The sequence below is a fragment of the Somniosus microcephalus genome, chromosome 31, assembly GCF_052327205.1.
Source record: "Somniosus microcephalus isolate GS21.2 chromosome 31, FLI_Smic_1.0, whole genome shotgun sequence".
NCBI lineage: Eukaryota > Metazoa > Chordata > Chondrichthyes > Squaliformes > Somniosidae > Somniosus > Somniosus microcephalus.
In genome coordinates this window covers 21,178,063-21,462,338 of record NC_141017.1, presented here as the reverse complement: position 1 = coordinate 21,462,338, position 284,276 = coordinate 21,178,063, and the positions used below count along the sequence as shown (strand labels likewise).

Here is a 284,276-nt window from a genome sequence, read left to right as displayed (position 1 = left end):
GTGAATACAGTCAAGATGGAGAACTGAAAAAAGACTGAATATTCAGTTCTACCGGGCCCATCCTAACCGTAAAGAACATTAATTGCCTATTAAACTCACCAGTAGAGAAAAAACGGGGAATTTTCGACCGGTAGTGGGGAAAATGCTGGAGTCCATTATAAAAGATGTTATAGCAGAGCACTTGGAAAACAGTGACAGCATCGGACAAAGTCAACATGGATTTACAAAAGGTAAATCATGCTTGACTAATCTACTGGAATTTTTTGAGGATGTAACTGGTAGAATAGATAAGGGAGAATCAGTGGATGTGGTGTATTTGGACTTTCAGAAGGCGTTCGATAAGGTCCCGCATAAGAGATTAGCGTGCAAAGTTAAAGCACACGGGATTGGGGGTAAGGTACTGTCTTGGATAGAGAACTGGTTGGCAGACAGGAAGCAAAGAGTTGGAATAAACGGCTCTTTTTCCGAGTGGCAGGCAGTGACTAGTGGGGTGCCGCAGGGATCGGTGCTAGGACCTCAGTTATTCACAATATATATTAATGATCTAGGCGAGGGAACTAGATGTAATATCTCCAAGTTTGCAGACGACACAAAGCTGGGTGGGCGTGTGTGCTGTGAGGAGGATGCAGAGAAACTCCATTATGATTTGGACAGGTTGGGTGATTGGGCAGATGCATGGCAGATGCAGTATAATGTGGATAAAAGCAAGGTTATCCACTTTGGTGGCAAAAACAGGAAGGCAGATTATTATCTGAACAGCAATAGATTGGGAAAAGGGGAAGTGCAATGAGACCTGGGTGTCCTTGTGCACCAGTCGCTGAAGGTAAGCATGCAGGTGCAGCAGGCGGTTAAGAAGGCAAATGATATGTTGGCCTTCATAGCGAGAGGGTTCAAGTACAGGAACAAGGATGTCTTGCTGCAGTTGTACAGGGCCTTGATGAGACCACACCTTGAGTATTGTGTGCAGTTTTGGTCACCTTATCTGAGGAAGGATGTTCTTGCCGTGCAGTAAGTGCAGCGAAGATTCACCAGACTGATACCTGGGATGGCAGGAATGATGTATGAAGAGAGATTGGGTCGATTAGGCTTGTATTCGCTAGAGTTTAGAAGAATGAGAGGGGATCTCATTGAAACTTATAAAATTCTAACAGGACTAGACAGACTAGATGCAGGAAGGATGTTCCCAATGGCCGGGGAGTCCAGAACCAGGGGTCATAGTCTAAGGATAAGGGGTAAGCCATTTAGGACAGAGATGAGGAGGAATTTCTTCACCCAGAGTGGTGAACCTGTGGAATTCTCTACCACATGAGGCAGTTGAGGCCAATTCATTAAATATATTCAAGAAGGAGTTGGATATATTTCTTAAGGCTAAAGGGATCAAGGGATATGGGGATAAAGCAGGGACAGGGTGCTGAATTTGGATGATCAGCCATGATCTCATTAAATAGCGGAACAGGCTCGAGGGGCCGAATGGCGTACTCCTGCTCCTATCTTCTATGTTTCTATGTTTCTATGTCTCATAATTATTTGCAAAAGTACCCTTTTAACGATGTGATCATTGTTAATGACTGCCAATCAACCGCTCTGGCCCAGAAAGTGAATAATTAAAAGTACAGAGTCTCATTCCTTCAGGTTGTGAATTGCTGGAGATTTTAAAAATGCCAAATCTTAAATTTTACATGAAACTTTGTGCCACAAGTTGCTGGAAGTGGGAGATGGAATCGTCATTGTAAGATCCGATGATCTTTCAGGTATGATGTTTTCCCAATAACTACACGGAGGCTGTAGCTTAACAAATAACAGGTGTTTACTGGAGGAGGGTAATCTCAAGACTGGGGTACAGAGGCATGCGTAAAAGCTTATATACCGGTGTGGTCACTGCAGGTACTACAGTACACAGGAGCTGCAAAAGCAGCTCTCTCTTAAAGGTACATACACAACAATTCCTCCCCTTTTAGATTAGCAGTACCCATAATATTGAAATAACAATTAACACTTTTAACATGCACATTAAACAGAAATAGTCCATTTATAGATTCAGTCTTTGGGGCGGCTTCCTGACTTTTCCTGGATAACGCCTTTCCTGAGGTTCTTGATCTTGGTGCGGAGGCGATTCTGGCTCCCTTTCGTCGGTTAGTTCATTCGTTTCCACGGCTACTGTTTCAGAGCTATATGCTATCGGTATGTCGGGTTCATCCCCAGGTACGCGAGACATGGGGTTGACTCATTCCTATGATGCTAAGATCTGGTCGACGTGGCGTCTCACAATGTTCTCCCCAACATCCACGGTGTACATTAAGGGCCCCTGCCGTGTGCATATCGTTCCGGGTTGCCATTTCTCAGTTCGTTAGTCACGGGCCAAGACTGGTTGTCCTACATTGAAGCTCCTTGTCGGCTTCTCATTGATGTGCTGGAATTGTTTATCCTCAACATTTCTTCGCACATTTGGCCTGAGCAAATCCAGACGAGATCTCAACCTTCGGTTAAAGAACATCATGGTCGGGGTCTGGTTGGTAACTGCATGTGTCGCATTTCTGTAGGCTAACAGGAAATTGTCCACCTTATGCTGTAATGGAATTTCATCATCGCACATGGCCTTTATCGCCTTTTTAAAGGTTTGTACGAACCTCTCAGCCAATCCATTTGTGGCTGGATGATACGGGGTGGATGTGTAATGCCTTACGCCATTCCTTTTCATAAATTGTCGAAACTCTTCGGACACAAACTGTGGTCCATTATCAGAGCAAATCTGCTCTGGCAAGCCGTTCCTGGCAAATATGGTCCGTAGGACTGCAATCGTTTTCTCTGTAGTGGTTGAGGACATTTTTATCACCTCAGGCCATTTCGAGTGAGCATCCACTGCTATTAAGAAAATTGAGTCCATAAATGGACCAGCAAAATCAACATGCACCCGTTGCCATGGAGAGGAGGGCCAGTCCCATGGGTGTAGAGGGGCATGTGGTGGTGCATTTTGGACCTTCTGGCATCCTGAGCAGCTCTTGGTTAGGTCCTTGATTTGTTGATCGATCCCCGGCCACCACACATAAGCCCTAGCAAGGCTTTTCATTTTCACCCCTCCCAGATGACCTTGGTGAAGCTCATTTAGCACTTTCTCCCTTAACTTGGGTGGAATTACCACTCGGGATCCACACATCACTGTCCCCTGGCATACTGACAGCTGTTCTCTTCTGGATGAGAATGCTGGCAACAGTGAGTCGCCATGTGTTGGCCATCCCCTCACCGTCAAATCATATACCCGAGACAGTGTCGGATCATTGCGGGTCTCCTTCTCTATATCCGCGTTAGTTACTGGCAATCATTCAATTATTGACGAATAAAATATCTCAATAGGGTCCACTGCTGGTGCTTCCTCCACAGTAGGCAGTGGTAGGCGTGATAGCCCATCAGCGTTTCCATGCTGTTTCGTGCCTTTATATTCTATTTCATATTGGTGCGCCCCTAGAAAAAGGGACCATCTTTGTAACCGTTGTGCAGTCATCACCGCAACGCCCTTCTTTGGATTAAAGATGGAGACAAGTGGTTGGTGGTCAGTCAGCAAGGTGAACTTCTGCCCATGCAGATAGTGGTTGAATTTTTTTACTCCCCATACTAGGATGAGGGCCTCCCTGTCAATCTGGGCGTAGTTGCGCTCGGCTAAGGTTAGTGACCGAGACGCAAAGGCTACTGGCCTCTCCAACCCATCTGGGAATTTGTGCGACAGCACCGCTCCAATACCATAGGGTGATGCATCACATGCCAAACGAATTGGTAGTGCTGGGTTGAAATGGGCCAACACCTCTTTTGATGTGATCAATTCTTTGCACTTCTGGAAAGCTCGTTTACATTCGTCATTCCACTTCCATGGTACCCCCGTTTCCAGCAGGGTGTTCAGTGGGTGTAATACTGTAGACAAATTTGGTAAGAACTTATGGTAGTAGTTCACCAGCCCGAGGAACGACCTCAGTTGTGACACATTTTCCGGTGCTGGAGCCTTGACTACTGCCCCAATCTTTTCAGGGGACTTATGTAACCCCTCTTCATCAATAACGTGGCCACAATACGAGATCTGCTTCTGGAAAAACTCGCACTTGTGGCGATCAGCTCGTAGCCCATATTCCTTTAATCTAGTGAGCACCTCCTCCAGGTTGGCGAGATGATCACTGCCATTTTCGCCCATGACCAGGATGTCATCCAAATAACACTGGGTCCCTGGAATCCCTTGCAGGACTTGATACATCGCCCTTTGCCAAATAGCCGGAGCCGATGCTACCCCGAACGCCAGCCGGTTGTATTGGTAGAGACCTTTATGAGTGTTGATCGTGAGGTATTGTTTTGAGGCTTCTTCTACCTCCATTTGCAAGTACGCCTGGGCTCGATCAATTTTGGTGAAGCGTTTACCTCCAGATAGCGAGGCGAAAATATCCTCAATCCGTGGAAGCGGATATTGTACCGTGTGAAGGACTGGGTTCACTGTCACCTTGAAATCCCCACAGAAGCGGACCTTCTTTGGTTCCCCAGGCGTATTACTCAACGACCTCTTCATTACAGGAACAATGGGTGTAGCCCACTCGCTCCAGTCTACTTTGGACAGTACTCCTGAACGCTCCAACCCTTCCAGCTCTGCTTCAACGGCTGGTCGGATCGCATAAGGCACTGGTCTGGCCGTAAGGAACTTTGGACTTGCATTTTCCTCTATTTTAATCGTTGCTGTTATGCCTTTTAGTGTTCAGAGTCCCTCCTGGAACACCTCTTGTGCGTCAGTTAGCATTTTTGACAGTCGTCCAGGTGTGACGTCATCATCCTTTTTGGCCTCAACCTGCAGTGCCTGTATGGAATGCCAATCTGATTGTATCTTCCGGATCCATTCACGTCCTAGAAGTGGTGGTGCTCCATCTGGCAATACATACAGGTCCATTTTAGGTATTTCCTGGCCTTTGTATATCACTTTCAACCTTATTTTCCCTTTGGGGTAGACTTTTTGCCCCGTGTACGTCCTCAAGACAATCTCCGTAGCTTTCAAGGGTATATGTGAAAATAGCCGCTTGTAGTCCCTTTGGCTTATGACTGTTAGGGCTGATCATGTGTCCAATTCCATTTTCACTTGTACTCCGTCTATCTTGAGTGTGACCCAGATAGTCTGGTGATCCTCCATTTTGATTACCTTATGTAGTTTCAGACAACCCAGCTCCTTGCTTCCGGAGTCTGTATCACTTTCCTGTTTGTCTGAACTACTGTCCATCACCTTATGTACCTTTTTGTCCGTCTCCTGTGGAGATTTCTTGCTGTTGGTTTTCTTCCCTGACCTGCAGACTCTTGCTATGTGTCCTGCTTTTCCACACTGTCTGCACACTTGGTCCTTGAACCAACAATCCTTCTGGTCGTGTGTTGTTCTGCCGCAGTGATAACACTTCCCTGCTCCATATGACATTTCATTGTGCCATATTCTTGCGGTCTCCGCTGTATCTCTGCAGCGCCCCTTGCGGCTGCTTCGTAAGATACTGCCATGCTGAAAGCCTTGTCCAGCGTAAGATCCTTTTCTGATAGAAGCTGTTTATGGGTTCCTTCGCTTTGAAGCCCACACAAAAACTTGTCCCTTAACGTATCTGCTAGTCCCATTCCAAACTGGCAGTGTGTCGATAGCTTGCGCAGTTCCGTTAAGTACTCAGCATTACTTTCGTCTTTATGCTGGTTCCTTTTGTGGAATTTAAATCTTTCTGCTATCAGCAGCGGTGTGGGGTTTAAGTGGTCCCGTAGAATTGCTACTATGCTTTCAAAATTCTTATCCACAGGCTTCTCTGGGGTTATTAAGTTTCGCAGTAAGCCATAAGTTTTTGCACCCATGGAATTTAACAAAACCAGTGCTTTCCTAGCATCTGGCACTTCATTCGCCTGGCAGTACACCTCAACACATTCCACATATGTCGCCCAATCTTCGTCTTCATTGTCGAACGTAGAGATACTGCCACTCTTCGGCATCCCTGGGTGTGATTCCAGTATATAAAAAAAAAGTGGCGTCTCCCGCGCTTCCCCTTCTTCTCCGCTGCGGCTCCAAAAGAAAAATGGCGTCTCCCGCGCTCTCCCTTCTTCTCCGCTGCGGCTCAGCCTCTGAACACCGGCTGCACGCTCTGCTCGCCCCTCCTGTGCGCCTCTCTCTCCGATGCCGTTCGGGCCTGAACACCGGCTATGCGCTGTGCGCTCCACCCTCTTTCTTACCCCGTCGACGCTGTTCGGCCTTTTTCCCAAGCCCCGCTCTCCACAGCCTCCTCTGCGATGTTGAAGTCTTCTCCGGATGGCCGACGCCCGTATTCCTGGAATCGGCCTTCTTCTACAGAGTTGCAGGTAGGTTTGAATCCACTCGTCGCCACTGTAAGATCCGATGATCTTTCAGGTATGATGTTTTCCCAATAACTACACAGAGGCTGTAGCTTAACAAATAACAGGTGTTTACTGGAGGAGGGTAGTCTCAAGACTGGGGTACAGAGGCATGCGCAAAAGCTTATATACCTGTGTGGTCACTGCCGGTGCTACAGTACACAGGAGCTGCAAAAGCAGCTCTCTCTTAAAGGTACATACACAACAGTCGTGACACCCTCTACAGGGTATCTGGGACCGGAGTGAACAGGGCCAGCAACTGGGTATCTCCTTGGCCAATCAGATTGAAGGATTGTGAAATGACCAGCACAAGGTCTGAGAAGGAAGTGCAAGTTTGAGTGGGTGAATTTATTGTCAAATCAGATGCAGAAAGGGAAAGAAAGATTGGATTCAGAGAGCGAGAGAAAAAAGAGACAGAAAGGCCCCGATTTTCGGCTTGTGTGGGAAATGGTCGTGTTTCCCTGAATGTGGGGTTTCTGACACACATAAAAAAGTGTCAGCCAGCTCCACGCAATTTTCCCTCAAGTGGCCATTAATAAATAGACATTCTTATTATGAACACAGCTAGCTTTTGCTAGACACTTTTATTGAGCACATGTGGACTAGGTACAGTATCTGTAGAGGCATCCATCTTGACTGCTGCCTTGTGGGTAGCCTAGTGCCTCATGGGTAATGTAGTCTTAATATACATACAGTTGGGTAGTGTAGTCTTATATATATAGCTCTACACAGCTCTACGGCTCCACCTAGTGTCCACTATAGAATGACATGTTATTGATCATTACATCCCCCTTTCTTTGAGGTTTAACAAAATCAATATCAATCAACTTTCAAGAAAACAATAAAGATAATATCAGTAACACTTTTGTTAGTGCTCTATAAACATAAACATTTTCAAAACAGTCAACACATTTTCAACGCTTTACATTGTACTCAAAGATTAAGTCTATCAGGCTTTTTTACTTCACGTGTGGATCTTCTCAACACGGGTAAGTCTGATGTGTCTTCATGAGATTGTTCTGGCGGTGAATGACAAGATGCAGTTGCGGCATTGTCATCAATCTGATCTTGAATAGTCTCTTGTGTTTTTAGGAGGGAACGGCGGTTCCTCCTGAGAATCTGTCCTTCTTCAGTTCTAACAGTGTATGACCTTGGTCCTACTTCCTCAAGAACTGTAGCTTTCCTGTTCCATGCATCTGGATCCTCAATCCTGACAACATCATCCCTTGTCAATGGTTTTACAGTTTTGGATGACTTGTCATAGTATGATTTCTGTTTCAGCTTTAACAGTTGAAGTCTCTGTCTCAGTTCCTCGCTTTGCTGTTCTTGGTGTTTCCGACATGTCTCACATTTGCCTATCATGTTCTCAATGTCCTTATTTATGCCAGGCCAATAAACAGTGTCTCTTGCCCTCCTTTTGCATTTTTCAATTCCGAGGTGTCCCTCATGAATCCTTTTGAGCATGTCTTGACGTAGAGCCTGTGGAATGACTATTCTGTTCTGTTTTAGTAATAGTCCACTTGCGACACTCAATTCTGACCTTATGTGAAAAATGTGAAAATATTTTGGACAGGAACCTTTTGGCCAACCATGATGAATGTTCTCTATTACTGTTTGTAATACTGTATCTTTTACTGTTTCTTCTGCTATTTGCTTTGATTTTGTGTCTGACACGGGCAGCGCAGCAGTGACCATACTCACATGAACATCCACGTCTTCTTCAGTAGAGCCCACATGACTCATTGTGGGTGCTCGGGATAGTGCATCTGCTAACACTATGTATTTGCCTGGTGTGTAGATCAGTTCAGAGTCATATCTTTGCAGCTTCATCATGAGTCGTTGAATCCTTGGAGACATCTCATTCAGGTTTTTTTTTATGATGGCAACCAGAGGGCTGTGGTCTGTCTCAACTGTGAAGGTGGGAAGTCCATATATGTAGCCATGAAACTTTTCTAGTCCAACTACCAAGCCTAGACATTCCTTTTCAATCTGGGCGTATCGACACTCAGTATCAGTCATAGACCTGGAGGCACAGGCAACAGGCTTCCAATCTTCACCCTCTGCTTGTAGCAAGACCGCACCTAGGCCATCTTTTGATGCATCCGTTGACACTTTGATTCTTTTTGTTGGGTCAAAGAGGTGAGTACAGGTGTGGTTGTCAGCACTGTTTTGAGGTTTATCCACTCTTGTTCATGTCTTTCTGTCCATGCGAACTCATTTGTTTTATGTAGCAGGTATTGCAGACAGGCTGTCTTGGCTGACAAGTTAGGAATGAACTTTCCAATGAAGTTTATCATCCCCATGATGCGTAGCACTCCTTTTTTGTCAGTGGGTCGGGGCATTTTGAGTATGGCGTTTACTTTTTCCATATCTGTCTCTATTCCTTTACCAGGTAGATTATCTCCTAGGAAAGTGACTTCCTGGATGCCAAACTGACACTTGGCTTTGTTGAGCTTCAGTCCATTCCGGCGTATGCTCTGTAGCACTTTAGTCAGTCTCTCATTGTGTTCTTTCAGTGTGGAGCCCCAGATGATGATGTCATCAACATAGACCCGAACTCCTTCCAGGCCTTCAATTATGTGTTCCATCGCTCTATGAAAGATTTCAGATGCAGATATTATCCCGAAAGGCATTCTGAGGAAACAATACCTGCCAAATGGTGTGTTGAAGGTACAGTATTTGGTGCGCTCTTCATCCAGTTTTAGTTGCCAAAATCCTTGTGAGGCATCGAGCTTTGTAAAGTATCTGGCACCTGACATTTCACTGGTGATTTCTTCTCGCTTGGGAATCTGGTAGTGTTCACGTTTTATGTTTGCATTTAAGTCCTTTGGATCCATGCATATTCTTAGATCATTGTTCTTTTTCTTTACACATACCATGGAGTTAACCCAGTCTGTTGGCTCTTCGACTTTCCTGATGACTCCTAGTGTGGTCATTCTGTCCAGTTCATTCTTGAGCCAGTCACGCAGGGCTGCTGGAACTCTTCATGGAGCATGTACCACTGGCTGAGCATCCTCCTTTAGCTGGATCTTGTAAGTGAATGGTAGAACTCCAAATCCTTTGAACACATCCTGGAAATTATTCACTACAGAATCCACCAAGGCATCTGGTCTGCTTATGGCATAGTTTATACGGTAGACTCTCTTGACCAGTTCTAAGTCCTCACAAGCTTTGTCACCCAGTAGTGAATCAAGTCTTTCAGCCACAACAGAAAACATGAGATGATGCACTTTGTCTTTGACTGTCACTTTAAGTCTGCATACACCTAAGCTATCTATTTTCTGTCCATTATAGTCCTTCAGTAGTACTGACTTTTTCTGTATTTTGGGCTTTTCTTTCATATTGTTAATGTCACTCATACTGATTAAGTTTGCTTTTGCCCCAGTGTCTAGTTTCAAGGTAACTAATGCTCCATTTACCTGCAGTGGGATCATCCATTTGTCCTCTTTTACTGCATTAACTTTATGTTCAGCATTGTCCATTTCTGAGGGCTGCACATTTTCTGTATCCTTTTTGACATTGTCACATGACACCATTCCTACAAAAAATGTCTCACTTAAATCAGTGTCCTCAATTACATTAACTCGTTGCCCTTTCTTAGTTTTTACTTTTGAAAAGCATTGTTTGGCAAAGTGATTCTTTCCATTACACTTTCTGCACATTTTTCCAAACGCTGGGCATTGTCTTAACTGGTGTTTGTAACTACAGCGTTTACAATTAAAAATGTCATCCTCCGATTGCTTTTCATTTCTGTTCTGCCCACGTTTCTTCCCGTTGTAGGACACAGCACCGACAGCAGCATTATCACTCATTACAATTGCATCATTACTGATTTCACTGAAAGTCTTCGCGTGCTTTCGAGCTAGCTCGCTGGCTTGGCATATTTTCACGGCATTTTCCAAATTTAGTTCGGTTTCTCTCAACAGGCGTTCCCTAACTTTTTTATCATGAATACCAAACACAATCTGGTCACGAATCATGGATGCTTTGAGCTCAGACAAATTGCATGTCTGTGCTTTCAGTTTCAGAGCAGTTATAAAGCTATCAAAAGTCTCATTTTGCTGCTGTGTCTGAGAACCGAAGATGTATCTTTCATAGGTCTCATTCTTTTTGGGAGAGCAATGTGCATCAAATTTTTTTAGCACATCTTCTAATTTTTCTCTGTTCTCCTCTGGATTAAATACAAATGTATTAAATACCTCTATCGCCTGTGGGCCTGCAACCGTAAGCAGCAATGCTATCTTCCTTGCGTCTGGCTTCGTACCGAATCCGATGGCTGCAATGTAGAGTTCAAATTGTTGTTTAAGAGTCTGCCAATTGTAGTCGATATTTCCTGTGAGTTTCAATTGCTCTGGTGGCTTCAAATTCTCCATGTCACTTTTCACAATTTTTTAGCAGATCTTCACCATCCTGGTACCATCTTATGTTCATTAATAAATAGACATTCTTATTATGAACACAGCTAGCTTTTGCTAGACACTTTTATTGAGCACATGTGGACTAGGTACAGTATCTGTAGAGGCATCCATCTTGACTGCTGCCTTGTGGGTAGCCTAGTGCCTCATGGGTAATGTAGTCTTAATATACATACAGCTGGGTAGTGTAGCCTTATATATATATAGCTCTACACGGCTCCACCTAGTGTCCACTATATAATGACATGTTATTGATCATTACAGCCAATTAATTCCCAGCATGTGGGAAGCCTTGCTAATTGTCCAATTTGAGTCAGAAATCCCCACAGTATGATGTCATCATTCGTGGTGCTTTCAAGGTCCATAGCAAGCACTGCATCCTCTGAAGGCTTCCAAACGAACCATACAGGATGGCAGAGGAGCCTGCAGCAGCTGTGGCCAGTGCCAGACCCCGAGCTGCCTCCAAATTCGATGAGGTCCAAAGATGTGCGGGTTAGGATGATTGGCTATGATAAAAAATTGACCCTTAGTGTTAGGGGGATTAAATACGTGGGGTTACGGGGATAGGGTGGGATATGTGTTGGTGTAGGGGTTACGGGGATTGGGTGGGATATGTGTCAGTGCAGGCTCGATGCTCTATCTGCACTGTGGGGTTTCTGTGTGATTCTGTGTTTCTGTCTGTGAGGCTTCACTGCATGCATTATTGGATGGGGTTAGGGCCCACAGGGAGGTCCTCTTCCCTAGGTCAGGGAGGAAGAGGCCTCCCACTGAGACCAATGCTGCATGGATGCAGGTGTCAGCAGATGCCAACTCGCTGTGAGTCACCAGAAGAACCTTGGCATTACATCTCTAACTCCTTCCTTTACTCCCCCACAGTACCATCCAGAGCCCCCGTCCTCACTGTGGAGGAGGAAGAGGCTGTGCAGCCAGACTCCTCAGAGGAAGCTCCAACCTCTGAGGGCGCAGCGTCAGCAGAAGTAAGCGCACCCAGCACCAGCGCAGACACTCACACCTCGGGGGGACATTCGGGACATAAAGTAGTGTTGTCACCTGGTGTTTCACAGCTCACAAGTGAGCCTCAGCAGATTCTGGAGACAGGGACAGCAGTGGAGAGTATTCGTCGGAGAGCGCAGGACTCTGCCAGCTCAGCTCAGCTGCGCTGCATGTCGACCCTCTGCCTCTGGGTCCACCCGCAAGAGAAGAGGTGATGGATCTCCATGCACAGATGCAGGAGTCTCTGGCAGGTTTTGTCTCCAGGGTCGCTGCGAGTGTGTAGCGAATGGAGGAGTCCATAGTGACCATGAGCAGAGCCATTGTGGACTCATTGGCGCATGAACGCATCACCATGGAAAGGTTGGCAACCTCCATGGAGGAGATAACTCGCCAGGGTATGGAAAACATGGTGAGTGCTCATAAGAGAATGACATCTCTTGAGGAGCGTTGGCCATCTGTTGAACAGAGAAACCAGATCTTCATGGAAGTCCTTCTGAGTAGGACTGCCAGTGCAGAAACGGGTCCCAATGGCCCCCTAAAGCGCAGCAAGGTGCTCTCAAGCCACTTCCAAGCGCTGGCCCCTTCTGGCCTGTGCAGCTTCAGGTGAGTGAGCAGCAGCCTGGTGCTCCTGGTGCTCATCCTGCTGTTACTGGTGCTGCGGCTGCCGCCTCTGCTGCTGGAGATCCTCTAATGGCAAGTAGGGAAGGAGAAAAAGGCGTCCCATGCTTCTCGTAGATGCCTCCGCTGAGGAAGCGCTGAGTGAGGGTGGCGAGAGGGGCTTCCCAGGAGATCGCATTGGAGAAGTGTGTGAGGCTCCAACCTTCCACAGCTGTGCCTAAGCCTTGAAGAAGTAGCCCCATACCTGCAACAACAAGGTCCTTCAACATACAAGTGCTGTCCCTTTAAATCGCAGCTTCTCCAATTGACCTGCAGCTGGCAGCCGGCAAGCTTCACGCCAGGTCTCAGCAGCGGGGTTCCCTGCAGGCGGGTTTGATGTGGGGAAAGCCCCAAATTCGCAACGGCCCCGGAAAATCTACCTCAACGAGCTGATAATTGGTAATTAGTGTGCCGACGACCAGTCCCGCCGGCGGCGGCCGGGACTGAAGCGGGTCGCGGGGAAACGGCGGTTTGAAAGTCGGACGGGGCGGGGAATCAGGCGGGGGGGGGTCCCGACCCACTTTTTCGCCGATTTTCGGCCCCCGGCCGCATGAAAAGCCGCCCGACGGCGGCCAGAAAATTGACCCCAAAGAATTTTTTTTTTAAGTCTCCAACAACAATTAAAACCTGAAGGAATGAGACTCCACACTTGTAATAGTTAATTTTCAGTGCCAGAGAGGTTAATTGGCAGTAATTATAATTTATCATGTTGTTTAAAGGGTACTTAGACGGGAATGGACAAGATCTAACTCTCTGTGGCGAGTTTAGCTCATATCTGCTGCAGAAATACAGCAACATCACGCCATTCAATGGTGAGATTAAATGGGCAAGGGCAAGTCTAACTAACAGCGGGCCCTGTTTATTGCCCTGTCACAGCAAATTCTGGGCCATTGCTTTTCCGCCTGGAATTGAGAAGGCTGAAGGAAGACCTGATGCAGGTTTTCAAGATCATGAAGTTTATGCTGAGGCAAATGGCGATAGGTTGTTTCCATTGGTCAGCAAGATGCTAACAATGGGCACAAATGTAAGATAATCATCAAGAGAATTAAAGGGTGGTTAGAAAATAATTATTTAGACGGAGGGTGGATTGGATGTGGAATTCTCTGCCACAAAGTGATGCTGAAACAAAGTCCATAAGTACTTTAAGAGGAATTAGAGAGTTGCTTGGAAATTAGTATTAAAGGGTACGGGGAGTGAGCAGGAGAGTGGGATTAGACTAATGGAGAATAACACCAACGCAGACTTGATGGGCCAAAGGTCTGTTTCTGTGCTGGAATGTTCTACCATTACATGTTAGATGCGTGCATCTTTGCATTTTCACTGAAGTCTGGGAGTTTAACTAAACTTCTGATCAGTATAATTCAAGGGCTGGATGAGTCGGAATTCACTTCATAAACTTGACTAATTCGTGATTCCAGTGTGGAGCTTCTGAGTCAGCAGGTTATGGGTTCAAGTCCCATTCCAGGGACTTGAGCACAAAAGATCTAGGCTGACACCCCAGTGCAGTGCTGTCTTTCGGATGAGACGTTAAACCGTCTGCCCTCTCAGGTGGACGTGAAAGATCCCACGGCACTATTTCGAAAAAGAGCAGAGGAGCTATCCCCAGTGTCCTGGCCAATATTTATCCCTCAACCAACATCACTAAAACAGATTATCTGGTCGTTATCACATTGCTGTTTGTGGGAGCTTGCTGTGCGCAAATTGGCTGCCGCGTTTCCTACATTACAACAGTGACTACGCTTCAAAAAGTACTTCTTGGCTGTAAAGCAGTTTGGGACATCCTGAGGTCGTGAAAGGCGTGATAGAAATGCAAGTCGTTCTTTCTGTCTTTCTTCATCCCATGGGGTATGGTGTCCATTAAAATTAAAGGAAAGAATCCTGGGACCACTAATCTCTCTCCCAATGTGGTTCCGATGGACAGGCCTCACAGTGGAAGCTTGCATTTGTAAAATGACCCTTCATCAGACTTGGCTGATCATCACCTTCCTGAGCTAGACATATGTTTACATCCATTTACAACAAGTAAGTGTGCAGCTCTGTGACTTCCTCAAGCATGCAGATGTTTCCTGTACTTAGTCATGATGTTCCAAATTAAATTCTGCTCTTCACTGGCGAGTGACGGAATTCCCCTAATTTTATCAAAATGTATTATCTTGCACTTTTTAATAAGGTGGTTATGGAGGAGGCATACCTGGAAAGTGTAACACTCTGTAGAGATCGGCATGGGGAAGTGGGTTTCACTATTGGGATTATTCCAACTTTAAACAAACGGAAAAGAATGAAGGACTTGAATTTATACAGCACCTTTCACAGGCTGAGGACGTCCTAAAGCACTTTATTGCCAATGAAGTACTTTTTTGTTGAAGTATAGTCACTGTTATCCTACTCCAGAGAATTGAACATCAAGCCTAGGCTGACACTCCAGTGCAATACTGAGGGAGCGTTGCACTGTTGGAGGTGCCATCATTCGGATGAGACGTTAAACCAAGGCCAGATCTGCCCCCTCAGGTGGATGTAAAAGATCCCGCGGCACTATTTCGAAGAAGAGCAGGGGAGTTCTCCCCGGTGTCCTGGTCAATATTTATCCCTCAATCAACATCACTAAAACAGATTATCTGGTCATTATCACATTGCTGTTTGTGTGCAAATTGGCTGCCGCGTTTCCTACATTACAACAGTGACTACACTTCAGAACTACTTCATTGGCTGTATAGCGCTTTGGGACATCCTGAGGTTGTGAAAGGTGCTATAGAAATGCAAGTCTTCCTTTTAAATGGTCCAGGCAATGTTCAGGAAGTGTAGATTGTAGCCCCTCAGACAACAGGAATCTCAGGCTGATCAAATTTAACATGATTATACCAAAGACCAGAAGCCAGACTTACATAACTTTAAAAAGCCTAAATTCAAAGAGATAACTGAAGAATTTAAACAGATGGATTGGAGGAGGATGGTTGTCAACATTTCCCTAGAAGTCAAATGGAGGACCTTTAAAATAATAGTGCTGGACATGCAGAACAAAATACACGTATCCTTTCAACACGTACAGAAAAAGGCACAATATGTGAACCACTTCTTTACCTCGACAGTTTGTCCTGGTGGTAAAGTTATTGTTTCCTGATTGGGTGGCGTATCCTTTCTGACAGGTACAGTAGTAACTCCCGAGGGTGTTGTAGCATTCTGTGAATGCACCACACAATGCATCTGTAACACTTTCACCCCCCTCACACTCGCTGATATCTGAAATGAAGAGAAACAGGATTACACGATTCCTTTTACCTTATGGTAAATTAAGAGGCACAGAGGGAACCAGTGAATATTTCTCTCTTTCAGTGTTAGAGGGGATTAACTCTTCTGAACAGATATTGGTGTAGGGTTAGGGCATAAGACTGAATTTTACACACTTCTTCCGAATTCTAGCTCTGCTGGGCACACTAGAGGGTCCCAGAAACAAGTTCCATTGATATGGTACATTCCAAATATTGCAGAATTAAAAAAAAATTCCTTTGTGGGAAGTTGGTGTCGCGAGCAAGGCCAGCATATATTGCCCATCCCTAGTTGCCCTTGAGAAGATGGTGGGGAGGCTTCTTAAACCACTGCAGTCCGTGTGGTGAAGGTGCTCCCAACAGAGCAGTTAGGTCGGGAGCTTCAGGATTTTTACTCAGCGATGTTGGAACGGTGATATATTTCCAAGTCAGGATGGTGTGTGACTTGGAGGGGAACTTGGATGCGATGACGTTCCTATGAACCTGCTGCCCTTGTCCTTCTAGGTGGTGGAGGTCACGGGATTGGGATTGATAGATATTTATTCTTAAAGATAAAATGCAAAAAATGACTTATGGTGTTATCTATATTCAAAAGGTCAACTTTACCATTGCTTCACTATAACAGTCCCTCTGACCTACTTCACAGTGTCTCACCTCCTTGAGGCGACTCGCCCCCTTAACAGAAGTAATTCTGCCTACTGCTTCCTGAGAGACACTCGCCCGCTCCGATTCACTCCTCACGGCCAGTCCTGGTTGCAGCCCCTTCCTGACCTTCGTGACCCTTTAGGCTCGGAACTGTGTTGCGCACTGCAGGCGGGAGCTCCTGTGATCTCTCACAAAACTATCGCGAGGCCAAGAGTTCCCATGCACACAGAGTCTAGTCTGGCCCTGGGGAGAAGCGACGGGAGAAAGAAGGCACACATTTGCAGACACCATGACGACACTGGTTGCGAACGATAAACTTTTCCCCATTGGGCAAAGAGATTTATGCTCCAAACATGAAGGAGTCAATTCCATTTAGCATCAATGACAAAGCCCATCGCTGCTGTCACACTTTTCGTTGGACGCCCTCTCCATTGCTCCTCGTGTGGTGTTACTCTCGGCAAGTACAGGAACACTGTGTAACACCAACAGTAGATTATCCAAACACTTTTTGTTTGTGGTGACAAGGTATTAAGAACCAGTGACGGCAGATTCCAGGTGAACTCCCAGGGCATGGAACAACAACAACCACTTGTATTAATATAGCGCCTTTAACATAGTAAAATGTCCCAACTTAAGGCGCCTCACAGGAGCGTTATAAAACAAAATTTGACAGCGAGCCACATAAGGAGATATTAGGGCAGGTGACCAAAAGCTTGGTCAAAGAGGTAGGTTTTAAGGAGCACCTTAAAGAAGGGAGGCGAGGTAGCGAGGCAGAGAGGTTTAGGCAAGGAATTCCAGAGCTTAGGGCCCAGGCATCAGAAGGCACGGCCACCAATGGTGGAGCGATTGAAATCAGGGATACTCAAGAGGCCAGAATCGGAGGAGCGCAAATATCTGAGGATTGTGCGGCTGGAGGAGAGTACAGAGATAGGGAGGGGGTGAGGCCATGGAGGGATTTGAAAAGAAGAATGAGAACTTCAGTTTCTTACCTTCCAAGGAACGCGTGGCCTCCTTATTCCTCTTAACAAAATGGACCACCTCACACTTTGCAGCGGCGGCGGGAAACGCAAGCGGCGAGGCTATAAAAGGCGGTTGAGAGCAGGTAAGCCTCACAGCGGCAGCGGCAGCGGCGGGAAACGCGAGCGGCGAGGCTATAAAAGGCGGCTGAGAGCAGGTAGGCCTCACAGCAGCAGCGGGAAACGCGAGCGGCGAGGCTATAAAAGGCGGCTGAGAGCAGGTAGGTCTGGCAACGGCAGCGGGAAACGTGAGCGGCGAGGGTATAAAAGGCGGCTGAGAGCAGGTAGGCCTCACAGCGGCAGCGGCGGCGGCGGGAAACACGAGTGGCGAGGCTATAAAAGGCGGCTGAGAGCAGGTAGGTTTACCAATCTCAGAGAGGCAGAGAAGGAAAAAGTAATCGAAGTGTGACGTCACCAGAAAGCAGGTAAGTGATTGCTTGGTGAGTATTTCTCTCTTTTTTAAACTTAAACTCTGGTTTATAGTTTCTAAGGTCTCTGTGGTGTAGCGGGGACTGTTGGTAAACCAGGGCCCATAAATATATCAGTTATCTGTAGTGTAATTGGTGGGATTGATTTGTTTAATTTAATTTCAATTAATTAAAGGGTAAGTCATGGCAGGACAGCCCGGTGCCGTGGTATGCTCCTCCTGCACTATGTGGTAACTCAGGGACACTTCCTCTGTCCCTGACAACCATGTGTGTAGGAAGTGTGTCCAGCTGCAGCTACTGGCAGACCGCATTGCGGCGTTGGAGCAATGATTGGATACATATTGGACCATTCGCGATGCTGAGGACGTCGTGAATAGCACGTTTAATCAGTTGGTCACAGCGCAGATAAAGGTGGCACAGGTAGAAAGGGAAGGGGTGACCAACAGGCAGAGTAGTATGCGCAGGCAGGTAGTGCAGGGGTCCCCTGTGGCCATCCCCCTCTCAAACAGATATACCGCTTTGGATACTGATGGGTGGGATGGCTTACCAGGGGAAGGCAGCAGCAGCCAACTTCCTGGCACCAGGGGTGGCTGCTGCACAGGATGGGAGGAAAAAGAGCGGGAGAGCTATAGTGATAGGGGATTCTATTGTAAGGGTAATAGATAGGCATTTCTGCGGCTGCAAACGAGACTCCAGGATGGTGTGTTGCCTCCCAGGTGCAAGGGTCAAGGATGTCTCGGAGCGGCTGCAGGGCATTCTGGAGGGGGAGGGTGAACAGCCAGTTGTCGTGGTGCATATAGGTACCAACGATATAGGTAAAAACCGGGATGTGGTCCTAAAAGCTGAATATAGGGAGTTAGGAGGTAAATTAAAAAATAGGACCTCAAAGGTAGTAATCTCAGGATTACTACCAGTGCCACGTGCTAGTCAGAGTAGAAATAGAAGGATATTTCAGATGAATACGTGGCTAGAGGAATGGTGCAAGGGGGAGGGTTTCAAATTCCTGGGACATTGGAACCAGTTCTGGGGGAGGTGGGACCAGTACAAAATGGACGGTTTGCACCTGGGCAGGGCCGGGGCCGATGTCCTAGGGGGAGTGTTTGCTAATGCTCTGGGGGAGGGTTTAAACTAAAATGGCAGGGGGTTGGGAGCCTGAGCGGGGAAACAGAGGAAAGGGAAACAAGGGTAAAAGCAAAAGACAGGAAGGAGAAAAACAAAAGTGACAGGCAGAGAAATCAAGGGTTTAAATCAAACATGGCCACAGTAAATAATAATTCTAAAAGATCTAAGAGCGTTAAAAAAACAAGCCTGAATGCTTTGGCCTAGAAATTGGGTATAGCCCCGCTTGAGGCGTTATAACTGGCGCTGCGCAAAGTTTATAGCCAGACGAAACTTATCGCTGCCTGGCGAGATATTGGGTTGCATCGCCCCCAAAGGGGATTGAGGCGCTAACTCAGACGTTGCACGGGGCTCCTAAGGCGCAAAAGTTCAGGCGCTACCCAATATCGGTGCGGACGGGCGCAGCGCAGGTGATCGCAATTACCGGAAACCACGAGACTTCCAGGCGCTGGCCGGCTCTTAAAGGGGTGGGTCAGTCAGCCTGAGCTGCTACACTCAATGCCCTGTAGGCCTCAGAATCGGCGCTCGCCCTTCTCTGGCGCAAGAAACTTGGTGAGGATGGAGAAGGTGAGACAGAGAGCAGAGCGCTTCAGCACTGAGGCTCTGGACCACTTGGTGTCTGCAGTTGAGCGCCGTCGAGGTGTTCTGTATCCTGACAATGGCAAGAGGCCGAATCAAAAGGCTTACCGGCGATCTTGTAGGGAGGTTTCTCTGAGGGTCAACTCCAACAGCTTGGCGACCAGGACCCCTGTTCAGTGCAGGAAGAAATTCAACGACCTCACTCGGGTCGTTAGGGTGAGTGTTGTTTATGCAACTTCTGATTCCCTCCATCTGCACCTGACTTCGAGCACCCTGGTGCCATGATGCCCCAATGGCCATCTGTCAGCAAGCACCCATGGCCCTTTCTGGGCACACACATGGAAATTTCTCTCAAGGCCACATGTAAGGGCTCTTGCACCATGGGAGGCATGAGATGATCTCTCAAGGCCTCATGTAAGGGCTCTTGCACCATGGGGGGCATGAGATGATCTCTCAAGGCATCATGTAAGGGCTCTTGCACCATGGGGGGCATGAGATGATCTCTCAAGGCATCATGTAAGGGCTCTTGCACCATGGTGGGCATGAGATGATCTCTCAAGGCATCATGTAAGGGCTCTTGCACCATGGGGGGCATGAGATGATCTCTCAAGGCATCATGTTACAGAACTTCCCCTTCTTTCCCCTGCAGTCCAAGCTGGTGACGATCCGAAAGGAGCAGCGTCGAACCGGTGGCGGACCTCCACAAGAGGTCACTCTCACGGATCTCGAGGAGAGAGTGCACCAGATTCTTGGAGGACGTCTGTCTGGTCCTGTTACCACTGCAGCTGCCGACCCCATGTTCGACAGCGAGGGTAAGGCTCTCACCTTTTGCAGCTGTCTCCTTCCACTTGGTCCCCCCGCCAGCATGCTTCCTCGGTGTGCCGCAATGTGCCATGCCTTTCCGCCAACCTGTCCTTTTGCTAAAGCCACTCTTCCACCTCCCTGCTTTCAGATGATGCATCACCAACTGGGGCTCCACGCCCTGAAGCTGCCAGTGCCAGTGCCTCCGGAGGTGAGGATCAGGAGGAAGCCGGACCATCCGCTCCAACCTCAGAGGAGCATACACATGTACAGACTGGGGATAGTAGTTCCCTGGAGGGGAGGGGGGGCGGCTCTGAGGATCAGGCAGTTGCCGGACCAAGCGGCATACAGCAACGCAAGGGGGGTAGGCAAGTTCGGCCACCGTCTCCCCAGAGGGCAAGGCAGGTAGTGATGACTGCTGCACAGAGTGCAGAGGAGGTGCGTCGCCTGGCTGAAATGAGCACCCAGGCCCGGCTCAGGCACACTGAGCTGATGGCTGCAGTGGGGAAGATGCGTCAGTCAATAGATACACTGGCAAAGAGTGTGTTGGACTTCGGGGCAACAATGGAGCAGACTCTCCAGGGCTTCGGGGCAACAATGGACAGGACTCTCCAGGGCTTCGGGGCAACAATGGAGAGGTCTCTCGAGGGCTTTGGCCCAACAATGGATAGGACTGTCCAGGGCTTCGAGGCCGCTATGGAAAGGACTGTTCAGGGCTTCGGACAATCCCTGGAAAGGTCTGTCCAGGGCTTGTCCGAGGCAGTGGAGCGATCAGCACCGGCCTTGTCCGAAGCAATGGAAAGAACTGTCCAGGGCTTCTCCGAAGCACTGGCACCTGGCTCACAGGTCCTCACTGCTGCCACGCAGTCACTTGTCAGCCTCGTCCACACCCAGATTGAGGCAACGCGAACACTCACTGCAGCCACCCTATCTGCATCAGCTAGGATCACCCCGGGCCCTTCCAGTCCCATACAAGGCCAGGAATCAGTGGAGCATGCGATTGTGGCGGATGAGCCGAGCTGGTCCCCTCAGAGAGCCAGTGTGTCGTCCGACAATGGTGCAGGTGTCCTCTCTCAGCAGGTGACCATTCCACATGCCAGCGCTGGCACGTCTGCAGTGCAGCTGCCACCACCTGCAGTGCACACTGCTTCCAGCCATGCTCAGATCAAGCATCCTGCGTCCGCACCCTCCAAGCCTAGAGGTCGGCCAGGCCGTCCCTCAGGGGCTTCTGCGCTTCCAGACAGTCAGCAGGCGTCCCCCACCCTTCACCCCGCCACTGGGGTTCAATTACGTAGGAGCAGCAGGGAGGGAAGGGGCCGAGCGCGAAAGAGAAGTCGTTCTCCATCAAGGGGCCAGCAGTAGAGGGAGGTACTGAGACGTTTCTTTGGCCAAAATCAAGGAGACCCTCACCTGTTGGGATTGTTGGAAATAGTTTGTTTAGTTTGGCGGCTTTGCCGAAGAGTTAACTATTATTTTGTTAGTTATGGTTTCTGTTGACATGACGTTGTTTTGCTGTAATGAAAGACTTTTGTGACAATAAAGAGAAGTTTAAATGTGCTATGGTGTACGTGACTAATTACAGTGATGCTGGCCTTCAGATGCTTTCAAACATCCAAAGTGCGCAGCAGTTAAGACACTCATCATTCCGCCAGAGGGGCCTCGATACGAGTCCTCATGAGCCAGTGACGGATGGCCCTTCCACTTTCAGGAGCCCTTCCATCTTCCTCCTCCTCCTCCTCCTCCTCCTCCTCGTCCGCATGCTCCTCCTCCTCCTCCTCCTCCGCCTGCTTCTCCAGGGTCAGAGGGAAGGTGATGAATTGACGCCTTCGCCTATAAAGGGCAGCTGTAACTTGCCGGATGCAGCAGTGGACTGCAACCTGAGAGATATTTGCGATGACCCCAATGGCTCACTGAAAGGATCCGTTGCCATAAAAATTGAGACCAACAGTCAGTTTAGCGGCCACCGACAGAGAGGTCATGCACCGTAGGCGCGGCTGCAGATCCTCAGTAAGCAGGTGGCACAGCTCAGTAACAACGTCCATCCTGATTCGGAGCCTTCGCACACACTGCTCCTCCGACATGTCAAGGTATGACCCCTAAAGACCCTCGCAGCATACCGTCGGATTGGGCGACCTCCATTGCCCCTCCTCCTTCTGGCCAATCCCGGCCCTCCCGCCGTCTTTCTGCCCCTTCATAGTGTTCGGCCATGAGGCCGTGGCCCTCCAAAGCATCTCCCATTCCGATGCCAGTTGGTCAAAAGGCTGTTAGGTCTAGTGCTCCAACTGCTCCGGACAAGTTTGAGGGTCCCAAGTACTCGAATGCTAAATTCCAAAAACTCTGCTCCACAGTAGCTCCCCAACTCTCTCCACCAACGATCGCAATGAACAGGCCAAGTGGCTGAAGCTTCTGTACTAGAGCTGTCCCCTTTAAATAGCGCCCCCGACTCCGAGAAGGGCCTGCTAACGCTCCTTCGAACTGTCACTAATAGCGCTAGGCGTTAAGGCTCCGGGCGCCACCCAATACCCGCTCAGGCGCCCCTAAAAGGCGTTGCACAATGAAATGACATCATTATCTGCTTGCGCTCGCGGGCGCGCGCAAACATTTAGCGCAGGCGTTAAATGTATAGTCAATATGGGAGTTGTCGCTATCTTCATTGCGCCCGCCGCAACATTAGGTAACGCCCCAATTCTCGGTCTCTTTAGGTGCTAACCGCTGGCGCAAACAACTGAATTTCTAGGCCTTTGTGTCTTAATGCGAGGAGCATTCATAATAAGGTGGATGAATTAGCTGCGCAAATAGAGGTAAACGAATATGATATGATTGGGATTAAGGAAACATGGCTCCAGGGTGGCCAAGGCTGGGTACTCAACATCCAGGGGTATTCAATATTCAGGAAAGATAGGCAGAAAGGAAAAGGAGGTGGGGTAGCATTGCTGGTTAAAGAGGGGATTAACACAATTGAAAGGAAGGATATTAGCTCTGATGGTGTGGAATCTGTATGGGTAGAACTGAGAAATACCAAGGGGCAGAAAACGTTAGTGGGAGTGGTATATAGACCTCCAAACAGTAATGCGGAGGTCGGGGATGGCATTAAATGGGAAATTAGAGAAGCGTGCAATAAGGGCACAGCAGTTATCATGGGTGACTTTAATCTACATATATATTGGGCTAACCAAATTAGCAACAATACTGTGGAGGAGGAATTCCTGGAGTGTATACGGGATGGTTTCCTGGACCAATATGTCGAGGAACCAACTAGAGATCAGGCCATCTTAGACTGGGTATTATGTAATGAGAAAGGATTAATTAGCAATCTTGTTGTGCGAGGCCCCTTGGGTCAGAGCGATCATAATATGATAGAATTCTTCATTAAGATGGAGAGTGAAATAGTTGACTCAGAGACTAGGGTCCCGAATTTAAATAAAGGAGACTACGATGGTATGATGTGCGAGTTGGGTAGGATTGATTGGGGAATGTCACTCAAAGGGTTGACGGTGGATGGGCAATGGCAAACATTCAAAGATCGCATGGATGAACTACAGAATTTGTTCATCCCAATTTGGCATAAAAATAAAACAAAAAAGGCAACTCAACCGTGGCTAACAAGGGAAATTAGGGATAGCATAAGATCCAAGGAGAGGTCATATAAATTGGCCAGAAAAAGCAGTAAACCTGAGGATTGGGAGCAGTTTAGAATCCAACAAAGGAGGACAAAGGGATTAATTAAGAGGGGGAAGATAGAGTATGAGAGTAAGCTTGCAGGAAACATAAAAACTGACTGTAAAAGCTTTTATAGATACGTGAAGAGAAAAAGATTGGTGAAGTCAAGCGTAGATCCCTTGCAGTCAGAATCAGGGGAATTTATAATGGGGAACAAAGAAATGGCAGACCAATTAAATACATACTTTAGTTCTGTCTTCACAAAGGAGGACACAAATAACCTCCCAAAGATGTTGGGGAACATAGGGTCTAATGAAAGGGAGGAACTGATAGAAATCAGTATTTGTAGGGAAATGGTGTTAGGGAAATTGATGGGATTGAGGGCCGATAAATCCCCAGGGCCTGATAATCTACATCCTAGGGTACTTAAGGAAGTGGTCCTAGAAATAGTAGATGCATTGCTGGTCATCTTCCAAAATTCGATAGACTCTGGAACAGTACCCATGGATTGGCGGGTAGCTAATGTTACCCCACTGTTCAAAAAGGGTGGTAGAGAGAAAATGGGGAATTACAGACTGGTAAGCCTGACATCGGTGTGGGGAAAATGCTAGAGTCCATTATAAAGGATGTAATAGCAGAGCACTTGGAAATAAGAGACCGGATCGGACAAAGTCAACATGGATTTACAAACGGTAAATCGTGCTTGACTAATCTACTGGAACTTTTTGAGGATGTAACTGGTAAAATAGATAAGGGAGAACCAGTGAATGTGGTGTATTTGGATTTTCAAAAGGCTTTCGATAAGGTCCCGCATAAGAGATTACCGTGTAAAATTAAGGCACATGTGATTGGGGGCAAGGTATTGACTTGGATAGAGAACTGGTTGGCAGACAGAAAGCAAAGAGTTGGAATAAATGGCTCTTTTGCCGAGTGGCAGGCAGTGACTAGTGGGGTACCGCAAGGATCGGTCCTTGGACCCCAGCTATTCACAATATATATTAATGATCTGGACGAGGGAACTAGATGAAATATTGCCAAGTTTGCAGACGACACAAAGCTGGGTGGGCGTGTGTGCTGTGAGGAGGATGCCGAGAAACTCCAGTATGATTGGGACAGGTTGGGTGATTGGGCAGAAACATGGCAGATGCAATATAACGTGGATAAATGCGAGGTTATCCACTTTGGTGTCAAAAACAGGAAGGCAGATTATTATCTGAATGGCAATAGATTGGGAGAAGGGGAAGTGCAACGAGACCTGGGCGTCCTTGTGCACCAGTCGCTGAAAGTAAGCATGCAGGTGCAGCAGGCGGTTAAGAAGGCAAATGGTATGTTGGCCTTCGTAGCAGAGGGTTTGAGTACAGGAACAAGGATGTCTTGCTGCAGTTGTACAGGGCCTTGGTGAGACCACATCTTGAGTGTTGTGTGCAGTTTTGGTCGCCTTATCTGAGGAAGAATATTCTTGCCATGGAAGGAGTGCAGCGAAGATTCACCAGGCTGATACCTGGGATGGCAGGAATGACGTATGAGAAGAGATTGGGTCGATTGGGCTTGTACTCGCTGGAGTTTTAGAAGAATGAGAGGGGATCTCATCGAAACGTATAAAATTCTGACATGACTGGACAGACTAGATGCTGGAAGGATGTTCCCGATGGTCGGGAGTCCAAACCAGGGGTCACAGTCTAAGGATAAGGGGTAAGCCATTTAGGACAGAGATGAGGAGGAATTTCTTCACCCAGAGAGTGGTGAACCTGTGGAATTCTCTGCCAAGGAAGGCAGTAGAGGCCAATTCATTAAATATATTCAAGAAGGAGTTGGATATATTTCTTAAGGCTAAAGGGATCAAGGGATATGGGGAGAAAGCAGGGACAGGGTACTGAATTTGGATGATCAGCCATGATCTCATTGAATGGCGGAGCAGGCTCGAGGGGCCGAATGGCCTACTCCTGCTCCTATCTTCTATGTTTCTATATTGAATTTCACGCTGGAAGCTTATTTATATCGTCCTATATTCTGGTGCAGTCCTCCATATTATTAGTTATACATACGCACCCCCCCTTCCCAACCCCAATTTGGTATCATCTGTAAATTTGGACACCAGTTGGAGACTGTTTCTCAAAGTCAGTTTATAAATCTTGCTGCCATCTAGACCATTGTTAGAAATATATGAGAGAGTAAGAAAGGAAGAGGAGAAGCCAGTCTCCAGGTTATGACTCACCAATGCAGCTCCTGTTCCTTGCACGATAGAATCCAGGGTCGCAGGCTCTCCCTGGACCCCATCCATTGCCAAAGTAGATCACTGGGAGGAAAAGAAAATGTTCATATGTTTGAAGAAAATATTCGCGCCAAGTCCCGTTCACCCATCACCCCTGTGCTCGCTGATCTACATTGGCTCCCAGTCCACCAATATCTCAGATTTAAAATTCTCATCCTCGTGTTGAAATGGCCTCACTCCTCCCTAGCTCTCTAACCTCCTCTACAACCCTCTGAGATCTCTGCGTTCCTCCAACACTGGCCTCTTGTGGATCTTCGAATTCCTTCACCCCACCGTTGGCGGCTGTGCCTTCAGCTGCCAAGGCCCTAAGCTGTGGAATTCCCTCCCTAAACCTCTTTGCCTCTCTCTCCTCCTTTAAGACGCTGTTAAAAAACCTACCTCTTTGGCCAAGCAGTTAGTCACCTGTCCTAATGTCTCCTTCTATGGCGCGGTGTCAATTTTAGCCTGAGTATGCTCCCATGAAGTTTTATTACGCTAAACACGCTGTATAACTGCAGGTTGTTGCGGTACAGTCTTTTTTTTTTGCAAAAGTTGTTAATCAGCTTGTTTCCTTTTGAAACGAAAACCTTGAAAACCAGTGCGGAAGAGTGGAACTCTTTCCCATTGATACCCAACGTCAGGATTAAACGTTCCCAGGGCAGGCTGGGTGGGAGGTCAATCTGCTCCACGCTGCCCCAACAATGTGCCTCGAGCCCTGTTGCAGAAGGTGCTCCCGACTGCCCTGGTGTTACAGGCCATTTCCCCATAACAACTTGAAGGATTTGGGACTTTGCCAGACGAACATTTAACACCAAGCTTTTAGAGAAAACTCAAAGAATGGGCTCGAAACACCGAACTGTTAAACTTGGCCGGGATCAAGGGCATGCTGGGAAGCTTGACTAAGTTGCAAAGCTTTCATGGCTATCATCATTGCTTAAGACTGTTGAAGACCGGCTGAGACTTGATGTTTTTGCAGAGATAAGGGACGCGGTTAAAGATAAGACATCTGCCTGGCCAGGCCTTGGAGAACCTGTCATACCCATTAGCAAACTGTTTTTGCACCAGAAAGAATGATATAAAAACAGCCATTTCCCCAGAAAGCTGTGGAAGCTACATCATTAAATAAATTTAAAACAGAAATAGATAGTTTCCTAGAAGTAAAGGGAATTAAGGGTTACGGGGAGCGGGCAGGAAATTGGACATGAGCCTAGGTTCGGAATGGTCATGGCCCTGTGGGTAGTGGAGTGGGCCCAGGGGCCGTGTAGCCTTGTTCTGCTCCTACTGTGTTCTAATTCTGTGTTAGATTTCAGGAGATGGTTTTATTCCTGTTCCTGGCTGGGGTGGAGATCGCCTTTACAGAAGGTAAGTACTGTAGAAAATATAGGGACAGAGTGATCTCCTGGAAGAATTTCGATCGCCTAGATGGGTCGGAGAGGAATTTCCCAGATTTTTTTCTCCCAAATTGGCCATTGGGTCTTTATCTGGTTTTTCGCCTCTCCCGGGAGATCACATGGGTTCGGGTGGATGCAGAGTGATAGAAGATTTGAGGTTAGGATCAGATCAGCCATGATCTTATTGAATGGTGGAGCAGGCTCGAGGGGCTGATTGGCCTACTCCTGCTCCTATTTCTTATGTTCTTATTTTAGTAAGTTCGAGGAGACAGACCAGAAGCAGAGCCCAAGAAGGATGGCAACGAAGAATTAACCTCTCTGTCTAAGAATTGATCATTCTGAATTTCCAGTTGTACTACTGACTAAGGTTGTAAACATCTCTCTCTGTAAAAACTGTTGGCCTAGAAATTCAGTCGCGTTTGCGACCACTTATTGGCTATAAAGTGGTTTGCGCCGGAAGTTTTTTAGCGCCCGAAATTGAGTTGGTCCCTAACATTGGCGTTAGCCGGTAGCGCTGCGCCGGCACCGATGACATCATCGGTGTGCGCAGTGCCCCGGTTCCAATGGTAATCTGTCCCGATGGCCAAATTCAGTTGCGGCCGCCTCGCCCGTCGCGGCCGCAAACAGCGTTTGCAAAACGGTGCCTTACAGCTCCGAGAGGCCGGCGCATAAAGGTGGAGAGGCGGCCGGCCGCTTTCCCGGCGGCCGCCTGGCCGCACCTCCCTCCCCGGACTCCTGCACCACCCCCCCGCGGCATTGGTGTGTGACTCCCGCGAGCCCGGCACTTCTCCGTGGTGCCGGGCTCATTTGACGGGGGAATCCAGCGGCGATCTCACGGCTGCAGGCAGCTCCTCCTTAAGAGAAGGAGGAGGCCTGCAGTGCCCCAGCCTGCCGCACCGCATCGGTTGCCGCAGCGGCAGCTGGGCGCCGGAAACTGACATTCTTCGCCCGAAACGAGGCGGCCAAACCCTCCAATAGCGCCCGCCTCCGTCTTGGGGCGGCGCTACTGAATTTCAGGCGGACGCTAGGGGAATCCGGCCCAGCGCTAAATTTCGGGCACTAAAGACCTGGCGCGGCGATACCGAATTTTTAGCCCGTTGTGTTTTAATGTCAATAAAACCATTTATTTCGGAGATGTTTTCAGTCTCGTTGGCTCCTTACCTCTCGGTATCCTAAAGAGTGAAGAGAGTTAAAAAAATAACTCGACACAACCGTTGCCCGCAAGTTACCAATTAAGAGGTTAAAGTTCATGGGCTGGGTTAGCACAATTTCACGGCATATGATTCTGGCCCTCACTTTGTGCCGTCGATTATGACGGGCAGCGAAAGACCAGCTACTCCATCAAGACTGCCCCCAGTCCTGGTAGCTGGAGCATCCTGACTGTTATGTTCATTAATAACTAGACATTCTTATTATGAACAGCTAGCTTCTAGCTGGACATTTATTCAGTACACGTTCTCTAGGTACAGCATCTGTAGAGATTCAGCATGTGTGTCTGTGTGCAGGCTTCCATCTTGACTACTGCCTTGTGGGTAGCGTAATGCATTGTGGGTAGTGTAGTCTTAAACACATACAACTAAATATACAGCTCTATACAGCTCTACGGCTCCATCTAGTGTACACTCTAGAATGACATGCTATTGATCATTACACTGACCAGACAATTCACCACCCTCCTGTCACCCCTGCCCCCGCAGCCACGTAATCTCCTGCGAGAGGCCAAAACAAAAAACCAGGGAAAACCCCCTAGGCAACAAAGGAAAAAATACTCTGTAAAAGTCCTCTCCGCCCCACCCGATCCCCCCCACCCACCCCACCCCCCTCAGGCGATCGAATCCAGTCCAGGAGATCACACGGTGTTAATCGTAAATATTGTGTCGGTACCTTTTTACCTAGACACAATTAGAACTCAGAACTCAGAGATTCAAACATGAAGTGCTTTATTCAGGAAGGAAAGGGGAGTTCTGGAGAGTTCTGAACAAAGAGAGCTAAACTTAACCAGGAGAACACCCAACCATTTATCTGCAGTGGCAGCGCCACCACAGGTGGGAGGAGAGCACACAATACATAACATATTCCTCCCCTCTTAAATGGAAGATCCACATTATTCCTCAACAGGTAAGTTACTTTCAATGCACTCAACTAACCTAGGGTAGAGGTAGACTGCCTCGACCCCTGACTTTACCCTGGGGTTTATTCTGCCCCAGTCTTGTGGGTAAGTCGCTAAGCCTACAGATCCAAGCGTCTTGGAGGCCACCGCTCTCTGACAGGATACCGGTGGTCATCGCTGGCTTCCACAGCAGTAGGCATTGACACAGGCCTAGATGGAGAAGGTGCCTGTGTCAGTCGAAAGTCAGGAGTTTGCACAGGTGGAACAGTCTCTTTGACTTCCTGTGTTGGAGAAGAGCACTCTGGCAAAGGATGCTGGTTTGCGGTATCATCCGGAAACAGTTCAGGCCAACCAGCCGTTGGAGCCTCTGTGGCTGTCTTTGCTCCTAGCAACAGTTGATCTGTGTGTCTTCTCCAGACGACGTCCTCAGCAGTCTCAACCGTGTAAGACACAGGGTCTGCGCGATCACCATAGCAGGAACCCATTTTGGTTCGGTGTTGTAGTTTCGAGCTAGGACATGCTCTCCCGGATGAAACCATCTCTCCTTGGCTCTTTTCTCTCTCTTTTCAACTTGAGCTTGTTGTTGACGATGGACAACCTGCTCTGCCCTCGGAGGTTTGAGTAAGTCAAAACTTTTCCGCAACTGCCTCTTCATCATGAGCGAAGCGGGGGAAGTTTTGGTTGTGGCATGCGGCTCGTTCCTGTAGGACAACAGGAAGCTGTTCAGACGTTGGTGGATTGAGCCCTGACCTTGCGATGCCTTCAAGGCGTGCTTCAAAGTTTGCACGAACCTTTCTGCCTGGCCGTTAGTAGAGGGATGATAGGGCGCAGACCTGATGTGTTGGACACCATTCACATGCAGGAAGGTTGCAAACTCCTGTGATACAAATTGTGGACTGTTGTCACTTACGAGTTGTTCCGGTGAGCCATAACGGCTGAACATCTCAGCAAGTTTCTCAATTGTTTTCTCTGCCGTGGTAGACCTCATCACAGCGACCTCCGGCCACTTGCTACGAGCGTCCACAACCACCATAAACATCTTCTCTTCGAAAGGACCGGCGAAGCCCACATGTACTCGCTGCCACACTTCTGCAGGCCAATCCCAGGTGTGTAGGGTTGCCAGCTGTGGAACATTCCGGACCCTTTGACATGGGGGACAGGTTTTGGCTTTCTCCTCAATATTCCCATCGAGACCTGGCCACCAGAAATAGCTTCTTGCCATTTCCTTCATCCGAACCATCCCACCGTGGCCTGTATGAAGTTGTTGCAGTATAGGTTCCCTCAGAGGTGGCGGAATGATGACACGGCGTCCCCAAAGAAGACAACCTGCCTGGACGGTGAGCTCATTTCTTTTTGAAACGTAAGGTTTCAAACTAGGAGAATCTCCTATAGCTCTCCCTCGAATGACATGGTCCATTACCTCAGACAGGACTGGATCGTTGCGGGTGTACCTTCGCACCTGAACTGCCGTGACAGGTGCTCCCTCCACTTGTCTAAAGTAGAAGATGTCTATCTGACGAGGCTCTGGGGGAGTAACAGGCAAGGGTAGCCTCGAGAGACCATCTGCGTTGCCGTGCAAGTCTGATTTGCGATATTTGATGTCGTTTGTGTGTCCTGACAACAGTAAAGCCCACCTTTGCATCCTGCTTGCAGCGAGAGATGGGATTCCGGTGTGGGGCCCGAAGATTGAAGTCAATGGACGGTGGTCCGTCAGGAGTGTGAACCTTCTCCCAAACAGGTACTGATGACATTTTCAAATTCAAAAACGATTCCCAAGGCCTCGCGCTCGATCTGCGCATAGTTGCTCTCGGCCTTCTTCAAGGTGTGTGATGCGAAGGCGATAGGTTTCTCTTCACCCGAAGGCATGATGTGCGATATGACTGCTGCCACACCATATGGTGATGCATCACATGCTAGCTGCACGGGTAGCTTTGGGTCGAAGTGTGTCAGGACCTCCGATTTCAGCAATGCTTTCTTTGCTTGGGCGAAAGCTTCGTTGCACAGTTCAGTCCACTTCCATGTTTTGCCTTGACATAGCAACTGATGTAACGGCTTCAGCAATGTTGCTAAGTCTGGAATAAACTTCCCATAATAGTTAAGTAGCCCCAGAAATGAACGTAACTGTCTCACATTCTGGGGTGCTGGGGCCTCCACGATCGCCTTGACCTTTGACGGCACCTTATGCAGGCCAGTAGCGTCAATCACATGCCCCAGGTACTCAACTGAAGACTGAAAGAATTCACATTTGTCTTTACAAACTCTGAGTCCGTACTCTTTCAGTCGTTGTAGTGTCGCATCCAAGTTCAGAAGATGATCCTCCTCAATTGTCCCAGTGACAAGGATGTCATCCAGGTAGCACTGGACTCCTGGCAGTCCACTCAAAATCTGATCCATTGCCCTTTGGAATAGAGCAGGGGCCAACGTAATTCCAAATGGAAGGCGGCAGTACCTGTATAGCCCCTTGTGTGTCACGATTGTCAGCAGCTCCTTTGATTTGTCATCGACATGCATTTGTAGATAAGCCTGGCATAAATCTATTTTGCTGAACTTTTGCCCTCCGGCCAGGCCCGTAAAAAGATCATCAATGAGGGGAAGAGGGTACTGTTCCGCAGACAGCACCGGGTAATAGTCACTTTAAAATCCCCGCAGATTCGAACAGATCCATCCTTTTTCAGGACAGGAACAATGGGTGTGGCCCATTTGCTGACGCTCACAGGCTCCAGGACTCCATTCTCGACTAAGGCCTCCAAGTTAGCCTCAACTTTTGGCCTAATTGCATAGAGTACAGGTCGGGCTTTGTGGAACTTCGGCTTGCTGTCAGGTTTAATGTCCAGTCTTACGCTGATCTTTTTCATGCTCCCAAGTTCCCCATTGAAGAGTTCTGCATGTTTGTTTAACACTGCAGTCAGACCTGACTCCCCTTTTGACATCATGCGGACTGCAGGCCAGTCCAGCGTGATTTTCTCTAGCCACGCACGTCCCAGTAGCGATGGGTAATTTCCCTTTACCACATACAGTGGCAGTTTTACAGTCTGTCCGTTCAATTTAACTGTCACCTCAATGGCGTCTCTCATGGCCACAGGTTTGCCGGTATACGTCTTTAGCACAATGTTTGTTGGCTGAAGGGTAAGATTCTTTAGCATTTTGTTGTAGACAGTGTCTGAAACAAGGGACACAGCCGTGCCTGTGTCCACCTCCATCCGCACTGATTGTCCCTGCACCAGTGGTGACACTCAGTAGCCATTTGAACCACCTGCAACCGTCAGTATGTGCACCTCTTCCTCCTCAGAGGTGTCGCTCCCCTCTGTTTTGCTTGTTCCATCATACTGCACTGAATGAACACTCTTTTTCCTCTCATGTCCAAATACAGACATTTTGTTTCCATGCTTCCCAGCTCTTTCTGTTCTTTTTTTACCTCTACAGGCGCGTTCAATGTGACCCTTTTTGCCACAATTTCGGCATTCCAGCTCCGTACACCAGCAGTCATTAGCGTGATGGCCCGTTTTCCCACAATGGTAACATGTGCTGTTCCGCGCACCTTTAGGCTCAGACGACACCTTGTGAACTCTCCCTGTTGAACTCAACTGGTGAGCCTCCTTTTCCGCCATCTCCATGGAGACACTAACTTCAATGGCCTTTTCAAGAGTAAGGTTGTCCTCAGTAAGAAGGCGCTTCTGTGTGGCTGCACTTTGCAGACCACACACAAGTCTGTCTCTAATGGTGTCATTTAGCACCTCCTTGAACTGGTAGTGTTCCGACAACCTTTTTAAAGCAGCAATAAACATCGTCACTGATTCCCCCTCCTCTTGATTCTGTTTGTGAAATCTAAATCTCTCAGCAATAACCAGAGGTTTTGGTGAAAAATGTGCTCCAAGAATTTCCACTAGTTGCTTATATGTTTTAGTTCCTGGCTTATCTGGCTGCACAAGGCTGTGAAGTAAATTGAATGTCTTCGGCCCCATTACACTCAAAAAGGTAGGCACGACCTTTTCATTTGCCACCACATTCGCCAAGACAAAATAGTCAAAACATTCCGTATAAGCGCTCCATTGCTCCACATTTTCATCAAAATCACCGATGTTTCCTAATATAGTAGCCATCTCACCTTTCAAATTTAAATTTCTGTTTACTCACTGCACCCGTAACGTACGCAGATTCATCCGCTCCTCGTCGCCACTTTATTGTGTCGGTACCTTTTTACCTAGACACAATTAGAACTCAGAACTCAGAGATTCAAACATGAAGTGCTTTATTCAGGAAGGAAAGGGGAGTTCTGGAGAGTTCCGAACAAAGAGAGCTAAACTTAACCAGGCGAACACCCAACCATTTATCTGCTGTGACAGCGCCACCACAGGTGGGAGGAGAACACACAATACAAAACAGTAAAGACACTTGCCTTCTCTATGACGCGATCTATGCCGCAGTCAAGATTCGGTCCAGCTCCCTCATGAAGGCAGAGTGTCAGCATTCACCACACCGGCTGGCAATGTATTCCAGAGGCATGGTGAGAATTTGGTTGGGCCTAGCCAAACTCATTTCACAACCATTACAAGGGGCAGAGAGCAGAGGACACATCCATCTGACCGGACCAGGCTGAACTCACACACCCAGTTCTACGAGCTTCAAATGACGGTGCGCCGCCTCACTGCAACGCCCAATCTCCCAGTGTGAGCGGGGAAAGGACCAGAGAGATTGGCTTGAATTCTGCAAAGCTGAGCTCTGCGCCCCGTGCGTTCCTCCAGCTCTGAGTTCAAGGGGCTGTGTGGGGACTTCCTGCCCTCACATTACTGCTCGGGGCGATCATGCCTGTGGTTTAACTGCTGCTGTGGTGGGGTTTTGGCTTTAACCTGCGAAGCTCTGACAGTATCGCCCTGGTCACAGGTGTCAGCCATGGCTCAGTTGGTAGCACACTCATCTCTGAGTCAGAAGGTTGTGGGTTCAAGTCCCACTCCAGGACCTTGAGCACATAAAGCTAGGCTGACACTCCAGGGGAGTGCTGCACTGTCGGAGGTCTCACTTTCAGATGAGACGTTAAACCGAGGCCCCATCTGCTCTCTCAGATGGATGTAAATGATCCCATGGCACTATGTTGAAGAGGAGCAGGGGAGTTCTCCCCGGTGTCCTGGCCAATATTTATCCCTCAACCAACATCACTAAAAACAGATTATCTGGTCATTATCACATTGCTGTTTGTGGGAGCTTGCTGTGCGCAAATTGGCTGCCGTGCTTCTCACATTACAACAGTGACTACACTTCATTGGCTGTAAAGTGCTTTGAGACGTCCAGTGGTCGTGAATTGCGCTATATAAATGCAAGTCTTTTGTTTCTTTCACTGTACAGTTTTTGCCTGATTGTGCGGCTCACAAAGACATTTACATAGAATCTACAGCACAGAAACAGGCCGTTCGGCCCATCTGGTCTGTGCCGGCCTTATGCTCCACACGAGCCTCCTCCCAACTTATCGCACAGTTGCGCTGAAAGCACTGAATGCAGGCGTTATCCCATGAATGATCAGGACTGAGGCACTCATCAGCACTGCTGGTTTGACCTCGCTTCCCCATCGGAGGGATTAAATTTCACATTCAACACGGTTTCTATCATAATATGTCAGAAACTGCAATATAAATTTGTAATATTTACTTTGAAACTGCCTCGACTCGTCACCCCATCTGAGCAACCCTTTACTCACCCAGTATCAGATACAGCGTTCCTGATTTCATGATTTTCCCAAGATGTGGTCTCTCGGGGCCAGTGACTCCAAGTAACACCTCTCACACACTGAGCAGAGCTGAGCAAAACCTCAACACTTCTACACACTCAACGTCATTGACAGGAACTGAAACTGTGCTGGAGGGAAGCTGTATTCTTACAGTTATACAAACATTAGTGAGAAATAGCATAGTATATACTTATAAATGGACAATAACAATGCATGTTATATATGAACAGCAACAGTCTAAAAAACGACAACAATTTATATTTATATCGCGCCTTTAACGTAATAAAACGTCCCAAAGCGCTTCACAGGAGTGTTATAGAAACATAGAAACATAGAAGATAGGAGCAGGAGTAGGCCATTCGGCCCTTCGAGCCTGTTCCGCCATTCAATGAGATCATGGCTGATCATCCAAATTCAGTACCCTGTCCCTGCCTTCTCCCCATATCCCTTGATCCCTTTAGCCTTAAGAAATATATCCAACTCTTTCTTGAATATATTTAATGAACTGGCCTCCACCGCCTTCTGTGGCAGAGAATTCCACAGGTTCACCACTCTCCGGGTGAAGAAATTCCTCCTCATTTCAGTCCTAAATTGATACAAAACCATATAAGGAGATGTTAGGGCAGCTGACCAAAAGCTTGGTCGAAGAGGTAGGTTTAAAGGAGCGTCTTAAAGGAGGAAAGAGAAGTGGAGAGGTGGAGAAATTAGGGAGGGAATTCCAGAGCTTAGGACCTTGGCAGCTGAAGGCACGACCGCCAATGGCGGAGTGATTAAAATCATGGCTATTCAAAAGGCCAAAATAGGTGGAGCACAGAGGTCTAGGGGGAATTATAGGGCTGGGGGAAATTACAGAGATAGGGAGGGGCGAGGCCATGGAGGGATTTGAGAAGAAGGATGAGAATTTTAAAATCGATCAGTTGCTTAACCGGGAGCCAGTGTAGGTCAGCGAGCACAGGGGAGATGGGCGAGCGGGACTTGGTGCAAGTTAGGACACGGACGGCAACATTTTGGATGACCTCAAGTCTATGGAGGGTAGAACTAGGGAGGCCGGCCAGGAGTGCGTTGGAATAGTCAAGTCTAGAGGTGATAAAGGCATGGAGCAGGGTTTCAGCAGCAGATAAGTTGGGGTAAGGGCAGAGATGGTCGATGTTACGAAGGTGGAAATTGGCGGTCTTAGTGATAGAATGGATATGAGGCAGGAAGCTCAGTTTGTGATCAAATATGACACCAAGGTTGCAAACAGACTTGGTCAGCCTTAGGCAGTTGCTGGGGAGAGAGATCGAATCAGTGGAAAGGGAACAGAGTTTGTGGCGTCAACCGAAGACTTTTGGTCTTTCTGATATTTAATTGGAGGAGATTTCTACTCATCCAGTGTTATATATGAACAGTAACAGTACGTGTTATGTATGGACAGTAACAGCATATTTCAACACATGGCAAATGATAGACTGATCTCACTGTGACGGTCTCGATGTGGGAGTGAATAACTCCTTCACTTTGTCAGTGTCTTAAGATTCTTTTGCCAGTTTTATCTAGGTACTGGTTAGTGTCAGCTGTGGCTCAGTGGGCAGCACCCTCGCCTCTGAGTCAGAAGGTTTGTGTGGTTCAAGTCCCACTCCAAAGACTTGAGCACATAAATCTAGGCTGACACTCCAGTGCAGTACTGAAGGAGTGCTGCACTGTCGGAGGTGCCGTCTTTCGGATGAGACGATTGATCTAAAGTCGGCATACCACCAGCTCCCCATCAGGGCTGAGGACCGCCAGTACACAGCTTTTGAAGCTGACGGTCGTCTCTACCACTTCCTCAGAGTTCCCTTCGGCGTCACCAACGGGGTTTCAGTCTTCCAACGGGAGATGGACCGGATGGTTGACCAGAACGCGCTCCAGGCCACTTTCCCCTATCTAGACAACGTCACCATCTGCGGCCGCGACCAGCAGGACCATGATGTTAATCTAGAGAAATTCCTCCGTACGGCCCAGCGGCTGAACCTAACATACAACAAGGACAAATGTATGTTTCGTACCAAGCGCCTTGCCATTCTTGGCTGTGTAGTGGAGAACGGAGTCATTGGCCCCGACCCCGACAGGATGCGCCCCCTTATGGAGCTCCCCCTCCCCCACTGCCAAAAAGCACTGAAGAGGTGCCTAGGGTTTTTCTCGTACTATGCTCAGTGGGTGCCCAACTATGCGGACAAAGCCAGACCCCTCATCAAGTCCACCTCCTTCCCCCTGGCAGCAGAGGCCTGTGCAGCCTTCACTCTCATAAAAAGAGATATTGCGAGGGCCACGATGCACGCAGTGGATGAGTCCATCACTTTCCAAGTGGAGAGCGACGCATCCGACTTTGCCCTAGCTGCAACCCTTAACCAGGCGGGGAGACCCATGGCCTTTTTCTCAAGGACCCTCCAGGGCCCCGAGATTCGACACTCCTCTGTCGAAAAGGAGGCCCAGGCCATTGTGGAAGCTGTGCGACATTGGAGGCATTGCCTGGCCGGAAAATGATTTACCCTGCTCACTGACCAGCGTTCAGTAGCTTTTATGTTTAATAATAAGCAGAGGGGCAAAATCAAGAACGACAAGATCTTGAGGTGGAGAATCGAACTCTCCACCTACAATTACGATATCTTGTACCGGCCCGGGAAACTCAATGAGCCCCCAGATGCCCTATCACGTGGTACATGCGCCAACGCGCAGGTCGATAGACTGAAGACCCTCCACAATGACCTCTGCCACCCGGGGGTCACCAGGTTTTTTCACTTCATCAAATCCCGTAACCTGCCCTACTCCATCGAGGAGGTCAGGACCATGACCAGGAACTGCCAAATCTGTGCCGAGTGCAAACCGCATTTTTATAGGCCAGACAGAGCAAGCCTGATCAAAGCCACGCGCCCCTTTGAACGGCTGAGCGTCGATTTTAAAGGGCCCCTCCCCTCCTCCGACCGCAATGTGTACTTCCTCAACATAATTGACGAGTACTCCCATTTCCCGTTTGCCATCCCTTGCTCAGACATGACCAGTACCATGGTCATTAAATGTCTGAATGACCTCTTTGCCTTGTTCGGTTTCCCTAGTTATATTCATAGCGACAGGGGCTCATCCTTTATGAGCGACGAACTTCGGCAGTACCTGCTCTCGAGAGGTATTGCTACAAGCAGGACCACCAGCTACAACCCCCGGGGGAATGGCCACGTGGAAAGGGAGAATGCGACGGTCTGGAAGGCAGTCCTTTTAAACTTGAAATCTAAGGGCCTTCCGACCTCTCGCTGGCAGGAAGTCCTCCCTGCGGCGCTCCATTCCATTCGGTCACTGCTCTGTACAGCCACCAATGCTACCCCTCACGAGAGAATGTTCTCCTTCCCCAGGAAGTCCACATAGGGGATCTCGTTACCGACATGGCTGACTTCTCCAGGACCCGTCCTACTGCGGAAGCACGTGAGGTCCCATAAGACGGACCCCCTGGTCGAGAGGGTGAGCCTCCTTCATGCCAACCCTCAGTATGCTTATGTGGTGTACCCGGACGGGCGGGAGGACACAGTCTCCATACGAGACCTCGCACCTTCGGGTGCTCCCGAAACACCTCCCTCGCCACCCACCACTACCCACGCCTACCCCCAGTACGCTTACGTAGCGTACCCGGATGGGCGGGAGGACACAGCCCCCACACGAGATCTCGCACCTTCGGGTGCCCCTGAAACACTACCATTGCCATCCACCACTACCCACAACCCAACCCCACTAGACGGCATGCCGTAGCCCCAGGACCCGTCATTGACCACCCAACCACTCAATGAGACGCCAGATTCAACGTTGGATGCTGCACCATCACCGCCGCCACCACGACGATCAGGACGGCATACAAGGCCACCTGATAGACTTACTTACATGAACCTTTAGTACACTTCACCCCGCCGGACTCAATTTTAAACAAGGGGTGAATGTGGTAAACCACTGTTATTGTTGTTCATCGTTGTTGTTGTTGTTGCACACTGTTGTACCTATGCATGCCTCAGCATGTCTCTGCTGGCTCCGCCCCTGGCTCCACCCACAGGCCCAGGTATAAAGGTGATTGCTCTGCAGCCCCCTGCCTTCTTGGAACCCAGTCAACCACGAGAGGCATGCTCTGTTCTTTGCTAATAAAAGCCTTTAGTTACTCTCCTAACTCTCCGTCTTTTATGAGTAATTGACAGCGCATCAACTTTGTCTAATCTCGTTGATATTTTCTAAGTGTCCTGTTATCACATCCTTTATAATAGACTCTAACATTTTCCCTACTACTGATGTTAGGCTAACCGGTCTGTAATTCCCTGTTTTCTCTCTCCCTCCTTTTTTAAACAGTGGGGTTACATTTGCCACCCTCCAATCTGCAGGAACTGTTCCAGAATCTATAGAATTTTGGAAGCTGACAGCCAATGCATCCACTATTTCCATGGCTCCCTCTTTTAGTACTCTGGGATGCAGGTTATCAGGCCCTGGGGATTTATCAGCTTTCTGTCCCATTAATTTCTCCAGCACTATGTTTTTACTAATACTAATTTCCTTTAATTCCTCCTTCTCACTAGGCCCTTGGTTCCCTAGCATTTCGTGGAAAGTTATTTGTGTCCTCTTCCTCATGTGTTTATCTAGCTTCCCCTTAAATGTGTCTATGCTGTTCACCTCAACCACTCCCTGTGGTAGAGAGTTACACATTCTCATCATGGTAGGATTACTGCAATTCGCCTCTGTATGCTAGGGAGGAGGAAAAATCAGCCAGGGTTCCTGCTCTGGATTCCTATTCAGTGACTCCTGTTGGTTAAGGACAGGATCAGATTTATCTGTGATATCCCCATCCCAGTCAAATAGCCTACAGACACTCACCATTGAGTCTCAGACATGAAGAATGGGCAATTGAGTGAGGTACTAGAGACCTATGGGAATGTATCCCAGAATGAGTCAATTGTTGTTTTGTATGATGGGAAAAGCTTATGATGGGATGTCTAGTTTGGCTCTCCATTCGATGGCCTCCTGAGAGGCTGAGGGGAGAAATGAGCTGCCTCCTGCAGCAGATCTCAGTGGGCAGGTTGATGCGATGTGTTCCATGGTCTGGGACTCGTGCTCACAGTCGCACTTTGGGTCGTCCATCATCCTCCACTAGTACTCTGGGATGCAGGTTATCAGGCCCTGGGGATTTATCGGCTTTCAGTCCCATAAATTTCTCCAGCACTATTTTTTTACGAATACTAATTTCCTTTAATTCCTCCTTCTCTCTAGACCCTTGGTTCCCCAGCATTTCTAGGAAGTTATTTGTGTCCTCTTCCGTGAAGACAGAACCAAAGCATTTGTTTAATTGCTCAGCCATTTCCTTGTTCCCCATTATAAATTCCCCCGTTTCTGACTGTAAGTGGCCTACATTTGTCTTCACTAATCTTTTTCTTTGTACATACTTGTAGAAACTTTTACAGTCCGCTTTTATGTTCTTTGCAAGTTTACTCTCATACTCTATTTTTCCCCTCTTAATCAATCTCTTGGTCCTTTTTTGCTGAAATCTAAACTGCTCCCAATCCTCAGGCTTGCTACTTTTTCTGGCAACTTTATATGACTCCTCTTTGGGTCTAATAATATCCTTAATTTCTTTTGTTAGCCATAGTTGGGCTGCTTTTCTTTTTGTGTTTTTGCACCAGAAAGGAATGTGTAACTGTTGCAATTCATGCATTCATAGAAACATAGAACATAGGAGCAGTAGTAGACCATTCGGTCCCTCGAGCCTGCTTTGCCATTCAATGAGATCATGGCTGATCGTCCAAATTCAGTACCCTGTTCCTGCCTTCTCTCCATATCCCTTGATCCCTTTAGCCTTAAGAAATATATCCAACTCCTTCTTGAATATATTTAATGAATTGGCCTCTACTGCCTTCTTTGGTAGAGAATTCCACAGGTTCACCACTCTCTGGGTGAAGAAATTCCTCCTCATCTCTGTCCTAAATGGCTTACCCCTTATCCATAGACTGTGACCCCTGGTTCTGAACTCCCTGACCATCGGGAAAATCCTTCCAGCATCTAGTCTGTCTAGACCAGTTAGAATTTTTAAAGTTTCGATGAGATCCCCTCTCATTCTTCTAAACTCCAGCGAGTACAAGCCCAATCGACCCAATCTCTCCTCATACGTCATTCCTGCCATCCCAGGTATCAGCCTGGTGAATCTTCACTGCACTCCTTCCATGGCAAGAACATCCTTCCTCAGATAAGGCGACCAAAACTGCACACAATACTCCAGATGTGGTCTCACCAAGGCCCTGTACAACTGCAGCAAGACATCCTTGTTCCTGTACTCAAACCCTCTCGCTACGAAGGCATTTGCCTTCTTAACCGCCTGCTGCACCTGCATGCTTACTTTCAGCGACTGGTGCACAAGGACGCCCAGGTCTCGTTGCACTTCCCCTTCTCCCAATCTATTGCCATTCAGATAATAATCTGCCTTCCTGTTTTTGACACCAAAGTGGATAACCTCGCATTTATCCACGTTATATTGCATCTGCCATGCTTCTGCCCAATCACCCAACCTGTCCAAATCAAACTGGAGTTTCTCGGTATCCTCCTCACAGCACACACGCCCATCCAGCTTTGTGTCATCAGCAAACTTGGAGATATTACATCTAGTTCCCTCATCCAGATCATTAATATATATTGTGAATAGCTGGGGTCCAAGGACCGATCCCTGTGGTACCCCACTAGTCACTGCCTGCCACTCGGAAAAAGACTCGTTTATTACAACTCTTTGCTTTCTGTCTGACAACCAGTTCTTTATCCAAGTCAATACCTTGCCCCCAATCCCATGTGCCTTAATTTTGCACGCTAATCTCTTATGCGGGACCTTATCGAAAGCCTTTTGAAAATCCAAATACACCACATCCACTGGTTCTCCCTTATCTATTTTACCAGTTACATCCTCAAAAAATTCCAGTAGATTAGTCAAGCACGATTTACCTTTTGTAAATCCATGTTGACTTTTTCCGATCCGGTCACTTTTTTCCAAATGCTCTGCTATTACATCCTTTATAATGGACTCTAGCATTTTCCCTGCTACCGATGTCAGGCTTACCGGTCTATAATTCCCCGTTTTCTCTCTACCACCCTTTTTGAACAGTTCCTTAAATGTTAGCCATTGCCTATCCACCGTCATGCCTTTTAATGAAGCTCCCCAATCTATCACAGCCAACTCACTCCTCATACCTTCGTAGTTTTCTTTGTTTAGATTTAGGACCCTAGTTTTGGATTGGACTTCTTCACTTTCCATCTTAATGAAGAATTCTATCATGCCCAATCTCCATATCCCTTGATTCCCCTAGAGTCTAAAAATTTATCTCAGCCTTGAATATACTCAAAGACTCAGCATTCACAGCCCTCTGGGGCAGAGAATTCCAAAGATTCGCAACCCTCTGAGTGAAGAAATTCTTCCTTATCTCGGTCTTAAATGGCCGACCCCTTATCCTGAGACTATGCCCCCCTAGTTCTAGACACTCCAGCCAGGGGAAACAACTTCTCAGCATCTACCCTGTCAATCCCCCTCAGAATCTTGTATGTTTCAATGAGATCACCTCTCATTCTTCTAAACTCCAGAGAGTATCGGCCCATTCTACACAATCTCTCATCATAGGACAGCCCTCTCATCCCAGGAATCAATCTAGTGAACCTTTGTTGCACTGCCTCCAAGGCAAGTATATCCTTCCTTAGATAAGGAGACCCAAACTGTGCACAGTACTCCAGGTGTGGTCTCACCAAGGCCCTGTACAATTGTAGCAAGACTTCCTTACTCTTATACTCCAACCCCCTTGCAATAAAGGCCAACATGCCATTTGCCTTCCTTATTGCTTGCTGTACCTGCATGCTAGCTTTCTGTGTTTCTTGCACAAGGACACCTAAATCTCTCTGAACACCATTTGAAAGTTTCTCACCATTTAAAAAGTATTGTTCTTCTATTCTTCCTACCAAAGTGAATAACCTCACATTTCCCTACATTATACTCCATCTGCCACCTTACTGCCCACTCACTTAGTCTATCTATATCCCTTTGCAGATTCTATGGGGGCGATTTTGTGAATGGGGGCGCATTGGTGGCGGGGCTGCTGATTGGCGGGTTGATGTCCCACCTCCATCGATTTGTGGCCAACCCACGCTATTTTCCCTTGATTGACCTTGTTAAGCCCGCCCAGCGGGCTTAGCAGACCAATTAAGGGAAAGCCGGTTGCAGAGCAAGTCAACGTATGATGTTTCATCTGTCAAAAATTTTTTGACAGATGAAGTGTCATCGTTTGACAGCTCTGTGAAGCTGTCAGTGACATTCTCTGCAGTTTGATGAGGTCTTGCATACAAGATCTCATCAACCTTCTTTCTTTTACAGAAATGAGATGGTTGTTGCATCTGAGAATGGTACGGCCATCTCTCATCTGCAACACGGAGGTCCGAGACTCTCCGCATACAAACCGACTGAAGCCTGCAGGAAGAAACAAAGGTAAGTACACTTTTAAAAACACTTTGCACTTACCTCAGATACTTACCTCTACACTCTTGCACCCATCACTTACCTTCACACCACACGTTTGCAACCTCCCCGCCCGCCCCAATGACCCTCGCAGACTCAGTACTCGCTGAGCTGGTGTGCTTTGGAGCCTTCAGGAAGCCCTCACTTGTGAGGGCAAAAAGGGGTTAATCCTATTTTGTGCCTGTTAACTATCTGTTAACAGGCAGTTAATAGGCGTTAATCCCTTCCTGCCTCCAAGGAGATGGGACCCGGCGCGGGACGGCTACCCGCCTCCTGGCAAGATGGCATGGAGGAGGGTTGGGGGCGGGTTGGGCACCCGCCCCCAAATTCTGCCACTTTCCCGGCAGTCCCGCCTCCATACCCGCCTCCCCAGGGCTGGCAAAATCGCCCCCTTTGTGTTCTCCTCACAGTTTACTGTCTTACAATTCAGCAAAAGAAAAATACTGCAGATGTTGCAAATCATACAATCATAGAAATTTAGGGCACAGAAGGAGGTCATTCGACCCGTCGTGTCTGTGCCAGCCGAAAAATCTGTAATCCAAAATCTGTAACAAAAAAAACAGAAAATGCTGGAAACACTCAGCAGGCCGGGCAGCATCTGTGGAGAGAGAAACAAGAGCTAACGTTTCAGCTCGATGACCTGTCGTCGGAACCGGAAGCTTGAGATTTAACAGTTTATAAGAAAGTGCAGTGCCAGGGAAAAGGGGGGTGGTGGGTGTGGTGTATGTAACTTGTTCCACCTTAAGAGAACTTAAACCTGTTCCACCTTAAGAGATGTACTACTTTCTCTGGCTGCTGTATACGGTAATACCGGTGCTGTGTAGTAATTTGCTGGGTAGTACAGCCCTAACCTCCGAATAGTAAAGACCTATTGAAAAGTTATTCTTGTAGTCTGTGTCAGTAATTGACCTTAAATATAACTGGAACACACAGACTTAACAGTGGCGACGAGTCCGATCTTACCCTGCAGCAGTTTACATCCACGGCAGCTTCGTCCTCAGAACGGGCGTCGAGAAGAGGCATCCACCCTCATCATCCTGCTGAACAGCACGTCGCGCGGGAGGCATCGAGGACCCGGAGTGAAGAAGAGAAATTCTGAACTCGAAGCCCCCATCAGCGGCAGACAGCTATCTTCCTTCTACCACGGTGGTGGGTAAGCCAATCAGCAAAAGTCGGCCGCGTTGGCTGTAGCGAAGGGGAGGGAAGACGGAGGAAAGAGGGCGGTGAAATCGACCGCGGCCGGTGAAAAGGGCCGGGCCGCATTCGGGCCGAAAGGCGCAGCAACTGGGGCAGCTGAAGGCGCGAGAGCCGCGGTGAATTCGAACGCAGCGGGTGCACATAACCGGGCTGCAAGAAGGGCTGTGAGGCGCGACGGCAGGGAAGCGCAAATGCCCACGGGAACTGCAGTGGAGTAGAAGCAGCGTCGGGGGAGTTGTTAACCACTGGGGAGGTGAGACCGGCAGCAGCACAGCAATCACCATTGCAGCCAGCGGGTGAAGAAGACGAGCGCGGGAAAGACCGCCAAGCGCGGGAAGCCGCCATTTTGGAAAAAAAAAAATTGCAAAGATGCCTAAACATGGGAACATTAATACTTTTGATAGCGACATCAAAGATTGGACCACGTATGTAGAACGCATAGAAGTTTATTGTAGAGCAAATAAGATACCAGATGGGGAGAAAGCACTAACCTTATTAAACTTAATGGGTGCGAAGACATACGGGCAATTGAAACACCTTCTGTCACCAGAGAAACCGGCGGATAAGACTTTCGCGGATATTGTTACCGTCCTGAAAAATCATTTAAGCCCCACGCCGCTGATGCTAGCGGAACGATTTAAATTTTACAGCAGAAAGCAGCTGAAAGATGAAAGCAATGCTGAATTTTTAATTGAATTGCGTAAGCTAGCAAAGTACTGTCAGTTTGGAACAGGACTAACAGATGCGCTAAGAGATAAATTTGTGTGTGGATTGTTAAAAGAAGAGACACAAAAGCGACTGCTTGAGGAGAATGAGCTGACGCTTGATAAAGCTGTCGCTATGGCAGCATCGCACGAAGCCGCAGCGAGAGGCACGGCGGTAATGCAGCTACGCTCACCGGAACTCAGCACAAATCAAATGGTCTTGGGTACAGTAAAATGTTATCGTTGTGGAAAGACAACGCACGATCAGAGCCAGTGCTGGTTCAAAAATAAGGAATGCAGAAAATGTGGCAGGCTTGGTCACATAGCTAAAGTATGCCGGTCAGGAGAGAAGACCAGCAACAAAAAGTCACCGCAGGGAAAGTACAGAAAGGTACACAAGGTGACAGAGAACAGTTCGAACGAACAGAAGTCAGATTCAGACACCAGCAGTAATGAACTGGGTAGCTTAAGAGTACACAACGTTGGTAAGGAAGCAGACCTCCAGACAATTTGGGTCACACTTCAGATAGCAGGAGTCCAAGTGAAGATGGAATTGGACACTGGATCGGCATTGACGGTCATGAATAAGAAAGATTACAAAAGGTTATTCCAACATATTCCCCTACGGGATACGGAGATTGTATTGAAAACATACACGGGGCAAAGAGTATACCCCATCGGAAAGATAGAGGTAAAGGTGGTCCACAAGGGCAAAGAAAGCCGAGGAATGGACTTATATGTGCTACCTGAAGGAGGTCCACCAGTACTGGGATGGGAGTGGATTAGAAAAATGAATATGGACTGGCATTCCTTAAAAGCACTAACAGTAGATGCCAGGGAAACAGATGTCAAACCTAAATGATTGTCCAGAATATTGGACGATGCTAAAGAGGTGTTCCAGCAGGGACTGGGAACACTGAGAGGAATTACAGCAAACATCAAGATTGAAGAACATGCACAACCAAAATTTTTCAAAGCCAGACCGGTACCCTATGCGATACGACCTGCTGTGGAAGCGGAGCTGGAAGCGCTAGAACGTTCAGGAGTACTGTCTAAGGTAGACTGGAGTGAGTGGGCTACGCCCATTGTTCCCGTGATGAAACGTCCTTCGAGCAACAAGCCGGGAGAACCAGGGAAGGTTCGCATCTGTGGAGATTTCAAGATCACTGTTAATCCGGTGCTTCACACGGTGCAGTATCCGCTTCCGCGGATTGAGGATATCTTCGCTTCATTGTCGGGCGGGAAACACTTCACCAAGATAGACCTGGCGCAGGCTTACTTACAGATGGAAGTTGAGGAAGAGTCACGCCAGTACCTCACGATCAACACGCATAGAGGCTTGTACCGGTATAATAGACTGGTTTTTGGAGTGGCATCGGCTCCAGCAATTTGGCAGAGGGCCATGGAGCAGGTATTACAGGGAATTCCAGGCACACAATGTTACCTGGACGATATTCTGATTACAGGAGATGGTGACGAGGAACACCTCGCAAATTTGGAACTGGTGCTCATCAGATTGAAAGAATACGGACTTCGAGTTAATCGGCAGAAATGTGAGTTCTTTCAGAAGCGGACCTCGTACTGTGGCCATGTCATTGACCAGGAGGGACTTCATAAGTCTCCTGACAAGATCGAAGCGGTTGTGAAGGCTCCCGCTCCGCTAATGTATCTCAGTTGAGGTCGTTCCTAGGATTGATTAACTATTACCATAAGTTTCTGCCAAATTTATCCACGGTACTGCACCCGCTGAACGCTCTTTTGCAGAAGGGAGTACCAGGGGAGTGTAGCGAGGACTGTAAGAAGGCCTTTCGCAAAAGCAAGGCATTGATAACCTCAGAGGAAGTGTTGGCTCACTTCAACCCAACACTGCCTATTCGTTTGGCTTGTGATGCTTCTCCATATGGTATTGGGGCAGTACTCTCACACAAGTTGCCAAATGGCACGGAGAGGCCAGTCGCGTTCGCATCCAGATCATTGACCTCTGCTGAGCGCAACTATGCTCAGATAGATAGGGAGGCTCTCAGCCTTGTGTGGGGAGTAAAGAAGTTTAATCATCACCTGCAGGGCCAAAAGTTTACGCTTCTGACAGACCATCAGCCGTTGGTATCCATTTTTAACCCTAAGAAGGGTGTGTCGGTGATGACAGCACAAAGACTCCAGAGATGGTCCCTTTTCCTAGGGGCACATCAATATCAGATAGAATTCAAAGGTACAAAGCAGCATGGTAATGCTGATGGGCTGTCGCGCCTGCCACTACCTGAAGAAGAGGAGACAACGAAGGTTGACCCTGTTGAGTTATTTCACTCGACCATCATCGAGTGTTTACCAGTCACCAATGCAAGTATTGAAAGAGAAACCAGGAACGACCCGACACTGTCCCGAGTCTACGAGGTGACAGTGAAGGGATGGCCAGCACATGGTGATTCTCTGTTACCGGCATTCTCGGCAAGACGAGACCAGCTGTCCGTCTGTCAAGGAACATTGATGTATGGAACGAGAGTGATTATTCCTCCATGTTAAGAGAGAGAGTTCTAAAGGAACTGCATGAAGGTCATCTGGGGGGAGTCAAGATGAAAAGCCTTGCTAGGGCTTATGTGTGGTGGCCGGGTATCGACCAACAGATAGAGGAGCTGACGAAAAGCTGCTCGTGGTACCAAATAGTGCAAAATGCACCTCCGATTGCACCGCTGCATCCATGGGAATGGCCTTCAGCCCCATGGCAACGCGTACATATTGACTTTGCTGGTCCATTCATGGACTCCATGTTTCTAATTGCGGTGGACGCACATTCTAAATGGCCAGAAGTGATCAAGGTGACTACCACTACTTCAGAAAAGACAATTGCGGTGTTAAGAACGATATTCGCAAGGAACGGATTGCCAGAACAAATATGTTCCAACAACGGACCACAGTTCGTGTCAGAAGAATTCCAAAAATTCTTAAAGAAGAATGGGGTGAAACATTATACCTCTGCCCCATATCATCCGGCTACAAATGGGTTGGCCGAGAGATTTGTACAAACATTCAAAAAGGCAATAAAGGCCATGAGCGAAGATCAGATTCCACTACAACATAAGGTGGACAAGTTTCTACTGGCATATCGAAACGCCGCTCATGCAGTGACAAACCAAAGTCCTGCCATGATGTTTTATCACAGGAGGTTGCGGTCCAGGTTGGACTTGTTAAAACCAAATGTGCGGAGGGAAGTTGAAAACAAACAGTTCCAGCATATAAATAACAAGACCACTCGGAGTTTCGAGGTAGGACAACCAGTGTTGGCCAGGGACTATGGAAACGAGAAATGGCAATCCGGATCAATTCGGGCCAGACAAGGACGCCTGATGTACACGGTAGATGTTGGTAAAAATGTAATACGGCGTCATGCTGACCAACTGGTAGAATCGAGAACAAGGGTCGAACCCATGGTTACGACAGAGACAACCGTGGGAGAAGTTAGTGAACCTGAAGCATCTACCTCGGCAGTGAATGTACCTGATGATGATGTCCAAGACATAAGAGACCAACTAGAGGAGTCACCTCAGCAACAAGAATCAGAGACCCCTGAAAGGCGTTATCCAACTCGAATCAGGAGGCCTCCTGAGAGACTGAACCTTTGAACTGTTTCTACATGAAGTTGTATATGTATATATGTTATTATGTTATGTTAAATGGGAATATAACTGTTAAGCTAAAAAGGGAGGATTGTGGTGTATGTAACTTGTTCCACCTTAAGAGAACTTAAACCTGTTCCACCTTAAGAGATGTACTACTTTCTCTGGCTGCTGTATACGGTAATACCGGTGGTGACCACACCGGTATATAAGTGCTGTGTAGTAATTTGCTGGGTAGTACAGCCCTAACCTCCGAATAGTAAAGACCTATTGAAAAGTTATTCTTGTAGTCTGTGTCAGTAATTGACCTTAAATATAACTGGAACACACAGACTTAACAGTGGGAAAGAACAAAAGGGAATGTCTGTGACAGTGTGGAGGGCAGGGGTGATTATGTAAGAAAAGGGATGATGGTGCGAGGCAAAAGTGGGTGGTAATGGGACAAGTAAAGAAACAAAAGATGGGTATTGTTTTCGGTCCTTGCCACAAACTCCGTTCCCTAGCCACTGACTCCATCTCTCTCCCTAACATCTGTCTGAGGCTGAACCACACTGTTCGCAACCTTGGTGTCATATTTGACCCTGAAATGAGCTCCCGACCGCATATCGGTGGCATAACTAAGACCGCCTATTTCCACCTCAGTAACATCGCTCGTCCCCGCCCTTGCCTCAGCTCATCCGCTGCTGAAACCTTCATCCTTGCCTTTGTTACCTCTAGATTTGACGATTCCAACACACTCCTGGCTGGCCTCCCACATTCTACCCAACGTAAACTTGAGGTCATCCAAAACTCGGCTGCCCGTGTCCTAACTCGCATCAAGTCCCGTTCACCCATCACCCCTGTGCTCGCTGACCTACATTGGCTCCCGGTTAAGCAGCGCCTCGATTTCAAAATTCTCATCCATGTTTTCAAATCCCTCCATGGCCTTGCCCCTCCCTATCTCTGAAATCTCCTCCAGCCCCTCAAACCCCCGAGATATCTGCGCTCCTCTAATTCTGCCCTCCTGAGCATCCCTGATTATAATTGCTCAACCATTGGTGGCCGTGCCGTTTGTTGCCTCGATCCATCCCTCCCCCAACCGCCCCGATCCACCCCTCCCCCAACCCCCGAGCCACCCCTCCCCCAACCGCCCCGATCCACCCCTCCCCCAACCCCCGATCCACCACTCCCCCAACCCACGATCCACCCCTCCCCCAACCCCCGATCCACCCCTCCCACAACCCCCGAGCCACCCCTCCCCCAACCGCCCCGATCCACCCCTCCCCCAACCCCCGATCCACCCCTCCCCCAACCCCCGATCCACCCCTCCCCCAACCCCCGATCCACCCCTCCCACAACCCCCGATCCACCCCTTCACCAACCCCCGATCCACCCCTCTCCCAACCGCCCGATCCACCCTTCTCCGAACCGCCCTGATCCACCCCTCCCCCAACCCTCGATCCACCCCTCCCCCAACCCTCGATCCACCCCTCCCCAAACCGCCGATCCACCCCTCCCCCAAACCCCGATCCACCCCTCCCCCACCCCTCGATCCACCCCTCCCCCAACCCGCGATCCACCCCTCCCCCAACCGCTCCGATCCACCCTCCCAACCGCCCTGGTCCACCCCCCCCAACCGCCCCGATCCACCCCGCCCCCAACCACCCCGATCCACCCCTCCCCCAACCCCCGATCCACCCCTCCCCCAACCCTCAATCCACCCCTCCCTCAAACCCCGATCCACCCCTCCCCCAACCGCCCCAAACCACCCCTCCCCAACCCCCGTTCCACCCCTCCCTCAACTGCCCCGATCCACCCCTCCCCCAACCCTCGATCCACCTCTCCCCCAACCGCCCCGATCCACCCCTCCTCCAACCCCCGATCCACGTGTAGCATTGGTTGAGATGCAGAACCCGGTCTCTTGTTATCACAGGATCACCTTTCGGCCCCGGTGAGCTCATCAGTGAGGCTGCAGTTCGAAGTTGATGGTGGTGGTGAGAATGAAGTAAAGGAAACCACAGTGATTGGGTCTCTGTAACCAAACGAATGGGTAACTGAAGTCAATGTTGATATGGGAAGCCAAGCTCTAGGGCCAGCTGAAGAAAGCAGAGTCTGAATATAGAAGGCAGTGCTTCGGCTAACTATCCAAGAATTCTGTTTTGACTTGATTAGAGAAGCTGGGATTGTTCTCCTTTAGAGCAGGGAAGGTTAAGGGGAGATTTAATAGAGGTGTTCAAAATTATGAGGGGTTTTGATAGAGTAGATAGGGATAAGATGTTTCCACTGGCAGGAGCGTCGGTAACCAGAGGACACAGATTGAAGGTAATTGGTAAAAGATCCAGTGGGGAGATGAGAAGAATTATTTTAAGCAGCGAGTTGTGATCTGGACTGCACTGCCCGAAAGGGCAGTGGAAGCAGATTCAATAATAACTTTCAAAAGGGAATTGGATAAATAGAGTCATATAGTCATAGGGTACTTGGAAAAAGAAAAATTTGCAGGGCTATGGGGAAAGAGCAGGGGGCTCGAGTCATTGGATTGCTCTTTCAAAGAGCCAGCATAGGCATGATGGGCCGAATGGGCTCCTTCTGTGCTATATGATTCTAAGTGGGGAAATTTAGATCGTGCCCCCTTTGGGGCAGTAGCTTCGTCGGGGCACTACTTTTAGCGCCCCGAAAAAGTTAGCACCCCCACGCCGAAATTCACTGGTATCGCCCCACGCAGGAGGTGGAGCACTACTGGAAGTGCTCCCCCTCTCTTTTGGGGCACTCCCATTGAATATCGCGGTGCTACGTGCAACAGCGCCACGTGCACCGACATGTAGCGCCGCTGTACAGCAGGCCTCCCTCCCCTGATTAAAGGGGGGGGCCCTAGCGCAGTACGCACCAGAGCCCTGATGGACCACCGGGGAGCGGGGTGTCGGCAAAGAGCCCGGCACTCAAGAGGATTGACCGATCGCGGCCGGCACCCCGCAGAAGGAGGCGAGAGGGGGCAGGTGCTGGCAAGCGGCCCACAAAAAAATTGCCGCCCGGCACCTGCCCTTTAATTATTGCCGCCCTGGCCGCAAGAACGCCCCCTGACCCTGTCGGACATGGCGTCCGGCAGTAGGTCAGCGGGTGCGAGCGGGGCGCTGCGCAAGGTGATGCCATCATCGCCGGAGCACAGCACCGTGACGCGTTACCAGCTATCATTGCCGCTAACCTCCCACTGAATTTTATGGGAGGCATTAGCGGCACCGTGCCCGGACGCTAGTTGCTTTGTGCCCCATTACCGTACCCTAGGGGTGATAACGGGAGGCGCAAAGCAACCAAATTTTTCCCCCTAAGATTCTATGTTATGAGCCGAGACCCACTCACCAACATGGCTGTCATTGTGGTGGTTGTATTCTCTGGTGAAGCCTTTGCCCTGCACGTCTTGGCAAACCATTTCCGGTACTCCGCCCTCACCTTAAGGCAAGATACAACACACAGTCATTACTCCGGGATAGTTAACCGAATGAGAACAATTAGAATATCCAAGTTTGCAGACGACACAAAGCTGGGTGGGCGTGTGTGCTGTGAGGAGGATGCCGAGAAACTCCAGTATGATTTGGACAGGTTGGGTGATTGGGCAGAAGCATGGCAGATGCAATATAACGTGGATAAATGTGAGGTTATCCACTTTGGTGTCAAAAACAGGAAGGCAAATTATTATCTGAGTGGCAATAGATTGGGAGCAGGGGAAGTGCAACGAGACCTGGGTGTCCTTGTGCACCAGTCGCTGAAGGTAAGCATGCAGGTGCAGCAGGCGGTTAAGAAGGCAAATGGTATGTTGGCCTTCATAGCGAGAGGGTTTGAGTACAGGAACAAGGATGTCTTGCTGCAGTTGTACAGGGCTTTGGTGAGACCACATCTTGAGTATTGTGTGCATTTTTGGTCACCTTATCTGAGGAAGGATATTCTTGCCATGGAAGGTGTTGTGTCTGTGTATAATAAGACACAGACTGCAGGAGAACGGTATAACAGGTGTTTACTCAACGTGGCTCACACGGGAACTGATCTGTACAGATTACTACTCAGGGCTATAGACAGGTGTGGTCACTGCCGGTACTGCAGTATACATGAGCTGTAAAAGAATGTTCCCCCCTTAAAGGTATATACATTACAATTCCTCCCCTTTTAGATTAACAGTACCATATCACTCATTTAACAATTAAATATCAAACTAATTACAATTAACACTTTAACATGCAACATTAGCTGAAAATAGTCGATTTATATATTCAGCCTTTGGGGAGGCTTCCTGATCCTTTCTGGATAGCGCCTTTCCCGAGTGTCTTGCTCTTGGTGCAGAGGCGATTCTGGCCCCCTGTCGTCGGTTGGTTCATCAGCTTCCGATGCTACTGTTTCTGGGGTAGATGCGACCTGTACGTCGGGTTCATCACCAGGTGCGTATGGGCGAGGCATGGGGTTGACTTGTTCCTGTGACTCCAGGATCTGGTCAGCATGGCATCTCACGATGCTCTCCCCAATGTCCACTGTGTACATTAGTGGGCCCTGCCGTGTGCATATCGTTCCTGGCTGCCATTTTTCTGTTCGGTAGTCGCGGGCCAAGACTGGTTGCCCTACATTGAAGTTCCTTGTTGGCTTCTCATGGATGTGCTGGAATTGCTTACTCTCAACATCTCTTCGTACGTTTGGTCTGAGCAAATCCAGGCGAGATCTTAACCTTCGGTTAAAGAACATCATGGCTGGGGCCTGGTTGGTGACTGCATGTGTCGCATTCCGGTAGGCGAACAGGAATTTGTCCACCTTGTGCTGCAGCGGAATGTTGTCATTGTACATAGCCTTTATTGCCTTCTTAAAGGTTTGTACGAACCTCTCAGCCAATCCATTTGTGGCTGGACGATACAGGGCGCATGTGTAATGCCTTACCCCATTCTTTTTCAAGAACCTCCGGAACTCTTCGGACACAAACTGTGGTCCGTTGTCGGAGCAAATCTGTTCTGGCAAGCCATTCCTGGCAAAAGTGGTCCGTAGGACTGCAATAGTTTTCTCCGTGGTGGTGGAGGACATTTTGATGACCTCAGGCCATTTCGAGTGCGCATCCACGGCTATTAACAACATTGAGTCCATGAATGGACCAGCAAAATCAGTATGCACCCGTTGCCATGGAGATGAGGGCCACTCCCATGGGTGTAGAGGGGCCTGTGGTGGTGCATTTTGGACTTTCTGGCATCCTGAGCAGCTCTTGGTCAGGTCCTCGATTTGTTTATCGATTCCTGGCCACCACACAAAAGCCCTGGCTAGGCTTTTCATTTTTACCCCTCCCAGATGACCCTCATGAAGCTCATTGAGCACTCTATCCCTTAGCTTGGGTGGAATTACCACTCGGGATCCACACATCAAGGTCCCCCGGCACACTGACACCTGTTCTCTCCTTGTCGAGAATGCTGGCAACAGTGAGTCGCCATGTGCTGGCCATCCCTTCACCGTCAAATCATATACCCGAGACAGTGTCGGGTCATTTCTGGTTTCCTTTTCGATACAAGCGTTAGTTACCGGTAGGTATTCAACTATAGTCGAATGGAATATTTCGACAGGATCTACTGCTGGTGCTTCCTCTACAGTAGGCAGTGGCAGGCGTGATAGCCCATCATTTCCATGCTGTTTCGTGCCCTTATATTCAATCTCATAGTGGTGCGCCCCTAGAAATAGTGACCATCTTTGTAGTCGTTGCGCAGTCATCACCGGAACGCCCTTCTTCGGATTAAAGATGGAGACAAGTGGTTGGTGGTCAGTCAGCAAGGTGAACTTCTGCCCGTGCAGATAGTGGTTGAACTTTTTCACTCCCCACACTAGGCTGAGGGCCTCCCTGTCAATCTGGGCATAGTTACGCTCGGCTGAGGTTAGTGATCGTGACGCAAAGGCTATTGGCCTCTCTGAGCCGTCCGAGAATTTGTGTGACAGCACCGCTCCAATGCCGTAGGGTGACGCATCACTTGCCAACCGAATTGGTAATGCCGGGTTGTAATTGGCCAATACCTCTTTCGATGTGATTAGTGTTTTGCTCTTCTGGAAAGCTCATCTACATTCGTCACTCCACTTCCATGGCACCCCAGTTTGCAGTAGGGTTTTCAGTGGGTGTAGTATTGTGGACAAATTTGGCAAGAACTTATGGTAGTAGTTTACCAGCCCGAGGAACGACCTCAGTTGTGACACATTTTCCGGTGCTGGAGCCTTGACTACTGCCTCAATCTTCTCTGGGGACTTATGTAACCCCTCTTTATCGATAACGTGGCCACAATACGAGATCTGTTTTCCAAAAAACTCGCAATTGAGGCGGTTAGCTCGGAGCCCATATTCCTGCAATCTAGTGAGCACTTGCTCCAGGTTGGCAAGGTGATCACTGTCATTTTCACCCGTGACCAGGATGTCATCCAAATAACACTGGGTCCCTGGGATCCCTTGCAGGACTTGTTCCATTGCCCTCTGCCAAATAGCCGGAGCTGATGCTACCCCGAATACCAGCCGGTTGTATTGGTAGAGACCTTTATGGGTGTTGATTGTGAGGTATTTTTTTGATGCTTCTTCTACCTCCATTTGCTGATACGCCTGGGCCAGATCAATCTTAGTGAAGCGTTTCCCTCCAGATAGCGAGGCAAAAATATCTTCAATCCGCGGAAGTGGATATTGTATGCTGTGAAGGACCGGGTTCACTGTTACCTTAAAGTCCCCACAGATGCGAACCTTCCTTGGTTCCCCAGGCGTGCTGCTCAACGACTTTTTCATCACAGGGACGATGGGTGTAGCCCACTCGCTCCAGTCTACCTTGGACAGTACACCTGAACGTTCCAGACTCTCCAGCTCTGCTTCGACGGCTGGGCGGATCGCATAAGGCCTTAAAAATTTTTGGGCTTGCGTTTTCTTCAATTTTAATCGTCGCTGTCATGCCTTTTAGTGTTCCGAGTCCTTGCTGGAACACGTCTTTCGCATCAGTTATGATCTTTGACAGTCGCCCAGGTGTGACGTCGTCATCCTTTTTGTCAGCCACAGTCAGTGCCTGTATGGAATGCCAATCCAGTTGTATTTTCCGGATCCATTCACGTCCCAGTAATGGTGGTCCTCCATCTTGCAATACATACAGGTCTAGTTTGGTGTTTCCTTACCGTTATATATAACGGTCACCCTTATTTTTCCTTTGGGGTAGACTTTTTGCCCCATGTACGTCTTCAAAATAATTTTTGTGTCTCTCAAGGGTATGTGTGAGAATAGCTGCTCGTAGTCCCGTCGGTTTATGACTGTTAGGGCTGATCCTGTGTCCAATTCCATCTTTACCTGGACCCTGCTCTCTTGAGAGTGACCCAAATGGTTCGGTGATCCTCCGTTGTGATCACATTATGTAGTTTCAGACAACTCAGTTTCCTGCTTTCGGAGTCGTTATCACTCTTTTGTTCATCTGAACTATTCTCCGTCATCTTATGTACCTTCTTGTACTTTTCTTTGGTAGGTTTCTTATTGCTGGTTTTCTTTCCCGACCTGCAGACTTGTGCTATGTGTCCTACTTTTCCACACTGTCTGCACGAACCAGCAATCATTCTGGTCGTGTGTTGTTCTGCCGCAGCGATAGCACTTCTCTGTTCCATATGACATTTCGTTTGTGCCATATTCTTGCGGTCTCTGTTGTATCTCTGCAGCGCCCCGTGCTGCTGCTTCATATGATACCGCAATGCTGAAAGCCTTTTCCAGCGTAAGGTCCTTTTCAGATAAAAGCCGTTTCTGGGTTCCTTCACTTTGAAGCCCACACACAAACTTGTCCCTTAAGGTATCATCTGCCAGTCCCGCTCCAAACTGGCAGTGTTTCGATAGTTTGCGCAGTTCTGTTAAATAATCAGCATTGCTTTCATCCTTATGCTGGTTCCATTTGTGAAACTTGAATCTTTCTGCTATCAGCAGCAGTGTGGGGTTTAAATGTTCCCGTAGTATCGTTACTATGTCTTCAAAACTCTTTTGCATTGGCTTCGTTGGGATTACTAGATTTCGTAATAAACCATACGTCTTTGCACCCATTAAATTTAACAATACCGACGCTTTCTTGTCATCTGACACCTCATTTGCCTTGCAGTATACCTCTATTCGTTCGACATATGTATTCCAATCTTTGACTTCATTGTCAAACGCGGTGATACTGCCACTCTTCGGCATTTTGGGTGTGGATTAAAATGGCGTCTCCCAATGGCTTAAAATGGCGTCTCCTGCGCTTTCCTTCCTCCCCCGCTGCTGCCAACGCCGCTCCCGGCGGTTCTCGTGGCAATGGCGGCGCCCTGTAGGTTTCGCGCTCTTCTCCTGCGCTGCTGCCAACGCCGCTCTCAGCGGCCCTCGTGGCAATGGCGGCGCCTCGCGGGTTTCTGCGCATCTCTCTCTCCCTCTCTTCGACGCTGCTCGGCCCCTGAACACCGGCTGCGCCCTGTGCGCTCTGCCCTCTCTCTCTCTCCCCCGTCGACGCTGCTCGGCCCTTTGCTGTGCCGCTCGGTTGGGCTCTAGCCCACCGCTGTCCGGGAAGGGTCTGCGCACTACCTGTTGCCAGCCCGTTTCGCTGGACCACCTCGACTGGAAAGCCAAGCCTGGCTCTCGACAGCCTCCCCCGCAATTCTCGAGCCTCTGCTGGATGACTGGGTGGTTGCCCATGGTCGATGCCCGAGTCTCTGGCCTTGACCTCCAATCCACTGATCTCCAGGAACGAATCCCCGGGAGGTGATGCAGAGTTGCAGGTAGGTTCGAACTTGCCTCGTCGCCAATGTTGTAGAGTCTGTGGGTTGTATAGCGAAGTAATACACAGACTACAAGAGTAACTTTAACAGGACTTTACTATTCGAAGGTCAGGGCGAATCTGCCCAATAAATCCTTACCCAGCACTTATACACCGGTGTGGTCACTACCGGTATTACAGTATACAGAAGCCAAAATAAAGTAGTGCAACCCCTAAAATAGTTCTCTTAAAGGTGGACGGTTACATACAATAGTTCTCTTAAAGGTAGACGGTTACATACACTACAATCCTCCCTTTTTAGCTTACAACATACTTATTCCCCATTAAACATACATGTATTCAACTTCATGTAAAACAGTTTACAGATATAGTCTCTGCGGAAAACAGTTCACAGATTCAGTCTCTGCGGAAAACAGTTCACAGATTCAGTCTCGGTGGAGGCGTCTCCTGCGCTTCTTGACTCAGTCTGGACAACGCCTCCGTGGTGTAGCAGTTCCCGGTGGTGTAGTCGGTTCACGTTGCGGAAGTGACTCGTCCAATAGTCCTTCCCTAACTTAACAGCTTGAACTCTGTAACTTCTGAACCAGCATTGCTGACTTTATATAAAAAAAAACAATTGGATTGCCTTGGGAAGTTCCCCTACTTCCCAACTGATTTGGCTCCGTTCTGAGGGACCACGTGTGTGATCTGGTAGAGGTGATAATGGTTCAGATGGTTATCATCTTCTGTTTCGTCTTTTCCTTTTCTGCTTCTTGGAGACTCTCTGGGCTCTCTTGTCAGCTGCCAGCTGTAACGCCACCATCTCCCTATGTTCCTTAGACTTTAAGTGATTCATCCTGATTTCTGCACTTTGGGAGTTTTCAGCACAAGCTGGGCAGACCAGGTCCTCGTAATATTCAGTGTCACTCAACAGGTCCTGGTAATATTCGGTGTCGTCCTGAGGTAGGCCAGTGAGAGGGTCTTCTATTTCCTCCTTACCCAGCTGGACGTTAGCCGGCTTTTGTTCCACCTCCCGACATCTGTCCTGAAGAGACTTCATCATGCGTTCAGATTCATCCCGCTTTTTCTGGGCTTCCTGCAAGTCTTTTACTAATGACCTCATTTGTGATTTCAATACTTCAACTTCATTCGGAGATTGATTGATCGGCCTATTCAATCCCTCTACTGAAGTAGCTGTTTCAGCATTCTGTTGTTCTACCTTGACGTGCGTCAGCGTACTTTCGGCATCCAAAGGCTGTTCTGCTGCAGTCTTCTCCGTCTGTGTTGCCACCTCAGCTCTTCCAATAACTTTTGAGAGCTCCGAACCCCTTCCCTTTGACGATTGAGGCTCGTGTTTATGTTTTTTCCATTGTAGAGTCTTATCCCTCAGCATGTGAAGGAGTTGGCTGACTGTTGACTCTTCTGCCATCATCCCTTTCCCATTAGCTGCAGGGCTGTTTATAACCTTGCCCTGGAGGAGTTGGCTGACTGTTAACTCTTCTGCCATCCTCCATTTCCCACTAGCTGCAGGGCTGTTTATAACCTTGTCCTGGGGCTCCTTTGCTGTTTCTACTTTGCCATCATCCGCAGCCCCCACCATTCGAATTTCCACAATTGAATCGTCCGGTGATGCTGCACCCAACTTCAGTAGGAGCTCGGAAGTCATGTCGACCAATTCCGCCTTTTCTGCCTGCAACCTGCTAACAAGCGCCTTCCGTTGCGGCACATCTTGTTCCACCAGATTAGAGCACGCACCTTCAGCAGCCGAATCAGCTTTGATTCGTTTGGCCTCCTCGTGCAGACGGTTTGTGTGCTCCTGCTCCCTTTTCTCCCTCAGCTGCTTCTGTTGTCTTCCCAGATTCTCCCATTCGGTATCATAGAACTTTTTCATTGCTTTCATCTCTTGCTCGAGGTGGCAACTCAATTGTTCTAATTGCTGTCGTAATCTGAAATAAGTTTGCGTTCGAGCTCGATGTTCCTCAGTAATATATATGTCTGTAACTTGAACAGACTCAGAATTCTCTGTCCAACTATGTTGTTGTTGTTCAGAGGAATTCTGTTCTGAAACTTTGTTCTCCTCTGGAGCATAAGCCTTTATGTACGCATTCGTTCTACCAACCTTAGTCAGCAAGTCCATTTTAGACTTGTCTTTCATACTTGGGCTGGTCTTATCGTCATCCGTTTCAGAGTCTGAGCTGATTGTCTGCCCCGAGTCCTCACTCGTTATTGCTTTTAGGTAGTGCCATTCCATGTCTATTTTCTTGATCCACTCCCGTCCTAGAAGTGGTGGTCCTCCCTCAGGTAGTACATATAAGTCCATTCCTGGGTGTTCTTTGCCCCTGTCTCTCACCTTGACTCTTATCTTTCCCATGGGGTATACTTTATGCCCCGTGTATGTCTGCAATACGAACTTGGTATCTCTCAAGGGTATATGTGAGAATAGCCAGTTGTAACCCCTTCGATTTATGACTGATAGGGCTGATCCAGTGTCCAATTCCATTTTCACTTGGACTCCGGCTATTTTTAGCATGACCCAGATAGTTTGTAGGTCAGCTTCCTTACTCACATTGTGAATTCTCAGACTACCCAGTTCCTGGCCGTTTGGGTCTGAATCCGAATTCTGTTCGTCTGAACTCTTCTCAGCCACCTTGTGTACTTTGTTGTACTTTTCCTGTGATGGCTTTTTTTGGTTGTTGGTCTTCTTCCCTGACTGGCATACTTTAGCGATGTGACCCAGTTTGCCACATTTTCGACATTCCTGGTTTTTAAACCAGCATTGGTTCTGGTCATGTGTTGTCTTCCCACAACGATAACATTTTGTTGTACCCGAAGTAATTTGATCCACACTGAGTACCGCTGCCTTTAGCTGCATTTCCGCAGTTCCTTTCGCTGCGGCTTCGTGTGATGCTGCAATAAGGACAGCCCTATCAAGTGTAAGGTCGTTCTCTTCAAGCAGTCGCTTTTGCGTTCCTTCCTTCGACAACCCGCACACGAACTTGTCTCGCAATGCCTCTGTCAGATTTCCTCCAAACTGGCAGTATTTCGCTAATCTACGCAGTTCGACCAAGTATTACGCGTTGCTTTCCTCTTTCCGTTGCGTTCTCGCATAAAACTTGAATCGTTCCGCCAACATCAACGGTGTGGGGTTCAAATGATCCTTCAGGACAGCAACAATATTAGCGAAAGTCTGATCCGCCGGTTTAGCTGGTGATAGAAGATGCTTCAATAGGCCGTATGTCTTCGCCCCCATCGCGTTTAGCAAGGTTATAGCTTTATCATCATCTTCTATTTTATTGGCCTCACAATATATCTCGATACGTTCTACGTACGTGGCCCAATCTTCCACCTCGGCATCGAAGTTGTTGATGTTACCATGTTTAGGCATCTTCACTATCTCTCACTATCTTTCTGCGAACAACAGAATTTCTCTTTAACTTTTTAACTTTTTCTCTTTTTTTTTCAAAAATGGCGGTTTCCCGCGCTTGTCTTCTTCCCCGCCTACTGGCAAAATGGCGGTTTCCCGCGCTTGTCTTCTTCCCCGTCTACTGGCAAAATGGCGGTTTCCCGCGCTTGTCTTCTTCTGGTGGGAGGGTAAGCTTTGCCCTCGGGCGCCGACCGCTGGTTTACGGGGTTTGCGGTCTGTGCGCCGGCTTCAGTTTATTCTGAAGCGAGCGCTAGAAAAGCCGGTTCTTCTTTTCGGCAGGGGCAACCGGCGCTGGGGACAACCAGTTGGCGTCGGACAGATCCAGCTCCTGGTCCTTCACGGCAGCTGCTGTAAGCCGCTGGACGGAACCTCGCTCGGTCTCTCTCTCGGGCTCTGTCTCTCCCGCTCGCGCGGCTCTCGCTCGCTCTTTCTCGGGCTCTGTCTCTCCCGCTTGCGCGGCTCTCGCTCGCTCTCTCTCGGGCTCCCAATCGCGCCTCCCAGCCCTCTCACAGTCCGTGTTTCCCTCCCCGGCTGCGGCTGAGTTCTCCGCGATTTATTTACTTTTATCTTCCCGCGCCTTACGATCCCGGTCGCAGCGCCTCGTGGCCTCGATCACTGTCCGGCCTTTTTCACCCCAATCGCGCCTCCCAGCTTCTCGCAGTCCGGTGCTTTCCTCCCCGGCTGCGGCTGAGTTCTCCGTGGCTTATTTATTTTTATATCTTCCCGCGCCTTACGATCCCGGTCGCAGCGCCTCGTGGTCGCGGTAGTTGTCCGGCCTTTTTTGCCGTCGCGGTCTAGCCGTCTCACAACGCTCCCCAGCCCACTTGTACCGCGGCTTCCGTGCTCCACGCTGCCCCGTCTCAGCGCCTCTGGGGCCGACTTCTGTCCGGCTCCTTTCCCCCTCGACCGTGGTCGAGTTCACTGCCCTTATCCTCCGTTTATTTTTTTTTTTCTATTTTCCCTTTACTCACAGTCACCGTGGCCGACTTGCTTCTCGTGCTGGTCGGCTCACTCCCCACCGTGGCAGAAGGGACAATCAGTGCCTGTTGCTGATGGAAGGCTTCGTGTTTGAAGTCTTCCTTCCTTCTTACTCTGCAGACTCGAGTTTTCTCTCAGCAAAACGACGAGGGCGGTTGCCTCTTCTCGACGCTCGTTAACTGTTTCAGAAGTATTGTTGCCGCAGGGTACGATCGAACTCGTCGCCACTGTAGAGTCTGTGGGTTGTATAGCGAAGTAATACACAGACTACAAGAGTAACTTTAACAGGACTTTACTATTCGAAGGTCAGGGCGAATCTGCCCAATAAATCCTTACCCAGCACTTATATACCGGTGTGGTCACTACCGGTATTACAGTATACAGAAGCCAAAATAAAGTAGTGCAACCCCTAAAATAGTTCTCTTAAAGGTGGACGGTTACATACAATAGTTCTCTTAAAGGTAGACGGTTACATACACTACAAATGTTGCGTCTGTGTATAATAAGACACAGACTGCAGGAGAACGGTATAACAGGTGTTTACTCAATGTGGCTCACACGGGAACTGATCTGTACAGATTACTACTCAGGGCTATATACAGGTGTGTTCACTGCCGGTACTGCAGTATACATGACCTGTAAAAGATAGTTCCCCCCTTAAAAATATATACATTACAGAAGGAGTTCAGCGAAGATTCACCAGGCTGATACCTGGGATGGCAGGAATGAAGTATGATGAGAGATTGGGTCGATTGGGCTTGTACTCGCTGGAGTTTAGAAGAATGAGAGGGGATCTCATTGAAACTTATAAAATTCTGGCAGGACTGGACAGACTGGATGCAGGGAGGATGTTCCCGATGGTCGGGGAATCCAGAACCAGGGGTCACAGTCTAAGGCTAAGGGGTAGGCCTTTTAGGACAGAAATGAGGAGGAATTTCTTCACCCAGAGAGTGGTGAACCTGTGGAATTCTCTACCACAGAAGGCAGTAGGGGCCAATTCATTAAATATATTCAAGAAGGAGTTGGATATATTTCTTAAGGCTAAAGGGATCAAGGGGTATGGGGAGAAAGCAGGTACCGGGTACTGAACTTGAATGATCAGCCATGATCGCATTGAATGGCGGAGCAGACTCGAGGGGCCGAATAGCCTACTCCTGCTCCTATCTTCTATGTTTCTATGACCTCTGACCTCATGAAGGCATGAGAACCAAACCATGGATGGATTCCATATTATTTGCAAACCAAAGTAGAACATGGAAACCACACGACCTACCCTTTCAGCGAGTGTGCGGAGCGCAATCGATTGGATGGGATTGGGCTCCAAATAGCAGCAAGATTTGGTTCCTGCGCACAGCTCGGTTTGCAGAGTAAGCTGTAAACAGGTTTATTTCTGTATTTAACACTTTACCCGCCCTTCCAGCATCCACATCAGTTTCTCAGGGTCATGCATTCATACACAGTCACTGAATAAACTTTAAAAGCATGAGGAAGCGTGGAGTGAGGAAAGGCCACACTGTAGAGACTTGAGCACATATTCTAGGCTGACACTCCAGTGCAGTACTGAGGGGGTGCTGCACTGTCAGCGGTGCCATCTTTCAAATGTTAAACCGAGGCCCCGTCTGCTCTCTCAGGTGGACGTAAAAGATCCCATGGCGCTATTTTGAAGAAGAGCAGGGGAGTTCTATCTGGTCTCCTGGCCAATATTTTTCCCTCAATCAACGTCACTAAAACAGATTATCTGGTCATCATCACATTGCTGTTTGTGGGAGCTTGCTGTGCACAAATTGGCTGTCGCATTTCCTACATTACAATAGTGACTACACTTCAAAAGTACTTCATTGGCTGTAAAGCATTTTGGGATGTCCTGAGGTCATGAAAGGCCCTGTATAAATGCGCGTTCTTTCTTTCCTGAACCAAGGCAGTGGTAGTCATCACAATATTCAACTTTTAGGAGCTGCATTATAGCCAGGCCCAATTCTATCCTTACATGGCATCTACATGTAACCATTCACATTTCCTGAAGGTATTGACTGTTTGCTGGGGTATGGTTCTCTCTGGACAGTGGTCCTCCTCTATTACCTTGCTCAAGTGACCATTATCGTGTATGGGGTTAGACAATGAGCATCAATCGACTATTTGACCAAACAGACATCATCAACTGAGTTGATTCATCCAAAACCCTGCTGCCCGTGTCCTAATTCGCATCAAGTCCCCTTCACCCATCACCCCTGTGCTCGCTGATTTACATTAGCTCCCAGTCCGGCAATACCTCGAATTTAAAATTCTCATCCTTGTTTTCAAATCCCTCCATGGCCTCGCCCCTCCCTATCTCTATAACCTCCTCCAGCCCCACAACCCTCCGAGATCTCAGCATTCCTCCAATTCTGGCCTCTTGTGCATCCCCGATTTTAATCGCTTCACCATTGGTGGCCGTGACTTCAGCTGCCTAGGCCCTAAGCTCTGGAATTCCCTCCCTAAAACCTCTCCGCCTCTCCACACATCTCTCTCCTCCTTTAAGACGCTTCTTTAAGCCGACCTCTTTGACCACATTTTTGGTCACCTGTCCTAATTTCTACTCATGTGGCTCGCTGTCAAATTTTGTCTGATGACACTCCTGTGAAGTTCTTGGGACATTTTCCTATGTTAAAGGCGCTATATAAATACAAGTTGTTGTTGATTATGTCCTCACTTAGTGCCCATATGCACAGTTTCTAGAAGGCGTTGCTGGCTACTGATCAGGAGTAGGAACCTTGGATGACTTTCAACTCTGTCACCCAAGGGTGCTGAGACCAGCTGACTCTCCAGAGACTGGGGTTTCAGCCTAGGACCTCACTGCTCTGTATAATCAAGAGATAAAGACACTGAGCCATCATGGGAATCCTGTAGTTTAATAACCTTCCTGTATCATTTGATAACTGAGCCTAGTTGCATGATGCACAAGAGCTTACTGACACCTAGGTTGATATGCAAGTTGTACACAGGTGTGCATACACGCCTTCAAATTTCAACCCTTCAAGATCACTTCTCTCCTGGGACACCTTTGAGAGCTCAATCCCAACCTTGATAGCCGTCTTCATATGAACATACAATTATGAGGGGAGATTACACAAACTAGGGTTGTATTGCCTGGAATTTGGAAGGTTGAGGGGCGATTTGATCGAAGTTTTCAAGATATTAAGGGGGGCAGATAGGGTATATAGAGAGACATTTTCCGTCCTTACCCAGTCTAGCCTATATGTGACTCCAGACCCACAGCAATGTGATTAACTCTTAACTGCTCTCTGAAATGGCCAAGCAAGCCACTCAGTTGTATTCAAGAAGGTGGCTCACCACCACTTTCTTGAGGACAATTAGGGATGGGCAACCACTGGTTGGTGAGTCTCGGACTAGGGGGCATAGTCTAAAAATTAGAGCCAGGCCTTTCAGGGGTGAAGTTAGGAAACACTTCTACATGCAAAGGGTGGTAGAATTATACGGTACGGTAGCATAGCGGTTATGTTACTGGACTAGTAATCCAGTCTAGACCTACGCTAATGATCGGGAGGTGTCAGTTCAAATACCCACCACAAGAGCTGGGGAATTTAAATCAAATTAAAAATAATCTGGAATAAAAAGCTAGTTTCAGTAATGGTGACCATGAAACTACCAGATTGTTGAAAAAACCCATCTGGTTCACTAATGTCCTTTAGGGGAGGAAATCGGCCGTCCTTACCCGGTCTGGCCTATATGTGACTCCAGACCCACAGCAATGTGATTAACTCTTAACTGCCCTCTGAAATGGCCTAGCAAGCCGGTCAGTTGTATTCAAGAAGGTGGCTCACCACCGCCTTTTCGAGGGCAATTAGGGATGGGCAATAAATGCTGGCCCTGCCGGTGATACCCACATCCCATGAACAAATAAAAAAAAGTTTGAAACTCCCTTCCACAAATGGCAATTGATGCTGGATCAATTGTTAATTTTTAAATCAGTGATTGATAGATTTTTGTTAACCAAAGGTATTACATAAGAACATAAGAAATAGGAGCAGGAGTCGGCCATTTGGTCCTTCGAGCCTGCTCCGCCATTCAAGAAGATCATGGCTGATCTTCTACCTCATCTCCACTTTCCTGCACTATCCCCATACCCCTTGATTCCCTTAATATTCAAAAATCTATCGATCTCTGTCTTAAATATAATCAATGACTGAGCCTCCACAGCCCTCTGGGGCAGAGAATTCCAAAGATTCACCACCCTCGAGTGAGGAGATTTCTCCTCATCTCAGCCCTAAATGGCCGACCCCTTATTCTGAGACTCTGACCCCTGTTTCTAGACTCCCCAGCCAGGGGAAACATCTTCCCTGCATCTACCCTGTCAAGCCCTGTAAGAATTTGTTTATGTTTCAATGAGATCACCTCTCATTCTTCTGAACTCTAGAGAATATAGGCCTAGGCTACTCAATCTGTCCTCATAGGACAATCCCCCTATCCCAGGAACCAGTTTGATGAACCTTTGGTGCACTCCCTCTATGGCAAGTATATCCTAACTTAGGTAAGGAAACCAAAACTGTACACAATACTCCAGGTGTGGTCTCACCAGGGCCCTTTATAAATGCAGTAAGACGTCTTTACTCTTATACTCTAATCCTCTTGTAATAAAGGCCAACATACCATTTGCTTTCCTAATTGCTTGCTGTATCTACATGTTAACTTTCAGTGATTCGTGTTCAAGGACACCCAGGTCCCTCTGAACACCAACATTCCCAATCGCTCAACTTTTAAAAAATACTCTGCTTTTCTAATTTTCCTACCAAAGTGGATAACTTCACATTTCTCCACATTATATTCCATTTGCCATGTTCTTGCCCATTCTCTTAGCTTGTCTATATCCCCTTGAAGCCTCTTTGCATCCTCCTCACAACTTACATTCCCACCCAGCTTTGTATCATCAGCAAACTTGGATATATTACATTTGGTCCCCTCATCCAAATCATTGATGTAGATTGTGAATAGCTGAGGCCCAAGCACTGATCCTTGCGGTACTCCACTAGTTACAGCCTGCCAACCCGAAAATTACCCGTTTATTCCTACTCTCTGTTTTCTGTCCGTTAACCAATCCTCAATCCATGCTAGTATATTACCCCCAATCCCATGAGCCATAATTTTGTTTAATCTTGTGTGGCACCTTATCGAATGCCTTCTGAACATCCAAATACACCACATCCACTGGTTCCCCCTTATCTATTTTACTAGTTACAACCTCAAAAAACTCTAATAGATTTGTCAAACACGATTTCCCTTTCATAAATCCGTGTTGACTCTGCCCAATCCTATTATTATTTTCTAAGTGCCCTGTTACCACGTCCTTAATAATAGGTTTTAGCATTTTCCCTACTACTGATGTCAGGCTAACTGGTCTGTAGTTCCCAATTTTCTCTCGCCCTCCTTTCTTAAATAGTGGGGTTACATTTGCTACCTTCCAATCTGCAGGAATCATTCTAGAATGTATGGAATTTTGGAAAATGACAACCAATGTATCCACTATCTCTATAGCCAACTCGTTCAAAACTCTAGGATGTAGGCCATCAGGTCCAGGGGATTTATCAGCATTCAGTCCCATTAATTTCTCCAGTGCTATTTTTTTACTAATACTAATTTCTTTCAGTTCCTCATTCTCGCTAAACCCTTGGTTCTAGTATTTGTGTAATTTCTCTGCCATTTTCTTATTCCCCATTATAATTTCTCCTGTCTCAGCCTGTAAGTAACCCACATTTACTTTAGCTAATCTTATCCTTTTTACATACCTATAGAAGCTTTTACAGTCTGTTTTATGTCTCTCGCTAGTTTCCTCTCATATTCTATTTTCCCTTCATTTATCAATTTCTTGGTCCTCCTTTGCTGAATTCTAAAATCCTCCCAATCCTTTGGCTTACTACTCTTTTTGGCAACATTGTAAGCCTCTTCATTTGATCTAATACTGTCTTTAACTTCTCTTGTTAGCCACAGTTGGACCACTTTTCCTGAGGGATTTTTTTGCCTTAAAGGAATGTATATTTGTTGTAAATTATGTATTAATTCTTTAAATGCTAGCCATTGCTCATCCACAATCATACCTTTTAATGTAGTTTCCCAATCTACCTTAGCCAACTCGCCTCTCATACCTACGTAGTTTGCTTTGTTTAGATTTAAGACCGTAGTTTCAGATGGTGACCACCAGGATGTTGATGGTGGGGGATTCGGCAATGGTAATGCTGTTGAATGTCAAGGGGCGGTGGTTAGACTCTTGCTTGTTGGAGATAGTCATTGCCTGGCACTTGTGTGGCGCGAATATTACCTGCCACTTATCAGCCCAAGCCTGAACGTCCGTCCAGGTATTGTTGCATGCGGGCATGGACTGCTTCATTATCTGAGGAGTTGTGAATGGCGCTGAACACTGTGCAGTCATCAGCGAACATCCCCACTTCTGACCTTATGTTGGAGAGAAGGTCATGACTGAAGCAGCTGAAGATGGTTGGGCCTAGATCAGCCATGGTCTCATTGAATGGCGGAACAGGCTCGAGGGTCTAAATTGCCTCCTCCTGTTCCTACAAAATTAACAGGCAGGGAAAGACCAGCTGGTCCATCAAGCCTCCCCCACAATATGATGGCCGGAGAATCATAATTAGACACTTCATAATCCACCCCCCCATCTCCCATCATGCCCCATGCCCTCCCCCACCCCCGTAGCCATGCAATCTCCTGTGAGAGGCCAAAAAAAACAGAGAAAAAACCCAGGGCCAATAAGGGAAAAAAATATTTTCTAACCTGTTGTCAGTCTCTCTACTCAGCTGAGAGGAAGTCCATTCATGGAGTGGGTCCTGGTGATACCAGTTTGGGTTGGCCCACTCCATCAGTCTGACAAATGTTGAGCTGTGAGGATGCTACCAGTGACTGAGCTGTCAGTCGATTCCAACCGTATTGCTGGCTTGACCACAATCAGGCTTTGCGGCTCTCTGTCTGAATTCTTTTCCATGGTGTGGAGATGCCGGTGTTGGACTGGGGTGGACAAATGTAAGAAGTCACACAACACCAGGTTATAGTCCAACAGTTTTATTTGAAATCACAAGCTTTCGGAGCGCTGCTCCTTTGTCAGGTGAAGTGGAGAGATGCATAAAGACACAGCTTATATAGTCAGAGAATAATGCCAGATGATTACAGGTAATCTTTCTAACTGCCATTTATCACACCTCGGCAGAGAGATAATCACAGCAATCAAAGGTGTGAATGGTGTCCAAACAGGTCAGTCAGGAAAACATTACATCAAAGAACAATGAGGTGTTCATGAGGCTTCTTGTTGGTCAGTCCTCCTTCCCGTAACCCGTTTGAGGTAATTCGCAGGGTTTTCATTTTGGCTTTTGTTAAGGGCTGTGACAAACTGAAGCCAGGAAACACCTTGCAATGGGATTTGTGAAGCTCTTTGTTGGCAAGGGTACGTGCATCGCTCAGTGGCCCACCGGTGTAATACTGAACGAAAGAAAGAAAAACGCAAGACAGAAAGAAAGACAGAAAGAAAGACAGAAAGAAAGAAAGACAGAAAGAAAGACAGAAAGAAAGACAAAGACAGAAAGAAAGACAGAAAGAAAGACAAAGACAGAAAGAAAGACAGAAAGAAAGAAAGAAGGAAAGAAGGAAAGACAAAAAGATGGAATGAAAGAAAGAATGAAGAAAGGAAAGAAAGATGGAAAGAAGGAACGAAAGAAGGAAAGAAAGAAAGATGGCAAGAAAGAAAGAACTTGCATTTCTATAGCACCTTTCACTACCACAGAACGTCCCAAACCCCTCAATAAGAACATAAGAAATAGGAGCAGGAACAGGCCACTCGGCCCTTCGAGCCTGCTCCGCCATTCAATAAGATCATGGCTGATCTTCTACCTTAACTCCACCTTCCTGCACTATCCTCATATCTCTTGATTCCCTTAGTATCCAAACATCTATTGATCTCGGTCTTGAATATGCTCAACGGCTGAACCTCCACAGCCCTGTGGGGTAGAGAATTCCAAAGATTCGCAACCCTTTGAGTGAAGAAATTTCTCCTCATCTTAGTCCTAAATTGCCAACCCCTTATTCTGAGACTGCGACCCCTCGTTCTACTGGACTATTACAGCTTTACAGCCAATTAAGTACTTTTGAAATGGCGTTGTAATGTAGGAGAGGCAGCAGCCAAAAGTGCGCACAGCAAGCTCCCGCAAACAGCAATGTGATAATTCTTCTGTTAATCTGTTTTTGGTGTTGGTTGAGGGATGCAAGGGAGAAGTCCCCTGCTCTTCTTCGAATGATGCCATGGGATCTTCTACGTCCGCCTGAGAGAGCAGACGGGGCCTCGGTTTAACCTCTCATCCGATACAGATCTAAAGGTCCCAGGCTCCCCCTCCATTCGGTGCTGTTAACGGACCTCAGTCCTCTACAGCTGGCCTCTGCCCTTCTGAAAGGGAAATTTAACCAGGGTTCTCACCACCGATGGCCAATCCAGCCTAGACTCAAGAGATGAAAGGCTCCTCTGTCTTATGGCTGTATGGGCACCAAATTAGTTTCTTGGCAACTCAAGCCAGCTCCTGGTGTGCCTGTGCCAACAGAATAAACGTGCCCCTGACCTGCCACCAATTGACAATCTCATGGCTAAGATACATTGAACAACCAGAGCGCAGTGAACTTTACACTGCATCTCACCCTGCTCTACCTGAAATGAGACTGCTGGAAGTACTCAGCAGGTCAGTCAGCACCCGTGGAGAGAACAGATAAGTGTCGCTAAATTCGGCTCCGTAGCACTCAGTTTTACGGCACTATGGGTGCCGATTCGGGTCCAAAATGGCGTCCGAGGAGCGCAGGCACACTTTGGGTGAGGGCCACGCTGGATGTCATTTTGGGTAGGTTGTTAGCACGGGCGCTGAGAGCGTGCACTGGAAGTATGCACAGTACGCAGTTCGTGACGTCAATCAGCGGGCAATGCTGTTTTGACGCCAGCGCTGCCATTTTTGACCTCAATGCTGGAGCTAACGCCCTCTCTTAACCTTGCACAGCCACAGCAGGAAGGACCCCTCCCCCCGCCCCCTGCCCGACCAGCGCTATTTAAAGGGATCGTCACCTGCTTCCCCGCACCGCGATCCCCACGCCCGTTTTCGGGGGGCAAACAAATTTTAGCCCAAGTTCTCTTCGACACAGGTAGGGGAGAATTTAACCCTGCCCAGCCTGGCCCTGCCCCCCGGGCTCTATTCTCCTCTCAATCACGAGGACCTCCCGAAGCTCCCTCCCCACAAATAATCGTTCCTTGCCGGGGGCCTTTTGCTGCCTGGCACACCGTTCTGTCCTGCTGGCCAGTGGTAGCTTCCCGCTAGTTTCGGGCGGGCAACTGACCAGACGGGTGCAGATGAGGCCCGAGAGTTAAAATTGCCCGGGCTTCGCTGTTGAGGTCAGGGGCGCTTGTCGCTTGCTTCGGCCCTTGTGTGCCTGATTCACGCCCAGAGTTAAAATCAGGACCCAGTGTGTTTGAAATTGGAAAATGTTCAGCTAAGTTCCCTCACATTGATGAGTGCCCGATAAACGTCACGCATTACTGAAAGCACTCTGCAGCATTCAGCATGTAGGATGTAGGGGGTGGAGTGTGGTGGTGGTGTTTGGCACGTACGCCCAGTCAGTTATGCCCCTGACTGTTTTGTGAGCAGTTCGAATCGCTCCCACGCCCCTAGGTTCTAGACACCAGACTTAGGTACAAGGCGGTGATACAGAGAAGACTCGAGTAAACAGGTGGTTGGATGTAAACAAAAACCAAGATTTTATTGAAGAGTAAAAGCTTGATACAATCTTATGGAAAAATGACTAGTGTACACTTCTACAGGCGAAAATACAAAGGAAGAATAACTATACTTATACAGGGAATGGGGAACACACGGCACATCGAGTGAAAACAACTATCTTAACAATCCCCTTATCCTTAGCCCACCCCCTATACCTAACTAGATTAAGCTATGAGGGGTCAGAACTTCATGCTCACCAATCAAAAGGTTTGTTAGACTCAAAACAGCGGCTGGGTTCGGGGTTCGGTCTTGGTGCTCTCTGGAGCCTGCCGTCATCACGTGGCCTCCGAGCGCTGCAAGGGCATTGTCCAGGTTCGAGTACCCCAAAGTTAAAGTCTCTGTTTGGGTACTTTACCTTGCAGGGATGATTCTTTGTCGCCAGCCGCTAGTTTCAGTTGGTGTACAGATATTTGAAGGTCGGCCGAGGCTGAAGGCCCAATAATTCGAAGCCTCCCCTCAGTTGGTCTCCTCAGTTGGTCTTCTTCAGCCGGTCTTCCTCAGGTGGCCTTCCCTCCGGTGGTCTTCCCTCCTCCCCTCGTCGCGTCCCGCCTCGCCTGGCCTGAATTGTCCATGTCCGCCCGACCCGGTGCCGGGGCGATTCCAGGTGGAGTGGGAAAAGGGCACGGGCAAAGGCCAGGGGATAAGCGCGGGATGGGGAAAGAGCAGCAGCCACGAGGGCGAGGGGCCGAAGAGCAGAGAGAGCAGCAACACCAGCACACAGAGAGCCCGCGATTGCTACCCGGGGCCCTTCAATTATACCTTTTTCGAAACCCTTATCTGCGCACCAAATCAGGTTAGTTCTTTGTCTTAATCTTGGCGGGCTATTTTAAATAATGGTAGCAATCCATACTAACTGTTTTTAGATGGCTGGTAATCGCATCTACCAGCCCGATAATTGACTTGTATAGGCCTAAACTGAATTTAGATTTGTCTCCAATTCGGTCTAATGCATAATTCAGAGTCCTGTCTGGTTTCAAAATACAAAGTCTCTCTTCACAGAAACCTGCAGCTTTGGTTTCGATCCACAAGCTGTCTGCGTTGCAGAGTCCATTTTAAAATCTCACAGGCTTTCTGCCACGAGGCACGGACGCCAGCTTGGGTACCCTTTTTGATTTAAAAAGTCCATGCAGGGTCCCATTTATTAATGACAGCCTTCGGGGAAATGCAGAAATTTTGCAAATCTTACATTCCCCCTGTGATACTAAAACTTGCTTGAAGGATCATGCATTTAAGTTGAGCAAAATTTTTCTCACCCTGCATAGTCAACCTTCCCCTGTAATTACCTGTCTAATATACCCACGACACATGCACTTCTCATTCCGCGAAAATGTAGTGTACATCAGCATACAGAGAGTAAAATTACAGATATAATTGCAAAATACTGCGGATGCTGGAAATCTGAAATAACAACAGAAAATGCTGGAAATACTCAGCAGGCCAGGCAGCATCGATGGAGAGAGAAACAGAGTTAACGTTTCAGGTCTGGGACCCTTCGTCAGAACTGGAAAAAGCTGGAGATGTAACAGATATTAAGCAGGTGCACAGACAGGGGGGGGGGAGGTTAGGAGGGGAGGAAGAAACAGAAAGAACATCCTGTACTTTTGTAAGAGGCAGGAAAGATAAAATGTTGCAAATGGGAATGGCAAAAATCAAATTACAGACTTTACACACACATCCAAGCATGGAGGGGGTCCAACACCCCTGCACCACTTGGTACACATATCTTTATTAAACCGCGTCGCAAAAAACAACAAAAGAAAAAATCTTTATTAAAAAATAACAAAGACAAAAGAAACGACAATCCTTTAATCAAAATACAGGGAAAAAGACTTAAACCGGCGCATCTCCCTCCACCTTTACATTGTGTTCCTTCCAAATCCTCTGGTTTCGGAATTCTGACCACCGACCTTTTCCCTTACACTGAATACAAACAAAATACAACACTATCCCTAACTGGCAAACCACGAGAATGTGGGAAGCCAGTCTGATCCACGAAGGGACCTCTATGTTATTGAAAATGTTCCACCAGGGTGGAATCACAATATCCAATATCTTAGTCCCTATCTCTACTGTTTTCTGTTCAAGTGTACAAAAATGTTTCTGCGAAACTATAATGGCTTTGTGTATTTTGGTCAGATGTTCAGGGAGAGGGGGAATTTCGTAGCCAAAGTGTGCTACGTACTTTTGCAAATTCGTAAAATTCTCCTTCACAGTGAGGTGAACAGTGGAGGGTTCAGGAATGGGGACAATTTGCTCCAGGGCCACTTGAACTTCTGCCTCGGGTTTAAAACAGAAACTGCTGTCACTGACCGGACACCAGCTATGCTGTCTATGCTGGTAGTGGGACGCGCCGGTGGTCACGCAATATGTCCCACCTCCTACATATGTTACTTGCGGGGGAACATGGCCTTGTGCCATTGCCTCCATGGTACAATTTATAGGCTTCGTGTCAGCAGCTCTGAACCCACACTGCGGTTTTGAAAAGGCATTCAAGTGCTGTGGATACAGGATTATGTGTGCTCCCCGGCTCCTGCACCCTGAGAGGTCAGTACCTGTCATAGCGTGCTCCCACTTAATGATGTAAGGCGGGACCGCTGTGAAACGAATGTGTGCACCCCCCTTGAATGACTCCAATGTTCTCAACCCTGTATACCGGTGTGGGTCGGGCTGTCCTACCCATGACCGGCATCCTAACTACTACTCCCATGATTGTGTGGTTGGACCGCCCACAATCCACGGGGACTGGATAGGCTTCGGAGGCTAGCTGGAGTTGGCACGGGCTCAATGCATTCTCAAAAGGGTGGAGGGCTGCGAGGTGCTTGTTGCTAATCCAGGAGGGAACCAAACCCTGTTTTAAATCCTCCAGATTACTGTGGCCCTCGCCCAGTAACCACGCCCCGTATAACACGCACACCTCATTCTGCGCAGCCTGGTCAGAAGCATTTCTGTCCTCCCTTATGAGAGCATTTACCGTCTTTGCGTGCTTTTCCAACTCGGCTATGATCTCCTTTAAATGGACCATCATGGCCTGGTCCTCATGCAACTCCGAGCCCACTACCTTGTTCTCATCTAGTAATATCTTTTTTAACTGTGTTTTTAAACCATTTATCTGGGTCTGCAGCTCTATGTCATCCAAGCTGTTGATGACAGAGGACCCAGTATTAAATGCAGTAAAAACATCATTCCATACACCCCTTCTTTGTCTCCCTGCATTACTCAAAAATTCTTGGTGTGTGGTGTAGAGTTCGGTCTTGTCCACTGGGCAAAATCGAAGTCGTAAAATTTCTTGAACATGTCCTTTAATAGGGCCTGGTATAACTGCTCTGTTTCTTTGGGGCACCACTCCGGTAAATGTATCTCGGTGAGATTTAAAATCACGGAGGCTACCGCGTAGTGTACCCCCTGGTACAGCATCTGATCGGTGGGGACTAGTACCAACCCATTCCCTGGTCCCTTGGTGGCGGTGGGGCAATCTTCCCTGGATAACCTCGCTGCCTGCACCATGGGCAGGGGCTTACGGGGGCGGGTTACCAGCTCGGTGGCATTGACTGGGATCTGGGAGTATGGGACCGCATATACCTTCCGGCTGGTATCCCACCTTATCCCCTTCCCGGTGTCGTGCCACTGCCGGTGGAACATAATGGATATGGCTGCGGGGCAGACCTTCTCTGACCCCCACATGCAGATGTAAATCCCTTGATCCGGTTCCCACCACTTGTCCCAACACACTCTTAGTCCTCCATGAGTCCCAGTAATCGTCCGATGGGTGTTGTTTCCCAACCATTCCCACTCGACTTCAGGGTTCCTCATGTCCTTGCTCAACTTCCTGAGCCACCACCACCTATCCAGTGGAATGTGTCCTTTACACGTCAAACATATTCGCTTTCCAACGGTGACGCTGACCCTCGTGGTAACAACTCGCACCCTGGGGCACAGGAGGGAGGCTTCCCCGTACATGAATCTGGTTTTACTGGAGTACTGAGATGAATTGGACCCCAGCCATCCTGGCCACCTAAAAGCTTTTATAGATATGTGAAGAGAAAAAGATTGGTGAAGTCAAGCGTAGGTCCCTTGCAGTCAGAATCAGGGGAATTTATAATGGGGAACAAAGAAATGGCAGACCAATTAGATACATATTTTGGTTCTGTCTTCATAAAGGAGGACACAAACAACCTCCCAGAAATGTCCGGGAAAATAGGGTCTGATGAAAGGGAGGAACTGAAAGAAATCAGTATTTGTAGGGAAATCGTGTTAGGGAAATTGATGGGATTGAAGACCGATAAATCCCCAGGGCCTGATAATCTACATCCTAGGGTAGTTAAGGAAGTGGCCCTAGAAATAGTAGATGCATTGCTGATCATCTTCCAACATTCGATGGAATCTGGAACAGTACCCATGGATTGGAGGGTAGCTAATGTTACCCTACTATTCAAAAAAGGTGGTAGAGAGAAAACGGGGAATTACAGACCGGTAAGCCTGACATCGGTAGTGGGGAAAATGCTAGAGTCCATTATAAAAGATGTAATAGCAGATCACTTGGAAAACAGTGACCGGATTGGGCAAAGTCAACATGGATTTACAAAAGGTAAATCGTGCTTGACTAATCTACTGGAATTTTTGAGGATGTAACTAATAAAATAGATAAGGGAGAACCAGTGGATGTGGTGTATTTGAACTTTCAGAAGGCTTTCGATAAGGTCCCACATAAGAGGTTAGCATGTAAAGTTAAGGCACATGGGATTGGGGGCAAGGTATTGACTTGGATAGAGAACTGGTTGGCAGATAGAAAGCAAAGAGTTGGAATAAACGGGTCTTTTTCCGAGTGGCAGGCAGTGACTGGTGGGGTACCGCAGGGATCGGTCTTTGGACCCCAGCTATTCACAATATATATTAATGATCTAGACAAGGGAATAGAAATAGAATAGAACATTTTAGACATAGAAATCGGGCAAGGGGACTGTGATATACTTGAACATATTAGCATCGAGAGGGAAGAGGTACTAGAGGTTTTAGCAGGCCAAAAAGTGGATAAATCCCCAGGCCCGGACGAGATGTATCCCAGGCTGCTGTGTGAGGCAAAGGAGGAGATTGCAGGGGCTCTGACACAAATTTTCAGAACCTCTCTGGCCACAGGGGATGCACCAGAGGACTGGAGAACAGCTAACGTAGTACCATTATTCAAGAAGGGTAGCAGGGATAAATCAGGAAATTACAGGCCAGTGAGCCTAACATCTGTGGTAGGGAAATTATTGGAAAAGATTCTGAGGGACAAAATTAGTCTCCACTTGGAGAGGCAAGCATTAATCGGGGATAGTCAGCATGGCTTTGTCAAGGGTAAATCATGTCTGACCAATCTGATTGAATTTTTCGAGGGGGTGACTAGGTGTGTGGATGAAGGAAATACTGTGGATGTGGTATACATGGACTTCAGTAAGGCTTTTGACAAAGTCCCGCATAGGAGACTGGTCAAGAAGGTAAGAGCCCATGGGATCCAGGGTGCCTTGGCACGTTGGATCCTAAACTGGCTGAGTGGCAGGAGGCAGAGGGTGATGGTCGAAGGTTGCTTTTGTGACTGGAAGCCTGTGTCCAGTGGGGTACCTCAGGGACCGGTGCTGGGTCCCTTGCTGTTTGTGATCTACATAAATGATTTGGAGGAGAATGTAAAAGGTATGATCAGTAAGTTCGCAGATGACACGAAAATTGGTGGGGTGGTAAATTGCGAGGAGGAAAGCCTCAGGCTACAGGACGATATAAACGGGTTGGTCAGATGGGCGAAAAAGTGACAAATGGAATTTAACCCTGAAAAGTGCGAGGTGATGCATTTTGGACGGACAAATAAGGCAAGGGAATACACAATGAGTGGTAGGACCCTAGGAAGTACAGAGGGTCAGAGGGACCTTGGTGTACATGTACATAGGTCCCTGAAGGCAGCGGAACAGGTAGATAAGGTGGTTAAAAAGGCATATGGGATACTTGCCTTCATTAGCCGAGGCATAGAGTATAAGAGCAGGGAGGTTATGATGGAGCTGTACAAAACGCTGGTGAGGCCACAGCTGGAGTACTGTGTGCAGTTCTGGTCGTCTCACTATAGGAAGGATGTGATTGCATTGGAGAGGGTGCAGAGGAGATTTACCAGGATGTTACCTGGGCTGGAGCGCCTCAGCTATGAAGAAAGACTGAACAGGCTGGGGTTGTTTTTCCTTGGAGCAAAGAAGGCTGAGGGGGGACCTGATTGAGGTGTACAAAATGATGAGGGGCATAGATAGAGTAGATAAAGAGGAACTTTTCCCCTTAGTAGGGGGGTCAATAACAAGGGGGCATAGATTCAAGGTAAGGGGCAGGAGGTTAAGAGGGGATTTGAGGAGGAACTTTTTCACCCAGAGGGTGATTGGAGTCTGGAACTCACTGCCTGAAAGGGTGGTAGAGGCAGGAACCCTCACAACATTCAAGAAGCATTTGGATGAGCACTTGAAATGCCATTGCATACAAGACTATGGACCAAATGCTGGAAAATGGGATTAGATTGGACAGGGCTTGATGGACGGCGCAGACACGATCGGCCGAAGGGCCTCTTTCTGTGCTGTATAATTCTATGACTCTATGACTCTAAGGGAACTAGATGTAATATCTCCAAATTTGCAGATGACACAAAGCTGGGTGGACGTGTGTGCTGTGAGGAGGATGCCAAGAAACTACAGGATGATTTGGACAGGTTGGGTGATTGGGCAGAAGCATGGCAGATGCAATATAACGTGGATAAATGTGAGGTTATCCACTTTGGTGTCAAAAACAGGAAGGCAGATTATTATCTGAGTGGCAATAGATTGGGAGAAGGGGAAGTGCAATGAGACCTGGGTGTCCTTGTGCACCAGTCGCTGAAGGTAAGCATACAGGTGCAGCAGGCGGTTAAGAAGGCAAATGGTATGTTGGCCTTCATAGCGAGAGGGTTTGAGTACAGGAACAAGGATGTCTTGCTACAGTTGTACAGGGCCTTGGTGAGACCACATCTTGAGTATTGTGTGCAGTTTTGGTCGCCTTATCTGAGGAAGGATACTCTTGCCATGGAAGGAGTTCAGCGAAGATTCACCAGGCTGATACCTGGGATGGCAGGAATGACGTATGAGGAGAGATTGGGTCGATTGGGCTTGTACTCGCTGGAGTTTAGCAGAATGAGAGGGGATCTCATTGAAACTTATAAAATTCTGGCAGGACTGGACAGACTAGATGCAGGGAGGATGTTCCCGATGGTCGGGGAATCCAGAACCAGGGGTCACAGTCTAAGGATAAGGGGTAGGCCTTTTAGGACAGAAATGAGGAGGAATTTCTTCACCCAGAGAGTGGTGAACCTGTGGAATTCTCTACCACAGAAGGCAGTAGAGGCCAATTCATTAAATTTATTCAAGAAGGAGTTGGATTTATTTCTTAAGGCTAAAGGGATCAAGGGGTATGGAGAGAAAGCAGGGACCGGGTACTGAACTTGGATGATCAGCCATGATCGCATTGAATGGCGGAGCAGGCTCGAGGGGCTGAATGGCCTACTCCTGCTCCTATCTTCTATGTTTCTATGTTTCCCTCATGGAAGTAAATGGCGGTCTCCTCCGCATCCCGTTCACCGCTCCCATCGATCGCCAGGGGCGCCTTGTCTCCCAATCACCCGTAGATGTGGGAGTCTTAGATGTCGCCCCTCCTCTCCACACTCATCCCGATCAGGGCGAATAGGATCACGATCCATTCCATCCCGAAAATCTTTGTGCAAAAAATGTATAAGAACATGCAGCCAGGTCCCTAAGAGATTCTCTGGCTTGGTGAAGCATGGTCAGGTCCCGTGACCTCGACCCAAAGATACACTCTTAACAGACCACTTACATAAAACTAGCCATCACCTTATTTAACTTAAATTAAAAACACCCAAACTTAAGCTAAATAATTACACTTACTTAAAACTTGAACTTAAACTAAAACTATATACATGCGCCGCCCATCTCCGGGCGACCAGGATAATCCCTGGTCGGACTGCGGCTCACCGCTACCCCCGGCGTGACCGCACCGTCCTCCACAGTTGGTCCCTCGCAGCCCGTGGCTGCTGGCTGAGGACCTTTGTCCTTGGACCTCTCCCTGACTCGAGGGGCGGCCCTTGGTAACTGGAGGGCTGGTGACTATGGCTTTCTCGGCTGGGGAGTCCCTGGGGACCTTCTAGGGGCCTTGACGGGTGGGGCTTTCTTGGCCGCTGGGCCTTTTACCCGAACCGCTGCTCCCCCAGGCTTGACCCCTCCCGAACCCGGGCTGGGGGCAGGTAACTTTTCACAGCTTGCTGCTGCGAGTTGAGAGTCTCCGCCCCCAGGTCCCATGGCTGTGTCCGGGGCGGGGTTTTAGACCTCAGGTCCCTCCCTCTCTACATCTGGGTTAGGGGCGGGGCTTTCGCCCTCAGGGCCCTCCCCCTCGTCTGGATCCCAGAAGAGTGGGGGCGTGTCCCAACCAATGGGTGGGATGGTCCCTCCCTTCAAGCAAGCCACAGCGTCTGCCTGTGCAGTCTGTGAACTCGCTCCTGCTGCAGGCTGAGGATCTTTATCCTCAGGCCTTATCCCAACTGGCTGTTTTCCCCTTTCAGGTGTAAACAGCTTACACTGGTTGATATGGAGCCATTTTGTACGCCGGGGCATCTTTACGGCATATACCATGGGGCTGGCTTTATCTACAATACTGTAGGGCCCCATGTACAATGGCTCCAAACTACCTACTCGGGCATAATTCCTTACCATAACCCGATCTCCTATCTCCCACTCGTGGTGCTTTCTCGGCTCGAGCAGCAATCGGTTACTCCGATGCTGCCTTCCCATGTTCCCAGCGGCCTACTCATGGACCTGCTTCAGGTGCTCAAAGAGGTTTCAGGTGAACCTGTCCCAGTTTACCTCCCTGAGCTGACCCTCCGTGAGCACCGGGGCTAGTACATGGGTGGGGGTCCGCATGACCCTGCCAGTCATTAGCTCGTACGGGGAGCACCCCGTGCTTTTAGACTGGCTGGCCTGGATCCCCATCAAAACCAATGGTAGGACTTCGGCCCATTTACAGGGCGAGTCCACCGTTTCCTTTCTTAACCTTTCTTTCAGGGTCCGATTCATGCATTCTACAATCCCCGATGACCGGGGGTTGTGGGCCACGTGTCATTTCCCTTCAATGCCTAGCAGCATCAGGGTGTTCTGCATCACCTGTCTGGTGAAGTGACTCCCTTGGTCGGACTCCACATACTGTGGTAGTCCCCACCTCGAGAACACTTCCCGGACCAGGATCCTGGCAGTACCCAGAGCTGTGGCTGTTCTGCAGGGAAAGGCCTCTACCCATTTGGTAAACACGTCCACCAGGACTAGGCAGTACTTATAGCCTCCCTGGGCAGTGGGCAGGGGCCCGATGTAGTCGACGTGTCAACTGCCATGGTCCCTCTACCCTCCTGACGTGTCCCATAGGGACCTTCCTTTTGTGGGGGTCAGGGTTGTTCGCAGCGCACATGAGACAGCCTGCACAGAACTCGCGGACATCGTCCCTGAGTCCCGGCCACCATCCCGCCTGTTCCACACGTTGCCAGGTGCTCTCAGACCCGGGGTGTCCCGCTCCTGTACCCTCATGGAAGGAATTCTCTCCGGTGCTGCTGCGGCACAACCCACTGTTCCCCCCGGAACAGCATACCCTCTTTAACGGAGAGAGTCGCTGTGCCGTACGGACCTTCTATCTCCTTTCCCTCAGCTATGGCGCCGAGGACTGCTTTGAGGACGGGGTCTTGGGCTTGGACCATCTTAAGGTCCGGGGCTAACGCTACTCTTACACTCCCTTGGGTCCCATCCCTACCTTTGACCGCCGCCATGGGTCTGGACCCAAATAGGTCCCAGAAAGTGCCTGTGCGGGCACCCTCCTTGGCGAGCAAGTCAGCCTGCTGGTTGCCTTGGCCGCGGGGTTCTCTGGAGGAATGGGCCTTCACTTTGTGAATGAAAACCTCCCCTTCCTCCCCCACTGCTGCCAGGATCTTTTCCAGCAGGGGCTTTACTGTGATGGGTCTCCCGTCAGCGGAGGTGTATCCGTGGCGGGACCAGATGGCTAGGTACTCCGTACACGAATTGCACGTAAACATGCTGTCCGAGCAAATCGTGTAGGGGGTGGGGAAGATTTCGGGGTGTGTAACGACGTACACCACCGCGGACAGTTCAGCCTGCTGGGCGCTCATGGTGCTGGGGAGCTTAATCGCCAGGGCAATGTTTGCCGCTGGGTCATAAACTCCACACCCCGTGAGACGCTCGCCAGCAGATACCGTGCTGGAACCGTGTACATAGATCTCGTGGCCTGTGGGATGTATCCCGGCCCATAAACCTATGTTTACTTCCCAAACCCCTTCAATGGAACACCGATGGCCTGTTCCAGGATATACCATGTTGGCTGCGAGCTTTGGCTCACAGAGACCCTTCACCTTCAAATCCATCTGTGAGAGGAGCAAGGTCCAACGGGCAATGCGGGCACTGCTCACTATTCCATCCTTGATCCTCCCGTCCAGAAGCATCTGGGTGGGTGTGTGATGGGTGAGGAGGGTGATGGGAAAGGTGCCTGTGAAGATCAATGATCTTTTCACAACCCAATGTGTGGACAAAAGATGCCACTCACAATTGGAATAGCTCCTTTCCACATCTGTGAGTATCCTGGAGGAGTGGAACCAACCGGGGGCAGGCAATCTTAGATCTGGTCCTGTGTAATGAGACAGGATTAATAAAAAATGTCCTAGTAAAGCATCCCCTTGGAATGAGTGACCATAACATGGTTGAATTCCAAATTCAGTTGGAGGGTGAGAGAGTTGGATCTCAAACCAGCGTACTAAGCTTAAATAAAGGAGACTATGAAGGTATGAGAGCAGAGTTGACTAAAGTGGACTGGGAAAATAGATTAAGGTGTAAGACGGTACATGAGCAGTGGCGTACATTCAAGGAGATATTTCACAACTTTCAAGAAAAATATATTCCACTGAGAAAAAAGGGGCGTAAAAGAAAAGACAGCCATCCATGGCTAAGTAAAGTAATAAAGGATCGTATCTGACTGAAAACAAGGGCGTATAAAGTAACCAAATCTAGTGGGAGGATAGAAGATTGGGAAGCATTTAAAAGCCAGCAAAGAATAACTAAAAGATTAATTAAGAAAGGGAAGATAGATTATGAAAGTAAACTAGCAAAAAATATAAAAACAGTTAGCAAGAGTTTCTATAGTTATATAAAAAGAAAAAGGGTGGCTAAAGTGAATATTGGTCCCTTAGAGGACGAGACCGGGAAATTAGTGGTGGGGAACATGGAGATGGCAGAAACGCTGAACAAATATTTTGTATCAGTCTTTACAGTAGAGGACACTAAAAATATCCCAACACTGGACAAACAGGGGGCTATAGGGGGGGAGGAGCTAAACACGATTAAAATCACTAAGGAGATGGTACTCGAGACCCAAGATCACGCTCACACATAGATCTGGCATTATCAACAGTTTAAAATCTCTGTAATCAGTGCCTTTTACCGACAACATAACCGCGCAGAAACCTGTAATTTTTGAGGTATGAGTCTTATCAGCCATGGCGATTTTGCCCTGTGTAGGGACTATCGTTAGTGAAAGTCGTTTTACCAGGCTAGGATGAATAAAGCTTTCGGTGCTCTCGCAGTCAATCAAACATTTAACCTTGTTCCCGTTTACCGCTATGTCCATCATCGATCTAGACAACGGATGCGGCCTGGATTGATCCACTGTGATTGAGGCCACCAGTGGGTCCTGGGGGTCCGTGTAGTCGGGACAAAATGGTGGACTCCATGAGGGTGGACAAGATGGCGCCCAAGATGGCCGCCCCCACGGCGCGCACGCGGCGGTGGCGGAGTTGGAGGCAGGGTTCCCTCTGCAGACTTTACTGAAATGTCCTTTCTTCCCGCATTTAAAACAGGTGGTGCCCTTCGCTTGGCACAAATGCCTGGAGTGTTTGTCCTGGCCGCAGAAGTAGCATTTCGGGCCCCGATGCATCGCGGCAGTAGTGGGGCTCCTGGGTGGAGGCTGGGGCTCCGACAGTGCTGGGCTGGCCTGAGACCTGGGGGGTGAAGATGGCTTCCAAGATGGCGGCCCCCATGGCGCGCACGAGGCGGAGTGGGCCACGTGGCCTGAGGAACAGGATTCAGAGCTCCTCTGGTGCCAGCATCCAGGGGGACAGGGTACAGGGCCTCCACAATGGCCTCTGCCACCCGGGGGTCACCCGGCTATTTCACTTTATAAAATCCCGTAACCTGCCCTATTCCATCGAGGAGGTCCGGTCTATGACCAGGGACTGCCGCACCTGTGCGGAATGCAAGCCCCGTTTTTACAGGCCCGACCGAGCCCACCTGATCAAAGCTACACGGCCATTCGAGCACCTGAGCTTAGATTTCAAGGGACCACTCCCCTCCACCGACCGCAATGTGTACTTTCTCAACATTGTGGATGAGTACTCCTGCTTCCCATTCGCCTACCCCTGCCCAGACATGACCAGTGCCACGGTCATCAAGTGCCTCGGCAGCCTGTTTTGCACGTTCGGCATGCCGAACTACATCCACACTGACAGGGGGGCGTCGTTCATGAGCGACGAACTGCGCCAATACCTGCTGTCGAAGGGGATAGCCACGAGTCGGACCACTAGTTATAACCCCCGGGGTAATGGGCAAGTGGAGAGGGAGAACGCGGCGGTGTGGAAGGCGGTCACCTTAGCACTAAGGTCTAAAGGCCTCCCTACCTCCCGCTGGCAAGAGGTCCTCCCAGACGTACTCCATTCGATAAGGTCGCTACTGTGTACTGCTACTAACGCCACTCCTCACGAGAAGATGTTTGTTTTTCCCCGCAAATCAACCTCGGGAGTGTCCCTACCTTCGTGGCTCTCCACCCCAGGGACAGTCCTATTACGGAAGCATGTGAGGGGCCACAAAACGGATCCCGTCGTGGAGGCAGTACACCTACTCCACGCAAACCCACAGTACGCGTACGTCAAGCACGCCGACGGGCGTGAGGACACCGTGTCCATAAAGGACCTCGCCTCGGCAGGAAGCGACGACGATCCATCCTCACCACCCCCAGAAGAACCTCCACCATCCCCAGAGGTATCCTCACCACCCCCAGAAGTACCTGCAACACCCCCAGCACATGGGTATGCCCAGGAGGGCACCACGGACTCCCGGTCGGAACCCGAGGTACTGTTGCGACGTTCAGGAAGGACTATCACACCCCCGGACAGACTAAATCTGTAGAAGGGGTGAATGTGATGAAATATATGTCTTCATCAGCCCCTGTGTTTTACCTGCATTGTATTGTGTGTACCGCCCCCTTTTCCCCTATTGTGTGTATTGGCTCCGCCCCTGTCTTTTGTCATATAAAGGTCTCAAGAGCTGTATGAGTCATTCTGCCAGACGAATCCGATGTGGAATGGCGTGCAATGTTCTTAGCGATTAAAAGCCTTCAGTTGAATCCTTTAACTTCTTGTCTTTGAGTTATTGATGGCACATCAATCCCCGTTCAGGAACGTCTGGCCTGGCGTCCCCGGGCAAGCTTTCTGGTACACCGGCCACAGCCGGTCCGCAAAAGCCTGTGGGGTTTCCCCAGAAAGCTGGATCATCTTCTGCACGCGGGAGAAGAGACTTCCCTCATCCATCCCCATCGCCTCTAGAACCGCATCTCTAAGCTCCTCGTACCTGCTCTGCCCCCTTTTACACTCGTCAGAGAGGGATTGGAGGAGATTACTCTCCAGGGAGAATAGCAGCATTTTAGCCTTCTCTGCGTCATCGCAGTCGTTGATGCTGGTGGTCTGCTCTATTTCCCTGAAGTGGATCGAGGGGTCTCCCTTGGCGGAAAGCTTCGGGATATGGTTGACCATAACTCTGAGCTATTGGGTGTTAAAGGGTAAAACAAACTGGTTTTGGAGGGGTCCCTCATTGTCGCCATTGGCGGGTGGGCCGTACCTCCGATGCTGCGCTGGGCACATCGGTCCCGGCTCCGGCCTCTCAGGCGGGGGTTGCTCCACCTCCGCCTCCACCTCTGACTCCACTTCGGGTTCCACCCCCGGTTCTGAGGAAATCTACATGATATAAGGGGTTAATTTCAAGTGCTTGCTGGGTAAAAGTTTTCAGACTTGACACCGGTCAAGAGTCGATGTGTAACTAGAGCTATTGCACGTACTTAGATGACAGCCAAGAACAGATGTCTGCCCACCTAATGAGAATGTAGAAGTGAAACAATGGGTTCCTTTGAAGTAACCAGTGACCTGATAACTTGCGACCGTAAGCAAACCTAGCCTCCCAATACATGATTAAGATTAAAGAGGACCTCCGGTTACACGATTCATGCCCTGTTATAGATTAACGGTTGACTTATGTGTCCAGGATCCTTCTGTCAATATGTCATAAGACCTGATGATTAATCTAAAATGTATCCTGATAGAGGAACAAAGGAATGTCAATTAAACTTGTTTGTTACACTGTATAAATATGGAATGCTTACGCTGTATCATTGGAATAGTAGCCTCACCCCTTGAGTAGAGGTGCTGATTCCCCTTGCAAGTGAAATAAAAGGCCTGTCCGTCTGACGAATCCAAGAGTGTATTGAGTCATTACCCAGAGCTAAGAAGTAAGGCACTTCTACAGTTCCACCCCCCCTTGTTGCCAAACCTCACTGAAACTTGGTGCTACGGGTGGTGGCCGTGAGGTCTCCTCTCTCTCAACCGGGTCGTCCCTAGGCACCACCGGTGACGTTGGAACTGTCCTCCCCTCGTTCCCCATAAAATCTGCCTGGCCTGCCTTAGGGCTTATGAGGCATACCATGCCTTTCGCCTTCCGGAGGGCCCGGCTCAGATTTTCTATCCTCTCTCTACAGGGGCCGTGGTCTGCCTCCTCAAACCCCTGTTGACTTGCTAGCTTGTAAGCGGCTTTTACCTCCTGTACTTTCTCTTCCTGTTCCCTGACCTGCCTTGCCAAGCGGGTGTTTTTCTCCTGCAACCTTAACTCATTTCCCTTGGCCTCGGTGACTTGGCACTGTAGGTACTCCAACTGGGCCTTGTGTTCTCCCACTAAATGCACTCTTTCTTGGTTCAAAGCCTGCAAAGCTACTGGTAACTTCTCCCCTGCGAGAGCCTTATCCTGGATCTCCAGGGCTGACTCCCTTATCTCGACTGCCTGTGCTGCAACGAGCCCGTCCAAGAGCTGGACCTGCTTATTAAAGCACATCAGCCAAACTGCCTTCTCTAAGGACTTCTTGTGTTCCTTTCCCTCTGTCCACTTAGCTGCTGCATCTATCAGACGACTAGCCCTTAACAGAGTGGTGATCCACTTCTTAGTGATATTCACCTTGCAAAACACGTAATCAGAAATCCTTTCCTCCACCATGGTTCGCTCATCCGAACCACTGTCCACTGCATTGCAACCCTGTTGCCGGCGTCCTGCCGCGGTCGCCATTTCTGTAGGGGGTGGTGTGTGGTGGTGTTTGGCGCGTGCGCCCAGTCAGTTATGCCTCTGACTGTTTTGTGAGTGGGTCGAATCGCTCCCACGCCGCTGGCTTCTAGACACCGGACTTAGGTACAAGGCGGCGGTACAGAGAAGACTCGAGTAGACAGGTGGTTGGATGTAAGCAAAAACCAAGATTTTATTGAAAAGGAAAAACTGATACAATCTTATGGAAAATTACTAGTGTACACGTCTACAGGCAAAAAATACAAAAGAATAGCTATACTTATACGGGGAATGGGGAACACAAGGCACATCGAGGGAAAACAACTATCTTAACAATCCCCTTATCCTTATCCCACCCCCACCTATACCTAACTAGATTAAGCTATGAGGGGTCAGAACTTCATGCTCACCAATCAAAAGGGTTGGTTGGACTCAAAACAGCGGTGGGGTTCAGGGTTCGCTCTTGGTGCTCTCTGGAGCCTGCCGTCATCACATGGTCTCCGGGCGCTGCAAGGGCGTTGTTCAGGTTCGAGTACCCCAAAGTTAAAGTCACTGTTTGGGTACTTTACCTTGCAGGGATGATTCTTCGTCGCCAGCCGACAGTTTGAGTTGGTGTGCAGATATTCGAAGGTCGGCTGAGGCTGAAGGCCCGATGATTCGAAGCCTCCCATCAGTTCGTCTCCTCAGTTGGTCTTCTTCAGCTGGTCTTCCTCAGGTGGCCTTCCCTCCGGTGGTCTTCCCTCCTCCCTTCGTCGCGTCCCGCCTTGCCTGGCCTGAATTGTCCGTGTCCGCCTGACCCGGTGCCGGGGCGATTCCAGATGGAGTGGGGAAAGGCACGGGCAAAGGCCAGGGGGTAAGCGCGGGATGGGGAAAGAGCGGCAGCCACGAGGGCGAGGGGCCAAAGAGCGGAGAGAGAAGAGAAGAGCAGCAGCACACACCACACCGATTGCTACCCAGGGGCCTTCAATTATACCTTTTTCGAAAACCCTTATCTGCGCGCCATATCAGGTTAGTTCTTTGTCTTAATCTTGGCGGGCTATTTTAAATAATGGTAGCAATCCATACCAACTGTTTTTAGATGGCCGGTAATCGCCTCTACCGGCCCGATAATCCACTTGTATTGTCATGAAAGTTCCTTGATGGGCCTGTCCAGCCTCGATGGCTCTGTTAATCTGTTTCCGATTATATATGTAGACTGCTTGATGGCCTTGACTATAGGCCTAAACTGAATTCTATAGGCCTAAACTGAATTTAGATTTGTCTCCAATTCGGTCTAATGCATAATTCAGAGTCCTGACTGGTTTCAAAATACAAAGTCTCTCTTCACAGAAACCTACAGCTTGGGTTTCGATCCACAAGCTATCTGCGTTGCAGAGTCCATTTTAAAATCTCACAGGCTTTCTGCCACGAGGCACGGACACCATCTTGGGTACCCTTTTTGATTTAAATGTCCACGCAGGGTCCCGTTTATTAATAACAGCCTTCGGGGAAATGCAGAAATTTTGCAAATCTTGCAGAACGCACAGTGGTTCTTGCTCGCTGTCCATGATTAGGGTTTGGCAACTCTGGATGGACGTATTCTTGGAGGTTTCATCGCATGAGCTCCGCCCCCAACTGCCCCGATCCACCCCTCCCCCAACCGCCCCGATCCACCCCTCCCCCAACCCTCCCAATCCACCCCTCCCCCAACCGCCCGATCCACCCCTCCCCAACCCCCGATCCACCCCACCCCCAACCGCGCCGATCCAGCCCTCCCCAACCCCCGATCCACCCCTCCCCCAACCCCCGATCCATCCCTCCCCCCAACCGCCCCGATCCATCCTCCCCCAACCCCCGATCCATCCCTCCCCCCAACCGACCCGATCTACCCCTCCCCCAACCCCCGATCCACCCTTCGCCCAACCACCCCGACCCACCCCTCCCCGATCCACCCCTCCCCCAACCGCCCCGATCCACCCCTCCCCCAACCGCCCCGATCCACCCCTCCCCCAACCGCCCCGATCCACCCCTCCCCCAACCGCCTCGATCCACCCCTCCCCGAACCACCACGATCCACCCCTCCCCCAACCTCCGATCCACCCCTCCCCCCAACCGCCACGATCCAGCCCTCCCCCCAACCGCCCCGATCCACCCTTCCCCCACCGCCCCGATCCACCCCTCCCCCCAACCCCCGATCCACCCCTCCCCCCAACCGCCCCGATCCACCCCTCCCCAACCCCCGATCCACCCCTCCCCCCAGATCCACCCCTCCCCCCAACCACCCCGACCCACCCTTCCCAACCCCCAAACCACCCCTCCCCCAACCCTCGATCCACCCCTCCCCAACCCTCGATCCACCCCTCCCCCAACCCCCGATCCACCCCTCCCCCAGCAGCCCCGATCCACCCCTCCCCCAACCGCCCCGATCCACCCCTCCCCCAACCCCCGATCCAGCCCGCCCCCCAAACTCCCGCCATTGGTTGTCCAACATCGCTATCATCATGGCTCCCCGCCTTCCCATTGACAATTGGATAGAAATTTGACCATACTTGAGCATCAGTCAAATAGTCTTTCTTCTCATCTCCAATATTTTTATAACTAATAACTAATAAATGGAAGTGTTCAAAGAAACGAAACACTTTTTTTTTTTAAGACCCCGATGACATTTCTCTTGCTGCTGCTCGCAGCCGTGTCCTGGAGGATTAATCTTTAATTCCTGGAGACTCCTGGGAAATCCTGGAGGATTAACAATCCAACCCATGAGGTCTGGTTAAAAGTACATGTCAAGGAAGAATTAACCCCTCCGTCTCCCGAAGCAGAAGAATTGATCATTCCGAGTTTTGGGACGCACTACTGACTGAGTTTGGAAGCATCTCTCTCTGTCAAACTGCTGTGTTTTAATGTCAATAAATCAGCATTTTTTAGAAAAGTTATATCTTTATTTCAGCTTTTTGGAATTTACAATCCTTTTTGTTGAGGTCTTTAAAAATTATAAAGGGGTGTGATTGGGTCGCTAGAGATAAATGATTTCCTCTGGTGGGGGAATCCAGAACAAGGGGGCACAGCCTTAAAATTAGAGCCAGGCCGTTCAGGACTGAAATCAAGAAGCATTTTTTCCACACAAAGGGTCGTGGAAATCAGGCACTGTCTCCCCAAAAGGCCGTGGATGCTGGGGGCCAATTGAAATTTTCAAGACTGAGATCGATAGATTTGTGACAGGTGAGGGTGTCAAGGGATATGGAGCAAAGGCAGGTAAATGGAGTTGGGGTACAGATCAGCCAGGATCTAATTGAATGGCAGAGCAGGCTCGAGGGGTTGAATGGCCGACTCCTCTTCCTATGTTCATTTGTTAGAAATATTTAAAATTATGAAAGGATGGGGACAGGTTAGTTAGAATGATCCTGGCCGCGATTTCCCCGACCTCGGCGGGTCCGTGGCGGGCGACACCGGTGGCGGGTCCTGACCCCGCTGCTGGTTCCAGCCTGCTGTGTAGAATGATTTTACGTTGATTGGGCTTGTTAAGCCCGCCCAACGCGTTTGCCGGCCAATTAAAGGAAGTGGGTCTGATGACATCATTTGATCACGCTTATCGAGGCAATCACAGCACGCAGGGAGGTCCTCTTCCCTTCCAATGGGCGGAAGAGACCTCCGCGGGATACCAACGCAGCCTGGTTGCACATTGCACAGGAGGACACAAGCAGGGATATCGTCAGGAGGGCTCGGCTGCAGTGGCGCAAACCTTTCAATGATCTCAGTAGATCACGAAACGTGACTGCAAAGACACACTCAACCTCATCCTGCTGTGCCACTCATCAGATCCCCATCACTCTGCCTTCCCTACCCTACTCCTGCACATCCTTACTCACACCATCCCTCTCTATCTACATTATCACTTCCCCATCTCACTAGCCACCCCTCACACTCACCCTCATCCTCGTCCAATCATACCAACTAACAACACACAAGGGTAGGCACTTGGGTGTTTTAGCCAATGTTCATGAGGTCTCTGTTAATGTGGTGTCAAACATTGAAACCTTTATTTTCAACACTTTGTGTTCTTGGCCAGATTTGTGTGCACCCCTGGAAGTGGCTTAGTGAGTTGCAGTGAATGGTGAGACATAACAGTAGCCCCCACCACCCCACCCCACCCACTCCCCGCAATGGTCATGAGTGTGAAAGGAATGGCTTGGGCATTGTAGGGATGCTTTATGGTGTTGGTGTGGGGTGGTGCCAACCTGGCGCATCATGTGGCAGCCAGGGTGTACAGCATCAAGTGAAGTAAATCTGGCCATGGTGAAGCCATCCCTGGCCTCCCGGGCAGCAATGTGGTCGGGTGCTGATGCCCTCTGTCCTGTGCATCATAGGCTGATTGTGGAGAAGGTAGATGTTGTTCTTGGTGCTGCTGGTGTGCCTAGTGCTGCTGGTGTTGGGGATGATCGTGGTGGGATTCTGAGGACCAAGGTGAGATAGTTTCAAGAGCACCGATGCTGATGTAATAGATGGCAGGTGAACTTGAGATGACAGAAGCAATCTGTCAATGGTGAGAGAGGTTGTTTCAATGAGGTGACACTGGATAGAGAGTTTGCTCCAAACACTTGTAACCTGCATAAAGCTCAATCTGTCTTCCAAATGCAGTAAGCAACAGTTTCTGAGCTTGGAAAGTGAACAGCTGTGAGATGGGAGCTTTTATAGCACATCTGCAGCTGTCAAGTAATGAGATGATTTAATGGTCATACAACTCCCGAACTCCTTACCTGACATGATCCCCGAGCAGTGTGGACCCCATGGACGACCTCGTAAAATGTAAAGGTGAGCTCAAAATACTTTTTAATGGGCTGTTAACAAGGTCATAATGACCTGAATTGCCTCCCCCGCCACTGTGTGTCGGGTCTGTTCAGCCCTGACACACCCGACATCTGGGAAAGTCGCGTGGCGACGGGTTGATAGCGGATTCCCAACCCGCTGTCATAAAATAAATGTTCCCACCTGACCCGCCACCGATCGCGCCGGCTGAGCCCCCCCGAAAAATTCCCCCCACTGTTTCCAGCAGTTGAGGGGTCAAGAACGAGAGGCCATAGATAGAAGATTCAATGCAAAAGAGTTAGAACAGAGGCCAGGAGAAACTTCTGCACACACAGAGTTGTGAGTCTGTGGAATTCACCTCCAGGGTTAGTGATTGAGGCAGAAACTACGGCAACATTCAAGATGAGGTTGGATAAGTGGCTGAAGGAATTTGGGGTGAAAGGAGGGTTGGAACTAAGTGGATGTGATTAGAACTATTTGCTCGTGTGGAGGTTAAACACCGACACGGACTGGTTGGGCCGAATGGCCTGTTTCCATGTTGTATTTCTGGGCAGGATAGTTCCAACATCTTTGTAAAGTCCATTCTCATCGCTGCAGCAAAGAGGATGATGGTCTTCACTTCTCCATCCGTTCTACCTACGTCGCACAACCGGCGAGAGGAGAGCAGCTTCATCATTGCTCCGAGCTCTGCATCAAAATGGAAAATAAATTCTTATGATCGTGTTCACTGAGATAACTCCGGGCTAGAAAATAAACTTGGGGAACAGGATTTGGTCTGAAGAGAACCTAATACAGAGAAACAAGATGGGAGCACTGGAACCTTCAGAAATCGAGTGAGGGGCTGAGGCCTACAGCACAGTAGGTCAAAGTTCACAAGTGTAGTAGGCTTAGAAATCTGAATCACCGTGAATTCATTTAAATAAATGAGTTAATACCAGCATTAAAATAACACCGACTGGAAAATCTGGGTACAGTCCCAACCACTTAAACCGTCCCTGCTCATCACAGGCAGCCACCTATATCGGACAAATGGCGCTAACCACTCACCATCACCATACGCGTCAACTACAAGGGTGACACTTATAACATATTAAATGGGCCAGCTATTTCAGGCAGGTCAATAAATACAAAAAGAAAACACTGCAGATGCTGGAAATCTGAAATAAAAACAGAAAATGCTGGAAATACTCAGCAGGTCAGACAGCATCTGTGAAGAGAGAAACAGAGTTAACGTTTCAGGTCGATGACCCTTCATCAGAACTGGAAAAAAGCAGGAAATGGAACAGATTTTTAAGCAAGTGTAGGGGCTGGGAAATGAGGGAGAGGATGAAAGAACAAAAGGGAAGGTCTGTGATAGGATAGAAGGCAGGAGAAGTTAAGAGACATTAAGAGATATTCAAGGCGAGAGGAGGTGGTAATGGGACCGGTTAAGAAACAAAGGATGGCTCTAGATGAAGTGTGAATTGCGCTGGCAGAATGAAAGACAGCTGCCCTGTGGGAGAGAAGAAAAAAAGACAAAGAGTGTGGATAAAAAATATATATATGATAGGGGCCGAGGTTATGATCTGAAATTGTTGAACTCTGTGTTGAGTCCAGAAGGCTGTAAAGTGCCTAATCGAAAGATGAGGTGCTGTTCCTCGAGCTTACGCTGAGCTTCCGTGGATCAATGCAAGAGGCCGAGGATGGTGAGGTCTGAGTGGGAATGGAGCGGAGAATTAAAGTGACAGGCCACCGGAAGCTCGGGGTCCCCCTTACGGACTGAACAGAGGTGTTCCGCGAAGCGGTCACCCAATCTGCCAATAAATACTTACCCCGAGCTTACCCATTGAAAAAGCTCGGCCTTTTTCAGGCAAAGTCGGGACTTCAAGCAGTTTCAATCAGCTGTTTGTTAAAGTGCGATTCCCTTAGTGATGAGATTCTGGATGTAACTGCTGACGATTAGGAGAGGCCATTGCTAAGTGAGACTTTCTGTGTTTAATATGTCGATTACTTACCTTTTTGGTTTGACTGTCCGCCATCTGTAGCGGGAAAATCACGTAAACTCCAACGGCCCCCGCTATAAGCGGAGGGGCCTGTGCTGATATCGTGGCCCCAATTTGGGGGGGTTTACAAAGCCTGAAGACTGAGGCAGGTCAGGAAATCCACAGCGTTGACGTCATGGGAAAGAATGAGTCTTGATTTCAAAGCCGTGAGGGTGATTGGAGGTAGTACATGTAAATTCCTGACACAGTAGCAGGGTGGGGGGGTGGTGTAGCGAGAGTGCGCAGGCCAGCCAATCTACAGCGAAGGAGAAATTAAAGTGAAAGTTCGGGAAGCCCCTGATCATTGTAATAGAGACAAAACAAGGTGGTGATGAAGAGTTTGATACTTTGCTGCCTCTACAGATTCAATCAGCTGGTTTAAAAATACATCAATATAAGATAGTCACCAATAAATTCAATAAGGAATTCAGGAGTAACTTCTGTACTCAGAGACTGGTTAGAATGTGGAACTCGCTACCACGGGGAGTAGTTGAGACAAATAGCGTAGATACATTTAAAGGGAAACTAGATAAACACATGAGGGAGAAAGGAGTAGAAGGATGTGAGGTGAAGAGGGCTGGGAGGAGGCTCGTGTGGAGCATAAACACCGGCATGGACCACTCGGGCCCAGTGGCCTGTTTCTGGGCCGTATGTATTCTATGCAACATTTCTCAGCGGCTCAAATTTCTAATATATGCTGAACACACACAGCCCAAAGTGTACAATTCTTCACTTTCAGCGTGGATTGGGACAGTCAGAGACTTCAGTCAGTGACGGGGAACGTGTAGCATTGGTTAAGATGCAGAACCCGGTCTCTTGTTATCACAGGATCACCTTTCGGCCCCGGTGGGCTCATCAGTGAGGCTGCAGTTCAAAGTTGATGGTGGTGATGAGAATGAAGTAAAGGAAACCACAGTGATTGGGTCTCTGTAACCAAACGAATGGGTAACTGAAGTCAATGTTGATATGGGAAGCCAAGCTCTAGGGCCAGCTGAAGAAAGCAGAGTCTGAATATAGAAGGCAGTGCTTCGGCTAACTTACAAGAATTCTGTTTTTGACTTGACTAGAGAAGCTGGGATTGTTCTCCTTTAGAGCAGGGAAGGTTAAGGGGAGATTTAATAGAGGCGTTCAAAATTATGAGGGGTTTTGATAGAGTAGATAGGGATAAGATGTTTCCACTGGCAGGAGCGTCGGTAACCAGGGGACACAGATTGAAGGTAATTGGCAAAAGATCCAGTGGGGAGATGAGAAGAATTTTTTTATGCAGCGAGTTGTTGTGATCTGGAATGCACTGCCCGAAAGGGCGGTGGAAGCAGATTCAATAGTAACTTTCAAAAGGGAATTGGATAAATAGAGTCATATAGTCATAGGGTACTTGGAAAAAGAAAAATTTGCAGGGCTATGGGGAAAGAGCAGGGGGCTCGAGTCATTGGATTGCTCTTTCAAAGAGCCAGCACAGGCATGATGGGCCGAATGGGCTCCTTCTGTGCTGTATGATTCTAAGTGGGGAAATTTAGATCGTGCCCCCTTTGGGGCGATAACTTCGTTGGGGCACTACTTTTAGCGTCCCGAAAAAATTAGCAACCCCGCGCCGAAATTCAATGGTAGCGCCCCACGCAGGAGGCGGGGCACCACTGGAAGTGCTCCCCCTCCCTCTTGGGGCGCTCCCATTGAATATCGCGGCGCTACGTGCAACAGCGCCATGCGCACCGACACATAGCGCCACTGTACAGCAGGCCTCCCTCCCCTGATTAAAGGGGGGGCCCTAGCGCAGTACGCACCAGGGCCCTGCTGGACCACCGGGGAGCAGGGTGTCGGTTAAGAGCCCGGCACTCAAGAGGAGTGACCGATCGCGGCCAGCACCCCGCAGAAGGAGGTGAGAGGGGGCAGGTGCTGGCAGGCGGCCCACAAAAAAATTGCCGCCCGGCACCTGCCCTTTAATTATTGCTGCCCCGCCCGCAAGAACGCCCTGACCCTGCCGGACATGGCGTCCGGCGGTAGGTCAGCGGGCGCGAGCGGGGCACTGCGCACGGCGATGCCATCATCGCCGGAGCACAGCGCCGTGACGCGATACCAGCTATTACCGCCGCTAACCTCCCACTGAATTTCGCAGGAGGCGTTAGCGGCACCGTGCCCGGGCAGGAGTTGCTTTGCACCCCATTACCGTACCCTAGGGGTGATAACGGGAGGCGCAAAGCAACCAAATTTTTCCCCCTAAGATTTTATGTTATGACCCGAGACCCACTCACCAACATGGCTGTCATTGTGGTGGCTGTATTCTCCGGTGAAGCCTTTGCCCTGCACGTCTTGGCAAACCATTTCTGGTACTCGGCCCTCACCTTAAGGCAAGATACAACACACAGTCATTACTCCGGCAATAGTTAACCGAATTTGAACAATTAGAATTTCTGGGATCTTGTCACATTATTATTGTTTGGAGTTAACGTGCTCTTGGTATAAATTATGTGGAATTTAAACAGAGTTAATTTATACAGTGACTACACTTCAAAAGTACTTCATTGGCTGTGCATGAGGTCGTGAAAGGCGCCATATAAATACAAGTCTTTTGTTCTTTATGTATCGCTGGTCGAAACTCCTGTGACTGATACTTCCTGCAATAAATTACACTTCCTCTGCTTATTGTAAATTTTCTCAGAATAGAACAGAACAGAAGGAGGCCATTCAGCCCATTGAGTCTGTGCCGGCTTTTCCGAAGAGAATCAAGTTTTTTTTAATTCATTCACGGATTGTGGGCGTCGCTGGCAAGGCCAGCATTTATTGTCCATCTGTAATTTCCCTTTGAGAAGGCGGTGGAGAGCCCTGTTTTGCAACTGAGTAGCTTGCTAGGCTGTTTCAGAGGACAGTTAAGAGTCAACCACATTGCTGTAGCTTTGCAGTCACATACAGGCCAGACCAGATAAGGACATTAGATTTCCTTCCCTAAAAGACACCAGTGAACCAGATGGGTTTTCTTTACTACCTTTTATATTCCAGTTTTATTTCATCAACTGAATTGTAAGTTCTCCAGCTGCTGTGAGTGGGTTTATGAACTCGTGTCTCTGGATCATTAGTTCAGGTCCCTGGATTACTAGCCCAGTAACATAACCACGATGCTACTGTACCAGTTAGTCCCATTGCCCTCCACTCTTCTCCATATCCCTGCAATTTTTTCTCTTTCAAGTATTTATCCAGTTCCCTTTTGAAGGTTACTATTGAATCTGTATCCACCGCCCTATCAGGCAGTACATTCCAAATCCTAACCACTCGTTGCGTAAATAAGTTTTTCCTCATGTCGCCTCTGGTTCTTTTGCCAATCACCTTAAATCTGTGCCCTCTGGTTATCGACCCTTCAGCCATTGGAAACAGTTTCTCTTAATTTACTCTATCTAAACCCTTCATGATTTTGAACACCTCTATCAAATCTCCTCTTAGCCTTCTCTGCTCCAAGGAGAACATTCCTGGCTTCTCCAGTCTATCCACATAACTGTAATCCTTCATCCCTGGAACCATTCCCGTAAATCACTTCTGTACCCTCTCCAAAGCCTTCACCTCCTTCCTAAAGGTCACCTCTGTGAGACGCCCACTTTATAACTGAATGTGTCAGAAAGGCTGAAGATGTTTGTATGAAATAAGAATGAAACTCTTCATCATATTCAATACCAATTGTCACTTTCTGAAAGACTGTTTATCGCAGAAGGTTCCAGGTACTATCCCTGGTCTGTGCTGAACTTGCTGATCACAGACGGGGCATAATTTGGGGGCTACAGTTGTCCTCAGTGAGGGTTAGTAAGGGAGGCGAAGCAATCAGCCGGCACTCCCGCTCCCGAGCACTTTTCAGTGTTCCCCGTCGAAAAGAGGGTGCCTGACGACGGAAGGACAGAGCTTGACACTGTTGCTCCAATACCATGCCTGCATTCACTGCCTGGTCTCACGACTAAAGAGTGGCCACTCAGACACGGGCCTGGAGAGCACTCATGGAGCCGAACCCCAGTCCTTGCCAGCTCTGTCAGGAGAGGGGAACAGGAGGAAGGACTTCGATTCCACAAGATGGTACCTGTCCTATCAGCTTAAAACCGAACGAGGCAATATTCCCTACCTTGGGATTTAACACACAGAGGAGGATGAAGATGAAGGTGCCCTGGAAACTGTTGACGATGGTGAAAAAATAGGCCATCACCCCGGCTTCTTCCTGAAGCTGAAACAATCCAAAAATCCAAGTACAGCCCAGGACAAACACCTGCGCAATGGCTTTAAACGTCAGCATCCTGCAACAAAGAGAGATCGGTGAGATACAGCACTGTGGGTGGCAAGGAGGACTTCAATGTCCATCACCCAGACTGGCTCGGTAGTACCACCACTGACTGAGCTGGCCGAGTCCTGAGCACTAGGCTTACGGCAAGTGGTGAGAGAACCAACACGAAGGATTAACCTATTTGACCTAGTTTATGTGTGGGCAGATGTGTCTCTCCATGACAGCATTGTAGGAGAGACCACCGCACAGTCCTTGTGGAGACCAAATCCGTCTTCACACTGAGGACACCCTCCATCGTGCTGTCTGGTACTGCCACCATGCTAAGTTGAAATGAATAAAACAAAATCCAGCAGCTCAAAACTGGGCCATCAGCAGCAGCATAATTATATTCTACCACAATCTGTACCCTCATGGCTCAACTTATCCCTCACTCTACCATTACCATCAAGCCAGAGACCAACCAGCACCAACCTGGTGAAGGTACAACACAGGACTACATGCACGCTACACAGTGGAAGCAACATGCTCTAGACAGAGCTAAACGATCCAACAAATCAAAGCTTTGCAGTCCTGCCACATCCAGTCATGATTGGCTGTGGACAATTAAGCAACTAACGGGAGAAGAAGGTTCCATGAACATTTCCATCTTCAACAATGGCGGAGCCCAGCAAAAGACAAGGCTGAAGCATTTGCAACCATCTTCAGCCAGAAGTGCCAAGTGGATGATCCATCTTGGCCTCCTCCTGAGGTCACTAGCATCACAAAAACCAGTCTTCAGCCCATTCGATTTATTCCACGTGACATCAAGAAACAGCTGAGTGCACTGGACATGGAAAAGGCTACGGGGCAACGTGATGGGTGCAGTGGTGAAGACCTGTGCTCCAACACTAGCCGCACGTCTAGCCAAGCTGTTCCAGTACAGCTACAACACTGGCATCTACCCAACAATGTGGACAATTGCCCTGGTGTGACCTGTCCACAAAAAGCAGGACAAATCCAACCCGACCATTTATCACCCGATCAGCCTACTCTCAATCATCAGCAAAGTGTCTTCAACAGTGGTATCAAGTGACACCAATTCACCAATAACCTGCTCACCGAGGCTCAGTTTGGGTTCTGTCAGGACCACTCGGTGCAGACCTCATTGATGCCTTGGTCCAGATGTGAGGTAGGCATGACTGCCTTTGACATCAAGTCAGCAATCAACCAATTATGGCACCAAGGAGCCCTAGAAAAACTGAAATCAATGGGGATCAGGAGAAAAAGTTCCACTGTCTGGAGTCACACCTAGCACAAAAAAAATGGTTGTGGTTGTTGGAGGCCTATCATTTCAGCCCCAGGACATCGCTGCAGGAATTCCTCTGGGCAACACCATAGGCCCGCATGTCGCAAGACCTGGACAACATCCAGGCTTGGGCTAGTAAATGGCAAGTAACACTTGCATCACACAAGTGACAGGCAATGACGATTTTAAACAAGTGAGAGCCTAACCACTCAGGCACTGTGGTATGCCTTGACTGGTTACTGAAAGATGGTACCTCTGACAGTGCAGCACTCTCTCAGTACTGTACTTAAGTTTCGATCTAGATTATGGGCTCACGGATAAAAGCTTAAACCCATGACCTTCTGACTCAGAGGCAAGAGTGCTACCACTGAGCTATGGCGAGTTAAACCTTGGTCTTTGGCCTGTGGAACTCTGGCCTTTCACCTTGGGACACCGACCTTTCACCTTTGTGACTTGGGTTCAAGTTGAGTCCAAGGCATTGGAGAAAAGTCTTCTGACTGCTTGCTGTAAGGTGCTGCCATGAAATGAGCTGTGGCAACCTCTACAGTTCCCAGCGGATGTGGCCTACCACATAAGATGGCACCGGATTGGCAAACTCATTCACAGCACTGTGACTGTGATGTTTAAGTGTAGATTTATTCATGATTTCTGATCTGCACACTGACTTTATTGACCAGAGTTGAAATGTGTGTCAAGTTTTTAATCTTTACCTTTAAATAATGCTGACCTTTTAGATGTAAAGTTTATAGAATCATATAGAGCAGAAGGAGGCCATTCGGCCCATCGTGCCTGTGCCGGCTCTTTGAAAGAGCCAATTAGTCCCACTCCCCTGCTCCTTCCCCACAGCCCGGCAAATTTTTCATTTGATAAACCTTCCTATAAACGTCAAAATATTTATCTGTTCCCAAGTTTTCTGTAAAGTCCGAGACGCGGTGACACTCACCTTGTGTCCTGAAGTTTGGACACTTGAGTGTCGCGCTTGGAAACTTCTTCTCTCAATATCCAGAGTATTGTGAAGAACAGAACTGTGTTGATCTGTTGGAAGATTTGAAGACATGTGTTGGCTGAACATCAACAGATTCTGGTGGATTGTATCTGGAATCAACCCCTTTTTAACTCTTAAGTTCATGTGATTCATCAACTGATGCTCACACCCAGATATGGTGGGCTTTCAAACTCTCCTCGCTGTCAACATTTCTTTTTCTGAAATTTTCTCTTTCTTCTCTGAAGCGACTGGTTTTGGGGAGAGAGGCTGTGGGCGGGGGGAGAGTGGCCATGGTAGGTGAGGGGACAGTGGCCAATGGGGAAGAGTGGCTATGGATGGGGGGCAGGGGACATGGCGGGGGAGAGAGGCAATGGGAGAGAGGCTGTGGGGGGAGAGAGGCTGTGGGGGAGAGAGGCTGTGGGGGGGAGAGAGGCTGTAGGGGGAGAGAGGCTGTGGGGGAGAGAGAGGCTGGGGGGAGAGAGAGGCTGTGGGGGGAGAGAGGCTGTGGGGGGGAGAGGCTGTGGGGGGGGAGAGGCTGTGGGGCAGAGAGAGGCTGGGGGGAGAGAGAGGCTGTGGGGGGAGTGAGGCTGTGGGGGGGGAGAGAGGCTGTGGGGGGAGAGAGAGGCTGTGGGGGGAGAGAGAGGCTGTGGGGGGAGAGAGAGGCTGTGGGGGAGAGAGAGGCTGTGGGGGGGAGAGAGGCTGTGGGGGAGAGAGAGGCTGTGGGGAGAGAGAGGCTGTGGGGGGAGAGAGGCTGTGGGGGAGAGAGGCTGTGGGGAGAGAGAGGCTGTGGGGGAGAGAGGCTGTGGGGGGAGAGAGGCTGTGGGGAGAAAGAGGCTGTGGGGGAGAGAGGCTGTGGGGAGAGAGAGAGGCTGTGGGGGGAGAGAGGCTGTGGGGGGAGAGAGAGGCTGTGGGGGGAGAGAGAGGCTGTGGGGGAGAGAGAGGCTGTGGGGGAGAGAGAGGCTGTGGGGGGGAGAGAGGCTGTGGGGGAGAGAGAGGCTGTGGGGAGAGAGAGGCTGTGGGGGGAGAGAGGCTGTGGGGGAGAGAGGCTGTGGGGAGAGAGAGGCTGTGGGGGAGAGAGGCTGTGGGGGGAGAGAGGCTGTGGGGAGAAAGAGGCTGTGGGGGAGAGAGGCTGTGGGGAGAGAGAGAGGCTGTGGGGAGAGAGAGAGGCTGTGGGGGGAGAGAGGCTGTGGGGGAGAGAGGCTGTGGGGGGAGAGAGGCTGTGGTGGGAGAGAGGCTGTGGGGGGAGAGAGGCTGTGGGGGAGAGAGGCTGTGGGGGAGAGAGGCTGTGGGGGGAGAGAGGCTGTGGGGGGAGAGAGGCTGTGGGGGAGAGAGGCTGTGGGGGGAGAGAGGCTGTGGGGGAGAGAGAGGCTGGGGGGGGAGAGAGGCTGTGGGGGAGAGAGACTGTGGGGGAGAGAGGCTGTGGGGGAGAGAGGCTGTGGGGGAAAGAGGCTGTGGGGGAGAGAGGCTGTGGGGTAGAGAGGCTGTGGGGGAGAGAGGCTGTGGGGGAAAGAGGCTGTGGGGGGGGAGAGGCTGTGGGGGGGGAGAGGCTGTGGGGGAAGAGAGGCTGTGGGGGGAGAGAGGCTGTGGGGGGAGAGAGGCTGTGGGGAGAGAGAGGCTGTGGGGGGAGAGAGGCTGTGGGGGAAAAGAGGCTGTGGGGGAAGAGAGGCTGTGGGGGGAGAGAGGCTGTGGGGGGAGAGAGGCTGTGGGGGGAGAGAGGCTGTGGGGGGAGAGAGGCTGTGGGGGAGAGAGGCTGTGTGGGGAGAGAGGCTGTGGGGGAGAGAGGCTGTGGGGGAGAGAGAGGCTGTGGGGGGAGAGAGGCTGTGGGGGGAGAGAGGCTGGGGGGTAGAGAGGCTGTGGGGGTGAGAGGCTGTGGGGGGAGAGAGGCTGTGGGGGGAGAGAGGCTGTGGGGGAGAGAGGCTGTGGGGGGAGAGAGGCTGTGGGGGGAGAGAGGCTGTGGGGGGAGAGAGGCTGTGGGGGGGGGTGAGAGGCTGTGGGGGGAGAGAGGCTGTGGGGGGAGAGGCTGTGGGGGAGAGAGGCTGTGGGGGGAGAGAGGCTGTGGGGGGAGAGAGGCTGTGGGGGAGAGAGGCTGTGGGGGAGAGAGGCTGTGGGGGAGAGAGGCTGTGGGGGGAGAGAGGCTGTGGGGGGAGAGAGGATGTGGGGGGAGAGAGGCTGTGGGGGAGAGAGGCTGTGATGGAGAGAGGCTGTGGTGGAAGAGAGGCTGTGGAGGGAGAGAGAGGCTGTGGAGGGAGAGAGAGGCTGTGGGGGAGAGAGAGACTGTGGGGGGAGAGCGAAGCTGTGGGGGAGAGAGGCTGTGGGGAGAGAGGTTATGGAGGATGCTATGAGGTACAGATGAGAGGCAACTTGCTAATTAATGTAAATGGGGGTGGAGTTAGATACGTAAACAGAGCAGGAGTTTACTGCACGTTTCAAACATGATCATGTGATGCAATCTCGCGCAAATAAAAGCCCAGAACCTCGATATGGATGGTATAAAAATTACCCCAATTATCAGACACACAGGCCCCAGGAAACTCCAGATGAATCCGTTTTTCGTGGCGATCCAGCAGCTGGAAGTTAAGAGAAGAAAGTGAATCGGTCGGAACGATGAGTCGCACAGGAGAGCACAGCCTGCGAATCGCAGGAGATTTATCCTGCAAAAATATTCTTCGAACCCGCGCATTGATTGGATGATAATACGTTCCTTTCGTTGGCAGGTAATGGACCGACATTTAGGAGACATTCACCCCTCAGTAAATGCAGACATTAATTAGTCACGGGTCGGGAATTCTACCCCCATGTGACGGTTTGACGGGAACGCACCAAGCGCAGAGAGTGGTGGAAAACCAGGGGCAGAGTCCGTGGGTCCGGACTGTGTTTTGAACGCGCTGCCCCTGGTTACTCGCGGAACCTGCGCTGTGGGGCACGAGGCTGACGTTTTTCAGATGAGACGTCAAACCGAGGCCCCGTCTGCCCTCTCAAGTGGACGTAAAGGATTCCCATGACCACCATTTCGAAGAAGAGCAGGGGGAGTTCTTCCCGGAGTCCTGGGCCCAACATTTGTCCCTCAACCAACAGATGATCTGGTCATTATCACATTGCTGTTTGTGGGAGCTCGCTGTGCGCAAAATGGTTGTTTCTTACATTATAAAAGTGACTACATTTCAAAAGTAAATAATTGGCTTTACAGCGTTCTGAGGTTGTAAACGGCGCTATATAAATGCAAGTCAGTCCTTCTCTCTTTTTCTTTTCCCTTTCTTTCTTGTTTTTCTTTTCTCTTTTCTTTCTCTCGACATGAGCGAGCAGTAGCCAGGGAGCAGGCAACACGTTGCAGCAGGCAATCTTTGGGCCGTCTATGAAACGTGGAACATGTTGGGTGCTGTTTCCTGACCAGCTCCCTTTAAATGTGCTGTCTTCTCTGTAATGATCAGTAACATGTCATTCTAGAATGGTACACTAGGTGGAGCTATATGTATATAAGAGTGGGGCTACCCATGAGGCACTACGCTACCCACAAGGCACTAGTCAAGATGGATGCTGTACAGAAGTCCACATGGCTGAATAAAGTGACTAGCTCAAGCTAGCTGTTCATAATGAAAACGTCTATTTATTTATTAACATAACATTCTCCTCCGTTTGTTCCCAGCTCTTGCAGGTAGTTTACACAGTGTTGAGCCGGCTGACTGCCTGCTGCCCCGAATGGTGCCGGGGTACCCTCTGGGCAGAGTGGCCCTTAGTGTCAGATTGGGCAACCCTCCTCTCAGCACCTCATGGACCTGCCTGTCCATTTAGCCATCCCTCAGACGAGAGGCCATGTGCTCCACCCCTCCTTCACTTGCCCCCACAATCTGTTTTGTGCCTGCACTCCGGGTTTCCCTTCCCTTCATACATGCCTGACACCGCGACCCCTTCCCCCCAATCTTGACTGAGGCTGACAAATATCGGAAATCCACTTGGTAAAGGATGAATGGTATAAACGCAAATGGTTGTGGTCTGGAATGCGTCGCCTGAATGGGCGGTGGAAGCAGATTCAATGGTGACTTTCAAAAGGGAATTGGATAAATGCTTGAAAATGAAAATTTTGCAGGGCTATGGGCAAAGAGTGGGGGAGTGGGACTAACTGGCTCTTTCAAAGAGCCGGCACAGGCACGATGGGCCGAATGGCTTCCTTCTGTGCTGTTTGATTCTATGAAATACATATTTCTCCCCCCGGTGCAGGCATGTCTGATTCCAAACTAGGGAGGATAGGGACAAGAGAAATAGGACACGAATTCCAAAGGAAGAACCTTCAGCAAGATTAAACAATAAGACAAATTGAATGAGGTAATGAGGCCCCCTTTTGGGGAGGGCTTTCATCCAAGAACCAAGACAAAGAACTTGAGCTGTCATTGGGTGATGAGGTTCTAGAGGAACCTCTATAGGTTAAATGGTCTTGTCAGTAACTTGACCTCAGCCCCATCCCGAAAAATAGAATAAAAGTAACACCCTGAGTGCTTGTCCACACAGACGGTGTAGGGGAGAGCCAGACAGAAGTTGGGCTGGGCGAACGCTCTTTTGAGAGTGATCCCACGCCCACCAACTCGAAGTCTCGAGAGAGAGAGAGAGAGAGAGAGAGAGAGAGAGAGAGAGAGAGAGAGAGAGAGAGAGAGAGAGAGAGAGAGAGGCCGGAAGACAGAGAACTGTTCAAGCACGCCAGCCGTCTGTCTGATCGGGACTGGTACCAGCTGCTTGCCACGGTCGTATGTTTTTGCTGTATAACTAGCATGTTATATTCCATCTTAAACTCTGATTAAACACAATATACCCACCATATTGGTTTGCAGTCGATCCTGGTTATTTGAAAGACTAGAGATAAGCTACTAATTGGCCAAACCTCTACAAGTCCACAGGGGAGAGCAGTGATTTGAGTTTATCAGGAAGGCCACAATTTGCATTGTAAGGCTGGGATAACAGGACATGTTACTTACTGCCTGTGTGACCCATAGCCATTGTGATAGACTGCAGCAGAAATGACCACGATTACTGCAGGGACCCCGTAGCCACAGGGGTACATGCACTTGCCAATTTTCTTTGAGTGGGGAACCCTCAAATTCCTGATGTTTCTGACCATGAGGTACAGCTGGACTCCTTCCAGAAACATCCAAACGAACGCTGCCAGGAACAAGTAGTGTAAAAATCCTGCGATAATCCCGCACACAACCTGAAACAGTAAGAAACACCGTGAGAGACTTTCATTAAAAACAGCAAGTCCTCACAACTCCACACCTCGATTTTAAAACACTCATCCTTGTTTTCAAATCCCTCCATGGCCTCGTCGCTCCCTATCTCTGTAATCTCCTTCAGCCCTATAATTCCCCTAGATCTCTGCGCTCTACCTATTCTGGACTTTTGAACATGCCCGATTTTAATCGCTCAACCATTGGCGGCCGTGCCTTCAGCTGCCTGGGTCCTAAGCTCTGGGATTCCCTCCCTAAACCTCTCTACTTCTCTTTCCTCCTTTAAGACGCTCCTTAAAATCTGCCTCTTCCACCAAGCTTTTGGTCACCTGCCCTAACATCTCCTTATATGGCTCAGGGTCAAATTATGTTTTTTTTTGTTGATAGCGCTCCTGTGAAGCGCCTTGGGACGTTTTGTTACATTAAAGGCGCTATATAAATATATGTTGTTGTTGGTGTTGTTGTGGTGCAGTCTCAGAGCTAACACCAAGATCCTGCCCATCGGTGCCCTCCAGCACTGACTTTGCCAAAGTTCGTGGGGGTCAATGGGAGGGTGCATCCTTTGGATGGGGCAAGTTGGGCAATCCAATTAAAAAAACAAATGAACCTCCTCTCCGTGGGTCCAGGCTGGTTTCCTGGGCCAGAATCCTCCTGGTGGGACCCACTTGCGCCAATCTAGAATCGGGTTCACCTCATGCCACTTGGTTTACCGGCCTCCAGTCCTACACTGGGTCCCTTCGGAGCCGGGTAAGTGGGGATTCCCAGTGCAGGGACCTCCCCCAATCTGTCTCTGCCCTCTCGGTGTCACTGGCACTGTAAGGGGCGGGTGGAGGTAAAAGGCCGACCAGGAAATTCCAGAATGGGCGAGGACCCAACGCGATCGTGTCCTTGTCTTTTCCCAATGCATTCCACTGGATTCCCGCCGGAGTTACGGCAGTACAGACAAGACAATTCCAGGCCCTTGCGTTTTTTTACTTCCGATTTTACTTCTTTTTAACGAAAGCTCAAAACCCCAATAAAACTCGGATTTGAGGGCAACTGAACAGATGGCTAAAATAAGCTGCAAATACCATGAACAGAAACACTGAGAGCGGGAGCCCCCCTCACTGCTGGTGCACAGAGCTGGTCTCAATCAGCTGAGGGGACCTGTTCACTGACTCTGGGGGATGACTGCTGGCTGGGTAACGGCAAGCCAGCAAAACACAAGAATCCATTCATTAAAGATGCAGAAGCAATGAATCTGAACAAAAATCTGGAGACATTTACACATGTCCATTCAGGACAAGGCAGCCCGCTTGATTGGCAGCCCATCCAGTGCCTTAAACATCCACTCCCTCCACTATCGGCACACCGTGGCTGCAGTGTGTGCTATCTACAGGATGCACTGCAGCAACTCACCAAAGCTTCTTTGGCAGCACCTCCCAAACCCGCGACCTCCACCACCTAGTAGCACAAGAATAGCAGGTACATGGGAACACCACCGCCTCCATGTTCCCCTGCAAGTCACGCACCATCCCGATTTGGACATATAGCGCCATTCCTTCATCATCGCTGGGTGAAAATCCTGGAACTTCCTAACAGTGGTTCAAGAAGAAGGCCCACCACCACCTTCTCAAGACCAACTAGGAATGGGCAATAAATGCTGGTGTTGCTAGCGACGCCCACATCCCAAGAATGAATTAAATAAAACATAAAGGCGTTGCAGAAATGCAAGTCTTTCTTTCTTTCTTTCTTTCTGTGCCAAAACACATAGAAAAACACACACTCACTCCCACCCATGGACAGATAGACACATAGGCAAACGGCAGACAGGCAAACAGACAACACATGTACACACACATGGGCAGATACATAGACACACACACACACACACACACATACACACACACACAGCCACAGACAGACAAACACAGCCACAGGCAAAGCCTGACACATAGAGAAAGAGTCACATCCACATACAGGCCCACATCAACTTCATTTATAGAGCGCCTTGAATGAGATAAAACAGCCCACAGGTGTGTTATTGGGCAACAAACAATTAACACCGAGCCGAAGAAGAAGACATTAGGACAGGTGACCAAAAGCTTGGTCAAAGAGGTAGTGTTAGAACCGGGTATCTTAATGTTGTGTCCTTCAATAATCAGACAAAGACTGCAGGGAACGATCAACAGGTGTTTACTGAATGAGGTTCAAACTGCAACTGACTGTACAGAGCACTAATCAGGGTTTATATACAGGTGTGGTCACTGCCGGTACTACAGGATACAGGAGCTGTAAAAAGTAGTTCTTCCCCTTAAAGGTACATACACTACAGGTAGGTTTTAAGGAGCGTCATAAAGGAGGAGAGAGAAAGGTGGAGAGGCGGAGAGAGGCAGAGAGAGGGAATTCCAGAACTTAGGGACTAGGCAGCTGAAAGTTCGGACGTCAATGGTGGGGCGAAGGAAGTGAGGGTTGCACAAGAGAAAGACGATGATGCACATGGATCCAGACACACGTACACTCAAACGCGCACACAAACATACGTGTACATGGACACACACAGGCACACCCACATAGATGCACATGACAGACATTGCCGTCTCTACACAGACACAGACAAATTTGCTTAGACACACACACACGATCTCGTGCGCTGCTGGCTGTGGAAAGGTCTCTTACTCGGTTTCCGGTTCTGTCGATCCCTACGATGAAGAGAAGCTCCGCCAGGAAGAGACTCACGCACAGCTGCATGTGGGTGGCATGTAGGGCATTTTTAAAACTGGGGCAGAAGGCAAAAGTCACGATGGCGATTCCAAGACACACCAGCGATACAGAAATCCCAAGGAATGTAATTACAGTCAAAGCGAGGGGATCATCCTATAGAAAGAAAGAACTTGCCTTTATATAGTGCCTTTCAGGACATCCCAAAATGCTCCACAGCTAACGAGAGGCTGCTGAAGTAGTCACTGTTGTAATGTAGGAAACGCGGCAGCCAATATGTGCACAGCAAGCTCCCACAAACAGCAATGTGATAAATGATCAGATGATCTGTTTTTGGTGGTGTTGGTTGAGGGGCAAATGTTGGCCAGGACACCTCCACTGCTCTTCATCAAATAGTGGCAGAGTGGGTAGGATAGTGTCCAATATAATCAGATATCAGCCTGGCAATAGGTAAAGAGCATCGTGGGGTAGTTAGGAGAGGGAGCTACAGTGAGTGGAGAGAGAGAGAGACTGAGTTGTGCTGAATATACAGACCAGGCTGCTTGAGCAAGAGTAGACATGAAAGCAGAATTAAAAACAACAGGCGTAAATGTAACTAACTGCAGTACTTGCTAAAAGTCATTGTAGCTAAGTAGAACGCTTAGCTTAGGTGGAACGTATATCACTGGACTAAGATAGAGTCAGGGTCAATGTCCTGCTGTAGACAGACAGGCCCAGGCCTGAAGGGCAAGTGTTGAAAAGTGCTCAGCAAAGTAATATAAGGGAAACATGAGACAGAGGGCTGGAGATAAGGGGATTGGACAGAACCAATATAGGTCAGTCTTAAACAAAGGAATAGAACATGGAGCTTGGGTTACACCAATCCTGTGACCAAAGTAGCTGTGGTATAGCACCGCTATGAATGTGGAATGCAACATATCCTCAGTGAGACTCAAGACTGCGAACCGCCTGGGGAGTGGTAAGCTCAAACTACTCCGATGGGTGACCTGTATGTGAGTATATAGACGCATTGCATGCATGTACTACTCAGTGTACTGTCTTTAACTAATAAACATCTGCCAGCTATATCACTACCTCCTGGACTTTCTAATTTGTTAATTAAATAAAGGATAAGAAACTGGGACACAGGAGCTAGAGTACTAGCACTATTCCGTATAAAATTCAACACATAGGATCTTTTATGTTCACCTGAGATGGCATATAGAGCTTTGCTATAATGTCTCATATAAAAGACAGCACCTCCAACAGTGCAGCACTCCCTCAGTACTGCACTGGAGTGTTAGCCTAGATGATGGGTTCAAGTCTCTGGAGTTGGGCTGGAACCCATGACCTACTGCCTTAGAGGTTGGAGTTCTACCATCGATCCAATCCTTACACCTTTACGTGTTAAGCATAGGAAACATATAAGTGGGTTCTTTATAAATGGGTTTACAATTTTGTTCATTTTTAAATTTTGTTCTTGGGACATGGGAAATGTTGGCAAGGCTGCATTTATTGACCATCTCTAGTTGTCCTGACAAGGTCGTGGTGGCCCGTCTTCTTGGACCTGTGGTGATGTTGCTCCCACAATGGTGTTATGTAGGAAATTCCAGGATATTGACCCAGCGACGATGGAAGATCAATTATTTTTGTCCAAATCGGGATGGTTTGACTTGGAGGGCACATTGGAGGTGATGGTTTGCCACGGCATTGCTTCTCTTGTCCTTCTTGGTGAGAGATGTCACAGGCAGGGAGATGCTGCTAAGTAATCTTGGTGAGTTGCCGCAATGCATCTTGCAGATAATACATAGCCAGCCACAGTGTGCCAATGGTGGAAGGGGTGAGCATTTAATCAGATAGCACTGGCACTGATCAACTAAACCAATCTGTCCTGGATGGTTTTGAGCTTTCTTGAGTGTTAATATCGCGGCACGCATTCAAGTGAGTGCTCAGTACCAGTATAATATCGTGCTAAAAGGGTTAGATTGTAAGGACAGGCTGCATAGAGTACGCTTGTATTCTCTTGAGATTAGCAAATTAAGGGGTGATCTAATTGAGGTGTTTAAGGTGATTAAAGGATTTGACAGGGTAGATAGAGAGAAACTATTTCCTCTGGTGGGGGGAGTCCAGAACAAGGGGGCATAACCTTAAAATTAGAGCCAGGCCGCTCAGGGTGATGTCAGGAAGCACTTTTTCAAACAAAGGGTGGTGGAAATCTGGAACACTCACCCCCAAAAAGCTGTTGAGGCTGGGGATCAATTGAAAATTTCACAACTGAGATTGATAGATTTTTGTTAGGCAAGGGTATTAAGGATTACAGAAGCAAGGCGGGTAAATGGAGTTAAAGTACAGATCAGCCGTGATCTAACTGAGTGACGGAACAGACTGCAGGGGCTGAATGGCCTGCTCCTGTTCCTATGTTCCAAAGTAAACCATCACATTCCTGACTTGAGCCCTGTAGACGGAGGAGTCAGTATTGTCACTGATATTGTCAAATGCTTGTGAATGGCACATATTTACACGATATACAAGTCCACCTCTTACCCTTGAGGACTCCGCCTTTAGTGCAGCGTCACCTGTAGACGTTCTAGGCTTCGCTGTCTTTCTAATCCTTAACTGGATCTCTCACATCTTCTCCATCACTAAATCTGCCTCCAAGAAGCTTTACGTCTCCTTTCATGCTTAGCACTTTCCCTTAAATTCACTACAAATTGTATCCACTACAAGTCTTGAATACTGTTCCCATATCATAGAATTACATTACAGCACAGAAACAGGCCATTCGGCCCAATTGGTCTTTGCCAGTGTTTATGCTCCGCACGAGCCTCCTCTAACACCTCTTTATCTAATCTTATCAGCATAAGCCTCATAACTTCCCCTTAAAAGCATCTATGCTATTCGCCTCAACTACTCCATGCAGTAGTGAGTTCCACAATCTAACCACTCTCTGGGCACTGGTGTTTCTCCTGAATTCCCTGTTGGATTTTTTAGTGACTATCTTATATTTATGTCCCCTAGTTTGGGTCCCCCCACAAGTGAGAATATCTTCTCTACATCTACGCTGTCAAACCCCTTCATAATTTCAAAGACCTCTATCAGGTCACCCCTCAGTCTTCTCTTTTCTGGAGGAAAGAGCCTCAGCTGATCAGCCTTTTCTGATCGGTTTAACCGCTCAGTTCTGTGGAGGTTATACCTATCAGGAAAGTTGTGTGAAAGTTCCTGGATTGTGGGATTTAGACTAATCTGGTTGAAGGACCAAGTCCTGGAGTGCAGGACAGTACCAGGCCTGTAAATAGTGGGAGAGAAGAAAGGGTGAAACAATAGAGTATAAGAGTAAAGAATCTTACTCCAATTATACAGGGCATTGGTGAGGCCACACCTGGAGTACTGTGTACTGTTCTGGTCTCCTTATCTAAGGAAAGACATACTTGCTTTAGAGGGAGTACAACAAAGGTTCACCAGGCTGGTTCCTGGGATGAGGGGATTGCCCTATGAGGAGAGATTGAGGAGAATGGGCCTGTACTCCCTAGAGTTTAGAAAAATCAGAGGTGATCTGATTGAAACATATAAAATTCTTAAGGGGCTTGACAGGGTTTATGCTGAGAAAATGTTTCCCCTGGCTGGGGAATCTAGAACCAGGGGTTACAGTCTCAGAATAAGGGGTCGGCCATTTAGGACTGAGATGAGGAGAAATTTCTTCACTCAGAGGGTGGTGAATATTTGGAATTCTCTGCCCCAGAGGGCTGTGGAGGCTGTCTTTGAGTATATTCAAGACAGAGGTCAATACATTTTTGGGAACTAAGGGAATTAAGGGATATGGGGATAGTGTGGAAGGGGGTGTCGAGCTACAAGATCAGCCATGATCTTATGAATGGCGGAGCAGGCTCAAAGGGCCAAATGGCTGACTCCAGCTCCTATTTCTTACATTCTTATGTTCAGGGTTGTTGTGTCCAGTTGTCATGAGTTCAGTACTAACCATGAAGAATATTGATGAATAAACATCTATACCTGTCGTTCGCTAGGAGACATCAGCAGAGCAAGGCTGGAGAGGTGATTGCATCGACACTGGGTCTCCATTCCATTGGAACCCCCCACAATGCATCCGCTGGGAGACCAATAACTTTTCCCAGCTGCGTAATTCCAGTGGACGCAGTGCGTTGTCCAATCACCGATAGTCTCCTGTGGAGAGCAAGGATTATATGTTACCATCCAGCTGTAATCGGGCAAATGGATCGTGTGTGTAATGCTCAGTGGGAAAAGGCATCACCCAGTGTGGTACTGAGCCACACAGAAGGAAATGCCCCAGGCTCAACTCCGGGTCTGTGTTAAATTCGCCCATCTCAGCCGAGGCAGAAGTTGGGGGACAGCAACCAGCCTCAGCGTGGTGTGTAGACAATGGGTGAGAGCAGGTCCAGGGTCAATGGTGATCCTCTCTACCAGCGAATAACCTGCAGACACTGTCTACCTTCACACAGGAGGGATAGACGATTGAGCGATGAATGGGAGGCTGTACCCAGGCAAGAGTCAGGATCTTCAAAGAGTAGGGGATAAAACTGAGGGGGGGGGGGGGGCAATTTTCACAAACTCTAAATGAGAATAAATCAATAATTACCATTTATTTATGTTTCCTGCTTCATTAATGAGCTGCTTTGTCTCACAGCCCACTCCATGTGGTCCATATGTCACATATTGTTATGTGACATAACAAGAACGCTGGCAGATTAACAGACTCATTCTCAGCCCACTGATCTTTCCACTGTTTCACGAAATTGCCATAATTGGCAGAAATAACTGGTTAGTTTTTAAACCCGGTGCTGCTGTTTCACTGCACCAATATCATTGTGAGACCGGGATGAGAGCCATGATCCAACCTGTTACAAACTGTACACCGAACGGGCACAACTCGTTACAAACCTCTGTGTGTTTGAAAGTGAAGTTCACTGTCGGGTCGAGTCCATGCTTGTCCCTGTTAGTTATCACGGCTGAAACTACGTTTGAGATCAATCGAAATGGCTTCAGTTTTCCACCGGTGGTGCTGCGGTTGAAAACACTTCCATTCAGGATGGAATCCATTTTCTTGTTGGCGATCAAAGCTACAGCAGCAAAATCTGTCCCTGGAGGGAGTGTTAAACGTTACTAATGCTGGAGTGAAATCCAGAGGGTGGGCGATGGCTATAACATACACGTAACTCCTGCTGCAGCACCAGAGCAGATCACGGCCAGCTTCCGAGAACAGATCGCTGCTAAATCCAGTGGGATTTGTAGACATTCACAAGACATAGAAACAGAGGATTGGAGAGCAGCCGATTGTGGCAGTGCAATAAAGACAGTAAGGAATAGCAAGATCCCAGATTAGGGAGGCCATTTGGTTTAGCTCATCCACGCAGACAGAAGACCTACATTCCCTTCCATCAGGCCATCTGACTGTCTCTTTAATGAGGCTAAGGCTTTGCGCTCCATTACATCCCCCAGGAGACCATTCCAAGTGTTCATTACTCTGGCTGAGGAAGTTCTTGCAGATGTCTGTCCTCAGCTTTCCTTTCACCAGTTTCGAACCTACGCCCCCTTATTCTTGTATCCAGGCAAGCCCTGAAGCAATGCCCAGTTAATCTTACCCGTGCCGTTTAATACCTTGCGTACCTGTAGTGTATGTAACTGTTCTACCTTTAAGAGAACTATTGTATGTAACCGTCCACCTTTAAGAGAACTATTTTAGGTGTGGCACTACTTTATCCTGGCTGCTGTATACTGTAATACCGACGGTGACCACACCGGTATATAAGTGCTGTGGCAGAATTTTTTGGGCAGATTCGCCCTGACCTTCGAATAGTAAAGTCCTGTTTAAGTTACTCTTGTAGTCTGTGTATTACTTCGCTATACAACCCACAGACTTTACAGTGGCGATGAGTTCGATCTTACCCTGCGGCAACAATACTTCTGAAGAAGTAAACGAGCGTCGAGAAGAGGCACCCGGCCTCGTCGTTTTGCTGAGAGAAAACTCGAGTCTGCAGACCAAGAAAGGAGGAAGATTTCAAACACGAAGTCTTCCATCAGCAACAGGCACGGATTGTCCCTTCTGCCACGGTGGTGAGTGAGCCGATCAACACGAGAGGCAAGTCGGCCACGGTGACTGTGAGTAAAGGGAAAATAGAAACAAATAAACGGAGGATAAGGGCGGTGCACTCGACCACGGTCGAGGGGGAAAGGAGCCGGACAGAAGTCGGGCCCAGAGGCGCTGAGACTGGGGCAGCGTGGAGCAGAAGCCGCGGTACAAGCGGGCTGGGGAGCGTCGTGAGACGACTAGACCGCGACGGCGAAAAAGGCCGGACAACTACCGCGACCACGAGGCGCTGCGACCGGGATCGTACGGCGCGGGAAGATATAAAAATAAATAAGCCACGGAGAACTCAGCCGCAGCCGGGGAGGAAAGCACCGGACTGCGAGAGGGCTGGGAGGCGCGATTGGAGCGAAAAAGGCCGGGCACCTACCGAGGCCGCGAGGCGCTGCGACCGGGATCATAAGGCGCGGAGGCAATAAATAAATAAATAACTAAATAACCCGCGAAGAATCAGCCGCAGCCGGGGAGGAAAGGACCAGACTGCGGGAGGTCTGGGAGAGGCGTTTAAAGCCGCTGAGGGAGAGAGAGCGAGCGAGAGCCGAGCGAGCGGGAGAGACAGAGCCCGAGAGAGAGCGAGCGAGAGCCGCGCGAGCGGGAGAGACAGAGCCCGAGAGAGAGACCGAGCGAGGTTCCGGCCAGCGGCTTGCAGCAGCTGCCGTGAAGGACCAGGAGCTGGATCTGTCCGACGCCAACTGGTTGTCCCCAGCGCCGGTTGCCCCTGCCGAAAAGAAGAAGGGGGGGGGGAACAAGGAACGTGATCGGCTTTTCTAGCGCGCGCTTCAGAATAAACTGAAGCCGGCGCACAGGCTACAAACCCCGTAAACCAGCGGTCGTCGCCCGAGGGCAAAGCTTACCCCTCCCACCAGAGGAAGAAGTCAGGAGTGGGAAACCGTCATTTTGCCAGTAGGGGGGAAGAAGACAAGCGCGGGAAACCGCCATTTTGCCAGTAGGCGGGGAAGAAGACAAGCGCGGGAAACCGCCATTTTTGAAAAAAAAAGAAAAAGTTAAAAAGTTAAAGAGAAATCCTGTTGTTTCGCAGAAAGATAGTGAGAGATAGTGAAGATGCCTAAGCATGGTAACATCAACAACTTCGATGCCGAGGTGGAAGATTGGGCCACGTACGTAGAACGTATCGAGATATATTGTGAGGCCAATAAAATAGAAGATGATGATAAAGCTATAACCTTGCTAAACTCGATGGGCGCGAAGACATATGGGTTATTGAAGCATCTTCTATCACCAGCTAAACCGATGGATCAGACTTTCGATAATATTGTTGCTGTTCTGAAGGATCACTTGAACCCCACACCGCTGATGTTGGCGGAACGATTCAAATTTTATGCGAGAACGCAACGGAAAGAGGAAAGCAACGCGGAATACTTGGTCGAACTGCGTAGACTAGCGAAATACTGCCAGTTTGGAGGAAATCTGACAGAGGCATTGCGAGACAAGTTCGTGTGCGGGTTGTCGAAGGAAGGAACGCAAAAGCGACTACTCGAAGAGAACGACCTTACACTTGAGAGGGCTGTCCTTATTGCAGCATCGCATGAAGCCGCAGCGAAAGGAACTGCGGAAATGCAGCTAAAGGCAGTGGTACTCAGTGTGGATCAAATTACTTCGGGTACAACGAAATGTTATCGCTGTGGGAAGACAACACACGACCAGAACCAATGCTGGTTTAAAAACCAGGAATGTAGAAAATGTGGCAAACTGGGTCACATAGCTAAAGTATGCCAGTCAGGAAAGAAGACCAACAACCAAAAAAAGCCATCACAGGGAAAGTACAACAAAGTACACAAGGTGGCTGAGAAGAGTTCAGACGAACAGAATTCGGATTCAGACCCAAACGGCCAGGAACTGGGTAGTCTGAGAATTCACAATGTGAGTAAGAAAGCTGACCTACAAACTATCTGGGTCATGCTAAAAATAGCCGGAGTCCAAGTGAAAATGGAGTTGGACACTGGATCAGCCCTATCAGTCATAAATCGAAGGGATTACAACAGGCTATTCTCACATATACCCTTGAGAGATACCAAGTTCGTATTGCAGACATACATGGGGCATAAAGTATACCCCATGGGGAAGATAAGAGTCAAGGTGAGAGACAGGGGCAAGGAACACCCAGGAATGGACTTATATGTACTACCTGAGGGAGGACCACCACTTCTAGGACGGGAGTGGATCAAGAAAATAGACATGGAATGGCACTACCTAAAAGCAATAACGAGTGAGGACTCGGTGCAGACAATTAGCTCAGACTCTGAAACGGATGACGATAAGACCAGCCCAAGGCTAAAATGGACTTGCTGACTGAGGTTGGAAAAACGAAGGCGTGCATAAAGGCTTATGCGCCAGAGGAGAACAGAATTCCACTGAACAACAACAACATAGTTTGACAGAGAATTCTGAGTCTGTCCAGTTTACAGACATATACATTACTGAGGAACACCGGGCTCGAGCTCAACTTTATTTCAAATTACAACAGCAATTAGAACAATTGAGTCACCGTCTTGAGCAAGAGACAACAGCAATGAAAAAGTTCTTGGACACAGAGTGGGAGAATCTGGAAAGACAACAGAAGCAGCTGAGGGAGAAAATGGAGCAGGAGCACACAAACCGTCTGCGCGAGGAGGCCAAACGAATCAAAGCTGATTCGGTCTCTGAAGGTGCGTGCTCTAATCTGGTGGAGCAAGATGTTCAGCAACTGAAGGCGCTTGTTAGCAGGTTGCAGGCAGAAAAGGCTGATTTGGTCGCCATGAATTCCGAGCTCCTACTGAAGTCGGGTGCAGCATCACCGGACGATTCAATTGTGGAAATTCGAATGGTGGGGGCTGCGGATAATGGCGAAGTAGAAACAGCAAAGGAGCCCCAGGGCAAGGTTCTAAACAGCCCTGCAGCTAATGGGAAATGGATGATGGCAGAAGAGTTAACAGTCAGCCAACTCCTCCAGGGCAAGGTTATAAACAGCCCTGCAGCGAATGGGAAAGGGATGATGGCAGAAGAGTTAACAGTCAGCCAACTCCTTCATATGCTGAGGGACAAGACTCTGAAATGGGAAAAACTTGAACACGAGCCTCAATCTTCAAAGAAAAGGGGTTCGGAGCTCTCAAAAGTTATTGAAATAGCTGAAGTGGCAACACAGACGGAGAAGACTGCAGCAGAGCAGCCCTTGGATGCCAAAAGTACGCTGACTCACGTCAATGTAGAACAACAGAATGCTGAAACAGCTACTTCAGTAGAGGGATTGAATAGTCCGATCTATCAATCTCCGAAGGAAGTTGAAGTATTGAAATCACAAATGAGGTCATTAGTAAAAGACTTGCTGAAAGCCCAGAAAAAGCTGGATGAAGCGGAACACATGAAGAAGTCTCTTCAGGAAAGATGTCTGGATTTGGAACAAAAGCTGGCTAACGTCCAGCTGGGTAAGGAGGAAATAGAAGACCCTCTCGCTGGCCTAGCTCAGGACGACACCGAATATTACCATGATCTGTTGAGTGACACTGAATATTACGAGGACCTGGTCTGCCCAGCTTGTGCCGAGAACTCCCAAAGTGCCGAAATCAGGATGAATCACTTAAAGTCTAAGGAACATAGGGAGATGGTGGCGTTACAGCTGGCAGCTGACAATGGAGCCCCGAGAGTCTCCAAGAAGCAAAAAAGGAAAAGACGAAGCAGAAGATGATAACCATCTGAACCATTATTACCTCTACCCGATCACATACGTGGTCCCCCGAACGGAGCCAAATCAGTTGGAAAGTAGGAATATTTCCCAAGGCAATCCAACTGTTTCTTGTTTGTTTTAAAAAAGTCAGCAATGCTGGTTCAGAAGTGATGGAAGTAAAGCTGTTAAGCCTAGGGAAGGACTATGGGAGGAGTCCCTCTAGCAAGGTGACCCGACTACACCACGGAGGCGTGGTCCGGACCGAGTCAAGAAGATCAGAGACTGAATCTGTGAACTGTTTCCCACAGAGACTGAATCTGTGAACTGTTTCTGCAGAGACTACCTCTGTGAACTGTTGTAACATGAAGTTGGATATGTTATGATGTTATGTTAATGGGGAATAAGTATGTTGTAAGCTAAAAAGGGAGGATTGTAGTGTATGTAACTGTTCTACCTTTAAGAGAACTATTGTATGTAACCGTCCACCTTTAAGAGAACTATTTTAGGTGTGGCACTACTTTATCCTGGCTGCTGTATACTGTAATACCGACGGTGACCACACCAGTATATAAGTGCTGTGGCAGAATTTATTAGGCAGATTCGCCCTGACCTTCGAATAGTAAAGTCCTGTTTAAGTTACTCTTGTAGTCTGTGTATTACTTCGCTATACAACCCACAGACTTTACAGTACCTCTTTAAGATCCTCTATCAGACATTTCCTTTCAAGCACCAATTTCCGCAGTCTATTCTCGTAACTCAATCCTTTTTTTAATCCTGGGGTGTGGGCGTTGCTGGCCAGGCCAGCATTTATTGCCCATCCCTAATTGCCCTTGAGAAGGTGGTGGTGAGCCACCTTCTTGAACCGCTGCAGTCCGTGTGGTGAACGTACTCCCACAGTGCTGTTAGGGAGGGAGTTCCAGGATTTTGACCCAGCGACGATGAAGGTACGGCCGATATATTTCCAAGTCAGGATGGTGTGTGATTTGGAGGGGAACTTGGAGGTGGTGGTGTTCCCATGCACCTGCTGCCCTTGTCCTTCTAAGTGGAAGAGGTTGTGGGTTTGGGAGGTGCTGTCGAAGAAGCCTTGGCGAGTTACTGCAGTGCATCTTGTAGATGGAACACACTGTATTCATGGTGCGCAGGTGGTGAAGGGAGTGAATTTTTAAGGTGATAGATGGGGTGCCAATCAAACGGGTTGCTTTGTCCTGGATGGTGTTGATTTTCTTGAGTTTTGGAGCTGCACTCATCCAGGTAAGTGGAGAATATTCCATCACACTCCTGACTTGTGCCTTGTAGATGGTGGAAAGACTTTGGGGAGTCAGGAGGTGAGACACTTGCCGCAGAATACCCAGCCTCTGACCTGCTCTTTTTGCCACAGTATTCATCTCGCTGGTCCAGTTAAGTTTCTGGTCAATGGTGACCCCAGGATATTGAAGTTTGGGGATTCGGTGATGGTAATGCCTTTGAATGTTAAGGGGCAATGGTTAGACACTCTCTTGTTGGAGATAGTCATTGCCTGGCAATTGTGTGGCACGAATGTTACTTGACATTTATCAGCGCAAGCCTGAATGTTGTCCAGGTCTTGCTGCATGTGGGCATGGACTGCTTTATTATCTGAGGAGTTGCGAATGGCGCTGAACACTGTGCAGTCATCAGCGAACATCCCCACTTCTGAACTTATGATTTGGGATTTGTACTTGTGTCTCCGGTTTACTAGTCCAGGCCTCTGGATTGCTAGTCCAGTAACATAACCAGTATGCTACCATTCCCAGTCCCATTGACACTAGGAATCAGCCTCGTGGATCTTCTATGATGTGGGACTTGAACCTAAGACTGTCTGACAAGAGGCGAGAGTGAGTGCGACCTATGGAGCCATGACTGACACTCTAATATTAACGAGGTGGCCACACAATTCTGAACATAATGTACCTCCAGGCCAATCAGCATTTTTACTTCTACGGTAATTCTACTTATTCTCCCCTCCACCCCCCCCAACTCATTGCGTGGGAAGAGAGATGAGCAACTTGTTCCTGGGCCTCTGCCATTTCTGATCTGCAGCAGCTGCTGGAAGACACAAGGACGAGGCTGGGGTAACTCTCTCTCCGATTCTGCCTCCCTTTCTGGGCCTGACTCTGACTGGTTCCCAAAGGCCACGGTGTCATGGTGGACCTCACACCTCACCATGATGGGCACAGGCCCCCCTCTATAGCCCCGCCTCTTGGCGCTTGAACGCCACTTCCCACTGCAGGCCCAGGGCTTCACGTCCTGACGGGTCTGTGCTTCACTTCACATCATTGAGAAGAAGGTGTAAACCTACAGAGGTGTTTGCTGAGAACAACTGAAGCAAAGCAGCGATAACCAGTACATTTACCATTCGTGGTTCCTCCGGTGACTGTACGTCGATAAATATCCATCACGTTGCCCTTCGCCTGTAAACTCACTCTATCATTGACTGAACTGTTCTTCCCTCGAAAAACTCTTACTTCCAGATCTATGAGCGAAAGAAAACAATCTCTGTAATGTGTCCTGCAGGAGTGAGATTTATTCACATTCTGCCGTCTTATTGTTTCGGTCCAACTGTCAGTTTAACAGATGCAAACAACACTGGGCTAAAAGGATGACTTAGCACAAAAGATAATTGGCAAAAGAATCAAAAGGGAGATGAGGAGAAATTTTCTTTACGCAGCGAGTTGTTGTGATCTGGAATGCGCTGCCTGAAAGGGCGGTAGAAGCAGATTCAATAGTAACTTTCAAAAGGGAATTGGATAAATACTTGAAAAGGAAAAATTTGCAGTGAGCGAAGGAGTGAGACTAATTGCATAACTCTTGCAAAGAGCCAGCACAGGCACGATGGGCCGAATGGCCTCCTTCTGTGCTGTACAATTTTATGATTCTATGAAAAGCTGCAAAATGGACTGGGTGGTTCACTGGGTCAGACACCGGCCTCTCATTTCTGAAGCCTGGGCTCAATGAGGGAATGAAAGGTTCCTCTTTCTGCTGACTGGCGGTGTCTGAGGTAAAAAGAGCTTAGGCAAACTCCATCCAATCCCAGTGGGAAATCCAAGTCTAGTGCATGCAACCTGTCTCCATAATTTAACCCTCATAGCCCCGGTATCATTCTGGTGAATCTGCGCTGCACCACCTCCAAGGCCAATATATCCTTCCTGAGATGTGGAGCCCAGAACTGAAGGCAGTGACCCTGAAGCCGTACTGACCTTGGGATGTCTGATGATGACACTGGGTGAAATTGAAGAATTTCCAATCCCCAGCATCACCAACTCGCACATTGACGAGTACAAGACTCTAAAGCATCAAATGCAATTTCAGTTCAACAAGCCATGTAAACGTAGTGAGTCTTCCTCATTATTGCCCTTTGTCAGCTCTTCCATACTTTCTTCACCAATTCTCTCCTGAAAACAGTTGGGCCAGATTTCCAATGGCCCCATTCCCCCAGTGAGGCAGAGAGGGACCTAAGTGTACCCAAGCCTGAGATTCTGACCCGATTCCAAATGGTGGGGATTGGGAATAACCATCTTTATAGTCGGGGTGGGCCACCGGCATCTGCAAGGGCACTTGAACGATAACTGCTCCAATCTATCCTGGTAAGATGGAGTGATCCACAGCGGAATCACCATAAGTCCTTCTCAAAGTCCTTCTGAAGTCAGAAAAAACAGGGGTAAAAAGATTATTTCGCTCTGGGAAGGAGTTGTTTGGTGGGACAAGAGAGCTTCTCAGTCTCCTCTGGGATCAATTATCTGCAGAGCTGCTGGGGCCTTTCAAAAGGTCTCCACGGGACTCGTGGCAGTTCTCAGCCACTAGGTAGCTGACCCCATCTTCACCATTTGGCATGGGGTCAAATCTTTTAGGGGCTTGAGCTCACTTCGGCCCTCATCCTATTGAAAATGGCTCTCTGTAAAATATGGGATGGAATCAAGTGGAACTGGATTCAATCCCGATCCAGAAAACATTGGTGGGATTTCTTTATAGGCCCCCCAAACAGTAGTTGTAATGTAGGGCAGCATATAAATCAGGAAATTAGAGGCGCATGTAACGAGGGTAATACAGTAATCATGGGGGACTTTAATCTACATATAGACTGGGCAAACCAAATTTGCTGTAATAGTGTGGAGAATTAATTCATGGAATGTATGCAAGATAGTTTTCTAGATCAGTATGTTGAGGAACCAACTAGGGAACAGGTTATTTTAGATCTAGTATTGTGCAACGAGAAAGGGTTAATTAATAACCTTGTAGTAAAGGGGCCTTTAGGGAAGAGTGACCATAATATGATAGAATTTTATATTGAGTTTGAAAGTGATTTAGTTAAATATGAAATGAGGGTCTTAAATCTAACCAAAGCAAACTACGTAGGTATGAGAGGCGAGTTGGCTAATGTAGATTGGGAAACTACATTAAAAGGTATGATGGTAGAGAAGCAATGGCTAACATTTAAAGAATTAATACATAATTTACAACAAATATACATTCCTTTAAGGCACCAAGGCCTAGAAATTCAGTGGGCTGCGCCACCAGTTAGCGCCCAAAGAGGGCACTCAGTGGCTTTAGCGCCACTGGCCACACCTCCTGCGATATTTAGCGGGGCGCTAATGGCGGCATTAGCCTGTAGCGCTGCGCCGCCACCGATGACGTCATCGGTGTGCGCAGCGCCCCACTCCCACCCCGATCACCATATTTGGTCGCGCCCGCCTCTTTAACGCCGGTCGCAAATCGCGACTGGTTCACAGGGCCTACCTGTGGCGGTAGCGGCGCAAGTTAAGGTGGAGGTGCGGAGCGGCCACTTTTTCGGCGGCCACCTGCCAGCACCTCCATCCCCGGCCTCCTAAACCACCCCCCCCCCGCGGCATTGCCGGCTGTTTCCCGAGAGCCCGGCACTTCTCCTTGGTGCCGGGCTCATTTGCCGGCACTCGCGAGCGGGGATCGCGCTGTTGCAGGCACCTCCCCCTTAACAGTGGGAGGAAGGCCTGCAGTACCGCAGCGTGCCGTGCCGCAGCGTGTGGCGCTGTGGCCCTTAGCGCGCCGATATTCAGTGTGAGCGCCCCAAGCGGGGCGCGGGGAGCCTCGAGTAGCGGCCCGCTTCCGTTTGGGGCGCAGAAACTGAATATCGGGATGACGCAAGTGGCTCCGCTCGCAGCGGTAATTCTGGTGCCCAGGCGAGCTTGGCGCCCCAAACGGCGCCCAACTGAATTTCTAGGCCCAAGGGTCTAGGGAGAATGAGGAACAGAAAGAAATTAGTATTATTTTAAAAAAGTACTGGAGAAATTAATGGGACCGAAAGCCGATAAATCCCTGGACCTGATGGCCTACATCCTGGGGTTTTGAAAGAGGTGGCTACAGAGATAGTGGATGCCTTGGTTGTCATTTTCCAAAATTCCATAGATTCTAGGAAGGTTCCCGCAGATTGGAAGGTAGCAAATGTAACCCCACTATTTAAGAAAGGAGGGAGAGAGAAATGGGGTACTACAGAACAGTTAGCCTGGCATTAGTAGCAGGGAAAATGCTAGTATCTATTATTAAGGACGTGGTAACAGGGCACTCAGAAAATAATAATAGGATTGGGCAGAGTCAACACGGATTTATGAAAGGGAAATCGTGTTTGACGAATCTGTTAGAGTTTTTCGAGATTGTAACTCGCAGAATAGATAAGGGGGAACCAGTGGATGTGGTGTATTTGGATTTTCAGAAGGCTTTCAATAAGGTGCCACACAAGAGGTTATTAAACAAAATTATGGCTCATGGGATTGGGGGTAATATACTAGCATGGATTGAGGATTGTTTAACGGACAGAAAACAGAGAGTAGGAATAAACGGGTCATTTTCGGGTTGGCAGGCTGTAACTAGTGGGGTACCGCAAGGATCAGTGCTTGGGCTTCAGCTATTCTCAATCTACATCAATGATTTGGATGAAGGGACCAAATGTAATATATCCAAGTTTGCTGATGGTACAAAGCTAGGTGGGAATGTAAGTTGTGAGGAGGATGCAAGGAGGCTTCAAGGGGATATAGACAAGCTAAGAGAATGGGCAAGAACATGGCAAATGGAATATAATGTGGAGAAATGTGAAGTTATCCACTTTGGTAGGAAAAATAGGAAAGCAGAGCATTTTTTAAATATTGAGAGAGATTGGGAAATGTTGGTGTTCAGAGGGACCTGGGTGTCCTTGTACATGAATCACTGAAAGTTAACATGCAGGTACAGCAAGCAATTAGGAAAGCAAATGTTATGTTGGCCTTTATTACAAGAGGATCTGAGTATAAGAGTGATACGCTTATCAATTACTTCATAAAAGGTGATGAGTCGAAGAAGAGATGATGAGTCGAAAGAAGAGATGAATAAGGCTTTTATTAGCTAAGAAGAGACCATGCTTCTTCGTGAGTGACTGAACAAGTCTGAACGAAACCCACACAGTGGTGGGTGGAGTCAGCTGAGGCATGCCTCCATACACAGCGCCACCCAGAGGTGGCAATATACAATACAGTGGTTTACCACATTCACCCCTTGTTTAATGTGAAGTCCGGCGGGGTGAAGGGTACTACAAGTTAAGTCTATCAGGAGGCCTTGTCTGACGTCCTGATCGTCATGGTGGCGGCGGTGGTGTTGCAGCATCCGACGTCGGGTCTGGTGTCTGGGTGGTTGGCGAAGATTCCTGGGGCTTTGGCATGCCGTCTGTAGGGGTTGGGTTGGGAGGGGTGGTGGGGGATAACAGTGGTAAGGGGGATAACGGTGGTAAGGGGGATAACGGTGGTAATTCAGGGGTACCCGAGGGTGCGAGATCTCGTATGGAGACCGTGTCCTCCCGCCCGTCTGGGTATGTCACCCAGGCATACTGGGGGTTGGCGTGTAGGAGGTGCACCCGCTCGACCAGGGGGTCCGTTTTATGCGTCCTCACGTGCCTCCGCAGTAGGACGGGCCCAGGAGAAGTCAACCATGCCGGTAGCGAGGTTCCCGATGTAGACTTCCGGGGGAAAACGAACATTTTCTCATGAGGGGTCGCATTAGTGGCAGTACAAAGCAGTGACCGAATGGAGTGAAGCGCTGCAGGGAGGACCTCCTGCCAGCGGGAGGTCGGAAGGCCCTTAGATTTTAGTGCTAAGAGGACTGCCTTCCAAACCGTCGCGTTCTCCCTTTCCACCTGGCCGTTCCCCCGGGGGTTGTAACTGGTGGTCCTGCTCGTGGCGATACCTCTTGTTAGCAGGTACTGCCGAAGTTCGTCGCTCATGAACGATGAGCCCCTGTCGCTATGTATATAGCTGGGGAACCCGAACAGAGCGAAGATGTCATTCAGACACTTGATGACCGTGGTACTGGTCATGTCTGGGCAAGGGATGGCAAAGGGGAAACGGGAGTACTCATCAACTATGTTGAGGAAGTACACATTGCGGTCAGCGGAGGGGAGGGGCCCTTTAAAATCGACGCTCAGGCGTTCGAAGGGGCGGGTGGCCTTGATCAGGCTTGCTCTGTCCGGCCTATAGAAGTGCGGTTTGCACTCGGCGCAGATTTGGCAGCTCTTGGTCATGGTCCTGACCTCCTCGATGGAGTAGGGCAGGTTACGGGATTTGATAAAATGGAAAAACCTGGTGACCCCCGGGTGGCAGAGGTCATTGTGGAGGGACTGCAGCCTATCACTCTGCGCGTTGGCGCATGTACCACGTGATAGGGCATCTGGGGGCTCATTGAGTTTCCCTGGCCGATACAAGATATCATAATTGTAGGTGGAGAGTTCGATTCTCCACCTCAAGATCTTGTCGTTCTTGATTTTACCCCTCTGCTTATTATTAAACATAAAAGCTACTGAACGCTGGTCAGTGAGCAGGGTAAATCGTTTCCCGGCCAGGTAATGCCTCCAGTGACGCACCGCTTCTACAATAGCCTGGGCCTCCTTTTCGACGGAGGAGTGTCTCGTCTCGGGGCCCTGGAGGGTCCTTGAGAAAAAGGCCACGGGTCTGCCCGCCTAGTTAAGGGTCGCGGCTAGGGCGAAGTCGGAGGCATTGCTCTCCACTTGGAAGGGGATGGACTCATCCACCGCGTGCATTGCGGCCTTCGCGATATCGTTCTTGATAAGAGTGAAGGCTGCACACGCCTCTGGTGTCAGGGGGAAGGAGGTGGCTTTGATGAGGGGCCTGGCTTTGTCTGCATAGAGGGGCACCCACTGGGCGTAGTAGGAGAAAAACCCCAGGCATCTCTTCAGTGCTTTTTGGCAGTGGGGAAGGGGTAGCTCCATTAGGGGGCGCATTCTGTCGGGGTCGGGCCCGATGACTCCGTTCTCCACCACGCAGCCGAGGATGGCCAGGCGCTTGGTGTGAAACATACATTTTTCCTTATTGTACGTTAGGTTCAGCCGTTGGGCCGTACGGAGGAAATTTGCTAGATTAACGTCGTGGTCCTGCTGGTCGTGGCCGCAGATGGTGATGTTATCCAAATAGGGGAAGGTTGCCCGCAGCGCGTTCTGGTCAACCATTCGGTCCATCTCCCTTTGGAAGACCGAAACCCCGTTGGTGACGCCGAAGGGGACCCTAAGGAAGTGGTAGAGGCGGCCGTTTGCCTCGAAGGCAGTATACTGGCGGTCCTCATGGCGGATGGGCAGCTGGTGGTACGCTGACTTAAGGTCGATGGTGGAGAATACTTTGTATTGCGCAATCTGATTGACCATATCAGATATGCGAGGGAGGGGGTACGCGTCCAGCTGGGTGTACCGGTTTATGGTTTGGCTGTAGTCGATTACCATGCGGCGTTTTGCAGTGGTTTTAACGACTACAACCTGGGCTCGCCAGGGGCTAGTGCTACCTTCGATAATGCCCTCCTTCAAGAGCCGCTCCACCTCAGAGCTGATAAAAGCTCTGTCCCCGGCACTGTACCGCCTGCTTTTGGTAGCGATGGGTTTACAGTCGCGGGTGAGGTTAGCGAACAGGGGAGGGGGGGGGACTTTTAATGTGGAAAGGCTGCAGGTGGTTTGCAGCGGGCGATTTAAAAGTTGTTGGTTGCAGACTGTGAGTGGGGGGAGGGGTCCACCGTATGCTAGTGTGACACTCTTAAGGTGGCACTGAAAATCCAACCCTAGCAGGACGGCAGCGCAAAGACGGGGCAGGACTAGCAGTTTAAATTTTTTATATTCAGTGCCCCCTACTGACAGGGTCACCACACAGTAGCCGCTGATGTCCATTGACTGGGACTTGGACGCCATAGAAATGCGATGGTGCGTTGGCAGAATCGTGAGGGAGTGGCTACGTACCGTGTCGGGGTGGACGAAACTCTCTGTGCTCCCGCTGTCGATCAGGCAACTGGTGGCGTGGCCGTTTACCGCGATATCCATCATGGAGCTGGATAGATGGTGAGGGTGGCCTTGATCCAGCGTCACGGAGGCCAGTATGTGGCTTAGTGAGTCACTATAGTCATCCGCCGAGACGGTGGTCGGTTCCGGTGACGAAATGGCGGTTGAGTGCGTTGGATACGATGGCGGCGGATGCCATGCGGCCGGGGGTACACAAAATGGCGGATAAGATGGCTGCTCCCACGGCCCGCACGCTGCGCTGCTGGCTGGCTCCCCTTGCAGGCGTTAGCGTAATGGCCTTTCTTCCCGCAGCCCGAGCAGGTAGCTGTCTTAGCTGGGCAGTGCGCTCTGGGATGTTTTAACTGGCCACAGAAATAGCATTTTTGGGCCTGGTTACTGGGCATCGAAGCAGTTCTTACCGGAGGCTGCTGTCTCGGTTGGGTCGCTGCAGCGGTTGGTGCCGGGGGCGGCGGTCCCGTGTCCCACGGTTTCGATTGCCATGTCTCGGCGCCGTTACGGGGGTATGCCTCGAGGTTTCGGTGGGCCTCCTCTAACGAGAGCGCAAGGGCAATGGCCGTCTTCAGGTCGGGTTTCTTGCTTTCTAGCAGTCTCTGCCGGGTGTGGTCTGACTGGAGGCCCCTGACGAAGGCATCACAGGCGAATCCCTGCGCGTGCTCCACAGCCGTTACCGCTTTACAATCGCAGTCTCTGCAGAGTGCCAGTAGCGCCCGTGCAAATGCCCCTACCGATTCTCCCGGTTGCTGCCTGCGGGATCCCAAGAGGTGTCGGGCGTAAATTGTGTTCACTGGGCGCGTATATTGCCCTTTTAGTAGCTCGAGGGCCGCCACGTACGTATTAGAGTCCCGGATTAGCATATATACTTGATGGCTCACCTGGGCGGTCAAAATTTTCAGTTTGTGATCCTCCTCTGTAACCTGTGAGATTGCGAGGAAGGATTCAAAGCAGCTCAGCCAGTGTTCAAACTTGGCTGATGCACCCACATCTTGAGGTTCGAGGTCCAGGCGTGGTGGTCTGAGGGCTCTCAGCAATGTCTGCTGTATCCGTTGCTGTTGTTGCTCCTCAGGTGTCGCCATTTAACTTTTAGCTAATAAAATTGATACGCTTATCAATTACTTCATAAAAGGTGATGAGTCGAAGAAGAGATGATGAGTCGAAAGAAGAGATGAATAAGGCTTTTATTAGCTAAGAAGAGACCATGCTTCTTCGTGAGTGACTGAACAAGTCTGAACGAAACCCACACAGTGGTGGGTGGAGTCAGCTGAGGCATGCCTCCATACACAGCGCCACCCAGAGGTGGCAATATACAATACAGTGGTTTACCACAAAGAGTAAAGAAGTCTTACTGCAATTATAAAGGGCCCTGGTAAGACCACACCTGGAGTATTGTGTGCAGTTTTGGTCTCCTCACCTAAGGAAGGATATACTTACCATAGAGGGAGTGCAACAAAGGTTCACCAGACTGATTCCTGGGATGTCCTATGAGTAGAGATTGAGTAGACTAGGCCTATATTCTGTAGAGTTTAGAAGAATGAGAGGTGATCTCATTGAAACATACAAAATTATTACAGGGCTTGACAGGGTAGATGCAGGGAGGATGTTTCCCCTGGCTGGGGAGTCTAGAACCAGAGGTCACTGTCTCAGAATAAGGGGTCGGCCATTTAGGACTGAGATGAGGAGAAATTCCTTCACTCAGAGATTGGTGAATCTTTGGAATACTCTATCCCAGAGGGCTGTGGAGGCTCAGCTGTTGAGTATATTCAAGACAGAGATCGATAGATTTTTGGATATTACGGGAATCAAGGGATATGGGGATAGTGCAGGAGTTGAGGTCGAAGTTCAGCCATGATCTTTTTGAATGGCGGAGCAGGCTCGAGGGGCCAAATGGTCTACTCCTGTTCCTATTTCTTATGCTCTTATTCTTCTTGTGCTAGAGTTCTACAGACACTGGTCACTCTCTGGTACCTTGCTGAAGTGGTCATTATTCGTGTGTGGGCCTTGACAACAAGTGTCAGCAGTCTACGGAGGGGGAAACCAGACTGGGTTTCTGCTGGAAGTGCCTGTGTTTAGATTTCTGGTGAGGACAGGAACGGGCTCCTCTGTAGTTCCCCAATGCTCCTTTACCACCATTAGTCCTGCGTGCAATGCCCTTGGTGCAATCCACCTGAGAACAACTCACTCAGGTCAGACCGGGCAAGAAACCTGGTCTTCATGGCTCAGCTTTTCACTGGTTCACTCAGTGAGCCACCAGGAGAGCCAACGTTTCTGTTAAATAAACCTGAAGGGCCTTGCGTTAGAAACGTTTTGGATTCAGTATCGCAAGTATCTGTTTTCTTGACAAAAATGATCTAATTATACCTCAGGGATTATAGAATCACTGAATATTTTAGGACAGATTCTACATTCTGGGTGTTATGTAGAAGGTCAGTGCATGTTATTCCTCACACAGCTGCCTCAAGAAAATCCATCATATAAAATATCTTATTTTGAACTCACCGATATTTTCAGCTGATATCGTTCTCGGTTTGTGACCCGGAGAATCCAGGCCGACAGCAATCGCAGCGTTTTCCATGGACTGCAGGAATGTGGAAGCTGAAAGGAGCCGCTCTTCCCTTTCCATGTTGTCCCAGAGGGAGTCATTCCCGAGAAGATCATTTGCGGCTGAAATGATTTCCTGTGGAGGACAAACCATTTCACTTCCATCCAGTGAACATGGATAACTTTTAATGGTTGTCATAGTTCCTTTGGTAGCTCTACACGTTTACCCAATGAACAGCAGTCGTGGCTCAGTGGGCAGCACTCTTCCCTCTGAGTCAGAAGGTTGAGGGCTCAAGCCCACATCAGAGACTTGAGCACAAAATCTAGACTGACGCTCCTAGGGCTTTTTACAATGGAGTGGAGAGGTTTGAGGAGGTGACCTGATAGTGGACTTCAAGTTTATAATCGGGTAAATAGTGATAGATGGTTTCTGATTGGCTCTATTCTTACCTGGGCCCATAGGGTGATATTGGGCATGAGCCTCGTGCCACCGGAGCGAACATCACTCCCGGTGCTCCCATTCGCCCCGTCCCGGGAGGAGGGCAACATTAGAACAAAACCAGTCAACTTCCAATGAGTAATGATAATTTCATTGATGGGACAAACAATGTCCTGTGGTGTCCACCGGTCACAGAAGACTTGGAGCCAATCACTGGGCACCATGTGAGCTTGCTCCAAGGTCACCTGGGTACACACTTGGGAATTCCACTGATCGGCAAGATCGCAACGAGAGGGCACTGATGTGCCTCAATAACCCCGAGACTCGATGTTAGCGAAACAAAACAAGGCTTTTATTAACTTAGAAGTGGAGAGAGGTATCTTCCCTGGAGGTCTGCAGTACTGGCTGTGAGGCCAGACTGAGCTGGCTTACATAGAGGCCAGGTATGGGCGGAGCCCTACACACAACACATTCCATACATTCCAATACACAATACAATGGTGAGGAGAAACCTGAAACCAACCACAGTCACAGGCAATACAATGGTAAGGGGGAACCTGAAACCAACCACAGTCACAGGCAGTGATGAGGCAGTGATGAATGGAATATTTCATCACATTCACCCCTTCTATAGATTTAGTCTGTTCGGGGGTTTGGTAGTCCTCTGCGACCGACGTGGCTGTTGTGGTGTCGCGGGTGTCGGCTGGGTGTCCCCGGTGGCCTCCTGGGTCTCTGCCGGGGGTGCCGCCAGGGTTGTTGAAGGGGTAGTTGGTGGGGGTGCCGTTGGTCGATGTTCTTCCGGGGGTGATGAAAGAGTAGTGGGTGGGTAAGAGTTGCTGTGGTCGTTGTTGCTGCTATTGCCGTGGTTGCTGTCGTTACCGGCTGGGGCGACGTCTTTTATTGACACGGTGTCCTCCCTTCCGTCGGCGTGCCGGACATACGCGTATTGGGGGTTGGCGTGGAGTAGGTGCACTGGCTCCACGAGAGGGTCCGTCTTATGGCCCCTCACATGCCTTCGCACGAATACCGGACCCGGGGTGGAGAGCCATGACGGCATGGATACGCCTGAGGTGGATTTCCGGGGGAAGCTAAACATTCGTTCATGAGGCGTAGCATTAGTGGCAGTACACAATAGCGACCGTATCGAATGGAGCACATCTGAGAGGACTTCCTGCCAGCGGGAGATAGGGAGGCCCTTGGTCCTTAGAGCTAGAGTGACTGCTTTCCATACTGTCCCGTTCTCTCGCTCCACTTGACCGTTACCCCGGGGGTTGTAGCTGGTGGTACGGCTCGTGGCGATACCCCTGGACAGCATGTACTGGCGTAGCTCTTCACTCATGAAGGACGCCCCCCTATCCGTGTGGATGTAGCTCGGCATACCGAACAGGCAGAACAGGCTGTTGAGGCATTTAATGACCGTGGCGCTGGTCATGTCTGGGCAGGGGAAGGCGAATGGGAACCGGGAGTATTCGTCCACAATGTTCAGGAAGTAAACATTGCGGTCGACGGACGGGAGGGGGCCCTTGAAATCTAAGCTGAGCCGCTCAAAGGGCCGTGTAGCTTTGATTAAGTGGGCTCTATCAGGGTGGTAGAACCGAGGCTTGCACTCAGCGCAAGTGCGGCAGTTCCTGGTCAGAGACCGAACTTCCTCAATCGAGTAGGGTAAGTTGCAGGACTTTATGAAGTGGAACAGCCGCGTGACCCCTGGGTGGCAGAGGTCGTTGTGGAGGGTCTGTAGCCGATCCCCGGTGGCGCTGGCACACATCCCTCGTGAGAGGGCATCTGGGGATTCATTAAGGGCCCCTGGCCGGTAAATGATGTCATACTCGAAGGTGGAGAGCTCGATCCGCCACCTAAGAATCTTATCATTTTTGATCTTCCCCCTCTGTTTATTATTGAACATAAACGCTACCGACCGCTGGTCGGTAAGTAGGGTGAAGCGTTTGCCGGCTAGGTAGTGGCGCCAGTGGCGCACTGCCTCCACGATGGCTTGGGCCTCCTTTTCCACGGAGGAGTGTCTGATCTCGGGCCCTTGGAGGGTCCTCGAGAAGAAAGCTACGGGCCGCCCCGCCTGGTTGAGGGTGGCCGCCAAGGCAAAGTCAGACGCATCACTTTCCACTTGAAATGGAGTGTTCTCGTCCACTGCCTGTAGCGTGGCCCGCTCAATATCCTGCTTAATGCTTTTGAAGGCGGCGTGGGCCTCAGCAGAGAGCGGAAAAGAGGATGCTTTCAAGATGGGGCGGGCTTTGTCGGAGTAGTTGGGGACCCATTGGGAATAATAAGAAAATAACCCCAGGCACCTTTTCAGGGCTTTGGGAGTGTTGGGCAGGGGCAGCTCCCGTAGGGGGCGCAATCGGTCGGGGTCTGGTCCGATTTCCCCATTCTCCACCACGCTGCCTAGTATGCAGAGGCGCGTGGTGTTGAAAACGCACTTGTCCTCGTTATAGGTGAGGTTGAGTTTTTGTGCGGTTTTCAGGAACCTCTCGAGGTTCGAGTCGTGATCCTGCTGGTTGTGACCGCAGATGGTGACGTTGTCGAGGTAGGGGAAGGTTGCCTGCAAGTGGTGGTCATCGACCATGCGATCCATCTCCCTCTGGAAGACCGAGACCCCATTCGTCACCCCAAAGGGGACTCTGAGGAATTGGTAGAGGCGTCCGTTCGCCTCGAAGGCGGTGTACGGGCGGTCCTCTGGTCTGATAGGGAGCTGGTGGTACGCTGACTTGAGGTCGATGGTGGAGAACACCCGGTATTGGGCGATTTGGTTCACCATTTCTGATATGCGGGGTAGCGGGTAGGCGTCTAGTTGGGTGTACCTGTTGATCGTTTGGCTATAGTCGATCACCATCCGTTTCTTCTCGCTACCCCTTACCACCACCACTTGGGCGCGCCACGGGCTATTGCTGCATTCAATAATGCGCTCTTTCAGGAGCCTGTCTACCTCGGTCGCGATAAACCGCCTGTCCTCCCAGCTGTACCTCCTGCTTTTGGTCGCTATTGGCCGGCAGTTAGGGGTAAGGTTCGCGAATAGCGAAGGTGGCTTTACCTTCAGGGTAGCCAGGCCGCACACTGTGAGGGGCGGCTGGGACCCACCGTACTTGAGCGTGATGCTTTGGTGGTTGCACTGGAAATCCAGGCCCAAGATCACGCTCGCGCATAGATTCTTCATGATTAATACTTTAAAATTATCGTATACAGTCCCGTTAACGGACAATTGTACCGTGCAGTAACCCAGAATGGTCGATGTCTGGGTTTTATCAGCCATAGAGATGGTACCCCGAGTAGGGACCACCTTTAGGGAGAGTTGTCGTGCCAGTTCCGGGTGGATAAAACTCTCCGTGCTTCCACTGTCAATTAAACATTTAACCCCGCACCCGTTTACCTCGATGTCCACCATTGATTTGGATAGCGGGTGGGGCCTGGTCTGGTCCACTGTGACCGATGCCACTGTAGGGCCCTGATCGAGACAAGATGGCGTCCGTGCTGTCTGCTCACAAGATGGCGGACCCCACGAGGTCGGGCAAGATGGCGTCCAAGATGGCCGCTCCCACGGCGCACACGCGGCGGTGGCGGGTTTTGGTTTTCCGGCGGGGTTCCCGCTGCACACCTTCCCAAAGTGCCCCTTCTTACCGCACTTAAAGCAGGTGGTGCCTTTCGCCGGGCACAGGTTTCTGGTGTGCTTTGGCTGCCCGCAGAAGTAGCAGTTGGGTCCCCGACGCGTCGCGGCTGTCGTAGGGCTTCTGGGGGGAGAGCGGGGCCCCGACGGTGTCGGGCTGCTGGGCGGGGAAGATGCCTTCCAAGATGGCGGCGCCCTTGGTGCACACGTGGCGGCGTGGACGGCGCGGGCTGAAGAGTAGGCGTCCGAGTTTCTCTGGGCCACATCCAGGGACCGCGCGGTGTCCGCAGCCTGTTTCAGGTCCAATCCCGTTTTTTCCAGCAGTCTTTGCCGGATGTAAGTTGAGCTGAGGCCTGTGATAAAGGCATCGCGAACAAGCTCGTCGGTGTACACTGCGGCTTTTACATCTCGGCACTTGCAGTCTTTGCCAAGCATTTTCAGGGTGCCTAGGAACTCCTCCACCGATTCCCCAGGTCGCTGTGCGCGAGTGGTGAGCAGATGCCTAGCATACACCTCATTCGTAGGCTGCTGGTAATGCGCCTTTAAGATGTCGCAGGCGGCCAGGTACGTGTCGGCGTCTTGGATGAGGGGGTAAACCCGGTGGCTTACCCAATTCCGCAGAATTCCGAGTTTCATACTCGCAGCGTCCGTAGCGTCTTTGACGGCTGCGGAATTGTCCAGGAAGAATTCCATACACATAAACCAGTGTCTGAAGCGTGCTGATGCGTCCGGAGCATGCTGATCCAAATCCAAACGTTCGGGTTTCAGGAGTTGATCCATTGTGTTGAAAAATAAGTTAATAAAATTGATGTGCCTCAATAACCCCGAGACTCGATGTTAGCGAAACAAAACAAGGCTTTTATTAACTTAGAAGTGGAGAGAGGTATCTTCCCTGGAGGTCTGCAGTACTGGCTGTGAGGCCAGACTGAGCTGGCTTACATAGAGGCCAGGTATGGGCGGAGCCCTACACACAACACATTCCATACATTCCAATACACAATACAATGGTGAGGAGAAACCTGAAACCAACCACAGTCACAGGCAATACAATGGTAAGGGGGAACCTGAAACCAACCACAGTCACAGGCAGTGATGAGGCAGTGATGAATGGAATATTTCATCACAGGCACAAACCTCAGGCAGTCTCGGGAAGATGAAGTTAATAAAAAAGCTGGAGAATGTGGAGTTCTCTGCCACCAACTCAAACAGAGCCCATTAGCACTTTGAAAGGGAATAAAGAGCAATATTCCCTGTAAGTTGGGCTTTGTTCTGCGCGGCCTGTTTCTTTTAGTGTGCGGTCCCTTTGAATATCCGCACATGCCCGGTGTTTACAATGGAGAGGCCGGCGAGCGGCCTGGGTGGGACCTTTCCCATTGTCGCGTGACCATGTGGCTGTGCAGCTTAAAGAGGGAACATTGATTAATACATATTTGAAGAGGAGGAATATTAAAGGCTGTGGCGAGCAGGCAGACCATTAGGTTCAGACAAGTCTGCTCCTGTGGAGAAAAACAGGAGGCCACAGTTGATGGGCCGAGTGGTCTGTTTCTGTGCTGGAATATTCGATGACTCGTGGTGCATTTCCCCAATGAGCCATCGAGGTGCTTCTTCCTCTTTCCCTGACTTTTGTTTCTCTGTAATTTACCAGCATTTCCTATCGACCCGCACATGAGCTGAAGAGTTCAGAGCTCTGAACCTCCCCAAGAGCCTAACCGTGAATGTCACCACTTGCGCTACAACGGAGAATGTGTCACTACCAACCCGCAAAGGGAGAGCTCCACTCTGATTCTGCCACCATACATTGACCTGGGTAATTTTTTTTTTATATTCGTTCATGGGATTTGGGCATCACTGGCAAGGCCAACATTTATTGCCTATCCCTAATTGCCCTGGAGAAGATGGTGGTGAGCCGCCTTCTTGAACTGTTGCAGTCCATGTGGTGAAGGTACTCCCACAGTGCTGTTAGGGAGGGAGTTCCAGGATTTTGACCCAGCGACGATGAAGGAACGGCCGATATATTTCCAAGTCAGGATGGTGTGTGACTTGGAGGGGAACTTGGAGGTGGTGGTGTTCCCCATGCACCTGCTGCCCTTGTCCTTCTAGGTGGTAGAGGTCACGGGTTTGGGAGGTGCTGCCGAAGAAGCCTTGGTGAGTTGCTGCAGTGCATCTTGTAGCTGGTACACACTGCAGCCACGGTACGCCGGTGGTGGAGGGAGTGAATGTTTAAGGTGGTGGATGGGGTGCCAATCAAGTGGGCTGCTTTGTCCTGGATGGTGTCGAGCTTCTTGAGTGTTGTTGGAGCTGCACTCATCCAGGCAAGTGGAGAGTATTCCATCACACTCCTGACTTGTGTCTTGTAGGTGGTGGAAAGTCTTTGGGGAGTCAGGAGGTGAGACACTCGCCGCAGAATACCCAGCCTCTGACCTGGTCTTGTTGCCACACTATTTATGTGGCTGGTCCAGTTACGTTTCTGGTCAATGGTGACCTCCAAGATGTTGATGTTGGGAGATTCGGCAATGGTAATGCCATTGAATGTCAAGGGGCGGTTGTTAGATGCTCGCTTATTGGAGATAGTCATTGTCTGGCACTTATATGGCGTGAATGTTAACTGCCACTTATCAGCTCAAGCCTGAATGTCATCCAGGTCTTGTTGCATGTGGGCATGGACTGCTTCATTATCTGAGGAGTTGTGAATGGCACTGAACACTGGGCAGTCATCAGTGAACATCCCCACTTCTGACCTTATGATGGAGGGAAGGTCATTGATGAAGCAGCTGAAGGTGGTTGGGCCTAGGACACTGCCCTTAGGAACTCTTGCAGCAATGTGCTGGGGCTGTGATGATTGGCCTACAACACCACAACCATCTTGCTTTGTGTTTGGTATGACTCCGGCCAGTGGAGAGTGTTCTCCCCCCGATTCCCATTGACTTCAGTTTTACTGGGGCTCCTTGATGCCACGCTCGGTGAAAATGCTGCCTTGATGTCAAGGGCAGTCACTCTCACCTCACCTCTGGAATTCAGCTCTTTTGTCCATCTTTGGACCAAGGCTGTAATGAGGTCAGGAGCCGAATGAATTTCACCACTTGTGGTACAATGGAGAATGTGTCACTACTAACCTGCAAAGGGAGAGGTCCACGCTGATTCTCGAAACATTCATTGATCAGGGTAATGATTGAATTAATCACTGAGCAAAACTGTGGGAAGAAGAGAAATAAGGCGTCAAAATCTTCAGAGCAAGAGAGTTAACTTCAGTTCATTTGGAAACACCCCTCTCACGAAATCTTCAGAGGCCGGTACATGGATACATAGATTACACATGTGCATATAGATCACACATATACCACACATGTACACACAGTGTTACGTAGATCCCACATGTATGAGACAAAAATATAGATCATATAGATGCACGGATTACATAAACACACACTGATACACCACGACCAGCTTGCATCTATATAGCGTCTTTAATGTAGTAACACATCCCGTGGCGATTCACAGGAGCGATATCAGACAACATTTGACACCAAGCCATGTAAAAAGATAATAGGACAAGTGACCAAAAGCTTGGTCATAAAGGTAGGGTTTTAGGAGCGACTTAAAGGAGGAGAGAGAGATTGAGAGGCGGAGAGCTTTAGGGAGGGAATTCCAGAGCTTAGGGCCCAGGCAGCTGAAGGCACAGCCGGCAATGCTGGAGCAAAGGCAATCGGGGATGTGCAGATATCTCGGAAAGTTGGAGGGTTGGAGAAGGTTAAAGTGATAGGGAGGGGTGAGGCCACAGAGGGGTTTGAACACAAGGATGAGGATTTTAAAACTAAGGTGTTGCCGGATTGGTAGACAATGTGGGTCAGCGAGCACAGGGGTAGGGGTGATGGGTGAACGGGACTTGGTGCGAGTTAGGATCGAGGCTTCAGAGTCTTGGTGGAGCTGAAGTTTACAGAGGATGGTGCACGGGAGGCGGGCCAGGAGAGCAGTGAAATAGTCGAGTCCAGAGGTAACAAAGGCATGGCTGAGGGTATCAGCAGCAAATGGGCTGAGGCAGGGGCGGAGACGGGCGATGTCAAGGGGGGAGAAGTAGACGGCCTTGGGAATGGAGTTGATATGGGGTTGGAAGCTCAGATCAGGGTCACATAGGACGCCAAGGTTGTGAGCAGTCTGGTTCAGTCAGACTGATACTTAGATTACACATGTGTACACAGATGCCCTGGTCCCCCATCTTCACACACGTACAAAGCAACTGAAGCATAATTTGTGTGTAAATCTTGTACCTGCACCTGGTGACAACCTGTTAGTAGCACCTTGTTACGCCAAGGATCTTCTCGACTGGTTTAGTTAACAACTATCTCTTTTTTTAATGGAAAATTATATTAAGTGATATTTCTTTTTATTGCTCCTCTTTTGCATTTTACCGGAGAGGGAAAATAATAATCCCACTTCCAGTTTAGTGGCACAGGGAGAAGTGTAAAGGGGCACTGGGTTAGGAATCAGCCCCTCACCTCTGGGATCTGGGTTTGATCCAGCACAGACTAGACGGAAGACTCCTCTGTCTGTTGACCCTCAGGATCCTGCAAAAAAATGAGTCTCAATTTGGTTCAAAGAGGATGTGGGACTACAACACCAAACTTCTCTAATTCAGCACTAATTGGCAATCTCGCCTCAAGGGGCCACAGGGTGGTTGGAACAGAAGATGGGAAAATGAGAAATAACAACAGAAAATGCTGGAAAAACTCAGCAAGTCAGGCAACATCCGTGAAGAGAAATTTCTGTTGTTATTTCGGATTTCCAACATCTGCAGTATTTTGCTATCGTACATGGGAAAATGAGACACTGGTGCTGTAGAGGGCACTCTGCTGAGGTTGGGGCTGTATCGATTTCTTTGTGGGTTCAATGACGAGACATTTATGAAAGAGAATGTCTTTTAATCTAAAGTCTGTTCAACTTTTTAACAGCATTACAGGAGACACCATGCTAGAGATCCATCTCTAAACACGAAACTGAAAACAAACTGCTTGTCTCTCACATGACCTCTGCTGGTCAGGCATAAGTAATCAATCAGGCAAATATGCTGGTAAGGCATCATAATCAAACAGGCAAACACCATCACTATTTGCTGATATCATTACATCTCCCTTTCTTAAAACAAAAGTATTTTACTTTTATTTAACAACATGTTTTCTTTGTATTAATCTGCATTTTAACTGTAACGCTTAATGAACTTACATTAACATTATCATTATCAAGGTTTTTTAACCTTGCTTTGTGTGTTCACATGAAATATGTAAATACAGTAGAACTTGAAGAAAGAATAAGATAACATTACTTCCTTCTATAACAATAGTCCTTAAATTTGCTCAATGAGTCTCTCAGGAGGCTTCACACGTCTTGAGGATTTTCTGATTGATTGTCCTTGAATCTGAGTTGTTGCCTCAGATGATGATTTCTCAGCTGTGTGATCAGGTTGTTCAACAGTATCAGTCTTTTGACTTGCTGTGGCTGGTCCCATGAGAAGATCTCGACGATTTCTTCTCAGAACAGCACCCTCATCTGTCTGTATGGTGTATGATCTTGGTTGAACTTCACTCAGGACAGTTCCCTTCTGAGTCCATATGTTTGTTTTGTCTTTGAACCTTACTTGGTCACCAGTGTGGAGTTCAGGTAGGTTTTGTGTTCCTCTGTCATAGTAGTACTTTTGCTTTTCTTTCTGTTGTTCTTTGAACTTCCTCACTTTCTCCCCCTCTTTTGTTTTCAGGAGGTTCTCCGGGATGGGTAGGTTTGACCTTAGCAGACGTCCCATAAGGAGTTGGGCTGGTGACATACCACACTCGAGCGGCGTTGTGCGGTATACAAGCATGCTCTGGTAGAAGTCAGTTTCACTGTCTTTTGCCTTGTACATCAGTCTTTTCACTGTCTGGACCGATTTTTCCACTAGTCCATTGGACTGTGGAAAGTGAGGACTTGACATTGTGTGGACAAAGTCCCACTCTTTGGCAAAGTGTCAGAAACTTGCATTGTAAAACTGAGGTCCGTTGTCTGTGAAGACCTCACTTGCCACGCCATGTCTGGAGACTATGGCTTTCATACATCTTATCACAGCATCTGCAGTGGTGGTGTACAGTCTACAAACCTCTGGATACAGGGAGTAATAGTCTGTGACGACAAGATAGTCCTTCCCTTGACATACGAATAGGTCAGCGCCTACCTTCTGGTAAGGTCTGTCTGGTGCTGGGTGTGGCTTTAGTGGTTCTACCGGATTGCTTGCTCGATATTTCAGGCATATTGTGCAGTTTGACACCTCATTTGTCACATCTTGGTTGATTCGTGGCCAGTACATCACCTCTCGTGCTCTTTTCTTACACTTTTCGATTCCCAGATGTCCTCCATGGATCCTTTTTAGCATCTCTTTTCTCAGACTCTTTGGGATAACTATTTTACTTCCTTTGTAGATGATGTCTTCGACCACTGATAGTTCCTCCCTGCAGTTCCAGTACTCTGCCATGTCAGGTGAGCAGTCTTGCTTCATGTTGGGCCATCCATCCAAGATGCTTTTCCTCAGTCGTCTCATTGTTTCATCTTTGTTTGTCTCAGTCTTTATGAGCTCCATTTTTGCATCTGCTATGGGCAGTGCACTTGTGATCATGTCCACGTAGGCGTTCACTTTTTCATCCATTTTGGTGTTTGCGGGCTCACTTGGGTCAACAGCTCTGGACAACGTGTCTGCTGTATACATCAGTTTACCCGGTGTGTACGCAACATTCAGTGTATAGCGTTGCAGCCTGATCATCATTCTTTGTATTCTAAGCGGACAGCTATTTAGTGGCTTTTGGAGCAATGCAATCAAGGGCTTATGGTCAGTCTCTACACTGATTGCTTGTCCTGCCACAAACTGGTGAAATCTTTCACAGGCGTATGTGATGCTGAGCAGCTCCTTTTCGATTTGAGCATATCGCGTCTCCGCGTCTGTCATTGAGCACGATGCATATGCAATAGGTTGCCAGTAGTCATATTTTTGCAGAAGAACAGCACCGAGCCCACTCTGTGATGCATCTGATGATATCTTGATGGGTCTCGCTGGGTCATAAAACCTCAGAACTGGTTCCTCTGTGAGCAGTTTCTTTAGATCGCTCCATGACTTCTCATGCTCATGATTCCATTCCCATTCTATGTTCTTTTCAGTTAGTCGTCTCAGTGACACCATCTTTTCTGAGAGGTTGGATATGAATTTACCCATGTAGTTGATCATTCCATTAAACCTCTGCACGTCCTTTTTGCATTGTGGCTTTGGCATATTCTCAATGGCGGACACCTTTCTGGGATCTGGTCTGATGCCCTCACTGCTAAGGATATCTCCCACGAATGTCAGTTCTGTCACCCCGAGCTGGCATTTCTCGCTATTCAGCTTTAGGTTTGTTTTCCTTGTTGCTTCCAGCACTTTTTTCAGTCTCTCATCATGCTCAGTTCTCGTGGTTCCCCATACTATGATGTCATCCATTGATGTATCAACTCCCTTCAGGTGCTCATAGATCATATGAATAGTTTTGTGATACACTTCAGGAGCTGAGGCAATGCCAAATGGTAACCTTAGGAATCTGTATCTGCCAAATGGACTGTTGAACGTGCACAGTCTTGAACTTGCCTCGTCCAATTTCATCTGCCAAAATCCTGATGATGCATCTAACTTGCTGAAATATTTTGCATTTGCAAACTGTGACATGATTTCCTCACGTGTAGGAAGCTTGAAGTGCTCTCTCTTTATTGCTCTGTTTAGATCTCTTGGATCCAGGCAAATTCTGAGCTTTCCATTCTTTTTGTCCACAACGACGAGGAAACTCACCCACTCAGTTGGCTCATCTATCTTCTGAATCATGTTCAGGCTTTCCATCCTGTCCAACTCTGCCTTCAGTTGCTTTTGAAGAGCAAACGGAACTTTTCTGCATGGATGTATGACCGTTGGCATACTTTTATCTACTCTGATCGTATGTTCTCCTGGAATGCAGCCTAGACCCTTAAATATGTCATTGTACTCTTTCATGAGTTCATCATAGACTGTCTCTCCTTCGCTTTCCACAACGAGGACTCTCTTTACCAGGTTCAGTCTCTCACAGGCTTTTAAACCTAGTATGGCTTGCACATCCTTTGGCACCACGATTAATGCTAGTGTGTGCTCTCTGTCCTTGTGTGTTACTTTGACAATGCATCTTCCTTTCACTGGTATATCAGTACCTGAGTATCCTGTCACTTTCACTTTAATTCCATGTATCTTTGGTCTGGGTCTAATTTTCTTAAAATCAGTCTCTGATATCACATTAACTTGTGCTCCAGTATCCAATTTAAATGGAATATGTATGTCATTCACTTTTAGTGTCAACATCCAGTCTCTTTTTTCTTCTTTGTTTTCAGACACAACATCTACATTGAACTCCTCTATCTCGCTTTCATCTACTGCATGGACCTTGCTTTGTTGCGCTTGGTTCTTACAGCAACGGGCATAATGGTTGTTTTTGTTGCAACTATTGCATTTTTTACCATATGCTGGACACTTTTTTGGTGGATGCTGTGTACCGCATCGACTACATGACTTTCGATTGTCCCTTTCATTTTTGTTTGCTGGCCACGCCTCTTTTTTCACATTGGCGCTCTTTTTGTTAAACGGTTTGTGTCCATTCTTACTCACTGCATCCACGTTGCAGCTACTGTCACTGAACTGCTCCTTTGCCTGCGACTTCACAGTTTCTGTAGCCCTACACAGTGCTATGGCTTTTCCCAGGTCTAGATTTTGCTCTCTTAGCAGTCTTTCCCTTAGACCATTATCTGGAATACCACACACCAGTCTGTCTTTTATCAGCGAGTCTGTCAGTCCCCCAAATTCACATGTTTTGCTTTGGTTTCTCAGTTCAGTCACATACTGATCAATAGTCTCACCCATTTTCTGTACACATGTGAAAAATCTGTGCCTCTCAAATGTCACGTTACGTTTAGGTATGCAGTAGGCCTCAAACTGTTCCATTATTTTATCCAGCTTCATATTGTCTCCATCAGCAGCGAATGTGAAGTTATAATACACCTCCAGCGCTTCATCACCCACGACATGTAAGAACACTGACGATTTCTTTTTATCACTTTTCTCGTCAGCTCCGATTGCTGATAAATACAACTCTATACGTTGTTTGAACCTCCTCCAATTTTCAGCCACATTACCTGTCAACTGAAGCTTCGCCAGTGGGTGTAAACCTTCCATTTTTCACTTCGTTAGCTATTCTCTAATGGTAAGTAACGATGTTCTGTTTTGGCTTGCTAATATGTGGAGAGCTGATTTAACTTCAGATTTTTCCTCTTCATCTCTTTCAAGCACTTCTGACACCATGTATCGATTTCTTTGTGGGTTCAATGACGAGACATTTATGAAAGAGAATGTCTTTTAATCTAAAGTCTGTTCAACTCTTTTTAACAGCATTACAGGAGACACCATGCTAGAGATCCATCTCTAAACACGAAACTGAAAACAAACTGCTTGTCTCTCACATGACCTCTGCTGGTCAGGCATAAGTAATCAATCAGGCAAATATGCTGGTAAGGCATCATAATCAAACAGGCAAACACCATCACTATTTGCTGATATCATTACAGGGGCGAAGGGGCACTGTTGCAGTAGAGAGGAGACAGCTTCCCTCTGTATCAAACTCACGTAAACCTGACCTGAGAGTGTCTAAAGCTGACACTGGGTGCCTGAAATGGAAAGCGTGCCATTCACCCGCGTTAATGGAAAACTCACAAAAATGTTTTTATAAATGTATGTCAGAGTTATTCCTACAGCTATTTTATCTGGAATATATTATTGAGTACAGACCCATAGAACCATATAAATTTACAGCACAGATGGAGGCCATTGGATCTGTCGTGTCTGTGCTGCTTTTCCTGAGCAATGCTAAACTAATCCCCTGTCCCACACTCTCTTCATAACTCTGCTTCAAAGGTTCATCTGCTCTTTCCTGAAGAGCCAATTGCATCACATTTAAGAAGTACTTGGATGTGCATTCGAAGTGTCGTAACCTGCAGGGCTATGGAGCAAGAGCTGGATAGTGGGATTAGGCTGGAGAGCTCTTTTTTGGCCGGCATAGACACAATGGGCTGAATGGCCTCCTTCAGTGCTGTAAATTTCTATGATTCTATGATTCTAAGAAGTGCAATGGTCTCTGTCTCAACTATTCTCTGTGACAAAGCAACCCATGCTCCAATAAACCTTTGTGGAAATACATTTCTCTTAACATCCCTCTCTATGTGCTTCGTGACTGTTTAAATTGAAAGCTCTCGGTCACTAAGTCCAGATGAGATAATATTTCTCTATTCACCCTATCAAAACCCTTCATAATTTTAAAAGCCTCTATTAAATCTCCTCTTAGCCTGCTCGGTGCTGGTAGAAATAGTCCCGGTATCTGAAGCTTCGCCCCATAACCAGAGCTTCGCATCATGGTAAATACCTGCCCCGCCTCTGTTAGATTGTTCGAGCTGCATTGCCCCGTGTTGATCCTGTTCCAATCTGTGAAGTCAGGAAGACATTTAAGATGTAATTAAAATGTTAGAAGAGCAAATGAGAATTCTGCCCAAACGTCTACACGGGAATTGTGAGATTTATCTCAACATTGAGTCATTTCCCAGCCTGGGTGACTCAGTGCAATGTCTGAGCAAAGCTAGGTGTCAGCTGTGGCTCAGTGGTTAGTACTCTCGCCTCTCAGTCAGAAGGTTGTGGGTTTCAGTCCAACTCCAGGGACTTGAGCACAAAAATCTACCCTGACACTCCAGTGCAGTGCTGAGGGAGTGCTGCACTGTCAGAGGGGCAGTACTGAGGGAGTGCTGCACTGTTGGATGGGCAGTACTGAGGGAGTGCTGCACTGTCGGATGGGCAGTACTGAGGGAGCACTGCACCGTCGGAGGGGCAGTACTGAGGGAGCGCTGCACTGTTGGAAGAGCAGTACTGAGGGAGCGCTGCACTATCGGAGGGGCAGTACTGAGGGAGCGCTGCACAGTCGGAAGGGCAGTACTGAGGGAGTGCTGCACTGTTGGAGGGGCAGTACTGAGGGAGAGCTGCACTGTCGGAGGGGCAGTACTGAGGGAGTGCTGCACTCTCGGGGGGGCAGTACTGAGGGAGCGCTGCACTGTCGGAGGGGCAGTGCTGCGGGAGCGCTGCACTGTCGGAGGGCCAGTAGTGAGTGAGCGCTGCATTGTCAGAGGGGCAGTACTGAGGGAGCACTGCACTGTCAGAGGGGCAGTACTGAGGGAGTGCTGCACTGTCAGAAGTGAAGCACTGAGGGAGTGCTGCAATGTCGGAGGGCCAGTACTGAGGGAGTGCTGCACTGTTGGAGGGGCAGTACTGAGGGAGTGCTGCACTGTCGGAGGGGCACTACTGAAGGAGCACTGCACTGTCGGAGGGGTGGTACTGAGGGAGCGCTGCAATGTCGGAGGGGCAGTACTGAGGGAACGCTGTACTGTCGGAGGGGCAGTACTGAGGGAGAGTTGCACTGTCGGAGGGGCAGTACTGAGGGAGTGCTGCACTCTCGGAGGGCCAGTACTGAGGGAGCGCTGCACTGTCGGAGGGCCAGTACTGAGGGAGCGCTGCACTGTCGGAGGGGCAGAACTGAGGGAGCGCTACACTGTCGGCGGGGCAGTACTGAGGGACCGCCGCACTGTCGGAAGGGCAGTGCTGAGGGAGTGCTGCACTATCGGAGGGGTAGTACTGAGGGAGTTTTGCACTGTCAGAGGTGCTATTTTTCAGATGGAACATTAAACTGAGGCCCCGTCTACTCTGTCAGGTGGACGTGGAAGATCCCATGGTATTATGTCGAAGACTGAAATCAAATCTTGTGGTTGGTTTGGTGAAGCAGAAAATCTTTACCTTGGCAAACAATCCTTGTCGTATCAGTGAAGTTCTTCCCTCCACTACTGGAGACAAATCCTCTGTCACAGGTACAGTAGAAAGATCCAGGTGTGTTGGTACATGTAGCATGAGAGCCGCATGGGTCGGACTCACAGTCATCGATTTCTGTAAGTAAGAAACAAACGTGACTTGAAACTGGAAACACTCAAACTGCAGCATTTCGATCCTGCACACAGTGATACGAAGCAAAGGCTTATTTCTGAGTGTGTTCAATGTGTTTCACTGCGTTCAGTGGCATTGGCGCAAATTCCACCAATTACGTGAGAATGAATGGCATCGCTTCGAGGCTGCTACTGCCCCATTAATGCCAGGCAAAAGTTGAAATCATGCCTTTCGTTCCCTGCCTTCTTTCCTTCCCTGCCTCTTTCCTTTCCTCCCCCATTCCTTTCCTTCCCTCCCTCTTTCCTTCCCTTTCCTCCTCCTTTCCATTTCTTCCCTGCCTCCTTCCTTTCCTTCGCTCTTTCAAGGATTGTTGTTGCGAGGTGTCTTTAATGTATTGGCCTAACTTGGCTCCACTGTTCCTCATGATCATGTGATATGCATCTTGGGTGATGCTCTGAATCTCTCACTGTAAGTTCCTGCTAACCGCATGTAACAGCCCTGTAACGGCTCGTTATTCACCCCTGTGTTATGGAGCTCAAAACATTCTCTCTCACCGCAACCCAAGTTTGGAAGCCCAGATGTATAATTGACTCGGGCTGGAGTGGAGGGAATAGTTAAATGTGCACATTCCCCACTATTCCACAGACTTGATCATAATCTAGGCTGTCACCCCCAGTGCAGTACTGAGGGAATGCTGCACTGTCAGAGGGGCAATACTGAGGGAGTGCAGCACTGTAAGAGGGGCGGGACTGAGGGAGCGCTACACTGTCGGAAAATCAGTATTGAGGGAGTGCCTCATGTTGTGTCGGTACCTTTTTACCTAGACACAATTAGAACTCAGAACTCAGAGATTCAAACATGCAATGCTTTATTCGAAGGGAAAAGGACGTTCTGGAAAGTTCCGAACAAAGAGAGCTAAACTTAACCAAGAGAACACCCAACCATGTATCTGCTGTGACAGCGCCACCACAGGTGGGAGGAGAGCACACAATACATAACATATTCCTCCCCTCTTAAATGGAAGGTCCACATTATTCCTCAACAGGTAAGTTACTTTTAATGCACTCAACTAACCAAAGGTAGAGGTAGACTGCCTCAAACCCTGACTTTACCCTGGGGTTTATTCTGTCCCAGTCTTGTGGGTAAGTCGCTAAGCCTACAGATCCAAGCGTCTTGGAGGCCGCCGCTCTCTGACAGGATACCGGCGGTCATCGCTGGCTTCCACAGCAGTAGGCATTGACACAGGCCTAGATGGAGAACGTGCCTGTGTCAGTTGAAAGTCAGGAGTTTGCACAGGTGGAACAGTCTCTTTGCCTTCCTGTGTTGGAGAAGAGCACTGTGGCAAAGGATGCTGGTTTGCGGTATCATCCGGAAACAGTTCAGGCCAACCAGCCATTGGAGCCTCTGTGGCTGTCTCTGCTCCTAGCAACAGTTGATCTGTGTGTCTTCTCCAGACGACGTCCTCAGCAGTCTCAACTGTGTAAGACACAGGGCCCGTCTGCGCGATCACCGTAGCAGGAACCCATTTTGGTCCAGTGTTGTAGTTTCGAGCTAGGATGTGCTCTCCTGGATGAAACCGTCTCTCCTTGGCTCTTTTCTCTCTCTTTTCAACTTGAGCTTGTTGTTGACGATGGATAACCTGCTCTGCCTTTGGAGGTTTGAGTAAGTCAAAACTTGTCCGCAACTGCCTCTTCATCATGAGCGAAGCGGGGGAAGTTTTGGTTGTGGCATGCAGCTCGTTCCTGTAAGACAACAGGAGACTGTTCAGACGTTGGTGGATTGAGCCCTGACCTTGCGATGCCGTCAAGGCGTGCTTCAAAGTTTGCATGAACCTTTCTGCCTGGCCGTTAGTAGAGGGATGATAGGGCGCAGACCTGATGTGTTGGACACCATTCACATGCAGGAAGGTTGCAAACTCCTGTGATACAAATTGTGGACCGTTGTCACTTACGAGTTGTTCTGTTGAGCCATAACGGCTGAACATCTCACCAAGTTTCTCAATTGTTTTCTCTGCCGTGGTAGACCTCATCACAGCGACCTCCGGCCACTTGCTACGAACGTCTACAACCACCATAAACATCTTCTCTTCGAAAGGACCGGCGAAGTCCACATGTACTCGCTGCCACACTTCTGCAGGCCAATCCCAGGGGTGTAGGGTTGCCAGCTGTGGAACATTCCGGACCCTTTGACATGGGGAACATGTTTTGGCTTTCTCCTCAATATTCCCATCGAGACCTGGCCACCAGAAGTAGCTTCTTGCCATTTCCTTCATCCGAACCATCCCACTGTGGCCTGTATGAAGTTGTTGCAGTATAGGTTCCCTCAGAGGTGGCAGAATGATGACACAGCGTCCCCAAAGAAGACAACCTGCCTGGACGGAGCGCTCATTTCTTTTTGAAACGTAAGGTTTCAAACTAGGAGAATCTCCTATAGCTCTCCCTCGAATGACATCGTCCATTACCTCAGACAGGACTGGATAATTGCGGGTGTACCTTCGCACCTGAACTGCAGTGACAGGTGCTCCCTCCACTTGTCTAAAGTAGAAGATGTCTATCTGACGAGGCTCTGGGGGAGTAACAGGCAAGGGTAGCCTCGAGAGACCGTCTGCGTTGCCGTGCAAGTCTGATTTGCGATATTTGATGTCGTATGTGTGTCCTGACAACAGTAAAGCCCACCTTTGCATCCTACTTGCAGCGAGAGACGGAATTCCGGTGTGGGGCCCAAAGATTGAAGTCAATGGACGGTGGTCCGTCAGGAGTGTGAACCTTCTCCCAAACAGGTACTGATGAAATTTTCGAATTCCAAAAACGATTCCCAAGGCCTCGCGCTCGATCTGCGCATAGTTACTCTTGGCCTTGTTGAAGGTGCGTGATGCGAAGGCGATAGGTTTCTCTTCACCCGAAGGCATGACTGCTCCCACACCATATGGTGATGCATCACATGCTAGCTGCACGGGTAGCTTTGGGTCGAAGTGTGTCAGGACCTCCGATTTCAGCAATGCTTTCTTTGCTTGGGTGAAAGCTTCGTTGCACAGTTCAGTCCATTTCCATGTTTTGCCTTGACATAGCAACTGATGTAACTGCTTCAGCAATGTTGCTAAGTCTGGAATAAACTTCCCATAGTAGTTAAGTAGCCCCAGAAATGAAAGTAACTGGCTCACATTCTGGGGTGCTGGGGCCTCCACGATCGCCTTGACCTTTGACGGCGCCTTATGCAGGCCAGTAGCATCAATCACATACCCCAGGTACTCAACTGAATACTGAAAGAATTCACATTTGTCGTTACGAACTCTGAGTCCATACTCTTTCAGTCGTTGTAGTGTCGCATCCAAGTTCAGAAGATGATCCTCCCCATTTGTCCCAGTGACAAGGATGTCATCCAGGTAGCACTGGACTCCTGGCAGTCCACTCAAAATCTGATCCATTGCCCTTTGGAATAGAGCAGGGGCCGACGTAATTCCAAACGGAAGGCGGCAGTCCCTGTATAGCCCCTTGTGTGTCACAATTGCCAGAAGCTCCTTTGATTTGTCATCAACATGCATTTGTAGATAAGCCTGGCATAAATCTATTTTGCTGAACTTTTGCCCTCCGGCCAGGCCGTAAAAAGATCATCAATGAGGGGAAGAGAGTACTGTTCCACAGACAGCACCGGGTTAATAGTCACTTTAAAATCTCCGCAGATTCGAACAGATCCATTCTTTTTCAGGACAGGAACAATGGGTGTGGCCCATTTGCTCACGCTCACAGGCTCAAGGACTCCATTCTCGACTAAGGCCTCCAAGTTAGCCTCAACTTTTGGCCTAATTGCATAGGGTACAGGTCGGGCTTTGTGAAACTTCGGCTTGCTGTCAGGTTTAATGTCCAGTCTCACGCTGATCTTTTTCATGCTCCCAAGTTCCCCATTGAAGAGTTCTGCATGTTTGTTTAACACTGCAGTCAGACCTGACTCCCCTTTTGACATCATGCGGACTGCAGGCCAGTCCAGCGTGATTTTCTCTAGCCACACACGTCCCAGTAGCGATGGGTAATTTCCCTTTACCACATATAGTGGCAGTTTTGCAGTCTGTCCGTTCAATTTAACTGTCACCTCAATGGCGCCTCTCATGGCCACAGGTTCGCCGGTATACGTCTTTAGCACAATGTTTGTTGGCTGAAGGGTAAGATGCTTTAGCATTTGTTGTAGACAGTGTCTGAAACAAGGGACACAGCCGCGCCTGTGTTCACCTCCATCCGCACTGATTGTCCCTCCACCAGTGGTGACACCCAGTAGCCATTTGAACCACCTGCAACCGTCAGTATGTGCACCTCTTCCTCCTCAGAGGTGTCGCTCCCCTCTGTTTTGCTTATTCCATCATACTGCACTGAATGAACACTCTTTTTCCTCTCTTGTCCAAATACAGACATTTTGCTTCCATGCTTCCCAGCTCTGTCTGTTCTTTTTTTACCTCTACAGGCGCGTTCAATGTGACCCTTTTTGCCACAATTTCGGCATTCCAGCTCCGTACACCAGCAGTCATTAGCGCGATGGCCCGTTTTCCCACAACGGTAACATGTGCCGTTCTGTGCACCTTTAGGCTCAGATGACACCTTGTGAACTCTCCCTGTTGAACTCAACTGGTGAGCCTCCTTTTCCACCATCTCCATGGAGACACTAACTTCAAAGGCCTTTTCAAGTGTAAGGTTGTCCTCAGTAAGAAGGCGCTTCTGTGTGGCTGCACTTTGCAGACCACACACGAGTCTGTCTCTAATGGTGTCATTCATCACCTCCTTGAACTGGCAGTGTTCCGACAACCTTTTTAAAGCAGCAATAAACATCGTCACTGATTCCCCCTCCTCTTGATTCCGTTTGTGAAATCGAAATCTCTCAGCAATAACCAGAGGTTTTTGTGAAAAATGTGCTCCAAGAATTTCCACTAGTTGCTTATGTGTTTTAGTTCCTGGCTTATCTGGCTGCACAAGGCTGCGAAGTAAATTGAATGTCTTCGGCCCTATTACACTCAAAAAGGTAGGCACGACCTTTTCGTTGGCCACCGCATTCGCCAAGACAAAATAGTCAAAACGTTCCAAATAAGCGCTCCATTGCTCCACATTTTCATCAAAATCACCGATGTTTCCTAATATTGTAGCCATCTCACATTTCAAATTTAAATTTCTGTTTACTCACTGCACCCGTAACGTATGCAGATTCATCCGCTCCTCGTCGCCACTTTGTTGTGTCGGTACCTTTTTACCTAGCCACAATTAGAACTCAGAACTCAGAGATTCAAACATGAAGTGCTTTATTCGAAGGGAAAAGGAAGTTCTGGAAAGTTCCGAACAAACAGAGCTAAACTTAACCAAGAGAACGCCCAACCATGTATCTGCTGTGACAGCGCCACCACAGGTGGGAGGAGAACACACAATACATAACACCTCACTGTCGGAGGGGCAGTACTGAGGGAGTGCCGCACTGTTGGGGGGAGCACTACTGAGGGAGTGCTGCACTGTCAGATGGGCATTACTGAGGGAGCGCTGCACTGTCGGCGGGGTAGTACTGAGGGAGGATCGCACTCTCGGCAGGCAGTACTGAGGGCGCGCTGTACTGTCGGAGGGGCAGTACTGAGGGAGCGCTGCACTGTCGGAGGGGCTGTAATGAGGGAGCACTGCACTGTCGGAGGGGCAGTACTGAGGGAGCGCTGCACTGTTGAGGGGGCACTACTGAGGGAGTGCGGCACTGTTGGAGGGGCAGTGCTGAGCGAGTGCTGCACTGTCAGCAAGGCAGTACTGTGGGAGCGCTGCACTGTCAGAGGGGCAATACTGAGGAACGCCGCACTGTCAGAGGACTAGTACTGAGGGAGTGCTGCACTGTTGGAGGGGCAGTACTGAGGGAGTGCTGCACTGTCGGTGGGGCAGTGCTGAGACAGCGCTGCATTGTCGGAGGGGCAGTACTGAAGGAGTGCTGCACTGTTGGAGGGGCAGTACTGTGGGAGTGCTGAACTGTGAGAGGGGCAGTACTGAGGGAGCGCTGCACTGTCGGTGGGGTAATACTGAGGGAGGGTTGCACTCTCGCCGGGCAGTACTGAGGGAGCGCTGCACTGTCGGAGGGGCAGTACTGAGGGAGCGCTGCACTGTCGGAGGGGCATTACTGAGGGAGCACTGACTGTCAGTGTGGCAGTACTGAGGGTGCAGTGCCCTGTCGGAGGGGCAGTTCTGAGGGAGCGCTGCACTGTCGGAGGGGCAGTACTGAGGGAGTGCCGCACTGTCGGAGTGGCAGTATTGAGGGAGCGCTGCACTGTCGGAGGGGCAGTACTGAGGGAGCACTGCACTGTCGGAGGGGCATTACTGAGGATGATCGCACTGTCAGTGGGGTTGTACTGAGGGAGCACTGCAGTGTCGGTGGGGGAAGTACTGTGGGAGTGCTGAACTGTTAGAGGGGCAGTACTGAGGGAGGGTTGCACTCTCGCCGGGCAGTACTGAGGGAGCGCTGCACTGTAGGAGGGGCAGTACTGTGGGAGTGCTGAACTGTGAGTGGGGCAGTACTGAGGGAGCGCTGCACTGTCGGTGGGGTAATACTGAGGGAGGGTTGCACTCGCGCCGAGCAGAACTGAGGGAGCGCTGCACTGTCGGAGGGGCAGTACTGAGGGAGCGCTGCACTGTCGGAGGGGCTGTACTGAGGGAGCGCTGCACTGTCGGAGGGGCAGTACTGAGGGAGCGCTGCACTGTCAGTGTGGCAGTACTGAGGGTGCGCTGCCCTGTTGGAGGGGCAGTTCTGAGGTAGTGCTGCACTGTCGGAGGGGCAGTACCGAGGGAGTGCCGCACTGTCGGAGTGGCAGCACTGAGGGAGCGCTGCACTGTCGGAGGGGCAGTACTGAGGGAGCACTGCACTGTCGGAGGGGCATTACTGAGGATGGTCGCACTGTCAGTGGGGTTGTACTGAGGGAGCACTGCACTGTCGGTGGGGGAAGTACTGAAGAAGCGCTGCACTGTCGGAGGGGCAGTACTGAGGGAGCGCCGCACTGTCGGAGGGGCAGTACAGAGGGAGCGCCGCATTGACAGAGGGAGCGCCGCATTGTCGGAGGGGCGGTACTGAGGGAGCGCCGCACTGTCGGAGGGGCAGTACTGAGGGAGCGCCGCACTGTCGGAGGGGCGGTACTGAGGGAGTGCTGCACCATTGGAGGGTCAGTACTGAGGGACTACAACACTATCAGAGGCTCAGTACTGAGGGAGCACAGTACTGTCAGAGGGGCAGTATTGAGGGCGTGCCGCACTGTCGGTGGGGCAGTGCTAAGTTTGCGCTGCACTGTTGGAGTGGCAATAATGAGGGTGTGCCGCAATGTCAGAGGGGCAGCACTGAGGGAATGCTACACTGTCGATGGGCCAGTACTGAGGGAGCTCCACACTGTCGGAGGGTCAGTACTGAGGGAGCTCCGCACTGTCGGAGGGGCAGTACTGAGGGAGTGCTGCACTATCGGAGGGACAGTACTGAGGGAGTGCTGCACTGTCAGAGGGGCAGTACTGAGGGAGCTCCGCACTGTCGGAGGGTCAGTACTGAGAGAGCGCAGCACTGTCGGAGGGGCAGTACTGAGGCAGCCTCGCACTGTCGGAGGGGCAGCACTGAGGGTGCGCTGCACTGTCAGTGTGGCAGTACTGAGGGTGCGTTGCCCTGTCGGAGGGGCAGTACTGAGGGAGTACTGCACTGTCGGAGGGGCAACACTGAGGGATTGCGGCACTGTTGGAGGGGCAGTACTGATGGAGCATCGCACTGTTGGAGGGGCATTACTGAGGGAGCGATGCACTGTCGGAGAGTCAGTTCTGAGGAAGCACTGCACTGTAAGAGGCGCAGTACCGAGGGAGCGCTGGACTGTCAGAGGGTAAGTATTGAGGGAGTGCTGCACTGTCGGAGGGGCAGTGCTGAGGGTGTGCTGCTCTGTCGGCGGGGCAGTACTGAGGGAGCGCCACACTGTCGGAGGGGCAATAATGAGGGAGTGCCGCGCTGTCGGTGGGGCAGTACTGAGGGGGCACTGCACTGTCGGAGGGGCATTACGGAGGGAGCGCCGCTCTGTCGGAAGGGTAGTACTGAGGGAGCGCTGCACTGTTGGAGGGGCAGTACTGAGGGAGCACCGCAATGTCGGAGGGGCAGTACTGAGGGAGCCTCGCACTGTTGGAGGGGCAGCACTGAGTGAACGCTGCACTGTCGGAGGGGCAGTACTGATGGTGTTTCGCACTGTCGGAGGGGCAGTACGGATGGAGTGCTGCACTATTGGAGGGTCAGTACTAAGGGTCTACAACACTGTCAGAGGGTCAGTACTGAGGGAGCGCCGTACTGTAAGAGGGGCAGTACTGAGAGAGCGCCGCACTGTCAGAGTGGCAGTACTGAGGGAGCCTCACACTGTCGGAGGGGCAGCACTGAGGGAGCGCTGCAGTGTCAGTGTGGCAGTACGGAGGGTGCGTTGCCCTGTCGAAGGGGCAGTACTGAGGGAGTACTGCAGTGTTGGAGGGGCAGTACTGAGGCAGCCTCGCACTGTCAGAGGGGCAGCACTGAGTGAGCGCTGCACTGTCGGAGGGTCAGTACTGAGAGAGCGCCGCACTGTCAGAGTGGCAGTACTGAGGGAGCCTCACACTGTCGGAGGGGCAGTACTGAGGGAGCACTGCAATGTTGGAGGGGCAGTACTGAGGCAGCCTCGCACTGTCAGAGTGGCAGTACTGAGGGAGCCTCGCACTGTCAGAGGGGCAGTACTGAGGGAGAACTGCAATGTTGGAGGGGCAGTACTGAGGCAGCCTCGCACTGTCAAAGGGGCAGCACTGAGTGAGCGCTGCACTGTCAGTGTGGCAGTACTGAGGGTGCGTTGCCCTGTCGGAGGGGCAGCACTGACGGAGTACTGCACTGTCGGAGGGGCAACACTGAGGGATTGCGGCACTGTTGGAGGGGCAGTACGGATGGAGCGCCACACTGTCGGCGGGGCAGTACTGAGGGGGCGCTGCACTGTCGGAGGGGCATTACGGAGGGAGCGCCGCACTGTCGGAGGGGCAGTACCGAGGGAGCGCTGCACTGTCAGAGGGTAAGTATTGAGGGAGCACCGCAATGTCGGAGGGGCAGTACTGAGGGAGCCTCGCACTGTCGAAGGGGCAGCACTGAGTGAACGCTGCACTTTCGGAGGGGCAGTACTGATGGAGTGTCGCACTGTCGGAGGGACAGTACTGAGGGAGCGCCGCACTGTCGGAGGGGCTTAACTGAGGGAGCGATGCACTGTCGGAGGGGTAGTACTGAGGGAGCACAACACTGTCGGAGGGGCTTTACTGAGGGAGCGCTGCACTGTCGGAGGCGCAGTATTGAGGGAGTGCTGCACTGTTAGGGGGGCACTACTGAGGGAGTGCCGCACTGTCGGAGGGGCAGTGCTGAGGGAGTGCTGCACTATCGGCGGGGCAGTACTATGGGAGTGCTGCACTATCGGAGGGGCACTAATGAGGGGGCGCTGCACTGTCGGAGGGGCAGTACTGAGGGAGCGCTGCACTGTCGGAGGGGCAGTATTGAGGGAGCGCTGCACTGTCGGAGCGGCAGTACTAAGGGTGCACTGCCCTGTTGGAGGGGCAGTACTGATGAAGCGCTGCACTGTCAGTGTGGCAGTACCGAGGGAGCGTTGCACTGTCAGAGGGTAAGTATTGAGGGAGTGCTGCACTGTCGGAGGGGCAATACTGAGGGAGTGCCGCATTGTTGGGGGGGCACTACTGAGGGAGTGCCACACTGTCGGAGGGGCAGTGCTGAGGGTGTGCTGCACTGTCGATGGGGCAGTACTGAGGGAGCGCCGCACTGTCGGAGGGGCAGTAATGAGGGAGTGCCGTGCTGTCGGTGGGGCAGTACTGAGGGGGCACTGCACTGTCGGAGGGGCATTACGGAGGGAGCACCGCTCTGTCGGAAGGGCAGTACTGAGGGAGCGCTGCACTTTTGGAGGGACAGTACTGAGGGAGCTCCGCAATGTCGGAGGGGCAGTACTGAGGGAGTCTCGCACTGTCGGAGGGGCAACACTGAGTGAACGCTGCACTGTCGGAGGGGCAGTACTGATGGAGTTTCGCACTGTCGGAGGGGCAGTACAGATGGAGTGCTGCACCATTGGAGGGTCAGTACTGAGGGTCTACAACACTGTCAGAGGGTCAGTACTGAGGGAGCGCCGTACTGGCAGAGGGGCAGTACTGAGGGAGTGCCACACTGTCGGTGGGGCAGTACTAAGGTTGCGCTGCACTGTTGGAGTGGCAATAATGAGGGTGTGCCGCAATGTCAGAGGGGCAGCACTGAGGGAATGCTGCACTGTCGATGGGCCAGCACTGAGGGAGCTCCGCACTGTCGGAGGGTCAGTACTGAGAGAGCGCCGCACTGTCGGAGGGGCAGTACTGGGGCAGCCTCGCACTGTCGGAGGGGCAGCACTGAGGGAGCGCTGCACTGTCAGTGTGGCAGCACAGAGGGTGCGTTGCCCTGTCGGAGGGGCAGTACTGAGGGAGTACTGCAGTGTTGGAGAGGCAGTACTGAGGCAGCCTCGCACTGTCAGAGGGGCAGCACTGAGTGAGCGCTGCACTGTCGGAGGGTCAGTACTGAGAGAGCGCCGCACTGTCAGAGTGGCAGTACTGAGGGAGCCTCGCACTGTCAGAGGGGCAGCACTGAGTGAGCGCTGCACTGTCAGTGTGGCAGTACTGAGGGTGCGTTGCCCTGTCGGAGGGGCAGTACTGAGGGAGTACTGCACTGTCGGAGGGGCAACACTGAGGGATTGCGGCACTGTTGGAGGGGCAGTACGGATGGAGCGTCGCACTGTCGGAGGGGCAGTACTGAGGGAGCGCCGCACTGTCGGCGGGGCAGTACTGAGGGGGCGCTGCACTGTCAGAGGGTAGGTATTGAGGGAGCACCGCAATGTCAGAGGGGCAGTACTGCGGGAGCCTCGCACTGTCGAAGGGGCAGCAATGAGTGAATGCTGCACTTTCGGAGGGGCAGTACTGATGGAGTGTCGCACTGTCGGACGGGCAGTACTGAGGGAGCGCTGCACTGTCGGAGGGGCACTACTGAGGGAGTGCCGCACTGTCGGAGGGGCAGTGCTGAGGGAGTGCTGCACTGTCGGCGGGGCAGTACTATGGGAGCGCTGCACTATCGGAGGGGCAGTAATGAGTGAGTGCCACACTGTCAGAGGGCCAGTACGGAGGGAGCACTGCACTGTCGGCAGGGCAGTACTGCAGGAGTGCTGCACTGTTGGCGGGGCAGTATTGATGGAGTGCCGCACTGTTGGAGGGGCAGTGCTGAGGGACTGCTGCACTGTCGGCGGGGCAGTACTATGGGATCGCTGCACTATTGGAGGGGCAGCAATGAGGGGGCGCTGCACTGTCAGAGGGCCAGTACGGAGGGAGCACTGCACTGTCGGCGGGGCAGTACTGCGGGAGTGCTGCACTGTCGGTGGGGCAGTACTGAAGGAGTGCTGCACTGTCAGAGGGGCAGTACTGCGGGAGTGCTGAACTGTCGGAGGGGCAGTATTGAGGGAGCGCTGCACTGTCGGAGGGGCAGTACTGAGGGAGCGCCGCACTGTCAGAGGGGCAATACTGAGTGAGCGCCGCACTATCAGAGGGCCAGTACGGAGAGGGTGCTGCACTGTCGGAGGAGCAGTACTGGGGGAGCGCTGCACTGTCGGCGGTGCAGTACTGAGGGGGCGCTGCACTGTTGGTGGGGCAGTACTGAGAGAGCGCTGCACTGTCGGAGGGGCAGTACTGAGGGAGCGCCACACTGTCGGAGGGGCAGCACTGAGGGAGCACTGCACTGTTGGGGGGACACTACTGAGGGAGTGCCGCACTGTTGGAGGGCAGTGCTGAGGGAGAGGTGCTCTGTCAGAAGAACAGTACTGAGGGAGTGCCGCACGGTCAGAGGGGCAGTACTGAGGGAGCGCTGCACTGTCGGAGGTGCAGTACTGAGGGAGGTCTACACTATCCGAGGGGCAGTACATAGAAACATAGAAGATAGGAGCAGGAGTAGGCCATTCGGCCCCTCGAGCCTGCTCCGCCATTCAATGAGATCATAGTTGATCATCCAAATTCAGTACCCTGTCCCTGCCTTCTCTCCATATCCCTTGATCCCTTTAGCCTTAAGAAATATATCCAACTCCTTCTTGAATATATTTAATGAATTGGCCTCTACTGCCTTCTGTGGTAGAGAATTCCACAGGTTCACCACTCTCTAGGTGAAGAAATTCCTCCTCATCTCTGTCCTAAATGGCTTACCCCTTATCCTTAGATTGTGACCCCTGTTTCTGGACACCCCCGCCATCGGGAACATCCTTCCTTCATTTAGTCTGTCTAGTCCTGTTAGAATTTTATAAGTTTCAATGAGATTGTGAGGGGGCTTGATCCGGTGGATGCGGGGAGGATGTTTCCACTGATGGGTGAGACTAGAACTAGGGGGCATAATCTTAGAATAAGGGGCTGCCGTTTCAAAACTGAGATGAGGAGAAACTTCTTCACTCAGAGGGTAGTAAATCTATGGAATTTGCTACCTCAGAGAGCTGTGGAAGCTGCAACATTAAATAAATTTAAAACGGAGATAGACAGTTTCCTAGCTGATAAGGGAATTAGGGGTTACGGGGAGTGGGCAGGGAAGTGGACGTGAGTCTAGTTTCGGATCAGCCATGACCCTATTGAATGGCGGAGCAGGCCCGAGGGGCCGTATAGCCTACTCCTGCTCCTACTTCTTATGTTCTTATGTTCTTATGTAGATCCCCTCTCATTCTTCTAAACTCCAGCGAGTATAAGCCCAATCGAACCAATCACTCCTCATACGTCATTCCTGCCATCCCAGGTATCAGCCTGGTGAATCTTCGCTGCACTCCCTCCATGGCAAGAACATCCTTTCTCAGATAAGGCGAACAAAACTGCACACAATATTCAAGATGTGGTCTCACCAAGGCCCTGTACAACTGCAGCAAGACATCCTTGAGGGACCGCTGCACTGTCAGTGGGGCAGCACTGAGGGAGCGCTGCGCTGTCGGAGAGGCAGTACTGAGGGAGTACTGCACTGTCAGAGGGGCAGCACTGAGGGAGCGCTGCAGTGTCCGAGGGGCAGTATTGAGGGAGTGCCGCACTGTTGGTGGAGCAGTACTGAGGGTGCGCTGCACTATTGGAGGGGCAGCACTGAGGGAGCCCTGCACTGTTGGAGGGGCAGTACTGAGGGAGCACTGCACTGTCGGAGGGGCAGTACTAGGGGAGCGCTGCACTGTCGAATGCGCAGTCTTGAGAGAATACTGCGCTGTCGGAGGGCCAGTACTGAGGGAGCGCCTCACTGTCGGAGGGGCTGTACTGAGGGAGCGCTGCACTGTCGGAGAGGCAGTACTGAGGGAGCGCCCCACTCTCAGATGCGCAGTCTTGAGAGAGCGCTGCACTGTCAGAGGGGCAGTACTGAGGGAGCTGTGCATTGTCAGAGGGGCAGTACTGAGGGAGCGCTGCACCATCGGAGGGGCAGTACTAAGGGAGCACTGCACTGTCGGAGGGGCAGTACTGAGAGAATGCTGCAGTGTCGGAGGGCCAGTACCGAGGGAGTGCCGCACTGTCAGAGGTGCCGTCTTTCAGATAAGATGTTAAATTGAGGCCCCGTCTGCTCTCTGAGGTGGATGTAAAAGACCCCATGGCACTATTTTGAAGATTGAAACCAAACCTTGTGGTTGGTTTGGTGAAGCAGAAAATCTTTACCTTGGCAAACAATCCTTGTCGTATCAGTGAAGTTCTTCCCTCCAGTACTGGAGACAAATCCTCTGTCACAGGTACAGTAGAAAGATCCAGGTGTGTTGGTACATGTTGCATGAGAGCCGCACGGGTCAGACTCACACTCATCGATCTCTGTAAGTAAGAAACAAACGTGACTTGAAACTGGAAACGCTCACAAACTGCAGCATTTCGATCCTGCACACAGTGATACGAAGCAAAGGCTTATTTCTGAGTGTGTTCAATGTGTTTCACTGCGTTCACTGGCATTGGCGCAAAATCCGCCAATTATGTGAGAATGAATGGCATCGTTTCGAGGCTGCTACTGCCCCATTAATGCCAGGCAAATGTTGAATCATGCCTTTCCTTCCCTGCCTTCTTTCCTTCCTCCATCCCTCCCTCTTTCCCTTCCTCGCCCATTCCTTTCCTTCCCTCCCTTTTTTCTTCACTTCCCTCCTCCTTTCCTTTTCTTCCCCGCCTCCTTCCTTTCCTTCCCTCCTTCAAGCATTGTTGTTGCGAGGTGTCTTTAATGTATTGGCCTGGACTTCACTTCACTGTTCCTCATGATAATGTGATGCTCTGAATCTCTCACTGTAAGTTGCTGCTACCAGCATGTAACAGCCCTGTAACGGCTTGTATTTCACCCCTGTGTTGTAAGATTCGAAATTTTCAGTAATTAATCACGCAAGAAAATAGGGTTAATAAGACAGTTTATTGACCAAAAGAAGCTTGTACAGAAAAACCTTTGATAAAAGGGCATACAAAATGGCCGCCGGACCTCGTGATCAGTTTCTGGGACCATTTGATTTCTGTCACTGCAAGTCAGACAGGCTTGTGGGTTGAGGACAGTAAGCCCGCGAAAGCCAATATCGGGAAACCAAAACTCATGGAACTGAGCATACATACTAATTAGATTCTAAGTACAGGACAGTTTTGGGTAACAGGATGAGGCCCATCAAGAAATGGGCGGACAATTGAATGAACACTTAAACCCATTTACTGTACAAAGGAAAACCGTTTAACAGCCATCGAGGGCAATCTCCAGACCGATCAATATACGAACCGAGTTACGGTGACAAAGTAAAAGACATTATCGGCCCAGGAAGGCCAGTTAAGCTATCACCGGCTTCCGTTACAAAGACAAAGCGCCCCTGCAGAGATTTCTGCCCGCCAAAAATATTACAAAGACTGGACTATGATTTGGCGGGAGATAAGACTGTCCCAAAAAGGTATAACTGTGGATTGAAAGGTCCATCAGGACGCTTCACTTCACGCTTCGCTTCGGAACTTCTACGACTCTTCGGTTAAGGCAGCACTTCGGTTTCGGAACGTGGTCGGTGTTCGGCCAGGCAAGGCTCAGCCACGACGGGAAGACGACGAGGGTGGCCCGGGTAATTTTGTCGGGAGATCATCGACGACCCAGGCCGAAGAAGAAGACACCCTCAGAAGGACAATTATGACGGTATAAAGAAAGCTTTTTGGGACCAGCGTCCCGCCCCGAGGAAGACCATTGGGAGATCGACGACCCAGGCCGGAGAAGAAGACACTCAGGGCCCAGCACTCCAGTGTCTCAACATCACATCGGTAATGGATTCACCCATGTGCATCCAGTTCTTAAAGTCACGTCGGTAACGGATTCATCCGTGGCGAGCGCTCACCAAGGCTGTATCGGCAGCCTCATCGCAGGAGAACCAAGAGGAAAACAAGCTGCGCCAGAAGTTTCCAAATCCACGTGACGACGGAAAGCTGTGCCAAAAAGGCTGCGAACCCCCTTTTCGCAAATCTGAAAGTGGTGAGCATGATCCCGAGTTCCTCAAGTCGAAACTTAGTTTAGGTCTAGGGGAGGGGGTTAAGGGTAATCGTAATGTGTTTCCCCTTTTACGATGTGCCGTGTATTTCCCATTTCCATAGAGTTAAGTTTATAGATATGTGCATGCTTGTAGTTACTTTAATCTGTGCTTATGACATGTATTTTATAATGCTGCAAACTGTTTAATAATAAAAGCATCCATTTCGTGCTATTCAACCTGGTCTATTGAGCTTTTCTCTGCACTACAGTTCCCTGCACCTACGTCCAAGGTCTAGAACCGTAGGGAAGAGTGGGTCGAACCACTCAAGGGTAATTATTGCACGAAGCCTGGTAGGAGACCAGAACGAGCAAGAGAAACCCCCTACAGTGTTATGGAGCTCAAAACAATCTCTCTCACTGCAACCCAAGTTTGGAAGCCCAGATGTATAATTGACTTGGGCTGGAGTGGAGGGAATAGTTAACTGTGCACAGTCCCCACTCTACTCCACAGACTTGATCATAATCTAGGCTGTAACTCACAGTGCAGTGCTGAGGGAGCGCCGCACTGTCGGAGGGGCAGTACTGAGGGAGTGCAGCACTGTCGGAGGAGCCGTACTGAGGGAGCGCTGCACTGTTGGAGCGGCAGTACTGAAGGAGTGCAGCACTGTCGGAGGGGCAGTACTGAGGGAGCGCCGCACTGTCGGAGGAGCCGTACTGAGGGAGCACCGCACTGTCGGAGGGGCAGTACTGAGGGAGTGCTGTACTGTCAGAGGGGCAGTACTGAGGGAGCACTGCACTGTTGGAGGGGCAGTACTGAGGGAGCGCCGCACTGTCAGAGGGGCAGTACTGAGGGAGTGCTGCACTGTCGGAGTGGCAGTATTGAGGGAGCGCTGCACTGTCGGCGGGGCAGTACTATGGGAGCGCTGCACTATCGGAGGGGCAGTAATGAGTGAGTGCCACACTGTCAGAGGGCCAGTACGGAGGGAGCACTGCACTGTCGGCAGGGCAGTACTGCGGGAGTGCTGCACTGTTGGCGGGGCAGTATTGATGGAGTGCCGCACTGTTGGAGGGGCAGTGCTGAGGGACTGCTGCACTGTCGGCGGGGCAGTACTATGGGATCGCTGCACTATTGGAGGGGCAGCAATGAGGGGGCGCTGCACTGTCGGAGGGGCAGTACTGAGGGAGCACTGCACTGTCAGAGGGGCAATACTGAGTGAGCGCCGCACTGTCAGAGGGCCAGTACGGAGGGAGCACTGCACTGTCGGCGGGGCAGTACTGCGGGAGTGCTGCACTGTTGGCGGGGCAATACTGATGGAGTGCTGCACTGTCGGTGGAGCAGTACTGAGGGATCACTGCACTGTCAGAGGGGCAATACTGAGGGAGCACCGCACTGTCAGAGGACCAGTACTGAGGGAATGCTGCACTGTTGGAGGGGCAGTACTGAGGGAGTGCTGCACTGTCGGTGGGGCAGTACTGAAGGAGTGCTGCACTGTCAGAGGGGCAGTACTGCGGGAGTGCTGAACTGTCGGAGGGGCAGTATTGAGGGAGCGCTGCACTGTCGGAGGGGCAGTACTGAGGGAGCGCCGCACTGTCAGAGGGGCAATACTGAGTGAGCGCCGAACTATCAGAGGGCCAGTACGGAGAGGGTGCTGCACTGTCGGAGGAGCAGTACTGGGGGAGCGCTGCACTGTCGGCGGTGCAGTACTGAGGGGGCGCTGCACTGTTGGTGGGGCAGTACTGAGAGAGCGCTGCACTGTCGGAGGGTCAGTACTGGGGGAGCGCCACACTGTCGGAGGGGCAGCACTGAGGGAGCGCTGCACTGTTGGGGGGACACTACTGAGGGAGTGCCGCACTGTTGGAGGGCAGTGCTGAGGGAGAGGTGCTCTGTCAGAAGAACAGTACTGAGGGAGTGCCGCACGGTCAGAGGGGCAGTACTGAGGGAGCGCTGCACTGTCGGAGGTGCAGTACTGAGGGAGGTCTACACTATCCGAGGGGCAGTACATAGAAACATAGAAGATAGGAGCAGGAGTAGGCCATTCGGCCCCTCGAGCCTGCTCCGCCATTCAATGAGATCATAGTTGATCATCCAAATTCAGTACCCTGTCCCTGCCTTCTCTCCATATCCCTTGATCCCTTTAGCCTTAAGAAATATATCCAACTCCTTCTTGAATATATTTAATGAATTGGCCTCTACTGCCTTCTGTGGTAGAGAATTCCACAGGTTCACCACTCTCTAGGTGAAGAAATTCCTCCTCATCTCTGTCCTAAATGGCTTACCCCTTATCCTTAGATTGTGACCCCTGTTTCTGGACACCCCCGCCATCGGGAACATCCTTCCTTCATTTAGTCTGTCTAGTCCTGTTAGAATTTTATAAGTTTCAATGAGATTGTGAGGGGGCTTGATCCGGTGGATGCGGGGAGGATGTTTCCACTGATGGGTGAGACTAGAACTAGGGGGCATAATCTTAGAATAAGGGGCTGCCGTTTCAAAACTGAGATGAGGAGAAACTTCTTCACTCAGAGGGTAGTAAATCTATGGAATTTGCTACCTCAGAGAGCTGTGGAAGCTGCAACATTAAATAAATTTAAAACGGAGATAGACAGTTTCCTAGCTGATAAGGGAATTAGGGGTTACGGGGAGTGGGCAGGGAAGTGGACGTGAGTCTAGTTTCGGATCAGCCATGACCCTATTGAATGGCGGAGCAGGCCCGAGGGGCCGTATAGCCTACTCCTGCTCCTACTTCTTATGTTCTTATGTTCTTATGTAGATCCCCTCTCATTCTTCTAAACTCCAGCGAGTATAAGCCCAATCGAACCAATCACTCCTCATACGTCATTCCTGCCATCCCAGGTATCAGCCTGGTGAATCTTCGCTGCACTCCCTCCATGGCAAGAACATCCTTTCTCAGATAAGGCGAACAAAACTGCACACAATATTCAAGATGTGGTCTCACCAAGGCCCTGTACAACTGCAGCAAGACATCCTTGAGGGACCGCTGCACTGTCAGTGGGGCAGCACTGAGGGAGCGCTGCGCTGTCGGAGAGGCAGTACTGAGGGAGTACTGCACTGTCAGAGGGGCAGCACTGAGGGAGCGCTGCAGTGTCCGAGGGGCAGTATTGAGGGAGTGCCGCACTGTTGGTGGAGCAGTACTGAGGGTGCGCTGCACTATTGGAGGGGCAGCACTGAGGGAGCCCTGCACTGTTGGAGGGGCAGTACTGAGGGAGCACTGCACTGTCGGAGGGGCAGTACTAGGGGAGCGCTGCACTGTCGAATGCGCAGTCTTGAGAGAATACTGCGCTGTCGGAGGGCCAGTACTGAGGGAGCGCCTCACTGTCGGAGGGGCTGTACTGAGGGAGCGCTGCACTGTCGGAGAGGCAGTACTGAGGGAGCGCCCCACTCTCAGATGCGCAGTCTTGAGAGAGCGCTGCACTGTCAGAGGGGCAGTACTGAGGGAGCTGTGCATTGTCAGAGGGGCAGTACTGAGGGAGCGCTGCACCATCGGAGGGGCAGTACTAAGGGAGCACTGCACTGTCGGAGGGGCAGTACTGAGAGAATGCTGCAGTGTCGGAGGGCCAGTACCGAGGGAGTGCCGCACTGTCAGAGGTGCCGTCTTTCAGATAAGATGTTAAATTGAGGCCCCGTCTGCTCTCTGAGGTGGATGTAAAAGACCCCATGGCACTATTTTGAAGATTGAAACCAAACCTTGTGGTTGGTTTGGTGAAGCAGAAAATCTTTACCTTGGCAAACAATCCTTGTCGTATCAGTGAAGTTCTTCCCTCCAGTACTGGAGACAAATCCTCTGTCACAGGTACAGTAGAAAGATCCAGGTGTGTTGGTACATGTTGCATGAGAGCCGCACGGGTCAGACTCACACTCATCGATCTCTGTAAGTAAGAAACAAACGTGACTTGAAACTGGAAACGCTCACAAACTGCAGCATTTCGATCCTGCACACAGTGATACGAAGCAAAGGCTTATTTCTGAGTGTGTTCAATGTGTTTCACTGCGTTCACTGGCATTGGCGCAAAATCCGCCAATTATGTGAGAATGAATGGCATCGTTTCGAGGCTGCTACTGCCCCATTAATGCCAGGCAAATGTTGAATCATGCCTTTCCTTCCCTGCCTTCTTTCCTTCCTCCATCCCTCCCTCTTTCCCTTCCTCGCCCATTCCTTTCCTTCCCTCCCTTTTTTCTTCACTTCCCTCCTCCTTTCCTTTTCTTCCCCGCCTCCTTCCTTTCCTTCCCTCCTTCAAGCATTGTTGTTGCGAGGTGTCTTTAATGTATTGGCCTGGACTTCACTTCACTGTTCCTCATGATAATGTGATGCTCTGAATCTCTCACTGTAAGTTGCTGCTACCAGCATGTAACAGCCCTGTAACGGCTTGTATTTCACCCCTGTGTTGTAAGATTCGAAATTTTCAGTAATTAATCACGCAAGAAAATAGGGTTAATAAGACAGTTTATTGACCAAAAGAAGCTTGTACAGAAAAACCTTTGATAAAAGGGCATACAAAATGGCCGCCGGACCTCGTGATCAGTTTCTGGGACCATTTGATTTCTGTTACTGCAAGTCAGACAGGCTTGTGGATTGAGGACAGTAAGCCCGCGAAAGCCAATATCGGGAAACCGAAACTCATGGAACTGAGCATACATACTAATTAGATTCTAAGTACAGGACAGTTTTGGGTAACAGGATGAGGCCCATCAAGAAATGGGCGGACAATTGAATGAACACTTAAACCCATTTACTGTACAAAGGAAAACCGTTTAACAGCCATCGAGGGCAATCTCCAGACCGATCAATATACGAACCGAGTTACGGTGACAAAGTAAAAGACATTATCGGCCCAGGAAGGCCAGTTAAGCTATCACCGGCTCCCGTTACAAAGACAAAGCGCCCCTGCAGAGATTTCTGCCCGCCAAAAATATTACAAAGACTGGACTATGATTTGGCGGGAGATAAGACTGTCCCAAAAAGGTATAACTGTGGATTGAAAGGTCCATCAGTACGCTTCACTTCACGCTTCGCTTCGGAACTTCTACGACTCTTCGGTTAAGGCAGCACTTCGGTTTCGGAACGTGGTTGGTGTTCGGCCAGGCAAGGCTCAGCCACGACGGGAAGACGACGAGGGTGGCCCGGGTACTTTTGTCGGGAGATCATCGACGACCCAGGCCGAAGAAGAAGACACCCTCAGAAGGACAATTATGATGGTATAAAGAAAGCTTTTTGGGACCAGCGTCCCGCCCCGAGGAAGACCATTGGGAGATCGACGACCCAGGCCGGAGAAGAAGACACTCAGGGCCCAGCACTCCAGTGTCTCAACATCACATCGGTAATGGATTCACCCATGTGCATCCAGTTCTTAAAGTCACGTTGGTAACGGATTCATCCGTGGCGAGCGCTCACCAAGGCTGTATCGGCAGCCTCATCGCAGGAGAACCAAGAGGAAAACAAGCTGCGCCAGAAGTTTCCAAATCCACGTGACGACGGAAAGCTGTGCCAAAAAGGCTGCGAACCCCCTTTTCGCAAATCTGAAAGTGGTGAGCATGATCCCGAGTTCCTCAAGTCGAAACTTAGTTTAGGTCTAGGGGAGGGGGTTAAGGGTAATCGTAATGTGTTTCCCCTTTTACGATGTGCCGTGTGTTTCCCATTTCCATAGAGTTAAGTTTATAGATATGTGCATGCTTGTAGTTACTTTAATCTGTGCTTATGACATGTATTTTATAATGCTGCAAACTGTTTAATAATAAAAGCATCCATTTCGTGCTATTCAACCTGGTCTATTGAGCTTTTCTCTGCACTACAGTTCCCTGCACCTAAGTCCAAGGTCTAGAACCGTAGGGAAGAGTGGGTCGAACCACTCAAGGGTAATTATTGCACGAAGCCTGGTAGGAGACCAGAACGAGCAAGAGAAACCCCCTACAGTGTTATGGAGCTCAAAACAATCTCTCTCACTGCAACCCAAGTTTGGAAGCCCAGATGTATAATTGACTTGGGCTGGAGTGGAGGGAATAGTTAACTGTGCACAGTCCCCACTCTACTCCACAGACTTGATCATAATCTAGGCTGTAACTCACAGTGCAGTGCTGAGGGAGCGCCGCACTGTCGGAGGGGCAGTACTGAGGGAGTGCAGCACTGTCGGAGGAGCCGTACTGAGGGAGCGCTGCACTGTTGGAGCGGCAGTACTGAAGGAGTGCAGCACTGTCGGAGGGGCAGTACTGAGGGAGCGCCGCACTGTCGGAGGAGCCGTACTGAGGGAGCACCGCACTGTCGGAGGGGCAGTACTGAGGGAGTGCTGTACTGTCAGAGGGGCAGTACTGAGGGAGCACTGCACTGTTGGAGGGGCAGTACTGAGGGAGCGCCGCACTGTCAGAGGGGCAGTACTGAGGGAGTGCTGCACTGTCGGAGTGGCAGTATTGAGGGAGCGCTGCACTGTCGGCGGGGCAGTACTATGGGAGCGCTGCACTATCGGAGGGGCAGTAATGAGTGAGTGCCACACTGTCAGAGGGCCAGTACGGAGGGAGCACTGCACTGTCGGCAGGGCAGTACTGCGGGAGTGCTGCACTGTTGGCGGGGCAGTATTGATGGAGTGCCGCACTGTTGGAGGGGCAGTGCTGAGGGACTGCTGCACTGTCGGCGGGGCAGTACTATGGGATCGCTGCACTATTGGAGGGGCAGCAATGAGGGGGCGCTGCACTGTCGGAGGGGCAGTACTGAGGGAGCACTGCACTGTCAGAGGGGCAATACTGAGTGAGCGCCGCACTGTCAGAGGGCCAGTACGGAGGGAGCACTGCACTGTCGGCGGGGCAGTACTGCGGGAGTGCTGCACTGTTGGCGGGGCAATACTGATGGAGTGCTGCACTGTCGGTGGAGCAGTACTGAGGGATCACTGCACTGTCAGAGGGGCAATACTGAGGGAGCACCGCACTGTCAGAGGACCAGTACTGAGGGAATGCTGCACTGTTGGAGGGGCAGTACTGAGGGAGTGCTGCACTGTCGGTGGGGCAGTACTGAAGGAGTGCTGCACTGTCAGAGGGGCAGTACTGCGGGAGTGCTGAACTGTCGGAGGGGCAGTATTGAGGGAGCGCTGCACTGTCGGAGGGGCAGTACTGAGGGAGCGCCGCACTGTCAGAGGGGCAATACTGAGTGAGCGCCGAACTATCAGAGGGCCAGTACGGAGAGGGTGCTGCACTGTCGGAGGAGCAGTACTGGGGGAGCGCTGCACTGTCGGCGGTGCAGTACTGAGGGGGCGCTGCACTGTTGGTGGGGCAGTACTGAGAGAGCGCTGCACTGTCGGAGGGGCAGTACTGGGGGAGCGCCACACTGTCGGAGGGGCAGCACTGAGGGAGCGCTGCACTGTTGGGGGGACACTACTGAGGGAGTGCCGCACTGTTGGAGGGCAGTGCTGAGGGAGAGGTGCTCTGTCAGAAGAACAGTACTGAGGGAGTGCCGCACGGTCAGAGGGGCAGTACTGAGGGAGCGCTGCACTGTCGGAGGTGCAGTACTGAGGGAGGTCTACACTATCCGAGGGGCAGTACATAGAAACATAGAAGATAGGAGCAGGAGTAGGCCATTCGGCCCCTCGAGCCTGCTCCGCCATTCAATGAGATCATAGCTGATCATCCAAATTCAGTACCCTGTCCCTGCCTTCTCTCCATATCCCTTGATCCCTTTAGCCTTAAGAAATATATCCAACTCCTTCTTGAATATATTTAATGAATTGGCCTCTACTGCCTTCTGTGGTAGAGAATTCCACAGGTTCACCACTCTCTAGGTGAAGAAATTCCTCCTCATCTCTGTCCTAAATGGCTTACCCCTTATCCTTAGATTGTGACCCCTGTTTCTGGACACCCCCGCCATCGGGAACATCCTTCCTTCATTTAGTCTGTCTAGTCCTGTTAGAATTTTATAAGTTTCAATGAGATTGTGAGGGGGCTTGATCCGGTGGATGCGGGGAGGATGTTTCCACTGATGGGTGAGACTAGAACTAGGGGGCATAATCTTAGAATAAGGGGCTGCCGTTTCAAAACTGAGATGAGGAGAAACTTCTTCACTCAGAGGGTAGTAAATCTATGGAATTTGCTACCTCAGAGAGCTGTGGAAGCTGCAACATTAAATAAATTTAAAACGGAGATAGACAGTTTCCTAGCTGATAAGGGAATTAGGGGTTACGGGGAGTGGGCAGGGAAGTGGACGTGAGTCTAGTTTCGGATCAGCCATGACCCTATTGAATGGCGGAGCAGGCCCGAGGGGCCGTATAGCCTACTCCTGCTCCTACTTCTTATGTTCTTATGTTCTTATGTAGATCCCCTCTCATTCTTCTAAACTCCAGCGAGTATAAGCCCAATCGAACCAATCACTCCTCATACGTCATTCCTGCCATCCCAGGTATCAGCCTGGTGAATCTTCGCTGCACTCCCTCCATGGCAAGAACATCCTTTCTCAGATAAGGCGAACAAAACTGCACACAATATTCAAGATGTGGTCTCACCAAGGCCCTGTACAACTGCAGCAAGACATCCTTGAGGGACCGCTGCACTGTCAGTGGGGCAGCACTGAGGGAGCGCTGCGCTGTCGGAGAGGCAGTACTGAGGGAGTACTGCACTGTCAGAGGGGCAGCACTGAGGGAGTGCTGCAGTGTCCGAGGGGCAGTATTGAGGGAGTGCCGCACTGTTGGTGGAGCAGTACTGAGGGTGCGCTGCACTATTGGAGGGGCAGCACTGAGGGAGCCCTGCACTGTTGGAGGGGCAGTACTGAGGGAGCACTGCACTGTCGGAGGGGCAGTACTAGGGGAGCGCTGCACTGTCGAATGCGCAGTCTTGAGAGAATACTGCGCTGTCGGAGGGCCAGTACTGAGGGAGCGCCTCACTGTCGGAGGGGCTGTACTGAGGGAGCGCTGCACTGTCGGAGAGGCAGTACTGAGGGAGCGCCCCACTCTCAGATGCGCAGTCTTGAGAGAGCGCTGCACTGTCAGAGGGGCAGTACTGAGGGAGCTGTGCATTGTCAGAGGGGCAGTACTGAGGGAGCGCTGCACCATCGGAGGGGCAGTACTAAGGGAGCACTGCACTGTCGGAGGGGCAGTACTGAGAGAATGCTGCAGTGTCGGAGGGCCAGTACCGAGGGAGTGCCGCACTGTCAGAGGTGCCGTCTTTCAGATAAGATGTTAAATTGAGGCCCCGTCTGCTCTCTGAGGTGGATGTAAAAGACCCCATGGCACTATTTTGAAGATTGAAACCAAACCTTGTGGTTGGTTTGGTGAAGCAGAAAATCTTTACCTTGGCAAACAATCCTTGTCGTATCAGTGAAGTTCTTCCCTCCAGTACTGGAGACAAATCCTCTGTCACAGGTACAGTAGAAAGATCCAGGTGTGTTGGTACATGTTGCATGAGAGCCGCACGGGTCAGACTCACACTCATCGATCTCTGTAAGTAAGAAACAAACGTGACTTGAAACTGGAAACGCTCACAAACTGCAGCATTTCGATCCTGCACACAGTGATACGAAGCAAAGGCTTATTTCTGAGTGTGTTCAATGTGTTTCACTGCGTTCACTGGCATTGGCGCAAAATCCGCCAATTATGTGAGAATGAATGGCATCGTTTCGAGGCTGCTACTGCCCCATTAATGCCAGGCAAATGTTGAATCATGCCTTTCCTTCCCTGCCTTCTTTCCTTCCTCCATCCCTCCCTCTTTCCCTTCCTCGCCCATTCCTTTCCTTCCCTCCCTTTTTTCTTCACTTCCCTCCTCCTTTCCTTTTCTTCCCCGCCTCCTTCCTTTCCTTCCCTCCTTCAAGCATTGTTGTTGCGAGGTGTCTTTAATGTATTGGCCTGGACTTCACTTCACTGTTCCTCATGATAATGTGATGCTCTGAATCTCTCACTGTAAGTTGCTGCTACCAGCATGTAACAGCCCTGTAACGGCTTGTATTTCACCCCTGTGTTGTAAGATTCGAAATTTTCAGTAATTAATCACGCAAGAAAATAGGGTTAATAAGACAGTTTATTGACCAAAAGAAGCTTGTACAGAAAAACCTTTGATAAAAGGGCATACAAAATGGCCGCCGGACCTCGTGATCAGTTTCTGGGACCATTTGATTTCTGTTACTGCAAGTCAGACAGGCTTGTGGATTGAGGACAGTAAGCCCGCGAAAGCCAATATCGGGAAACCGAAACTCATGGAACTGAGCATACATACTAATTAGATTCTAAGTACAGGACAGTTTTGGGTAACAGGATGAGGCCCATCAAGAAATGGGCGGACAATTGAATGAACACTTAAACCCATTTACTGTACAAAGGAAAACCGTTTAACAGCCATCGAGGGCAATCTCCAGACCGATCAATATACGAACCGAGTTACGGTGACAAAGTAAAAGACATTATCGGCCCAGGAAGGCCAGTTAAGCTATCACCGGCTCCCGTTACAAAGACAAAGCGCCCCTGCAGAGATTTCTGCCCGCCAAAAATATTACAAAGACTGGACTATGATTTGGCGGGAGATAAGACTGTCCCAAAAAGGTATAACTGTGGATTGAAAGGTCCATCAGTACGCTTCACTTCACGCTTCGCTTCGGAACTTCTACGACTCTTCGGTTAAGGCAGCACTTCGGTTTCGGAACGTGGTTGGTGTTCGGCCAGGCAAGGCTCAGCCACGACGGGAAGACGACGAGGGTGGCCCGGGTACTTTTGTCGGGAGATCATCGACGACCCAGGCCGAAGAAGAAGACACCCTCAGAAGGACAATTATGATGGTATAAAGAAAGCTTTTTGGGACCAGCGTCCCGCCCCGAGGAAGACCATTGGGAGATCGACGACCCAGGCCGGAGAAGAAGACACTCAGGGCCCAGCACTCCAGTGTCTCAACATCACATCGGTAATGGATTCACCCATGTGCATCCAGTTCTTAAAGTCACGTTGGTAACGGATTCATCCGTGGCGAGCGCTCACCAAGGCTGTATCGGCAGCCTCATCGCAGGAGAACCAAGAGGAAAACAAGCTGCGCCAGAAGTTTCCAAATCCACGTGACGACGGAAAGCTGTGCCAAAAAGGCTGCGAACCCCCTTTTCGCAAATCTGAAAGTGGTGAGCATGATCCCGAGTTCCTCAAGTCGAAACTTAGTTTAGGTCTAGGGGAGGGGGTTAAGGGTAATCGTAATGTGTTTCCCCTTTTACGATGTGCCGTGTGTTTCCCATTTCCATAGAGTTAAGTTTATAGATATGTGCATGCTTGTAGTTACTTTAATCTGTGCTTATGACATGTATTTTATAATGCTGCAAACTGTTTAATAATAAAAGCATCCATTTCGTGCTATTCAACCTGGTCTATTGAGCTTTTCTCTGCACTACAGTTCCCTGCACCTAAGTCCAAGGTCTAGAACCGTAGGGAAGAGTGGGTCGAACCACTCAAGGGTAATTATTGCACGAAGCCTGGTAGGAGACCAGAACGAGCAAGAGAAACCCCCTACAGTGTTATGGAGCTCAAAACAATCTCTCTCACTGCAACCCAAGTTTGGAAGCCCAGATGTATAATTGACTTGGGCTGGAGTGGAGGGAATAGTTAACTGTGCACAGTCCCCACTCTACTCCACAGACTTGATCATAATCTAGGCTGTAACTCACAGTGCAGTGCTGAGGGAGCGCCGCACTGTCGGAGGGGCAGTACTGAGGGAGTGCAGCACTGTCGGAGGAGCCGTACTGAGGGAGCGCTGCACTGTTGGAGCGGCAGTACTGAAGGAGTGCAGCACTGTCGGAGGGGCAGTACTGAGGGAGCGCCGCACTGTCGGAGGAGCCGTACTGAGGGAGCACCGCACTGTCGGAGGGGCAGTACTGAGGGAGTGCTGTACTGTCAGAGGGGCAGTACTGAGGGAGCACTGCACTGTTGGAGGGGCAGTACTGAGGGAGCGCCGCACTGTCAGAGGGGCAGTACTGAGGGAGTGCTGCACTGTCGGAGAGGCCTTCCTGAGGGAGAGCTGTACTTCTTTTAAGAATGTATTTTTTATGGGATTTGGGGAAGTCCAGCATTTATTGCCCATCCCTAATTGCCCTTGAGAAGGTGGTGGTGAGCCGGCTTCTTGAATTGCTGCAGCCCGTTGTTATGTTCATTAATAAATAGACGTTTTTATTATGAACAGCTAGCTTGTGCTAGTCATTTATTCAGCCATGTTGACTTGTATACAGTAGCCATGTTGACTCTCTCGACCAGTGCCTCATGTTAAACCAGATGACCCATATAGATGTAGCCCACTACTAAAACATACAGCTACACCTAGTGTACCATTCTAGAATGACATGTTACTGCATATCATTACATCCCCCTTCCTTTGAGGTTAAACAAAATCAATATCAATCAACTTTCAAGAAAATCCATAAAGATGATATCAGTAACACTTTTGTTAGTGCTCTATAAACCTTCGAATGAACTTGTTTTTTTTTACATAATGACATAAACATTTTTTTTTAAACATCTTCACAACAGTCAACACATCTTCAAAGTTTTATTTTATGAACTCTAAGCTGTTCATTCTTTTATTATAGTTTTCTTTGTACTCAAAGATTAAGTCTATCGGGCTTTTTTACTTCACGTATGAATCTTCTCAGCACAGGTAAGTCTGATGTGCTTGCATGAGAGCCTGTATGTGTGTTTGTGTTAGATTGTTCTGGTGGTGAGTGACAAGATTCAGTTGCGGCATTGTCATCGATTTGCTCTAGGATAGTTTCTTGTGTTTTCGGGAGGGAACGGCGGTTCCTCCTGAGAATCTGTCCTTCCTCAGTTCTAACAGTGCATGACCTTGGTCCTACTTCCTCAAGAACTGTAGCTTTGCTGTTCCATGCATTTGGATCCTCAATCCTGACAACATCATCCCTTGTCAATGGTTTCATAGTTTTGGATGACTTGTCATAGTATGATTTCTGTTTCAGCTTTACCAGTTGAAGTCTCTGTCTCAGTTCCTTACTCTGCTTTTCTTTTGCACAGCAGGGTAGCGTGGTGCACAACTTGCGACCCATTAGGAGTTCAGCAGGTGAAGAACCAGAGTCTAAAGGTGAGGCTCGGTAGCTCAGCAGGGCGAGATAAGGATCAGACTTGCTTTCTGTTGCTTTCTTCAGTAGCTGTTTGAGAACTTGAACACCTTTCTCTGCCTTACCATTCGACTGAGCATACAGAGGACTGGATGTGATGTGCTGAAAGTCATAATGTGCTGCAAACTGTTGCCACTCCTTACAGTTGAAGCATGGACCATTGTCGCTAACGGCAATCCTGGGAATCCCATGTCTGGCGAAGATGGATTTAACATGCATTATGACACTGCTTGCTGATGTGCTTGAGAGCAGCGCCATCTCAGGATAGTTAGAATAGTAGTCAATCACTAATAGATAGTCTTTACCATTCAAATGAAAAAGGTCCATACCAACCTTTTGCCATGGTGCTGTTGGTAAGTCAGCTACTATCATTGGTTCCTTTGCTTGTTTGTTTTGGTGTTTCTGACATGTCTCACATTTGCCTATCATGTTCTCAATGTCCTTATTTATGCCAAGCCAATAAATAGTGTCTCTTGCTCTCCTTTTGCATTTTTCAATTCTGAGGTGTCCCTCATGAATCCTTTTGAGCATGTCTCGACGTAGAGCCTGTGGAATGACTATTCTGTTCTGTTTTAGTAATAGTCCACTTGCGACACTCAACTCTGACCTGACGTGATAGTACTTTGGACAGGGACCTTTTGGCCAACCATGATGAATGTTCTTTATTACTGTTTGTAACACTGTATCTTTTACTGTTTCTTCTGCTATTTGCTTTGATTTTGTGTCTGACACGGGCAGCGCAGCAGTGACCATACTCACATGAACATCCACGTCTTCCTCAGTAGAGCTCACATGACTCATTGTGGGTGCTCGGGATAGTGCATCTGCTAACACTATGGCCCCGATTTTCGGGCAGCTGTCGGGCGGCTTTTCATGCGGCCGTGGTCCGAAAATCACGGAAAAAGCAGGTCGGGACCCCCCCCGCCTGATTCCCCGCCCCGTCCGACTTTCGGACTGCCGTTTTCACGCGCCCCGCTTCAGTCCTGCCCGCCGCTGGCGGGACTGGTCGTCGGAGCACTAACAAGCAATTATCTGCTTGTTGAAGTGGATTTTCCCGTGCCGTTGCGACTTTGGGGCTTTCCCCACCTGAAACCCGCCTGCGGGGAAGCCGCCGATGAGAGCTGACGTGAAAACAGCTGGCTTGCTTGCTTGCAGCAGCAGGTCGCTGAGGGCTGAAGATATTTAAAGAGGCAGCATTTGCAGGCTGCAGGACCTTGTTGATCAAGGCTTGGGGGAACTATTTGAAGCCTTAGGAGCAGCTGCAGAAAGTTGGAGCCTCACACTTCTTCAGTGTGAGCTCCTGGGAAGCCCCTCTCACCACCCTAACTCAGGACCTCCTCAACCGAGGCATCTGCTAGAAGCATGGGAGGCCTTTGGCACCTTCCCTTCCTGGCATTAGAGGATCTCCAACAGCAGAGGTGGCAGCAGCAGAACCAGGAACAGCAGGATGATTACCAGGAGCACCAGGCTGCTGCTCACTCACCTGAAGCTGCACAAGCCAGAAGGGGCCAGCGCTTGGAAGTGGCTTGAGAGCACCTTGCTGCGCTTTAGGGGGCCAGTGGGACCTGTTTCTGCACTGGCAGTCCTACTCAGAAGGACTTCCATGAAGATCTGGTTTCTCTGTTCAACAGATGGCCAACGCTCCTCAAGAGATGTCATTCTCTTATGAGCACTCACCATGTTTTCCGTATGCTGGTGAGTTATCTCCTCCATGGAGGTTGCCAACCTTTCCATGGTGCTGCGTTCATGCACCAATGACTCCACAAAGGCTCTGCTCATGGTCGCTATGGACTCCTCCATTCGCTCCACACTCACAGTGACCCTGGATACAAAACCTGCCAGAGACTCCTGCATCTGTGCATGGAGATCCATCACCTCTTCTCTTGCGGATGGACCCAGAGGCAGAGGGTCGAGATGCAGCGCAGCTGAGCTGAGCTGGCAGAGCCCTGCACCCTCCGACGAGGACTCTCCACTGCTGTCCCTGTCTCCAGAATCTGCTGAGGCTCACTTGTCAGCTGTGAAACACCAGGTGACAACACTACTCTATGTCCCAAAGGTCCCCCCGAGGTGTGAGTGTCTGTGCTGGTGCTGGGTGCGCTTACTTCTGATGACGCTGCACCCTCAGAGGTTGGAGCTTCCTCTGAGGAGTCTGGCTGCACAGCCTCTTCCTCCTCCACAGTGAGGACGGGGGCTCTGGATGGTACTGTGGGGGAGTAAAGGAAGGAGTTAGAGATATAATGCCAAGGTTCCTCTGGTGACTCCCAGCGAGTTGGCATCTGCTGACACCTGCATCCATGCAGCCTTGGTCTCAGTGGGAGGCCTCTTCCTCCCTGACCTAGGGAAGAGGACCTCCCTGTGGGCCCTAACCCCATCCAATAATGCCTGCAGTGAAGACTCGTCGAATTTGAAGGCAGCTCGGGGTCTGGCACTGGCCACAGCTGCTGCAGGCTCCTTATGCCATCCTGTATGGTTCATTTGGAAGCCTTCAGAGGATGCAGTGCTTGCCATGGACCTTGAAAGCACCACGAATGATGACATCATACTGTGGGGATTCCTGACTCGATTTAGACAATTAGCAAGGCTTCCCACATGCTGGGAATTAATTGGCCAATTGAGGGAAAATTGCGTGGGGCTGGCTGACACTTTTTTATTTGTGTCAGAAACCCCACATTCGGGGAAACCCGACCATTTCCCACACAAGCCGAAAATCGGGCCCTATGTGTTTGCCTGGTGTGTAGATCAGTTCAAAGTCATATCTTTGCAGCTTCATCATGAGTCGTTGAATCCTTGGAGACATCTCATTCAGGTTTTTTTTTACGATGGCAACCAGTGGGCAGTGGTCTGTCTCAACTGTGAAGGTGGGAAGTCCATATATGTAGCCATGGAACTTTTCTAGTCCAACTACCAAGCCTAGACATTCCTTTTCAATCTGGGCGTATCAACACTCAGAATCAGTCATAGACCTGGAGGCATAGGCAAAAGGCTTCCAATCTTCACCCTCTGCTTGTAGCAAGACCGCGCCTAGGCCATCTTTTGATGCATCCGTTGACACTTTGATTCTCTTTGTTGGGTCAAAGAAGGTGAGTACAGGTGTGGTTGTCAGCACTGTTTTGAGGTTCATCCACTCTTGTTCATGTCTTTCTGTCCATGCGAACTCATTTGTTTTATGTAGCAGGTCTCGCAGACAGGCTGTCTTGGCTAACAAGTTAGGAATTAACTTTCCAATGAAGTTTATCATCCCCATGATGCGTAGCACTCCTTTTTTGTCAGTGGGTCGGGGCATGTTGAGTATGGCGTTTACTTTTACCATATCTGGCTCTATTCCTTTACCAGATAGATTATCTCCTAGGAAAGTGACTTCCTGGATGCCAAACTGACACTTGGCTTTGTTGAGCTTCAGTCCATTCCGGCGTATGCTCTGTAGCACTTTAGTCAGTCTCTCATTGTGTTCTTTCAGTGTGGAGCCCCAGATGATGATGTCATCAACATAGACCTGAACTCCTTCCAGACCTTCAATTATGTGTTCCATCGCTCTATGAAAGATTTCAGATGTAGATATTATCCCGAAAGGCATTCTGAGGAAACAATACCTGCCAAATGGTGTGTTGAAGGTACAGTATTTGGTGCTCTCTTCATCCAGTTTTAGTTGCCAAAATCCTTGTGAGGCATCGAGCTTTGTGAAGTATCTGGCACCTGACATTTCACTGGTGATTTCTTCTCGCTTGGGAATCTGGTAGTGTTCACGTTTTATGTTTGCATTTAAGTCCTTTGGATCCATGCATACTCTTAGATCATTGTTCTTTTTCTTTACACATACCATGGAGTTAACCCAGTCTGTTGGCTCTTCGACTTTCCTGATGACTCCTAGTGTGGTCATTCTGTCCAGTTCTTTCTTGAGCCAGTCACGCAGGGGTGCTGGAACTCTCCGTGGAGCATGTACCACTGGCTGAGCATCCTCCTTTAGCTGGATCTTGTAAGTGAATGGTAGAACTCCAAATCCTTTGAACACATCCTGGAAATTATTCACTACAGAATCCACTGAGTCATCTGGTCTGCTTATGGCACAGTTTATACGGTAGACTCTCTTGACCAGTTCTAAGTCCTCACAAGCTTTGTCACCTAGTAGTGAATCAAGTCCTTCAGCCACAACAGAAAACATGAGATGATGCACTTCATCTTTGACTGTCACTTTAAGTCTGCATACACCTAAGCTATCTATTTTCTGTCCATTATAGTTCTTCAGTAGTACTGACTTTTTCTGTATTTTGGGCTTTTCTTTCATATTTTTAATGTCACTCATACTGATTAAGTTTGCTTTTGCCCCAGTGTCTAGTTTCAATGTAATTAATGCTCCATTTACCTGCAGTGGCATCATCCATTTGTCCTCTTTTGCTGCATTAACTTTATGTTCAGCATTGTTCATTCCTGAGGGCTGCACATTTTCTGTATCCTTTTCTATATTGTCACATAGAAACATAGAAACATAGAAGATAGGAGCAGGAGTAGGCCATTCGGCCCTTCGAGCCTGCTCCGCCATTCAACGAGATCATGGCTGATCATCCAAACCCTAGCACCCGGTCCCTACATGACACCATTCCTACAAAAAATGTCTCCCTTAAATCAGTGTCCTCTTTTACTGCATTAACTTTATGTTCTTTCTTTGTTTTTACTTTTGAAAAGCATTGTTTGGCAAAGTGATTCTTTCCATTACATTTTGTGCACATTTTCCCAAACGCTGGGCATTGTCTTGACTGGTGCTGGTAACCACAGTGTTTACAATTGAAAGTTCCATCCTCCGATTGCTTTGTATTCCTGTTCTGCCCACATTTCTTCTCCTTGCAGGACACAGCACCGACAGCTGCACTGTCACTCACTACAGTCACACCATTATTAATTTCACTGAAAGTCTTTGCGTGCTGCTGAGCTAGCTCACTGGCATGGCATATTTTCACAGCATCCTCCAATGTTAGTTCGGTTTCTCTCAACAGACGTTCCCTGACCTTTTTATCATGAATACCAAACACAATCTGGTCACGAATCATGGATGATTTCAGTTCAGAGAAATTACATGTCTGTGCTTTCAGTTTCAGATCAGTCACAAAGCTATCAAAAGTCTCATTTTGCTGCTGTGTCCGTGAATGGAACACGTACCTCTCATAGGTCTTGTTCTTTTTGGGAGAACAATGTGTATCAAACTTCTTTAGCATGTTGTCCATTTTTTCTCTGTCCTCCTCTTGATCAAATACAAATGTATTAAATACCTCTATCGCCTGCGGGCCTGCAACCATGAGCAGCAATGCTATTTTCCTTGCGTCTGGCTTCGTACCGAACCCGATGGCGGCAATGTATAGTTCGAATTGTTGTTTGAAAGTCCGCCAATTGCAGTCGACATTCCCCGTGAGTTTCAAACCCTCCGGTGGCTTCAAATTCTCCATGTCGCATTTCGCAATATTCAGCAGATATTACCACTCCTGGTACCATGTTATGTTCATTAATAAAAAGACGTTTTTATTATGAACAGCTAGCTTGTGCTAGTCATTTATTCAGCCATGTTGACTCTCTCGACCAGTGCCTCATGTTAAACCAGACGACCCATATAGACGTAGCCCACTACTAAAACATACAGCTACACCTAGTGTACCATTCTAGAATGACATGTTACTGCATATCATTACACCCGTGTGGTGAAGTTACTCCCACAGTGCTGTTAGATAGGGAGTTCCAGGGTTTTGACCCAGTGACGATGAAGTATCAGTGACATACTTCTAAGTCAGAATGGTGTGTGACTTGGAGTTGAACTTGGAGATGGTGGTGTTCCCACGCGCCTGCTGCTCTTGTCCTTCTAGGTGGAAGATTTTGCGCTTTTGGGAGGTGCTGCCGAAGAAGCCTTGGCAAGTTGCTGCAGTGCATCTTGTAGATAGTACACACTGCAACCACGGTACGCCATTGGTGGAGGGAGTGAAGGTTTAAGGTGTTGGATGGGGTGGCAATCAAGCGGGCTGCTTTGTCCTGGATGGTGTCAAGCTTCTTGAGTGTTGTTGCAGCTGCACTCATCCAGGCAAGTGGAGAGTATTCCATCGCACTCCTTACTTGTGCCTTGTAGATGGTGGAGAGCCTTTGGGGAGTCAGGGGGTGAGACATTCGCTGCAGAATACCTAGCCTCTGACCTGCTCTTGTTGCCACAGTATTTATGTGGCTGGTCCAGTTATGTTTCTGGTCAATGGTGACCCCCCAGGATGTTTATGGTGGGGGATTTGGCGATGGTAATCCTGTTGAATGTCAAGGGGTTCTCAGTTAGACTCTCGCTTGCTGGAGATAGTCATTGCCTGGCGCTTCTGTGGCGTGAATGTTATTAGCCACTTATCAGCCCAAGCCTGAACGTCATCTAGGTCTTATTGCATGCGGGCATGGACTGCTTCATTATCTGAAGATTTGTGAATGGCGCTGAACACTGTGCAGTCATCAGCAAACATCCCTATTTCTGACCTTATGTTGGAGGGAAGGTAATTGATAAATCAACTGAAGATGGTTGATCCTAGGACACTGCCCTGAGGAACTCTTGCAGTGATGTCCTGGGGCTGTGATGATTGACCTTCAACCACCACAACCATCTTCCTTTGTGCTTGGTGTGACTCTAGCCAGTGGAGTGTTTTCCCCCCGATTCCCATTGACTTCAGTTTTACTAGGTTCCTTGATGCCACACTTGGTCAAATGCTGCCTTGATGTTAAGGGCAGTCACTCTCACCTCACCTCTGGAATTCAGCTCCTCTGTCAATGTTTGGACCAAGGCTGTACTGAGTTCGGGAGCTGAGTGGTCTTTGCAGAACCCAAACTGGGCATCAGTGAGCAGGTTATTGGTGAGTAAGTGCCGCTTGATAGCACTGTCGATGACACCTTCCATCACTTTGCTGATGATTGAGAGTAGACTGATGGGGCGGTAATTGGCCGGATTGGATTTGTCCTGCTTTTTGTGGACAGGAGATAACTGGGCATGTTTTCCACATTGTCGGATAGATGCCAGTGTTGTAGCTGTACTGGAACAGCTTGTCTAGAGGCACAGCTTGTTCTGGAGCACAAGTCTTCAGCACGATAGCTGGGATGTTGTTGGGGCACATAGCCTTTGCATGCTCTTCTACACTCCTCATTAAACCAGGGTTGGTTCCCTGGCTTGATGGTAATGGTAGAGTGAGGGATATGCCGGGCCATGTGTTTACAGATTGTGGTGGAATACAATTCTGCTGCTGCAGATGGCCCACAGCGTCTCATGGATGCCCAGTTTTGAGCTGCTAGATCTGTTCTGAATCTATCCCATTTATCATGGTGGTAGTGCCACACAACATGATGGAGGGTGTCCTCAGTGTGAAGACAGGACTTCGTCTCCACAATGACTGTTCGGTGGTCATTGCTACCAATATTGTCATGGACAGATGCATCTGCAACAGGTAGATTGGTGAGGATGAGGTCAAGTTGGTTTTTCCCTCCTGTTGGTTCTCTCACCACCTGTCGCAGGCCCAGACTGGCAGCTATGTCCTTTAAGACTCAGCCAGCTTGGTCAGTAGTGGTGCTACCAAGACACTCTTGGTGATGGACACTGAAGGCCCTCACCCAGAGTATATTCTGTGCCCTTGCTACTCTCAGTGCTTCTTCCAAGTGATGTTCAACATGGAGGAGTACTGATTCATCAGCTGAGGGAGGGTGATAGATGATAATCAGCAGGAGGTTTCCTTGCCCATGCTTGACCTGAAGCCATAAGACTTCATGTGGTCCGGAGTCATTCTTGAGGGCTCCCAGGGCCACTCCTTCCCGACTGTATACCACTGTGCCGCCACCCCTGGTGGGTCTGTCCTGACGGTGGGACAGGACATACCTAGGGATGGTGATAGAGGAGTCTGGGACATTGAGTGAAAGGTATGATTCTGTGAGTATGACTAGGTCAGGCTGTTGCTTGACTAGTCTGTGGGACAGCTCTCCCAATTTTGGCACAAGTCCCCAGATGTTGGTGAGGAGGACTTTGCAGGGTCGACTGGGCTGGGTGTGCCATTGTCGTGTCCGTAGCCGGTGCCGAGGTAGATGCCGGGTGATCCATCCGGTTTCATTCTTACTATTGTGTTTCGTAGTGGTTTGTTACAACTGAGTGGCTTGCTAGGCATTTCAGAGGGCAGTTAAGAGTCAACCACATTGCTGTGGATCTGGAGCCACTTATAGGCCAGACCAGGTAAGGACGACAGATTACCTTCCCTAAAGGACATTAGTAAACCAGATGGGTTTTTACGACGTTTGAACTCAGGCCTCTGGATCATTAGTCCAGGCCGCTGGATTACTAGCACAGTGACGTTACCACTATGCTACCATTCCCATCCTGTTGGAGGGGCAGTACTGAGGGAGCACTGCACTGTAGGAGGGGCAGTACTGAGGGAGTGCTGCACTGTCGGAGGGGCAGTACTGAGGGAGTGCCGCACTGTCGGATGCGCAGTCTTGAGAGAATGCTGCACTGTCGGAGGGCTAGTGCTGAGGGAGCGCCTCACTGTCGGAGGGGCTGTACTGAGGGAGCACTGCACTGTCGGAGGGGCAGTACTGAGGGAGCGCCGCACTGTCGGAGGGGCAGTACTGAGGGAGCACTGCACTGTCGGAGCAGCAGTACTGAGGGAGCGCCGCACTGTCAGAGGGGCAGTACTGAGGGATCTCTGCACTGTTGGAGGGGCAGTACTGAGGGCGCGCCGCAGTATCGGAGGGGCAGTACTGAGGGAGCGTTGCACCGTCGGAGGGGCAGTACTAAGGGAGCACTGCACTGTCGGAGGGGCAGTACTGAGAGAACGCTGCAGTGTCGGAGGGCCAGTACTGAGGGAGTGCCGCACTGTCGGAGGGGCAGTACTGAGGGAGTGCTGCACTGTCGAAGGGACAGTACTGAGGGAATGCTGCACTGTCGGAGGGCCAGTACTGAGGGAATGCTGCACTGTCGGAGGGCCAGTACTGAGGGAGTGCTGCACTGTCAGAGGTGCCGTCTTTCAGATGAGATGTTAAACCGAGGCCCCGTCTGCTCTCTGAGGTGGATGTAAAAGACCCCATGGCACTATGTTGAAGATTGAAATCAAACCTTGTGGTTGGTTTGGTGATGCAGAAAATCTTTACCTTGGCAAACAATCCTTGTCGCATCAGTGAAGTTCTTCCCTCCAGTACTGGAGACAAATCCTCTGTCACAGGTACAGTAGAAAGATCCAGGTGTGTTGGTACATGTAGCATGAGAGCCGCACGGGTCAGACTCACAATCATCGATCTCTGTAAGTAAGAAACAAACGTGACTTGAAACTGGAAACACTCACAACCTGCAGCATTTCGATCCTGCACACAGTGATACGAAGCAAAGGCTTATTTCTGCGTGTGTTCGATGTGTTTCACTGCGTTCACTGGCATTGATGCAAAATCTACCAATTATGTGAGAATGAATGGCATCGTTTCGAGGCTGCTACTGCCCCATTAATGCCAGGCAAAAGTTGAAATCATGCCTTTCGTTCCCTGCCTTCTTTCCTTCCTCCTTCCCTCCCTCTTTCCTTTTCTCCCCCATTCCTTTCCTTCCCTTCCTCTATCCTTTCACTTCCCTGCCTCCTTCCTTTCCTTCCCTCTTTCAAGCATTGTTGTTGCGAGGTGTCTTTAATGTATTGCCTTGGACTTGGCTCCACTGTTCCTCATGATCATGTGATATGCGTCTTGGGTGATGCTCTGAATCTCTCACGGTAAGTTGCTGCTGCCAGCATGTAACAGCCCTGTAACGGCTCGTTATTCACCCCTGTGTTATGGAGCTGAAAACATTCTCTCTCACCGCAACCCAAGTTTGGAAGCCCAGATGTATAATTGACTCGGGCTTGAGTGGAGAGAATAGTTAAAGGTGCACATTCCCCACTCTACTCCACAGACTTGATCATAATCTAGGCTGTCACTCCCAGTGCATTACTGAGGGAGCGCCGCACTGTCGGAGAGGCAGTACTGAGGTAGCGCTGCACTGTCGGAGGGGCAGTACTGAGTGTGGTGTATGTAACCTGTTCCACCTTAAGAGAACTACCTTAAGAGATGTACTACTTTCTCTTGGCTGCTGTATACTGTAATACCGGTGTTGTGTAGGGATTTGCTGGGCAGTTCAGCCCTGACCTCCGAATAGTAAAGACCTGTTAAAAGTTATTCTTGTTGTCTGTGTCCAGTGATTGATCATACGCATAACTGGGACACACAGACTCAACAGTGGCGACGAGTCCGATCTTACCCTGTGGCAGTTTTACATCCAAGGCAGCTTCGTCCTCAGAACGGGCGTCGAGAAGAGGCATCCGCCCTCATCATCCTGCTGAGCACCATCGCACGGGAGGCATCGAGAACCCGGGTTAAAAAGAAGAAGAAAAATTCTGACCACGAAGCCCTCCATCAGCGACAGGCAGTGATCATCCCTTCTACCACGGTGGTGGGTAAGCCGATCAGCGACACGAGCAGAAAGTCGGCCGCGTTGGCTGTGGAGTAGGGGAGGGAAAACGGAGGAATAAGGGCGGAGAACTCGACCACGGCCGGTAAAAAGGGCCGGGCTGCAATCGAGGCCGAGAGGCGCAGCGACTGGGGCAGCTTAAGGCATGAGAACCGCGGAGAACTCAAACGCAGCCGGTGTAAAGGACCGGGCTGCAAGCGGGGCTGCGAGGCAAAGCAGCGTTGGGGAATTGAGAACCGCTGGGGAGGCGAGAACGGCAGCAGCAAGGCAATCGCCATTGCAGCCAGCGGGGGAAGAAGGCAAACGCGGGAATTCGCCATTGTAGTCGGCGGGGGAAGAAGACGAGCGCGGGAAAGACCGCCAAGCGTGGGAAGCCGCCATTTTAGTAGGCAGGGGAAGAAGACAAGCGCGGGAAGCCGCCATTTTGAATTTTTTTTTAAAAAACTTGCAAGGATGCCTAAACATGGGAACATTAATACCTTTGATAGCGATATCGAAGATTGGACCACGTATGTAGAACGCATGGAAGTTTATTGTAAAGCAAATAAGGTACCAGATGATGAGAAAGCACTAACCTTATTAAGCTCAATGGGTGCGAAGACATACGGGCTATTGAAGCACCTTCTATCACCAGATAAACCGGCGGATCAGACTTTCGCGAATATTGTTACTGTCCTGAAAGATCATTTAAACCCCACGCCGCTGATGATAGTGGAACGATTGAAATTTTACAGAAATTGCAGCTGAAAGACGAAAGCAACGCTGAATTTTTAATTGAACTGCGTAAGCTATCAAAGTACTGTCAGTTTGGAACAGGACTAGCAGATGCGCTGAGAGATAAATTTGTGTGTGGATTGTTAAAAGAAGGAACACAAAAGCGACTGCTTGAGGAGAATGATCTTACGCTTGATAAAGCTGTCACTATTGCAGCATCGCACGAAGCCGCAGCGAGAGGCACGGCGGAAATGCAGTTATGGTCACCGGAACTCAGCACCAATCAAATGGTCTTGGGTACAGTAAAATGTTATCGTTGTGGAAAGACAACGCACGATCAGAACCAGTGCTGGTTCAAAAATCAGGAATGCAGAAAATGTGGCAGGCTTGGTCACATAGCTAAAGATTGCCGGTCAGGAAAGAAGACCAGCAACAAAAAGTCACTGCAGGAAAAGTACAGGAAGGTACACAAGGTGACAGAGAACAGTTCGAACGAACAGAAGTCAGATTCAGACTCCAGCAGTAATGAACTGGGTAGTCTAAGAGTACACAATGTTGGTAAGGAAGCAGACCTCCAAACAATTTGGGTCACACTTCAGATAGCAGGAGCCCAAATGAAGATGGAATTGGACACTGGATCGGCATTGACGGTCATGAATAAGCAAGATTACAAAAGGTTATTCCCACATATTCCCCTACGGGATACGGAGATTGTATTGAAAACATACACGGGGCAAAGAGTATACCCCATCGGGAAGATAGAGGTAAAGGTGGTCCACAAGGGCAAAGAAAGCCGAGGAATGCACTTATATGTGCTACCTGAGGGAGGTCCACCACTACTGGGACGGGAGTGGATTAGGAAAATAAATATGGACTGGCATTCCTTAAAAGCACTAACGGTAGATTCCGGTAAAAAAGATGTCAAACCTAAACGATTGTCCAGAATATTGGACGATGCTAAAGAGGTGTTCCAACAGGGACTGGGAACACTGAGAGGAATTACGGCAAACATCAAGGTTGAAGAACATGCAAACCCGAAATTTTTCAAAGCCAGACCGGTACCTTATGCGATACGACCTGCTGTGGAAGCTGAGCTGGAAGGGCTAGAACGTTCAGGAGTACTGTCTAAGGTAGACTGGAGTGAGTGGGCCACACCCATTGTCCCCGTCATGAAGCGTTCATCGAGCAACAAGCCGGGGGAACCGGGGAAGGTTCGCATCTGTGGAGATTTCAAGATCACTGTTAATCTGGTGCTTCACACGGTGCAGTATCCGCTTCCGCGGATTGAGGATATCTTTGCTTCGTTGTCTGGCGGGAAACACTTCACCAAGATAGACCTGGCGCAGGCGTACTTACAGATGGAAGTTGAGGAAGAGTCACGCCAGTATCTCACAATCAACACGCATAGAGGCTTGTACCGGTATAATAGACTGGTTTTTGGAGTGGCATCGGCTCCAGCAATTTGGCAGAGGGCCATGGAGCAGGTATTACAGGGAATTCCAGGCACACAATGTTACCTGGACGATATTCTGATTACAGGAGATGATGACGAGGAACACCTTGCAAATTTGGAACTGGTGCTCACCAGATTGAAAGAATATGGACTTCGAGTTAATCGCCAGAAATGTGAGTTCTTTCAGAAGCGGATCTCGTACTGTGGTCATGTCATTGACCAGGAGGGGCTTCATAAGTCTCCTGACAAGATCGAAGCTGTTGTGAAGGCTCCCGCTCCGGATAATGCATCCCAGTTGAGGTCGTTCCTAGGGTTGATTAACTATTACCATAAGTTTCTGTCAAATTTATCCACGGTGCTGCACCCGCTGAACGCTCTTTTGCAGAAGGGAGTACCATGGAAGTGGAGCGAGGACTGTAAGAGGGCCTTTCGCAAAAGCAAGGCATTGATCACCTCAGAGGAAGTGTTGGCTCACTTCAACCCAACGCTGCCTATTCGTTTGGCTTGTGATGCTTCTCCATATGGTATTGGGGCAGTACTCTCACACAAGTTGCCAAATGGCCTGGAGAGGCCAGTCGCGTTCACATCCAGATCATTGACCTCCGCTGAGCGCAACTATGCTCAGATAGATAGGGAGGTTCTCAGCCTTGTGTGGGGAGTAAAGAAGTTTAATCATTACCTGCAGGGCCAAAAGTTTACGCTTCTGACAGACCACCAGCCGTTGGTATCCATTTTTAACCCTAAGAAGGGTGTTTCGGTGATGACAGCACAGAGACTCCAGAGATGGTCCCTTTTCCTAGGGGCACATCAATATCAGATTGAATTCAAAGGTACAAAGCAGCATGGTAATGCTGATGGGCTGTCGCGCCTGCCACTACCTACAGAGGAGGAGGCACCGACGGTTGACCCTGTTGAGTTATTTCACTCGGCCATCATCGAATGTTTACCAGTCACCAATGCAAGTATTGAAAGAGAAACCAGGAACGGCCCGACACTGTCCCGGGTCTACGAAGTGACAGTGAAGGGATGGCCAGCACATGGTGATCCACTGTTACCGGCATTCTCAGCAAGACGAGAACAGCTGTCCGTCTGTCAAGGAACATTGATGTATGGAACAAGGGTGATTATTCCTCCATGTTAAGAGAGAGAGTTCTAAAGGAACTGCATGAAGGTCATCTGGGGGGAGTCAAGATGAAAAGCCTTGCTAGGGCTTATGTGTGGTGGCCGGGTATCGACCAACAGGTAGAGGATCTGACGAAAAGCTGCTCAGGGTGCCAAAAAGTGCAAAATGCACCTCCGATTGCACTGCTGCATCCATGGGAATGGCCTTCAACCCCATGGCAACGTGTACATATTGACTTTGCTGGTCCATTCATGGACTCCATGTTTTTAATTGCGGTGGACGCACATTCTAAATGGCCAGAAGTGATTAAGATGACTACCACTACCTCGGAAAAGACGATCGCGGTGCTAAGAACGATATTTGCAAGAAATGGATTGCCAGAACAAATATGTTCAGACAACGGACCGCAGTTCGTGTCAGAAGAATTCCAGAAATTCATGAAGAAGAATGGGGTGAAACATTATACCTCTGCCCCATATCATCCGGCTACAAACGGGTTGGCCGAGAGATTTGTACAAACGTTCAAAAAAGCAGTTAAGGCCATGAGCGAAGATCAGATTCCACTACAACACAAGGTGGACAAATTCCTACTGGCATATCGAAACGCCACTCATGCAGTGACAAACCAAAGTCCTGCCATGATGTTCTATAACAGGAGGTTGCGGTCCAGGTTGGACTTGTTAAAACCAAATGTGCGGAGGGAAGTTGAAAACAAACAGTTCCAGCATATAAATAACAAGACCACTCAGAATTTCGAAATAGGACAACCAGTGTTAGCCAGGGACTATAAAAACGAGAAATGGCAATCTGGAACAATTCGGGCCAGACAAGGACCCGTGATGTACACGGTAGATATTGGTGAAAATGTAATACGGCGTCATGCCGACCAACTGGTAGAATCGAGAACAAGGGTCGAACCCATGGTTACGGCGAGACAACCGTGGAAGAAGTTAGTGAACCTGAAGCATCTACCTCAGAAGTGAATGTACCTGATGATGATGTCCAATCCATAAGAGACCAACTAGATGAGTCACCCCAGCAACGAGAATCAGAGACCCCTGAAAGGCGTTATCCAACTCGAATCAGGAGGCCTGCTCAGAGACTGAATCTTTGAACTGTTTTGCATGAAGTTGTATATATATATATGTTATTATGTTATGTTAAATGGGGATATAACTGTTAAGCTAAAAAGGGAGGATTGTGGTGTATGTAACCTGTTCTACCTTAAGAGAACTACCTTAAGAGATGTACTACTTTCTCTTGGCTGCTGTATACTGTAATACCGGTGGTGACCACACCGGTATATAAGTGGTGTGTAGGGATTTGCTGGGCAGTTCAGCCCTGACCTCCGAATAGTAAAGACCTGTTAAAAGTTATTCTTGTTGTCTGTGTCCAGTGATTGATCATACGCATAACTGGGACACACAGACTCAACACTGAGGATGGCCGCATTATCACAGGGGTAGTACTGAGGGAGCGCTGCACTGTCGGTGGGGCAGTACTGAAGGAGTGCTGCACTGTCGGAGGGGCAGCACTGAGGGAGGGCTGCACTGTCGGAGAGGCAGTAGTGAGGGAGCGCTGCACTGTCGGAGTGGCAGTACTGAGGGAGTGCCGCACTGTCAGATGTGCAGCACTGAGAGAGTGCTGCACTATCGATGGGGCAGCACTGAGGGAGTGCCGCACTGTCGGAGGGGCAGCACTGAGGGAATGCTGCACTGCGGTGGAGCAGTACTGAGGGAGCACTGCACTGTCGGAGGGGAAGTACTGAGGGAGCGCTGCACTGTCGGAGGGCCAGTACTGAGGGAGTGTTGCACTGTCAGAAGTGCTATCTTTCAGACGAGATGTTAAACTGAGGCCCCGTCTACTCTCTCATGTCGACGTATAAGATCCCATGGCACTATGTCGAAGATTGAAATCAAAACTTGTGGTTGGTTTGTTGAAGCAGCAAATCTTTACCTTGGCAAAAAATCCTTGTCGCATCAGTGAAGTTCTTCCCTCCAGTACTGGAGACAAATCCTCTGTCACAGTTACAGTAGAAAGATCCAGGTGTGTTGGTACATGTAGCATGAGAGCCGCACGGGTCGGACTCACAGTCATCGATCTCTGTAAGTAAGAAACAAACGTGACTTGAAACTGGAAACGCTCACAAACTGCAGCATTTCGATCCTGCACACAGTGATACGAAGCAAAGGCTTATTTCTGAGTGTGTTCAATGTGTTTCACTGCGTTCACTGGCATTGGTGCAAAATCCACCAATTATGTGAGAATGAATGGCATCATTTCGAGGCTGCTACTGCCCCATTAATGCCAGGCAAAAGTTGAAATCATGCCTTTCCTTCCCTGCCTTCTTTCCTTCCTCCTTCCCTCCCTCTTTCCTTTCCTCCCCCATTCCTTTCCTTCCCTCCCTCTTTTCTTCACTTCCCTCCTCCTTTCTGTTTCTTCCCTGCCTCCTTCCTTTCCTTCCCTCCTTCAAGCATTGTTGTTGCGAGGTGTATTTAATGTATTGGCCTAACTTGGCTCCACTGTTCCTCATGATAATGTGATATGCGTCTTGGGTGATGCTCTGAATCTCTCACTGTAAGTTCCTGCTAACCGCATGTAACAGCCCTGTAACGGCTCGTTGTTCACCCCTGTGTTATAGAGCTCAAAGCATTCTCTCTCACCGCAACCCAAGTTTGGAAGCCCAGATGTATAATTGACTCGGGGCTGGAGTGGAGGGAATAGTTAAAGGTGCACATTCCCCACTCTACTCCACAGACTTGATCATAATCTAGGCTGTCACTCCCAGTGCATTACTGAGCGAGTGCTGCACTGTCGGAGGGGCAGTACTGAGGTAGCGCTGCACTGTTGGAGGGGCAGTACTGAGGTAGCGCTGCACCGTCGGAGGGGCAGTAATGAGGCAGCGCTGCACTATTGGATGGGCAGTACTGAGAGAGTGCTGCACTGTGGGAGGGGCAGTACTGAGGTAGCACCGCACTGCCGGAAGGGCAGTAATGAGGCAGCGCTGCACTGTTGGGAGGGGCAGTACTGAGGGAGCGCTTCACTGTCGGAGGGGCAGTACTGAGGGAGCGCTGCACTGTCGGAGGGGTAGTACTGAGGGAGTGCTGCACTGTTGGAGGGGCAGTACTGAGGGAGCGCCGCACTGTCGGAGGGGCAGTACTGAGGGAGCCCTGTGTTATGGAGCTCAAAACAATCTCTCTCACTGCAACCCAAGTTTGGAAGCCCAGCTATATGATTGACTTGGGCTGGAGTGGAGGGAGTAGTTAACTGTGCACATTCCCCACTCTACTCCACAGACTTGATCATAGTCTAGGCTGTAACTCACAGTGCAGTGCTGAGGGAGCCACTCTTGGTGATGGACATTGAAGGCCCCCACCCAGAGTACATTCTGTGCCCTTGCTACTCTCAGTGCTTCTTCCAAGTGGTGTTCAACATGGAGGAGTACTGATTCATCAGCTGAGGGAGGGTGGTAGGTGGTAATCAGCAGGAGGTTTCCTTGCCCATGCTTGACCTGATGCCTTGAGACTTCATGTGGTCTGGAGTCAATGTTGAGGGTTCCCAAGGCCACTCCCTCCCGACTGTTTACCACTGTGCCACCACCCCTGGTGGGTCTGTCCTGATGGTGGGACAGGACGTACCCAGGGATGGTGACGGAGGAGTTTGGGACATTGGCTGAAAGGTATGACTCTGTGAGTATGACTATGTCAGGCTGTTGATTGACTAGTCTGTTTGGACGGCTCTCCCAATTTTGGCACAGGTCCCCAGATGTTGGTGAGGAGGACTTTGCAGGGTCGACTGGGCTGGGTGTGCCGTTGTCGTGTCCGTAGCCAGTGCCGAGGTCGATGCTGGGTGGTCCGTCCGGTTTCATTCTTATTATTGTGTTTCGTGGCGGTTTGTTACAACTGAGTGGCTTGTTAGGCATTTCAGAGGGCAGTTAAGAGTCAACCACATTGCTGTGGGTCTGGAGTCACATAAAGGCCAGACCAGGTAAGGACGGCAGATTACCTTCCCTAAAGGACATTAGTGAATCAGATGGGTTTTTACGACATTTGAACTCAGGTATCTGGATCATTAGTCCAGGCCTCTGGATTACTAGCACAGTGACGTTACCACTATGCTACCATTCCCGTCCTGTTGGAGGGGCAGTACTGAGGGAATGCCGCACTGTCGGCGGGGCAGTACTGAGGGAGTGCTGCACTGTCAGCGGGGCAGTACTGAGGGAGCGCTGCACTGTCAGCGGGGCAGTACTGAGGGAATGCCGCACTGTCGGCGGGGCAGTACTGAGGGAGCGCTGCACTGTCGGAGGGGCAGTACTGAGGGAGCGCTGCACTGTCGGAGGGGCAGTACTGAGGGAGCGCTGCACTGTCGGAGGGGCAGTACTGAGGGAGCGCTGCACTGTCAGCGGGGCAGTACTGAGGGAATGCCGCACTGTCGGAGGGGCAGTACCGAGGAGCGCTGTACTGTTGGAGGGGCAGTACTGAGGGAGCGCTGTACTGTCGGAGGGGCAGTACCGAGGGAATGCCGCACTGTCGGAGGGGCAGTACTGAGGGAGCGCTGCACTGTCAGCGGGGCAGTACTGAGGGAATGCCGCACTGTCGGAGGGGCAGTACCGAGGAGCGCTGTACTGTTGGAGGGGCAGTACTGAGGGAGCGCTGTACTGTCGGAGGGGCAGTACCGAGGGAATGCCGCACTGTCGGAGGGGCAGTACTGAGGGAGCGCTGCACTGTCAGCGGGGCAGTACTGAGGGAATGCCGCACTGTCGGAGGGGCAGTACCGAGGGAGCGCTGTACTGTCGGAGGGGCAGTACCGAGGGAGCGCTGTACTGTCGGAGGGGCACTACTGAGGGAGCGCTGCACTGTCAGCGGGGCAGTACTGAGGGAATGCCGCACTGTCGGAGGGGCAGTACCGAGGGAGCGCTGTACTGTCGGAGGGGCAGTACTGAGGGAGCGCTGCACTGTCGGCGGGGCAGTACTGAGGGAGCGCTGCACTGTCAGAGGGCCAGTACTGAGGGAGTGCTGCACTGTCAGGGGTGCTGTCTTTCAGATGAGATGTAAAACTGAGGCCCCGTCTGCTCCCTCAGGTGGATGTAGAAGATCCCATGGCACTATTTCGAAGATTGAAATCAAACCTTCTGGTTGGTTTTGTGAAGCAGAAAATCTTTACCTTGGCAAACAATCCTTGTATCAGTAAACATAACTTCTCCAGTACTGGAGGCAAATCCTCTGTCACAGGTACAGTAGAAAGATCCAGGTGTGTTGGCACATGTAGCATGAGAGCCGCACGGGTCAAACTCACACTCATCGATCTCTGTAAGTAAGAAACAAACGTGACTTGAAACTGGAAACACTCACAAACTGCAGCATTTCGATCCTGCACACAGTGATACGAAGCAAAGGCTTATTTCTGAGTGTGTTCAATGTGTTTCACTGCGTTCACTGGCATTGGCGCAAATCCACCAATTATGTGAGAATGAATGGCATCGTTTCGAGGCTGCTACTGCCCCATTAATGCCAGGCAAAAGTTGAAATCATGCCTTTCATTCCCTGCCTTCTTTCCTTCCTCCTTCCCTCCCTCTTTCCTTCCCTCCCCCATTCCTTTCCTTCCCTCCCTCTATCCTTTCATTTCCCTGCCTCCTTCCTTTCCTTCCCTCTTTCAAGCATTGTTGTTGCGAGGTGTCTTTAATGTATTGCCTTGGACTTGGCTCCACTGTTCCTCATGATCATGTGATATGCGTCTTGGGTGATGCTCTGAACCTCCCACGGTAAGTTGCTGCTGCCAGCATGTAACAGCCCTGTAACGGCTCGTTATTCACCCCTGTGTTATGGAGCTCAAAACATTCTCTTTCACCGCAACCCAAGTTTGGAAGCCCAGATGTATAATTGACTCGGGCTTGAGTGGAGAGAGGGGCAGTACTGAGGGAGTGCTGCACTGTCGGAGGTGCAGTACTGAGGGAGTGCTGCACTGTCGGAGGGGCAGTACTGAGGGAGTGCTGCACTGTCGGAGTCGCAGTACTGAGGGAGTGCTGCACTGTCGGAGGGGCAGTAATGAGGGAGCGCTGCACTGTCGGAGGAGCAGTAATGAGGGAGCGCTGCACTGTCAGAGGGCCAGTACTGAGGGAGTGCTGCACTGTCGGAGGGGCAGTACTGAGGGAGCGCTGCACTGTCAGAGGGGCAGTACTGAGGGCGTGCTGCACTGTCGGAGGGGCAGTAATGAGGGAGCACTGCACTGTCAGATGGCTAGTACTGAGGGAGTGCTTCACAGTCGGAGGGGCAGTACTGAGGGAGCGCTGCACTGTCGGAGGGGCAGTACTGAGGGAGCGCTGACTGTCGGAGGACCAGTACAGAGGGAGTGCGGCACTGTTGGAGGGTCAGTACTGAGGGAGTGCCGCACTGTCGGAGGGGCAGTACTAATGGAGTGCTGCAATGTCAGTGGGCCAATACTGAGGGAGCGCTGCACCGTCGGAGGGGCAGTACTGAGGGAGTGCTGCACTGTCGTAGGGCAAGTACTGAGGGAGTGCTGCACTGTCGTAGGGCCAGTACTGAGGGAGTGCGGCACTGTCGGAGTGGTAGTACTGAGGCAGCACTGCACTTTCGGAGAGGCAGTACTGAGCGAGGGCTGCACTGTCGGAGGGGCAGTACTGAGGGAGTGCTGCACTGTCAGAGGGGCAGTACTGAGGGAGTGCTGCACTGTTGGAGGGGCAGTCCTGAGGGATTGCAACACTGTTAGAGGGTCAGTACTGAGGGAGCGCCGCGCTGTCGGTGGGGCAGTACTGTGGGTGCACTGCACTGTCGGAGGGGCAGTACTCAGGGAGTGCGGCACTGTCAGAGGGGCAGTACTGAGGGACTGCTGCACTGTGGGAGGGGCAGTACTGAGGTAGCGCCGCACTGTCGGAGGGGCAGTAATGAGGCAGCGCTGCACTGTCGGAGGGGCAGTACTGAGAGAGCGCTGCACTGTGGGAGGAGCAGTACTGAGGTAGCACCGCACTGTTGGAGGGGCAGTAATAAGGCAGCGCTGCACTGTTGGAAGGGCAGTACTGAGGGAGCGCTTCACTGTTGGAGGGGCAGTACTGAGCGAACGCTGCACTGTCGGAGGGGCAGTACTGAGGGAGTGCGGCACTGTCGGTGGGGCAGTACTGAGGGAGCGCTGCACTGTCAGAGGGGCAGTACTGAGGGAGCGCTGCACAGTCGGAGGGGCAGTACTGAGGGAGTGCGGCACTGTCGGAGGGGCAGTGCTGAGGGAGCACTGCACTGTCGGAGGGGCAGTACTGAGGGAGTGCTGCACTGTCGGAGTTGCAGTACTGAGGGAGCGCTGCACTGTCGGAGGGGCAGTACTGAGGGTGCGCCGCACTGTTGGAGGGTCAGTACTGAGGGAGTGTTGCACTGTCGGAGGGTCAGTACTGAGGGAGCGCTGCACTGTCGGAGGGGCAGTAATGAGGGAGCACTGCACTGTCAGATGGCTAGTACTGAGGGAGCGCTGCACTGTCGGAGGGGCAGTACTGAGGGAGCGCTGACTGTCGGAGGACCAGTACAGAGGGAGTGCGGCACTGTTGGAGGGTCAGTACTGAGGGAGTGCCGCACTGTCGGAGGGGCAGTACTAATGGAGTGCTGCAATGTCAGTGGGCCAATACTGAGGGAGCGCTGCACCGTCGGAGGGGCAGTACTGAGGGAGTGCTGCACTGTCGTAGGGCAAGTACTGAGGGAGTGCTGCACTGTCGTAGGGCCAGTACTGAGGGAGTGCGGCACTGTCGGAGTGGTAGTACTGAGGCAGCACTGCACTTTCGGAGAGGCAGTACTGAGCGAGGGCTGCACTGTCGGAGGGGCAGTACTGAGGGAGTGCTGCACTGTCAGAGGGGCAGTACTGAGGGAGTGCTGCACTGTTGGAGGGGCAGTCCTGAGGGATTGCAACACTGTTAGAGGGTCAGTACTGAGGGAGCGCCGCGCTGTCGGTGGGGCAGTACTGTGGGTGCACTGCACTGTCGGAGGGGCAGTACTCAGGGAGTGCGGCACTGTCAGAGGGGCAGTACTGAGGGACTGCTGCACTGTGGGAGGGGCAGTACTGAGGTAGTGCCGCACTGTCGGAGGGGCAGTAATGAGGCAGCGCTGCACTGTCGGAGGGGCAGTACTGAGAGAGCGCTGCACTGTGGGAGGAGCAGTACTGAGGTAGCACCGCACTGTTGGAGGGGCAGTAATAAGGCAGCGCTGCACTGTTGGAAGGGCAGTACTGAGGGAGCGCTTCACTGTTGGAGGGGCAGTACTGAGCGAACGCTGCACTGTCGGAGGGGCAGTACTGAGGGAGTGCGGCACTGTCGGTGGGGCAGTACTGAGGGAGCGCTGCACTGTCAGAGGGGCAGTACTGAGGGAGCGCTGCACAGTCGGAGGGGCAGTACTGAGGGAGTGCGGCACTGTCGGAGGGGCAGTGCTGAGGGAGCGCTGCACTGTCGGAGGGGCAGTACTGAGGGAGTGCTGCACTGTCGGAGTTGCAGTACTGAGGGAGCGCTGCACTGTCGGAGGGGCAGTACTGAGGGTGCGCCGCACTGTTGGAGGGTCAGTACTGAGGGAGTGTTGCACTGTCGGAGGGTCAGTACTGATGGAGTGCTGCACTGTCGGAGGGGCAGTACTGAGGGAGCGCCGCACTGTTGGAGGGGCAGTACTGAGGGAGTGCCGCACTGTCGGAGGGGCAGTACTGAGGGAGCGCCGCACTGTTGGAGGGGCAGTACTGAGGGAGCGCTGTACTGTCGGAGGGGCAGTACTGAGGGAACACTGCACTGTTGGAGGGGCAGTACTGAGGGAGCGCCGCACTGTTGGAGGGGCAGTACTGAGGGGGTGCCGCACTGTCGGAGGGGCAGTACTGAGGGAGCGCTGCACTGTCGGAGGGGCAGTACTGAGGGAACACTGCACTGTTGGAGGGGCAGTGCTTCGGATGAGTCACTAAACTGAAGCCCCATCTGCCCTCACAGGTGAACGTAGAAGATGCCATGGTGCTATTTGAAAGAAGAGCAGGGGAGTTATCCTGGTTTCCTGGTCAATATTTATCCCTCACTCAACAGCTAAAACCAGTTAGCTGGTCATTATCACATTGCTGTTTTTGGGAGCTTTCTGTGTGCCAATTGAGTTACTAATTTCCTACAGTACAACAGTGACTACACATCAAAATAGTATTCATTGGCTGTAAAGCGCTTCCAGATGTCCTGAGGCCATAAAAGGCGCTATATAAATGCAAGATCTTTCTCTTTTTTTTAAACTTTCCGAACACATACAATGTCCAAAGATGTGCGGGTTAGGTTGATTGGCTATGATAAATTGACCCTTACTGTTAGGGGGAGTAAATACGCGGGGATCGGGTGGGATATGTGTTGGTGTAGGGGTTACAGGAATCGGGTGGGATATGTGTCGGTGCAGGCTCGATGGGCCGAAATGGCCTCTATCTGCACTGTGGGGTTTCTGTGTTTTCTGTGAATGTGCATATTCCAACAGAAGTCTCTGCCCCGTCTCGTCGGTCCAACTGCTCACCCCAGGGTAGCATGTTGCCTCATCAGCAATATTACAGCCAAAGGTTCAGGAGTGATCCTTTTCAACATGAAAGACAGAAAGAAAGAAAGACTTGCATTTCTGTAGCGCCTTTCACGACCACCCGACGTCTCAAAGCGCTTTACAGCCAATGAAGAGTGCAGTCACTGTTGTAATGTAGGAAACGCGGCAGCCAATTTGCGCACAGCAAGGTCCCACAAGCAGCAATGTGATAACGACCAGATAATCTGTTTTAGCGAGGTTAGTTGAGGGATAAATATTGGCCAGCACACCGGGGATAACTCCCCTGCTCTTCTTTGAAATAGTGGCCGTGGGATCTTTTACGTCCACCTGAGAGAGCAGGTGGGGCCTTGGTTTAATGTCTCATCCGAAAGACGGCACCTCCGACAGTGCAGCACTCCCTCAGCACTGCACTGGGAGTGTCAAGCCTGGACTTTTGTGCTCAAGTCCCTGGAGTGGGACATGTACGGACACAAGACGTGAACTCCCTCTATACCTTGGCAGTTTGTCCTGGTATTAAAGTTAGTTCTTCCTGATTGGCTGACGTATCCTTCCTTACAGGTACAATAGAAACTCCCAGGGGTGTTGTAGCATTCTGTGTTCCAACCGCACCTCGTTAAAATATTGCCGTCACACTCATTTTCATCTGAAATGAAGCAAAAAAAAAAATTATACGACTTGTCAAATTAAGATGCACAGTGAATATTTTTCTCTGGGTCTGAGTGGGATGGGATTAGGAGCAACAGAAACAGGAGGAGGGCCTGTTCAGCCCCTCCGGCCTGTTGCACCATTCAATTAGATCGTGGCTGATCTGCAGCTTGGCTCCATTTAACCGCTTTCGCTCCACATCCCTTGCCCAATAAAAATCTATCGACCTCAGCCTTGGAAGCTCCAATTGTCCCCCAGCATCCACAGCCTTTTGGGGCAGAGAGTTACAGATTTCTGCTACCCCTTTGTGCGATCAAGTGCCTCCTGATTTCGCCCCCTCAACGATCATAAATCGGTTCCGATGACGTTTGATATGACTTTGAGCGAAATGTTTGGTTTTACCACCCAAACCACTCGTCTCCAAATGACCTCGGTGACGCAGATTCCTCGCTGTTTCGGTCTCCTAATTGACGCTCATTCTCATACCGTCTGTTAGTAGTAGGGTATCCAACCAAGGTTCCCGTTAACCTGGGCCGGCACAGGCCGCTTGCCTGCTCCACAATGGAAAAAATCGTTTTGAGTGGGCCGCGCATGTGGAATTTCAGTTTTGCGGAGAGACTGGAGAAGCCGGGGTTGTTCGCCTTCGAGCAGAGAAGGTTAACAGGAGATTTGACAGAGGTGTTCAGAATCATGAATGGTTTTGATAGAGTAAATAAGGAGAAACTGTTTCCAGAGGCAGGAGGGTCGGTAACCAGCGGACACAGATTTAAGATAATTGGCAAAAGAACCAGAGGGGAGATGAGGAAACATTTTTTTTATGCAGCGAGTTGTTGTGATCTGGAACGCGCTGCCTGAAAGGGCGGTGGAAGCAGATTCAATAGTAACTTTCAAAAGGGAACTGGATAAATACTTGAAGGGAAAAAATTTACAGGGCTATGGGGAAAGAGCAGGGGGGAGTGGGATTAATTGGCGAGCTCTACCAAAGAGCCGGCACAGGCACGATGGCCCGAATGGCCTCCTTCTGTGCAATATGAGTCTAATATTCTATGAACAGCCACACCAGCACATTGTGTGGTACCCGGGCCTCCATCACAGTGTATGCTGTACACAGTTATTTGCACACCTCCCTGGCATGTGTGAACCAGTTGGGTTTTTCTGACAATGTAGGAGCTTCCTTGTGCCATCTCACACCTCACCTGATAGATTCAATTCAATCGCACAACATGCCAACGTGGGATTGGAACTCACAGCCTGTATAAAACTCGAGTTCGGCCCCCACTAGAGTATTGTGTTCAGTTCTGGGCACCGCACTTTAGGAGGGATGTGAAGGCTTTGGAGAGGGTGCAGAAGAGATTTACTAGAATGGTTCCAGGGATGAGGGATTAGTTACATGGATAGACTGGAGAAGCTGGGGTTGTTGTCTTCGGAGCAGAGGAGGCTAAGAGGAGATTTGATAGAGGGGTTTAAAATCATGAAGGGTTTAGATAGAGTAAATAAAGAGAAACTGTTTCCAATGGCTGAAGGGTCGATAACCAGAGGGCTCAGATTTAAGGTGATTGGCAAAAGAACCAGAGGCGACATGGGGAAAAACTTTTTTACACAACGAGTGGTTAGGATTTGGAATGCTCTGCCTGATAGGGCGGTGGACACAGATTCAATATTAGCCTTCAAAAGGGAATTGGATAAATACTTGAGGGAGAAAAAAATTACAGGGATATGGGGAAAGAGCGGGGGAGTGGGACTAACTGGACTGCTCTTCGAAAGAGCTGGCGCAGACTTGATGGGGCAGTACTGAGGGACTGCTGCACTGTGGGAGGGGCAGTACTGAGGTAGCGCCGCACTGTCGGAGGGGCAGTAATGAGGCAGCGCTGCACTGTCGGAGGGGCAGTACTGAGAGAGCGCTGCACTGTGGGAGGAGCAGTACTGAGGTAGCACCGCACTGTTGGAGGGGCAGTAATAAGGCAGCGCTGCACTGTTGGAAGGGCAGTACTGAGGGAGCGCTTCACTGTTGGAGGGGCAGTACTGAGCGAACGCTGCACTGTCGGAGGGGCAGTACTGAGGGAGTGCGGCACTGTCGGTGGGGCAGTACTGAGGGAGCGCTGCACTGTCAGAGGGGCAGTACTGAGGGAGCGCTGCACAGTCGGAGGGGCAGTACTGAGGGAGTGCGGCACTGCCGGAGGGGCAGTGCTGAGGGAGCGCTGCACTGTCGGAGGGGCAGTACTGAGGGAGTGCTGCACTGTCGGAGTTGCAGTACTGAGGGAGCGCTGCACTGTCGGAGGGGCAGTACTGAGGGTGCGCCGCACTGTCGGAGGGTCAGTACTGAGGGAGTGTTGCACTGTCGGAGGGTCAGTACTGATGGAGTGCTGCACTGTCGGAGGGGCAGTACTGAGGGAGCGCCGCACTGTTGGAGGGGCAGTACTGAGGGAGTGCCGCACTGTCGGAGGGGCAGTACTGAGGGAGCGCCGCACTGTTGGAGGGGCAGTACTGAGGGAGCGCTGTACTGTCGGAGGGGCAGTACTGAGGGAACACTGCACTGTTGGAGGGGCAGTACTGAGGGAGCGCCGCACTGTTGGAGGGGCAGTACTGAGGGGGTGCCGCACTGTCGGAGGGGCAGTACTGAGGGAGCGCTGCACTGTCGGAGGGGCAGTACTGAGGGAACACTGCACTGTTGGAGGGGCAGTGCTTCGGATGAGTCACTAAACTGAAGCCCCATCTGCCCTCACAGGTGAACGTAGAAGATGCCATGGTGCTATTTGAAAGAAGAGCAGGGGAGTTATCCTGGTTTCCTGGTCAATATTTATCCCTCACTCAACAGCTAAAACCAGTTAGCTGGTCATTATCACATTGCTGTTTTTGGGAGCTTTCTGTGTGCCAATTGAGTTACTAATTTCCTACAGTACAACAGTGACTACACATCAAAATAGTATTCATTGGCTGTAAAGCGCTTCCAGACGTCCTGAGGCCATAAAAGGCGCTATATAAATGCAAGATCTTTCTCTTTTTTTTAAACTTCCCGAACACATACAATGTCCAAAGATGTGCGGGTTAGGTTGATTGGCTATGATAAATTGACCCTTACTGTTAGGGGGAGTAAATACGCGGGGATCGGGTGGGATATGTGTTGGTGTAGGGGTTACAGGAATCGGGTGGGATATGTGTCGGTGCAGGCTCGATGGGCCGAAATGGCCTCTATCTGCACTGTGGGGTTTCTGTGATTTCTGTGAATGTGCATATTCCAACAGAAGTCTCTGCCCCGTCTCGTCGGTCCAACTGCTCACCCCAGGGTAGCATGTTGCCTCATCAGCAATATTACAGCCAAAGGTTCAGGAGTGATCCTTTTCAACATGAAAGACAGAAAGAAAGAAAGACTTGCATTTCTGTAGCGCCTTTCACGACCACCCGACGTCTCAAAGCGCTTTACAGCCAATGAAGAGTGCAGTCACTGTTGTAATGTAGGAAACGCGGCAGCCAATTTGCGCACAGCAAGGTCCCACAAGCAGCAATGTGATAACGACCAGATAATCTGTTTTAGCGAGGTTAGTTGAGGGATAAATATTGGCCAGCACACCGGGGATAACTCCCCTGCTCTTCTTTGAAATAGTGGCCGTGGGATCTTTTACGTCCACCTGAGAGAGCAGGTGGGGCCTTGGTTTAATGTCTCATCCGAAAGACGGCACCTCCGACAGTGCAGCACTCCCTCAGCACTGCACTGGGAGTGTCAAGCCTGGACTTTTGTGCTCAAGTCCCTGGAGTGGGACATGTACGGACACAAGACGTGAACTCCCTCTATACCTTGGCAGTTTGTCCTGGTATTAAAGTTAGTTCTTCCTGATTGGCTGACGTATCCTTCCTTACAGGTACAATAGAAACTCCCAGGGGTGTTGTAGCATTCTGTGTTCCAACCGCACCTCGTTAAAATATTGCCGTCACACTCATTTTCATCTGAAATGAAGCAAAAAAAAAAATTATACGACTTGTCAAATTAAGATGCACAGTGAATATTTTTCTCTGGGTCTGAGTGGGATGGGATTAGGAGCAACAGAAACAGGAGGAGGGCTTGTTCAGCCCCTCCGGCCTGTTGCGCCATTCAATTAGATCGTGGCTGATCTGCAGCTTGGCTCCATTTAACCGCTTTCGCTCCACATCCCTTGCCCAATAAAAATCTATCGACCTCAGCCTTGGAAGCTCCAATTGTCCCCCAGCATCCACAGCCTTTTGGGGCAGAGAGTTACAGATTTCTGCTACCCCTTTGTGCGATCAAGTGCCTCCTGATTTCGCCCCCTCAACGATCATAAATCGGTTCCGATGACGTTTGATATGACTTTGAGCGAAATGTTTGGTTTTACCACCCAAACCACTCGTCTCCAAATGACCTCGGTGACGCAGATTCCTCGCTGTTTCGGTCTCCTAATTGACGCTCATTCTCATACCGTCTGTTAGTAGTAGGGTATCCAACCAAGGTTCCCGTTAACCTGGGCCGGCACAGGCCGCTTGCCTGCTCCACAATGGAAAAAATCGTTTTGAGTGGGCCGCGCATGTGGAATTTCAGTTTTGCGGAGAGACTGGAGAAGCCGGGGTTGTTCGCCTTCGAGCAGAGATTTGACAGAGGTGTTCAGAATCATGAATGGTTTTGATAGAGTAAATAAGGAGAAACTGTTTCCAGTGGCAGGAGGGTCGGTAACCAGAGGTCACAGATTTAAGATAATTGGCAAAAGAACCAGAGGGGAGATGAGGAAACATTTTTTTTATGCAGCGAGTTGTTGTGATCTGGAACGCGCTGCCTGAAAGGGCGGTGGAAGCAGATTCAATAGTAACTTTCAAAAGGGAACTGGATAAATACTTGAAGGGAAAAAATTTACAGGGCTATGGGGAAAGAGCAGGGGGGAGTGGGATTAATTGGCGAGCTCTACCAAAGAGCCAGCACAGGCACGATGGGCCGAATGGCCTCCTTCTGTGCAATATGAGTCTAATATTCTATGAACAGCCACACCAGCACATTGTGTGGTACCCGGGCCTCCATCACAGTGTATGCTGTACACAGTTATTTGCACACCTCCCTGGCATGTGTGAACCAGTTGGGTTTTTCTGACAATGTAGGAGCTTCCTTGTGCCATCTCACACCTCACCTGATAGATTCAATTCAATTGCACAACATGCCAACATGGGATTGGAACTCACAGCCTGTATAAAACTCGAGTTCGGCCCCCACTAGAGTATTGTGTCCAGTTCTGGGCACCGCACTTTAGGAGGGATGTGAAGGCTTTGGAGAGGGTGCAGAAGAGATTTACTAGAATGGTTCCAGGGATGAGGGATTAGTTACATGGATAGACTGGAGAAGCTGGGGTTGTTGTCTTCGGAGCAGAGGAGGCTAAGAGGAGATTTGATAGAGGGGTTTAAAATCATGAAGGGTTTAGATAGAGTAAATAAAGAGAAACTGTTTCCAATGGCTGAAGGGTCGATAACCAGAGGGCTCAGATTTAAGGTGATTGGCAAAAGAACCAGAGGCGACATGGGGAAAAACTTTTTTACACAACGAGTGGTTAGGATTTGGAATGCTCTGCCTGATAGGGCGGTGGACACAGATTCAATATTAGCCTTCAAGAGGGAATTGGATAAATACTTGAGGGAGAAAAAAATTACAGGGATATGGGGAAAGAGCGGGGGAGTGGGACTGACTGGATTGCTCTTCGAAAGAGCCGGCGCAGACTCGATGGGCCGAATGGCCTCTTTCTGTGCTGTACTAGTCTATGGTTCTATGATTCTTTGGGTCACTAGTCTTGCACTATAAACCACAGCTGGAATGTTCCCCTAAAATAACGGGTGGATTTGGAGCGTGAGGCAGTTAAATTGCTAAAAATGGGATTCTCGACCTGATCCCGCCTCCAGCCCGCCCACTTCAGGTTTTTCCATGGGAACGGGGGGACGGGCGACCAACCCGCTCCCAGGGGGCTGGACGTTAATTTAAATATTGTAATGAGGCTAGCGGCCTCTTTTCTCACCTCCATTTTGAATTTAACTGCCTGTGGACAGGTTTCATGAAACCCGGCAGTTAAACCGAGGCGGGGACTGCTTCACCCAGGATGTAAGTGGCTTCATACCCACCGCCTGGATCCAGGCTCCCCACCTAACCCACCCCCGTGATCGGAGACCCCACCATGAGGCCTCTGATCACCTCCCCAGGCCTTACCCCCGCCCCAGGCCTCCCCCTCAGCCCAGGCCTTCCCCCCCGTCCGAGGCCTCCAATCCCCACCACTAGGCCTCCCCACCCCACACCCCACCGATGATGCTGAGGCTGAGGACAATCCTCAGGTGGCCAGTTCCGATCCTCTCTCCCCCCGCCCTGCCAATCCGCACCGACCTGCTCCCCCTCCCTCGTCCAGCCACCACAATCCCCGACAACCCCCCAGATCCCCGACCTAGACCGTGCCGATCCCCAACCTCCCCCGCCGATCCCTGACCCCTCCGATCCCCGATCCCCTTTGACCCTCCCACCCCCTCTCGACCTCCGACCCCCCTCCACCCCGATCCCCGACCACCACCTCCCCTCCTCCATGATCTCTGACCGTGCCGAGCCCCGCGATCCCTCCCCCCCGGACCGGCCCCTCGCATCTGAGGCCTACCCGCCCGCAGCCAGCCAGCCTCGCAGGCAAATCAGGCCCTGCCATTAAAGTCGGCCTCCCAGGTTTCCCGTCTGCCTCGGAGGCCACCCCCCGCTCTCAACCCACCTCCCTTGAGAAAATCCCAGCCCACGAGTCTAACATACCTACACTGTGGGACTGTGGAAACCTGGAAGTTTAGAGAAATGTCATGTAGTTGTCGTGAAGTCCTGCCTGTGTTAAACTCTCATACAGCTGGCCATAGGGCTTATAAATTTGGATGCTGTTAAAGGATAAGGGAGATGGAAAGGCAAAGGACAACCCACTTACCAATGCAGCCCCAATTCTTTGCACTGATGAATCCAGATTGGCACGTCTGGCTGGTGACGATAAGCGGACCCCACAGATTACCAAAGTATGTCACTGGATATAAAAGAAACGTGCATGTGAAAAACATTTTTGCAGCACCATTCATTTTGCAAAGAATCATTGATCGGTGTGTTCCCTGGGAAAGTGAAAGGAACCCGGTGTGGAATGGAATATTCTCCTTCAAGTGGACATTCACAGGGCAGCTGGAGAGTGAAGCTCTCGTCTCTTCTGCATTTTCACATCAGTACGGGGCAATTTCAACAGAATGAAAGGAAAACTTGCATTTTCTATGACGTCTTTCCTGACCGCAGGATGTCCCAAAGCGCTTTACTGCCAATGAAGAACTTTTGAAGTGTAGTCGCTGTTGCAGTGTCGGAAAACAACCTGGGCACAGCAAGATCCCACAAACAGCAACCTGGTAATGACTAGGTAATCCGTTCTTTCCTTCAGTGGTGGCGGATTGAGGGAATAAATCTTGTGCCAGGACACCGGGGAGAGCTCCCCACTGCTCTTCTTCGGAATAGCGCTGCGGGATCTTTTACATCCACCTGAGACGGGAGCAGACGGGGCCTCAGGTTAATGTCTCCACCGAACGACGGCAGCTCCCGACAGTGCGGCGCTCCCTCAGCACTTCACTGGAAGCGTCAGCCTGGATTACGTGCACAAGACTTTGGAGCGGGGGGCTGAATCCACGACCTTCTGCCTCGGAGGCGAGGGTGCTGCCCACACAGCCACTGGTTGACAACAGAAACCCACGGTACTGCCTTCCATTTCCTGCATACATCACAAGCCCTCTCGCAATCTCTTAAACTTTGGAAAGCATTGGAATAAATATTCCACCACAGTCTAGGTTATAAACTATAGAAGAGATTTAATAATAACCAACAGGAGATTTACATTAAAGTACATAAACAACAACAACTTGGATTTATATAGCGCCTTTAACGTAGTAAAACGTCCCAAGGCGCTTCACAGGAGTATTATAAGACAACAAATTTGAAACCGATCCACATAAGGATAAATTAGGGCAGGTGACCAAAAGCTTGGTCAAAGAGGTAGGTTTTAAGGAGCGTCTTAAAGGTGGAAAGAGAGGTAGCGAGGCAGAGAGGTTTAGGCAGGAAGTTCCAGAGTTTACGGCCCAGGCAACAGAAGGCACGGCCACCAATGGTTGAGCCATTATAATCAGGGATGCTCAAGAGGGCAGAATTAGAGGAGCGCAGATATCTCGGGGGGTGGTGGGGCTGGAGGAGATTACAGAGATAGGGAGGGGCGAGGAGGCCATGGAGGGATTTGAAAACAAGGATGAGAATTTTGAAATCGAGGCGCTGCTTAACCGGGAGCCAATGTAGGTCAGCGAGCACAGAGGGTGTGATGAAATATGCCATTCATCAGGCACTGTATTCTCTGTGTTTGATTGTGCCTGTGACTGTGACAAGCAGGGGAGTTTAGTTTCAGTTTCATTTCCTTACCTGTATTGTATTGTGTGTAGGGCTCCGCCCATACCTGGCCCCTACTTAAGCAGGCCCCAGCGTGTCTCACAGGCAGTACAGCAGATCTCTGGATGAGAGACACTTCTCCACTGTGTATTACTTTCTGAGTTAATAAAAGCCTTGCTTTGCTCCGTTAACGTTGAGTCTCGAATTCATTGAGGCACATCAATATTGAGGCACATCAGAGGGTGATGGGCGAACGGGTCTTGGTGCGAGTTAGGACACGGGCAGCCGAGTTTTGGATGACCTCAAGTTTACGTAGGGTGGAATGTGGGAGGCCAGCCAGGAGTGCGTTGGAATAGTCAAGTCTAGAGGTAACAAAGGCATAACCACATCTTCTTGAATATAAAAATAAAAGAAAGTAGGCTGCCCCTTTAAAAGGGGCCTCCAACAGTGAGGCTAAACCTCATGGTAAAGCTGGCCCTCAGACACGGCCCCCCGACAACATTTTACGTGAACCTTTCTGCCAGTGAGCCCATTGAGTTGCACTGCCAGGCAGCGGTCTGGAGGTCCCGCACAGCCGGCTCACGGGCTTTTGAATGGAAAAAACTGGCGCATGTGGGAAATTTGAGTGGGCCGCCCACGAAACATCATCTCGATGGTCTCAGTAGAAAATTGGTGAGTTGGGGCAAGTCTGCCTGAGGTATAAGCTTCCATCTGCTTTGAAATTCAAGCCAGGAGCAAAGCAAATCAAATATGTCTCCCGCACGCCAAGCATCCACAGGCCAGCAAGGCTTAATGGGGCCGAGCTTCCCAGAAACTGTCTCCAAGATGACAATCTCGGGATCTGTCTGACCTCTGAAACAGTCCAAATATCACATGCTTGCTAGCAACCTTTTTACATCGAATTACATTGGATGTACAGCACCGAAACAGGCCATTCGGCCCAACTGGTCCATGCCGGTGTTTATGCTCCACACCAGCTTCCTCCCAGCCCTCTTCATCTCACCGTATCAGCCTAACCGACTATTCCTTTCTCCCTCATGTGTTTATCTAGCTTCCTCTTAAATGCATCTACGCTATTCACCTCAACCACTCCCTGTGGTAGTGAGTTCCACATTCTCACCACTCTCTGGGTAAAGAGATTTCTCCTGAATCCCCTATTGTCCTTTTTGGAACCAATGAACAAAGCACGCAATTTAAAGCATTAACATATTAACGTATTTCTAATGCCTAAAACAAACACTTTGGCCTCGATTTTAACTCTGTCTGGTTTCTACCGGGCGGGGAGGGGCAGTTAAAATGGAATGGGGGGGGGGGACGGGTCTTACCTACTCCACCCCCGATCTGACCGACTGCAATTTTAACTTGCATTGGGGAGACCAAACGCAGATTGGGTGACCGCTTTGCGGAACACCTCCGTTCAGTCCGTAAGGGGGACCCCGAGCTTCCGGTCGCCTGTCACTTTAATTCTCCGCTCCATTCCCACTCAGACCTCACCATCCTCAGCCTCTTGCATTGTTCCACGGAAGCTCAGCGTAACCTCAAGGAACAGCACCTCATCTTTCGATTAGACACTTTACAGCCTTCTGGACTCAACATAGAGTTCAACAATTTCAGATCATAACCTCGGCCCCGATCACATATATATATATTTTTTTATCCACACTTTTTGTTTGTGCCTTCTGTTCTTCTCTCCCACAGGGCAGCTGTCTTTCATTCTGCCAGCGCAATTTACACTTCATCTCGAGCCATCCTTTGTTTCTTAACCCCTCCCATTATCATCTCCTTTTGCCTTGAATATCTCTTAATGTCTCTTAACCTCTCCTGCCTTCTATCCTATCACAGACCTTCCCCTTTGTTCTTTCATCCCCTCTGTAATGTATATACCTTTAAGGGGGGAACTATCTTTTACAGCTCATGTATACTGCAGTACCGGCAGTGACCACACCTGTATATAGTACTGAGTAGTAATCTGTACAGATCAGTTCCAGTGTGAGCCACGTTTAGTAAACACCTGTTATACCATTCTCCTGCAGTCTGTGTCTTATTATACACAGACACAACTTTGGCGACAAGGCAAGTTCGAACCTACCTGCAACTCTGCATCACCTCCCAGGGATTCGTGCCTGGAGATCAGTGGATTGGAGGTCAAGGCCAGAGACTCGGGCGTCGACCACGGGCAACCACCCAGTCATCCAGCAGAGACTCGAGAATTGTGGGGGAGGCTGTCGAGAGCCAGGCTTGGCTTTCCAGTCGAGGTGGTCCAGCGAAACGGGCTGGCAACAGGTAGTGCGCAGACCCTTCCCGGACGGCGGCGGGCTAGAGCCCGACCGAGCGGCACAGCAAAGGGCCGAGCAGCGTTGACGGGGGAGAGAGAGAGAGGGCAGAGCGCACAGGGCGCAGCCGGTGTTCAGGGGCCGAACAGCGTCGAAGAGAGGGAGAGAGAGACGCGCAGAAACCCGCGAGGCGCCGCCATTGCCACGAGGGCCGCCAAGAGCGGCGTTGGCAGCAGCGCAGGAGAAGCGCGCGAAACCTACAGGGCGCCGCCATTGCCACGAGAACCGCCGGGAGTGGTGTTGGCAGCAGCGGGGGAGGAAGGAAAGCGCGGGAGACGCCATTTTAAGCCATTGGGAGACGCCATTTTTAAACCACACCCAAAATGCCGAAGAGTGGCAGTATCACCGCGTTTGACAATGAAGTCGAAGATTGGACTACATATGTCGAACGAATAGAGGTATACTGCAAGGCAAATGAGGTGTCAGATGACAAGAAAGCGTCGGCATTGTTAAATTTAATGGGTGCAAAGACGTATGGTTTATTACGAAATCTAGTAACCCCAACGAAGCCAATGGAAAAGAGTTTTGAAGACATAGTAACGATACTACAGGAACATTTAAACCCCACACCGCTGCTGATAGCAGAAAGATTCAAGTTTCACAAACGGAACCAGCATAAGGATGAAAGCAATGCTGATTATTTAACAGAACTGCGCAAACTATCGAAACACTGCCAGTTTGGAGCGGGCCTGGCAGATACCTTAAGGGACAAGTTTGTGCGTGGGCTTCAAAGTGAAGGAACCCAGAAACGGCTTTTAGCTGGAAAAGGCTTTCAGCATTGCGGTATCATATGAAGCAGCAGCATGGGGTGCTGCAGAGATACAACAGAGACCGCAAGAAAATGGCACAAACGAAATGTCATATGGAACAGAGAAGTGCTATCGCTGCGGCAGAACAACACACGACCAGAATGATTGCTGGTTCAAAGACAAAGTGTGCAGACAGTGTGGAAAAGTAGGACACATAGCACAAATCTGCAGGTCGGGAAAGAAAACCAGCAATAAGAAACCTACCAAAGGAAAGTACAAGAAGGTACATAAGATGACGGAGAATAGTTCAGACGAACAAAAGAGTGATAACGACTCCGAAAGCAGGGAACTGAGTTGTCTGAAACTACATAATGTGATCACAACGGAGGATCACCGAACCATTTGGGTCACTCTCAAGATAGCAGGAGTCCAGGTAAAGATGGAATTGGACACAGGATCAGCCCTAACAGTCATAAACCGACGGGACTACGAGCAGCTATTCTCACACATACCCTTGAGAGACACAAAAATTATTTTGAAGACGTACATGGGGCAAAAAGTCTACCCCAAAGGAAAAATAAGGGTGACCGTTATATATAACGGTAAGGAAACACCAAAACTAGACCTGTATGTATTGCAAGATGGAGGACCACCATTACTGGGACGTGAATGGATCCGGAAAATACAACTGGATTGGCATTCCATACAGGCACTGACTGTGGCTGACAAAAAGGATGACGACGTCACACCTGGGCGACTGTCAAAGATCCTAACTGACGCGAAAGAAGTGTTCCAGCAAGGACTCGGAACACTAAAAAGCCTGACAGCGACGATTAAAATTGAAGAAAATGCAAGCCCAAAATTTTTTAAGGCCACACCGGTACCTTATGCGATTCGCCCAGCTGTCGAAGCAGAGCTGGAGAGTCTGTGACGTTCAGGTGTACTGTCCAAGGTAGACTGGAGCGAGTGGGCTACACCCACCGTCCTTGTGATGAAAAAGTCGTTCAGCAGCACGCCTGGGGAACCAAGGAAGGTTCGCATCTGTGGGGACTTTAAGGTAACAGTGAACCCGGTCCTTCACACCGTACAATATCCACTTCCGCGGATTGAAGAAATTTTCGCCGCGCTATCTGGAGGGAAACGCTTCACTAAGATTGATCTGGCCCAGGCGTATCTGCAAATGGAGGTAGAAGAAGCATCAAAAAAATACCTCACAATCAACACCCATAAAGGTCTCTACCAATACAACCGGCTGGTATTCGGGGTAGCATCAGCTCCGGCTATTTGGCAGAGGGCAATGGAACAAGTCCTGCAAGGGATCCCAGGGACCCAGTGTTATTTGGACGACATCCTGGTCACGGGCGAAAATGACAGTGATCACCTTGCCAACCTGGAGCAGGTGCTCACTAGATTGCAGGAATATGGGTTTCGAGCTAACCGCCCCAAATGCGAGTTTTTTAGAAAACAGATCTCGTATTGTGGCCACGTTATCGATAAAGAGGGGTTACATAAGTCCCCAGAGAAGATTGAGGCAGTAGTCAAGGCTCCAGCACCGGAAAATGTGTCACAACTGAGGTCATTCCTCGGGCTGGTAAACTACTACCATAAGTTCTTGCCAAATTTGTCTACAATACTACACCCACTGAACACCCTACTGCAAACTGGGGTGCCATGGAAGTGGAGTGACGAATGTAGACGAGCTTTCCAGAAGAGCAAAACGCTAATCACATCGAAAGAGGTATTGGCCCATTACAACCCGGCAGTACCAATTCAGTTGGCATGTGATGCGTCACCCTACGGCATTGGAGCGGTGCTGTCGCACAAATTCTCGGACGGCTCAGAGAGGCCAATAGCCTTTGCGTCACGATCACTAACCTCAGCCGAGCGTAACTACGCCCAGATTGACAGGGAGGCCCTCAGCCTAGTGTGGGGAGTGAAAAAGTTCAATCACTATCTGCACGGGCAGAAATTCACCTTGCTGACTGATCACCAGCCTCTTGTCTCCATTTTTAATCCGAAGAAGGGCGTTCCGGTGATGACTCTGCAACGACTACAAAGATGGTCACTTTTTCTAGGGGTGCACCACTATGAGATTGAATATAAGGGCATGAAACAGCATGGAAATGCTGATGGGCTATCACGCCTGCCACTGCCTACTGCGGAGGAAGCACCAGCAGTGGATCCTGTCGAAATATTCCATTCGACTATAGTTGAATACCTACCGGTAACTAACGCTTGTATCGAAAAGGAAACCCGAAATGACCCGACACTGTCTCAGGTATATGATTTGACGGTGATGGGATGGCCAGCACATGGCGACTCACTGTTGCCAGCATTCTCGACAAGGAGAGAACAGCTGTCAGTGTGCCGGGGGACATTGATGTGTGGATCCTGAGTGGTAATTCTACCCAAGTTAAGGGATAGAGTGCTCAATGAGCTTCATGAGGGTCATCTGGGAGGGGTAAAAATGAAAAGCCTAGCCAGGGCTTATGTGTGGTGGCCGGGAATCGATAAACAAATCGAGGACCTGACCAAGAGCTGCTCAGGATGCCAGAAAGTCCAAAATGCACCACCACAGGCCCCTCTACACCCATGGGAGTGGCCCTCATCTCCATGGCAACGGGTGCATATTGATTTTTGCTGGTTCATTCATGGACTCAATGTTTTTAATAGCCGTGGATGCGCACTCGAAATGGCCTGAGATCATCAAAATGTCCTCCACCACCACGGAGAAAACTATTGCAGTCCTACGGACCATTTTTGCCAGGAATGGCTTGCCAGAACAGATTTGCTCCGACAACGGACCACAGTTTCTGTCCGAAGAGTTCCGGAGGTTCTTGAAAAAGAATGGGGTAAGGCATTACACATCCGCCCTGCATCATCCAGCCACAAATGGATTGGCTGAGAGGTTCGTACAAACCTTTAAGAAGGCAATAAAGGCTATGTACAATGACAACATTCCGCTGCAGCACAAGGTGGACAATTTCCTGTTCGCCTACCGGAATGCGACACATGCAGTCACCAACCAGGCCCCAGCCATCATGTTCTTTAACCGAAGGTTAAGATCTCGCCTGGATTTGCTCAGACCAAACGTACGAAGAGATGTTGAGAGTAAGCAATTCCAGCACATCCATGAGAAGCCAACAAGGAGCTTCAATGTAGGGCAACCAGTCTTGGCCCGCGACTACCGAACAGAAAAATGGCAGCCAGGAACGACATGCACACGGCAGGGCCCACTAATGTACACAGTGGATGTTGGGGAGAGCATCGTGAGCCGCCGTGCTGACCAGATCCTAGAGTCACAGGAACAAGTCAACCCCATGCCTCGCCCATACGTACCTGGTGATGAACCCGACGTACAGGTCGCATCTACCCCAGAAACAGTAGCATCGGAAGCTGATGAACCAACCGACGACAGGGGGCCAGAATCGCCTCCGCACCAAGAGCAAGACACTCGGGAAAGGCGCTATCCAGAAAGGATCAGGAAGCCTCCCCAAAGACTGAATATATAAATAGACTATTTTCAGCTAATGTTGCATGTTAAAAGTGTTAATTGTAATTAGTTTAATATTTAATTGTTAAATGAGTGTTATGGTACTGTTAATCTAAAAGGGGAGGAATTGTAATGTATATACCTTTAAGGGGGGAACTATCTTTTACAGCTCATGTATACTGCAGTACCGGCAGTGACCACACCTGTATATAGTACTGAGTAGTAATCTGTACAGATCAGTTCCAGTATGAGCCACGTTTAGTAAACACCTGTTATACCGTTCTCCTGCAGTCTGTGTCTTATTATACACAGACACAACACCCTCCCTCATTTCCCAGCCTCTAAACTTGCTTAACAATCTGTTCCATTTCCTGCTTTTTTCCAGTTCTGACGAAGGGTCATCGACCTGAAACGTTAACTCTGTTTCTCTCTTCACAGATGCTGCCTGACCTGCTGGGTGTCTCCAGCATTTTCTGTTTTTATTTGCAATGCGTCCTCTTATCCCACATTGCAGCAGTGACCACACTTCAAAAGCACTTCATTGGCTGTAAAGCGCTTTGGCACGTCCTGAGTTTGTTAAAGGCGCTATAGAAATGCAAGTTCGTTTCATTTAATGGATATAGTAAACCTTATGGGTCTCCTGTCAATGAACACGAAGCAGCGTCCTAATGTGGTGTATCTAATTCTTGCAGGAAAATGGCCTTGTGGTCGCAAGCTAGCATCTAAAAGAAGGAAGTCAGCAAACGTCATAAGACACAGGAGATAAGGCAACATAGTGGTAAAGTGGTTGAAATGTGCTGCATCACAGCGAGGGAGGAAGTGGATTGCTTTCCAGGGCTACCTTTGCTGTACAACTGTAGCATCAACGTGGAGCAGTTTCGCTTGGCGCTGATGCTACGGTTGGCGGGTAAAGGCAGCCCCCGACTCCTCACGCTGGATGGCACTGGCATCAGCTGTGCCATTGTTGGGTGAGTCTTCTGTGCAGCCAGCAGGTACACCCCAAGGGGTGAGGGGAACAGTTAGAGGTGCCACGGGCTGCTCCAAGCAGTTGGACCATAGAGCCAGATATTTAGTGGCCCGGGAGTAGGTTTGCCATTTCTCCCTCTCAGGGAAAGGTTGGAAAAATGAGAAAAAAAAAACATGGGAGAGAGAAAAGGACCTTAAAAATCCAGGACAAAGCAGCCCGCTTGATTGGCACCCCATCTACCGCCTTAAACATTCTCTCCCTCCACTACCGACGTACCGTGGCTGCAGTGTGTACTATCTGCAAGATGCACTGCAGCAACTCGCCAAGGCTTCTTCGGCAGCACCTCCCAAACCCGCGACCTCTAGCACCTGGAAGGTTAAGGGCAGCAGGCGCATGGGAACGCCACCAGCTCCAAGTTCCCCTCCAAGTCACACACCATCCCGACTTGGACATACGTCGCTGTTCCTTTATCGTCGCTGGGTCAAAAATCCTGGAACTGCCTCCCTAACAGCACTGTGGGAGTACCTTCACCACACGGACTGCAGCGGTTCAAGAAGGCGGCTCAACACCACCTTCTCAAGGGCAACTAGGGATGGGCAATAAATGCTGGCCTTGCCAGCGATGCCCACATCCCAGAATGAAAAAAAAACAGATTGCAAAAGTTTGATTCATAAATATGTCTCATAGACCCCAAAGTCTGATTACAGCTTTTAACATCACTTGATATTGCATCGATCTATGTATAAAATACATTAAATTCAATATGGGCATCACACGTTCCATTTTAGAGCGAGTTCCTCATTTCCTATTGAATTTTCCAATGTTAAAGTGTCAGCAGTTCCCTGTGACGCCTGCAGGTGTCACTCTGACAAGGGTTTCCCATTCTAAACTGGGCAGGGAGTTGTCACGGTCCCTGTCACAGCAGCAGGTGGAACTGCAGAAAGCTCCCTCTTCCCCCTCGTCTCCGCCCCCCTCCCCTTCCCACAGCGCCCCTCTCCCTGCCTGAGTAGAAGTAAGTTTATAAAGAAAAGAAAAGAATTTCTGTCTGGTACCTTGCTGAATGGTCTTGACCTCTCGTCACCAGTTCCTACTGATCCCGGCCGCTGGTAGTTGTCCACTCCACAGGACCTTCTCAACCCAGCCAGGTGCTTTTAAGCGCCTTACCTGCTCCTCTCCGCTACTGGGGTTGGCCTGGTAGATTCCACCACCTTTGCTGCTTTTAGGCTCCGCAGCTCATTCCCTACATGAACGCAAATCTTCTCTTTTCTTTCCTTAATGGGGTGAGAGCTAGGAAGGGGCACCGTGGAGGGAGGCAAATGTTAAGTGGGCAAAGGGGCACAATAATAGTTTGGGAGGTAGAGGGCAGATAAAATGGTCGGAGGGCTAAGGGCGATGTGAGGGGACAGTGGAAGATCTCGGAGGGGCAAATAGAATATTTGATACGTTAGAAGTCTTGTGTATATCGTGCAATTCCGCCAGGTGTGGCATTTATGTCCTGTCACACTTTGCAGCCAACAAAGGGGGAACGGTAGCATAGTGGTTATGTTACTAGACTAATAATCCAATAGGCCGGGATGAATGATCTGTGGGAAATGAGTTCAAATCCCATGATAGCAGCTGTGAAATTTTTAAAAATCTGGAATAAAAAGCTAGTATCAGTAATGGTGACCATGTAACTACTGGGTTGTTGTATAAAACCCATCTGGTTCACTAATGTCCTTCAGGGAAGGAAATCTGCTGTCCTTAACCCGGTCTGGCCTATATGTGACTCCAGGACCCACAGCAATGTGGCTGATTCTTAACTGCCCTCTGAAATGGCCTAGCAAGCCACTCAGTTGTCCCCACCACCTTCTCAAGGGCAATTAGGGATGAGCAATAAATGTTGGCCTTGCCAGTGAATGCCCACATTCCAGGAATGTTTAAAAAAAACTCTCTATCCTCCGAGTCATACTGAGCAATGCCATGGGAGGTCGATTGTGTGCCATCAACATCTCTACAGAAATATCGACCCTGAGGAAAGCAACGGCTAGCATTTCCTCCTGAGAACTCTTCGCACCACATAACATTTCCAAAGCTTTGTTCCTTAGGTGATAGAGAAGGCCTGGCTGCAAACTGCAGAATTAAATCTTGTCAAAAATGCACAATTTTAAACCCTGTGCTGTTCCTTCTTTTATACACCTTGAATACACAGGGTGCTTCCACTCATTTCCACCGTAGATGGTTCAGCCCCACTCTCACATTTAATTATGAGCGTTAAGTACTGGGTTTATGCAAATGTATTTTAATAAATATGATCTATCAGTTGAATACCACACCAATTCTGATCACCACGTACTCACCCAGTATCAGATACGGCAGCCCTGCTTCCATAGTTTTCCAACAATGTGGTCTCCCGGGACCAGTGACTCCAGGTAGCCCCTCTCACACACTGAGGGTGCCTGGGCTCCAGCTCAACACTTCTACACACTTGACGTCCTCCACAGGAACTGGCGATGTGCTGGAGGGAAGCTGTGTCGTTACAGCTGTAAATGAAGAAACCTAGAATCAAAACCACAATGATTCTGTTGTCAGAACAACGTGATCCCAGCCTGACAGCAGCACCAGAGCAAGTGGGGGGGGGGGGGGGGTTAGTGGGGGGGGGGGGGGGCGCGGTCCTTCGGCAATATTCACCGCAGAGAATTTGGAAACTTGGGGACCTGAAGCCGCTGGACACCCGACTGACCATTCCTCAACTGTGAGCCTGGGCAGTGAGTGTCACAACCGGCTATTCAGCCATGGGGTTCGTCATACCTGAGTGTCATCCGGTCCTCGCACCCGCATGAACACTTACCAGATGGTGAGCAGGAGCAGGAGCCCTGGCCGGCCTTTTCGACCGGTCTTTGAGACAACTTGCACGGACGGCCCCCTTTATTACCAACAGGGCTGAGATCAGCAACCAGAGAACTCCAACTCTCTGTGGTTCAGTCCCCCAACTGGGCAGTGGACCAATTCGACTCACCCAGTTGTAAATCAGGCTGCTATTAGCTTTGCTCAATAGTGAAGCTTAAGTTGCGAAAATGGTGCATTTTACACAAATGTTCTGTGCACATCCGAGACCGGGCGTCGGCTAAACTGAGCAGGAAATGCTAAGAACTACGAATCGCCTGGTTAACACTCTTTATTAAAGCAAGTCAATGAGATAACAAGACAACCCCTTACATGCAGTGTAGATGAGATATAGGTGCCAATTAGACTCAAATACCTCAGGAGACTCCAAGCTGCTCACACTAGCCTCAGAAAGAGTAGATTGAAGCTTCTCCCCAGGACCTCCAACTGAAAGAAAGACTTGCATTTCCATTGGGGAGACCAAACGCAGATTGGGTGACCGTTTTGCGGAACACCTCCGTTCAGTCCGTAAGGGGGACCCCGAGCTTCCGGTGGCCTGTCACTTTAATTCTCCGCTCCATTCCCACTCAGACCTCACCGTCCGCGGCCTCTTGCATTGTTCCACAGAAGCTCAGCGTAAGCTCGAGGAACAGCACCTCATCTTTCGATTAGGCACTTTACACCCTTCTGGACTCAACATCGAGTTCAACAATTTCAGATCATAACCTCGGCCCCTATCATATATATATTTTTTATCCACACCTTTTGTTTGTGTCTGTTCTTCTCTCCCACATGGCAGCTGTCTTTCATTCTGCCGGCGCAATTCACACTTCATCTAGAGCCATCCTTTGTTTCTTAACCTCTCCCATTACCATCTCCTCTCGCCTTGAATATCTCTTAATGTCTCTTAACCTCTCCTGCCTTCTATCCTATCAGAGACCTCCCCTTTTGTTCTTTCATCCCCTCCCCCATTTCCCAGCCCCTACACTTGCTTAAAAATCTGTTCCGTTTCCTGCTTTTTTCCAGTTCTGACGAAAGGTCATCGACCTGAAACGTTAACTCTGTTTCTCTCTTCACAGATGCTGCCTGACCTGCTGAGTGTCTCCAGCATTTTCTGTTTTTATTTGCATTTCCATAGCGCCTTTCATGACTATCTGATGTTCCAAAGCACTCTTACAGCCAATGAAGTACTATCTTTAAAGAGTAGTCACTGTTGTAATGTAAGAAACGCAGCAGCCAATTTGCACACAGCAAGCTCCCACAAACAGCAATGTGCTAATGATCTGTTTTAGTGATAAATGTTGGCCAGGACACCGGGGATAACATCCCTGCTCCTCTTCGAAATAGTGCCATGGGATCTTATACATCCACCTGAGAGAGCGACGGGGCCTCGGTTTAACATCTCATCCGAAAGACGGCACCTCCGACAGTGCAGCGCTCCTTCAACACTGCACTGGGAGAGTCAGCCTAGATTTATGTGCTCACAGTCTCGCGGAGTGAGGACTTGAACCCACAACCTTCTGACTCAGAGTCGAGAGAGTGCAACCCACTGAGCCACGGCTGACACAGGGCACTGTTGTATTTTGATAGGTTAAATTGTGTAGGACAAATGGGTGCCCCATATGTCATCACTATCTCTCTGTCTGTACGCTGGTTATACAGGTGCTATTAACAATTTATTGTGCACTCCCTTGATGTCTTATCTCTTCCAAACATTATTTCAAAAGACATATATTCTCCTATCTCCACTGGCAATCGGAAATCCTTCTTCAGACTCCCCACCCGCTGCTGTAACTCACCCTGAAGTGTGCTTTAGTCTAGCAACTGTAGCTCAATATCATATAATTCTATATCATGCCGGCGAGCTTGTTCTATCGAATAATCTATACGTGCCAATCCTTGCACGTGGCATGCTCGCAGGCCCGTGAAAGGGCCGGGAGAAAGCCGGGAGGCGTTAAGGAAATGAGGCCTGGGCGTTATAATCGGGGGCACACATGGGGGGCAATTTTAACATAACCCGCCCATCGGGAAACTGACAGCATCGGGAGCAACGCTGGTTTCACACCCATTCCCGATTTTACTCCCACTTAAATCATCAGAGAGTAATATCGGGACAGGGTGGACAACCGGCGTTCCACCCGATCCCATGGGCTTCCTGCCAAGTCAGTTACGTTAAAATTGTCCCTCCCCCCACTCCGTCCGCCGCGGGTAACTGCACGCCATACATTCGCTGCCTCGTTTGCTTTCTCCGCTGTCTCCAGTCTACAATCAACGACAACAACTTGCATTTATTTAGCGCCTCTGACATCCCCCAGGCCCTTCACAGGAGCAATTATCAAACAAAATTTGATGCCGAGCCACTTAAGGAGATATCAGGACTGGCGACTAAAAGCTTGGTCAAAGAGGTAGGTTTTAAGGAGCGTCTTAAAGGAGGAGAGAGAGGCGGAGAGGTTTAGGGAGGGGATTCCAGATCTTAGAGCCCAGGCAGCTGAAGGCACGGCCGCCAATGGTAGAGCGATGAAAATCGGGGATGTGCAAGAGGCCAGAATTGGAGGAGCGCAGAGATCTCGGAGGGTTGTAGGATTGGAGGAGATTACAGAGATAGGGAGAGGCAAGGGCCATGGAGGGATTTGAAAACAAGGATGAGAATTTTAAAATTGAGGCGTTGCCGGACCGGGAACCAATGTAGGTCAGCGAGCACAGGGGGCGATGGGTGAATGGGTTAGGAACTGGGCAGCAGAGATTTGGATAATCTCAAGCTTATCAATACATAGGAAGTGAAAACGATTGTCCTTGCATTGACTGAGACATTGGAGTGCTAAGAAGCATCAGTTCACCCTCAGCCCAGCCTCCTGGCAGTACCAGCAGATAACACTATCACACAGAGAGAGAAATGTACCAGGTACCATCAGATATGAGACTGGCTTTGTGTGAATAGCAGGACACGAAGGAAAAAAAAAGATTTGCATTTTTTATAGGCTGTCTTTCACAACCTCAGAATGTTCCAAAGTGCTTTACAGCCAATGAAGTACTTTTGAAGTGGAGTCACTGTTGTAATGTAGGAAACGTGGCAGCCAACTTGTGCACAGCAAGCTCCCACAAACAGTAATGTGTTAATGGCCGGATAATCTGTTTTAGTGATGCTGATTGAGGGATAAATATTGGCCAGGATACCGGGGATAACTCCCCTGCCTTCTTTGAAATAATGCTGTGGAATCTATTACGTCCCCGAGAGGGCAAACGGGACCTCGCTTTATCGTCTCCTCCGAAAGACGGCACCTCCGACAGTGCGGCACTCCCTCGGCACTGCACTGGAGTGTCAGCCTAGATTTTTGTGCTCAGCCTTCTGACTGAGAGGTGAGAATGCTACTAACTGAGTCACAGCTGACACTGTGCAGAGAGGGAGTCTTTCATTTTCTAAAGCCCATTTATTGCTGGATTTTCTTCACAAACCAAACCAGGTCACCAAGAAATACAAGAGAGTGAAACAGGAAGATTTCTGCAAAACACACAGAGATCAACTGGATAAGACCAGCCCACTTCTTCTTTCTGTAAATTAACAGGTTTTAAGTGCATGAATTTGATGTCCTATCTCTTCCAGCTTTATTGCAAAAGGAACTGTTCCCTGAAGACATTGGAGCATATTCTTTCTTCATACTGCCCCCTGCATGAGGGACAAAGGAGTAGAAGGATATGCTAGATGAGTAGAGGTTGTTTAAGTTGGGGTGATAGATGAATGGAGCCAAGTGCAGGGTGTAATGATATCAGCAAATAGTGATGTTATTTGCCTGTTTGATTATGATGCCTTACCAGCATGTTTGCAGGTATTGATTACTTATGCCTGACCAGCAGAGGTCATGTGACTGAGGCAAGCAAGGCAGTGGAGTTTAGTTTCAGTTTCGTTCTAGATGCCTCACTAGCATGGTGTCTCCTGAAATGCTGTATAAAGAGTTGAACAGACTTTAGATTAAAAGACTCTTTCATAAATGTCTCATCATTGAACCCACAAAGAAATCAATACATGGTGTCAGAAGTGATTGAAAGAGATGAAGAGAAAAAATCTGAAGTTAAATCAGCTCTCCACAGATTAGCAAGCCAAAAGAGAACATCGTTACTTACCATTAGAGAATAGCTAACGAAGTGAAAAATGGAAGGTTTACTCCCACTGGTGAAGATTCAGTTAACAGGTAATGTGGCTGTAAATTGGAGGAGATTCAAACAATGTGTGGGGTTGTATTTAGCGGCAATCAGAGCTGACGAGAAAAGTAATAAAAGGAAATCATCACTGTTCTTACATGTCGTGGGTGATGAAGCGCTGGAGGTGTATAATAACTTCACATTCGCTGCTAATGGAGACAAAATGAAGCTAGATAAAATAATGGAACAGTTTGAGGCCTACTGCATACCTAAACGTAACGTGACGTTTCAGAGGCACAGATTTTTCACATGTGTACAGAAAACGGGTGAGACTATTGATCAGTATGTGACTGAACTGAGAAACAGAAGCAAATCGTGTGAATTTGGGGGACTGACAGACTCGCTGATAAAAGACAGACTGGTGTGTGGTATTCCAGATAATGGTCTAAGGGAAAGACTGCTAAGAGAGCAAGATCTAGACCTGGGAAAAGCCATAGCACTGTGTAGGGCTACAGAGACTGTGAAGTTGCAGGCAAAGGAGCTGTTCAGTGACAATAGCTGCAACGTGGATGCAGTGAGAATGAACGGATACAAACCGGTTAACAAAACGAGCGCCAGTGTGAAAAAAGAGGCGTGGCCAGCGAATGAAAATGAAAGGGACAATCGAAAGTCATGTAGTCGATGCGGTACACAGCATCCACCAAAAAAGTGTCCAGCATATGGTAAAAGATGCAATAGTTGCAACAAAAACAACCATTATGCCCGTTGCTGCAAGAACCAAGTGCAACAAAGCAAGGTCCATGCAGTAGATGAAAGCGACATAGAGGAGTTCTATGTAGATGTTGTGTCTGAAAACAAACAAGAAGAAAGAGACTGGATGTTGACACTAAAAGTGAATGACATACATATTCCACTTAAATTGGATACTGGAGCACAAGTTAATGTGATATCAGGGACTGATTTTAAGAAAATTAGACCCAGACCAAAGATACATGGAATTAAAGTGAAAGTGACAGGATACTCAGGTACTGAAGTACCAGTGAAAGGAAGATGCATTGTCAAAGTGACACACAAGGACAGAGAGCACACGTTAGCATTAATCGTGGTGCCAAAGGATGTGCAAGCCATATTAGCTTTAAAAGCCTGTGAGAGACTGAACCTGGTAAAGAGAGTCCTCGTTGTGGAAAGCGAAGGAGAGACAGTCTATGATGAACTCATGAAAGAGTACAACGACCTATTTAAGGGTCTAGGCTGCATTCCAGGAGAACACACGATCAGAGTAGATAAAAGTATGACACAGGTCATACATCCATGCAGAAAAGTTCCGTTTGCTCTTCAAAAGCAACTGAAGGCAGAGTTGGACAGGATGGAAAGCCTGAACGTGATTCAGAAGATAGATGATCCAACTGAGTGGGTGAGTTCCCTCGTCGTAGTGGACAAAAAGAATGGAAAGCTCAGAATTTGCCTGGATCCAAGAGATCTAAACAGAGCAATAAAGAGAGAGCACTTCAAGCTTCCTACACGTGAGGAAATCATGGCACAGTTTGCAAATGCAAAATATTTCAGCAAGTTAGATGCATCATCAGGATTTTGGCAGATGAAGCTGGACGAGGCAAGTTCAAGACTGTGCACGTTCAACAGTCCATTTGGCAGATACAGATTCCTAAGGTTACCATTTGGCATTGCCTCAGCTCCTGAAGTGTATCACAAAACAATTCATATGATCTATGAGCACCTGGAGGGAGTTGATACATCAATGGATGACATCATAGTATGGGGAACCATGAGAACTGAGCATGACGAGAGACTGAAAAAAGTGCTGGAAGCAACAAGGAAAACAAACCTGAAGCTGAATAGAGAGAAATGCCAGCTCGGGGTAACAGAACTGACATTCGTGGGAGATATCCTTAGCAGTGAGGGCATCAGACCAGATCCCAGAAAGGTGTCCGCCATTGAGAATATGCCAAAGCCACAATGCAAAAAGGACGTGCAGAGGTTTAATGGAATGATCAACTGCATGGGGAAATTCATATCCAACCTCTCAGAAAAGATGGCGCCACTGAGAAGACTAACTGAAAAGAACATAGAATGGGAATGGAATCATGAGCATGAGAAGTCATGGAGCGATCTAAAGAAACTGCTCACAGAGGAACCAGTTCTGAGGTTTCATGACCCAGCGAGACCCATCAAGATATCATCAGATGCATCACAGAGTGGGCTCGGTGCCGTTCTTCTGCAAAAATATGACTACTGGCAACCTATTGCATATGCATCGCGCTCAATGACAGACGCGGAGACGCGATATGCTCAACTAGAAAAGGAGCTGCTCAGCATCACATACGCCTGTGAAAGATTTCACCAGTTTGTGGCAGGACAACCAATCAGTGTAGAGACTGACCATAAGCCCTTGATTGCATTGTTCCAAAAGCCACTAAATAGCTGTCCGCTTAGAATACAAAGAATGATGATCAGGCTGCAACGCTATACACTGAATGTTGCGTACACACCGGGTAAGCTGATGTATACAGCAGACACGTTGTCCAGAGCTGTAGACCCAAGTGAGCCCGCAAACACCACAATGGATGAAAAAGTGAACGCCTACGTGGACATGATCACAAGTGCACTGCCCATAGCAGATGCAAAAATGGAGCTCATAAAGACTGAGACAAACAAAGATGAAACAATGAGACGACTGAGGAAAAGCATCTTGGATGGATGGCCCAACATGAAGCAAGACTGCTCACCTGACATAGCAGAGTACTGGAACTGCAGGGGTGGAACTATCAGTGGTCGAAGACATCATCTACAAAGGAAGTAAAATAGTTATCCCAAAGAGTCTGAGAAAAGAGATGCTAAAAAGGATCCATGGAGGACATCTGGGAATCGAAAAGTGTAAGAAAAGAGCACGAGAGGTGATGTACTGGCCACGAATCAACCAAGATGTGACAAATGAGGTGTCAAACTGCACAATATGCCTGAAATATCGAGCAAGCAATCCGGTAGAACCACTAAAGCCACACCCAGCACCAGACAGACCTTACCAGAAGGTAGGCGCTGACCTATTCGTATGTCAAGGGAAGGACTATCTTGTAGTCACAGACTATTACTCCCTGTATCCAGAGGTTGGAGACTGCACACCACCACTGCAGATGCTGTGATAACATGTATGAAAGCCATATTCTCCAGACATGGCGTGGCAAGCGAGGTCTTCACAGACAACGGACCTCAGTTTTACAATGCAAGTTTCCGACACTTTGCCAAAGAGTGGGACTTTGTCCACACAACGTCAAGTCCTCACTTTCCACAGTCCAATGGTCTAGTGGAAAAATCGGTCCAGACAGTGAAAAGACTGATGTACAAGGCAAAAGACAGTGGAACTGACTTCTACCAGAGCATGCTTGTATACCGCACAACGCCGCTCGAGTGTGGTAAGTCACCAGCCCAACTCCTGATGGGACGTCGGCTAAGGTCAAACCTACCCATCCCGGAGAACCTCCTGAAAACAAAAGAGGGGGAGAAAGTGAGGAAGTTCAAAGAACAACAGAAAGAAAAGCAAAAGTACTACTATGACAGAGGAACACAAAACCTACCTGAACTCCACACTGGTGACCAAGTAAGGTTGAAAGACAAAACAAACACATGGACTCAGCAGGGAACTGTCCTGAGTGAAGTTCAACCAAGATCATACACCATTCAGACAGATGAGGGTGCTGTTCTGAGAAGAAATCGTCGAGATCTCCTCATGGGACCAGCCACAGCAGGTCAAGAGACTGATACTGTTGAACAACCTGATCACACAGCTGAGAACCAATCATCTGAGGCAACAACTCAGATTCAAGGACAATCAATCAGAAAATCCTCAAGACACGTGAAGCCTCCTGAGAGACTCATTGAGCAAATTTAAGGACTATTGTTATAGAAGGAAGTAATGTTATCTTATTCTTTCTTCAAGTTCTAGTGTATTTACATATTTCATGTGAACACACAAAGCAAGGTTAAAAAACCTTGATCATGATAATGATAATGTAAGTTCATTAAGTGTTACAGTTAAAATGCAGATTAATACAAAGAAAACATGTTGGTAGTTAAAAGTAAAATACAGGTAGACCACCCTTTATCCGGACTTCCGAAAACCGAAACCCTCTAAAAACCGAAGGTTTTTTCGTTCAGCGTAAGTCGTGCGTACGACTTACGCTGAATGAAAAAACCTTCGGTTTTTAGAGGGTTCCGGTTGCGGAAGTTCGGATAAAGGGTAAGTCGTGCGCACGACCCCCCGCCGACCCCCCCGCCAGCCCCGACAACCGCCGAACCCGCCAGCCGCCGACCCCGCCAGCCCCGACAACCGCCGACCCCCCCGCGGACCCCGCCGGCCCCGACAACCGCCGACCCCGCCAGCCCCGACAACCGCCGACCCCCACGCGGACCCCGCCAGCCCCGACAACCGCCGACCCCCACGCGGACCCCGCCAGCCCCGACAACCGCCGACCCCGCCAGCCGCCGACCCCCCCCGCGGACCCGCCGGCCCCGACAACCGCCGACCCCGTCAGCCGCCGACACCCCCGCGGACCCGCCGGCCCCGACAACCGCCGACCCCCCCGTGGGCCCCGACAACCGCCGACCCCGCCAGCCCCGACAACCGCCGACCCCCACGCGGACCCCGCCAGCCCCGACAACCGCCGACCCCCACGCGGACCACGCCAGCCCCGACAACCGCCGACCCCGCCAGCCGCCGACCCCCCCGCGGACCCGCCGGCCGCCGACCCCCCCGCGGACCCCGCCAGCCCCGACAACCGACAACCGCCGACCCCCGCCGACCCCGACTGACTTACGCTGAGCGTCAGCGTAAGTCGTGCGCCCGACCCCCCGCCGACCCCCCCGCGGACCCCCGCCGACCCACCTTCCGAAATCCGAAATTCTCCTTTATCCGAAACTCGGCTGGTCCCGAGGTTTTCGGATAAAGGATAGTCTACCTGTACTTTTGTTTTAAGAAAAGGAGATGTAATTATATCAGCAAATAGTGATGTTATTTGCCTGTTTGATTATGATGCCTTACCAGCATGTTTGCAGGTATTGATTACTTATGCCTGACCAGCAGTGGTCATGTGACCAAGACAAGCAAGGCAGTGGAGTTTAGTTTCAGTTTCATTCTAGATGCATCACTTGCATGGTGTCTCCTGCAATGCTGTATAAAGAGTTGAACAGACTTTAGATTAAAAGACATTCTCTTTCATAAATGTCTCATCATTGAACCTACAAAGAAATCAATACACAGGGAGTGTTTGATGGGACAGTGTAGAGGGAGCTTTACTCTGTATCTAACCCGTGCTGTACCTGCCCTGGGAGTGTTTGATGGGACAGTGTAGAGGGAGCTTTACTCTGTATCTAACCTGTGCTGTACCTGCCCTGGGAGTGTTTGATGGGACAGTGTAGAGGGAGCTTTACTCTGTATCTAACCCGTGCTGTACCTGTCCTGGGAGTGTTTGATGGGGACAGTGTAGAGGGAGCTTTACTCTGTATCTAACCCGTGCTCTACCTGCCCTGGGAGTGTTTGATGGGACAGTGTAGAGGAAGCTTTACTCTGTATCTAACCCGTGCTGTACCTGCCCTGGGAGTGTTTGAAGGGTCAATGTAGAGGGAGCTTTACTCTGTATCTAACCCGTGCTGTACCTGCCCTGGGAGTGTTTGATGGGACAGTGTAGAGGGAGCTTTACTCTGTATCTAACCCGTGCCGTGCCTGCCCTGGGAGTGTTTGATGGGACAGTGTAGAGGGAGCTTTGCTCTGTATCTAACCTGTGCTGTATCTGCCCTGGGAGTGTTTGATGGGACAGTGTAGAGGGAACTTTACTCTGTATCTAACCCGTGCTGCACGTGCCCTGGGAGTGTTTGATGTGACAGTGTAGAGGGAGCTTTACTCTGTATCTAACCTGTGCTGTACCTGCCCTGGGAGTGTTTGATGGGGCAGTGTAGAGGGAGCTTTACTCTGTATCTAACCTATGCTGTACCTGTTCTGAGAGTGTTTGATGCGACAGTGTAGAGGGAGCTTTACTCTGTACCTAACCTGTGTTGTACCTGCTCTGAGAGTGTTTGAAGCGACAGTTTAGAGGGAGCTTTACTCTGTATCTAACCTGTGCTGTACCAGCCCTGGGAGTGTTTGATGGGGCAGTGCAGAGGGAGCTTTACTCTGTATCTAACCTATGCTGTCCCAGTTTGGCATAAAAATAAAACAAAAAAGGTGACTCAACCGTGGCTAACAAGGGAAATTAGGGATAGCATAAGATCCAAGGAGAGGACATATAAATTGGCTAGAAAAAGCAATAATCATGAGGATTGGGAGCAGTTTAGGAGTCAACAAAGGAGGACAAAGAGATTAATTAAGAAAGGGAAAATAGAATATGAGAGTAAGCTAGCAGGGAACATAAAAACTGACTGTAAAAGCTTTTATAGATATGTGAAGAGAAAAAGATTGGTGAAGTCAAGCGTAGCTCCCTTACAGTCAGAATCAGGGGAATTTATAATGGGAAACAAGGAAATGGCAGACCAACTAAATACATACTTTGGTTCTGTCTTCATAAAGGAGGACACAAATAACCTCCCAGAGATGCCGGGGAACATAGGGCCTGATGAGAGGGAGGAACTGAAAGAAATCAATATTTGTAGGGAAATGGTGTTAGGAAAATTGATGGGACTGAAGGCCGATAAATCCCCAGGGCCTGATAATCTACATCCTAGGGTACTTAAGGAAGTGGCCCTAGAGATAGTAGATGCATTGCTGGTCATCTTCCAGAACTCGATAGACTCTGGAACAGTACCCATGGATTGGAGGGTAGCTAATGTTACCCCACTATTCAAAAAAGGTGGCAGAGAAAAAGCAGGGAATTATAGACCGGTAAGCCTGACATCGGTAGTGGGGAAAATGCTAGAGGCTATTATAAAAGATGTAATAGCAGAGCACTTGGAAAGCAGTGACAGGATCGGGCAAGGTCAACATGGATTTACAAAAGGTAAATCATGCTTGACTAATCTACTGGAATTTTTTGAGGATGTAACTGGTAAAATAGATAAGGGAGAACCAGTGGATGTGGTGTATTTGGACTTTCAGAAGGCTTTCGATAAGGTCCCATATAAGAGATTAGCGTGCAAAATTAAGGCACATGGGATTGGGGCAAGGTATTGACTTGGATAGAGAACTGGTTGGCGGACAGAAAGCAAAGAGTTGGAATAAACGGGTCATTTTCCGAGTGGCAGGCAGTGACTAGTGGGGTACAGCAAGGATCGGTCCGAGGACCCCAGCTGTTCACAATATATATTAATGACCTGGACGAGGGAATTGGATGTAATATCTCCAAATTTGCAGATGACACAAAGCTAGGTGGGAGGGTAAGCTGTGAGGAGGATGTCGTGAAACTCCAGTACGATTTGGACACGTTGGGTGATTGGGCAGAAACATGGCAAATGCACTATAATGTGGATAAATGTGAGGTTATCCACTTTGGTGGCAAAAACAGGAAGGCAGATTATTATTTGAATGGCAATAGATTGGGAGAAGGGGAAGTGCAAAGAGACCTGGGTGTTATTGTGCACCAGTCGCTGAAGGTAAGCATGCAGGTGCAGCAGGCGGTTAAGAAGGCAAATGGTATGTTGGCCTTCGTAGCAAGAGGGTTCGAGTACAAGAACAAGGATGTCTTGCTGCAGTTGTACAGGGCCTCGATGAGACCGCACCTTGAGTATTGTGTGCAGTTTTGGTCACCTTACCTGAGGAAGGATGTTCTTGCCATGGAGGGAGTGCAGCGAAGATTCACCAGGCTGATACCTGGGATGGCAGGAATGACGTACGAGGAGAGATTGTGTTGATTGGGCTTATACTCACTGGAGTTTAGAAGATTGAGAGGGGATCTCATCGAAACCTATAAAATTCTGTCAGGTCTGGACAGACTAGATGCAGAAAGGATGTTTCTGATGGCCGGGGAGTCCAGAACCAGGGGTCATAGTCTAAGGATAAGGGGTAGGCCATTTAGGACTGAAATGAGGAGGAATTTCTTCACCCAGAGAGTGGTGAACCTGTGGAATTCTCTGCCACAGAGGGCGGTGGAGGCCAGTTCATTAAATATATTCAAGAAAGAGTTGGATATATTTCTTGAGGCTAAAGGGATCAAGGGATATGGGGAGAAGGCAGGGACCGGGTACTGAATTTGGATGATTAGCCATGATCTCATTGAATGGCGGAGCAGGCTCGAAGGGCCGAATGGCCTACTCCTGCTCCTATCTTCTATGTTTCTATGTTTCTATGTTTCTGCCCTGGGAGTGATTGATGGGACAGTGTAGAGGGAGCTTTGCTCTGTATCTAACCTGTGCTGTACCTGCCCTGGGAGTGTTTGATGGGACAGTGTAGAGGGAGCTTTACTCTGTATCTAACCCATGCTGTACCTGCCCTGGGAGTGTTTGATGGGACAGTGTAGAGGGAGCTTTACTCTATATCAAACCCGTGCTGTACCTGCCCTGGGAATGTTTGATGGGACAGTGTAGAGGGAGCTTTACTCTGTATCTAACCCGTGCTGTACCTGCCCTCGGAGTGTTTGATGGGACAATGTAGAGGGAGCTTTACTCTGTATCTAACCCGTGCTGTACCTGTCCTGGGAGTGTTTGATGGGGCAGTGTAGAGGGAGCTTTACTCTGTATCTAACCCATGCTGTACCTGCCCTGGGAGTGTTTGAAGGGACAGTGTAGAGGGAGATTTACTCTGTATCTAACCCGTGCTGTACCTGCCCTGAGACTGTTTGATGGGACAGTGTAGAGGGCGCTTTACTCTGTATCTAACCCGTGCTGTACCTGCCCTGGGAATGTTTGATGGGACAGTGTAGAGGGAGCTTTACTCTGTATCTAACCCGTGCTGTACCTGCCCTGGGAGTGTTTGATTGGACAGTGTAGAGGGAGCTTTACTCTATATCTAACCCGTGCTGTACTTGCCCTGGGAATGTTTGATGGGACAGTGTAGATGGAGCTTTACTCTGCATCTAACCCGTGCTGTTCCTGCCCTGGGAGTGTCTGATGGGACAGTGTAGAGGGAGCTTTACTCTGTATCTAACCTGTGCTGTACCTGCCCTGGGAGTGTTTGATGGGGCAGTGTAGAGGGAGCTTTACTCTGTATCTAACCTATTTTGTACCTGCTCTGAGAGTGTTTGATGCGACAGTGTAGAGGGAGCTTTACTCTGTACCTAACCCGTGCTGTACCTGCTCTGAGAGTGTTTGATGCGACAGTGTAGAGGGAACTTTACTCTGTATCTAACCCGTGCTGCACATGCCCTGGGAGTGTTTGATGCGACAGTGTAGAGGGAGCTTTACTCTGTACCTAACCCATGTTGTACCTGCTCTGAGAGTGTTTGATGTGACAGTGTAGAGGGAGCTTTACTCTGTATCTAACCTGTGCTGTACCAGCCCTGGGAGTGTTTGATGGGGCAGTGTAGAGGGAGCTTTACTCTGTATCTAACCCGTGCTGTACCTGTTGTGTATGTACCTTTAAGAGAATAACTGGTCTCAGACTGCAGTACCGGCAGTGAGCACCCCTGTATAAAAGGCGCTAGTGAGCCTCTGTTGTTTTCAGTTTCACTATTGACTTCCATCAGTAAAGACTTGTTTTGTTCAACCCCTGCTGTCCGTGTCTCAATCATTCATGGACGTAATACTGGCGACGAGCAGATACGAACCTACCTACAGTCTGCACCACCTCCTGGGATCCATTCCTACAGCGAAGTGAGCAGAGGTCGAGGCCAGAAAGAAAAGAAAGTAAGAGGCAGTAGAAACGGGCGTCGACCGTGGGCATCCGCCCCTGTGTTTGCGGAGTTGAAGATTGCTGGAGAAGCTGTCGGAAGCGGGGCCTGGTTCCTGTCGACGGTGCTTCAGCTAATCGGGCTGGTGGCAGGTAGTGCACTGATCCTTCCTGGGCTGTGGCGTTCGTGAACTCGAGCGGGTGGCTTGCAACGGGGCCGAGCAGCGTTGTCGGGAAGAAGAGAAGAGAGAGAGGGTGGAGCACACAGGGCGCGGCCGGTGCTACAAAGCCGGGCTGCGTATAGACCCGTGAAGAGGGAGGCAAGAGTCCCACAGGGTTGTTCCACGACGGGAAAATAATAAAAAAAGAAATATTAAACACGCAAGAAACCGCGAGGAGCTGCAGGTTGCAACGGGAACCGCGGAAAGCAGCGCTAACAACAGCGGGGAAGAAGGCAAAGCACGGGAGGCACCATCTTAATCAGCGGGGAAGAAGGCAAAGCGCGGGAGGCGCCATTTTGTTAAATCGGGGAAGAAGGCAAAGCGCGGGAGGCGCCATTTTAGATTTGCAAGATGCCGAAGACTGGCTGTATCACTGCTTTTGATAATACAATAGAGGACTGGACCACGTATGTGGAAAGAGTCAAGGTATATTTCGAGGCAAACGAAATAGCGGAGGAGAAAAAGGCATCGATATTGCTAAACTTAATGGGCGCTAGAACGTACGGCCTATTGCGGGACTTGATTACTCCAGCCAAACGGAAGGTGAAGAGTTTTAACGAAATTGTTGCTGTCCTACAGGAACACCTAAACCCTGCACCGCTGTTAATAGCAGAAAGATTTAAATTCCACAGGAGAACTCAGCATAAAGATGAGAGCAATGCTGAGTACCTTACGCAACTACGCAAGCTATCAAAGCACTGCCAGTTTGGAGCAGGGCTGGCAGATACCCTACGGGACAAATTTGTCTGTGGACTCCTGAGTGAAGGAACACAGAAGAAGTTACTCTCAGAGAAAGAGCTGACGCTAGATAAGGCTTTCAGCGTGGCAGTATCGTATGAAGCAGCAGCCAGGGGAGCTGCAGAAATTCAACAAAAACCACAGGAATACGGCACCCACGAAATGACACGGGGATTTGCAAAATGTTATCGCTGCGGCAGAACTAACCATGACCAGAAGGACTGCTGGTCCAAAGACAAAATAGGCAGGCAATGTGGGAAGATGGGACACATTGCACGAGTTTACAGGTCTGGGAAGAAGACCAGCGACAACAAAAAGGCTACTAAGGAACCGTACAAGAAAGTACAAAAGATGACGGACAGTAGTTCCGAATTATTGGAAAAAATTCTGAGGGACAAAATTTGTCTCCACTTGGAGAGGCAAGGATTAATCAGGGATAGTCAACATGGCTTTGTCAAGGGAAGATCATGTCTGACTAATTTGATTGAATTTTTTGAGGGGGTGACTAGGTGTGTGGATGAGGGTAACGCAGTGGATGTGGTATACATGGATTTCAGTAAGGCCTTCGATAAAGTCCCGCACAGGAGACTGGTCAAGAAGGTAAGAGCCCATGGAATCCAGGGTGCCTTGGCACATTGGATACAAAACTGGCTTAGTGACAGAAGGCAGAGGGTGATGGTCGAAGGTTGTTTTTGTGACTGGAAGCCTGTGGCCAGTGGGGTACCACAGGGATCGGTGCTGGGTCCCTTGCTGTTTGTGGTCTACATTAATGACTTGGATATGAATGTAAAAGGTATGATCAGTAAGTTCGCGGATGATACAAAAATTGGTAGGGTGGTAAATAGCGAGGAGGGTAGCCTCAGTCTGCAGGACGATATAGATGGGTTGGTCAGATGGGCGGAACAGTGGCAAATGGAATTTAACCCGGAAAAGTGCGAGGTGATGCACTTTGGGGGGACTAACAAGGCAAGGGAATACACAATGAATGGTAAGACCCTAGGCAAGACGGAGGGTCAGAGGGATCTGGGTGTGCAAGTACACAGATCCCTGAAGGCGGCAGAACAGGTGGATAAGGTGGTAAAAAAGGCATATGGGATACTTGCCTTCATTAGCCGAGGCATTGAATATAAGAGCAAGGAGGTTATGATGGAGCTGTATAAAACACTGGTTAGGCCACAGCTGGAATACTGTGTGCAGTTCTGGTCGCCACACTACAGGAAGGATGTGATCGCGTTGGAGAGGGTGCAGAGGAGGTTCACCAGGATGTTACCAGGGCTGGAGCGCTTCAGCTATGAAGAGAGACTGGGCAGATTGGGTTTGTTTTCCTTGGAGCAGAGGAGGCTGAGGGGGGACATGATTGAGGTGTACAAAATTATGAGGGGCATAGATAGGATGGATGCTGAGGAGCTTTTTCCCTTAGTAGAGGGGTCAATAACTAGGGGGCATAGATTCAAGGTAAAGGGCGGGAGGTTTAGAGGGGATTTGAGAAAGAACTTTTTCACCCAGAGGGTGGTTGGAGTCTGGAACTCACTGCCTGAAAGGGTTGTGGAGGCAGGAACCCTCACAACATTTAAGAAGCATTTGGATGAGCACTTGAAATGCCACAGCATACAAGGCTACGGACCAAATGCTGGAATATGGGATTAGATTAGACAGGGCTTGATGGCCGGCGCGGACACGATGGGCCGAAGGGCCTCTATCCATGCTGTATAACTCTATGACTCTATGACTCTATGACCAGATGAGTGATAGTGAATCCGGGAACAGGAGACTAAGCTGTCTCAAACTTCACAATGTAATTGCAAAAGAGGATCACCGAACCATTTGGGTCACCCTCACGATAGCAGGGTCCCAAGTTAAAATGGAATTGGATACAGGATCAGCGCTAACCGTCATGAATCGACGAGACTACGAGCGGCTATTTTCACACATACCCTTGAGTGAGACATCCATCGTCTTGACGACGTATAAGGGGCAAAAAGTATACCCCAGAGGAAAAATAAGGGTGCCTGTCGAATACAACGGCAAGAAAATACGGAAATTGTATCTCTACATACTGCCAAATGGTGGACCACCGTTATTGGGATGGGGATGGATCAGGAAGATAAACTTAGATTGGCACTCCATTCATGCAATGACGGTGGACAGTAAAAAAGATGAAGACGTCACTCCTGGACAATTGTCAACAATCTTAGCTAACGCCAAAGAGGTATTTCAACAAGAACTGGGCACGCTTAAAGGCGTAACCGCCTCGATAAAAATAGAAGAGAATGCAGTTCCCAAGTTTTTCAAAGCAAGACCGGTACCATATGCAATTCGCCCAGCCGTCGAGGCAGAGCTGGAGAATCTGGAGAAGGCAGGCGCGTTGTCTAAGGTCGACTGGAGCGAGTGGGCTACACCCATCGTTCCTGTCATGAAGAAAACGTTAAGCAATAAGTCCGGGGAGCCAAGGAAAATTCGCATCTGTGGGGATTTCAAGGTGACGGTGAACCCAATCCTTCACACAGTACAATATCCTCTTCCAAGGATAGAAGACATCTTCGCCTCACTGTCTGGAGGGAAGCGTTTTACAAAAATTCACCTAGCACAAGCATATTTGCAGATGGAGGTTGAAGAGTCCTCTAGGAATTATCTCACGATAAACACTCACAAAGGTCTTTACCAGTATCATCGATTGGTATTCGGAGTAGCATCGGCTCCGGCGATATGGCAAAGAGCGATGGAACAAGTCCTGCAAGGGATTCCGGGGACTCAGTGTTACTTGGACGACATCCTTGTGACAGGTGAAGATGACAGTGAACACCTTAACAACCTAGAACAGGTGCTCATTAGACTACGGGAACATGGGCTGCGAGCCAACCGTCCCAAGTGCGAATTTTTTAAGAAACAGATATCGTATTGTGGCCACATGATTGATGAAGAGGGGTTACATAAGTCCCCTGACAAAATTAAAGCGGTTGTTAAGGCCCCAGCGCCTGAAAATGTGTCGCAACTGAGGTCATTCCTCGGATTGGTGAATTACTACCATAAGTTTTTGCCGAATTTGTCGACAATTCTGCACCCACTGAACGCCCTGCTACGAATGGGGGTAGCATGGAAATGGAGCGATGATTGTAAGCGGGCCTTTCAGAAGAGTAAGGACTTAATCACTTCAAGGGAAGTATTGGCTCACTACAACCCAGCACTGCCGATCAGACTGGCGTGTGATGCGTCTCCCTACGGCATTGGGGCGGTACTGTCACATAAATTCCTTGATGGTTTAGAGAGGCCGATATCTTTTGCTTCTGCCGAGCGTAACTATGCCCAGATTGACAGAGAGGCCCTCAGCCTAGTGTGGGGGGTGAAGAAGTTCAATCACTACCTGCACAGTCAAAAATTTACTCTACTAACTGATCATCAACCTCTTGTCTCCATTTTCAACCCTCAGAAGGGCGTAACGATAATGACAGCACAACGGCTGCAGAGGTGGTCCCTTTTCCTAGGGGCACACCAATAAGACATCGAGTACAAAGGAACTAAACAGCATGGAAATGCTGATGGATTGTCACGCCTACCGTTGCCGACGGTGGAAGAAGAAGACCTTGCAGTGGATCCAATGGAGTTATTCCACTCGACCATAGTCGAATGTCTCCCTGTGACGAATGCAAACATAGAAAAGGAAACACGGAATGACCCGACACTATCACGGGTCTATGATTTAACGGTGAAGGGATGGCCAGCACATGGCGAACCACTGCTGCCAGCATTCTCGCCGAGAAGAGAACAGCTGTCAGTGTGCAGAGGAACCTTGATGTGTGGATCCAGAGTAGTAATTCCACCTAAGTTGACGGATAGAGTGCTCAATGAGCTTCATGAGGGTCATCTGGGTGGGGTAAAAATGAAGAACTTAGCCAGAGCGTTTGTGTGGTGGCCGGGAATCGTAATGATATCAGCAAATAGTGATGATATTTGTCTGTGTTTGATTACTTATGCCTTACAGCATATTTGTCTGTGTTTTTGATTGCTTGTGCCTGAGCAGCAGAGGTCATGTGACACAGACAGGCAGGCTGACAGTTTTACTTTCAGTTTCATTCTAGATGCATCACAGCATAGTGTGTTCTGTAAAGGCTGTTAAAAAGAGTTGAATAGACTTTAGATTAAAACTCATTCTCTTTCATAAATGAGTCGTTATTGAACCCACAAAGAAATCAATACAGCCGGGAATCGATAGAGAAATCGAAGAGATGACCAAGAGCTGTGCAGGATGCCAGAAGGTCCAAAACGCCCCACCACAAGCTCCTCTGCATCCATGGGAGTGGCCCTCATCTCCATGGCAAAGGGTGCACATTGATTTTGCTGGTCCCTTCATGGACTCGATGTTTTTAATTGCGGTGGATGCACATTCAAAGTGGCCAGAGGTAATAAAAATGTCCTCAACCACCACGGAAAAAACTATCACAGTTTTATGAACCATATTCGCCAGGAATGGGCTGCCTGAACAGATTTGCTCTGACAATGGACCACAGTTTGTGTCTGAAGAGTTCCGGAGGTTCTTAAAGAACAATGGTGTTAAGCATTACACATCTGCCCCATATCATCCAGCCACTAATGGATTGGCCAAGAGGTTTGTCCAAACATTCAAGAAGGCTATCAAGGCAATGTGTAATGAAGATATACCCCTACAACAACAAGGTGGACAACTTCTTGTTTGCCTACCGGAATGCGACACATGCGGTTACCAACCAAACTCCAGCCATGATGTTCTTCAATCGAAGACTACGATGCCGCTTGGATTTGGTTAAGCCAAACGTCCGAAGAGATGTGGAGAACAGGTAGTTTCAGAATATGAATGAAAGGCCGACCAGGAGTTTTAAGATAGGTCAACCAGTTTTGGCCCGGGACTACCGCACTGAGAAATGGCAGCCAGGAACGATTTGTACACGGCAAGGACCTCTCAAGTATACCGTGGACGTTGGGGAGAGCATTGTAAGACGCCATGCTGACCAGATTCTAGAGTCACTGGAAAACATCAACTCCACACCACGATCTGATACACCTGGTAATGAAATCGACGTTCCAATTGCAGCTACCGCAGAACCGGTAATATTGGAAGCAGATGAACCAAACAATGACATTGATCCCGACTCAACATTGCCAGAAGCACCTGATACCCCAAAGAGGCGTTATCCAGACAGAATCAGGAAGCCTCCTCAAAGACTGAACTTGTAATTGCTTAAACTTAACCAATGTATCTAGCAACCGTAATTGTGATTGTAATTAGTTATCATTTAGTTGTTAAATGAATGTTATGTACTGTTTATCTAAAAGGGGAGGAATTGTTGTGTATGTACCTTTAAGAGAATAACTGGGCCTAGAAATTGAGTTTGCGCTGCGCCAGGGCTTTAGCGCCGGAAGTTAGCGCCGGCGCTAAGTCCCTTTGCGCGCGCCAAAAATTCAGTAGCGCCGCGCCCAAACGGCTGCCGGCGCTACTGAAGGGTTTTAGCGCCTGAAAACTGGCGCAACGCGCCGCATTGCGGCGCTATTCCGGCGCTGCGGCGCCCGCTGCGGTGCGGCAGGCCCGGGAAGTGCAGGCCTCCTCCTTCCGTTAAGGAGGAGCTGCCTGCACCCGGCCGCGGCCCGCGCAAATCTCTGCAAAAATGAGCCCGGCACCTCGGACAAGTGCCGGGCTTGCATCTGTTCCGGGGTGGGGGGGAGAAGTCCGGGGAGGGAGCTGCGGGCAGGCGGCCGGCGGGAAAGCGGCCGGCCGCCGCGCCTCCTTAAAGCGCCGGCGCAGACTCCGGCAACACTCGTTTGCCGGAGTCTTAGGTGCGGCTGCCACTGGCGAGGCGGCCGCAACTGAATTTCGGCTTGGGGCCGGGTTACCACGGCAACCGGGACGCTGCGCACACCGATGACGTCATCGGTGCCGGCGCAGCGCTACCGGTCTACCGCCGCGGAAGGGCCCCAGGCAATTTAGGAACCGGCGCCAATTGCAGCGCTAGGCCCTCTAGCGCCACAAAATCGGTGCTAAGGGCACTGAATTTCTAGGCCCTGGTCTCAGACTGCAGTACCGGCAGTGACCACCCCTGTCTAAAAGGCGCTGGTGAGCCTCTGTTGTTTTCAGTTTCACTATTGACTTCCATCAGTAAAGACTTGTTTTGTTCAACTCCTGCTGTCCGTGTCTCAATTATTCACGGACGTAATAGTACCTGCCCTGGGAGTGTTTGAAGGGACAGTGTAGAGGGAGCTTTACTCTGTATCTAACCCATGCTGTACCTGCCCTGATAGTGTTTGATGGGACAGTGTAGAGGGAGCTTTACTCTGTATCTAACCCGTGCTGTACTTGAAATAAAAACAGAAAATATAGGTCAATTCCACCCACAGCTCACACCTCACATAGAACCCAGTCACCTCCATCTGTCTTCCTCTCTCTGTGTCTGACTCTCTCTCCATGTCTCTCTCTCACTCTCTCTCACTCTCTTTCTCTTTTTCTCTCATATTCTTTCTGTCTGTCTCTCTTTCTCTTTCTTTCTCTCTCTCTCACTCCTTGTTTCTTTCTTTCTCTCTCTCTTTCTCTCCCTCACTTTCTGTCTCAGTCTCGCTCTCTTTCTCTCCGTCATTCTCTCTCTCACACTCCCTGTCTCTTTCTTTCTCTTTCTCTCTCTCTTTCTCTCTCTCTCCCTCACTTTCTGTCTCAGTCTCGCTCTCTTTCTCTCCGTCACTCTCTCTCTCTCTCACACTCCCTGTCTCTTTCTCTCTCTCTCTGAATGTCTCTCTTTCCCTCACTGATATTTCCTGGATTGTAAAGTACCCTGAAATATCCCAGTTTCATTGTTTAAACTTTAACTGTCGGGCACATGAATGCAGTTTGATAATATCGCTCACAGGCCCCACACAGCGACTGGGCAAAGGTCAGGACCCAGTGACACAGGTCAATTCCACCTCACGTTAAACCCCACAAATGTAACATGGAATGCTCTCCCTCCCCATTCTCCTCCCGCCCCTTCGCCTTCTGCCAACCTCCCCTGTGAGTATTCCAAGTCGGGAGCATCTGTGTCCCGGACAGAGACAGACTGCTGCACACTGGAGATGGGATGCTGAATGGCAATGGGGGAGTTGCTTGATTCAAGAGGGTGAGAATTAGCTTGAGTCCCTGTGATCACCACAGGATGGAAGCTGTTTACAGTGATCACCCTGAGACAATGAAGCAATGCCTGACAATCTCCACATTTTATCAGAGGAAGGAACAGGAGATGGGGCAATATTCAAAACCTGAGCAGAGCAGAGCAGCAGGAGTGCGTCAGGACTCATTGTGTTTCTGCATCTCTTGGACATGTTTATTCACAGTCCGTACAGTGTCAGATGTGGTGGTATTCTCTCTTCTTCTTCTTAGGCAGTCCCTCGGAACCGAGGATGACTTGCTTCCACATTAAAAATGAGTTCTCAGGTGACTGATGAGTCCGATGCGGGACCTACAGTCTCTGTCACAGGTGGGGCAGACGGTGGTTGAAGGGGCGGGTGGGTGGGGTGCTTGGGTTGACGTGCGCTCCTTGCGCTGCCTGCGCTTGGCTTCCACTTGCTCCCGGTGAAGAGACTCGAGGTGTTCGGCGCCTTCCCGGATGCTTCTCCTCCACTTTGTGCGGTCTTGGGCCAGGGATTCCCAGGTGTCGGTGGGGATGTTACACTTTTTCAAGGAGGCTTTGAGGGTGTCCTTGAAGCGTTTTCTCTGCCCACCTGGGGCTCTCTTGCCGTGCCGGAGCTCCGAGTAGAGCGCTTGTTTTGGGAGTCTCATATCGGGCATGCGGGCGATGTGACCCGCCCATTGGAGCTGATCGAGCGTGGTCAAAGCTTCGATGCTGGGGATGTTGGTCTGAGCGAGAACACTGATGTTGGTGCGCCTATCCTGCCAATGGATTTGCAGGATCTTGCGGAGGCAGCGTTGGTGGTACCTCTCCGGTGCTTTGAGATGCCTGCTGTACATGGTCCATGTCTCTGAGGCATACAGCAGGGCGGGTATCACTGCTGCCCTGTAGACCATGAGCTTAGTGCTGGGTTTGAGTTCCTGGTCTTCAAACACCCTCTTCCTCAGGCGACTGAAGGCTGCACTGGCACACTGAAGGCGGTGTTGGACTTCGTCATCGACGTCTACCCTTGTTGACAGTAGGCTCCCGAGGTATGGAAAGTGATGGGGCAGTGTAGAGGGAGCTTTACTCTGTATCTAACCCATTGCAGCACCTGCCCTGGGAGTGTAGAGGGAGCTTTACTCTGTATCTAACCCGTGCTGTACCTGCCCTGAGACTGTTTGATGGGACAGTGTAGAGGGTGCTTTACTCTGTATCTAACCCGTGCTGCACCTGCCCTGGGAGTGTTTGATGGGACAGTGTAGAGGGAGCTTTACTCTGTATCTAATCCGTGCTGTACCTGTAGTGTATGTAACCGTTCCACCTTTAAGAGAACTATTTTAAGGGTTGCACTACTTTATCTTGGCTGCTGTATACTGTAATACCGGTGGTGACCACACCAGTATATAAGTGCTGTGTAATGATTTATTGGGCAGTTCAGCCTGGACCTTCGACTAGTAAAGACCTGTTAAAAGTTACTCTTGTGGTCTGTGTAGTAATCCTCATTATAACACACAGACTTAACAGTGGCGACGAGTACGATCTTACCCTGCGGCAGAGATACATCCAAGGCAGTTTAACGGGCGTCGAGAGGAGGCATCCGCCCTCATCATTCTGCTGAGAAAAGACTCGGGTCTGCAGAGCAAAGGAAGAATTCTGACACGAAGCCTTCCATCAGCAACAGGCAGTGATCATCCCTTCTATCACGGTGGTGGGTAAGCCGATCAGCGACGAGCAGCAAGTCGGCCACGTTGGCTGTGAAGTAGGGGAGGGAAAAACGGAGGATATAAGGGCGGAGAACTCGACCACCATCTACAAGGCACAAGTCAGGAGTGTGATGGAATACTCTCCACTTGCCTGGATGAGTGCAGCTCCTGACTCCCCAAAGCCTTTCCACCATCTACAAGGCACTCGACCAAATATGGCCAGCGGGGCGATAGCGGGGCGCTGTGCACACCGATGACATCATCGGTGGCGGCGCAGCGCTAATGGCTAACGCCGCCATTAGCGCCCCGCTAAATATCGCGGTAGGTTTGCACAGTGGCGCAAAAGCCCTCTTTGGGCGCAAACTGGTGGCGCAGGCCACTGAATTTCTAGGCCAAGGGCTCATCAAACTACACAGAATGTCAGTGTTTGACGGCTTCACAGAGCTGTCAAACGCTGACATTTCTTCTTTCAAGAAATCTTGACAGATGGCACATCAGACATTGACATGCTCTGTCAGTGACTTCCCCCTCATTGGTCAATCAGGGGAAAATCCCGCCGGTTGGCCAGAAGCTGATGGAGGCGGGATTGAGAGCCGGCAAGCAGCAGTCCCGCCTCCAAAAGCTTCCCATTGAGAAAATCCAGCCCATGTCTCTGGTCACCACCTTCTGTGTGCCTCTCACGCTCTGTCCCTCTCTCTCTCTCTCACTAGCTCTCTCTTTCCCTATCTCTCCCTCCCTCTCTTTCTTTCTCTCTCCCCCCTCTCTCTGTTCCTATCTAGGTCCCCATCGCTGATTGAGGGCACACACACCGGCTGAACAAGGCTTGAGATGTGTTCGCCTCCCCTGGAGGAAGGGGGTTGGGATTTGGGTTGGGGACTGGGACCCATCCTCACTGGGTTTGGGGCCTGGGACCTCTCCCGCCCTGGGTTTGGGGCCTGGGACCTCTCCCGCCCTGGGTTTGGGGCCTGGGACCTCTCCCGCCTGGCCCCAGGTCAACAGTTTGTAGACTGTGGGCTGGAACTCCACCCTCGGGCCTTTGAGATGTTGGGATGCCTCTCTCTGCAGGGACCAGCCTGGTTTGACCAGAAGTCTGTTGCTGGGACTTGAGACATTCCAGGGACCTCTTTTGCTGATTTGAAATCTTTCACTCTTGCCCTTGTTGAGAAATTATCAAACACTGATCCCACACTGGCCCCTGAAATAATCGCACAAAATCCCCAACACAGGACTGGGCAAAGAGTGTGGATTATCACTGAGTCTCTCCCTCTGCTTTTCTCCCTCTCCCCCTCTGTTTCTCTCTCTCTCTCTCCCTCTGTTTCACTCCTTCCCTTTTATTCCAGCTGCATCTTTCTCCCTCTCCGCTTCTTTCTCTCTGCCTGTCTCCCCAGCTGTTTCTGCCTCATTGTAAAAACTCAAACACTGGCAATCCCTGAGCCTCTCCCCCTCAGTGCTCCCCTGTACCCGCTCGGCCCGGGATTGGTGCTGTGCGTACATTAAATGTTACAGTGCATCTTCCACATCTGGCATTTAACAGTCACCTCCATCTGTGTGTCTCTCTCTCTCTGACCCTATCTCTCTCTCCCCATCTCTGTTGTTTTCTCTCTCCCTTTCTCTGTTCCTATCTAGGTCCTCATCTTTGTCCCTCTTTCTCGTTCTTTCACTCTCCTGCTCTCTCTCTCTCTCTCTCTCTGTTTCTTTCTCTCTATCTCAGCTTTAATCTTGATTGAAATGTTTCTGTCTACCATTTAAAATAAAGAAAGACTTGCATTTATATAGCGCCTTTCACGACCACCGGACGTCCCAAAGCGCTTTACAGCCAATGAAGTACTTTTTGAAATGGAGTCACTGTTGTAATGTGGGAAATGCGGCAGCAAATTTGCAGGCAAATCACATTGCTGCGTGTGGCATTTTTTATATGTTAAAGGTTTAAATAGAGAGTCAGAGATCGAGAAAGTTCTCTTTTTTTAATTTTTTTTAATTCATTGATGGGATGTGGGTGTCGCTGGCTAGGCCTGCATTTAGTGCCCATCCCTAATTGCCCTTGAGAAGATGGTGGTGAGCCGCCTTCTTGAACCGCTGCAGTCCATATGGTGTAGGTACACCCACAATGCTGTTAGGAAGGGAGTTCCAGGATTTTGGCCCAGCGACAGTGAAGGAACGGCGTTACAGGTCCAAGTCAGGATGGTGTGTGGCTTGGAGGGGAACTTGTAGGTGGTGATGTTCCCATGCGTCTGCTGCCCTTGTCCTTCTAAGTGGTAGAGGTCGCGGGTTTGGAAGGTGCTGTTGAAGGAGCTTTGGCGAGTTGCTGCAGTGCATCTTGTAGATGGTACACACTGCAGCCACGGTGCGCCAGTGCTGGAGGGAGTGAATGTTGAAGGTGGTGGATGGAGTGCCAATCAAGCGGGCTGCTTTATCCTGAATGGTGTCGAGCTTCTTGAGTGTTGTTGGAGCTGCACTCATCCAGGCAAGTGGAGAGTATTCCATCACACTCCTGACTTGTGCCTTGTAGATGGTGGAAAGCCTTTGGGGAGTCAGGAGGTGAGACACTCGCCGCAGAATTCCCAGCCTCTGGCCTGCTCTTGTAGCCACAGTATTTATATGGCTGGTCCAGTTCAGTTTCTGATCAATGGTAACCCCCAGGATGTTGATAGTGGGGGATTCAGCGATGGTAATGCCATTGAATGTCAAGGGGAGATGGTTAGAGTCTCGCTTGTTGGAGATGGTCATTGCCTGGCACTTGTGTGGTGCGAATGTTACTTGCCACTTGTCAGCCCAAGTCTGAATGTTGTCCAGGTCTTGCTGCATATGGACACGGACTGCGTCAGTATCTGACGAGTCTCGAATGGTGCTGAACAGTGTGCAATCATCAGCGAACATCCCCATTTCTGACCTTACTCAGTAAGGCACATATCAGAAAATCTTCTCCTTACCTAACCTTAGCATAAACAGAGACGGAGAGAGGTGCGTACCTGAGTGTGCAGTGCTACAGAGAGACACCAACAGAGGGAGGTCGAGAAATAACAACAGAAAATGCTGGAAAATCTCAGCAGGCCAGGCAACATCCGTGGAGAGAGAAACAGAGTTAACGTTTCCGGTCGAAACCCTTCGTCAGAACTGAGAAAAGGCAGGGAAATGGGGGAGGGGATGAAAGAAGAGACATTGAGATATTTAAGGTGAGACGAGAGAGTAATCGGACAGGTAAAGAAACAAACAATGGCTCTGGATGAAGTGTGAAATGCGCTGGCATGTGGGCGAGAGAGAACAACAAGGAAAAGGAAAAAACGTTGACTCTGTTTCTCTCTCCACGGATGTTGCCTGGCCTGCTGAGTTTTTCCAGCATTTTCTGTTGTTATTTCGGATTTCCAGCATCCGCAGTATTTTGCTACCGAGGTAGAGAGAGTGTGTAACTCTGTGTGCAGTGACAGAGAGACACCAACAGAGGGAGGTAGAGAGAGAGGTGTGTAACTCTGTGTGCAGTGATAGAGAGACACCAACAGAGGGAGGTAGAGAGAAAGGTGTGTAAATCTGTGCATTCAAAATGGAGACACATGGGAAAACCACTTTGAAAAATTATACCAGAAAAACACACTAAGGCCAGAGCAACACCAAATGTGCAAAAAACTGGAAAAGCTCGAAATGGCCATAAAAGATAACCAAAACCCGCTAGACTCCATAATAACAGAAAAAGAACTTTTTGAAAAACTCAAGGACCTGCGACCAGGAAAAGCTTGCGGGGCAGACGGCATACTAAGCGAGATGATTAAACACACAGACGATAAAATGAAACTGGCTATCCTAAAACTCTTCAACTTGGTTCTGAGTGTCGGTTACTTCCCTGATATCTGGAACAAAGGACTCATAACGCCCATATACAAAAGTGGGGACAAAGTTGACCCAAATAACTATCGAGGCATCTGTGTAAACAGTAACCTGGGGAAGGTATTCTGTAGTATCATAAACAAAAGACTTATAAACTTCCTTGAGGAGCACAATGTCTTGAGTAAAAGCCAAATTGGATTCCTGCCAAACTATAGAACATCAGATCATATCTTCACCCTACAGACCCTAATTGACAAACACGTTCATCAAAACAAAAGCAAAATCTACGCATGCTTTATAGATTTCCAGAAGGCTTTCGATTCCATCTGGCATGACGGTTTATTCCTGAAACTTATCGAAAGCGGGGTAGGGGGAAAAACATATGATGTAATTAAATCAATGTATACAAACAACAAATGTGCAGTTAAAATTGGAGACAAACAAACAAAATACTTCCCACAGGGGCGGGGGTGACGCAGGGCTCGCCAATCTCACCGACACTCTTTAATATTTACATAAATGAATTGGCAAAACTACTTGAACAATCTACAGCACCCGGCCTCACCCTATATGAATCCAAGGTTAAATTCCTCCTCTATGCAGACGACCTGGTTCTGCTGTCACCAACTAAGGAGGGTCTACAGCAGAACCTGGATCTGCTGGAGTCGTACTGCCAGACTTGGGCCCTGACAATAAATCCCCAAAAAACCAAAGTCCTTGTGTTCCAGCAAAGATCCAGACATCAGGGACCCAAAATAAATTTCACACTAGGAACAACCAAAATTGAACAAACCACTAACTACACATACTTGGGCTTAAAAATCAGTTCTACGGGAAATTTCAAACTGGCTGTGAATGAACTGAAAGAGAAAGCAAGAAGGGCTTTCTATGCCATTAAAAAATCAATCCAAATAGAAATCCCAATTAGCATTTGGCTCAAAATTTCAAATCAGTAATTGAACCAATTGCACTCTATGGCAGTGAGGTGTGGGGACTGCTAACACAACAAGAATTTGCAAAATGGGACAAACACCCAATTGAGATCCTACATGCAGAATTCTGTAAAAGTATCCTCCAGACTCAAAGGAAAACCGTAAACAATGCATGCAGGGCAGAACTAGGCCACTATCCATTAATAATCACTATCCAAAAAAGAGCCACCAAATTTTGGAAACACCTAGAAATGAGCAACCCCCAATGCTATCATTACGAAGCCCTGAAATGCCAAGAGAGGACCATAAAGAAGAATACCCTCAGTCAACTAGTCCTGGGACTCAGTGAAGTAACTACTAACACTACTAACAATAACCAGCCCCAGGAATGTGACAGTGTAACACAAAGAATTCGACCCAACACAATCGTCGCTAAGCAAAAGGAAAAATATCTGTCATATTGGGCAGAAACAACAAAAACCCAAAGCAAACTCAATTGCTACTTGGCCCTAAACAGAAAATACAACATGGCTGATTACCTGACCATGGTAAAGGATAGCAAACTGAGAAAAACTTTGACAATGTACAGACTTAGTGAACATAACCTGGCGATCGAAAAAGGTAGACACAGGCAGACCCGGCTACCAAGAGAGGACAGGATATGCTCTCACTGCAGTCAGGGAGTGGTGGAGACAGAGATGCACTTCCTCACAGCTTGTAGAAAATATCAGGGCATAAGGGAGAATTTCTACCCAAAATTCACAAAAATATGCCCGGAATTCAGAAATTTGAATGACGACCAAAAACTCCCATACCTACTAGGGGAAGAGAGAAATTGTGTAACCTTAGCGGCACACTATGTTACAGCTTGCCATAAACAGAGGGACAACCACTAAATATAAGAAAAGAGTATATATAAATTATATGAAAGTATATTTATACACTCAGGGATATATCTGTTTATACACTGTATGGATAGATCTGTATTTTTGTGAACAAACATGAATGTTTTTTGATGCTTTGGCAACATAAGATGTAACTTGTCATGCCAATAAAGCAATTTGAATTGAATTGAATTGAATTGATAGAGAGACACCAACAGAGGGAGGTAGAGAGAGAGGTGTGTAACCCTGTGCAGTGATAGAGAGACACCAACAGAGGGAGGTAGAGAGAGAGGGGGAGGGGAAGATACATGCACGCTGAATATGGGTTGCTGAATTTTTAGTGTTTTTAGTGTTTAAAGTGGGGAAAAAAGTTTCATTTCAAGTTTTAAAAGGTTTAAAAGTTAAATTTAATTTTAATTAAGTTACTTTAGTTTAGTTTAGTTTAAGTTTAAGTTTTGGTTAGTTTAGATTAATTAAGGAAGGAAAAGACCGCCAAAAAGACCACCAAAGACAAGAGCCGACAGAGAGAGAAAAAAAAAAAAATCCGAGGAAAACAGCAGAAAGAAACAAAGACAAAAAGAAACAAAGCAAAGGTACAGAAGAAGGAAAGGAATAAACCCGGGGAAAAACCGAGAGAACGAGGCACCAAGGAGGAGCCCGAGCGACGGCCGGGAAACAGCCGAACAGTGGCCGCAACACAAAGCCCGAACAGCGGCCAGGACACAGCCGGAGCGGCGGCTGCAACACAAAGCACAAAGCCCGAAGCCCGGGAAAGGCCCGAGGAGCCAGGCCGAAACAGAGGCCCAGAGACCTCTGAGGAGGAGGTGAACAGCCCAGAGGCACCGGGAAACAGCGGCTCACAGACTCAGACCAGGACAGTGAGTACGGGGCCTGGGAAGGGTGAACCCGGGAGCCGAGGCTCAGGGACCACGGGGTCGGAGAGGGGGAGCAGCCCGGAGGCACCGCGAAACAACCTGGAGAGCAAGCGAGTCCGGGGCCTGGGAAAGTTCGCGAGCCGGGAGAGGGAAACACCAAACCCGGGGCCCCAGAAAAGTTTACTCTAAGGTCAGCAATAATTTTTACTATTTCTGCTAAAAATGAGTGAGTCAGAGGAGCCGCAGCAGCTCCCATGGCGCACTGAGAGCAACCCCTTCCAGCTTCCCCCCAACATCAAAAAAAATTTAAAAAAAACGCTCAAGCAACGGCAGCTGAGAGCGAAACCAGAAACTCTCTTTGCTGACTGGTACACCACTGGGAACATGAGTAATCTAATTTTTTACTCAGAGCAGCCAGCGGCTTGGATCAAAGCAATAAACATACACTATCCCAGGGTTAAGCAGGAAAAAACCGCGAATGGGTCCAAACTGAAAATAAAGAAATCAGGGGACCCTGGTAGCGAAACCACGACGGTCAACATGTACAGAAACGGTACAATAATGGTGCAAGGCAACCTCAAAGACTTTGAAACGGCCTTCCAGAAACTGAGAGAAATAATTGAGAAAGGAAAGACCAGCCCCAGGGTAACTACCAGGGAAAAAGCCACACACACTCCCCCCACCGCTTACAGCTCACCTGGAGTAATTCAACCTGGCCAGGAAGTGAGTGAGCTCCTCCAGCTCCGACCAGACACACACCTTGGGGCCCCACAACCCCATGGTACATTTGACCAGCCCCAGCGGAAATATCAGAGAGAAAGCCACACACTCTCCCCCTACCACCTCCAGCTCACCAAGAGAAAAGCAGCCTAGCCAGGAAGTGAGTGAGCCCTCCAGCTCTGACCAGACACACACCCTGAGACCCCACAGCCCAGTACAACTAAAGGAGAAATTTAACCAGCTGGAGACACAGCTGGTTAAACTTAAAGAGGAGGTCCTTAAAATGAAAACCGACCAAGAAAACATCATTTCAGCAATAAAACAGGAACAAAAACAAGAGAGGGAGAGACACAGGAGGGATCTGAACTTACTTGAGAAGCAGGTGAAAGAGCTGCAGAAAGACAAAGAGAGACACAGGGGAGAGAGAGCGGCATTAGCCCAGCAGCCAGAGGCTAGAGATAAGACAGTACAGAGCCCGACTGGGCAGCTGCACTCTCACACTGAACAACAGCAGCAGACCCACAATACAGGGGGAGCCACACAGACCGACCAGCACACTGAAACCCAGTCTGCCCCCACCACTTTGGAACCACAGCCGAGCCGCTCACAAGAGGAACGCTCACACCAGACACGACCACCCCGGTCCAACACACAACCGGGGAGTCCAGATGAAAGCCACAAACCAGTAAACACCAACAAGGCTGACATCGTAATACTCATAGGCTCAAATGGGAAATACCTATGGGAGAAAAGGCTCTTCCCTAGATGTAAAGTAGAAAAGCTCTGGTGCCCAACAACAGAGCCCTAGAATGACTGACCAAAACCCAATTAGGCTCCCCCCAACGCATAATAATACACACTGGCACAAATGACCTAAGGGCCCAGCAGAAAAGGGTAGCAACATCGCTCGGATCAGTGATTGAGAAGGCAAGCGACACCTTCCCAAACACTAGAATCACGGTTTCCACACTATTGCCGAGAAGAGACTTCAACAACAAAATAATCCACGAGATAAATGCAAGCATAGCAAGAGACTGTGAATTAAAACATAACGTGCACCTGGCCCAACACCCCACCCTCGATGTGGAATGTTTTTACGACCAAGTCCATATCCACAGGAATCGAATGTCGGTCTTTGCGAAGGACCTGAAGGACGTCGCTTTTAACCGGGTCCACACCCAGATCCCAAAAGGACCCCCCCCCGATCACCAAAGACCAACGGGATACAGACCAGGACTACTACAGAGACCACCACCACACCAACCGGGACCAGAGAGGATCCCCACGCACAACAACAATGTCGGACCTGCACCACTCATGTCCTACAGGGGAACAGGACCACCCCCAGCCAGGCAGAGGGAGAGGTGCTCAGAGCGTATGCAATACCACAGGCAGAGACAATCCATTAAGAGACATAATGCAGGTGATCAGCAGCATCCACTCCCGCCTTATGGATCAGAAAAAATAAGGACTAGTTGTTAGAAAAAGTTGTAACCAATTATCCTCAGCATTTATAGACAATTGAAATGTTCTTTTTTCCCCATTTAGACACGACAAACACATATCACTATTTATCATATTTAACCCATCACAGTAAAAGATCAATTTTAGCATGAAATCCTTATATATCTCAACCTGGAATATCCAAGGTCTACGCTCTTCTATGCTTGGCATGAAGAGTGGGACCCCAGAGTTCCTAGATGAGATTAAAGATCTAGATATTATCTTTTTACAGGAAACCTGGTGTAGAGGAGAAGGGCACACTGGCTGTCCCATTGGGTACACAGAGCTGGTGGTCCCCTCCAATAAATTGCCAGGCGTAACCCAGGGCAGAGAATCTGGAGGCATACTGATTTGGATTAAAGCAGAGCTTAGGAATTACATTAAATTTATAAAAAAGGGCGAAATCCACTTATGGCTCAAAATTAAGAGGGGCATCATCTCTAGCATGAAAGATGTTTTCATTTGCACACTCTATATCCCCCCGACAGAATCCCCGTACTTCAAAGAGGACACCTTCTCCAACATAGAGAGGGAGATTATCCAATTCCAGGCCCAGGGAAATGTGTTGATATGTGGGGACCTCAACTCAAGAATGGGCGAAGAACCAGACTTCACCAATAATCATGGGAATAATTACATATTTGGGAATAACCACTTTGATCTCCCTTCCCATCCACACAGGCATAACTGCGACAAACAGACAAATGCTAACGGAAAACAGCTCCTGCAGCTCTGTCGAAGCCTGGGTCTGTACATTGTCAATGGTAGGTTATTGGGAGACTTCCTAGGAAGATCCACCTATTGCTCACCTCTTGGCTTCAGCACCATAGACTATATGATTACGGATCTGGACCCATCCTCTTTCAGAACATTCACAGTCAAACCACAAACAACACTGTCAGATCACAGTCAAATTACTGCATATCTTGAAAGGACAGAAACAACCAACACAGAAACACAACCCAGTAAACTGTACAACATTAAAAAATCTTACAGATGGGCCAAAAACAGCACGGAAAAATACCAGAAAGCAATTAGCAATCAAACAACTCAAGCTCTCTTGGACACCTTTCTGGAAAATACATACACACACAATAAAGAAGGCGTAAACCGGGCAGTGAATAACCTAAATAATATTTTTGATAATTTGGCATCAATGTCAAACTTGAAAGTTCGCAAGAACAAACCCAAAACAAAAAACTACGAAAAATGGTTTGACTCCGATTGCAAGAACATGAGGAAAAAACTCAGAAAAATATCAAACCAAAAACACAGACAACCAGAAAACGAGGAATTATGCCTTACTTATTGTCAGGCACTAACACAATACAAAAACACACTCAGAACCAAGAAAGAGCAGTATATTAAGAATACACTCATCTCCATTGAGGAATCCATTGATTCCAATTGTTTCTGGGACAACTGGAATACATTACACAAAAAACAACACGACGAATTGGCCATTCAAAACGGAGACACATGGGAAAACCATTTTGAAAAATTATACCAGAAAAACACACTAAGCCCAGAGCAATACCAAATATGCGAAAAACTGGCAAAGCTAGAATTTGCCATAAAAGATAACCAAAACCCGATAGACCCCATAATATCTGAAAAAGAACTAATTGAAAAACTCAAGGACCTGCGACCAGGAAAAGCTTGCGGTGCAGACGGCAGCCTAAGCGAGATGATTAAACACACGGACGATAAAATGAAATTGGCTATACTGAAACTCTTCAACTTGGTTCTGAGTGTTGGTTACTTCCCTGATATCTGGAACAAAGGACTCATAACGCCCATATACAAAAGTGGGGACAAAATTGACCCAAATAACTATCGAGGCATCTGTGTAAACAGTAACCTGGGGAAAATTTTCTGTAGTATCATAAACAAAAGACTTATAAACTTCCTTGAGGAGCACAATGTCTTGAGTAAAAGCCAAATTGGATTCCTACCAAACTATAGAACATCAGATCATATCTTTACCCTACAGACCCTAATTGACAAACATGTTCATCAAAACAAAAGCAAAATTTTTGCCTGCTTTATAGATTTCCAGAAGGCTTTCAATTCCATCTGGCACGACGGTCTATTCTTGAAATTTATTGAAAGTGGTGTAGGGGGAAAAACATATGATGTAATTAAATCAATGTATACAAACAATAAATGTGCAGTTAAAATTGGAGACAAACAAACAAAATACTTCCCACAGGGGCGTGGTGTGACGCAGGGCTCGCCCATCTCACCGACACTCTTTAATATTTACATAAATGAGTTGGCAAAACTACTTGAACAATCTACAGCACCCGGCCTCACCCTATATGAATCTAAGGTTAAATTCCTCCTCTATGCAGATGACCTGGTTCTGCTGTCACCAACTAAGGAGGGTCTACAGCAGAACCTGGATCTGCTGGAGTCATTCTGTCAGACCTGGGCCCTGACAATAAACCCCCAAAAAACCAAAGTCCTTGTGTTTCAGCAAAGATCCAGACATCAGGGACCCAGAATAAATTTCACACTAGGAACAGCTAAAATTGAACAAACCACTAACTACACATACTTGGGCTTAAAAATCAGCTCTACGGGAAATTTTCATCTGGCTGTGAATGAACTGAAAGAGAAAGCTAGAAGGGCTTTCTATGCCATTAAAAGATCAATCCAAATAGAAATCCCAATTAGCATTTGGCTCAAAATTTTTAAATCAGTAATTGAACCAATTGCACTCTATGGCAGTGAGGTGTGGGGACTGCTAACACAACAAGAATTTGCAAAATGGGACAAACACCCAATTGAGATCCTACATGCAGAATTCTGTAAAAGTACCCTCCGGACTCAAAGGAAAACCGTAAACAATGCATGCAGGGCAGAACTAGGCCAATATCCATGAATAATTACTATCCAAAAAAGAGCCACCAAATTTTGGAAACACCTAAAAATGAGCAACCCCCACTGCTATCATTACGAAGCCTTGAAATGTCAAGAGAGGACCATAAAGAAGAATACCCTCAGTCAACTAGTTCTGGGACTCAGTGAAGCAACCACTAACACTACTAACAATAACCAGCCCCAGGACAGTGACATCGTAGCACAGAGAATTTGACCCAACACAATTGTCACTAAGCAAAAGGAAAAATACCTGTCATATTGGGCAGAAACAACAAAAACCCAAAACAAACTCAATTGCTACTTGGCCCTAAACAGACAATACAACATGGCTGAATACCTGACCATGGTAAAGGATAGCAAACTGAGAAAAACCTTGACAAGGTACAGACTTAGTGAACATAGCCTGGCGATCGAAAAAGGCAGACACAGACAGACCCGGCTGCCAAGAGAGGACAGGATATGCTCTCACTGCAGTCAGGGAGTGGTGGAGACAGAGATGCACTTCCTCACAGCTTGTGGAAAATATCAGGGCATCAGGGAGAATTTCTACCAAAAATTCACACAAATATGCCCTGAATTCAGAAATTTGAATGACGACCAAAAACTCCCATACCTACTAGGGGAACAGTGAAACTGTGTAACCTTAGCGGCACACTATGTTACAGCTTGCCATAAACAGAGGGACAACCAGTAAACCTAAGAAGAGTATATACAAATTATACGAATGCATATTTATACACTCAGGGATATATCTGTTTATACACTGTATGAATAGATCTGCGTTTATGTGTTCAACCATAAATGTTTTTCGATGCTTTGGCAACATAAGATGTACCTTATCATGCCAATAAAGCGATTTGAATTGAATTGAATTGAATTGAATTGAGAGGTGCGTAACTCTGTGCAGTGATAGAGAGACACCAACAGAGGGAGGTAGAGAGAGGTGTGTAACTCTGTGCAGTGACAGAGAGACACCAACAGAGGGAGGTAGAGAGAGGTGTGTAACTCTGTGTGCAGTGACAGAGAGACACCAACAGAGGGAGGTAGAGAGAGGTGTGTAACACTGTGTGCAGTGACAGAGAGACACCAACAGAGGGAGGTAGAGAGAGAAATAACAACAGAAAATGCTGGAAAAACTCAGCAGGCCAGGCAACATCCGTGGAGAGAAAATAGAGTCGACGTTTCGGGTGAACCCTTTTTCAAAACTGAAAGCGAAACGAAATAGATTGAAAGGCAGGGCTGCAAGAGAACAAAAGAAGTTAAGAGACATTAAGAGGTATTCAAAACGAGATGAGATGGTGATAGGACTAGTGGAGACAAAAGACAGCTCTAGATTAGGTGTGAAATGCGCTGGCAGAATGGGAGACAGCTGCCATGTGGGAGAGAAAAAAAAAGGGGGGTGGGGGGAAAAAGCCAAAACAAAGATGTGGATAAAATATAAGCAAAAATGTAATAGGGCCGAGGTTATGATCTGAAATTGTTGAACTCGATATTGAGTCTGGAAGGCTGTAAAGTGCCTAATCGAAAGATGAGGTGCTGTTCCTCGAGCTTACGCTGAGCTTCCGTGGAACAATGCAAGAGGCCGCGGACGGTGAGGTCCGAGTGGGAATGGGACGGTGAATTAAAGTGACAGGCCACCGGGAGCTCGGGGTCCCCCTTACGGACTCGGGCTCTTGCATTGTTCCACGGAAGCTCACCGTAAACTCGAGGAACAGCACCTCATCTTCCGATTAGGCACTTTACAGCCTTCCGGACTCAATATCGAGTTCAACAATTTCAGATCAGAACCTTGGCCCCTATTACATTTTTGCTTATATTTTATCCACATCTTTGTTTTGGCTTTTTCCCCCCCGCCCCCCCTTTTTTTTTCTCTCCCACATGGCAGCTGTCTCCCATTCTGCCAGCGCATTTCACACCTAATCTAGAGCCGTCTTTTGTCTCCACTAGTCCTATCACCATCTCGTCTCGTTTTGAATACCTCTTAATGTCTCTTCACTTCTTTTGTTCTCTCGCAGCCCTGCCTTTCAATCTAATTAATTTCCTTTCCAGTTTTGAAAAAGGGTTCACCCGAAATGTTGACTCTGTTTCTCTCTCCACGGATGTTGCCTGGCCTGCTGAGTTTTTCCAGCATTTTCTGTTGTTATTTCGGATTTCCAGCATCTGCAGTATTTTGCTATTGAGGTAGAGAGAGTGTGTAACTCTGTGTGCAGTGATAGAGAGACACCAACAGAGGGCGGTAGAGAGAGAGGTGTGTAACTCTGTGTGGTGACAGAGAGACACCAACAGAGGGAGGTAGAGAGAGAGGTGTGTAACTGTGCAGTGATAGAGAGACACCAACAGAGGGAGGTAGAGAGAAGGGTGTGTAACCGTGCAGTGTGGTGATACAGAAGGAGATAGAGAGAGAAACATTACTGCAGTTTGAAAATCTCAAACGCTGATCCCACTCACAGGCCCCACACAGGGGAGCGGGGCCAAGAACAGGCCCCAGTGAAACCGCTCGATTCCACCCACAGCTCACACCCAACAGAAAACAGACTTGCTGAGATTTTCCAGCGTTTTCTGTAGCACTGCACACTCAGCTACGCACCTCTCTCCGTCTCTGTTTATGCTAAGGTTAGGTAAGGAACAAGTGGGGAATGGGACCTCCTCCTTCCTCATCCTCGCTCCCGCTCCCCCTCTCCTGCTGTAACCCCACCCCCGCCCTCCGGTGTGTATTCCAAGTGTGGGGACATCACCTCACGCCCCAGAAAGTGCGAAACTCTCTTTTTAAACTGGGATTAAGCTGCTGGTTCCTATGGGGCACTTATTAAACTCACCGTCCCAGGATTTAGTTTTAAATCTGACATTCTGGAAGGGTCTGACGAAGGGGCTTTTCTGCAGAGGCTGGGAGCTGGGCGGTGACTATACACTGGAGACCCCCAGAGCCTGTTGATGTGCCTCAATTATTCCGAGACTCGAAGTTAGAACAAAAGTAAGGCTTTTATTAACTCAGAACATAACACGTAAAATAGAGAGATGTCTTCCTTCAGGAGGCTGCTGCCTGACTGAACTTAGATTACCAAGGAGCCAGGTATGGGCGGAGCCCTGCACACAACCAGTTCCAGCACATTCCAATACATAATACATGAGGACTGGGGGAAGGGAAAAGACACAGAAAACAGGCAGTGATGAATGGAATATATTTCATCACATTCACCCCTTCTATAGATTTAGTCTGTTCGGGGGTTTGATAGTCCTCTGCGACCGATGTGGCTGTTGTGGTGCCGCGGGTGTCGGCTGGGTGTCCCCGGTAGCCTCCTGGGTCTCTGCCGGGGGTGCCACCGGGGTTGTTGAAGGGGTAGTTGGTGGGGGTGCCGTTGGTCGATGTTCTTCCGGGGGTGATGAAAGAATATTGGGTGGGTAAGGGTTGCTGTGATCGTCGTCGCTGCTATTGCCGTGGTTGTTGTCGATGCCGGCTGGGGCGACGTCTTTTATGGACACGGTGTCCTCCCTTCCGTCGGCGTGCCGGACATATGCGTATTGGGGGTTGGCGTGGAGTAGGTGTACTGGCTCCACGAGAGGGTCCGTCTTGTGGCCCCTCACATGCCTTCGCACGAGTACCGGACCTGGGGTGGAGAGCCATGACGGCATGGATACGCCTGAGGTGGATTTCCGAGGAAAGACAAACATTCGTTCATGAGGCGTGGCATTAGTGGCCGTACACAATAGCGACCGTATCGAATGGAGCACATCCGAGAGGACTTCCTGCCAGCGGGAGATAGGGAGGCCCTTGGTCCTTAGAGCTAGAGTGACTGCTTTCCACACTGTCCCGTTCTCTCGCTCCACCTGGCCGTTACCCCGGGGGTTGTAGCTGGTGGTACGGCTCGTGGCGATCCCCTTGGACAGCATGTACTGGCGTAGCTCTTCACTCATGAAGGACGCCCCCCTATCCGTGTGGATATAGCTCGGCATACCGAACAGGCAGAACAGGCTGTTGAGGCATTTAATGACCGTGGCGCTGGTCATGTCTGGGCAGGGGAAGGCGAATGGGAAACGGGAGTATTTGTCCACAATGTTCAGGAAGTAAACATTGCGGTCGACGGACGGGAGGGGGCACTTGAAATCTAAGCTGAGCCGCTCGAAGGGCCGTGTAGCTTTGATTAAGTGGGCTCTATCTGGGCGGTAGAACCGAGGCTTGCACTCAGCGCAAGTGCGGCAGTTCCTGGTCAGAAACCGAACTTCCTCAATCGAGTAGGGTAAGTTACGGGACTTTATGAAGTGGAACAGCCGCGTGACCCCTGGGTGGCAGAGGTCGTTGTGGAGGGTCTGTAGCCGATCCTCGGTGGCGCTGGCACACATCCCTCGTGAGAGGGCGTCAGGGGATTCGTTAAGGGCCCCTGGCCGGTAAATGATGTCGTACTCGAAGGTGGAGAGCTCGATCCGCCACCTAAGAATCTTATCATTTTTAATCTTCCCCCTCTGTTTATTGTTGAACATAAACGCTACCGACCGCTGGTCGGTAAGTAGGGTGAAGCGTTTGCCGGCTAGGTAGTGGCGCCAGTGGCGCACTGCCTCCACGATGGCTTGGGCCTCCTTTTCCACGGAGGAGTGTCTGATCTCGGGGCCTTGGAGGGTCCTCGAGAAGAAAGCTACGGGCTGCCCCGCCTGGTTGAGGGTGGCCGCCAAGGCGAAGTCGGACGCATCACTTTCCACTTGAAATGGAGTGTTCTCATCCACTGCCTGTAGCGTGGCCCGCTCAATATCCTGCTTAATGCTTTTGAAGGCGGCGTGGGCCTCAGCAGAGAGCGGAAAAGAGGATGCTTTCAAGAGGGGGCGGGCTTTGTCGGAGTAGTTGGGGACCCATTGGGAATAGTAAGAAAATAACCCCAGGCACCTTTTCAGGGCTTTGGGAGTGTTGGGCAGGGGCAGCTCCCGTAGGGGGCGCAATCGGTCGGGGTCTGGTCCGATTTCCCCATTCTCCACCACGCTGCCCAGTATGCAGAGGCGCGTGGTGTTGAAAACGCATTTGTCCTCGTTATAGGTGAGGTTGAGTTTTTGTGCGGTTTTCAGGAACCTCTCGAGGTTCGAGTCGTGATCCTGCTGGTTGTGACCGCAGATGGTGACGTTGTCGAGGTAGGGGAAGGTTGCCTGCAAGTGGTGGTCATCGACCATGCGATCCATCTCCCTCTGAAAGACCGAGACCCCGTTTGTCACCCCAAAGGGGACTCTGAGGAATTGGTAGAGGCGTCCGTTCGCCTCGAAGGCGGTGTACGGGCGGTCCTCTGGTCTGATAGGGAGCTGGTGGTATGCTGACTTGAGGTCGATGGTGGAGAACACCCGGTATTGGGCGATTTGGTTCACCATTTCTGATATGCGGGGTAGCGGGTAGGCGTCTAGTAGGGTGTACCTGTTGATCGTTTGACTATAGTCGATCACCATCCGTTTCTTCTCGCTACCCCTTACCACTACCACTTGGGCGCGCCACGGGCTGTTGCTGTGTTCAATAATGCGCTCTTTCAGGAGCCTGTCTACCTCGGTCGCGATAAACCGCCTGTCCTCCCAGCTGTACCTCCTGCTTTTGGTCGCTATTGGCCGGCAGTTAGGGGTAAGGTTCGCGAATAGCGAAGGCGGCTTTACCTTCAGGGTAGCCAGACCGCACACTGTGAGGGGCGGCTGGGACCCACCGTACTTGAGCGTGATGCTTTGGTGGTTGCACTGGAAATCCAAACCCAAGATCACGCTCGCACATAGATTCTTCATGATTAATACTTTAAAATTATCATACACAGTTCCGTTAACGCACAATTGTACCGTGCAGTAACCCAGAATGGTCGATGTCTGGGTTTTATCGGCCATAGAGATGGTACCCTGAGCAGGGACCACCTTTAGGGAGAGTTGTTGTGCCAGTTCAGGGTGGATAAAACTCTCCGTGCTTCCACTGTCAATTAAGCATTTAACCCGGCACCCGTTTACCTCGATGTCCACCATTGATTTGGATAGCGGATGCGGCCTGGTCTGGTCCACTGTGACCGATGCCACTGTAGGGCCCTGATCGAGACAAGATGGCGTCCACGCTGTCTGCTCATAAGATGGCGGACCCCACGAGGTCGGGCAAGATGGCGTCCAAGATGGCCGCTCCCACGGCGCACACGCGGCGGTGGCGGGTTTTCCGGCGGTTGGTTTTCCGGCGGGGTTCCCTCTGCACACCTTCCCGAAGTGCCCCTTCTTACCGCACTTAAAGCAGGTGGTGCCTTTCGCCGGGCACAGGTTTCTGGTGTGCTTTGGCTGCCCGCAGAAGTAGCAGTTGGGTCCTTGACGCGTCGCGGCTGTCGTAGGGCTTCTGGGGGGAGAGCGGGGCCCCGACGGTGTCGGGCTGCCGGGCGGGGAAGATGCCTTCCAAGATGGCGGCGCCCTCGGCGCACACGTGGCGGCGTGGGCGGCGCGGGCTGAAGAGTAGGCGCCCGAGTTTCTCTGGGCCATCTCCAGGGACCGCGCGGTGTCCGCAGCCTGTTTCAGGACCAACTCCGTTTTTTCCAGCAGTCTTTGCCGGATGTGAGTGGAGCTGAGGCCTGTGATAAAGGCATCGCGAACAAGCTCGTCGGTGTACACTGCGGCTTTTACATCTCGGCACTTACAGTCCTTGCCAAGCTTTTTCAGGATGCTTAGAAACTCCTCCACCGATTCCCCAGGTCGCTGTGCGCGAGTAGCGAGTAGATGCCTAGCATACCCCTCATTCGTAGGCTGCTGGTAATGCGCCTTTAAGGTGTTGCAGGCGGCCAGGTACGTATCGGCGTCTTGGATGAGGGGGTAAACCCGGTGGCTTACCCAATTCCGTAGCATTCCGAGTCTCATCTTCGCAGTGTCCGTAGCGTCTTTGACGGCTGCGGAATTGTCCAGGAAGAATTCCATACAGTCAAACCAGTGTCCGAAGCGTGCTGATGCGTCCGGAGCATGTTGATCCAAATCCAAACGTTCGGGTTTCAGGAGTTGATCCATAGTGTTGAAAATTGAGTTAATAAAATTGATGTGCCTCAATTATTCCGAGACTCGAAGTTAGAACAAAAGTAAGGCTTTTATTAACTCAGAACATAACACGTAAAATAGAGAGATGTCTTCCTTCAGGAGGCTGCTGCCTGACTGAACTTAGATTACCAAGGAGCCAGGTATGGGCGGAGCCCTGCACACAACCAGTTCCAGCACATTCCAATACATAATACATGAGGACTGGGGGAAGGGAAAAGACACAGAAAACAGGCAGTGATGAATGGAATATATTTCATCACACCTGTGTCACTCCCTGTGTGTTGAACCCAGTCAACTCCATCTGTCTCTATTCTATCACTCTCCCTCATTGTTTCTTTCTGCCTCTCCATTTCTTTCTCTCCATGCCTCTCCCTCTCAGTGCCCCGTACCCGCTCGGCCCAGGATTGGTGCTGTGCGTACATTAAATGTTCCAGTGCATCTTCCACTTCTGGCATTTAACAGTCACCTCCATTTACGTGACTTGCTCTCTCCGTTATCTCTCCCTCCCTCTTTCTTTACTTCTCTCTTCCCTTCTCTCTGTTCCTATCTAGGTCCCCATCCCTGTACCTCTTTCTTTCTCTCCCCCTTTTATTTCTCCCTATCTTGGATTTAATCTTGATTGAAATGCACTCTGAAATGTTTCTGTCGACCATTTAAAATAACGACAAATCACATTGCTGTCTGTGGCATTTTTTATATGTTAAGGGTTTAAATAGAGAGACAATGAGAAAGAGGGAGAACAATAGAGAGAGAGAGACAGAGAGAAAGATGGAGTGAAATAGAGAGACAGAGAGAAATCCATACTCAGAACCGCAATAAAATGAATTAAAATGGCCACCGCACATCTTATTTAACCGACAAAATCATTGCATCACCCAAAACACCAGCATTATTCTGGAATTATAACAAGCCTTTAGACGGGTCATGTTGAGGACTTTAAGTTCACAACCTCAGGAGCGCTTTACAGCCAATGAACTCATTTTTGAAGTGTAGTCACTGTTGTAATGTAGGAAACGCAGCCGCCAATCCCCTTAGCACAGGATGACCTAGCGTCACCTTGAAGAAGTTCTGCTCTTCTCTCCGACGGGATTTCCGATTGTCCCTTTTACCTTGTGCACCTTCATTGCTTTCTGTTTCCCTTCTCGGGTGACCTGTTACGTCTCCAACTTTTTCCAGTTCTGATGAAGGGTTATCGACCCGAAACGTTAACTCTGTTTCTCTCTCCACAGATGTTGCCTGACCTGCTGAGTATTTCCAGCATTGTGTGGCGTACCGACCACAGAAAGGACACAATCCGCTTTTTGGTCCGTAGACTATAAATCAGGCGTCATTCCTTTAAGAAGGATCACACCTTTAAGAAACTCGATCTGCAACATAGTTAAGCCCAGAGCGGGGGAGGAGCAGTCGAAGCTGTGGACTGATGAAAAGCAGTCGGACTTGGTGTGGGCTCTGACGCCATTTTGTGTTCAACATGCAGTCTCAAGAATTAAACCTTTTCTGTTGAACCTCTCCGAGTTCAGTATTTTTTGCTAGGAGTACGTAGACTCCTACAATTGTCTGTTTTTACTTCAGCAGGCATGAGTTGCACTGGTTCTCGCTCTCTTGGAGCCATACAAGAGCAGTATTGACTTTGGCCTACCAGCAGGCTGCTCGCCCTCTGTCTCGGCTGCAGAGTTGTGCTGCTCGGATGGACGGAAATAAATCGGGGGGGCATGACCTCGTTGGAGAGCAACACTCTCTCAAAAAGAAACGCGCTCCCTGAAAAGCAACCCAGCTAGTTCAGAAAGATGGATTCTCTTTGCCTTGATAACGGGTGAAAACAAAAAAAACAGTGGGAGGCCAGCAAGGCTCACCCAGTCCATTAGACCTCATGTGCAACCCTCCTCAATCACGAGTAAAGGCCATTCGGCCCATCGTGCCCGTGGGGCCAGCCCAGAGAGATTGGCGCTTTTATTTTGCGCCCCCCCCTTGATTCGAGGAGGTAACCAGCATGCTCCAATTTTCCTGCTTTACACTCAGAGTGGGGGCCTGGCCAAAGTGGCCATTAACAGGTCCAGGCAGCGGGCAGTCGAGGGGGTCGTTCGGCCCGATTGCCTGCCTTTCTTCCGCAGCCATTTTCGCGCCCGGGTGGCCCCGGAGATGGAGCGCGCAGTCATTCGGGGTGGGGTGGGGGGTGTGGGGGCAGAGTCCCAGGCCAATTCCACACTCCGAGGCAACTAATTCAACTCAGATCTGGGGTTAAACCTGCGAGAGGTCCAGGTGGCACAGTCACCCCCTAAACCACCAGGGTCCCTCTAATAAAGACTTTCTGAACAGTTTAAAACTAGTTAGCCTCTTCCCACTCCGCGACCGCCCTGATGTTATTTGAACCCATCTCGCTCTCGCTCAAAACTAAAGCTGACCTCCGTTTACGTGGAACAGTCAGGAAATGCAAAGTGTATCAGCAGCAGGGGGAGCATCCATGTCTTAATCATAACAATCAGTTACCACGGCAACTGGTTACACTGGAAAGAGCCCATCTCCTCTGTTAACAGAGAGATAGAGATAGATAGAGAGATAGAGAGATATAGAGACAGACAGACAGATAGAGAGATAGATAGAGAGATAGAGATAGAGAGATAGATAGAGAGATAGATAGAGGGATAGATAGACAGACAGAGAGACAGACAGACAGATAGAGAGATAGATAGAGATAGAGAGATAGATAGAGAGATAGAGATAGAGGGATAGATAGACAGACAGAGAGACAGACAGACAGATAGATAGACAGATAGACAGATATACAGACAGATAGGTAGACAGACAGACGGATAGATAAATGAGATAGAGATATATATAATAGGTAGTTAAATAATAAAATAAAGACCTCAGGACATCCCAAAGTGCTTTACAGCCAATGAAATACTCTTTGAAGTGTAGTCACTGTTGTAATGTGGGAAACTTTGCAGCCAATTTGTGCACAGCAAGCTCCCACAAACAGCAATGAGATAATGACCAGATAATCTGTTTTTAGTGATGGTGGTTAATAAATAGATAAGATTATAGATAGTTCATTTGCATAGGGGAGAGGGAGAAGACAGTATTTAAGTGCAGAAAAGATTTATTTTCCTTTTAGCTGCACTCTCTAATCTCCCACATTTTCAGCTGACACACGCAATACTCACTCAATACCAGATCGCACCGTCTCCAGTCCATGATTTTCCCAGGTGCGGTCTCTGGCAGAATAGATCCCAGTTACTTCAGTCAGTGCCTCTCCGACTCCGTGTCAGCGTCTGACAACGACTTCTACCCTTGCAGACAGCCTGGCCCAATGCCAGGAACTATGAGCAATAATCAGGGCGGGACGATTCTTAAAGCTGTACACAGGCGAGTCTGTGACTGGCTTTTCCGGAACTCCTATCATTTTATTATTTGAGAATAACGATCAGTTGATAATCATCGGTTTGCAGCCGAGAACAATCTGGTGACACTAACACAGGTGAAACTTTGGTGAAACAAATATATCTCAGGGCCAGTTCTCGGCCACCAGTGTACAAACAGGCAGAGTTTTATAGATTAGCTTTCCTGCACTTTTTGAACCGATTCTGTTGCAACTTTAGGCTTTTTCCAAACACTGACTGGTAGACTGGAGTTTCCATCAGCAAACCAGGTCTCCTATGAACGAAAGCCGGTGTCTTTATCTATTACCGAGTCCAGGGATAGTGTGCCAAGTTTTAACAATCAAGATGAAAGAAAGAAAGAACTTGTATTTCTGTAGCGCCTTTCACATCCTCAGGGCGTCCCCAAAGCGCTTTACAGCCAATGAAGTGCTTTTTGAAGTGTAGTCACTGTTGCAATGTAGGAAACGCGGCAGCCAATTTGCGCACAGCAAGATCCCACACACAGCAATGTGATAACGACCCAGATAATCTGTTACATAGAAACATAGAAAAATAGGAGCAGGAGTCGGCCATTCGGCCCTTCGAGCCTGCTCCGCCATTCAATATAATCATGGCTGATCCTAAATAGGGCTAGATTTTCGTGGAGCCGTCAGGTGGGGTTTCAGGCGTGTGGGGGGGGAAAATCCCGAATTTGGGGGTCCCGCCACCATCCCGCCCAAAACCCCGCCCCACGTAAGTTTCAGGGGTGGCGGGTACCCGCCCCGCACTGGGACCCGCCGAAACCAGGCGGGAAGGGATTAGTGCCAATTAACTGCCTGTTAACAGTAGTTAACAGGCAGTTTTTAGCCTAATCCCTATTTTGAGGGGTTTCGTGTGGGTTTCCCGACGGCTCCAAACCGTGCCAGGTTGGAGCGGCGGGCCGTCGGGTTGAAGGAGTTGGAGGGGTCGCGATGCCGGTGTTCAGGTGAGTGATGGGTGCATGAGTGTAAAGGTAAGTGTGTTTGGTGTGTCCAAAGTGTGTAAAGAACTTTAACTTACCTGTACTTACCTTAACAGCCTTTCTTCCTGTAGCCGTCGGGAGCCCATCACTCACCCGGCACTTAAAGCTGAACGGCTGCGATCAGTGAAAAGTGACAGCCTTCAGCTTTGAGTGCCGGTGAGAGTTCTAACTGAGTCTGTGCAGAATGACTCATGTCAGAACTCAGACTGTCAGTGTTTCACAGCTTCAAACAGCTGTGAGACACTGATATTTCATCTGCCAAGATCTCTTGACAGATGAAATTGCAGTCTGTGACGTCATCTGTTGCCGGGTGGCCCTTAATTGGCCTGCTGAGCCCGCTGGGCGGGCTCAACAAGGTCAATCAAGGGAAAATCGCGCGGATTGGCCGGACGTCGAAGTAGGCGGGTCAAAAACCCGAAAGGGGAAGTCCCGCCTCCTTTCTGACAGGTTTGGCAAAATCTACCCCATATCTCAATATGATATTCCCGCTCTCTCCCCATACCCCTTGATGCCTTTTGTGTCTAGAAATCTATCTATCTCCTTCTTAAATATATTCAGTGACTTGGCCTCCACAGCCTTCTGTGGTAGAGAATTCCACAGGTTCACCACCCTCTGAGTGAAGAAATTTCTCCTCATCTCAGTCCTAAATGTCCTACCCCGTATCCTGAGACTGTGACCCCTCGTTCTAGAACCCCCCCAGCCAGGGGAAACATCCTTCCTGCATCCAGTCTGTCTAGCCCTGTCAGAATTGTATAAGTTTCAATGAGATCCCCTCTCATTCTTCTAAACTCTAGTGAATACAGGCCTAGTCAACCCAATCGCTCCTCATACGACAGTCCTGCCATCCCAGGAATCAGTCTGGTGAACCTTCGCTGCAATCCCTCTATGGCAAGTATATCCTTTCTTAGGTAAGGAACTTTAAACAGGGCCTCGGTTTAAAGTCTCATCCGAAAGACGGCACCTCCCAACAGTGCAGCACTCCCTCAGTACGGCACTGGGAGTGTCAGCCTGGATTTTTATTTTGCGCTCAAGTCTATGGAGTGGGACTTGAACCCACAACCTTCTCACTCACGGCTGTCACAGGTGACTAACAGTTGAGTAAAAGAGGTAGCTTTCAAGGAGTGTCTGAAGGGAGGGGAGAGGGTTGGAGAGGCGGAGAGTTTTAGGCAGGAAACTTGTACAAAAATATATATAAAACATCCTGCGCCGAATCACATTCCTCAGGACATCTCAAGGTGCCTTACAACCACTGAATCACATTTGCAGTGCAGTCACTGTGTTATGTAGACAAGTGCAGAAGCCAGTTTACGTACAGCAAGATCCCACAAGTAACAAAGGACGAGTTAGACTGCTGTTGGACAGGCTAAGCATGCAGGTGCAGCAGGCGGTTAAGAAGGCAAATGGTATGTTGGCCTTCGTAGCGAGAGGGTTCGAGTACAGGAGCAAGGACGTCTTGCTGCAGTTGTACAGGGCCTTGGTGAGACCACACCTTGAGGATTGTGTGCAGTTTTGGTCGCCTTACCTGAGGAAGGATGTTCTTGCCATGGAAGGAGTGCAGCAAAGATTCACCAGGCTGATAGCTGGGATTTGAAATGACATATGAGGAGAGATTGGGTTGATTGGGCTTATACTCGCTGGAGTTTGGAAGAATGAGAGGGGATCTCATTGAAACTTATAAAATTGTAACAGGACTAGACAGACAAGATGCAGGAAGGATGTTCCCGATGGCGGGGGAGTCCAGAACCAGGGGTCACAGTCTAAGGATAAGGGGTAAGCCATTTAGGACAGAGATGAGGAGGAATTTCTTCACCCAGAGAGTGGTGAACCTGTGGAATTCTCTACCACAGAAGGCAGTAGAGGCCAATTCATTAAATATATTCAAGAAGGAGTTGGATATATTTCTTAAGGCTAAAGGGATCAAGGGATATGGGGAGAAAGCAGGGACAGGGTTCTGAAATTGGATGATCAGCCATGATCGCATTGAATGGCAGAGCAGGCTCGAGGGGCCGAATGGCCTACTCCTGCTCCTATCTTCTATGTTTCTCTGTTTCTATGACACTGAGAGAACTCCCCTGCTCTTCTTCGAGTCATCCCACTGAATTTTTTATGCCTTCCGGAGCGAGCAGACGGGCCCTCAGTTTAACATCTCGTGAAAGACAGCACCTCCGACAGTGCAGCACTCCCTCAGTACCGCACTGAAGTGACACCCTTGACTATGTGCTCAAGTCTCTGGAGTGGAACTTTTTTTTTTAATTAGTTCACAGGATGTGGGCATCGCTGGCAAGGCCAGCATTTATTGCCCATTCCTCACTGCCCTTGAGAAAGTGGTGGTGAGCCGCCTTCTTGAACCGTTGCAGTCCGTGTGGTGAAGGTGCTCCCACAGTGCTGTTAGGGAGGGGGTTTCAGGATTTTGACCCAGCGACGATGAAGGAACAGCGATATATTTTCAAGTCGGGAGGTGTTGTCGAAGAAGCCTTGGCGAGTTGCTGCAGTGCATCTTGTAGATGGTACACACTGCAGCCACGGTACCCTGGTGGTGGAGGGAGTGAATATTTAAGGTGGTGGATGGGGTGCCAATCAAGCGGGCTGCTTTGTCTTGGATGGTGTCGAGCTTCTTGAGTGTTGTTGGAGCTGCACTCATCCAGGCAAGTGGAGAGTATTCCATCACACTCCTGACTTGTGCCTTGTAGATGGTGGAAAGGCTTTGGGGAGTCAGGAGGTGAGACACTCGCCGCAGAATACCTAGCCTCTGACCTGCTCTTGTTACCACAGTATTTATGTGGCTGATCCAGTTAAGTTTCTGGTCAATGGTGGCCCCCCAGGATGTTGATGGTGAGGGATTTGGCGATGGTAATGCTGTTGAATGTCAAGGGGCGGTGGTTAGACTCTCGCTTGTTGGAGATAGTCGTTGCCTGGCACTTGGGTGAACCCAAGACCTCCTGCCTTAGAGGTGTGAGTGCTACCAACCGAGCCAAGCTGACACTTCATTACATCCAAAATACTTTACGCAGTCAGGCTGCATAATTAAGAACACACCCACATAATGCTTTACTGGTTTTTGAGAGATACAGCTATTAGCCAGATTTAGACAATTTTACACTTACATCATAGAATCATAGAATGATACAGCATAGAAAGAGGCCATTCGGCCCATCGTGCTCAGGTTGGACCTGAGCCACACAAACTAGGAAGATCCCATGTTTAATCCCTGTTCCAATCTGAGTCAGCTGATCTCAGCTGGGGGACTATAATTGGCCTCAGCATCCCTAAGCTAGCGAGCAGCAAATCAGCCACAGAGCAGGGCAAGCAGGGCAGTATAACTCCAGGAGCAGGTACCAGTGTCAACTAGCATTAACGAGACGACATAACCGTATGACTGGTAACATAGGACTGGCTCCACAATCGGACAAGGTCTGCTTTCTACCAGCTTGTGTGTGGGCGTCAGGTGAAGACAGGGCTCAGTCGCAAACCCAAAAGGTGTTTACTCGTCGATGGTCCACCCACGCCGAAAGAACTCAAGTGCGGTCAGCGGTGGAACGTGGGGGTGGGAGGCCTCCTGATCTCGGTGGCTCACCTGCTCACTGTACCATTGTGGGAGGATGGTGGGGGCGTGAGGGAGGAAGCAAGTCTGTGATTTTCTGAAGGTGATTTCCACTGTACAAGCAATGAAGCCAAATATTACAGCCAAGACTGTCACTGGAATGGCCAGGGCTTTGCTAACCCACCTAGGCATTGTTGCATCATCCTCTGTCCATCGTTGCTAAGGGGAATAACTGCCCTTCTTCAAGGATGAGGTGAACGCCACATCGCAGGTCGGACGGCGGTGCAGTCTCGCACTGTGGAAGTTCCGGGTGAAACACAGGAACATCATTTTGATGCCAAATCACTTAAAGCTTCTCCTGTTGAGAAAAACCCCCAAAAATCAGCAACGTGTGAGGTGTAGGTAGAGGTGTACCAGGTAGAACAGCTATGGTGAGCTTTTGACATATTGCTACTCATTCTGTATCGGCAAGACAGGCCTTGAACCACTGGAGACATTGCCTCATTAACCAGCCATCAGAAGATACCGTAAATCAGTCAAGCGACTGTAGGCAGGTAATCTGCTATGAATAGGCTTGTTTTACGTATGTACTGGGAACAGATAAGAAGAAAGGCCATAACTGATACCAACAGCTTCTCACTAGTGAATTAACAGATGTTATTGCACAGATTAATTGAAGGGATATTGCACGCTGTTATAATGGCATTACTTTAGGACATATTTACGCATATAAAAGACACAGACACTGAAACCCCTTGAGGACTTTTCTAGTCTTGCTGAGGCTAGCGTAAGCAGTTAATGATGGCATGCTTGCGACCTCTTGAGGAGTCCCTGGTATGTGAGTTAAATTGATGCCTATATCTCATATGCACTGCATTAAAGGGGTTGTGTTTCATTATCTCATTGATTTGCTTTAATAAAGAATATTACCAGACATTTCAGTGTTTCTTAGTCCTCAAACTTGTGTTAGAGTTAAAGGAAGTATGACAAATATTTTATAATACCTTGCCTGGATGAGTGCAGCTCCAACAACACTCAAGAAGCTCGACACCATCCAGGACAAAGCAGCCCGCTTGATTGGCACCCCATCCACCACCTTAAACATTCACTCCCTCCACCACCGGCGCACCGTGGCTGCAGTGTGCACCATCTACAAGATGCACTGCAGCAACTCGCCAAGGCTTCTTCGGCAGCCCCTCCCAAACCCGTGACCTCTACCACCTTGAAGGACAAGGGCAGCAGGCGCATGGGAACACCACCACCTCCAAGTTCCCCTCCAAGTCACACACCATCCTGACTTAGAAGTATATCGCCGATCCTTCATCGTCGCTGGGTCAAAATCCTGGAACTCCCTACCTAACAACACTGTGGGAGCACCTTCACCGCACGGACTGCAACGGTTCAAGAAGGTGGCTCACCACCACCTTCTCAAGGGCAATTAGGGATGGGCAATAAATGCCGTCCTTGCCAGCGACGCCCACATCCCATAAATGAATTAAAAAAACCTCCACATAAGGGCAGTAGGGATATATGACAATATCCTAAATAAACTCAACATATGGCATTGGTGAGATTATTTACAGCAAAGGTTGCGAGTCATTGGCTAACTAATGGATGAGAAAGTGTTCCAATTGGTTAGTGGGTAAGTGCACTCCACAGCGAGGTACTGAGCCATTCAGACATCGAGGTCCAAGGTCAGAAGCTATTTCCTCTGGAATGAGGGGACACAATGAGCCACCCCGACAGCTCAGCATGCCTGGTAACATAGGACTCGCTCCACAATGGGGCAGCTGTCTACTTACTGATGCAGTGGTCATCGGCACAGTGGTGGACCCAGAATCCAAGAAGCTTGCTTTCTTCCTGGTTATGCACATTCCAGTTAGGCAGGCCTGGTATCCGTCTCTCACCTATAGTTACAGATCACAGAGAGAACAGATTTCAACTGATATGTCTAATGGAGAGATTGAACATGTTGCACTGGGGATTTTTCATTCATAAAGTGCACGTCTTATGTACAAGGAACCCGCTTCAGAAAAGCCATATCCCATTACTTCTGACGATCCATTTCACACCCTTCCACTTGTGGCCCTTGACAGACTCATTGCATTCTGTCTCTTCATTCACTGCCTGCCCACGGGATGTTGGTGGGTTGGGATTCGGTGCCGTTCCCTCTCCTTGTTTTGCTCTACAGCAACAGAGGGCAAGGAATGCTTTGAGCAGACGAAGCTAATTCAGTATTCACACGGCAAGGCTTCCTGCAAGATTTGCTCTTGCTTTGTGGAAGTGCCTTTAAGGGAAGGCAGCGCAGCTTAGGAAAATAAGGAGTCCGCCATTGTTCGAGAGCGCACTGCTTTCCCGTAGCAAGGGGAGGGGGAGGAAAGGGTAGAAAGGAGCAAGGGGATATGAGGGGACAGCAAGAGAGAAGCAGGTGGAGAAGGGAGGGAGGCGAGGAGAGGGGAGGAGAGGAGAGGAGTGGGAAGGAGAGAGAGGAGAGGAGTGGGAAGGAGAGAGAGGAGAGGAGTGGGAAGGAGAGAGAGGAGAGGAGAGGAGTGGGGAGGAGAGGAGAGGAGAGGAGAGGGGAGGAGAGGAGAGGAGAGGGGAGGAGAGGAGAGGGGAGGAGAGCGGGGAAGAGGAGAGGGGAGGAGAGGAGAGGGGAGGGGAGGAGAGGAGAGGAGAGGGGAGGGGGAGGTGAGGAGAGGGGAGGAGAGTAGAGGTGAGGGGAGGAGAGGAGAGGAGAGGGGAGGAGGGAGGAGAGGGGAGGAGGGGGAGGAGTGGGAAGGAGAGGAGAGGGGAGGAGTGGGAAGGAGGGAGGAGGAAAGGGGAGGAGGAGGAGAGGAGTGGAGAGGAGAGGAGGGGAGAGGAGGAAAGGAGAGGAGAGGGAAGGAGAGGAGGGGAGAGGAAGAGAGGAGAGGAGAAGATGGGAGAAGAAGGGAGAGGAGGGGAAGAAAGGGAAGGAGAGGGAAGGAGAGAAAAGGAGAAGAGAGGGGAGGAGAGGAGGAGAGGGGGGAGGGGAGAGGAGGAGAGGGAAGGGAAGAGGAGGAGAGGGGAGAGGAGGAGAGGGGAGGAGGAGAGGAGGGGAGGAGAGGGAAAGAGAGGGAAGGAGAGGGGAGGAGAGGGGAGAAGAGGGGAGGAGAGGGGAGAAGAGGGGAGGAGAGGGGAGAAGAGGGGAGAAGAGGGGAGGAGAGGGGAGGAGAGGGAGGGGGGGAGAGGGGAAGGCAGGGGAGGAGAGGGGAAGGAGGGGAGGGGAGGGGAGGGGAGGGGAGAGGAGGAGAGGGGAGGGGAGATGAGGAGAGATCAAAAAGGGATCAAACAGACCTTGATAACAAACTGCTTAGAGGTTTTTAGGGGGTCATTTTAACCTAAATTTCGCCTGGTGAGAAACACTTGGGATCGGGTGGAACGCCGGTTTTACAGCCTGCCCCGATATTGACTTCAATGGAGAGTGAAATCGGGCGGTTGAGGTTATTGCACCCAATCCCGTCAGTTTCCCGACAGGCGGGAAGGGTTAACATTGCCCCCCTGGAGTCCTTCTAATCACGCGGGTGAGAAATCTGTAACATGGGTGCTGCGAGTGGCATGGCGCCGCAGTGACAATGGTTCATTACCCGGCTGGCACGCACTGCCTGGGCACACACACAACACACTGCAGGTTGTCCCTTCGAGTGAGGGTTGCTGTGGACCCCGTAACCCTCTTCAGGGGTAGGAAGGTGGAGATGGAATGAACACCTTGAGGGCGCTCCGATTGAAACCAGAGCACTTCCTACCTGCCGATTTAACAGACAGAGGATGATGAAGATGAAGGTGCCCTGCAAACTGTTGACGATGGTGAATAAATAGGCCATGACCACGGTTGAATCCTGAAAGTGGAACAAGCCGAGAATCCAGGTGCAGCCCAGGATGAACACCTGCGCAATGGCTTTAAACGTCAGCATCCTGTAGACAGCAGAGAGTTCAGTGAGACAAGAGAAGCAGTGAGTTATAACACGCTGCTTTTACTGCATATGTTAACGCTGTTAATTGAAATGATAAATATGCATCTCAATTTAAATCACTTCTTAATGTTCTTTTGTATTCTCTTCCAGGCCTGTTAAATTGCACGCCCTACATAAACTTGAGGTCATCCAAAACTCGGCTGCCCGTGTCCTAACTCGCACCAAGTCCCGTTCGCCCATCACCCCCTGTGCTCGCTGACCTACATTGAGCAGCGCCTTGATTTCAAAATTCTCATCCTTGTTTTCAAATCCCTCCATGGCCTCGCCCCTCCCTATCTCTGCAACCTCCTCCAGCCCCACAACCCCCCGAGATATCTGCGCTCCTCTAATTCTGCCCTCTTGAGCATCCCTGATTATAATCGCTCAACCATTGGTGGCCGTGCCTTCTGTTGCCTGGGCCCTAAGCTCTGGAATTCCCTGCCTAAACCTCTCCGCCTCACTACCTCTCTTTCCTCCTTTAAGATGCTCCTTAAAACCTACCTCTTTGACCAAGCTTTTGGTCACCTGCCCTAATTTATCCTTAAGTGGCTCGCTGTCAAATTTTTTTGTCTTAAAATACTCCTGTGCGGCGCCTTGGGACATTTTACTATGTTAAAGGCGCTATATAAATACAAGTTGTTGTTGTTGTCCTGTGCCAGTGCAGAGCAGTTATATTGTTGTCAACTGTGGCTCCGTGAGATTAATATATGTCACGGGAGACAAATTAAACGCCAGGTTTTGATGTTAATATGTGGTGGAGGGATGGCTGTGCAGAGCGGCGGAATGGATTTGTATGATACAATGGAATGATCGCGATTGTTGTATTGTTGTAAATGTTTTTAATATTGAATAAATCCAAATTTTTAAAAATGGATACGGCAAAAAAAATCTGTGGCTCAGTGGGTAGCACTCGCGCCTGAGTCAGAAGGTTGTGGGTTCAAGTCCCACTCCAGGGACTTGAGCAAATAAAGCTAGGCTGACACTCCAGTGCAGTACTGAGGGAGTGCCACACTGTCGGAGGTGCCGTCTTTCGGATGAGACGTTAAACCGAGGCCCCGTCTGCTCTCTCAGGTGGGTGTAAAAGATCCCACGGCACTATTTGGAAGAAGAGCAGGGGAATTCTCCCCGGTGTCCGGGCCAATATTTATCCCTCAGCCAGTAGCATTAGAATTGATCTGATCATTATCACCTTGCTATTTGTGGGAGCTTGCTGTGTGCAAGTGGGCTGCCCCGTTTCCTACATTACAACAGTGACTCACTTTAAAAAGTACTTCATTGGCTGTGAAACACTTTGGGTCATCTTGGGGTCATGAAAGGCGCTATAGAAATGCAAGTCTTTCTTCAACTTAAAGGTTAATATAAGACAGATTTGAGTTTCTAATGCTTCCATCAAGTCTCTCAGAAGCACCTCAAAACATTTCACATGTGAAGTGCAGTCACTGCCACGTTGATAAAACAAACGTTAAAGGTTCAAACAGTTGCCGATCAGCGAGCCGTGCTCTGCCTTCCACTGACTGGAGCAATAAAGGTAGAGCAGTATAACTGCTGTCCCCTTGCACCACCTTAAAGTGGGTACCAGCGGAGTAAGTACAAGCGCGCGCTGCCTGATATCACTGTCGGTGATATTGTTCACGTGACCTTCTGCCTGCTGTTTCAATACAGGCCTTAATTCAGTTTAATTAAAATGGGCTCGGGGAGTGTCACTCATATAAGAACATAAGGACATAAGAAATAGGAGCAGGAGTCGGCCATTCGGCCCCTCGAGCCTGCTCTGCCATTCAATGAGATCATGGCTGATCTTCTGCCTCAACTCCATTCACCGGCCCTATCGCCATATCCCTTGATGCCCTTACTAGTCAGAAATCTATCGACTTCTGTTTTGAATATACCCAATGACTGAGCCTCCACAGCCCTCTGGGGTAGAGAATTCCAAAGATTCACCACCCTCTGTGCGAAGAACTTTCTTCTCATCTCAGTCCTGCATGGTCTACTCTTTATCCTGAGGCTGTGGCCCCTGGTTCTAGACTCCCCAGCCAAGGGAAACATTCTCCCAGCATCCATCCTATCAAGCCCTGTAATAATTTTGTATGCTTCAATGAGATCCCCTCTCATTCTTCTGAATTCAAGTGAATACAGGCCTAGTTTACTCAATCTCTTCTCATACAACAGTCCCGCCATCCCAGGAATTAATCTTGTGAACCTTCATTGCACTCCCTCTATGGCAAGTATATCCTTCCTTAGGTAAGGAGACCAAGATTGTACACAGTACTCCAGGTGTGGTCTCACCAAGGCCCTATATAATTGGAGTAAGACTTCTTTACTCCTGTACTCAAATCCTCTTGTAATGAAGGCCAGCATACCATTTGCCTTCTTAATGGCTTGCTGCACCTGCACATTCACTTTCAGTGACTCATGTACAAGGACACCCAGGTCCCTTTGAGCATCTGCATTTCCCAATCTTTCACCATTTAGGAAATACTCTGCCTTTCTGTTTTTTCTACCAAAGTGGATAACTTCACATTTATCCACATTATATTCCATCTGCCATATTCTTGCCCACTCACTGAGCCTGTCGAGATCCCCTTGAAGCCTCTTCACATCCTCTTCGCAACTGACACTGCCACCTTGCATATACGTTGAGCAGGTCAGTTTTAGTAATTGTTCAAGGGCAATCCATTCTATGGGTCCCTCTGTTTGACTCTTAGGAACAGGCCAAGGCCATTCCAGCATGGGAACACCACCACTTCCAAGTTCCCCTCCAAGTCACACGCCATCCTGACTTGGAAGCATATCGCTGATCCTTCATCGTGGCTGGGTCAAAATCCTGGAACTCCCTCCCTAACAGCACTGTGGGAGTACCTTCACCCCACGGACTGCAGCGGTTCAAGAAGGTGGCTCACCACCACCTTGTCGAGGGCAATTAGGGATGGGCAATAAATGCCGGCCTTGCCAGTGACGCCCACATCCCATAAACAATTTTTTTTTAAATTCAGCCCCTCGGGCCTGTTTCACCATTCAATTAGATCACGCTGATCTGTACCTCATACCCACTTACCTGCCTTAGCGTCATATCCCTTGATACTGTTACCTAACAAAAATCAATCTATCCCAGTCTCAGAACCTCCAATTGATCCCCAGCGTCCACAACATTTTGGGGCCAGAAAGTTCCAGAATTCTACCACCGTTTGTGTGAAGAAGTGCTTCCTGATTTTTTTCCTGAATGGCCTGGCTTTAAATTTAAGGTTATGCCACCTTGTTCTTGATTCCCCCACCAGAGGAGATAGTTTCTCCCTATCTACGCTATCGAATCCGTTTAACCTCAAACAGATCACCACTCAGTGTCAGCCGTGGCTCAGTGGGCAGCACCCTTACCTCTGAGTTGCCTCTGAAGGTTGTGGGTTCAAGTCCCACTTCAGAGACTTGAGCACAGAATCCAGGCTGACGCTCCCAGTGCAGTGCTGAGGGAGTGCCGCACTGTCGGAGGTGCCATCTTTCGGATGAGACGCTCAACCGAGGCCCCATCTGCTCTCTCAGGTGGACGTAAACGATCCCATGACACTATTCGAAGAAGAGTAGGGGGAGTTCTCCCCGGTGTCCTGGCTAATATTTATCCCTCAACCAACATAACAAAAACCGATTATCTGGTCATTATCACATTGCTGTGTGTGGGAGCTTGCTGTGTGCAAATTGGCTGCCACGTTTCCTACATTACAACAGTGACTCCACTTCAAAAGTACTTCATTGGCTTTGGGATGCCTGGTGGTCACGAAAGGCGCTATAGAAATGTAAGTCTTTCTTTCTCAACCTTCTATACTCGAGGGAATACAAGCCAAGTTTATACAACCTGTGTCCATAATTTAACCCTTTTAGCCCCGGTATCATTCTGGTGAATCTGTGCTGCTCCCCCTCCAAGGCCAGTATATCCTTCCTGAGGTGTGGGGCCCAGAACTGAACGCAGCGCCCCAGAGGGGGGTCGGACCCAAGCTCTGAACAACCGAAGCAACACTTCTGGAAAGTTTCTTTGTGTGAATGTTGGTTGAACGCAGAGGCAGGGTTTGGCTACAGCGCCCATGACAGCCGCATAGCCTGTTGCCACTCGCCGACAGTCGCACGTGCCAAGCGCCCTAGAAGAGGAGGAGAGAGAAGAGAGGAAACAGCCGACAGTCTCAGCACGCCTGAAAGAACGTTGGCTCCGGTTAGCGCCAGAGTAACGCTCGAGTTCCGAACTCTGGGTTCACTCGCCTCATGTCCTTAATTTTCGTGACTTCGGAGTTCAGGCGGGTGAGCTGTGCCCTCAGTATCCAGAGCGTGACCGTGAACAGGACCGTATTAAACTGCGGGGAAAACCAATGGGAACAAAATCATTTAGAACAATGGAGAAAGATGACGCTATTACGCCAGTGTGGTGCCAGCCAGCAGTGCTCTGGGATGTATTGCGACAGGATGTATCCAGACCCTTCTACTGAGTATTCTGGCAGTTACACAGAATTATGTCGAGTCTATAGCACAGAAAAAGGCCATTCAGCCCAAATCTGTTTGGATCCTGCCAGTAATTAAAATGATGACTTATTCTGACTGGAATCCTTGCAGGTCTGTCAGCTAGATTATTCCTCCCTTCACTAATTGAAGTCACGATCCTTGTCCTCATCCATCAATCCTTCCAAGGCTTTGCCCCACCCTACCTCTGCAACTTCTCCCAACCCTAACTGCCAGTTGTTGTTGTTGTTTCGTATGACGGGAAAAGCTTATTATGGGATGCCTTGCTTTTCAGACCGGGAGGTCGCTTTTGGGCATTCGCTCGTCTTTGCGACGACATGAGCTGGCAAGTTCTCGGTGAACGAGCACACACGGGGAGACCACGTGTAGGTTGTCATCAGCACCCCCAGTGTGCGCTGTCCACTCTACCTCTTCGCACCCCTTCCCCCTTCATTCCATCATTGAAGACGAATTTAACCCTTTTACTCGCTGGAGTTTAGAAGAATGAGAGGGGATCTCATTGAAACTTATAAAATACTGGCAGGACTGGACAGACTAGATGCAGGGAGGATGTTCCCGATGGTCGGGGAGTCCAGAACCAGGGGTCACAGTCTAAGGATAAGGGGTAGGCCTTTTAGGACAGAGATGAGGAGGAATTTCTTCACCCAGAGAGCAGTGAACCTGTGGAATTCTCTACCATAGAAGGCAGCAGAGGCCAATTCATTAAATATATTCAAGAAGGAGTTGGATATATTTCTTAAGGCTAAAGGGATCAAGGGGTATGGGGAGAAAGCAAGGAATGGGTACTGAACTTGGATGATCAACCATGATCGCATTGAATGGCGGAGCAGGCTCGAGGGGCCGAATGGCCTACTCCTGCTCCTATCTTCTATGTTTCTATGAAGTCTTAAAGCACGTGGGCCCCGCATTCCAGAACTCCCTCTCTACATCCTGCCACACTACCTTCTCCCTCCCTTCAAAAACCTCTGCAGAACCTATAGGGGTGGGGGGGGCAATTTTAACCTAAGCCGCCTGTCAGGAAACTGATGGGATCAGATTCAACACCCCGCCCAATTTTACTCTCCATTGAAGTCAATAAAACCGGCGTTCCACCCGATCCTGTGGGCTTCCCGCCCGGTATCTTAGGTTAAAGTTACCCCCCAACCTCTTCTTCGCCATCTTCGCCACCTCCAGTGCCTCTTCCCCTCCCCCTGCGCCACCTATTTGCTGCGTAGGTGCAAGATGATGTTGGTGTAACGGTGGCCAAAAGGTTGGGCTGAGCATAAAGTGGGTATTCCTTGAGGAAGCTCTAACCTTCGGTCCGAACAGCTAAATGATGTCATAGTTACCAGAATCATTGCGCAGACTGGACCAATGAAACTCCAGATAAATGCGTTCTCGATGGCCAACCAGCAGCTGAAACAGAACGGGGGAGCACAGAATGCAAACATGGTTAGACACATCATTGGGATCCCCTCCGTCTTGCTGCCTCAGCCCCTTCTCCCCCCGCCCCCACCCCCCCCCCCACCATCTTCGAAAGCTCCCTCAAAACCTTGACCCTGTCTTTGATCACCCCGTGAAGCTTCTCCTGACTCCTTGCTTGATTTCTGTCTTGGAATATCTGGTTGCGTGAAAGGGGTAATGAAAGGCTTCCCACATTACAACGGTGACTCCACTTCAAAAAGTACTCCATTGGCTGTAAAGTGCTTTGAGACGTCCGGTGGTCGTGAAAGGCGCTATAGAAATGCAAGTCTTTCTTTCTACGGGAGTTTAAGTTCTATTCAATGATCTAAAGGTTCTGTTATGTTATAAGTAGCAGTCCGAGCCTGTTACCGGCTGACCTGAGTTCTATTTCTGACTGATCTCACACAGACGCACTGTGGATGGGTGGTACAAGTACACAACCGTTAATTAATAACGTTGCATACATCCATACCCTCTGGAAACAGAAATTATCGAAAAGGACATTTATAAAATGCCCAGGGGGTTCAACGGAGCCACCTTGACACCTTTTAACCTTAGCTGGGCAACGGACTGGAGTTATACACACACAGCTGGGTGGGCGTGTGTGCTGTGAGGAGGATGCCGAGAAACTCCAGTACAATTTGGATAGGCTGGGCGATTGGACAGATGCATGGCAGATGCAGTATAATGTGGATAAATGTGAGGCTATCCACTTTGGTGGCAAAAACAGGAAGGCAGATTATTATCTGAACAACAATAGATTGGGAGAAGAGGAAGTGCAACAAGACCTGGGTGTCCTTGTGCATCAGTCGCTGAAGGTAAGCATGCAGGTGCAGCAGGCGTTTAAGAAGGCAAATGGTATGTTGGCCTTCGTAGCGAGAGGGTTCGAGTACAGGAACAAGGATGTGTTGCTGCAGTTGTACAGGGCCTTGGTGAGACGACACCTTGAGTATTGTGTGCAGTTTTGGTCGCCTTATCTGAGGAAGGATGTTCTTGCCATGGAGGGAGTCCAGACTGATACCTGGGATGGCAGGAATGACATATGAGGAGAGATTGGGTCGATTGGGCTTATACTCGCTGGAGTTTAGAAGAATGAGAGGGGATCTCATTGAAACTTATAAAAAATTCTAACAGGACTGGACAGACTAGATGCAGGGAGGATGTTCCTGATGGCGGGGGAATCCAGAACCAGGGGTCACAGTCTAAGGATAAGGGGTAAGCCATTTAGGACAGAGATGAGGAGGAATTTCTTCACCCAGAGAGTGGTGAACCTGTGGAATTCTCTATCACAGAAGGCAGTTGAGGCCAATTCATTAAATATATTCAAGAAGGAGTTAGATATATTTCTTAAGGCTAAAGGGATCAAGAGATATGGGGAGAAAGCAGGGACAGGGTACTGAACTTGGATGATCAGCCATGATCTCATTGAATGGCGGAGCAGGCTCGAAGGGCCGAATGGCCTACTCCTGCTCCTATCTTCCATGTTTCTATACTACACTTGGCGTGAGACTGTCCACTGGAGTTCGGGTGTTCGATGAGATATCGCTTCGGAAGGGGGCACTGCTAGTCTTGCGTTGATGGGCGTCTGAAACGAATCCATGTGAGGTATTAAATATTCGCTCTGCGATATTAATCAATTCTTAAGGTGTGTTGATTTCAGGTTATCATTGATCAGCAAATACGTAAACAACAAGAGTTGCAATTTTTACTGCCCTTTGTGTGAAGAAGCGCTCCCTGATTTCGCTCTTGAACGGCCTGGCTCTAAGTTTAAGATTATGTCCCCTCATTTTGATTCCCCCACCAAGGGAAATAGTTTCTATCGAATCCTTTAAAAATCTTAAAATCCTCAATTAGATCACCTTCACTCGAGGGAATACAAGCCTAGTCTGTGCAGCCTGTCCTCATAATTTAACCCTTTTAGCCCCCGATATCATTCAGGTGAATCTGCGCTGCACCCCCTCCAAGGCCAGTGTATCCTTCCAGAGGTGCGGTGCCCAGGGCTGAACGCAGTGCCCAAGACTGGGTTTAACTAGAGCTTTATACAACTGGTTCTGGTCCAAGTTCCTGGTCAATGAGAGGTTATGCCCCCTTGTTCTGTACTCCCCTCCCCCCCACCCTCCCACCAGCTGAAATAGTTTCTCTTTATCTACTGTGTCGAATCCTTTTAACATTTTGATCAGCTCACACGTCAATCTTCTATACTCAAGCCTGTTGGGACTTCATGTCCAGGCTCTCCCCTGAAGAATGGACACGTGCCTTCCTGGTACCAGAGGGCAAGCAGCGCCCATGGAACAGGACTTCCACAAGAGTCAGCACGCCAAGGAGAGCTGGGAAACAACCAGAGGCTATTGAAACATATAAGATTCTGAAGGGGCTCGACAGGGTAGATGCAGAGAGGATGTTTCCCCTCGTGGGGGAATCTAGAAGTAGGGGGCATAGTTTCAGAATAAGGGGGCACCCATTTAAATCGGAGATGAGGAGGAATTTCTTCTCTCAGAGGGTCGTGAATCTTTGGAATTCTCTTCCCCAGAGAGCTGTGGAGGCGGAGTTATTGAATATATTCAAGGTGGAGATAGACAGATTTTTGAACGGTAAGGAAGTCAAGGGTTACGGGGAGCGGGCAGGGAAGTGGAGTTGAGGCCAAGATCAGATCAGCCATGATCTTATTGAATGGCGGAGCAGGCTCGAGGGGCCGAATGACCGACTCCTGCTCCTACGTCTTATGTTCTTATGTTATATCCAGAACTGTGTTAAATGTTGTGCCTTCTGAGTAAGTGTTACACTCTTCCTGTTAGCTTAAACTACGGGAGAGTCGGAATGGACTGGATGTTGATCTTTTCCCAGTGAGTAGTGAGTCTCTGGGATGTGTTGCCGGCTGGTGTGTTGGGTGCTGACTCTCTACCTTCAAGCGGGAGCTGGACAGGTTCCTGACTGGGGCAGAGAACACATCATGTAGAAGGTCAGTGTCTCGGTCCGTGTGATCTCCTGCAGTGGTTTCGATCGCTTGAGGTGGTCGGAGAGGAATTTTCCAAAGTATTTTTTCCGCTTATTGGCCCAGGGATTTTTCTCTTTTTTTTTACCTCTCCCAGGAGATCACAAGGCTGAGGGGGGAAGGGGCAGGGGGGCTGGGAGGATGCGGAGTGTCCAGTCATGATGCTCCGGCCATCGTGGGGTGTGGCCGGCTTGCCGGACCAGCTGGTCATTTCCTGCCCCGCCAATTTCACACATTGGTATGTTACTTACTACCGGTGTGATCCGTAACCGGCGGAATAGGCTGCTGCGGAAACGGTCACTATCACCATAGGCACTCCGTATCCAAACGGGTACATGAACCACCGCATCACCTTGTGGCCGTAGGAGTTGCTTATTTTCTGGAGGTTTCTGACCATAAGGTGCAGGTGAATTCCTTCCACGCACATCCAAGCAAAGGCCGCCAGAAACAGGTAATGCAAACAACCCGCGATGATCCCACATGCAACCTGGAACAAAGAACACAGGCTCAAAATCAACGCTGCCTTTTGGCATGCTCAATCGCATCATCCTCACACTTTACATCCATTTTATGTGTTTCTTTATTCATTCATGGGGATGTGGGTGTCGCTGGCAAGGCCAGCATTTAGTGCCCATCCCTAATTGCCCTGGAGAAGGTGGTGGTGAGCCGCCTTCTTGAACCGCTGCAGTCCGTGTGGTGAAGGTACTCCCACAGCGCTGTTAGGGAGGGAGTGCTAGGATTTTGACCCAGCGACGATGAAGGAACGGCCGATATATTTCCAAGTCAGGATGGTGCGTGACGTGGAAGGGAACTCATTCAAGAAGGAGTTAGATATATTTTTTAAGGCTAAGGGGATCAAGGGATATGGGGAGAAAGCAGGGACAGGGTACTGAATTTGGATGATCAGCCATGATCGCATTGAATGGCGGAGCAGGCTCAAGGGGCCAAATGGCCTACTCCTGCTCCTAGTTTCTATGTTTCTATGTTTCTAACTTGGAGCTGGTGGTGTTCCTATGCGCCTGCTGCCCTTGTCCTTCTCAGTGGAAGAGGTCGTGGGTTTGGGAGGTGCTGCCGAAGAAGCCTTGGTGAGTTGCTGCAGTGCATCTTGTAGATGGTACACACTGCAGCCACGGTGCGCCGGTGGTGGAGGGAGGTGAATGTTTAAGGTGCTGGATGGGGTGCCGATCAAGCGGACTGCTTTGTCCTGGATGGCGTCGAGGTTCTTGAGTGTTGTTGGAGCTGCACTCATCCAGGCAAGTGGGAGAGTATTCCATCACACTCCTGACTTGTACCTGGTCGGTAACGGAGAGGATTTGGGGAGTCAGCAGGTGAGTCACTCGCCGCAGGGTACACAGATCGAGCCTCAATTTAGTGTCTCATACAAAAGAAGGCACCTCTAACCTTTCAGCACTCCTTCAGTACTGCACCGAAGTGCGCGCCTCGCTAACGTACTCAAATCCTAGAGTGGAGGAATTAAACCCACAATCAAAGGCCAGGCTGCTACGAGCTGAGCTAAGCAAGAGCGTATTCACAATATATATAGAATAACCTGGAGGTGAAGTTGTCTGGATTGAACGCTGGTCAATTGTGACGGGGTATCTCATACTATTTCAGGCATCATGTTCGTTTTACTATAGAAAGACTTGCATTTATATAGCGCCTTTCACGACCACCGGACTTCTCAAAGCGCCTTACAGCCAATGAAGTATTTTTGAATTGTAGTCACTGTTGTAATGTGGCAAATGTGGCGCTAATTTGCACACAGCAAGCTCCCACAAACAGCAACGTGATAATGACCAGATCATCTGTTTTAGTGATGTTGGTTGAGGGACAAATATTAGCCAGGACACCGGGGAGAACTCCCCCGCTCTTGTTTGAAGTAGTACCATGGGATCTTTAGTGCCCACCTGAGAGGGCAGACGGGGCCTCGGTTTAACAACTCCTCCGAAAGACGGCACCTCCCGACAGTGCAGCACTCCCTCAGCACTGCACTAGAGGGTGATCCCAGCTTTTTGCGCTCAAGCCTCTGGAGTGGGACTTGAACCCACAACCTTCTGACTCAGAGGCGAGAGAGTGCTGCCCACTAAGCCACGGCTGACACAATAACTGAAGCCTTCATCGTCGCTGGGTCAAAATCCTGGAACTCCCTCCCTGACAGCACTGTGGGAGCACCTTCACCACACGGACTGCAGCGGTTCAAGAAGGCGGCTCACCACCACCTTCTTGAGGGCAATTAGGAATGGGCAATAAATGCTGGCTTTGCCAGCGACACCCACATCCCGTGAACGAATAAAAAAAAAAGGTGCAAATACAGTTTCAAAAAGTTCCCAGGAAGTGAGTTGGCTTATCTGGGAACTAATTAATTACTATTTAAACATTCTCGAACGTGACCCAATTGGAATGAACAGCCAACTTTCTTGCTCAATGTGCCTCAGTTCCAATTGGAGGGTGACGCAAGAAAACTACTAGGCACTTGGTCTAAGCGTTAAACAAAGCTTTAATCAACTGTTTTACAACATGGAGGTCTAGTTGTGTCCTTCACTAGTTCCTGTTAAGAATGCCCTGCGCAAGCTGGGCCCGTGCCCGAGTATTTATACTCTCCCTGGACAGCGCCACCCGCAGGCCGCTCAGTATTATTTCATAAGTCTTTCTTTCATGAATGACTGATTCATGTCAGAGGGTGTATTCACTGATCCGAGGGTAGCCCCTTACAGGCGCTCTCTGTAAAGGAAGGTTATTACCCAACGCTCTGTTGTGGTTGAATGGAACATATTTAGAATGGCCGGTTACCCCTGGGATTCTCTCACCTTGCTGCTGGTTCTGTTAATTCCGACCAGGAAGAGTAGCTCGGCCAGGAACAGAGTGACGCACAGGTTGATGTGGATGGTACTGTTGTGGCTGGTCACTTGGGTGCAGAACAGGAACGTGACAATAACCAGTCCCAGGCACACCAGCGATGTGATGATGCCAACCAACGTTATCACGCTGAGAACTTGATCCAAGTCGTCCTGTCGTTGGCACATAGACACAAATGACAACCACTTTAAGCAAATATAATTAAACCAAAACTTTGCTTTCTTGCCCTCTCTCCTGATGGCACTGAGACCTTGCTGGAGCACTGATCCA

The 284,276-nt window shown here is 49.5% G+C and overlaps 2 protein-coding genes across 2 annotated transcripts in view; both read right to left on the bottom strand.

Annotated features, from left to right (window-relative positions):
- Positions 1-90,291: 90,291 nt before the first annotated feature.
- On the bottom strand, positions 90,292-217,707 carry LOC147097618 (adhesion G protein-coupled receptor E3-like). The gene is made up of 23 exons (XM_085971588.1): positions 217,515-217,707; positions 206,159-206,251; positions 203,025-203,174; positions 199,081-199,230; positions 191,014-191,160; positions 184,432-184,578; positions 171,504-171,650; positions 165,965-166,111; positions 160,426-160,572; positions 146,597-146,743; positions 145,185-145,243; positions 137,826-137,903; positions 130,619-130,796; positions 121,190-121,309; positions 113,954-114,153; positions 113,048-113,218; positions 109,019-109,216; positions 106,112-106,344; positions 103,648-103,714; positions 101,106-101,197; positions 98,722-98,890; positions 96,875-96,964; positions 90,292-93,291 (listed from the first exon to the last, which is right to left on the bottom strand). Exons 1-23 carry the CDS (start codon positions 217,543-217,545, stop codon positions 93,277-93,279), a joined length of 2,976 nt encoding a protein of 991 aa, XP_085827714.1. The 5' UTR covers positions 217,546-217,707; the 3' UTR covers positions 90,292-93,276.
- A 50,023-nt stretch (positions 217,708-267,730) lies between these two features.
- The window catches only part of LOC147097617 (adhesion G protein-coupled receptor E3-like), a 51,174-nt gene continuing 34,628 nt past the window's right edge, over positions 267,731-284,276 (bottom strand). Inside the window, exons 12-18 of the mRNA XM_085971419.1 lie at positions 283,958-284,158; positions 281,402-281,637; positions 278,044-278,110; positions 276,461-276,552; positions 272,012-272,180; positions 270,050-270,154; positions 267,731-268,605 (exon numbers count right to left, since the gene is read on the bottom strand). Coding sequence (XP_085827545.1) covers positions 268,594-268,605; positions 270,050-270,154; positions 272,012-272,180; positions 276,461-276,552; positions 278,044-278,110; positions 281,402-281,637; positions 283,958-284,158 — 882 coding nt within the window. The 3' untranslated portion in view covers positions 267,731-268,593. The remainder of the gene's footprint in view (positions 268,606-270,049; positions 270,155-272,011; positions 272,181-276,460; positions 276,553-278,043; positions 278,111-281,401; positions 281,638-283,957; positions 284,159-284,276) is intronic.

What these genes read in the sequence shown, in the direction of transcription:
- LOC147097618 (XM_085971588.1), bottom strand. Translation starts at nt 217,545, where the DNA reads ATGGAAGCAGGGCTGCCGTATCTGATACTGG. An exon ending in GACAAGGATTGTTTGCCAAG is followed by an intron (nt 171,651 to 184,431) that starts GTAAAGATTTTC and finishes TCTTACTTACAG; the next exon opens with AGATCGATGAGTGTGAGTCT. An exon ending in TCGACAGAACCGGAAACCGA is followed by an intron (nt 106,345 to 109,018) that starts GTAAGAGACCTT and finishes TTACTGTTTCAG; the next exon opens with GTTGTGTGCGGGATTATCGC.